Source organism: Suncus etruscus, chromosome 16 (genome assembly GCF_024139225.1).
Source record: "Suncus etruscus isolate mSunEtr1 chromosome 16, mSunEtr1.pri.cur, whole genome shotgun sequence".
Taxonomy (NCBI): Eukaryota; Metazoa; Chordata; class Mammalia; order Eulipotyphla; family Soricidae; genus Suncus; species Suncus etruscus.
The window spans coordinates 21,551,747-21,840,104 of NC_064863.1; the positions used below are offsets into that span (position 1 = coordinate 21,551,747).

At 44.4% G+C, this 288,358-nt stretch overlaps 3 protein-coding genes and 1 non-coding gene across 5 annotated transcripts; 2 read left to right on the forward strand and 2 right to left on the reverse strand.

Moving 5' to 3' along the window:
- Window positions 1-12,213: 12,213 nt before the first annotated feature.
- Window positions 12,214-34,964, forward strand: LOC126032576 (sodium-dependent phosphate transport protein 2B-like). The gene is given in 14 exon segments (XM_049790235.1): window positions 12,214-12,295; window positions 12,380-12,544; window positions 13,708-13,836; window positions 14,678-14,821; window positions 15,787-15,898; window positions 20,178-20,293; window positions 20,296-20,348; window positions 21,668-21,763; window positions 22,745-22,865; window positions 24,152-24,316; window positions 25,647-25,703; window positions 31,383-31,460; window positions 31,558-31,682; window positions 34,413-34,964. Coding segments are annotated over 14 exon segments (1,995 nt in total).
- Window positions 34,965-57,248: 22,284 nt separating this feature from the next.
- On the reverse strand, window positions 57,249-183,715 carry SEL1L3 (SEL1L family member 3). The gene is given in 25 exon segments (XM_049790005.1): window positions 57,249-57,499; window positions 72,996-73,068; window positions 73,152-73,294; window positions 74,606-74,642; window positions 74,645-74,725; window positions 80,096-80,205; window positions 84,121-84,205; window positions 84,314-84,404; window positions 96,071-96,154; window positions 98,686-98,813; window positions 101,696-101,872; window positions 104,456-104,518; window positions 109,566-109,706; window positions 110,603-110,722; window positions 114,543-114,722; window positions 116,417-116,628; window positions 132,718-132,858; window positions 134,555-134,687; window positions 138,985-139,117; window positions 149,304-149,362; window positions 151,935-152,050; window positions 152,387-152,508; window positions 154,318-154,444; window positions 170,562-171,132; window positions 183,424-183,715. Coding segments are annotated over 25 exon segments (3,429 nt in total). The 5' UTR covers window positions 183,589-183,715; the 3' UTR covers window positions 57,249-57,362.
- On the reverse strand, window positions 68,974-69,080 carry LOC126033018 (U6 spliceosomal RNA). Its single transcript, XR_007504175.1, has one exon. It is a non-coding gene; the product is annotated as a U6 spliceosomal RNA (small nuclear RNA).
- A 68,386-nt stretch (window positions 183,716-252,101) lies between the features above and the next one.
- On the forward strand, window positions 252,102-264,248 carry SMIM20 (small integral membrane protein 20). 2 transcript variants are annotated; one of them, XM_049790004.1, is made up of 3 exons: window positions 252,102-252,325; window positions 262,596-262,652; window positions 263,580-264,248. In XM_049790004.1, the coding sequence occupies exons 1-3, from the start codon at window positions 252,217-252,219 to the stop codon at window positions 263,615-263,617; spliced, it is 204 nt and encodes a 67-aa protein (XP_049645961.1). In that variant the 5' UTR covers window positions 252,102-252,216; the 3' UTR covers window positions 263,618-264,248. The 2 variants fall into 2 exon arrangements, with proteins under 2 accessions (XP_049645961.1, XP_049645960.1); XM_049790003.1 differs by lacking the exon at window positions 263,580-264,248 and adding an exon at window positions 263,126-263,241.
- The last annotated feature ends 24,110 nt before the right edge of the window (window positions 264,249-288,358 follow it).

Consider the following 288,358-nt stretch of genomic DNA (forward strand, 5'->3'; position numbering starts at 1 on the left):
AAAAAATAAGAGTCAAGCTAATGGCTTCCCTGATCTATAACTGAGGGCAGAGAAATCAAAGCAGTAAGTCCCCAGATAGAACCAGCTTTTCGCCTTTTTCAATTGGAATAGTAAAAGGGAAACTCATCTTTTCTGCAACTCTGAAATTGAGATTCCTTGGGGTGTCATTTGGAGAGAAAATAGGCCCATGATGGGAACTAGGGTTGTGTTTCTAGTGACTAAGGGTGACTGTTCAGATGAGTCTTGCTCTATTGAATCCTTGGTAGAGTCTGAGTTCCCCTAGTTTACTGGGGATTCCATCCACAAGTTACTCTGTGGGAAGGGGTTGTAAGACTCTCCAGGCTGACTTTTCTGCCATTTCCACACCCCCAAACAATTCTCCTTCACATCAGAGTCTTTTGGTGTATGTGGTGTATGTTGTCCACACCCCACACCAATGTCATAGCCATGGAGAGATGCTCTCTGGTTCCCAGGAGGCCAGACAACCCCCTCCCCCAATCTCCCCTACATCAGCATCTCCAGGGGAAGTCATGCTGATTGCTGTATTCTAGATGCTTATCTCTTGCCAGGGGACTTTCTCTGTGCTCCAAAGGCCTCTGTTAGGCCTCTCGGTCCCCAGGAGTGTCCTACCCACTAAAGACTGAGCTTAGGCACACCCAGAGAACACTGAGAAACAGTCTGGCCACAGTGATGGTGTGTGTGTGGCCAGGAGGAGACATGGCCAGTATAACAGGGTATTTTTTTTTTGGGGGGGTGTCACACCGGTAGTGCTCAGGGGTTAATCCTGGCTCTGCACTCAGAAATATCTCCTGGCAGGCATAGGGACCATATGGGATGCTGGGATTAGAAGCACTGTCCGTCCTGGATTGGCTGCATGCAAGGCAAATGCCCTACCGCTGTGCTATCTCTTCAGCCCCAAAGCTCTTTTTTGGGGGGATGGGGGGCACAACACATAGTGATGCTCAGGACTTACTTCTGAACTCAGTAATCACTCCTGGTGGGGCTCGGGGACCATATGGGATGCTGGGGATTGAGCCCAGGTCTTCGGCATACACACACCCACTATCCAATGGGCTTTTGTTTATTTTTACTTTAATGTGCCTCCCAAGAGGGCTTGGACCCACTCCTGGTGATACTCAACCAACCAGACTGGGCAGGATTTTACATTCCCTGAGCCCTACAGTGCCAGGTGCCATCAGGGATCCGCATATAGTGCTTGGTGGTAGTCTGGGACTTTCCAGAGCCATCCATATGGTGCTTGAGGCCTCCAGGGGCTACTCCAGGCAGAATTGGGGTGGGGATATGTGGTATGGACAAAGTTCAAACTTATTTTCCAATACATCCAGAGACACCCCTACTATTGATCTCTTCATTCTGGAAGTCCCCCTGGACATGCTAAACTAGCACCTAGCATTGCTTTTGTTTGTTTGTTTGTTTGTTTGTTTGACACTCAGGGGTTATTACTGGCCATGCACTCAGAAATCGCTCCTGGCTTGGGGAACCATATGGGACGCCAGGGAATCAAACCATGCAAACGCCCTACCGCTACGCCACTGCTCCAGCCCTTAGCACTGCTTTCAAGCCAAACCCAGTCCTCAACCTCACTGTAGCCAGAGAGGATAAGCTATGTGCTGGCTACCCAGCTGCCAGCAAGAAGGGTGGATACCCCATCAGATTGGGGCTAACTTCATGCCCAAACCCAGCACTCTCTAGAATGAATACAGGAGGATAAACTGCTTCCAAGAGCCCCCATTATACTGGGTCAGAGCAATGGCACAGCAGTAGGGCATTTGCCTTGCTGACCCAGGATGGACCTGAGTTCGATCCCCGGCATCCCATATGGTCCCCCAAGTCAGGTGCGATTTCTGAATACATAGCCAGGAGTAACCCCTGAGCATCACTGGGTGTGGGCCAAACCCCCTTCCCCCAAAAAAGCAGTGCTAGGTGCTAGTTTAGTCCTGGGGGACTTCCAGAACGAAGAGATCAATAGTGAGGGGTGTCTCTGGATGTATTGGAAAATAAGTTTGAACTTTGTCCATACCACATGCCCCACCCCAATTCTGCCCTGAGTAGCCTCTGGAGGCCTCAAGCACCATGTGGATGGCTCTTGGAAGTCCTAGACTACCCCCACCAAGCACCATATGGGGGTCTCTGATGGCACCTGCACTGTAGGGCTCAGAGAATGTGAAATCCTGTCCAGTCTGGTTGGTTGAGTGTCACCAGGATTGGGTCCAGGGCCTCTTGAGAGGTCTATTAAAGTAAAAAATAAACAAGGCCCATTAGAATAGAGATATAGGATAGTGGGTATGTGTATGCCACAGACCTGGGCTCAATCCCCGACATCCCATATGGTCCCCGAGCCCCAACAGAAGTAATTCCTGAGTATAAAGTCAGGAGTAAGCCCTGAGCATCACTGGGTATGGCCCCCAAACCAAAAAAAGACAAGATAAGAAAAAAATCAAGAGGAATTCTTTCCCCTTGCTCTGTTTCCCAACAATTCTGTGCTCACTAAAAAGACAGCTAATCAGAGTGTAGGGGCTGGAGATAGTGGGTGCAGCTCACAGCTGCACTTTACTTTAAACTTTACTTAAACTTTACTTAAACCCTAAGGAGCTCTGGAATGGGGTGCTTAGCTAGGATGGAGAGGAGGTGAGGGCACTGGTTTGCCAAAGCCTAAGGATAGGCTGGGGTGCAGGAACATGGAAGTAGTTTTCAGAATGTCAGCAGCACCATTTCCTCATCCAACTTTGTGCTCACCTGACCCAACCCAGAACCCCCCACCCTGGGACATGCAGCCAAGGGTCTTACTTAACTGCATATGAGTCAGGCTGTGATGTGAGGATCAGAAGTGCCCCCATGACTGAATAAGCCTCTCAGCCTGGCTTATTGGCAAGGCTGGTACCTGCCTTTTAGTTGGCATTTAATTTTTTGTTTGTTTGTTTGTTTGTTTTTGGGTCACACCCAGTGATGCTCAGGAGTTACTCCTGCCTCTGTGCTCAGAAATCTCTCCTGGCTTGGGGGACCATATGGGATGCTGGGAATCGAACCAAAGTCTGTCCTGGATCAGCCGCATGCAAGGCAAACGCTCTACCGCAGAGCTATTGCTCTGGTCCTGACTTTTGATTTTCTAACTGTTCTTCCTGTCTCTATGCTGCCTCCAAGGAGCTAAACTGGAAACTTTAGGTGTTGGGGAGGATGGGGCACTCTAGAAACATTCTACTACTGATAATTTTTTCCTATTTCAGGGCCACACCTAGCAGTGCTCAGGGCTTACTTCTAGCTCTGCATTTAGGAATGACTTCTGGCGGTGCTCGGGCTACCATATGGAATGTAGGGTATGGTAGCCAGGTCAGGTGCATGCAAGGCAAACATATTAGAGCTGTGCAATCTCTCTCACACCTCAGACTGGAGTTTCTATAGCCCCAGTAAAAGCAGAAGTCAGTGCTGCAGGAGAACCTTGAACCCCCAGGTTCCTCTGCCATTAATCTGATCCTATCTATTTGCTCTAGTGATTGCTGAGCTTAATCAAGGAATATTTCCTTGCTCTCAGGCCCAGCGGCTGGAATGTCCCGGGAGTTTAGGTAGTAGTTGCCTCAGGCCTCCTGGTCTTTCTATATATCCAGGTGCTGCCATGGCCACCACCTCCTGCTCTTGCTCTGCGAGTGTGGTGAGTACCTCTAAGGGCCAGGAGTATCTCCTCCCTCTACAGAGAACCCCATTTCCAGAGTTCTTCCAGGGTGTCCCTATATACTGACCTCGAGGGGCATGGTTGACTTTGGGCTGCAGAAGAAAAACATGAATAAAGCTCTCCCTGACTCCCATATCAGATATTGGTCCCTTATTTCTGTGGTTGCTTGTAGTCCCCTCCAAGCTCCTCTTGGCTTCTTGAACATTGCCTGCTGGATTGTTTCCTCCACTGGGAGCCTCAAATTGAACACGTTTTGTGTTTGGGGGAGAACGAGGAGAGTTGAAGGGAGCTGTAGGGTGCAAAAGGATAGGCCACTTTCTTTGCACCTTTATTAGCTGTGTGGCCTAAACTGTGAGCCCCTGTGCCTCAGTTTCCCTCCTCTTTAGAAGGAGAGTGTTTCAAGAGTGTTGAAAATCAATGTGTTTTCTGTTTTGGGCTTTTTTTTTTTTTTTTTTTTGCCACACTCAGCAGCACTCTGGCTCTGGATTCAGAAATCGCTCGGGCTCTGGGGATCATATGGAATGCCAGGTATCTAACCCACATCTGTCCTTGGTCAGCTGCATGCAAGGCAAACCTTCTACCACTATGCTACCACTCTGGCCCCATAAAAATCAAGGTTTATTTGGCTGTGTAAGGTGGCAGGAGAGGGCTCTGGGGACACGGCTTATAGGATTTTCCTGGGGTGCTGAGTGGAGAGGAGTGCAGGGACCCCAGGCCAGAGCTGCACTGAGATGAGGGGGTCACAGTCTCTGAGGGGATGAAGCAGCTTTCTCAGTCCATGGATTCTATCACTCAGAGATGCCTCAGGACTCTCAACCCCCCATGATGTCTGTGTTAGCTCAGTGAGCTGGAGTTTTGCCTTTTCCCCTTCTCCTGCTCGTCTGTTCTTGAAATTCCTGAAGGTGTTTCTTGTTGGGTGTTTGAAAATGTGTCTCATTGGAGGATGCATGTTTTCAGATTGTTAACTGTGTTTGACTTGGTCAAGATGCAGATTTCTTCTTGACTTTTGTCTTTTGAACCTGAAAAAAGGTCAAAGATATTTGGCCAAAGATTGGGATGATAAACAGATTATTCTCTTCCACCTTCCAATCCTACTAGGACACACTTAACTTACCCAGAATTAAGTCCCAGGATCAAAAGAACAGACTTCTGTGTCTGTTCGATGCACAGCTGATATATAAGAACTGTTTGAATTTGGTTTAATAAAGGAAATCAGTTCTGAAGAGCTGAGATTTGGATTAAATTCAAGTTTGGGGACCATATTTGGCAGTGCTCAGGTCTCACTCTTGGCTCTGTGCTCAGATAGCACTCCAGGCAGGGCTAGGGAAACCACAAGTGAAATTAGGGATGGAACCCTGATTGTATAGCAAGTGTCCTACACGCTGTACTAATTTTCTGTCCCTGGATTAAACTCAATTAGCTATATTGGTCTTCTCCACCTTCCTTCCAGTCTGGCACAGGTGGCAATGTCAGCAGAGAGTCTCAGACCATGGCGAATAAGTGGAAACATAGTTCCGGGAGAGGAACACTGATATTTCCACTTTGAGGTATTTGCTTTCTGTCTAGGAATGGGAATGACACCCCTTAGTATTGCCCAGGGGGATCCTGAGGGAAACACATCACAGAAATGAGCACCTGGAAGCTGCCCAAGTCCCCCTGAGTTGCAATCCTTTTTTTGGTTTGTTTGTTGTTTGTTATTGGGGGGGGGGGCACACCTAGCTGTGCTCAGGAGTTACTCCTGGCTCTGAGCTCCTGGTAGTTACAGGGGACCTTATGGGATGCTGGGGGTCAAACCTGGGTCTGCCACATGCAAGGCAAACGCTTTACCCATTGTGTTATCCCTTGAGCCCATACTATCCATTCTTCACCCCATTTTTCACCTGGGACCCTGAGTCTCTTGGGCATCTGGACTGCACTGGGTCTGGTTCAGAGAGGCTTGTGCTGTGTCCCCAGGCATGGACTATGTGCTCATCTTGCATTTGGCTGACAGTGAATCTGGGGTTGTTCTTCCCTGAATACTGTCTCTCAAGGGTTGAGAGCTGCACTCTTGAGCCATTGTCTCTGTGAAAAGCAAGCTGGACTATTTCAGTGTTTTTGTCTTTTTGGAGGGTGTTTCACATCTGACAGTGCTAATGGGTGATTATATACAGTACCAGGGGTTGCATCTTAGACAGACACATGCAAAGCTTATACTCAGTCCACAGAGCCAATCCATCCCTCTGGCCTCAGTAGTTTTCTCCTAACCTTGTGCCCTTCTAAGTAGAGCCCATTCGTTTATGTGACTGCCTTGACTTGAAAGTGAACTTTATTCCCTTCATCTTCAGCCCAGTCTACCTCCCTGCCAGGACCTCAGAACTCAGCACCCAAAAAAAGGTTCTGTTTTATTTTTGTTTATTTGTTTTATTTTTTGTTTTGGTTCATACCTAATGGTGCCCAGTGGGCTACTTTCAGCACATTGCTTCGGATCCACTCTCAGTAGTGCTGGAAAACTATGGGGTGTGGAGAATAGAGCCAGGCTTCTGCATTCCAAGTATGTGCTTAGCCCAGAAAACTATCTCTCTGGTTCAAGCTGATTATTTTTGTTTGTTTGTTTTTGTTTCACACTCAGTGATGCTCGGGGGTTACTCTTGGCTCTGCATTCAGGGATCATGCCTGGCAGTGCTTAGTGAACCATATGAGATGATGTAGATCAAACCCAGGTTGGCTGTGTTCAAAGAAAACTCCCTACCCGATGTACTATCTCTCCAGTTTTCAGTGTATAAATCTTTCTCTTCCTTTCCTACTTTCTCTTTTTTCAATTATTTTTCATCTAAAATGCAGCAAATTTATGTTGCAGATTTTGTATCCCAATTTTGGAAACTCAATTATTTACTTTTTGGTTAAGTCTTTAGGATTTTTATGTCCATTATCATGTCATCATATATATATATATAATTTTTTTTTTTTTTTGGTTTTTGGGCCACACCTGGCGTTGCTCAGGGGTTACTCCTGGCTATCTGCTCAGAAATAGCTCCTGGCAGGCACGGGGGACCATATGGGACACCGGGATTCGAACCAACCACCTTTGGTCCTGGATCAGCTGCTTGCAAGGCAAACGCCACTGTGCTATCTCTCCGGGCCCATCATCTAATATTTTTGCCTCTGCATTACCAATTTGTATTCATTCAGTGTCTTTATGTTGCATAATTGCTCTGACTAGGACATCTAAAATTATGCAGGAAAGCAGTGATGAAATTGGATATCTTTGTACTTTTCCAGGTTTCCTGTGAAATGTTTTCAGTTTTTCATGATTGAATTTTTCATACTGTTATCTGTGAGCTTCTCATCTATGACCTTTTATTTTGTTAAAATATCTTCAACATATTGGGAAGTATATTTCAATTTTTCAAAAATCATAAACCTATATAGAATAGATTTGAAATGTCAGATGTTTATCAACATCTATGGCTATTATCATGAGATTTTAAATTTTTGTGTAGATCTAGTATATTATATGAACTAATTTACATATATTAAAACATCCTTGCCTCTGTGGGATGAACCCTATTTAGTCATGATTAGTGATTTTCTTGAAGTTTTGTTGATTTGGTTGGGCAGAATTTTGTTGCGGGTTTGTTTGCATCTATCATCACTGCCACTTTCTTTTAGTCCTTTTCTAGGTTAGGGACAAAGTTAGATTGACCTGAATAATGTGTTTGGGGCTTTATTCACCTACTCAGTTAGACAGAGCATTGAGGAGCCTGGGTATTTTCCAAAACTGTTGTAGAATTAACTGGTGAAAGTACTGGTGCAGGTCTTTTGCCTTTTTTTTTTTTTTAACCAATTTTATTTCTCTACTTATTTGGTAGTTGATGAGTTGATGAGTCAGACACGTTGTCCATTTCTCCTAGATTGTTCAATTTGTTTGCATAGAGATAGAGAAGTTCATAGTATTCTCCTCTGATTTTCTATAGTATCATTATAACTTCACCTCCGCCTGTTCATACATGTGTGTGTATTTGTGTGCATGAGTGTATGTATGTTGTGATCCCTGGGCCACATTCAGCTCTACTTAGTGCTTACTTCTGGCAAACCTTAGGGAACCATGTGCAATGCTGGGGATCAAACTGGGGCCAATTATATTCTTGGCAAGAACCATGACCCGTGTTCTATCTCTCCAGGCTTATTTCTGATTTGTTTGGTTGGGGGCCACATCCCATGGCACTCGGTGGTTACTCCTGTCTCTGTGCTCAGAAATCATTCCTGGCAGGCTCGGGGGACCATATGGAATGCCAGCGATCAAACCTGGGTTTGTACCACATTGACTGCATGAAAGGCCTCTACCCTGTCTGCTGTGTTATTGCTCCAGTCCCTCATTTCTGATTCTGTTTCCAGGACTTTCTGTGGTTCTTGGTAAAGCTAGCAAGGCATTGTCACATGTATCCAGCTTTTGGTTTCATTATTTTCTGGAAGATTGGTTCTGTTTGTTCATTTTTGTTGTTGTTTTTGGATCACTCCTGACTATACTCAGGGCTTATTCATGAATCTGTGCTCTTGGAGGGCTTGGGGAACCATATGGTGTGCTGACGATTGAACCCAAGTCAGTCACATTCAAGACAAACATCCTACCTCTATCTCTCAGGCCCCAAATTTTTGATATAATTCTTGAGGTTTTTTATTTTACTTGTTGCCAATCTAATTTTTAGTATTTCCCCCCCCTTTTTTTTGTTTTTTGGGTCACACCCAGCACTGCTCAGGGGCTACTCCTGGCTCTATACTCAGAAATCGCTCCCGGCAGGCTCAGGGGGACCATATGGGATGCTGGGATTTGAACCACTGTCCTTCCGAATGCAAGGCAAATGCCCTACCGCTGTACCATCTCTCCGGCCCCTCCTTCCCTCTCTTAATTCTTAATTCTGTTTGGCTCTCCTTTTCTACTTTCTTCAGGTGCTGGTAAGATTTTTTAAATTCTATTTCTTTGTTTTTCTCCATAAACACAGTGCTTGGGTATTATTCCTGGTTCAGTGCTCCAGGATCTCTCCTGACAGTGCTCAGTGAATTATGTTGTACCAGAGATTGACCTAGGTTCCCTGCCTGCTAAGTTTAAACTCAAGCCATTGAGCTGTTTCTCTGGCACATTATTATTATTATTATTATTTCTCTTACTTTTCTTCTTGATTGATGAGAACCTGTATCGTGATAAACTTATGTTTTAATACTATTTTTGGTCCATATCTCAGTTTTTTTTTTTGGGGGGTCACACCCGGCAGTGCTCAGGGGTTATTCCTGGCTCCAGGCTCAGAAATTGCTCCTGGCAGGCACGGGGGACCATATGGAGTGCCGGGATTTGAACTGATGACCTTCTGCATGAAAGGCAAATGCCTTACCTCCATGCTATCTCTCCGGCCCCCATATCTCAATTCTAAAGCTTGTCACTTGTTTTCCTCTTGTTCTAGGGAACATATTTTTAATTTCTCCCTTGATTTCTTCACTGATCCAAGAATTTTTTGGAAGCATGTTGTTTAGTCTCTAAGCATTTGTAGATATTTGCCTTTTCTTGTTTTGTTTTGCTTTAGGCTACACTGGTGATTCTCAGCCTTTATTTCTGTTTCTGCACTGAGGATCACTTCTACTGGGTTTGGGGAAGCAGGTGGGGTGCCAGAGATGGAACCTTGATTGGATTTATGCAAAGGAACCGGCTTTACTGTCTCTCAGGCTCCCTGTTTTCTTTCTTTTTTCTTTCTTCCTCCCCCCTCCTTCTCTCTCTTTCTTCTTTCTTCCTCTCTCCATCCTTTTCTTTCTTCTTTCTTCACTCCTCACTCCCTCCTTTTTCTTTCTTTCTCTTTCTTTCTTTCTTTCTTCTTTCTTCTCTTTCTTTTTCTTTCTTTCTTTCTTCTTTTCTTTCTTCTTTCTTTCTTTCTTTTTCTTTCTTTCTTTCTTTCTTCTTTCTTTCTTCTTTCTTTCTTTCTTTTCTTCTTTCTTTCTTTCTTTTTTCTTTCTTCTTTCTTTCTTTCTTTTCTCTTTCTTTTTCTTTCTTTCTTTTTTCTTTCTTTCTTTCTTTCTCTTTCTTTCTTTCTCTTTCTTTCTTTCTTTCTTTCTTTCTTCTTTCTTTCTTTCTTTTTCTTCTTCTTTTTTTCTTTCTTTTCTTTCTTCTTTCTTTCTTTCTTTCTTTCTTCTTTTCTTTCTTTCTTTCTTTCTTTCTCTTTCTTTCTTTCTTTCTTTCTTTCTTTCTTTCTTCTTCTTTTCTCCTCTCTTCTCCTCCCTCCTCCCTCCTCCACTCCTCTCCTCTCCTCTCCTCTCTTCTCCTCTCCTCTCTTCTCCCCTTTCCTCTCCTCTCGTCTCCTCTTTTCTTTCCTTTTCTTCTTTCCTTTTTGGTTTGGTGCCACATCCAGTGGTGCTCTATGCTTAGGGCATTGTAACTCAAAACCATGTGGTGCTAAGAATCAAATTTGGGGGGCCGGAGAGATAGCATGGAGGTAAGGTGTTTGCCTTTCATGCAGGAGGTCATCGGTTCGAATCCCGGCGTCCCATATGGTCCCCTGTGCCTGCCAGGAGCAATTTCTGAGCCTGGAGCCAGGAATAACCCCTGAGCACTGCCGGGTGTGACCCAAAACACACACACACACACACACACACAAAAAGAATCAAATTTGGGCATTCCATATGCAAAGCAAGCACTCAGCCCATAGGACTGTCTCCAAAAAAGTAGTACCTCCCCTTTTTGTTGCTATTATTTTTCAGTACCATACTATTGTGATTAAAAAGGATGTGTGATATGATATTTATTCTCAACATTTTTTTTTCATTTTTTTTTTTTTTTTTGGTTTTTTGGGCCACACCCGGTAACGCTCAGGGGTTACTCCTGGCTATGTGCTCAGAAGTTGCTCCTGGCTTGGGGGACCATATGGGATACCGGGGGATCGAACCGCGGTCCGTCCAAGGCTAGCGCAGGCAAGGCAGGCACCTTACCTTTAGCGCCACCGCCCGGCCCCTTATTCTCAACATTTATTAAGATTTACTATATATCTTTTTTTTTTTTGATGCCTCCTTTAGAAGGCTCTTTGTATACTCTGGGACAGTTTCTTTTTTTTTTTTTTTTTTTTTGGTTTTTGGGTCACACCCGGTGACGCTCAGGGGTTACTCCTGGCTATGCGCTCAGAAGTTGCTCCTGGCTTGGGGGACCATATGGGACGCCAGGGGATCGAACCGTGGTCCATCCAAGGCTAGCGCAGGCAAGGCAGGCACCTTACCTTTAGCGCCACCGCCCGGCCCCGGGACAGTTTCTTTAGGGATGAACATTTCTTTGTCTATTAAGACCATTCACTGATTGCTCCCAAGTCATTTTTCCTTTGTTCATTTCTTGTTTGGATGGACTATAAGTGATATGCTGAGATCTTTTACAATGATTGTTGCTGTCAGTACATCTCTCAATCCCTTTTAGGAACTACTTGGTATATTTAAGTGGGTCCAGGTGAGATACAAATATTGATCACTTTATATCTGATTGAAGGACAGACTCCTGGCTATTTGTTCCTCTTCTATAGGTAGGGGAATTGGCCTTTGATGTTTAGAGCAGTAAAGAGACTTAGGTACATACATAGTTAAACAGGGGGTATGGTTCAGAGTGCCATCAGCAGCATAATGAATACATGCATGCATATATACATACCCACTAAAAGTGGCACTTCTGTGGTCTGAGACAGGCCTGGTGCTTCACAGACAATGAAATGTAGTTATAACAGGTAGGTTAAATGGATTAAATAAATGTGAGTTAGGGGCCAGAGCTATAGTTCAGTAAGGCACTTGCTTTCCCTGAGTCCAATCTTGTGCACCACATATGCTTCCCTGAGCCCCACAAAAAGTGATACCTGAGTACAAAGCCAGGAGTAAGCCCTGAGCATCACTGGGTGTGATTCAAAACCAAAACCAAAGGATAAATAACAAAAAATAGATAAAATGTATGTGAGTCTGCATACATAGTTTGGCCAGCCAAGGTAGTCAGAGAAAAGTTGGTGACCCGGGCAGGAGAGATAGTATAGTGGTAAGGCGTTTGCCTTGCATGCAGAAGGTCGGTGGATCGAATACCGGCATCCCATATGGTCCCCTGAGCCTGCAGGGGGGCGATTTCTGAGCTTAGAACCAGGAGTAGCCCTTGAGTGCTGCCAGGAGTGACCCAGAAACAAAAAAAAAAAAAAAAAAGGAAGTGAAGAAAAAAAGAAAAGTTGGTGACCAAAGGAAGGCAAAGGAGGCAACTCAGACAGCTGGAGTGCACGCTGATTGCAGTCGGGAAAGGGGTGCTCCACTGCACCACAAAATAGAAACCCAGGAAAGTTCAGCTAGTGTACAGATTTGAGCTGAGAAGGGACACACTGTAGAAGTAGATTGGTGTGTGATAGTGGGTCTGGGAGGGCAGCTCATTGAGGGCTGTGATCCAACAGCCAAGTGGGGCACTAAGCTTCTCACTCTGTCTGGCACCAGCCCTGACTCTGAAAGTCGAATGTCACCACTCAGGCTGCCTCCTGACCCTCTGATTTCATCCACAGATCATGGCTCCTAGGCCTGAGCTGAAAAATGCCCAGAAGAACCCCAACACATACATCGAAGGGGCAGGGGTCCACAGCACCCTGTGTCTGAGAAAGACAGAGAGTTTGACAAAAGTAAGTGTCTCACGTGCCTCCTCAAAGCTCCTAGGAGGAGCCCAACGAGTCCAAGCTGACCCCAAAGCGCGTGATGCTCTTTGCACAGAAGACAGCGGAGCCTCTGCCACCAAGATGGAGATGCTACCGTCCTACTCCACCATGGCACTCATAGATGACCCCCCAGAGACGGACCCCTGGGACCTGCCTGAGCTGCAGGACACGGGGCCCAAATGGTCAGGTGAGCATGGGACTGTGTAGACTCTTCCAAAAAATGGGGGCTCTGTATCTCCCATCTCCTGCCATGGCTTTGAGGCCCCATGGCGAAGGTTCTGTGTGTGTCCAGAGACATGATCTATTGTTAGGGGACTCTGAATCTTTTTTTCAATCTTTTTTTGTTTTATTTTCTTCTCTTTTCTTTATGATCTTGTTTGTTTGGGTTTGGGGCTACACACAGCGATGCTCAGGGTTTACTCCTGAGTCTACACTAAGGATTTACTCCTGGTAGAGGAGGGGAAACCACATGAGATGGGTGTAAGGCAAGCTCCTTACCAGCTATGCTGTGAGTCCTGCTCCTCCCCTCCTTTCCTTCATGCACTCAGTGTTGGAGACACTGAGGTTGAACCAGCAATTCCCATATGTTGCACCTGCCCTCCCGAGGCCAAGAAGAGAAGCCTGGATTTTAGAAGTGAACAAAGGCCCTTTCTGAGAGGTCCTGGGAGTGAGGTCCGGAAGTGGTTTCACCCCCCTGTGGGTTTTAGGAAGGCTATGGTAGAAATGGTTGGATAGAGGACTTCGTGAACAGAGAGTTCTTTGCACGCAACAGACCTGGGTGGACTCTCCAATGCCTCATGGTCCTCTGAGCATGCAACAGCCCAGAGCACAAAGCTGGGAGTAGCTTCTGGACAGCAATGAGTGTGAGAATCTGGGCAGCAGGCAGCTGGGAGGGCAAGATGTTAGCAGGGGGACTTAGGGGAACCACTTAACCCAGAAGTGGAGACTCAGCTAAGGGTGCAGACCTCCAGGATCTGGAGGGCCCTACTGTGTCCAGTGGTGAGTGGGTGGTACCTTGTTTGAGGGAAAACTCTGGGCCATGCGGGGTGCAGGCATCTATTCCCTCTGGGCCCACTCTCAGCATCTACCAGAGCTGAATTCCTCTGAGTGAGGGGTGGGGGGATTGCTTGTACCCCAACAATGGGATCTTCTCTCCAAAGACAGCTCCCTCACAGGCTCTGCAGCAGGAGCCATTCCCCCTTCCCCAGAAGGGATGCCAGCAAACCACAGCACTGGGTACTACAAACAGCCCCCCAACCCCCTGCACAGGAGTGGGGAGCGATAGGAAGCTCTTTGCCAAACCAGTCAGTGTGTCAGACCCTAAAATGACCCTCTTTCTCCTTCCTCCAGAGCAAGATGCCAGAGGCAAGCTTCTCTGTGTCTTCCAAGGAATTGGGAAGTTCATTTTGCTCCTGGGATTTCTCTACTTGTTCATGTGCTCCTTGGATGTCCTCAGCAGCGCCTTCCAGCTGGTGGGAGGTAGGAGGGAAGCGGCCTGGTCCAGGTGGATGGGGGACCCAGGAGGATTTCAGACAGTTATAATTCAGCAAACCCTACCAGTGGTGGCCTCCTGGGATGCTTTAGGACTGGAACCCTCCACCCTAGATCATTGGTGAAGTCTATGCTTTCTTTTTTATTTTGAATCTCGCCCTGTTCAGGGCTTGCTTCTGGCTCTGTGTTCAGGGATCACTCCTGGCAGGGCTCTGGAGACCATATGAGATGCCAGGGATAGAGCCTAGGTCAGTGATGCCTAACCTTTTTGAGCCCAAATGCCCAAACTGCCGCAAAGAACTAAAGAATTTTTTCAAAAGTGCCAGCACATCAATTAAATCTTAATAACAAAATTTTAGTATCTAGAAACTATGCAGCACGTGCCTCATATCTTAATTGTGGACCTTCCCGTGTGCCAGCTGCAAGGCTTTCGCGTGCCACAGCTGGCACGCTTGCCATAGGTTAGCTATCGAGGGCCTAGGCCAACCATGTGTAAGGCAAATGCCCTACCTGTTGTCCTATTGCTCTGACCATGTACCCATTTTAAAGGAGAGGAAATTAATATCCTTTATTGTTAATATGAATAGGCTGCAGGGCTTTCTGCAGGAGGAATGAGGCCAAATAGATGAGAACATTATTTTTGTAGGTAGGTGGGAGCTGGGTCAAGAGGTAGAGCTTGGCCCAAGTTAGCCCTGGGAGGAAGTAGCAGAATATTCCATAGATATCCTAGAGGGTAGGAGGGTGGTTCCCCATTGGTCTTGCCTATGACATCTTCACTCTGCATGCCTAGCTTCCATTCTATGGGTTTGATTTTTGTTGTGTTTTTCAGGAAAGGTGACCAAAAAGTTCTTCCGTAACAACTTGATCCTGTCCAACCCCATGAGAGGGCTGGGGATCGGGGAGCTGGTGACTTCCCCGATACAGAGCTCCAGCACCTCCTCATCTCTAATCATCAGCATGGTGGCCTCATCCAGTGAGTCCAGCTTCCCTGAGCCACCACATTCCAGGCCTGTCACCAATTCCTTGGGAGACTGTAAATCTGTCCAGCAAGAATGGGTTCTGCCTCCATCTCAGACTGAACATATGTCCCTATGCTGGAAAATCTAGCTCTAAATTTCCTGGAATTGTGGTTTCTTGTTAAGCAGCCAGTAGACAACACATGTGGCTATTTTATTTAATTTAAATGATTTTGCTTGGAAATATTAAATTTGGTTTTACTAACTAGATCAACATGGGATCACTAGTGAAATTAAATCTGAGCTCATCATATTGGAGAATTTAGCTGTAAGACCTGTCCCTCACTATTCTGGGTGTCAGGAATCTAGACAATATGTGAGCACATGACACATGGGCCGTTGGAACAGCTGAGTTTTAGGGAGCTAAAAATGCTAAGCATGAAGGCTGCCCCATATTTTTGTTCTAGTTAGGCTTGGAGAGAACACATTGAATTGGGTCAAATTTACCCTGCCCAATATTCAACAATTTTACATCAAATGAAACTAGGACATTTTTCTGGGGCCAAATTAGAAAAGTCATTGCTTCATATAAAATATCCAGACATTCCTTTGTCAGAATTGTTACGACAAGTGATTAATTTTCTAGAAAAGGAATTGTAATACCAGGATTTGCCATTATGAACACTTCAAGTCCTTAAACATCATGGGGAGACGGGAATATATAATTGGCATTTAAAGGGGTCCTCATGGAGCCTGCAGATTCTGTACAATTTTATGATTGCGGGTGGGGTAATGAAGGGTGGGTCCCTGGCACAGTACTATGGAGAGCCAACCTCATGCTCATCCACAGCCCCTGTGGGGGGTAGCCCCTGAGAGTTGAACATGTGCAACCCAGGAGTGGAGGGCACATCTCAAATGGGGCCACCTGCCAGGCTGTTCTCTCCAAGTCTAACCCAGTCTTTGTCCTCTTTTCCATTCCCAGTGCTGACTGTGCGGGCCGCCATCCCCATCATTATGGGGGCCAGCATTGGTACCTGCATCACCAATACCATCGTGGCACTCATGCAGGCCAAGGATCGCAATGAGTTCAAAAGGTAAAAGGTGCAGAGCCCACCTAGGTCAGCCCCAGTTCCCTGGTGTAAGCAGGGTTGTGGGATTCTTCTTCTGGCCAGTGGGAGCCCTCCTGGCTCTCCTAGAAATCACAGTGCAGGAAGACTGAACACTGAACACACATTCTGACCAGTAGGTTCAGCCCAGTTCTTAACCTGCAAAGCAGTAAGTGTGAGATAGATTGACCTCACATGGTATGTGTGAGGTCAGGTGTGCAAAGATAGAATAGAGGAGGGCCAAGCAAAGTTAATAGTCTGCCTAGTAGTGAGGGCTCCCAGCAAGATGCTGTCCTGATTTATGGCAGTGAAAAGATTTCCCTGGAGTTTGTTGGCCCTGAAAGATTTCTCCTTTGTTACACCCATGGGAGTAAGCCTAGGTGAATCTGAGGTGACCCCTGAGGCTCTTAGCTCATTGTACCATCACTACAATATTTCATCATATAAAATTATGCCCACTAGCATCCTATTTCCCTTCAGATCTTCTCTCCCAGAACTCATGGTAATTGTCTTTCCTACTTTCTTTTTCCTCAGTGAGCACTTTCAGTCTCCCCCGTTGGTACTTTCTTTCTCCCTTACCTGCTTAAATAAATGCTTTCTTTAATCATTTTGTGCTCACCACAAAATCCTTCTGGGGGAGATAATAATCAAGGCCCAAGAAGCTGTGTGTGCTGTTGCCCCATTCCCCCCTCTTGCTCTATTAGCAGGAATAAGTCACAATGGCAGCAGCCCCAGTACTATGTTTAAAGCATCAACCACTCCCAACCTCACCTTATACCTATTATAGGTAAGAGCTCAGCGAGTGGCCTGGAGCAAAGTTGGGGCTCCCTCAAAGCAGCCTCAGCTGGAAGCTGATCTGCTGGGTGATGTAGTTCCAACCAGGCCACTCAGCCCAGGGGTTTCTGCTCTGCTTAGAATAGTGATGACTTTGGCTGGAGAGATAGCCTAACAGGTAGAGCATTTGCCTTGGACGCAGCTGGCTAACCTGGGACAGACTTAGGCTCAATCCCTGGCATCTTGTATGGTCCTCCAAGCTTGGCATCTTATATGGTCCTCCAAGCTTGCCAGGAGTAATTCCTGAATGCAGAGCCAGAAGTAAACTCTGAGCATCAGCTGGGTATGATCCAAAAATCAAAATTAAAAATGGCAGTAACAAAAAAAATTTTTTTTTAAATAGTGATGTATTATTTCACAGGCTGGCCCAACCCAGACCATTTCCTTTTGTTCCTTCCTCCTATACCCAGAAAAGGCCAAATTCGCCTTTTCATAGCCAGATTTGATAATGGGGTGAATTGTAGAGAAACTTTTCCTTCTAAGTAATTTTGGGCGGGGGGGATTTTGGGTCACACCCGATGACACTCAGAAGTTACTCCTGGCTATGTGCTTAGAAATCGCTCCTGGCTTGGGGGACCATATGGGACACTGGGGATTGAACCCAGGTCTGTCCTGGGTCAGCCACTTTCAAGGCAAACACCCTACTGCTGTGTTATCACTCTGGCCCACTTCTAAATGCTTAATGTGGGTAGCAAGTGCATCTCCTAGCCTCTTTCCTATCTCATTCTTTGTGTTGTCACAGTTGATTAAAGTGTAATCAGTGATCAGCCTATCTGAGCCCTGTTCCTCTATGTCTGGCCAATGGTCCTCATAGTTTAGGGTCTAGTGAACATTAGTTTCCTCCTGATGACTGGCAGCAACTGAGGCCCTTAGAGTCCCTGATTAAACTGAGTCTCCTTTGCTTCCAGCTGAAAAGCTGTGAAACGGTATGTAATGGTACTTTTTATGGGGCCAGGGAAATGACTAAAGCAATAGTGCAAACTTTTCATAATGGAGGCCCAGTGTGATTTTAGGCACCTCATGGTCTCTCAAGTATTTCCAGGGGTGTTCCCTAAAACAAACAAAAAATGTTACAGAGTCAACATAGTTCAATGGGCTGAGAGAATGCTCTGCAGGCAAGACCCCATAATTGATCCCTAGAATTGCTTGGTTCCCTAAGCAATTTAGCACTGAGGTTAGAGTAATCCCCAAGAACCGTCAGATTTGGCTCCAAAATTTAAGTACCCAAGAAATTATGTAGATTTCTATTTATTTATTTTTTTTGTTCTTGGACCATCTTGTTGGTCTTTCAGGTTTTTTGCTCTGGGTACCATGGAGTTCTAGAGATTAATTCCAGATTTTCTTCATGTAGAAGCACATGCTGTAGCCCACCACCCTCTCTCAGGACCCTAAGTAGATTTTGTATGCTCCATATTATGTTTATAGCAAAAAACAAAAGTGCTTTAGTAGCCTCACAGAGGGACATAACTGGGAGTCAATTCAGGCTTCTTTATTTTAGACTGTGGTTTCTTTACCCTGTTATATTAATGTACACCTTTGAATAATCTATGAAATACAAACATAACAATCGATAAAGGTTCCTGCTCATGGGAATGTTACTCTCCAGCTTACATTCTATTAGAATACTGAAGCAAACTGATTTCAGGCCTGTCTGTGTTGACAAGTGTCTTCCCTTCTTCATAGTATGACATCATTGTAGAGTCCAGAAACATTACCCTACATCATCTAATCTAGAAGAATTTTAAAACAGTTTGTCAAACCCAAGAGATCTTTGTAATCACTTGTTCGAAAGTGTCACAATCACCATACCCCAAAAAAAGAAGTTAATATTTTGAAATATTAGGAAACAGGAGAGGTAAATTGTGTGCTTATGACTATACTTTAATTATAAGTTTATTTTTTTTACTATTAGATAATTAAAGCATTTTTTGGCCACACCAGTGGTGCTCAGGGTTTATTCCTGGCTCTTTACTCAGAAATTGCTCCTGGCAGGCTTGGAGGACCACATGGGATTCCAAGAAATGAACCCAGATCCCCGGGCAAATGCCTTACTGCTGTGCTATAGCTCTGGCTCCTGACTAAAGCATTTCTTCTCTAATATTTATTACTTTTTGTTCATTCATGCCCTAGTCCTATTTTGATGTTAAATTTTTTGTTGTATTCTTTTGTTTTTTTTTTCTTTTTTTTTTTTTTTTTTGGTTTTTTTTTTTGGGCCACACCCGTTTGACGCTCAGGGGTTATTCCTGGCTATGCACTCAGAAATCGCCCCTGGCTTGGGGGGACCATATGGGATGCCGGGGGATCGAACCGCGGTCCGTCCTACGCTAGCGCTTGCAAGGCAGACACCTTACCTCTAGCGCCACCTTCCCGGCCCCTTGTTTTTGTTTTCATTCTTTTTATTCTCAGCTTGAAATTATTACAGATACTTCATTGCATCTTTTTATTTGGAGATGGGGAAAGAAAATTTTGGGTTATGCCAAGTTTTTGGTAGTGCTCAGAGATTAGTCCTGGCTCTGATCAGAGGCCAAATATGGTGCCAGGAATCAACCCCGGATCAGACACACAAAGCAAGTGCACAATCTCTCTATCTGGTTTATTGCTTCTAATTCACATCCAAATCCTTATAACACTGACACATTTCCTCTTCTTCTTGGCCAATGTTTGGTGTTTTGAGACTTCAGTACCAGGTGTTCAGCTTTGTGTCATCAGGTAGCAAATGGATGGGAAGTTCAGCTCTGAGTCCTTCTGAATTTTGGGACAAAGTTAGAACTCCAAGTCCTGCACAAGGAGACTTCTGATTCGACAGCTCCTTAGTTGTAGGAACTAGGAAAGATCCTACGGAGGATACCAGTCTCTAGAATTTCTGACACAGAAGTTTTCATTGGTCCATCTGGAGTCAACTACACTTTGGAGATTACTCTAATAATTATTCTTTGTTGGGCCAGAGAGATAATATAGAGCGTAGAGCACTTGCCTTGCACATGGCTACTCCATCCAGTTCAATCTCCAGTATCATGTGATCCCCAAGCACCATCAGGGTTTACGCTTGAGCACAGAGCCAGAAATAGAACCTGAATTTCATTATGTGTAGTCCAATCCCCCACTTCCCCAAGAGAGTCACCTTTTGTCTAAAAATGGAGACAACACACATGCAGGTTCTCACAGAGGTGGCACTGGAAAGCTGATACAATAAAATGCTGCCAGGGTTGTGCCATTTTTATTGACTATTTTTTTTCTGGCCACACCCAGTGATGCTCAGGAATTAGTACTGCCTCTGCACTCAGGAATTACTCCTGGCAGGGCTCAGGGGACCATATAGAATGCTGGGAATCAAATCCAGGTCAGCAGCATGCAAGACAAGTGCCTTATCTCTTCGTCTCTATCTGGTTCACTAATGTTGATGTTGGGCTGTGCTGGGCTTCCCCAATCTTAGGGCTTTTGTAGGAGCTGCGCTTGATGACTTCTTCAGCAGTCTCACTGTGTTGGTGTTGCTGCCCCTGGAGGCCACCACCCATTTTCTGGAGATCTTATCTCACCTGGTGTTGGAGACACCCCAAACCGCCTGAAAGTGATCATAGAACCCTTCACAAAGCTCATTATTCAGGTAACCCAGCTTGATTCAGAGGGGGAAGGCTGCTGTGCCCTCGACTTGCTTCCTTCCCTACTCACTTGACCAAAAATAACAAAGGAGAAGGCTCTGTAGAAATTACTCACTGGTTAACTCCAACAAAGGCTCTGAGGGCAGAACTTTTAGAGATATATAACAGTGTATAAAGCTTTATTGTTTGTCTTTTAAACGTTAACATTGTCCTCTTTTTGGGAAGAGGGGGCAGCATATGTCCTTGTTTCTAAGAACTCAAGGATTCCCCATTGTAAAAGTGGGATCACTTTGCTTCCAGTGGTCACTAGTAAGGTTTATCTTATTTCTATCCAAAGAAGAAAATGGTCCTTTCCTTCCAAGAGTCACCTCAGCCCTCTTATCACTAGCCCTCTTATCACTTATTTTCTCATTCAAATTAATGAAAGCTATAGAAAGAACTTAATGGACTGGAGCACATGATTGACATGCAAGAGACCCAAGATTAGTCCCCAGCATCAATTATCCCCAAATACTTCTGGGAGTGACCTCCAGAAGTAGTGTGGCTGGGAGTAGCCATGAAGCACCATCAGGTATGGCCCATAAAAGCAAAACATATTCAATTATTTGGGCTGGAGAGAAAGTACAGGAAGAAAAGTACAGTGCTTGCATGGGACTGACTCTGGTTCAGGCCCCAGCACTACATGTAAGCAATCCCAGTCGTCAGTCCTGAGCACAGGGCCAGAAATAGATGCTGAGCACTACTCCACACAGCATGACCCCCTCCCTCCAGATTGATTAATTTTTATTAATTTTTTTGGTTTTTTTTTTTTTTTTTGGGTCACACCCGGTGACTCTCAGGGGTTACTCCTGGCTATGCACTCAGAAATCGCTCCTAGCTAGGGGAACCATATGGGACATGGGGGATCGAACCCCAGTCTGTCCTAGGTTAGCCATGTGCAAGGCAAACTCCCTACCACTTGTGCCACTGCTCCGGCTCCACTTTTATTAATTTTTAAAAAAAAAAAAAAACATTTGATGGATGTTGGCATGAGAGAAGGCATTAATAGAACCTTGACTTGGACATCTTTATTTTCTCTGTTACTAAGTGACTCTCCATTTAGTGCTCTTATATATCGAGATTTTGTTCATATAATCAGTGGTTTGTTTGTTAAGCCCTTGCAATAAGGCCTAAGAGCCATGATCTACCATGGAAGTGCAGCTGGAGAAGCCTAGTTCATCCTGGCGGGTGTTCAAAACCAAGTTCATAATCTGAGTGCTTGTATCAGAAGTCCTCACTCAGAAATCCTGAGGATCTGCTCACCCTCTTCTGTTTCATCTTTCAGTTGGATAAAAACGTTATCAATGAAATCACATTTAATGATAAAGAAGCCCCAAAGAAGAGTCTGGTTAAGATTTGGTGCAAAACTTCTACCAACACAGTAAATTTTCTTTTTATTTTCTTTTTGGGTTACACCTATAGGCACTCAGAGGTCGCCCCTGGCAGGCTCAGGGGACCATATGGGATGCCAGGGATTGAACCTGAGTCTGTCCTGGGTTGGCTGCATGCAAGGCAAACATCCTACCCTATGCTATCACTCTGGCCGCAACACAGTACATTTCTGAGAATATTGCTGTATAGGTAAACATTTGTATCATTACTTTAAGCAAATCTTGTGAGAAAAGAAAAATAGGCGATATCTGCAAATATAAAAACTAGTCAGGGAGAACTCTTTGTTGGGCCAGAGAGATAATATAGAGCTTAAGGTACTTACTTGCCTTGCACTTGGCTACTCCAGTTAATCTTCAGTATCATGTCATCCCCAGCACCACAAGGGTTTACTCCTGAGCACAGAGCCAGATAATAGACCCTGAGTACCACCTGGATATGGTGATATATCTTTGCATGTTGGATGCAAGAGAATGCATAGGACAGAAAAAAGGAGTAGAGCACATTATTTCCTACATATTATTTCTACCTATATGTGATTTGTAGATCTCATGGCTTACCTTTGGCTACTTCTCTGTATTGTTGGAGGGATCCATGTATTAGATGACATCCAGTTATACCTGTATCTCACTCAACCCTCCCCAGGTTAAACTGGCTTAATAAAGAAAGGTCAGTCTGGCTTGGTGTAGAGAGAGAGATTATGAGGTGAGAAGCTACTGACTCCATGATTCTCTCCTGACTAGTTTGCTTTATTAATTCTCCAGTTATCTTTCTTCAAAACCATTCACTGGGGTTGGAAATAAGGTACATGGGGTGATTTTACAACATGGAGTGATTTTACACCCATGGAGATACTGAGTCAGGCTTACTGGTATACACATTCTTGTTTGTGGGCATCTCTCCCTGATATACATATTGCCCACTGCTCTCACCAAGGTTGAGCACTATTATATCCATTTCTCATACCCTCCAGACCCAAATGAATGTCACTGTGCCCTTACCCGAGAACTGCACCTCCCCTGCCTTCTGTTGGACCAATGGTTTTCACACCTGGACCTTCAAGAATGTAACTTACCAGGAGAACATTGAGAAATGTGAGTGAAACGGGACAGAACATCAACCACTGATAAATCTCTCTGGGATGTTGGTAGGTCTGATTCATCTTTTTTTGTTTATTTTTATTTTGGGGCCACACCTAGTGATGTTTTGGGGGTTGTTCCTGGCTCTGCACTCAGGCATCACTCCTGGCAATGCTTGGGGGACCATGTAGTATGCCAGGAATCAAACCCAGGTCTGTCACGTGCAAGACAAATGCTATATTCTTGCTATGCTATCGATCTGGCCTTGAGTATGACTAATCTTTGTTGGGCTTCATAAATGGGGAAAAAACATAAATGTCACTGATTACAGAGCCAATGTGCTGTTTAAACTAGAGCTGTAACAGGAGAGACAAAATCTGAGACTGGATGACAGATGATTTGTTCTAATGGAAGGTCAGGACTATAATCTAAATCCTAGGAGTTTATGCAGACCCATCCCCAACTCAGTCAACAATAGGTTGCAACAAGCCTCTCCATGGGCCTTGGGGTCCTTCAGCAGGGAATCTGAAGAGAGGGCAGCAAACCTCAAGGAGATTAAAAGCCACACAGAACACGCATGTCATCTTCCTCTACTCAAAAGCTTACTGGTCAACAGGTGCCATTCAGGGCACTGGGATATGGCTCTGAATAGGACCATGGACCTGTAAAGCTCTGGTACTCTGAATGATGTCCCTGGAAATTGTCTGACACTATAAATCCTCAGTTCTTCAAATCATCCATCCCTTTATACCCAGATGATGTGTCTGCTTCTCCTCCTTTCCAATCCCATACCTCCATTAGTCCTTAGCATTATGCCTTCATACTCCTGGTGCAGTTTACTACTAAGCATCAAGAGAACTCCTCATCCCATATGCTAGTGACAGTGATATAACTACACTTTCATGGTGTCTTCATTTGAAGTCACATGGAGTTTGATAGACAAAAAGTTTTTCAATGGGCAATACTCTACCCAGGCTTGGTTGTTATTTTCCTCTTTGCTCCTCAAACACTTTATTGCCATTGATCTCAGTGTCCTAAGGAAGGCACAATACAGGGTTTGGTGGTGGGACAGCTGGGCTAGACACCTGGACCTGCTCTGACTTGCATGTGACTTCAAGAATTTTGTTTCATATCTCAAAGACTCTGAAGCTGCCCCAGCAGAACTGTCTTCTTTGTTGCTACATGCCAAGTTCATAACCAAGGTTTTATTACCAAGAAGCAAAGGATGTTGGGGAATAAATAGCAATGTGATCTTGTGAGGCTTGCTGGGGGTTCGTCCCTCATAATAGTAATCTCTTCAGGTCATCACATCTTTGCGAATTTGAACCTCCCGGATCTGGCTGTTGGCATCATCCTGGTGATTCTCTCCTTACTGGTCCTCTGTGGCTGCCTCATCCTGATAGTTAAGATCCTAAGCTCTGTACTCAAGGGGCAGGTGGCTGTTGCTTTGAAAAGCCTCAATACAGGTAGGGGCAGAGCCCAGCTTTTCTTACTGCATCTACTATATTTCTATGGACACCCTAAGCAAGAGCCCAGAAAAATTTTATTTCTAGAAATTATGTGAGCTGGTGGACCAATATCAAGGTGCCACTTGGGTTTTTTTTTTTTTGTCAGATCACTTCTCAATATACAGATGGCTATCTTCTGACTGTCCTTCACTGAGAAGACAGAAGAGAGAAAAGAAACTTCCTTATGTATTATCAGGACATGAGTGCACTCACTAGGCTTTCTCTGCATGATCCTATTACCTCCCAAGGGCCCAACTCCTATTATCACACTGGAAGAATTTTAGTGTGGAAAGAAAATTTTCAGTTCATCAAAGACGGGATTAATGTTTTCAGTTTCTTTTTTTCTTTTCTTTTCTTTCTTTCTTTTTTCTTTTTTGTTTTTGGGTCACACCCAGCAGCTCTCAGGGGTTAGTCCTGGTTCTACACTAAGAAATTGCTCCCAGTAGGCACGGGGGACCATATGGGATGTCAGGATTCAAACCAACATCCTCCTTCATGGAAGGCAAATGCCCTACCTCCATGCTATCTCTCCAACCCCTTCAGTTTCTGATGTTCAGTGAATTCATAATTTTTTCTTTACCACTCAGCTCTTTGTTTCTGCCATTTGAATATATAAGGAGTAAGTGATTCTAAAATTCTAAAGACCAGGGTGATAGTATATAAGCGAAGGCATAAACCTTGCATGCATTGCACCCTGATTTGACCCTAGTTCAAACCCTGGTTCAATGGAACCCCAAGAATTGCTGGGTATAGTGCTGGAAATTGTCAACCTTTAGCATCTTCAGATATGGTTATGGTGCTAGAGGTAAGGTGCCTGCCTTGCCTGCGCTAGCCTTGGACGACTTCGGATCAAGAGTCCCATATGGTCCCCCAAGCCAGGAGCAACTTCTGAGCGCATAGCCAGGAGTAACCCCTGAGCGTCACCGGGTGTGACCCAAAAACCAACCAACCAACCAAACAAACAAACAAAAAAAAACCAAAAAAAAAAAAAAAAACCCCAGATATGATTATGGTGGTTCTCAGTGCATCAAGGTCCAAGCAATATCACCTCCTCAGGTACTAGTATTGGCCTGGTTTGCTTAAGAATCATTAGGAAGGTCTGTTGGGGCCCTTGAACATTTCTTGAGGTGTCAACAAAAATCAATTTGTATATCATAGAGTGGAAGTGAGTATACACCTACCCACCCAATTTTTCCATCCAAATTGTGCCTTTACAGGTGCCACCTGGGCCTCCATTGCTCACTTTCCTTAAAGAGCTCTGAGATATTTCTTTCCTTCTATCCTCCAGATTTGCCTTTTCTGTTCAGCTGGATGACTGGCTACCTGGCCATCCTTGTGGGGGCAAGTCTGACTTTCCTTTTTTTTTTTTTTGAAAATTTTTTAATTTATTTTTTATTTATTTAAACACCTTAATTACATACATGATTGTGTTTGGGTTTCAGTCATGTAAAGAACACCCCCCATCACCAGTGCAACATTCCCATCACCAATGTCCCAAGTCTCCCTTCTCCCCACCCAACCCCTGCCTGTACTCTAGACAGGCTCTCCATTTTCCTCATACATTCTCGTTATTAGGACAGTTCAAAATGTAGTTATTTCCCTAACTAAACTCATCAATCTTTGTGGTGAGCTTCCTGAGGTGAGCTGGAACTTCCAGCTCTTTTCTCTTTTGTGTCTGAAAATTATTATTACAAGGGTGTCTTTCAATTTTCTTAAAACCCATAGATGAGTGAGACCATTCTGCGTTTTTCTCTCTCTCTCTGACTTATTTCACTCAGCATAATAGATTCCGTGTACATCCATGTATAGGAAAATTTCATGACTTCATCTCTCCTGACAGCTGCATAATATTCCATTGTGTATATGTACCACAGTTTCTTTAGCCATTCGTCTGTTGAAGGGCATCTTGGTTGTTTCCAGAGTCTTGCTATGGTAAATAGTGCTGCAATGAATATAGGTGTAAGGAAGGGGTTTTTGTATTGTATTTTTGTGTTCCTAGGGTATATTCCTAGGAGTGGTATAGCTGGATCGTATGGGAGCTCGATTTCCAGTTTTTGGAGGAATCTCCATATCGCTTTCCATAAAGGTTGAACTAGACGGCATTCCCACCAGCAGTGGATAAGAGTTCCTTTCTCTCCACATCCCCGCCAACACTGTTTATTCTCATTCTTTGTGATGTGTGCCATTCTCTGGGGTGTGAGGTGGTATCTCATCATTGTTTTGATTTGCATCTCCCTGATGATTAGTGATGTGGAACATTTTTTCATGTGTCTTTCGGCCATGTGTATTTCTTCTTTGTCAAAGTGTCTGTTCATTTCTTCTCCCCATTTTTTGATGGGGTTAGATGTTTTTTTCTTGTAAAGTTCTGTCAGTGCCTTGTATATTTTGGAGATTAGCCCCTTATCTGATGGGTATTGGGTGAATAGTTTCTCCCACTCAGTGGGGGGCTCTTGTATCCTGGGCACTATTTCCTTTGAGGTGCAGAAGCTTCTCAGCTTAATATATTCCCATCTGTTAATCTCTGCTTTCACTTGCTTGGAGAGTGCAGTTTCCTCCTTGAAGATGCCTGTAATGTCCTGGAGTGTTTTGCCTATGTGCTGTTCTATATATCTTATGGTTTGGGGGCTGATATCGAGGTCTTTAATCCATTTGGATTTTACCTTCGTACATGAAGTTAGCTGGGGGTCTAAGTTCAATTTTTTGCAAATGGCTATCCAATTGTGCCAACACCACTTGTTGAAGAGGCTTTCCCTGCTCCATTTAGGATTTCCTGCTCCTTTATCAAAAATTAGGTGATTGTATGTCTGGGGAACATTTTCTGAGTATTCAAGCCTATTCCACTGATCTGAGGACCTGTCCTTATTCCAATACCATGCTGTTTTGATAACTATTGCTTTGTAGTACAGTTTAAAGTTGGGGAAAGTAATTCCTCCCATATTCTTTTTCCCAATGATTGCTTTAGCTATTCGAGGGTGTTTATTCTTCCAAATGAATTTCAAATGTGTCTGATCCACTTCTTTGAAGAATGTCATGGGTATAATTAGAGGGATGGCATTAAATCTGTATAATGCCTTGGGGAGTATTGCCATTTTGATGATGTTAATCCTGCCAATCCATGAGCAGGGTATGCGTTTCCATTTCCGTGTGTCCTCTCTTATTTCTTGGAGCAGAGTTTTATAGTTTTCCTTGTATAGGTCCTTCACATATTTAGTCAAGTTGATTCCAAGATATTTGAGTTTGTGTGGCACTATTGTGAATGGGGTTGTTTTCTTAATGTCCATTTCATCCTTATGACTATTGGTGTATAGAAAGGCCATTGATTTTTGTGTGTTAATTTTGTAGCCTGCCACCTTGCTATATGAGTCTATTGTTTCTAGAAGCTTTTTGATAGAGTCTTTAGGGTTTTCTAAGTAGAGTATCATGTCATCTGCAAACAGTGAGAGCTTGACTTCTTCCTTTCCTATCTGGATTCCCTTGATATCCTTTTCTTGCCTAATCGCTATAGCAAGTACTTCCAGTGCTATGTTGAATAGGAGTGGTGAGAGAGGACAGCCTTGTCTTGTGCCAGAATTTAGAGGGAAGGCTTTTAGTTTTTCTCCATTGAGGATAATATTTGCCACTGGCTTGTGGTAGATGGCCTTAACTATATTGAGAAAGGTTCCCTCCATTCCCATCTTGCTGAGAGTTTTGATCAAGAATGGGTGTTGGACCTTATCAAATGCTTTCTCTGCATCTATTGATATGATCATGTGGTTTTTATTTTTCTTGTTATTGATGTTGTGTATTATGTTGATAGATTTATGGATGTTAAACCAGCCTTGCATTCCTGGGATGAAACCTACTTGATCATAGTGGATGATCTTCTTAACGAGGCATTGAATCCTATTTGCCAGGATTTTGTTGAGGATCTTTGCATCTGCATTCATCAGCGATATTGGTCTGTAATTTTCTTTTTTTGTAGCATCTCTGTCTGGTTTAGGTATCAAGGTGATGTTGGCTTCATAAAAGCTATTTGGAAGTGTTTCTGTTTGTTCAATTTCATGAAAGAGTCTTGCCAAGATTGGCAGTAGTTCCTCTTGGAAAGTTTGATAGAATTCATTAGTGAATCCATCTGGACCTGGGCTTTTGTTTTTCAGCAGACATTTGATTACTGTTTTAATTTCATCAATGGTGATGGGGGTGTTTAGATATGCTACATCCTCTTCCTTCAACCGTGGAAGATTATGAGTCCAAGAATTTATCCATTTCTTCCAGGTTCTCATTTTTATTGGCGTAGATTTTTTTTCAAAGTAGTTTCTGATTACCCTTTGAATCTCTGTCATATCAGTAGTGATCTCTCCTTTTTCATTCCTGATACGAGTTATCAAGTTTCTCTCTCTTTCTTTCTTTGTTAACTTTGCCAGTGGTCTATCAATCTTGTTTATTTTTTCAAAGAACCAACTTCTGCTTTCGTTGATCTTTCGGATTGTTTTTTGGGTTTCCACTTCGTTGATTTCTGCTCTCAGCTTTGTTATTTCCTTCTGTCTTCCTATTCTTGGGTCCTTTTGTTGAGCATTTTCTAGTTCTATTAGCTGTGTCATTAAGCTACTCAGGTAAGCTCCTTCTTCCTTCCTGATGTGTGCTTGCAAAGCTATAAATTTTCCTCTCAGTACTGCTTTTGCTGTGTCCCATAAGTTCTGATAGTTTGTGTCTTTATTGTCATTTGTTTCCAGGAACCTTTTGATTTCCTCCTTGATTTCATCTCGGACCCACTGGTTATCGAGCATGAGGCTGTTTAACTTCCAGGTGTTAAAGTGTTTCTTCTGAGTCCCTTTGGAGTTCACAAATAATTTCAGAGCCTTGTGGTCAGCGAAGGTAGTCTGCAAAATTTCTATCCTCTTGATCTTATGGAGGTATGTTTTATGTGCCAGCATGTAGTCTATCCTGGAGAATGTCCCATGTACATTGGAGAAGAATGTGTATCCAGGTTTCTGGGGGTGGAGTGTCCTATATATATCCACTAGGCCTCTTTCTTCTATTTCTCTCCTCAGGTCTAGTATATTCTTGTTGGGTTTCAGTCTGGTTGACCTATCCAGTGTTGACAAAGCCGTGTTAAGGTCCTCCACAATTATTGTGTTGTTGTTGATATTATTTTTCAGATTTGTCAACAGTTGTATTAAATATTTTGCTGGCCCCTCATTCGGTGCATATATGTTTAGGAGAGTGAATTCTTCCTGCTCTATGTACCCCTTGATTAATATAAAATGTCCGTCTTTGTCCCTTACAACCTTCCTGAGTATAAAGTTTGCATTATCTGATATTAGTATGGCCACTCCAGCTTTTTTATGGGTGTTGTTTGCTTGGATAATTTTTCTCCAGCCTTTTATTTTGAGTCTATGTTTGTTCTGACTATTCAGATGTGTTTCTTGTAGGCAGAAGAAGGTTGGATTGAGTTTTTTGATCCATTTAGCCACTCTGTGTCTCTTAACTGGTGCATTTAGTCCATTGACGTTGAGAGAAAGAATTGTCCTGGGATTTAACGCCATCTTTATTTCAAAATTTGGTGAGTCTTTTGAGTAGTCTTGTCTTAGATTAGGTCTTTCAGTTTTTCTCTTAAGACTGGTTTTGTATCTGTGAAGTTTCTGAGCTGTTTTTTGTCTGTGAAACCATGTATTCTTCCGTCAAACCGGAAAGTGAGTTTTGCTGGGTATAGTATTCTGGGTGAAGCATTCATTTCATTCAGTCTTGTCACAATGTCCCACCACTGCTTTCTGGCATTGAGTGTTTCTGGTGACAGGTCTGCTGTAAATCTCAGGGAAGCTTGCTTGAACGTGATTTCCCCTTTTGATCTTGCTGTTTTCAGAATTCTGTCTCTATCTGTGGGATTTGTCATTGTGACTAGGATGTGTCTTGGGGTGGTTTTTCTGGGGTCTCTTTTGGTTGGTACTCTTCAGGCATGCAGGATTTGATCACATATATTCTTTAGCTCTGGAAGTTTCTCTGTAATGATGTTCTTGACCGTTGATTCTTCCTGGAAATTTTCTTCCTGGGTCTCTGGGACTCCAATGATTCTGAAGTTGTTTCTGTTGATCTTATCATAGACTTCTATTTTCATCTGTTCCCATTCTTTGACTAATTTTTCCATTGTCTGCTCATTTGCTTTAAGTTTTTTGTCCAATCTCTCCTACTGTATGGAATTGTTATGTATCTCATCTTCCACAGCACCAAGTCTATTCTCAGCTTCTGATACCCTGTCCCAGAGCTTATCCATTTTGTCATTCACTTCGTTTACTGACTTTTTCTGTCCTGTTAGTTGACATGTTATTTCAGTTTGGAGTTTTGTGATTTCTGTCTTCATATTTTCTTGGTTCTTATTAGTGTTCTGTTCAACTCGATCCATGGTTTCTTGGAGTCCGTTGAGCATCTTCCATCTAAAGTCCTTATCTGAGAGGTTGATTAGTTGGTTGGTCATTATCTGGTCCTCAGAATTGTCATCTTCATTCTCTATGTCTGATGCTGGCCTGCGTTGTTTCCCCATTGTCACACTTGTATTGTGGGGTTTTCTACGTGTTGTGGTGGTATTCATTGTCTATATGATGCAGGCAGCACACTCCTCTGGCTCCTCCCTTTCTGGATGGGCTGACTTGCCTCTAAGGGAGGGGAGTCCTCCGTGGATGAAGCCTCACACTGGGTCAAATCTTAGGCCCAAGCATGCAACAGAGAAGACAGTCCGGAGAGAAATGTTTGCTTCTGTTATATAGCGCCGTTCTTAGTGTGATTTTTCCTTCTTGTTGCAATGGTGTTCTTTCCTTAGAAAGAGTGCACGGCCGCGTAGCGAAGCGGAGTGGCCGTGCTCCACTGGAGCCTCTTTTTGCCCCACTCGCAAGAGTTTCATGCAAGAGGACAGTAGACAGACATAGACAGGTCACACTCACAGTTTTTCACAGTTGGGCCCCACTGGGCCGGTGTACTTTCGTGGATTTTCCCCGCCTGGTGTCACACACAGGGAGCCGGCTTTTGCAAAGTTTTGCCGGTTTTCATGTAGTCCCTCCCTGAAAATGAAGTCTGACTTTCCTTATGCAGAGTAGTTCCATGTTCACATCTGCTATGACACCGCTGATAGGTGAGTGTCCCCTAGATTCCTTTCTTTGGCCACCATTGCCCACTCTATCACCTCCTGCCACTAATCTTCTGAACCACTGTATTCCTGCCTCCCCTAGGACTCGGCGTTATATCCATTGAGAGGGCATATTCACTCACGTTGGGCTCCAGCATTGCCTCCATCACCACCACAATACTGGCTGCCCTGGCTAGCCCAGGCAACACTCTAAGGAGCTCACTCCAGGTCAGAGAATGTTGCATGATTACAGTATTCAGTGGTGATGTTGGTGGTGGTGGTGGTGGTGGTGGTGGTGGTGGTGGTGGTGGTGGTGGGATACATTATACCAGTCAAGAGCCAAGTTTCTCCTGACAGTTCCAAATCTGATATGGAGAAAACAGGTTGGAGAACAGCTAATGCCTTTTATTTCTTAGACAGGTAGATAGATTCTCATCTTCTACAGGCAAGGTAGCACTGGGTGGTGGAATAGTGCATCTCCAGGAAGCACAGACTCCACTTCCTGTTTTGCTGTGAGCCAATTCTGTTGCAGCCTGCAACAGATTCTTCGTGGAGTTCGGGAATACCCCACGGGGAGAGAGTGGGTACACGGAATGGCGAATGACGGAACAATATTGTAGAAATGAAATGAGACCACACAGAATGCATGGGGACTTGCGTCTAAAAAGATGAAGACAAATTTAGTTTTTGAGCTGGCTGCTTTTTAAGGTTTGAGGCTTGGAATGCAGGGTGCAAATTCTTGACATCAAATAAAATGGGAAAAGAATGGAGGACCCTGGCTAAAATTAACATATTAAAGAACCAATACTGAAGGTGAAAAGAAGTTTTGTTTTGGGTTCGCTTTGTTTTGGGTAAGCAGAAGAAACCAGGTAATTTTCAGGGAAGTGGGAAGAGAGAGGAATGTTTTAGAGTTTTTGGGAGAAAACTGAAAATTGTTTTACTATGAGCTAAGTTTTGGGAAAAACCTGATCTTGGCGCCAAAGTAGCAAAAATTACAGGGAGCTGTTTTGTGGGAGACTTTTGGCGGGATTTGTACTGTCCTCCTTTGTTAGATAGAATTTACTAAGGCTTGATTTTAATATTGGTTAAAAATAAAGAGAGAGATAGTTACAGCCACTTTTGGAATTATGGCCTAACAATCCACGCAAAGGGTCAACTGATTTTGACTACTCTAAGTGGGCCTTTTGGCAAATAATTCCTTTTCAGGAGAGCACTACACCTTCTGGTGTGTGCCCCTCCTGAGTGGGATGTGGCACTGTTTCCTCTTGGATTGGATTTGGAAAGGTCATTTGTAGGCATTACAAGAAAAATCAGAGGGTCTTGCTTTTCCTAAAATAGCTAAGTATGATTAGGCAAGAAGACTTGTTGGCCTTGTATCTTAGCCACCATTTACATTTTAAGTACCTTAATCTTTGAGAAATAGTTTCTTCTAATAGGACTTCAAATCTCTACCTCAAAAGGATTATTATAAAGATCTGATGAGGGAATCTAAAGTATGATTATTTGAAGAGATACAATGTGAGAAGAATAGAAATAGGAATCATACCTGTATTTAAATTTTGCTAGTAGTCACATATTAAAATGTGGTAGCACATCTTTCATTATTTTCATTGATAATATCAGTATTTTATATAACTAATATGTTATACATAGGGTTTTTGTTTTGTTTTGTTTTGTTTTGGAGCCACACTCAGCATCTCATGGGGTTACTCCTGGCTGTGCACTCAGAAATCACTCCTGGCAGGCTTGGGGGACCATAAAGAATGCTGGGGATCGAATCCGGGTCAGTCACGTGCAAGGCAAATGAACACTCTACCCACTGTGCTATCACTCTGGCTCCCTACTGTCTGCTTGTTTCCAGTGCTCAGCTAGCACAGAAGACCACCACCAAAGTTATTATTATTATTATTATTATTATTATTATTTTATCATCATCATCATTAGGAATTTGGGACTACACCCAGAAGTGCTCAGGGGTTACTCCTGGCTCTGTGCTCATAAATTGGTACTGGCAGGCTCAGGGAACCAAATGGGATGCCGGAGATCAAATCCAGGTCAGTCCTAGATTGACTGTATGGAAGGCAAACACCCTACCTGCTGTGTGTGCTATTGCTCTGGTCCCTGCCATTTTAGTTATTAGATTAAGCACACTAGGCCTCTATCACTATCATCACTATCCCTTGCACATGGAATGCATACATAGGAAAATGGTGAAGTATGTAACCTCCAAAGTTTAGTAACTTGGACCTGAAACACACCTGTATCTCTGACTTCAGAAAAACAAAATCCTCGGATCTCCCACTCCAATTTCTTTGTACATTGAATAAGTTCATGTTAAGTGCAAGTTACCTTACAAATAAAAATGATAAACTTGGGGGGGGTTATTTTTAAGCACCAGTCATTGTATTTCCATATCTCTCCCTTCCTATCATGATGCAATTGAGCAAGCAGCTCAACTGAGTGCTGGTCTCTCTTCTGCCCACTAGCTTCTACCCGGCCCTCTGATATTAGCAGGATTTGGATTGCTGTAGGCATATTTATTCAGTTCGTTTGTGAGATTATTTTTGTTTGTTTGTTTGGGGTTTTTGTTGTTTTTTTGGACCACACCCGGTGATGTTCAGTGGTTACTCCTGGCTATGTGCTCATAAATCACTCCTGGCTTGGGGACTATATGCGATGCAGGGGGATCAAACCACAGTTTGTCCCAGGCTAGCATGGGCAAGGCAGACGCCTTACCACTTGCGCCATCAATCTGGCCCTCATTTGTGAGATTGTGCTTCAAGAACTTTGAGTTCTTAAAAGTGATCTGTGATAGAGTCGGGCTCTTTTCCAGGGATATAGCAGGTTTTCTAGACTGAGCTAGGCTGAAAGGACATGAAGTCTGTTTCAGATGCATGTAGGTGGCTCCTTCTTTCCCTACATCCCCAGTCACCTGTTCCCCTCTGTGCTGTGTTGCAGATTGCCCTGTGTCACTTTTTCTTCTACATCTTTGGCTTCTTGCTGTGGTACCCCATCCCATTCACCCGCCTGCCCATTCATCTGGCCAAAGGACTGGGCAACATCTCCGCCCAGTACCACTGGTTTGCAGTTGTCTACATCATCGTCTTCTTCTTCCTGATCCCACTGGCTATGTTTGGACTCTCCCTGACATGCTGGCAGGTGCTGGCGGTCGTGGGGGTGCCCATCTTCTTCATGATTGTGTTGGTGGGGGTCACTGGATTCTTACAGTCCCGCTGCCCTGGGATCCTGCCTAGGAAACTGCAGGACTGGGACTTTCTACCCCTCTGGCTGCATTCACTGAAGCCCTGGGATGAAGTGGTCTCTAGATATACCAGCTGCTTCCAGAGACATGGCAATAAGTGCTGTGACAAACAGGAGAAGATGCAGAACTTCAAGTCCCCCAGGGGCATGGATAACTTGGCCATGAGCAAAGAGGTTTCAGATGAGACTCATTTGTCTCAAATGAAAAACCTGAACATGAGTAACATCTTGCAATACACCGCTTTATAAGACCTTGCCAGAGGCAGGCACTCTTATCACACAGGACAGAGGCCCTTCCCTGTTCTACCTGTCTCTTGCATGGATTTCCACTGAGAAATGGAGTTGCCATCATCACAGATTCAAGGTACTTTGATGGCAGCTCCCACCTGTTAGATTACTGAGTCAGTATTGTTCTCCACCCCAAGGTGTGGTCTGGTTCTTGATAATAAAAAGCCTGGGTCTCAGGAGGGCATTGCATTCATTCTTTGGTTTTACTTCTCAGGAGCAGAAGGCTTGTGTATTGGAATTCCTGGTTTGAGTGTTGGAATTCCTGAACCCGTTCTTACCGCCTTTTCAATGTGTGGATTATTTTCTGCATTAGCATTTGCTTCCAGGCCTGCATCTCTCCAGGTCCTAGTTTCAGAGCCTAAGGCTTCATTCTCACTTTGTAGAAACACCAGAGAGAGAGAGAGAGTTAGATAAGGAAACTGATGAGAGGGTTGATCACACCCACCCAGCCAGCACACAGCTGAAAGGACCAATGGGGCCTGAATTCAGTCTCAAGCCATCATTTTTGTTTTATTTTGTTTTGTTTTTTTTTTTTGGGTCACACCTGGCAGTGCTCAGGGGTTACTCCTGACTTAACACTCAGAAATCACCCCCTGGCAGGCATGGGGGAACATATGGGATGCCAGGGATTTGAACCACCGTCCTTCTGCATGCAATGCAAACACCTTACCTCCATGCTATCTCTCCGGCCCCCACAAGCCATCATTTTTTGAAGGAAGTGCCATGAATTAGGATCTATTCAACATTCCCAAAGGTAAACGTAAATATGCATGTATAAACCCAAACACATATAATTTTCTTTGTTGTGATAAAGCTCTGACTCTTCTTTTTCCAAAGATTCACTTCACCTAGAATAAATGCTCTAGTGATTCTTGCTCCTAAGTAGCACACTTTAGGAGAAATTATGTAACTAGCAGGAATACTTGGAGAAGACCACAGAGCTGTGCCTTGCCCACTACCCAATGACCCCAAATCCCTTGATGAATTTTCCTACCTGGGCAAGTATAGTTTAAGTAGTTTATCTCCTGGCTCTTGTTTTCAGTATGAGAGCTACAAAGTTCAGAAAAAGGCTCAAGATGTGTTCGGACTGTTGTGGCCTCATGTTCCTAAGGAAATAACAGTGGTCCTATTCCTGAGCAGATTAGATGGAGAATGAGAGTTAGGGGGACATAAGTCTTGGAGAGATAATTTATCTGCTAATGGGACTAAGGGCTCTCCTTTGTGTTCATTAGAAGCCAAGTGATCAATTTTGTCAAGGCTAGTGCTGTTCTCTTCATCAGATTAAAATCATCCTTGTCGAGTAGTTGGGTTAAGATACAAGCTCTCTGACTTCCTATATTTTTATTATCTTGAATCTCAGGAGCATTTAAGCATGGAACAGTTTAACATTTCTCTCTCTGCCAGATGATTATCTGGGTTGAAATTTATGAAATTTATATATGGAGTTCCATATATAGACATATACTCACTCCACCAACTATCCATCCACCACCCATTCAACCTTCTCTCCTATCTCTCCTTCCTTCCATCCATCTTCCTTTCTATGCATCCCTTCTTACTATCAGATTCATCCCTCTCTCCTTCCAGCCATCCTTATTTTATCCATCCATCCATCCATCCATTCACCCATCCATCAATCCATTTATCCATCCATCCATCCATCCATCCATCCATCCATCCATCCATCCATCCATCCACCCCATCCTAACCATTTATTCTTCCCTTTATCCATCCCTCCACAATCCAAGCATGAATTAACTATGGTTTGCTGTTCTCAGTCCATGTCTACTATGCTCCAGACTATTCTCAGGAAGTGGAAACTAGGGCAGAACTGAATGCCAGCAGAAGTGTGATTTACATCACAGTAGAATTCCTGTATAATGGGCGTTTCGCAGATGTGACTCTATTTTTGTTCCGAATGCCTTCTCTGTGCCTTCTAGAGACTCCTGTTGTATTTACACCAATTACTGAATTGCCTCTTACCCTCAACATTCCTAGTGAGTGACCAAATCTCAACCATGGTTGAGAAGAGCATTTGTGGACACCACTCTCCTAGACACAACACTTCCCCTCTCTTGCTTACTCATTGTCTTTACTTGTAGGGATACTAAACTAAACCCCCACACCCACTTCCCACCATATAGATGCCAATTTTTAAACAGAGCCATTTGTCCATTTGTTCTTAATATTTATAGTCCTGCATTTGTATTATGTTTTCACATAGTAATATATTTTTAAATAAATTACTTGGCAAATGTTAAATTACTGTGTTTTGTAGTGGGAAAGAATCCAGGATCTACTACAAATTCAAAGCACACATTTATCAATTTTGTAAATATTTTGAAGTGTGCCCCTGTGGCCACAATCAGGACTCACTGTACATATGTAAGTGAGCCAGGTGTATGTGCATTGTTTTATATTTTAAATGTTCTACCACTTTGCCACCACTCCAACCCTTTCTAGAAAGTAATTTCTTTTTTGGGGGGGGGGTTTGGGTCACACCCGGAAGTGCTCAGGGGTTACTCCTGCCTCTGCGCTCAGAAATCCCTCCTGGCAGGCTCTGGGGATCATATGGGATGCCGGGATTCGAACCACCATCCTTCTGCATGCAAGGCAAACGCCCTAACTCCATGCTATCTCTATGGCCTTGAAAGTAATTTCTAACCAGAGAGATCAATGGGCTAGATGCATGCTCTTTAGTCAGGAAACCTGGGTTCAACCCTCAATACCCCATAGTACCTCCAAGACTTGCTGGTGGCATGTAGATTAGTGAAAGGGTCTCCTGTTCCCCCCAGTGACATATTTGTTTAGTGCTTTCCTTTTCTCATTTTATATTTTTACAATTAATACCAATGTAAATTCATGACAAAAAATAAAGTTCAAGGTCTGGAGAGCTAGCTCAATGGGCTATGAGCAGATTTTACATGCAAAAAGCCTGGGTTTGATTTCCAGTATCATGGTCCCTCAAACACAGTCAGTTTTGACCGCAAGCTAAGGTCCAGATGTTCCCTAAGCATCAGTGAATTGCACTCCCAAAATACAAAAAATATAAATATATTCTTCATTCTCCCCTTCCTTTTCTTCTTTTCCCCTCACCTCTCTTCTCTCTCCTTCCTTTCCCTTCCCCCTCCTCTCTTCCTTTCCCTTCCTTCTCCTTTTCTCTCCTTCCATCTTTTTCTTTCCTTTTTCCCTTTACGTTCTTTCCTCTCTTTCCTACTGTCCCTCTCCTTCCTTCTCTTCCCCCTTCTATCCCTTCTTCCCTTCCTTACATTTCTCCATTTTCCCCATCCCTTTCCTTCCTTCCCCTCCTTCTCCTCCTCTCCTATTCCCTCCCCTTCCAGTTTTTATTTTTGAGCATACTCGGAAGTGCACTTTCTATTTAGTATTGGGGAATCATTCTTGGTGCTGTATGGAGAACTGTGGTGCCAAGGACCAAACACAGACTCCAACATGCAAATAGTGTGTCTTGCACTCTCTCCATCCCCTTATTATTATTATTTTTTTTTTTTTTTTTGTCTTTAGCTTCAGTGCCTTGTCACAATCTCCAAACTAGTCTCTGTTGCTTAGATCCAGATTCCTGGACCAGGTTGCTAAAAAGTCCTTAAAACAATAGATGAGATAGAGCCTGGAAAGCCCTTCCTATATGGCCTGGCACAGAAAAGTGTCATGATCCCACCCAATCTGCAATCTTTAGCTGCCTGAAAAACCCACCTCTAGGGATCAGAAAGGTAATAAATATGGAGGTCTAGAATGTGAGTGAGAGTTTTGAATTCCATCCCTTGCACCTCATGATGCACAACAGCACCAGAAGAGATCCCCCAAGCATCAAGATGAAAGTACCTCTGAGCATTGCTTGGTGAGGTTTCAGAACCCAAACCAAACAAACCTAAAAAGCCCATTCTCTAGAAGGGGTAGAGTTGGCCTTCAGTTGTACCTTAGTAACCTGAAAGATAAGATTTCAGGGCTTTGCTCCTCCAGTCATTCTTCTTTTTATGTGAATGCAGTGCAGGAAATCCAACCAACATGGTGAGAAGGGTCAGAAGAGAGCTTCTCAACACCTGGAGGGGTCACTAAGTCTCTGGGGCCAACTCAAGCCTTCGTGGGTCTTATTTACAAAGTGTGGAGGGGGGGTGTATCCTGCTTTGCTGCCCTCTGTCCTTTATGTAAAACCAGATCTAATATATAAAAGCAATGAGTCAGAGACCACCAATGCCACTAAGGTGCCCTAAGACTCAAGGGGGGGGGGGCAGAAAGAAGAGAAGAGATACTGGGGAAGTGGGAGAGCCACAGGGACACCAGTGTGGGAAAGGGGATGAGTATCAGAATCCCAAGCACCCCGAGGACACCAGGACAGATATCTGAGTCTGTCCTAATGGGTTGCTACTTTTGAGCATTGAAGATGGTCCTACACTTTTCCTGCCTTTCCCCACCCCAGCTACATTCCTCTCCTCCCATCCTGGCCCCAAGCATGTAAGGCCTCTGCTGATTAGCAAGAGCTCATTCTTCTGCGCTTTGAATTGCCGGTTCTTTGTGTAACAATTACTTTACTGGGCAGGATACAGGAGTTTGGGGTTGCTAGTGATGGCACTGCTATCATACCCAGTAGAAGCAGAAAGCTTCTCCATGTTGGTGATGCTGTGGACTTGGAGGAGGGGAGACACACAGGGAGGACACAGAGAGTTCCCTGATTTTCCTGTGCATCTGTCCTGCCCAGCATTCCAGAAAGCCTTTCAAATCAGCAGGTTAATGGAGCAGGGCCAAACCACATCAGGCCGGTCCCAGTCTGGTGCTTGAAATTAATGGCGCATAAAAGGACTCCAAAATGCGGCCAAGACCCATCACACATCAGCAATGTTGGGAACACCAGTTGGCAGGGCTGAGACCTCTTTCTTCCCCCTGCTAGTAGGAAGATCCCAGTGCCCTGTGGCACTTTCACCTCATCCTTGTCCAGTTCTGACAATCCAAAGCACTCTTGAGTATGTGTGAACTGAGAAGCTTGTGAGTTCGGATGGTCGGGGGTGGGGGGGTGGATGGTGGTGGTGGTGGTGGTGGTGGTGGTGGTGGTGGTGGTGGTGGTGGGGCTATTCCTAATTCTGTGCTCAGGAGTGATTCCTGGGGGTACCATATGCAGTGGGGATCAGAACCAAGGTCAGACCCATACTAAGTTTAAATTCTGAATCTGCCACCAGCTGTGCTGCTGACCTGTTGAGCCTTGGTTTCCTTGGCTGCAAATGAAACTGTCCATGTATCCAGCAGAGAGTAGGATGGATGTGGTAGCTTTTACAAAGTGCCTTTGATGGCTGCTGTCTGACCCACCAGGTTTTCTCTGGCTCATTTTCCAAGTGAAGAGCTACAGAAGTTTCATGATCTAGTGTTTGAAAACTAGACATAACATACCCTAAAATGGATTGCCTTGCACTAATTTTGTGTCACCAAACCAAGATTTATTGATTTTTTTGGGGGGGTCACACCCAGCGGTGCTCAGGGGTTACTCCTGGCTGTCTGCTCAGAAATAGCTCCTGGCAGGCACGGGGGACCATATGGGACACCGGGATTCGAACCAACCACCTTTGGTCCTGGATCGGCTGCTTGCAAGGCAAACGCCGCTGTGCTATCTCTCCGGGACCTATTGATTTGTTTTAGTTAGAAGCTATTCCTTGAATGGTGCCAGAGGGTCATCCCTAGCAGTGCTCCAGGGGATCATGTAGTCCTAGAGATAGAATCCAGGCCTCTTGCATGCAAAGCATTCACCCAGCTTTTGGTGATATCTCTCCAGCTCCAAACCAAAACAGAAAACTGCATGTAGTCAGTAGTCACCCCTCCCAGGAATGGAATTCTGAGAAAACACTTCAACAACAGCAGATGGTGGAGAGCTTGAAGGAGGAGGAGTTTTTCCCAAGGAAGATGGCTTTAGGGATAGAAAGATAGAACAGCGGGTAGGGCACTTGTCTTGCATGCAGTCAACCTGGCTTCTCTCTCCAGCATCCCATATAGTCTCCCAGAAGTGATCCCTGAGTACAGAGCTAAGAGCAACTTCTAAGAATTGCTGGATTGATTAATCCAGCTCCTCTATTGACCCCCAAAAGAAAGGAGGCTTTTTCTGAAAGAAGTTGTTGTTCACTCTAACCTCTATGTCCTACAATCTTTGGGTCTATAAATCCCATCCATGTTGTATGATCCCTTTAAAGAACCCTTTTATAAAACCACATTACTTGCACTATCTAGTCCCACCTCCCAATTAGAGCGGGAAATAAGGGAGATACCAAGACCAACCAGGTGTAGGACCTCTAAGTAGTAAACTAGGCACAGAGGGGACCACTTATTCTAGCAGCCCCGGGAGTGAGGGAGGAGGATATGGGAGGTAGGACAGGAACAAAGTGGAGGGAGGACAATTCGGTGATGGAAACTCCCCAGTTTTTATGTTAGTATGTACCTAAAATATTATCATCAATGATATGTAAGCCACTATGATTAAAATAAATATTATATTAAAAAAAGAACCCTTTTACTCTTTTTATGGGAGGTTGCCCAATTCATTAATTATGTAGTAAGTCAACTGCAACCTCAAATTCACTCTGTTGAATTTTGTTATTAAATAATAGGAATGAAGAAAGAAAGGATTGTCTTGGGACTTGATAAGAAATATTTCTGATAAATTTCTTGGAGAAAAATATTATTCAAGATTTACCAATGGAGGGGAAATAGCACAGCTGGTAGGGTGCTTGTCTTGTATGTGACCAATTTGAGTTTGATCCTTGGAATCCCATAAGGTCCCCTGAGACTTTCAGAAACAATTTCTGAGCACAGAGTCAGGAATAACCCCTGAATACTGCAGAGTGTGGCCAAAAAATAGTTATCTTTTCTTTTGGCGAGATAGTACAGCAGGTAGGGCATTTGCCTTGCATAAGGCTGACCCAAGTTCATTATTTGGCAACCTAAATGGCTTCCTGAGTCCCACCAGAAGTGATCCTTAAGCACAGAACCAGGAGTTAGCCCTGAGTACCAGGTGTGGCCTTCAAACAAACAAACAGAATAGTTATCAGACAGAGGGTATTTATCAATGAAATTGTCCAATCTTTGTCCTCATCTTTCCATTGATTAATCATTTCATTTATTCCCTACCAAATCTGATGGATACGAACAACTGACAGCTATATTTGACAAACAGGAGGAATACTCCAATCCCCTAGAGAGTCTGATGTCTTATCTACAGCTGAATTGTTGGCTTATTTGTTATAGAAAGCCTTTGATATGAAGGCGATGTAGAAATTCAATGACTCAGCACCAATTGTTGGAGAGACTATTCTTTCTCCACTGAATGGTTTTTGTCCCCCTTGTGATTTTGATCTCTGTTAAAATCAGCTAAAGAATAGACAGGGCAAGAGACAGTTCAATGGGCTAAGTGCAAGCTTTGTATTTGGGAGGCTTGGGTTCAACCCCCAACAGCTTTGTGAGACAGAATAGTCCCTGAGCACTACCGGATGTGGCTCAAAATTAGAAAAAATTTTTGTTAAGTTAATTTTTTTAATTAAAAATAGTGTTAAGATGGATTTTAGTCCATTTCTTTGGGGGGTGATGGTGGAGTTGAACCACACTTAGATATATACTCAGAAGTTGAAATGCTAGACCAGACTTTTTTTTTATTTGGATTTTTTTTTCTTTTAGGATTTTGGGCCATAGCCAGCAGTGCTCAGGGCTTACTACTAGCTCTGTGCCCAGGGATCAGTCCTCATGGACTCATCAGTCCTCAATCTGTGGGGGAAACTATATGGGGTACTGAGATTGAACATGTACAAAGCAAGTACCCTACTCACTGTACTATATATCTAACCCCTACAATTTTTTTATTTATTAAAAACATTGATTTTTGTTTCTTCATAGACCCTCACTCAGTGGTTCTCAGGGTCTACTTCTGGTTCCATAATAGGGCTCACTCCTGGCAGGGTTTGGAAAGCCATATGTAGTGCCAAGAATCAAAGCAGGTCAACTGTGTGCAACCCTGTGCATCTCCCGAACCTATTAAAAATTTAAAATAAAACTGTATTATATATACTTGAAAGTTGCTAAGAGACTGATCTCAAAGGTCCTCAATATCAAAAAGAAACAATAATTAGATGACATGGTGCAGGTACTAGGGAACACGATGGCAGCTGCCATGTTGCATCAAATCAAATGTGGTGTTCATCTTACACTTCACACCCTTGTATATCTGTGATAAGTCAATTTTATGGAAAAATAGAAGGTGATGCTTGGGTCCATGTCAAATTAAAAGGTAACTAAAATTAAGGGTATTAGCTCGAAACATTTTTTTTTAAATCTGATGTTAATAAGGAGCTGGATTCTGACAAGAAGTCGCTTAATTAAGTCCTAGAGAGGATTGGGTACTGATTAATCCAGCTGCACCTGCTGGGGAAGCGCCTCTGAAATAATGAAGAGCTGCCAGCTCCTTCCAGCATGGAACTGTGGGGCTGCTTTCCATGCTCAGCATTTTTGGATTTACTTCCAAAAATCCACCAGGACACCTAATGGTGCTTATTGGAGGGGAGACAGGGAAAATGGACCTGCCCTGCTCTAACCTTACTTACTGTGCCCCTTCTCTGTATTAGCAGCAGCCTACAGAGATTCAGAAGTGCCCTGCTTGCCAAATTCTCTGGAGGAGACAAAGCAGATAAGAAGCCACTAAGACGTGAATATAGATGAAAATGCTTGTGTTTGTTTTACAGATGTGAGGCCCTGAGTTTGTTCCCTAACACCACACACTCTCTCTCTCTCTCTCTCTCTCTCTCTCTCTCTCTCTCTCTCTCTCTCTCTCTCTCTCTCTCTCTCACAAAAAAAAGAGAAATGGGGAGTGACTCAAAGGACTAGAATGTATTCTTTGCATGTTTGAGGCATAAGTTCCATCCCCCAGAATCACATGATCCCCTAAACACTGCTGAGCCAGGTATAGTGCAGCATCATTGGGTGAGGCCTCAAAACAAAACAAAACTGGGGGGAAATTTTCAAAGAAAGAAAGAACAGGGGTGGGGTGGGGTGGGGGGAGAGATAGCAGGGAGGTAGGGCATATTCCTTGCATGCAGAAGGACGGTGGTTTGAATCCTGGCATCCCATATGGTCCCCTGAGCCTGCCAGGAGCGATTTCTGAGTGTAGAGCCAGAAGTAATCCCTGAGCGCTGCCGGGTGTGACAAAGAAAAGAAAAGAAAGAAGAAAGAAAAAAAAGAAAGAAAAGAAAGAAAGAAAGAAAGAAAGAAAGAAAGAAAGAAAGAAAGAAAGAAAGAAAGAAAGAAAGAAAGAAAGAAAGAAAGAAAGAAAGAAAGAAAGAAAGAAAGGAAAGAAAGAAAGAAAGAAAGAAAGAAAGAAAGAAAGAAAGAAAGAAAGAAAGAAAGAAAGAAAGAAAGAAAGAAAGAAGAAAGAGAGAAAGAAAGAGAGAGAGAAAGAAAGAGAGAGAGAAAGAGAGAGAGAAAGAAAGAGAAAGAAAGAAAGAAAGAAAGGAAAGAAAGGAAGGAAGAAAGAAAGAAAGAAAGAAAGAAAGAAAGAAAGAAAGAAAGAAAGAAAGAAAGAAAGAAAGAAAGAAAGAAAGAAAGAAAGAAAGAAAGAAAGAAAGAAAGAAAGAAAGAAAGAAAGAAAGAAAGAAAGAAAGAAAGAAAGAAAGGAAGGAAAGCCTAGGGACCTGAGAATACAGTAGGTAGGGTAGCAGTTACTTCCCACCTGACAGACCTGGGTTCAATCCCCAGCATCCCATGTTGTTCCCCAACTTTACCAGGATTGATCCCTGAGCACAGAGCCAGTAGGAATAACCTCAGTACATTTAGGTGTGTCCCAGATAGAAACAGAAACAAACATTAAGTCTGAGCTATAGATTAAAAAATATGTACTTGTTTTGCATGTGTGAGACTCTGGGTTCAATTCCCCTGGATGGAAGGGAGGGAGGGAGGGAAGGAAGGGGGAAGGGAAGGAGGAAGGAAGGAAGGAAGGAAGGAAGGAAGGAAGGAAGGAAGGAAGGAAGGAAGGAAGGAAGGAAGGAAGGAAGGGAGGGAGGAAGGAAGGAAGGAAGGGAGGAAGGAAGGAAGGAAGGAAGGGAGGAAAGAAGGAGGGAAGGAAGAAGGAAGGAAGGAAGGAGGGAAGAGAGGAGGGAAGGGAGGAGAGAAGAGAGGTGGGAAGGGAGGAAGGGACGAGGGAGAGAGGAAGGGAGGAGGAAAGGAGGAGGGAGAGAGGAAAGGAGGAGGGAAGAAAGGAGGAAAGGGAGGAGGGAGGAAGAAAGGGAGAGAGGAGGGAAGGGAGGAAGGGAGAGAGACAGAGGGATAGATGGAAGGAGGAATGGAGGTAGAACATGATAAACTGAAAGTGAAAAGCCAATTCTGTAGACCTGTGCTTCCTTCCCCCTGTTGGCTGACCTAAGAGACTTGAGCCTAGGATAAGACAGAGAAAATGACAGGGAGGAAGGTTGCATGCACATTTGCTTGTGAGCTGAGCTATGATGGTTGGGGAGAAGAAACATATGGTCAGGAAAGAAGGTCCTAAGCATACAATAAGTAAAAGACAGATTGACCTGGGGTGGGGGGCTGGGAGGAACCCCAAGATAAAAACAAAAAACATAAAACACAAATGACACATGCATGAGAAAGAAATAATTAAAAGTAGTAGAGTTGTGAGTATATTTATCATTTTTTCTTCTTGGGGGGAGGTACTCTCAAGCAATGCTTAGAAGGTGCAGGGTGGGGGCTCGCTGATAACTATGAGCCAATTGGGTGGGTGGTTTCAGCACAAGTGAGGACGAAACAACGCTGCACCAGCTCCGTGATGCCCACTGTAATGCGCCTTCTGGCCTCCAGGACTGCATCTGGTGATTCTCAGAATACTCTGTGGTGCCAGAACTCAAACCCGTGTCATGTGCATGCCAAGCATATGCTCTACCGCTACACTAACTCCCAGTCCACTATATATACATTTCAATGAAGAGGAGTTGGGACTAGAAGAATGAGTTGAAGAAGAGTAAGTAGGAAATATATGGGGAAATCAATGAAACAAAATGTTCTCATAGTCAAGACTGTAGGCAGACAGATATTGATGCCAGCACTCAGTTTCTATCTAAGGGAGAGATTGATTTTCTCCTCCTGGGTTCCCAAGTGGAATAGACACATTTATGCAAGGAAATTCATGTTCTGCTTTTAGATAGATGCAGGGGTGGAACAATTGACTTGAGTCTTAGATAATCAAGTTGTTGGGGTTTCTTTGAGGGGGTGATTAGGCCAATCTCAGCTGTGCTCAGGGATTATTCCTGGCTCTGTGCTCAGAAGTGACCCCTGGTTGTGTTCAGGGAATGATGTGTGTGATGCTGTGGATCAAAGTGGAGTCAGTTGATTGTCAACAGTTCTTATGCCAAAGTGGCATGTTTGGGGATAGTTTCTCCTAATCCCATGAAGATGAGCTTGATCTAGAGCCCCACCAGGAAAATAAAGGACAGGACAGAGATTTGTCTAGCCCCATCCTGCAGCCTAAAATGGAGGCCAACTGCATCTAGACTAGACCAGAGAGAACCACAGTCAACCTATAGCTGCATGAGACAGAAGAACTTGTGGGCTAAGATAAGGAAAACTTCTGGTAGTTGGTTACTCAGTAGAATGCCTACCATAGTTAAGTTTATTTATAAATAGGGGGGGCCGAGAGATAGCATGGAGGTAAGGCGTTTGCCTTTCATGCAGAAGATCATTGGTTCGAATTCCGGCACCTCATGTGGTCCCCCGAGACTGCCAGGAGCGATTTCTGAGCATGGAGCCAGGAGTAACCCCTGAGTGCTGCTGGGTATGACCCAATAACAAAACAAAACAAAAAAACCCAAACCAAACCAAAACAAAAACATTTATAAATAGGGGCTGTTGTGTGTTTTTGTGTGTGGGGTATTTTGTTTGGAGGTCATGCTCAGTGATGCTTTCTAGTTCTGCTCTCAGCGATTACTCCTTATAGGGCTTGGGGGTTCCTATGGGGCACAGAGGATTAAACCTGGGTTGGTTATGTGCAAGGCAAGTGTCCTATTCACTATACTATAGCTCCAGCCCCCACAAGTGTTTGTCTTACTTACAGTGTGTATTGTGAAAACTAAGGTGAAATCTAAACTGAAGATCTCCAATTGCAACACCCTGAGAATATAATGAGATATTAATATGGACCCCAAATGTACCAGATCTTTTCAGAAGACAAATGAAAAGTGATAGTTTTGACGCTTCATCGTGTTGAAGCATCTTCCTTTACCCTGACTGCTTCTGGGCCCCACAGCCCTGCCAAGGTACCATGCTGAGCTGAGGTTTCACATCTATTGATCTACTCAGGTTGGGGCTGCTGAGGAGATTTGGCAGAATTCTGCAGAGGACATGAACTTGACAAGGCAGGATAGCTTGACTCATTAACTACCTAATAAATACCTATCACTGCTGAGCAGTATATTTTAGTGGTACACTAAGCCAGATTCATGACTAAGGGTAATTGCTTTGATAAAGGGAATGAAGATAGAACATGTTCTCTCCCTCATTTATACTCAATTAATGAACTCCACAGGCTTGTAGGGCCCTTGAGTCAGGATTTATTAAAACAGCTCTTTCAAACGTGAAATGCTTCTAAAACGGCAGGGTTAAGCAGCACTCTTCTGACAATAGGCAGCATCAGTAGACTCAATCCAATTCCCTCTGTCAGTTTTCTGGTTTGTTTTGGCTTCGGGGGCATACCCAGTTGTACTCAGGGTTTACTCCTGGCTCTAGTCAAGGGTCATACCAGGCGGTGCTCAGGGGCCTTATATAGTACCGGGGATCCAACTAAGGTTGGTTGTGTGCAAAGTAAGCACTTTACCCCATATTATTTCTGGACCCTCTTCTAGAGTTCTTAGTATCCTTAATTTTCCTTGTCAAGTTTTTCCAGTGCAGAGCCCACCAGCCTGCCAGGTATGCCTGAACCCCAGCTGAGAATAGCAGTCAAGGGGGCCAGAGAAATAGCATAGCAGTAGGGCATTCGCCATGCATGCGGCTGACCCCGGAGGGACGCGGTTTGATTTCCAGCATCCCATATGATGCTCCCTACCTGCCAGAGGCAGTTACTGAGTGCAGAGCCAGGACTAACTCCTGAGCACCGCTGAGTGTTGCCCAACAATCCTATATGCCTATTAGAATGATCCAGACCCAGACCACTGACGACACCAAATGCTAGTGAGAATGTGGTAAGACAAGAAATTTCATTCCCTGTTTATTGTCCATGCAAAATGGTTAGATCACTTTGGAAGAGAGCTGGGCAGAAAGACTACCAATACCACTTTTGGTATTTGCTGAATAAACCAAAAAACCTAAACATGGATGCTTCCAACTGCTTTTTTTCTTAAATGTCAAAACCTGGAAACCAACATTTCCTTTATTGGTAAATGATTAAGGTTACTGTGATTTTTTTTTCAGTCAATAGATTCAGAACTAAAAAGCAACTTGGTTGAAAATCACTTAATCAAATATGCCAGGGACTACTGCTGTGGTCTTTGTTCTTTTTGGTTTATCACTATGTCTATCTTTTATACCAATGACATGCTATCTTAATGAAGTACTTGGATAAAATCTGAAAAACAAGTAGTGTCTAATTTTGTTCCTCCCTATTGCTTTCCCAGCATTGACTTCATTGTTCTAGGTCCTTAATATTTACAATATCAATTTGAGAACTAGCTTGGCATTTTCTACCGAGATCCTGCTGAAAATTTTATGGGGATTATAGAGCCTATCTATATAGATTTGAAGAGAGTAAGATAATTTGAAAGTATTATCCTTTCATTCATCAATATGTTATTGTTCTCCAATTTTATCTTTCAATTTTTTATAGAAAGGTTTAATTTTCAGGATATATCTTATCAATCTTTGGTTAAATTCATCTCTAGAAGGCTGGAGGTAGCATATGCCTCTTCCAACAGGCTTCTGACTTCTGCCAGGTATAGCCCTGGTGGCCCTCAGCACCATTGAAGAGACCCCAACAAACCAACAAAGAGTATTTTTAGATGGAGCAGGAGTGGTGGTGAAGCAGTAGGGCATTTGCCTTGCACGCGGCTGACCTAGGATGAACTGTAGTTCGATTCCTCGGTATCCCATGTTGTCCCACAAGCCAGGGGCGATTTCTGAGTGCATAGCTAGGAGTAACCCCTGAGCATCACCGGGTGTGGCCCACAAACATAAAAACAGAGAGAGAGAGAGAGAGAGAGAGAGAGAGAGAGAGAGAGAGAGAGAGAGAGAGAGAGAAGATCACATGTGTGATTGTTTTCCTGTTACTTGCAAACTTACTTAGAAGACAGTGTCAGAATTCCCAAAGTGTTGTTGTGGTTTCAATATCATCATATTAAGTGACAGACAGTACAAAAAGCTTTCAACAGAAGGGGATCTGTCTGGGGTCTAGTTGTTCTTTTTCTTGGCATGATTCTGAGTTTATCTACTTCTGTAAACCAGCAAATCCATCAGAAAATGAAAGCAATTCTGTGTGTGTGTGTGTGTGTGTGTGTGTGTGTGTGTGTGTGTGTGTGTGTGTTGGGTCAGACCCGGCAGCGCTCAGGGGTTACTCCTGGCTCTTTGCTCAGAAATTGCTCCTGGCTTATGGGACCATATGGGATACCGAGGGATCGAACCACAGTTCAACCTAGGTCATCTGCATGCAAGGCAAATGCCTTGCACCCACTGAGTGGGAGAAATTATTCACCCAATACCCATCAGATAAGGGGTTAATATCCAAAATATACAAGGCACTGAAAGAACTTTACAAGAAACAAACATCTATTCCCATCAAAAAATGGGGAGAAGAAATGAACAGACACTTTGACAAAAAAGAAATACAAATGGCCAAAAGGCACACATACCATATTTCACTTTACATTGTTTTCTTTTTTGTTGTTGGTTTTTTTTTTGGGTCAGACCCAGCAGCGCTTACTCCTGGTTCTATGCTCAGAAATGGCTCCCAGGGGCCGGGCGGTGGTGCTAGAGGTAAGGTGCCTGCCTTGCCTGTGCTAGCCTTGGATGGACCGAGGTTCGATCCCCCGGTGTCCCATATGGTCCCCCAAGCCAGGAGCGACTTCTGAGCATCACTGGGTGTGGCCCAAAAACCAAAAAAAAAATGAAATGGCTCCCGGCAGGCTCGGGGGGACCATATGGGATGCCAGGTTTCGAACCAATGACCTTCTGCATGAAAGGTAAATGGCTTACCTCCATGCTATCTCTCCAGCCCAATTAAAGCAATTCTTATCAGCACCATCTTTCAACTTTTTGACTCCATATGTACCATGATGTCAGACTACTTGCAAACTTTTTGAAGTTAGATCTTAGAACCTTGTTTAGTATATAGTAATTCAAACAATTGAACTTTTTGAAGTCCTGTGTGTGTGTGTGTGTGTGTGTGTGTGTGTGTGTGTATGGTTTTAGTTTGGGGGCCACACCCACCAGTAATTATTGCTGGGAGACTATGTAGTACTAGGAATCAAAAGAGGGCATAAAAAGCACACATTCTAGCCCTTTGTGCTATCTCTTTGCCCCTTATATAATTTTTTTTATTTTTTTGTTTTTTTCCCTTATATAATTTTTATTGTTATTTAGTACAAAATATTTTCCAATGTCCCTTCTTTGACCAACAGATTGTTTAGCAATACATTATTATTTTTAGTGCTATTTCTGATGTCACATTCATTACCGTTGTGTAAGATACTATATTCTAGAAACTATATATTTTAAATATTTTTCTCCCTTTTTTGAGAGGAGGCCTCTAAAGCAATGCTCAGGGACCATGGGGGCCAATCTCAGTGATACTCAGTTAAGAAGGCCAGAAGTTCAGAGCCAGGATTCAGTGCTAGCACAAGATATGATATTGCTCACAACCACAGTGCCAGGAATTACCTTGGTCACCCCAGTGGTGCTTGGGAGTCTCCAGGGCTGCACTCAGTGATACTCAGGGAACATGTAGTACTGGGGTTTGAGTATGAGTTGGGCACACATTATATCTTATTCCCTATACTATCTCCAGGTCCCTTCAAATATTTCTCAACTCCGCTTCTCTCTTGCTTTTCTGTTTGTTTTTTGCTTTGGTTTCATTGATTGTTTTGGAGTTCACACTTGACTGTTCTCAGGAATTATTCCTGGCTCTATTCACAGGGATCATTCCTTATGGGCTCAGGAGACCATATGGGGTGCTGGAGATAAAATCTGGGTCAGCCATGTGCAGGGCAAGCACCTTACCTGCTTGCTGTATGATCTCTAGTTCCTATCTTTCAAATCTTGTTGAGGCATTTTTTATGGTTCAGGATACAGTTCTTGGTGAATATTTTATGTCCTTTCAAAAGAAAATTGTGGAGCTATTGAAGGTAGCTCAAATGCTAGAGTACATTGCATGTGAGAGCCCTGAATGCAATCCCCAGGACCCCCTGATCCCCTGAGCAAGAACACACCCTCAACAAACAAGAACATAAAAGAATGTGTACATTGAAATTTAGGGTATAATATTTCATAAACATTACTTAAATTAGGAGATGAAGTGTCATTCCGAACCCCTATTGACTTACAGACTTATCGTAGTCCTATTTCTGAAGAATTGTGTTACTATCTACAATTTCAGAGTAAATGTGTCTATTTCTCTTTCTGCCTTTCAGTCTTTGCTTCATCTATTTTTGATACTCTATTACGGGGAACATGTATTTTTCTCATCTATTCCTCCAACCCTTTCATCAGAATGAAATTTCCCTTTTTGTCTCTCATTATCTCCCTTGTCTTGAAGTCTGCTGGTTCTGATATTAATAATGCCACTCAACTTTCCACATTTGTACCTTTCTCCAAGAGTTTATGCTGCTCTTAGACAGCATTACATATTTATAAATGCTTCTTTCTCATTTTTTTCTGACTATAACTCCAGGTGAGTAACTCAGGACTGACCTTTCCCACCAGTGTCTGGTTCTCTGCTCATCTGTAGCATCTACTTTCTCTGTTTGTGGTTAGAATATTCGAGACTTTCTGGCTCTAGAGATTTTTGCAAAATGCCCTTCTTCATAGATTCATTAAAGGAAAGCCAAGGCTCGAGGCTCTTTACCTTAGCCTAATGTCACCATAAAGACAAAAAACAAAAACAAAAAACAAACATGGCATGCATCATAGATTTGTCTTCAGAGAGACTCAGTGGGTGACCCCATCCAACAGATTCTGCCAACTCAAAGTTGGCAATCTTCTTTTGCATTTTTTCTTTACTTTTTTTTTTTTTTTTGGTTCTTGGGCCACACCTGGCGGTGCTCAAGGGTGACTCCTGGCTGGCTGCTCAGAAATAGCTCCTGGCACTTATGATGAAGTCAGTCTTTGTGGTAAAAAAAAAAAAAAAAAAAAAAAAAAAAAAAAAAGAAATAGCTCCTGGCAGGCACGGGGGACCATATGGGACACAGGGATTCGAACCAACCACCTTTGGTCCTGGATTGGCTGCTTGCAAGGCAAACGCTGCTGTGCTATCTCTCTGGGCCCCTCTTTACTTTTTTTTTTTCTTTTGCTTTCTGGATCATACCTAGCAGTACTTGTGGGCTACTTCTATCCCCAGCTCTGTACTTTGGGTTTGCTCTCAGTGGTGATCAGGGGTTTTTATGATGCCAAGAATCAAATCTAGGTCTCTAGTATGCAAAACATGTGATTCAGCTCTTCAAACCACCTTCCCAACCACTTTTTTTTATTTCATTCATTTATTTACTTATTGAAACCATTGTGATCTACAGAGTCCTTTAGAGTTGAATTTCAGATATACATTGAGTCAGGGCCATTCCCACTACCAGTGTTGACCTTCCTTCACCAATGATTCCAGAGTGCATCCTATACTTCCACCTGCTGCTCCAGAGGCCCGCCTGTATAACAGACCCATTTAAGTTTAGATTGTTAAAGTTTAGGTCTCTGATCCTATTGTCCTTGACTTTGGCTTGGATATTTAGTTCTGTCCTTATTTTTTCTCCACTATTGCATCTGAGTCCACTTGGCCCTGGTCCCAGCCTTTCTTTTTTTCTTTCTTTCTTCTTAGTTTTTTTTTTTTGGGGGGGGGCACACCTGGTGGTGCTCAGTGGTTACTCCTGGCTGTCTGCTCAGAAATAGCTCCTGGCAGGCACGGGGGACCATATGGGACACCGGGATTCGAACCAACCACCTTTGGTCCTGGATCGGCTGCTTGCAAGACAAACGCCGCTGTGCTATCTCTCCGGGCTCTTTCTTCTTAGTTTTATAGAAAAATGCAGAAATATAAGGTGAAACAAAGTAATTCATGTCCCAAGTTTCTATGAAAAAGGCGGGAGTCCCTATTTAAAAGATAAGAAATTTTAAAAAAGAAAACAAAAGGAAAAAAAGGTGTGTATGTGTGTGGCATATTTATATATACATATATATATATACATATATATGTATACATATATATGTATATATATAAACAAAATGAAAAAAGTGTGTATATATAAACTATGCCACACACATACACACCTTTTTTTCCTTTTGTTTATATATATATGTATATATACATATATATATATTTGAACCCAGGTACCTAGAATCCAGTTAATCTAGTCCTCATTGCACAGTACCTTAGCCTTGTGTGCCAAGCACTGCTCTTCTTTGGATGGGAGATTTGAGCCCCTCCTGGTAGTGCTCAATGGCTACTACTGACTCTGTCTTCATACAGATATCACTCTTGCCTATGCTTAAAGAACCTTATGAGGTGTTGAGGATTGAATTTAGGTTGGTCTCGTGTACAGCAAGTGCCTAACCCCCTATGTTATCACTCCAGTTTGGAATAAATATTTTTATATGAGGGGTATAACATTTTTGTTGCTATTGTTGTTTTAATCTTTTTCCACATGATTAGTCATTTTCTAACTCTACTAAATCCTACTTGGTTTAGCATTATCTGTGATTAAATTTTACATAGAACAAATTCCTCTCTCATTCTGATTTGCTCTGGATTCCTCATTCTTTCCCTTAGGACCTCCCTGCTGTGACTTTGCCAGATAACAAATCCAGTCAGTTAGTTTTTTTGACTCTTCTTTTCTTTAAACTTTCTTCTTTTTATTAGTCATTTCTATTGATATTCTTGGGTTTACAATATTATCGATACTTATTATGTGTTCTAACACCACACCCAACACCAGAGAGCCCATTTTCCTCCACCATTGTCCCAAAGGCCCTCATAGAAGCTAAGTTCTATAGTAACATCTTCGGTTCTGATGACTTTAACAATTTGTTTGCTGTTCCCTTTCTACCTCATTTTTGGAATCTCTCTATTGTTTTTTCAAACTTTCTTTAGCTACATCTGAACTTTGTTCTTTAATGCAAGTTTTTTTTGTTTGTTTGTTTTGTTTTTGCTTTTGTTTTGGCAGCTCTCAGGGGTTACTCCTGGCTCTACGCTCAGAAATCTCTCCTGGCAGGCTCAGAGGACTATATGGGATACCGGGATTCAAACCACCGTCCTTCTGCATGAAAGGCAAATGCCTTACCTCCATGCTATCTCTCTGGCCCCGGCCATCAGTCTTGAGGGAGCTAATCTTAGAACCCAAGGTGAGTAGAGGGAGGGGGGACCTGAGGAGGTCTGGTTTGTGTCACCTTGGAATTAGATGTATCCATTTGTGGATAAATCTTCAGTGTTGTGTAAAATATTTTATACAAAACTCAGGATGCGTATGGAATTATTGTCATGTATTTATCAACTTTAAGAAGATGGTTTTGGATGCTAATATTCTATGTCGTGTCCTCACACTGGGCCTTGTCTGTGTTCATCATCTTTGTTCCATTCTGGTTTCTTTCTGGTTCGTTATCTCCAAGTCCTCTGTGGCTCTCCTGATCTATTGTAGATGTTTAATAGTCTGTTGTGACCTGCATTTCAAGGACTATAGCATAGTTCTTTCTCTCAGTGGCTGTTCTTCGTTTCTTTTTTTCTTTTCTTTTTTTTTTTTTTTTTGGTTTTTGGGTCACACCCAGTGTTGCTCAGGGGTTACTCCTGAGCTCAGAAATAGCTCCTGGCAGGCACGGGGGACCATATGGGACACCGGGATTCGAATCAACCACCTTAGGTCCTGGATCGGCTGCTTGCAAGGCAAACACCTCTGAGCTACCTCTCCGGGCCCTTCTTCATTTCTTTTTGTTTGTTATTGTGGGGTTAGCCCAGCAGTCCTCAGGGTTTACTTCTGGCTCTGTACTCAAGAACCACTTCTAGAAATCTTGGGTGTCCATATAGGGTGCCAGGAATCAAACGCAGGTTGGCTGCATGCAAGGAAGGTGACCTACCTTCCTACCTATTCTATTGCTTCAGCCCTACTATGGATTTTCTTTGTTCTCTCACTACATGCCCATGGGTGAGAACTGATGATTTCCTGTTGTCCACATGAACACAGGTGGAGTCAAAGAAACTGAATATGAGGACAAAAAAGAAATCTTGTTGGGCCCCTACCTTATGGGTCACACTGGACTTTGCTCAGGGCTTATGCCTCAGTCTATGCTCCCAGATCACTGCTGGAGGGCATCAGGGGACCAAACCCAGGTGTACCATATACAATCTCTCTGGCCTATTTGTCTTTTATTTTGAACCCATACTTGGCAGTGATCCAACATTGCAGCCCTACTTGCTGTACTCACTCTCCTGTCCTGTTTTGAGTTTGGGTGGAATGGGAGGGAGTGTATGTCCATCATCTCATTCAGGCCATATATCATCTCCTTCAGACCAGCAGTAGGATTTTAGGGTTTTACAAACCATTCAACCAAGTTCCCAAGAGAGTAAATCACTTTCCCAAGGTTTCAAATCATGAAAATCAGAGAACTTGAATTGGAATGTGATGGTATAGGTCAAGTTTCAGAGTCTGACTTTGGACAGTCAGGAAGGTGGGCCATAACAGGAGGCTTTTCAGACAGAAGCAATAATGGGTCCGGAGCAGGAAAACAAAGTCAGGGACTATTTCCTCGGCAACTCCTGCAAAGTTCTGGGACGGTGCTGTCTCCTATCCACTATCCTTAGATCCACCATCATTAAGGGGTTTCCAGAAATAATCCCTCACATGGAGAGCACTATTTTGGGGGGGGTGTACGAGGCACACCCAGCAATGCTCAGGAGTTACTTCTGTTGGACTCAGGTACTATGGGATACTGGGGATCAAACCTGGGTCAGCTGTGTGCAAGGCAAATGTCCTATCCTCTATGCTTTCCTTCTGGTCTTCAAGGAGAGTGCAAGGACTTTACCTCTCCTGCAATGATGGTCCAAATCACCATGAAACAAATAAAAGAGCCATTCTCCCAGAGTCAATGGTATAAAAATAATTTTTATTTCCTACTGTAAATAAAGTAGTGCAAAGAGTAGTCTGGACCCACAATATTGCATTACTGATTTGTCTACTACCGTAGCAGCATACAGTGTACAGACACTCTGAGCTTCCTCTGGTGCTCAAGCACACTCACACCTGCACACTCGCACACATATACACACACTTGGGGACACATACACACACACACACACACACACACACTCGTGCACAGACTCAGGCAGGCAGCAGGGGTGAGGATGAGACTATGAGCTAACAGGCTTGTTTCCTGCATCCTCCACAGCTGCCCATCTCCATGAGTCGGCAAACTCATGAAGGAGGCTATACAGGAAATTCCTAAGTGGTTTTTCTAAATGTCCTCTTTATGGGTTGTGATGGAAAAGTAAATGGGAATCCCACAATGTCCTCGAATGATCCAGAAGCATTACTAACTGGAGGAGAAAACTGGGGAGAAGCACAGAAACCAATTTACAAAGCCTGCACCTTGCCGACACTTGGGGCTTTTAGCTCGAGGTGCTGCTGAATGGTTGGGTCTTGGCAGTCATGAGAAATCCATCCTCAGACTTGCTGGAGCAGGCCAGAGGCACACAGGCATACCCAAAATGGCAGGGGATTTGTGGAAGGGGTCACAATTTACCATTCTTTAATCAAAGCTATGAACAGGAGGGAAGATTCTGAAAATTGATCCTAGCGTCAAGACTCGGATACACTGCAGGGCAAACTCCTGTGTAGCACAGTCTTCAAAAATGGGCAACTGCCATGCCCAGAAAATCTTCCCTGATAGGCACCCAAGGTCATAAAGTTCCTAGTACTTGCTCAGAATCTTTGTAAACCCACTGTCAGCTCTGGGTACTTCCCAGTTATTTGATTCAAACAAAACATAGCAAAACACACACGCACACACCAAAAAATAAAATAAAAGACACCAAGTGCAAAATTCGCATCCAGTTGACAAGACATTTGAGGGTGTTTATGGTTCGAGTGCCCTGGGCCCCCACTTTCCAACACCATCTGCAGAAGGATTCTTGCTTAGCTGGAGAGATATGGTGTGCACAATTCATCCACGTGGCTCAGGGTTACTGCTGACTGGTGGCTGGTCTTGCACAGACGATTCTGCAGCTGAAAACCCAGCTAGACTGGCTGAGGCAGCAGGGGCTTCTGGTGGGGCCTGGGTCTGCATCCGAGACACGCTGGCTGTGGATACACAAGCAGGACAGTTATGGATTGTGTTCAAGGACACAGTGTGCTGGGGCTAAAGCGGCAGTGGGGAGGGCATTTGCCTTGCACGCAAACCACCTGGGTTCGATCCCAGCATTCCATGTGATCTCCTAAGCACCATAGTGATTTCTGAGTGCAGAGCCAGGAGTAACACCTGAGTGCTACCGGATGTTGGCCCCAAAATAACAAAACAAAACAAGCACCATACCTGGCCCTTCCCAATCAGCAGCAAGGCCCCTACAGTCATGGGGCACAGCATGAGTAAGTTTCCTGGTTTCCTGGGTTTGAGTGTCTCTGCTGGAAAGTGCAGGCAGGAAAGGACAGGCGTGGATATGCACTATTCTGATGTCTTGAGTCTCTGGACATCAAAGACACTGCAACTTCCAGTAAAAAATTTTTCCTTTCTTCCCAGTATCCACCACTACCTGATCTAAACTCATGTACTCCTATAAGGTTTGGAGACTTTCGTTCCACATTCCCCTCCCCTCCATCCCTCCCTTTTTTTGTGTTTGGATCACACCAGGTAATGATTAGAACTTATTCTTGACTTTATGCTCAGGGATCAATCTTGTGGTGTCAGGGAGATGTAAAGATCAGATTGGAGTCAGCCGTTTTCAAGGTAAACTCCTCTAGTCCCTTGACTGTCTCTCTGATCCCATCTATCAGTGGTTAATGGGGAGGAACCTCACCTTTGAGGGGCTCTGAATGGCAATGTCAGGAGAGAATTTTTTTTTATTGTTGTTTTGTTTTTGGGCCACACACGGTGACTCTCAGGGGTTACTCCTTGCTCTGAGCTCAGAAATTGCTCCTGGCTTGGGGGACTATATGGGATGCCATGGGATCGAACCATGGTCCCTCCTAGGTCAGCGGTGTACAAGGCAAACGCCCTACTTCTGGGTCATCTGGCCTCAGGAAAGAATTCTATGTCACAGTCAGAAGACTGGAGTTTCTGGCATTTTGTTAGCAAATATAGTGCACCCAATAATGCATCGGACAAATGTCCAGAGCAAGGCCCATTCTGTGAACCAATGCTGAGGTGTCCTGCTTTGTAAGTCTGTTGATCCTGGTGTCTGCTGTGTTTTCTATCAGCTACATAACATTGAAAAGTAACTTACTCACTCTTCTTCTGTCACTTAAAAAAAAATAAGGGTTTGGAGCCAGAATTATAATATGGCAGTAGGTAGGGTGTTTGCTTTGCTTGTGGCTACTTGGATTCAATCACCAGCATTCCACATGGCTCTGAGCACCACCAGGAGTAATTCCTGAATACAGAGCCAGGAGTAATCTCTGAGTACCAACAGGTGTGGCCCTTTCCCTCCCAAAATAATGGGGGGTTGGAGAGATAATACAGAGGGTAGGGCAACTGTCTTGCCAGTAGATGACCCCAATTCTATTTTGGCACCACAATTGGTCCCTTGAGCAATAGCAGGAGGGACCCCTAACCAGAATCAAGAATAAATTCTGAGCACAACCAGGTTTGACCCTAAACAAAGGGTGTGTGTGTGTGTGTGTGTGTGTGTGTGTGTGTTTGTGTGTGTGACAAGTCTCTAAAACTTTTTGAGATGTCAAAGAACATCAATGCCTTTAGATCAGATTAAGATGGGTACTTATCAAATGCTAGCTACAACCCCTCTGGCTCCAGACTTGCCTCTCATCATGAGAGGTGCTTCACTCATTTCCAGAATGACATTCTATTCAGCCCCAACAGTGGATGCCAGAAAGCTCCAGGAGTCATGCAGCTCTGCCATTTACCCCGGAAATAACATGGGCGAGTTACCGAATGTCTTTAGTTTCTTCATTGGCATTCGGGGTAGAAGGGTGCAAGGATCCATGATTTAGGGTGAGCACCATGCTCAGTTTGTGCCAGCCATTGCTGGGCTGCTTGCCAGCTGGGATCTTGATTCAGCTCGTCAAACCTGGACTCTTACAGAATTTTCAGCAGGTGGGACTACTTTTAAATGTTGCCCCCCAGAAATATACAAACTTTTGGTGCCAACACATGCAAGAAAATGATTTCCAGATCACTACTCCAAGTCCCAGGGCTCATGCCAAGGGGCCACATTAAGGAAATTTGCTAATACATGGATGGGTATGGAGAGTAATAGGTTGAGTGAAATGAGTCAGAGAGAGATAGACATTGAATGATCACACTCATTTGTAGGATATTAACAAACTATGGTAACTCCGGAGACAAGAGAGATAGGGCCAGGAGGACCAGTCCATGGTAGGAAGTTTCCCAAAAATAGCAGGAGAGTGCATTTAGGATGGAGAAGGGACCGCTGTGATAATGATAAAGGGGAATGATCACTCTGGACAAAAACTGGGTGCTGAAAGGAGATAAAGTGATATACATGATATATTTTCAGTAACAATACTGCAAACTACAGTGGGTAAAAGAGTAAAAAAGTGTGTTGAGAAAGAGAGAACAAATAACAGGCTGGATGCCCTATAGGCAAGCAGGGGGGAGGAGAGGCTGGAAGGGAAACTGGGGACATTGGTGGTAGGAAATGCGCACTGATGAATGTTTTACATTGCACGATTGAAACTCAACACGAATAACTTTGTCTCTGCGGGAAATAAAACAACTGTATATGTACAACCTTACTTAAATAAAGTGATTAATTAAATAAATAAAAGAAATTCAAGGAGGAGGGGCCAGAGAGAAAGCCCAGTGGGTTGCAGCGTAAGATTTGTCATAGATAACAGGCTCAGCTTTCATGGTCGGTGCTGCATGGCCTCCAGAGCACCACCAGAGAGAACCCACGCATCAGGCACCAAACTGGAAGTACTAGCCCCTGAGCACTACTGGGTGTGGCTCCCTAAAGAAAAAGGGGGGGGGGAAGAAGGAAGGGAGGGAGGGTAGGAAGGGAGGAAGGGAGGGAGGGAGGGAGGGAGGGGAGGGTGAGGGAGGAGGAGGGAGGGAGGGGAGGGAAGGAGTGAGGAAGGAAGGAAGGAAGGAGTGAGGAAGGAAGGAAGGAAGGAAGGAAGGAAGGAAGGAAGGGAAGGAAGGAAGGAAGGAAGGAAGGAAGGAAGGAAGGAAGAAAGGAAGGAAAGAAGGAAGGGAAGGAGGGAGGAAGGAGGGAGAGAGGCAGAAAGGAAGGAGGGAAGGGAGGGAGGGAAGGAGGGAGGGAAGGAAGGAAGAGAAGAAAAGAAAGAGAAAAAGAGAAAAGAAAAAGAATTCAGAGTCTCTGGGTGATGTGACATGGAAATGAAAATTATTTGGGGCCTTCTTCGCAACACTGAGAGATAAAACCAAAGGATCTAGATAGAGGCTGTTCTGAAAGAGCAAGACGCCAGGTAGGGGCATGGAAAGGAGGTAGGTGTGGGTCAGGTGTTTTTTAAATAATGCAAACATTTCTTTCTTGTTTTCTGGCCCACACTTGGAAGTGTCTAGGGCTTAATCCTGGCTCTGTACTGAGGAATCACTTCTGGCATGCTCACGGGACATGTGTGATACTAGGGGTCGCATGTGGATAGGCCATGTACCTGGCCTGTTGTGCTTTCTCAAGCCCCTGGCACATTTTTATGTTAAATCATTGTCTTAGCAGTTACTCCATCTCTAGGGGACTCGGTGCTGGGGCCAAAGTCTGCATTGCTGGAGCCAAAAAATACGGTCAGGTCTTGGCTCACTAGATCCCTCAAATCAGTCACTTTGGGGCAAATCTTGAGCGGCTTATTCCAGCTCTGGTTCGTTTTCTTCTAGGCAGGTGCATCTCAGTTTTCTCATCTGGAGCAAAGGGGGCTTAACTCAACTCAGATATGGTCCCAAAGCCCATTCGAGTCCTAATATAGATTTTCCTGATGGTCTTTGCGGATGTTAATGAATCAATTTTTCCTTTTGAGCTCAGGGGGAGGAAGTGTTTAGATCACCATGGTAACAAGATAAATCAGCAATCAGTTTTCTGATTCAGATGTGTAGAAAACGAGAAATCAGCATTGCTTCCATTTAAAACTGGAAACAGCATAATAAATGATGGGGTGTTTCGGACCCTGACTTAGCCAACATCCACCTGAATATAAGAACCCTTCCCTCCTTTAGATGGGGAGATTTGCAATCACCAGACAAGCTCCCCACACTGCCATCAAGAGTTGGAAAGTGGCCTCTTTGTCTCTTGTCCACCTCAAGTATGTGCTAATTTGATTATTGGACTAGCATCAAGGTAACTGGGGAAAGTAAGTGCGGTGTTTAGAGAAAATTACAGAGCGCAGTCTTGGAGCCCAAGAGAAGCGATTTTTGGATTATGTGCTGCTCAGGGGACCATTTTCAGTCCATTAGTGAGAAGGATCAGGAGCGGGTAGAGGAAACCAGGGATTGGCAGACTGCCCCCCACTAACTAAGCACCGCTCACAGTTTGCAGGCTCTCCGTGGAAGGAGGTTTCTACATTTCCTGCCCTCTCCACTTCAGTTTTGGGGCCATACCCAGCAGTGCTCAAGGGTTATTCTAGCATTACTGTTGGGGTGAAGTCATTCCTGGAGGGACCATATCATGTATGGGTTGGAATCCAGGCTTCCTGCGTGCTAAACATGAGCTTCAGCCCTTTGAGCACAGACAGAGCCCAGGAAACTGTCTATGAGGCCTTGGACCCCTGAGAACCTAAGAGGAGCCCACAGAACTATCCAGCAATCAAGTCCTGGAGCAGGGAGAGCAAGAGAGCAAGAGTGGGCATGACCCTACAGAGGGGTTCAAAATCTTGCCCCATCCTTATTGAGCTCCTCCTTTGGCTATTTCAACTCCCATATCCAGACTCCCAGGATAGAGCCAGGTGCTCCCCCAGGGGAGAAAAAAGGGCAGAATTTGGGGGTCTGGGTGGCACGGCCATACAGCAGAACAATGAAACAGCAGAGTAGTAAAAATCTCCTGGGCTAACTTTCTTGGAGCTGAAGAAATAGCACAGGGGTTAAGAAGTTCACCTTGCACGAGGCTGACCCTGGCACCCCATATGGTCTCCCAGAACTGCCAGGAGTGACCTCTATACTCAGAGCAAGGAGTGATCCCTGATCCTGGGAAGGGAAAGAGAAAGGGAGAAATAAAGAATTCTGATTTTAAAATGGGTTTTGGTTTCACACACACATACAAGCACCGCTTTATGACATTTTCCCTGTAATCTCAGTAGAAACCTTATTTATTAACTCAAAATGCATGTACTAGGAGCAAGCAGGGAAGGGGTGAATTCATCTTGTTTGCATTATCTGCTCTTTTTAAAGGCCATGAGGATGAGCAGAGGTGTGGGAGTGATGTGGTGGCTATAGGGAAGAATGTTCTGAGCAGGCTGATATGGGGGTGGAGGGAGTACCTGGCCACCTTCTATGCTGATGGCTCTAAGCTCTCATGCCTGGCTCCACCTGGATTCTCTTTGGGCACCAGCTGACCAAGTACCAGAGAGACAGGATTTTCTTCCCTTTCTCTCTTCTGCCTGACCCTTCTTAATGCAGATCTGCAGAACTCAAGAGGTCTATGGCTGGCAGAAGTAGAGAGTATTTAAGACAGACTGCCTTGGGATTTTTTTTTGTTGTTGTTTAGTTTTGCTTCTTTTTCCAAAAGTTGGAGTCTATTAAGGCAATTATGCTTGGCGTCCCCATCAGGACGGAGAGAGGGAGGCTGCTGTAGAGAGGCAATGAGGCAAGGAAAGGAGCTTTTAAGAGGCTGGGAAAGTGGCTTTTGCCAACTGGGTTGTGTACAAGTAGCCTAGCCAGGGAGAGGAAAGGCTCCTGGTGCCCAGCTTGGCAGAGAGGATAGATCTGAGAAGACCTAGAAGCTGCAAAGCTGATGAATTTGGGAGATCATGAGAAGGTCCAGGACAATGCATGTTTTACTGTCAGACTAATAATAACTATAAAGCCAAAGCAATAACACAGTAGGTAGGGCTTTTAGTCTTGCATGCAGCTGATCTGGGTTGGTTCCCTGGCATCCAATGTGGTTTTCCCAGCAACACCAAGAATGATCCTTGAATGCGGAGTCAGGAGTAAGCCCTGAGCATCATCAGGTGTGGCCCACAAAACAAATAGCAAACTAAAATAATAACAAACAAAGAACCGGTGACTGTGTGACCTGTTGACTACCCATGTGTGATCCGTTAACTACCCCAGACCCCATGATCTCTGCCTCAAGAAAGATAGACCTGCCAAATAGAATGTGAGCCAGATGCCAAATCAGAGACTCTTAGAGGATATAAAAGGGACATACAATGTGTTTTTGTTTGCCCGTTTTGATTGATACTCTTGTTTGACATCTTGGTTTAGATGCATTTATAAAAGAGTTTTATGTTTCAGTGTCCAAGCACCGAGAGAAGCCCGTTAGCTGCTTGCAATTGGGTCTGTATGTACCAGGTAAGCCAAAGCTTCTGTTATTAACCTCAGGCTTCCCCTGGTGCCAGCAGGGTCTAATTGCAGATAAAATGCCCAGCAGGACATATTTTCTTGCTCGCTAACCTCTGCTGAGCTGTAAACTCTACACCTTGGGTAGCTGATGGCCAAGTGGTTCTCTCACCACAGCTTGTGTAGGAACACTTCTGTTTCTGGTTTTTCATTTTTTTATTTATTTTTTTTATAAAAATTGGAAACTTAAGGGCGGGAGTAATAACAGTGGTAGGGCAAAGACCTGGATGGACCTGTGTTCAATACCCAGCATTCCATATGATCCAACCCCTATAGAGAAGAGTCTGGATAGTGCTCAAGGAAGCTTAGAATCGAGCTGCCATTTGACCCAGGCAATTGCTCTCTAGGTATCTACCCCAAGTTGGAAGGACATTCATCCCAAAATATGTGTGCACCCCACTATTTATCGCAGCACTCAGTATAATAGCCAAGCCTTGAAACCAACCTCGGATGCCCAACAACAGATGAGTGGATCATTAAGATGTGGTATCTATACACAATGGAATACTACATGGCAGTCAGAAATGATTTAATCACAGACTTTGCAGCAACGTGGATGGACCTAGAACATATTATGTTAAACAAAGTAAGCCAGAAGATGAAAGATAAACACAGAATGATAGCACTATTCTGAAGTACCTAGAAACTATACCACATATACAACTAATATTCAAAGATCAAATAACAGGACTTAACAGGATGAAATTCCAAACACTGTAACATCACACATACTGGGTAGAAGTGCCCAAAACACATGAAAGAGGAACAGCATAAATTTTCTCGACCACACATTATACCATAAAGAAACCAGCGAACAGCAGAGAACAGCAGCATAGAGGAGAACAGGTATGTAATCAGCCTGTTACTACAAAGGCCCATAATAATTTCTTAGGGATCTTATACAAGATTACAGGTAAAGAATACCACGGAAAATCAGTGACTCCAACGGAAGTATTTCAAAATAATAGGTGTTAATGCCTTAAGCTTACTATATTTAAAGTAACCTCTCAGCTTTTCTGTTCACAGGTGTTCTTGGATTTAAAGGATGGATAACCTAAGATGGCATCTCAGAGCTAAGCCACACGAGACACCATACCCAGGTTGCATTACAAAATTGTCTTGATAAAACTCTCTAACATACCCTTTATCTCTAGGTTATACCTTCTTTTAGGACCTGAAGCATGTGACCAGCCAGACCACCAAAGCAGCAACTGTGACCTACAGACTTATACTATGGGGCCTACTCATCGAACATATTCAAGCAAAATAACATGCCCGTGCTCTTCTCTCCTCTCTTCTCACTACTACTACTTCTTCTTCTTTTTCTTTTCTTTTTCTATTTAATCTTATTTTCTCCTTTTTTCCTTTCTTTCTTTTTTTTTTTTTTTGGTTTTTGGGCCCCACCCAGCGGTGCTCAGGGGTTACTCCTGGCTGTCTGCTCAGAAAATAGCTCCTGCAGGCACGGGGGACCATATGGGACACCGGGATTCGAACCAACCCACCTTTGGTCCTGGTCGGCTGCTTGCAAGGCAAACGCCGGCTGTGCTATCATCTCCCGGGGCCCTCCTCCTTTTTTCCTTTCTGCCCCTGTTCCAAATACTTGCCCCTTTCCCTTCTAGGAATTCGACTATCCCTTCACCCCTCAATTCCCATCCAGATTTGCCACCTTATTAAACCTCTTCACTCCGCTCAGTTCTTAATCTAATAGGCATCAAGACGTGACATCCTACCGCAAACGAACCAGGTACCCAGCACCCAAAGCCAAGGAAATCCACGTCAAACCCACACCCTCGTCCCTGGAAGGAAAAGACAACCAATACCCCTGCTGACTCATGCTGTGTGGCCCTCCGTACCAACTCTTCCTACGTGGACTGTTGCGGATACCAGACTTATGCCCTAAATAGGACTCACAATGCAATAACTCTACACAAGAATCCCCTGCCCTCAAAATCTTTTACCAATCTCAAGAAAGGCAGGGTGTGTGATGAAAAGGCGCCTGGGAACCCACACTCACAAGAAAATCTCAAAAGACAATGGGGAAACCTATACTTCCATCATAAGACCTGTATAACACTACCTCTTTATTTTTTATTTCATTTTACTTAAAATCATTTTTCACTATACATATGTAAGCAAATATATTTTTTTATTTCTATTTTTATGTTTTTTGGGTGTGTGTGACTTGTTTCTCTGTTCTTCTCTTTCACTCTCAAATGCACTGGCAATATAATGAAGCACTATTTCTTCCTGCAAAGGCACACTAAAAAAGGGGAAATCTCACGTATATAAATAAGCTCTTATCTACTAGGGATAAGAACTCATACTTATTTAAAATACAGGGGAATCTCCCACCTTGAAAATATGTCATGTGGATCCATCTTAGACTCCAGGAAATTAGACACCATCCGTCCAGACTTGAACCCTGAACCTCAGACATGGAAACGACACAGTTTTTCACAACAGCTACAGGAACCAAATCCCATCTGGGACATCCTGAATACTGCTCGAACACCAACATGTGCCAGTTCTAATATGATATCCTGACAACAAGAAAATTGGGAACAAATGGACATAAGAACAGGTTATCCTACCTCACCAACTAACGATAAAACAAAATCAGAAGACATGTCACACTGTGGGCTGTGCAAAAGCCAAGAACGTGATCAACAGATGATTGGCTGATAGAGCCATGACCAGGAAGTATGTATTCTGGGACCAAAAAGAAAGCCCTAGTCTAGGGTTTGTTCTACGACCTGCACAACAACCATGACCTCTAATTCCAGAGACCTGACTGAGGCAATTGCAACTGAATGGGTCTTCTGGAAACATAACGAAAGACGATATCCCAGGCTCCATCCGAGGTTCATCGCAAGGGCTAAGACCACCAACCACAGAAGACAGATTAAAATGACACTGAGCAAACAGAACTTCTAAAATCACAAAGAAAGATCTCATCATAAATTCCACTCCTTGGGGCCCGGAGAGATAGCACAGCGGTGTTTGCCTTGCAATCAGCCGATCCAGGACCTAAGGTGGTTGGTTCGAATCCCGGTGTCCCATATGATCCCCCATGCCTGCCAGGAGCTATTTCTGAGTAGACAGCCAGGAGTAACCACTGAGCACCGCCGGGTGTGGCCCAAAAACAAACAAACAAAAAAATTCCACTCCTTGACCTGTGCACAGATTGAGACCTCTAGATATAGAGGTCTGTTTTTATCATCCAGATCGGAGCAGAAGTCTTCCATACACCACAAAAGCAACAAGGGGAGAGTAAATGAACTTGAAAGGAATCTATAGATAATCCCATGACAATATATTCCAAGGGTGGAGAAACCCTGTATCTCTTAGGCCAAGGGGATTCCCATTTTGAATGACCCTAATATTTACTGTGCCTATGCAGGAGGGGGAAAAAAAGAGACAAAAAGCACAAAATAATCTTTTTTTTTCTTTTATCTAGGTTTTGTCGATTTCGTTGTTTTGGGGTGGATATTGTAGTAGTTGTCCATTTTTTTATTTATATATTTACTTTTTCTTTCTTCTTTTCTCTTCTTCCTTTTTGCACTTTGTCATGTTTTCTATCTCATGACCATGGCAATTATGTGGTGCATATCTTTATTGCTGCAGTGCTCACTGGATATCTTATTTGATACCTCTTTTTGAACTGTTGTGGTGTTTCACCTTTTTTTCCCCTTCGTCTCTCAAACTAAGGTGGAGAGCCTCTAGAATGACTCTGCCCATAGTCGGCGTAGTTGATTTTTACCCCATTTTATTACTTTTCTCTTCCTCAAACAAAACCACATAACTTGAACTATCTAGTCCCGCCTCCCAATTAGAGGGGGCAGTAATGGAGGTACCAAGACCAAACAATTATAAGACCACTAAGTAATAACTAGACACAGAGGGGACCACACATTCTAGCAGCCCCTGGGGGGAGAGTGGAGGTTACGGGAGGCAAGATGGGAGCGGATGTGGGAGGAGGACAATTTGGTGGTGGGAATTCCCCTGATTCAATGTAAATATGTACCTGGAATATTACTGTGAATGATATGTAAGCTACTATGTTTAAAATAAAAATTATATCATTAAAAAATTTAAAATTTAAGGCTGGAGTGATAACAGTGGTAGGGCAGACCCAGATGGACCTGGGTTCGATACCCAGCATCCCATATGGTCTCCCTGAGCCTGTCAGGAGCAATTTCTGAGCACAGAGCCATGAGTAACTCCTGAGCACTACCAGGTGTGGCCCCAAAAACCAAAAAACAAAAAGGAAGAAAAAAACTTGGAAACTGAGGCATATTATCCACATTTTCCCTTGCCCCAAGGTGACACAGCTGGGGGCACAGGGGTTCTCTGAGTTACCTTCATCTTGAACCTGTGCTGTTTGCTACTATTGTCCCTTGAACACAGATGGGACAATTTCATGCAGCAATGCACTGACCATATGTCATAGGGCTTATAAACTTAGTAAGAAAATGATGGGAGTGGGAGCGAAACAGAAAATAGATGGCTTGGTGTAAAGGTTTGCCCATAAGTCATTAACTTCCAAAAACAACTGACTGTGGGGCAGGGGAATGCAAAGCAGGAAATGACAAAGGTCCCTTATTTACAGTAGCTGTCCTACATACAAGGTTATGCAGAACTAATCCTTCCAGCCTCCTGCAGTTGGTGCCAGAGGCATAGTGGAGCTCACTCCCTGCACCAAATACATCTTTCCACTTCCCAGGGACAGTTTGATGGTCTGGTTAGCAACTCCTCTAGGCCTGGGGGTTCCATAGTGATGAGAAGTTGGCCCTTTCAGGAAACATTAGTGTCTTCTCTTGGATGTGTTCACATTTTCCTTGCCTTATTTCCTGACTATTTTTGTTGATTTTGACCTAAACCTGATAGTTCCCAAGGCTTATTCCAGGTTCTGCACTCGGATTACTCCTGATAGTGCTCAGGAAACCACATATGGTGCTGAGAATCAAACCCAGGTCCATCACATGTAGGCAACTGCTTACCCACTGAAGTATGGCTCGGGCCCATTTTTTGACAATTTTAAACTAATATGAATGTTTGCCTGCTACATATTTTTTTAAATATAGAATGCTTCACAAATTTGCGTGTCATCCTTGCACAGGGGTCATGCTAATCTTCTCTCTATCGTTCCAATTTTAGCATATGTGCTGCCGAAGCAAGCACCTGCTACATATTTTAAGTCTTGATCCCTTTGGGGCTACAACTGGAGATGCTCAGGGGACCATATGGTGCCAAGATGGAACCAGAGATATTGAGTGCAAAGCATGTGTTCCACCCCTTTGAATCCAACCCCCAGTACCTGTGTATTTTAACTTTTACTGTTTTGTTTTGTTTGAGGTCACATCTAGCACAGAATATACGGATGGTGCTGTGCTCAGGGATCATTCTTGGTGGGCTCAAGGGACCAGACAAGATACCAGGGATCAAACTCTGGTCAGCTGCACACAAGGTAAATGCCCTACCTATTATAATATTTTTCTCGCCAAAACATATTTTAACTGCTTTCTTTTTGGGTGGTGGTTTTGGGGCCACACCTCGTGGTGCTCAGGGGTTACTTCTGGCTCTGCACTCAAAAATTACTCCTGGCAGGCTCAAGAGCCCAGAGATGCCAGATATAAAGCCCGGGTTGGCTATGTGCAAGGAAAATGCTCTACTGTTGTGCTATTACTCTGGTCCTTGCATATTTTAACTCTTGACATGAATGCTAACAAGGCTGGTAGGCAGTATTGTGGGGGGAGGCATCTTTTGGGGTCACACCAGGTAACATTCAAGGGTCAGTCCTGGGAGTGCTTAAAGACATGCAGTGCTGGGGATTCAAACCAAGATTCGCTGCACACAATAAAGCACCTTTACACCTTTGGGAGCATAATGTGGAGTTTCTTTTTGCTTCCAGGCCAAAGGATCTAATTGTGGTCCATAAAATAGGACTGCTGGACAATACCCAGCAGCAAATGTAGAGTCTCAGATTCCTGCCCTGCAACCTGCTGAATCAAAATGCATTTAAGCAAGAACCTCGGGTGATTCTGAGCATGTACACTTAAAAAGCACAGAGCTAGAAGTTACACACTGAAATATTTTCTCTTATTATAAAAACTTTCCTTTTAGTTTTTCTTTTTCTTTTTTTTTTCTTTTTCTTTTTTTTTTTTTTTTGTGTGTGGTTTTTGGATCACACCCGGCAGTGCTCAGGGGTTACTCCTGGCTGTCTGCTCAGAAATAGCTCCTGGCAGGCACGGGGGACCATATGGGATGCTGGGATTCGAACCAATGACCTCCTGCATGAAAGGCAAACACCTTACCTCCATGCTATCTCTCCAGCCCTTTAGTTTTTCTTTGTAGTGCTCTGAAGGACTTTGTTCAGGCATTGGGCAGCTACTGGCAAGGTGCTTATTGGTTGATCCTGAGGAGGTTAGGGGACCACGGGCTGCCAAGGGTCATGCAAAGTGTGTTCTCAATCCATTGACCCATTGAATCATCTCTTCAGCCCCAGACCTTTTGGTTTTGTTTCTTTGGTCACACCCAGCATTTTCAGGGGTTATTCCTGGATCTGCATTCAAAAATCACTCCTGCTTGGGGCCGAAGCGATAGCATAGTGGTAGGGCATTTGCCTTGCACGCGGTTGACCCAAGATGGACCTGGGTTCGATCATGGGTCCCATATGGCCCCATGAGCCAGGAGAGATTTCTGAGTGCATAGCCAGGAGTAACCTCTGAGTGTCACCGGGTGTGGGCCAAACACCAAAAAAAAAAAAAAAAAAAATCACTCCTGGATGTGCTCAGAGAACCATATGGGATCCTGGGGATTAAACTCAGATCAGCCATGTGCAAGGCAAGTGCCCTACCCTGTATTCTGTGCTCACTCCGGGGCACCTCCCCTCCCCAGACATTCTTTTTAAAAAGATGCATAGTGCTGAAGAGATAGTATTGTGGTTAGGTACACAGCTGACCCTGGTTTAGTTCAATGACTGGAAACACGTATGGGCCCCCAAGCCCCTCCAGTAGTGATCGCTGAGCATAGAGTCAAGAGAAATCCCTGAGTCCTGCCAGGTGTGTCCTCAGACCCAAATAAAATCAAATTATGTGTGTAAATAGGTTCATTATTATTCATTTCAGGTACCCAGACATGCTGTGGACTATTTCTGGATGCTGGGGGAGTCCAGTGGTAAACACTATTTCAAGTGGTAGGAGCCTGAACAAGTTGGACATTTCAGCTGCCCTCCATCCTTCCTAGGACTTCGGAGATTTGGAGGCAGCCTTCTCCCTCTTCAGCCTCTATTTCCTTCATCACTGAAGTGAAGGGCATGGACTAAAATGATGGTTAAGATGCCACTTTCAGATGTCTCACAGGAAAGTTAAGAGGAAAGAAGTCTGGGCACAGGGCATGAAGCAAATCAAAGAGTTTATAAAAATGTGCAAGGGAAGATGTGAGAAAGCCAAAAGGACTGGGAATAAAAGATCCATCGGAGAGCAGGAAGAAATGGGAGGAGGAGAAGGTGAAAAAGAGGAGGACAAGAGGAGAAGGTGAAGAGGAGAAGGAAGAGGAGGAAAAGGAGGAGGAGGAGAAGGAAGAGGAGGAGGAAGGTGCCTGATAAAAGCCACTCCATCCACCAGTCCATGAATTTTCATGGCTACCAGCTGGCATAAAGTCATAATGACAATTTTCAGCTCCTCTCACGGAATTGCATTTGTAATAATCATAACAATATTTCTACAGAGTAAAAATGACAAAGATAATTTGAAATGGAAAACAGTGACAAGATGCAAAATAAATTGTGCTCCTACCTGGCAACAAATTTAGGGACAGGACAGAATCTGCATAAGGAGAATTTATAAGCTGGCACCAACCGGGTATGGAGCCTGGAGAGGCACTGGATGGCTCCTGACTAGCCTCCTCAGGTAAATCAGGGAGAAATGGTGATGTTTTAGATCTGTACCATAGCAAGATCCTGCCCAGCATGGAAATCAGCGGGAAAAGAGTCCCTTTCGCATTTCAGTATCTGCCATGTAAAGGGCAGTGGTGCAAGTGCTCCAATGCCATGCCTAGGGTGATGTACCTACCTATTTGTGACTTTTGTGACTATCCCTGTGAACTTCACAGGTGACTTTGATTTCCTTGGAAGCCATTCAAGGTGCTGAAAAATTCTAGCATTAGACTGCAACTCTAGAACCAATCATGTGATCTAGCACCAACCAGGTAATCTAGCATCAGTCATATAGTCTAGTACCAAACTGCTACTCTAGCACCAGGCATGCAACTGATCTTCCTGATCTCCACAGAATCTACCTTCAAGATGCAGAACTATGTCTCAGAATTATGCTTTTTTCCCTGTTAGCCACATAAAGCCGTGCTCAGGGATCACTGCTGGCAGTGCTTGAGGGACCACATGTGGTGCTAGAGATCAAGCCTGGGTAGGATATATGCAAGGCAAATTAAGAGCCTTAACCCATGAACTATCTTGCCAGCCCCTATTTTAAAACATTTAAAAAATAATTTTGTTTTAATTTTGGGGCCCACCTCCGGCAGTGCTAAGGTGGTGTCATGTGGTACTGGGGATGAAACAGGGCTTCACTACACAGAACATGTTTGCTCAATCCTTTGAGCATTCTCCCTGTCGACAGGCTTCCCACACATGACTAGGATCAAGGGGGAAAAGTTCACGCTGAAAGAGTGTCAGAGCTCCAGTTCTTAAGCTTTTCTTAAAGGTAACCCTACTTACTTTTGCTCTTTGATTCATTTTTGGGGCCACACTCAGTACTTACCCCTGGCTGTCCTCAGTGCGTACACCTGGCTCTGTGCTCCAGGATCACTCCTAGTAGGTTTGGAGGGCCACATGGAGCTTAAGTATGGCTCAGCCACTTGCAAGCAGCATCCTGCCTGCTTCTCTGTCTCTCTGTCTCTGTCTCTCTCGCCCTCCTTCCTTCCCTCCACCATCACCCCAATCCGTTTCCTTTGAAAACACTGATTTACTGTGGTCACCAGAACCCCCAGAATTCTACTCCCCAATTCACTCCCAATGACAGAAAGAGGAGGGATGGAAAAAGTCAGGAGAAGAACCTGCTACAGCTTCTGAGATATCCTTACCTGAAAATGTCTGGAAATACTGCATGATCCAGGCGATCAGCATGGATAGCAGGAAGGTGCCCAGGAAGTAGATCTGCGAAGGTGAGAAGGACACAGAGGCATCAGCCAATGATCACGGTCAGGGAGCAGGTGAGGCGGGGGTCAAAGGGCACCTACCAGGGCCGAGTGCAGGACGGCGCTCCAGAGTAGGCGGAGGTGCAGGTAGAGCCAGGCCAGGGAGCAGGGGCTGAAGGACTCCTCCGGGCTGTGGTTCCAGCACCTGCAGGCAGAAAGCAGGGGCAGCCTGATGGGGTGGCGAGCTGGGTAGGCACAGGGCTGGAGTCCAGGAATGGGGTGCACTTGAGTGGCAAAGAAACAAGGCCAGTTGATGTGTGTGTGTGTGTGTGTGTGCATATGTGTGTACGCATCTATGTGTTGTGTATATTTGTGTCTATATGCATGCGAGTGTGTGGTGTTGTATGCGTGCTTCTATGTTCTGCGATGCATTTTGAGAAAACCAAGGTCTCATGCATGAAAGACATGCACTTGACCCTGCTATGCATTAAGGGCAGGTCTGAAGGGTCTGGAATCAGCCTGTAATTCTAGGAGTCTGGCAGAAGTTACCACAGTAACTCTATTGCTTGGTGAATAGAAAAGCCAACAAGTCCAGGGAGACTCCAAAACTGGTGATAGGTAGGGGCTGAACCACACCACACCTTAGGTCTGTGTCACGTACAGCTGGCCACTGCATCCCCATATTTCTCAAAAGGAAGGGTGCAGTTGTGGGGCACAGTGAAACTTTAGCATCTCCTGGAAAAACCAATACTCAGCAATTGAACCTCACATCACTCTCATTTTGTATATGACATCTCAGATATAAAAAAAAAAAAGGAAGAGAGAGTGTTTAGCTGAGCTTCCTTTGCTCCCCTTAATTTTAATTTTGGTTTGTTTGGGGGCTACATCTGGTGATGCTCCAGGGTTACTCCTGGCTCTCCACTTAGGAATCACTTGTGGTGGTGCTCAGGGACCACATGGAATGCTGTGGTTCAAATTCAGATTGGGTTCATGCAAGGCGAGAGCCTTACCTGCTAACTATCTCTCAAGCCCTATTTAAAATTTTTTTATTGGGGCTGGAGAGATAGTATGGAGGTAAGGCATTTGCCTTTCATGCAGAAGGCCATTGGTTCAAATCCCGGTATCTCATATGGTCCCCTGTGCCTGCCAGGAGCAATTTCTGAGTGTGGAGCCAGGAGTAACTCCTGAGCGCTGCCAGGTGTGACCCCAAAACAAAAAACAAACAAAAAATAAATAAATAAAAAAAATTTTATTAATGGAGATTCTGTGAATTGCTTTACTGTCAACGATGCACATTTCTAAAAATATTTTTTTTGCAGTACTCTTAGGGCCACAAGCATGCAAGGCACTAAGCTTAGAGTGATTAGTCACTATCCCCAGAAATATAGGAGGATTCCCCTATTTGAAATGGATCCCCATTTTTGTGATCAGCAAGCACTGTAAACTAAGAGAAGGCCTAATAGGAACTAAGAAAGCGACCACCGGCCTTCCAGAGCCCAGGAACTCACCTTTCAGTACAGCTCCTGGAGGATGGAGGAAATTACTCGAATGGACACTTGGGTCAATTTCCAAAAAATCCAGGATATGGGTTGGGGGATGTTAGCACCTTCCTCAATGAGCAGAGCCAGGTTGAAAGAAGCCCTGCCAAGAAGCCACAGATTCAAGTTCATCAACCCCTTGGCAGAACCAGGACACACATTCTTCATCAGCATTCACCCCAGTCCCACCTCTACAGAGTCCTTTGCTCTCACTCTCACTCTCTTTTGTCCCTAGAGCCAGATGGTTTTTGTCAGCTTCACTGATGATTGTTCCCCAAATGCACACATCTGAGACATTCATTTGCAGAAGAACAAGGAGGCGTTTAGAGGGATGCTGCGCCCCAATCTGCTCGGCAGGCCATTCAAACCAGGGGACCCTTGTCCTTCCCTGCTCACTCTCCTAAGACTGATCTTGCAAGAAAAACATTGTCCTTGTGGTGTCTGCCAAACCAGAAGGCCAGTCGAGCTACACACTGCCCAGCTATCTTATGTCTGCTCAACCCTGGGTTTCCATGCTCTGCCATGGCAGAAAGTGAATCTGGTACTTCTGCAGTAAGGACTGTCCCCATGAGCATCATGGCAAGGGAGAGTCTTTTTTTTTTTTATTTTTTGGTTTTTGGGTCACAACCCCCGGCGGTCGCTCAGGGTTACTCCTGACTGTCTGCTCAGAAATAGCTCCTGGCAGGCACGGGGGACCATATGGGACACCGGGATTTGAACCAACCACCTTTGGTCCTGGATTGGCTGCTTGCATGGTAAACACCACTGTGCTATCTCTCCGGGCCCAAGGGAGAGTCTTTATACACAGAGCAGATGAGTGGTCCTACCCCCCCCACTTGGATCAGTGCTGCCCCTCTACCATGCAGCCCTGTTTTTTCTTCTCTGTACCCTACTATTATGACCCTAGCAGTGCAGCAGGATCTTCCCTACCAGAGCCAAATAAAATCTGGTCTGATGAGTCAAGGGGCTTGGTGAGAATGAAGGTGTTGTAGCCATGAGGCAAAAGGTTGCATTGGGTGAGTTGGAGTTAGACCCAAAAATGAACCAGAAATGCTGCACCATATGCCACAGGACAAATGATCCAGGGCTGCTTCCCTTCCAAGACTCCACAGACTATTATAGTGACCCACAGTCTCCCTTTGGTTAACACAGCTAAGTGAATATTTTCTTATTTTATTTTTTAGTCTCAGGGCCACTACCAGCAGTGCTCATAGTTGAATGTCCTGGCTCTGTCCTTCAGGATCACACCAAATGGGACTTGTGGAAAAATATGGGGTGCTAGGGATAAAACCTGGTTGCTTCATGGCAAGCAGGGCCCTAGCTGCTGTGGCTATTACTCTAGCTCCTAAGTTAAAATTTCAGCCCACTAGATCTCTACCATTCTGTACAATGGCCATAGCCAAAGTCATGGCAGTGGACACTTTCTGGTGTCTGTTGGTTTGAGCCACTGCTGCATAGTCTTTACTATGATACATCCTCATGATAAAACACTGAGCTAAGTGCTCTGGTCCTCCCTATTCTAGAAAAGTGCAATTCAAGGCATAGAGAGATTCAGGAACTTGCGTAAGGTCACATAGCTGGAAAGGGGTAGAGCTGGCATTCAAACACAAGCAGATGGGGGTTCAGAGTCATAACCATCAAAAACCTTCAAACACACTAAAGTACTAAGAGCCCTTGGATTCTACTGCGATGAAAGGAAGAAAGAAGGAAGGAAGGAAGATGAAGGAAGGAAGGAAGGAAGGAAGGAAGGAAGGAAGAAGAAGGGAAAGGAAGGAAGGAAGGAAGGAAGGAAGGAAGGAAGGAAGGAAGGAAGGGAAGGAAGGAAGGAAGGAAGGAAGGAAGGAAGGAAGGAAGGAAGGAAAGGAAGGAAGGAAGGAAGGGAAGGATGAAGGAAGGAAGGAAGAGGAAGGAGGGAAGGAAGGAAGGAAGGAAGGAAGGGAAAGAGGGAAGGAAGGAGAAAGAAAGGAAGAAATAGAAAGAAAGGAAAAGAAAGAAAGAAAGAAAGAAAGAAAGAAAGAAAGAAAGAAAGAAGAAAAGAAAGAAAGAAAGAAAGAAAAAGAAAGAAAGAAAGAAAGAAAGAAAGAAAGAAAGAAAGAAAGAAAAAGAAAGAACTGGTCAAAGTGTTAAGACACTTAGATATATATGCACACATACACAAAAGCAGAAATAGATATCCTCACAATTCCTTACAAGGAAGATACGTTTAAAACAGGAGATATTAGAAGGGAAAAAAAGACTTTATGAAATGTTAATTTCTCCAGCAATGGAAAAATAACAGTATTAAAATAAATGGGAAAATAGAGTTGGGAGTATTTGCATTCAGTGTAATAACTTAAAGGTTCATTATCTTCTGGGCAAGAGTACAATGAGCTCATTCTGCATTAAATTTTTAAAAAGGACCCAAATTTAAATAGATAAGCAAGAAAAGACTAAGAATAGGGAATCATGCAAAATAAAACATAGTCAATTATCAAAGACAAGTATGTAAAAGTGCCCATTCTCACTAATAATCAAGTCAATGCAATTCAAAACAATAAGAATCAAATTATAATTATTCAATTAGCAAAATATAGTCACAAAAATATCCAGTGCTAGCAAGATTTCAGTTACTCTCCACCCTTCACCCTGAGGGATGATGCATTCATTTGGAAAGCCTATCTGGGGAGCAAACAGGCAACATTCGATTATTGTGTAGCTGTGAAGCCATTTAAGGCCATTTGACTCAGTCACAAAGTCCTTCAAATTATAAGTAAGTGGTTTAGATGAAGAGGGGGGAAAGGAAATATGAAAATGTTCATTATGGCACCAGTTGTAATTACAGCACAAAGAGAATCACCTCTTGATCTTCCTTGAAAGGCCATAAATCCACAAGGGCAAAAACACTGTCCATTAGCTTATGTCCCACCATGTCTAAGGGTCCAAGACTATGGCTGACCCAGATATGAATGTCTCAAATCAATGACTACAAACAAAAGAATTTGAATGTTCACACTGAGATAAATGACAATACATCAACTTGACAGATCAGAGGACAATGATCAAGAGGAACAAAGCCAGAAATCGTATGATGAGATGTGCCCTTTCCTACACAATGTGAGAGGAGGCATATTGGAATATGTATGCTCCAGTGACCATTACCAAGACACATGTCCCGTGGGCAGACACTGGAAGGAAACAGGAAGACATGAAGATGCGCAGTTCTTACCACAGAACGTGAGTAGTCTTTAGATATTATTTGTCCTATTAAAAGTCTCCTTTTGGCTAAAGAAGTAGTACCAGGCTGACCCTAGTTTGATCCCTGGAACCATATACAGTATCCTTAGCACCTGAGTACAGAGCCAGAAGTAAGCTCTATGCACAACTAGATATGATCCCCCCCACAACCTACACCCCCCAATAAAAAATTAAATATAAAAGTCTCTTTGGATGCATTTTTTTTCTTTTGAGTACTCAAACCAGTGTTCAGGGAACCAAGTGATGGCGGGTATTGAACCTGGGAATCCCTCATGTAAGCTCTAGTCCTTTGAACCAATTATCTGGCCCATTTGTTTTTATCTCATTGATTTTCAGGTAAAAAAATACAAAAACAACAAAACACACACACACAAAACCAAAAACTGAAACCCAAAACATCAGAACTGATATATATATAGTATATATATAAATACATATATATACATATAAAATATAGTTTTCAACTAATTTGGAATGACTCAGATGTCATTTAAGGCAGTGTGGCTCTGTGTCAAGCCTTTTTAACACCATTTCCTTCTTGTTTATTCCAGAGAAAGAATAATGAACTAGGATCATGTACTCTTGAGTTCACTCAACAAGTAAGAACAAACAAAGCCTTGAATACTCATAACCTGTGAGGGAGGTACTGTTTACAGATGACAAAAAAAGTCTCAGTGACATAGGGATTTGCCATGTGCACACGACTACGAAGGGAAAGAGAGTGAGATAGGAAGATAAGCACCCCATAAAGTACCACCTGATTAATGAGACATAGTAGAATAGGGAAGGCACTTGCTTAGTATGCAACTGACCCTGGTTCAATCCCTGGCACTTCATACGGTCCCCTGAGAAATGTCAGAAATGATCCCTGAGCACAAAACCAGGAGTAAACCCTGAGCACAGCCAAAAAAAAGAGCCAATTGATAGAGATAGAGGGAGATTAAATTTTGCTCTATGATTTCCTTTAACAGTGTGACACTGGAAACTTTTTACCAAGAGAATGAGAGCAAGGACTCCAACTCCCATCTCAGAAATAACCCTAAGAGCCCATGGGATAATTCTCATCCAAGCCAATGAAGAAGGAAGGAGGGAAAAAACGAATCACAGGAGTACCACATAGTCATCACTGCTGCAGGCAACTCCTCCTGAAGGAAACTAGCGTGTAAAAATTGGAGGGGAAACAGATTTCTGCACCACGGCCAAATTCTCTCCCCAGGAAAATCTATCAGTGAGAAAGGAAAGATCTTCATTTTTCCAGGGAGAAACTCAAGCAATAATCATTCTAACAGGGGGACTAGGTTTAACTTACACAGTAGAAAAACAGAGATAGTGGACATGACTTCCACAATACACTGAGGACACCTCACTTCTGCGTTTCTAATGTTCCCCAAAATGCACACTCAGAGTGCACTCAGAAGCACAAAGGCATAATTCCCCAAAGAAATTGTCTACAATATATTCAACACCAGTATTCTTTTTGGTTATTGTTTGTTATGGGCCACATCTGGCAGTGCTCATGGGTGATTCCTGGCTCTGGTCCTGGTGATGTCTGGGTAGAACAATAGGTGGTACCGGGGATCATACCAGCTATCCTGCATGCCAAAGCAAATGTTCAGTTCAGTGCACTGTATCTTGAACCCAATAAGTTTTTTTTAAAAGTAATTGAGGGGCTATAGTAATATATAGTGGTAAGGTGTTTGCTTTGCAGGTGGTTGACCCAAGTTCAATCTCCAATATCCCACTGGTTCCCTGAATATTTCCAGGTATAATTCCTGAGTAATTCCACAAGTAATTCCATGAGCATTGCCAAGAGTGACCTAGTTCCACTCCTCCAAAGTGACTGAGAGTCCCATCACAGAAATGCTGAACCCACTATAATGGCAAACAATCCTGTAGCATTTGGACCATTTGGATCACAAGTCTAAGTTCCTGACTTTCTACCTTGGTTTGAGGTAGCTTGATGGAATCTGCTAGAAAGACTCCTAAGGCTTGGAGCCAGAAGCTTCACCTACTATTGGCTTTGAGCAATTTCTTCACTACCTTGTCTTGGTGTATAAAGTGGGGCAATAATCGCCACTTAATAGCCCCTGGTGTGAGAAACACAGTGGGAGCTCAACAAATGCTCATAAAGGGTCAGTATCTTTCCCACCCCCCTTGTGTCATAGCATGGGGCTGTGCAAAGGAATAAACAAAGACAGTCAACCTTGAGGCACAGTGAGACAGCTAGGCTTGAGGTTGCCTAGTTCATGCCCATTGCTCATCTCTGGGTCTTACCTGGGAGTCTCCATCCAGGGCTGCTTGTGCGTACATCTGTACAGACAACTCAAGGTCCTGGGACTGGTTGGGATAGCCATAGTAGTACAGGTCTCCCATTTTCAAATAGGCTGAAGGAGAGAAAGCAGAGATCGATGGAAATGATAAGCCCCCGATTGGGGGTCAAAGAGGGGAACATTTTTTTAGGCCATATCTAGCAGAGTTCAGGGCTACTCCTGACTGCACTTAGAAATCCCTCCTGGGCCCGGAGAGATAGCACAGCGGCGTTTGCCTTGCAAGCAGCCGATCCAGGACCAAAGGTGGTTGGTTCGAATCCCAGTGTCCCATATGGTCCCCCGTGCCTGCCAGGAGCTATTTCTGAGCAGACAGCCAGGAGTAACCCCTGAGCACCACCGGGTGTGGCCCAAAAACCAAAAAAAAAAAAAAAAAAAAAAAAGAAATCCCTCCTGGCAGGCTCAGGAGACCATATGGAACCTAGAATGGGCCACATGAAGACCTTGCTGTGCTATTCCTCCAGCCTAGAGTGGAGAACTTTTGTGAAAAGCACTCAGATTCTTTTCTTGCCCTGCTGGGGAAAGAGAAGGGGAGAGAGACCAGCCACTTTACAGCCAAAGTCCAGGCTGTTGGCTGCACCTGGTTCCATATCTGAGATTCGGCTGCTGGAACTGATAGCAGATGGGGGTGTCTTTACTCTGTCTAAGTTGCAGATTAAAATTTTTCCCTGAGGAAAACATTTTATAAGTGCATGCCACTATGGGGAATATATTACCAAGGGAATAAATCTAAGATTGAGAGAGAGAGAGAGAGAGAGAGAGAGAGTGTGTGTGTGTGTGTGTGTGTGTGAGAGAGAGAGAGAGAGAGAGAGAGAGAGAGAGAGAGAGAGAGAGAGAGAGAGAGAGAGATAGATGTCTGCTATAGAGGCAGGCAGAGTGAGGGTGGGAGGGAAAGGCACCTTGATGATAAAAATATGCCTGGTGAAGGGTGTTGGACATTGTATGACAAACTCAATCATGAACAACTTTGTAATTGTATATCTCATGGTTTTTCAATTAAATTTTTATTTAAATAAAAAGAAACCACTCTTTTACTATTGGAGACTTTTAGGGGAAAGATTGTGTTTATAAGAGGAAGAGGGGGGCCCGGAGAGATAGCACAGCGACGTTTGCCTTGCAAGCAGCCAATCCAGGACTAAAAGTGGTTGGTTCAAATCTTGGTGTCCCATATGGTCCCCTGTGCCTGCCAGGAGCTATTTCTGAGCAGACAGCCAGAGTAACCCCTGAGCACCGCCGGGTGTGGCCCAAAAACCAAAAAAAAAAAAAAAAAGAGGAAGAGGGAAAGTGCTTGCCTTGTATGTGGTAGACCCCAGTTCAGTCCCCAGCACTACATAGGGTAGATCAAAGCACTTGTTTGGAAAGAACCTTAAGCACAAAACCAGGAGTAGCTGCCAGTGAGCACTTCCAGGTACATCCAAAGAAAAATAAATAAATAAAAAATAATAAAACAAGAGAAGGGGGCTGGTGGACAGACAGGTGAGAAAAAGTAAAGGTGTTGGAATGTACAACCATGAAACTCAATGATTCGGGGGTAGGCTGATGATGAGTACAGTGAGGGGTGAAAATTTTTTCAGTATTGGAAGTCACTGGTAAACCAGCACAATTTTCATTAACAAAACAGAAAACCAAAAAGGGGCCAGAGATATTGTCCAGTGGTTAAGGAGCTTGCCTTGCAAACAGCTGACCAGTTTGCTCCTTGATAATTCATACTCCCCAGAGCAACCCTGAGTACAAAGCAAGGGGAGGCCTCTGAAACACCATTGGGTATGTGTTAGATTATACCTTATTTCACCTAAAACAAAGGTCATCCTTGGTTTCTTTGTATCTCTTTGTTTACAACTTGGTTTTACCCCAAAATAGAGATGGTCTTACATGTAAACCTGGGTGGCACTGGCTCGGGATAGCCTGAGCTATCTGTCCTTACTCTGTTCTTACTCCCCCACCTAGAGATGGTCTCTGTATTCAATAAAAATGACAGTATATCAGGCAACTTGCCACGAGATACAAGACTGTCAGACTACACATGTTTCACCCTCAGCCTGGTTTGGCTTATTTCGTGCAGTGACTCTGCTTCAGACCTGTTCACCCAGGAAATAGAAAATGTGAAAATAGAGTATGTGGGTGATTTTACAGATATGGTTCAATCATTCCCCACTCATACATTTTTTTTTTTTAAAGAGAGGGTGTCTATATCTATCACAGTCTAACGAGAAAACTAGAATTCACGTCAGAGGATTGAAAAAGGAGGATTATCATACTGGGGCCAGTGGACAGGGCTTCGGAAGAGCTCTAAAACATTCTGAGGGGCTTTAGACCAGTGGAGAGTGGCCATGCTGCAGAAAGCATCATTGCTTCCTGAGTACTGCAGGCTGGCCCGAGCTGCAGGCAGAAGAAGGCAGCAGGAGAAGCCCACCAGTCATCACCACAAGGCTTTGAACCTCCATCAGGTTCCAAAGGGCAGAAAGAACTGGAAGCTCAATGCCAAGAAAGCTGAGAAGTATAGTCCCTGGGGGTAACTGGAGGACTGAAAAGGAAGGCTCTGGCCGGACCCATAGAAGAGCAAATTGAGCATTTGTTTGTCATGCAGTAGACCCAGGTTCAATTCCTAGCATCCCATATGCTCCCCCAAGCACCATCAGGAGTAATTTCTGTTTGTTTGTTTGTTTGTTTGCTTTTGGGTTACACCCAGCAGTGCTCAGGGGTTACTTCTGGCTCTAAGCTCAGAAATCGTTCCTGGCAGGCTCGGGGGATAATATGGGATGCTGGGATATGCATACCATCCTTCTGCATGCAAGGCAAACACCCTACCTTCATGCTATCTCTCCAGCCCAGGAGTAATTTCAGAACACAGAACCAGGAGTGACCCCTGGACATTTCCGGCTGTGCTCCCAAAAGAAAACAAAACAAGGCTGATGGGGAACACTTTCTGACCCTCTCTACTAAGTGTTTAAGGACATATAAGAAACCAAAAAAAAAAGAAAAAAAAAAAAAAAACTACAGGAGCCTCAGGGTAAAGTGAAAGGCCTTAAGAGCAGAGATCTTGGGGCCGGGTAGGTGGCGCTGGAGGTAAGGTGTCTGCCTTGCAAGCGCTAGCCAAGGAAGGACCGCGGTTCGATCCCCCGGCGTCCCATATGGTCCCCCCAAGCCAGGGGCGATTTCTGAGCACATAGCCAGGAGTAACCCCTGAGCGTCAAACAGGTGTGGCCCAAAAACCAAAAAAAAAAAAAAAAAAAGAGCAGAGATCTTAGGTGCCTGCCTTGCCTGCGCTAGCCTTGGACGGACCACAGTTGGATCCCCCGTCGTCCCATATGGTCCCCCAAGCCAGGAGCAACTTCTGAGCGCATAGCCACAGGAGTAACCCCTGAGCGTTACCGGGTGTGGCCCAAAAACCAAAAAAAGAGCAGAGATCTTGGGGCCCTCGAGGTGGCTCTAGAGGTAAGGTGTCTGCCTTGCAAGAGCTAGCCAAGGAAGGACCGCGGTTCGATCCCCTGGCGTCCCATATGGTCCCCCCAAGCCAGGGGCAATTTCTGAGCACTTAGCCAGGAGTAACCCCTGAGCATCAAACGGGTGTGGCCCAAAAACCAAAAAACCAAAACCAAGAAAACCTTAGACCACAATTCCCCAAAAAGAACCTGCAGGAGGCTCAGGGCACAGAAGAGACAAACCCTTAAGGACAGAGATCTTGGGGTTAGAGTTGACAGTACAGCATGTAGGGGGGCGCTTGCCTTGCATGCAGTGAACCTGGTTCAATCCCTTGCATCTTATATGGCCTTCCGAGTATGGATTCCTGAGTGCAGAGCCAGGAGTAACCCCTGAACATCACCAGGTATGATCCAAAAACAAAACCAAAGAGACACAAAAGAGCAGAAATCTTTCACGTCCCTGTCTAATTGCCTCAGGTCTCGCACTGTTAGCCTCCCTGTTTCTAAAGCATTCAAGGCAGCAAGGCTTCCATTTAGCAGCTCTACATACCAAATGAAGGAGCATCGATCTGGAAAACAGAGAAATTATAGTATCTCCAAACACAATTAATGCCCAAGTATCTCTTGGCCAGGTCCTAAAAGGAAGGGAAAGGGGAGAAAAAGTTAATGCATGAATGTTGCAACCCAGCACATGGCCTTCATGGACCTTAAGTGGGTATTCTGGAAAGGGTACACGCACTTACCGGCCGCTCCTCGCAGATGTGAGCTAAATTTGTCTGCGACACTTCAATTCCAGTTTCTGCTGCTAAAACATAATACAGCAAAGCTTCGTGCCTAAAAATAGACGATTAATAATAAATTTTATTTAGTGGCTCTTACTATTATTCACAGAGCTTTATATTCAAACAGAAGAGGGCACAAAATAAGCAGTATTTTTTTTTTGAAAACCGCCAAATCATGAGTTTGTGTGTGTGTGTGTTTTTTCTTAAATAAATACTGTTGTTAAAAATACTGCCTGCGCTGATTTATTTTTTTATCTTAAAGGCTGAACTCACAGATAAAGTCAGGGGAGCTCATTGATACAACAGCTACCTCTACTGGCCAAACGGGGTATGGAATGTGGTTGGGGTTGCTGTCTACTTCTTTTATTAGCCTGGGAAGGGGGTGGGGAGGTGGCTTGAATTTCCAAGGCCTTATTAAGATATGAGTGGCATCAGGAAATCTGTTCCTGAGCTTTCTAAACCTTTGTCGTGGGGAAGGTTTTCTGGGGCTCAGGTTTCTGAGCCAGCTTAATTAATCAAAGCCAAGCTTTTGTGGAACCATAGAAGTTTGGCAAAGGACAGACAATTAACAAGGGCAGAGATCGCAAGGGTCAAAGACATCTTGGGGAAGAAAGGAAATGAGCCTTGAACAAGACCAGCAATTGAATAATCGCAAGACCAGAGTTGGCCTGTCATTAGCTAGAAGGCTGGCATGAGATTCCTAAAAGGAAACATAGAGAGAAGATCCTAGGATCTGGAACTCAGGCTATAGCCCCTGCTGGGATAGGATCAGGAGAAAAATTACTGTGGAGATCTAAGCCCCCATGTAGATTCTTATTTTAACAGTCCTCTCCTGAGAAAGGCCCACTTGACTTATCGGAGGGAGAGAAATTGCAGCAACTAAGGCGCTTGCCTTGTATATGCCTGTCCCAGTTTGATCCCTGGCACCACAAATGGTTCCCTGAGTTCCTGCCAGGAGTGATCTCGGACAGCCAGAAGTGGGTCCAAAATCAAAATGATCAACTCAATAAATATAAAAAGTCATCAGAGATCTGTGCAAAGATTCGGAGGCTCTCAAGTTCATGGGTCAGAGATTCCCATGAGAACCAACACTCTCCAAAACTAACTTCTGAAAAGGACTAAATAAATAAGCCCCACCTGGCCCCAGAAGACAAGTTTAAAAAATGTGCCAAAGTTGGGTTGGGAAGATGGCTCAAAGGGCTTGTGACAGAATACCATCCCCAACCCATTCCATCCCCTGCAGTGCACCTCCAAAGTGCATACCCTCATCTTCAGCATCACCATAACAACCAAACAAAAATGTGGAGAAGGATCTATGCAAAAATACTCTCCAGGGGCCAGAGCAATAGTCCAGCAGTTGGGGTGATTGCCTTGCATGCAAAAAACCTGAGTTTATTTCACATCATCCTATATGGTCTCCTGAAAACAGAATAATTTTTGAGTGCAGAGCCAAGAGCATTGCTGAGTGTGGCCCCCAAAATTGAACTAAACCAAAACAAAAATCTGTCTGTCCAGTGGAAGAAAGGAGTGAGAAGGAGCAGACTTTCATTCTGCTAAAGCATGGTGAGAGAGACAGTTCAAAGTGCTGAGTTCAGGCTTCGCACGCAGGAAGGCCAGTCCCATCCCTAACACTGCCTGATCCTCTGAATACTGCAAAGCCTGATCCCCCATTACTGAGCCAGGAACACCTCTGAGTGAGGCCGCCAAACCAATGTGAAACCAAACCAAAGCAAAAACTATTTGGGAAAACAACCATAAAACAGAATCCACCTGTCTCCGGTACAGATGCATGTAGGCTACTACTAATAAAATAATACAAATTTATCTACATAACTCTAGCAGCACTTCTAGGTGATGAGCACGCACGTCATTCTCCCTTTCTTGGCTTTTTAATGGATCTGATTTCCTCCATCTTCAATGTACTTCCCAGCTGACAGATTAATTTGATCTGTGAACAGTTGTTCTCAAGCTTTTTTTTTCCCTCCATAAAGTCTATGTAGTTGACAAGAATAATGTTCTTCATTTCTACTCTCCCCAAGAACTGTCCGAGGGAGGAAGGAGGTGTGAGGCTACAGGTAAACTCAGAAAAGTAGACCCTGAAGACTTCTTGCCTATTATTTTCTTTCTTTTTGGGGGGTGGGGTGGGGGAGGTATACCTGGTGGTGTTCAGGGGTTACTCCTGGCTCTGCACTCAGAAATCGCTCCTGGCAGGCTCAGGAGACTATATGGGATGCCGGGGATCAAATCCATGTCCATTCTGGATCAGCCACATGCAAGGCAAATGCCCTACTGCTGTGTTACTGACCCAAGAAAAACTAGTCTCTTTTCTACACTGCACAGCAGGCTGCCCCCTTAGGAAGGCAACCAGGAGGTGAGATGAGGACAGTCAAACCTTCCCTCTCACACACTGTAGTGCATGGCTGCTGAGTGAGCAGATTCTCCTGCTCCAGGGACACCCAATGCCACCGACCAATTAGCCGTGACTCATGCTGAGGGGGAGCTGAGGTGAATAGACCCAGAGAACAAACCCACGACTGCAACTGCACGACCCAAGAACCTTTGACATGTTCTTCCAGAACTGGTGAAAAGCACATGTAGTTACCAGTGAGGTCGTGCAGCAGGTAGAGGGATTGCTTGTCATGCAGATGACTCCGGCTGAATCCCTGGCACCTCTTAGGGTCTCCCAAGTATTGCCAGGAGTGATATCTGAGCACAGAATCAAGAGTAATCCCTGAGCATTACCAGATGTGGGCCAAAAGCCCTCCAGCCCATTGCTTTTGGCCCACATTGCAATGGGCCAACTGGAAATGTTGTCCATTACAAAAAATATGCATTATCTTTGCAAAAAAATGCAAAAAAAAATCACATGTGGTGGTTACTGAACCCTCAGGGCAAACTCCAGATACAAGGGTTCAGAGCAGGGTATGGGAGAAAGTGCCTCTCCTGCAATAAGATTTGCATCACCAAAATTTCAGAAGGACCTGGTTCTCTGGAGTCCTTGAGCACACACCTCTGCCTCAAGTTTCCCCCAGGAAGGGACGAGGGAAGGTGCTGGTATAGGCTGGTTTTTTTTCAAGTCTAGTTTAGAGCCAGCCCCCCTTGAACCGCCAGTACTATATCGAATTTGGCTCGTGCTATTAGCAAGAGTTAACAGTGGGCCCGCTTGGGGCTCAGCAGTGCAGCATATGATGCCTGTGCCCCAGGATCTGGGTTCTGCTTCCTGCATCCATGAGTGAAAGAAATCAAATGAAATGAGGTTTTCTTAGATGGCAGGGGATAAGCTATTCAGATTTGGAGGTCAACAGGCTCGAGGCTGCCATGCCTAGAAGAGCTGAGTCTCTCTGATCAGCTTCTTAAAGGAAGTTTCTTGTCTCTAGTATCTGGTGGCAGAGGACAAGTTTCACTTGAAAATGTGCACTGTCCAATTACAGATATGCCACGGCTGGGGGCCATTCATGGCACTCTCTCTGTTTCCTTAGAGGAAGTGCCCTGAATGCATCAAAAAGACATGCTGAAAAGCACCAATGTTAGCTCAGGTTCTGGACAGAAAGGCAGCTCTGGCTGGCTCCTGTCTGGGAGAAACAATCAGACACAGGCAAGCCCTGCCACCGTATTGAAGACGTTCTCTATGCACCCCCCAGGCTAGATCTCCCTCCTTCTGGAGCCCTTGGACACACACACACACACACACACACACACACACACACACACACACACACACACACACCACACACACAAACACACACCACTGCTGCAGAAACCCCAGCTTCTCCACTAGCTGTTCCGACTTAACTTAGTCCAACAGAGACTGCTAGGAAGTATTAATTACAGATCTTTCTAGATGCAAATTCCTGGAACAAACAGGCACTCAGCCCAGACAACATGCAGAAAGCTCAAAGACAAGCCATGTGTGGTCCTTAAACGAACTTCCTTGGGGTTCCACAAGCCAAAGAAAACATCCAGTTCCAATGCACTACAGTGTAATTGGTCACTGTATGGTCGCTCTGATGAGGATGTAGCATGGTTGGAGGGTGGGGTGAGGGAGTGTTGGGAGTGCAGACAGGGAGGAGGGAGAACCAATTTAGGGACACATCTGCTACTCGCCCACTCCAAGCTGGGCACATGCATTTCTAGAATGTTTAGGGATACATATTAATAACCAATCCTTGGACTGCTTGCTGTGAATTTGAGCAGTTCTCAGACAATTCTATTATTTCCTCTGTGCTCTCTCTTCTGCTGGTGCCTGAAGCAGCTCACACAGGAAGGGTGTAAAAAAAAAAAAAAAACCACAACAAATCTTGGGGTCTCTGTGGAATCCTGAAACCCTAGCCCTGAGCAGAGAAGCACATTTCATCCATAGGGAACTTTGCATGCCAGCTTGTCTTAATGAAACCTCGCATAACCTAGGCCCTGAGCTAAATATTTGGGGGTTTATTTAAAACAAAGACCAACACAACACAATGCTCGTAGATCAAGTCAGGGAGGGGTTGAGGGGAAGAGAAATGGAACAACAGGAAGGTGCCTTCTCCCAGGCTGACTTCTCTGGATGTCAAAAGACAGCCCCAGGTGTGACAAGATTCTCTTCTGGGTAAAGCCTAAACTGTGAGAAGCCCGGTTCTCAATGACACATCTTTTTAGAACCATCCTAGCTAAATCTTGGAAAGATGCAGAGAAGTACCAGCTCATCAAACTGACACATGTAATTTGAAAATAACATCCAGAATAAATTCCCTCACAGAAAATGGAAAGGGGGTGGACTTAGGACATTGATGGATGATTTAGTTCTACTACAGCAAAATAGATAGTACCCTAAAAAGACTTAGGGGTAGGGTGGGGGAGACCAGTATTTCTCTCATCCCCACTTAACCCTGGGAGTGGGGGTTGGGGTTGGAGGCTTTGAGAACTGGAGCTATAGAAGAGTTTTGTTTCCAGGTTTTGAGTTAGATGCTTCTTCCAGCTAATACAAAAAGGTCTTAGAACCAAACTAACAAGGATATCTTATTAAAGGTAATATCTTGACCTGCCAAGATATCAATGCCACAAATCAATGTATTTAGCATCGACATGAAATGGGGAAGGGTTGGGAGAGGCAGAAAATGTACACAGAGCAGCAGGTGATGTTATTTTGGAAAACAAATGGTATAATTCTGAAATCCCAAACATATTTTCCAGTGGTCTCACCCAGGCCTGTTAATTAGAAAGAGGTTTTTCTCCTGTTCTTTCTCAAAAACATTTTATGTACCAGAATATATACAATCCTAAGGCACATGCCATCATGGGGTGCCTAATGTCTCTCTGCCATGTTTTTTTTTTTTTTCCTCTCATTTTCTAACTACTCTACTTCAAACAAATAATTTTTCTGGTTTGATCCCAGGTACCCAATCTGGTCCCTCAATACCTCTAGGAGTGATCCTTGAGCACAGGCCAGGAATAAGTCCTGCTTACAGACGAGTTTTAAAACAATACAAAAATGGGGCCGGAGAGATAGCATGGAGGTAGGGCGTTTGCCTTTCATGCAGATGGTTATTGGTTTAAATCCCGGCATCCCATATGGTCCCCCGTGCCTGCCAGGAGCGATTTCTGAGCCTGGAGCCAGGAATAATCCTGAGCAATGCCGGGTGTGACCCAAAAAATAAAAATAAATAAATAAAAATTAAAAAATACTTAACAGGGGCCGGGCGGTGGCGCAAGAGGTAAGGTGCCTGCCTTGCCTGCGCTAGCCTTGGACGGACCACAGTTCGATCCCCCGGCGTCCCATATGGTCCCCCAAGCCAGGAGCAACTTCTGAGCGCATAGCCAGGAGTAACCCCTGAGCGTTACCGGGTGTGGCCCCCAAAAAAAAAACAAAAACAAAAAAAAACAAACCAAAAAATACTTAACAAACAACATTCACAACCCTGTTATTCTTCAAAAACAGAAACAATCCAAATAATGTATTTATAGAAAAACTAGAAAATAAATGCACTGGACAGCAGCAGAATAAGTGACCTTCCAGATATTTGCACCAAAATATATGACCCTCAGAAACATCATGTGAGATCCTAAGGGAAAAGGTATAAATATATACTTAGGCTGGTGATGTACCTCAGGGTTCTGTGGTGCTCTACAGGTATGAGACCCTGGGTTGGACCTCTGACACCAAAAATCAAAATTATAATAAGATATAAAAAGCCAACAGAGGGCCTGGAGAGATAGCACAGCGGTGTTTGCCTTGCAAGCAGCCGATCCAGGACCAAAGGTGGTTGGTTCGAATCCCGGTGTCCCATATGGTCCCCCGTGCCTGCCGGGAGCTATTTCTGAGCAGACAGCCAGGAGTAACCCCTGAGCATCGCCAGGTGTGGCCCAAAAAAAAAACAAAAACAAAAACAAAAAAAAAGCCAACAGAGAATTGTATCTGGTTCTGATAAGCTGGCAAAGAAGCCTAAGTTTATTGCTTAGGATATATTAGTGTTAAATATGGAGGATTACATATTATTATTTAAAATTATATAGTAAAAAAAGAATTATATAGTATATATAATCTTTCTTTTGTTTTGGGGCCATACCTGGCAGTGCTCAGAGGACCCTATGAGTACCGGGGATCAAACCTAGGTTTGCCACGTGCAAAGCAACTGTCCTGCATACTACTGTATTATCACTCTGGCTCGAAAAATCATATTTTGTTTGTTTGTTTGTTTGTTTGTTTTTAGGCCACATCCAGTGACACTCAGGGGTCACTCCTGGCTATGCTCTCAGAAATAGCTTCTGGCCTTGCAGGACCACATGGGACGCCAGGGGATAGAATCGTGGTCTGTCCTAGACTAGCGCAGGCAAGGAAGATGCCTTACCCCTTGCGCCACCACTTGGGCCCCTGAGAACCATATTCTTATAAAGTGAAATTGTTAAACAGTTCAGGGACTGTCAAGACATAGCATCCTATTGGGTCTTGGAGAAGACTGCCAGTACTCACTGTTGACTCTGTGTGAGGGGGATGTGCAGGTTGTGTCACAATCCACGCTCCACATTTCACTTTCTTTGGGGCAGGGGGACATGGGCCACATTCAGTGATGCTCAGGAGCTATTTCTTAGGGGCACTGTGCTCAGGAATGACCCTTGACATTGTTCAGGAGATCATATAATGTCAGGGATCAAACCAGGGTTGGTAGGATCAGGACAAGAGCCTTAACCACTATACTCTCTTTCTGGCCTCTATTTTAGTTTTCCTTTCTTCCACACCCCTCACCCCCCCCCCACACACACACAGAAGCAGAAATGTGGGGAGCTACTCCTGCCTCAGTGCATGGGGATCTCTCATAGCAATACTTAGGGGATCTAACCCTTACATGCAAAGAGGCAGCCCAGACCACTGCTTCGATCTCAACAGATGCAACAATTAATTTTCTCAAGTAGGGTGGAAGGCTGAAAAATGTTTATTTGATTTCGTTCTGGATCACACATGTAGCTCACACAGTATTTTGTACACATCAGCTACAGTTACAGAAAAACTGCGTTGTCTTTGTTTTTATCCATGTGTTCACATCCAAGAAACACATGAAGAGAGAATAGGAGTTCCAAGACACACAGGATATGAAGGTATGAAACATTATTAAACCATATGACTGGATTGGATGATGAAAGAGAAAAGCCAGCCTCCCAGCACACAGGCTCAGCTCCCCAAAGCAGCAATTCAGAACTCGTCTCTCTTTCCCACTCCTTTCTCTTATCTAATAGTAGTTTGAGCATCCCGAGATCAGTGCTTGCTGCTACAGTCTCTATTTCCCCAAACCATGTGGGCTGGCTCCCCATTGCTTCCCAGATGAGGTCCAAAATATAATTACCTACCATTCAAACTTTCTGCAAGAAGCACCTCTTTGGTCTTGTTCTACATCATTCATTCTCTTTTACAAGTCTTACCCTCAAGGAAAACTGAATGACTTAAAAATTTTCCAGACTCGCTCTGAATTGAACTCCATCTTCATATTTTTTTGTTCCTGTAATTCCTTTGATCTTAAAGGCTGATCCCTGGGTGGCTAGGGGAAAATTTTATCCATCAGGCAAGGCCATACCACCTGCTATTTCTAGCATGAAGATAAACCTGAGGCACACACACACCGCACGCGCGCACACACACACACACACACACACACACACACACACACAATCAGGCAACACCCTTTCCTCTCCAGAGCCTTCAAAGATCTTCAGATGCTGCTCAGAACTCTTGAGTTACAGTTGCCATTACTATTTGCTTCTGTTCATTCATTCAGCAGATTCAGAGCCCTTTCCAGTGCTTTAGAGTTTTCCACGCACAAGGCCTAGTAATAAGTCCTAGGCGAGGGCAACCAAGAAGAGGGAAGAGTCATGATATTCACAGAAGGACCAAAGGAATGAGAGAGGACTGAAGGCAAAGGGGACAGGTGGTGCAAAGGCCCATGGGTCATATACAGGCATAGAAAAAACTACAGGTCCTTGGGTAGAGTATGGTGCGATGAAATAGGGAGAGATGAGGCTGGTCCTTCGCCAAATTCCATCTGTGTATCTCTGGCAACAAAATGCTTTGTTCACCTCTTCCTTCATTCTTTAGAAAAGAATGAGGTAGTGCTTTGTGATATTATCTTTAAAAGTAGCGAGAAAGCAAAGGGCTAGCAGATATAAATTTCCAAACATATTTGGCCTATTTTCCCCTTCTCAAAAAATTTTTAATCAATGAGAGTTTATACACACACACACAACTCCAGAAACATCACTTCTTTAAGAGTACAAATATGAAGTGCCTTCCCAATTAGACCTGAGTCTACTATTGCCTCTCCATCTTTTCAACACCCTGTGGAGAGTCACCCACTGTAGGGATGCTTCAAGGGAGAGTTGTGACATGTTGGGGTATGTGCTTACATTAATGGAGGCTGTAAAATGGCCAGGCCACTGGGAAGAGTCTAGAGATGAGGACTTTGCTATGGTCAATGTTTAACTTCCCACAAGAAACTGTGAGAGCAAAGGGTAGAAAATGTGGAAGGCAAGAGAGAATTCAAGTCACATGTGGGAGTTTTATAAACAGAAGCTCATTTGGCAAACAAAATAAGGCATCACCATTACATTGACTAGAAAATAATGTCATTAAAAATGTCTTTCTAATTGTGTGAAGCATAATAAAAATAAAATTTATAACTATGGCATTTGTTATGAGTATGCTGAATAACATTATTATGTTCTATTAATACTAATTGTCATTGCATTTTACATTGCATTTGAATGATATTTATCCATAAGAAGATATAAAACTGCGGGCTAGGGAGGGAGAAGCTCAAAGGACTGACTGAGCACATGCTCTGTCTGCATCAGTGTGACTTTCCAACACTACTAGATTCTCTTCCTACTTCCAAAATCACCCCCTGCACACAGAACCAGAAGTAGTTCCCAGCACAGCTGAATGTGGCCACAAAACAAAACAAAGCAAAAAAAAAAAAAAAATAGGGGCAACAAGTTAGTATAGTGGGTAAGGCTCTTGCCTTGCATACAGCTGACCTGGGTTCAATTCTCAGTACCGCCGAGTGTGACCCCAAACAAACAACAGCAAAAAATAAAATACTAAGAAACTTTTTTGTTGTTTCATTTGGGGGCCAAACCCAGGCAGTGGTCAGGACCATGTGGTGCTTGTGATGGAACTCAGGCCCCCTGCATGCAAAGCCCATTGAACTCTCTCTCTCCAGCCCTTCATAAATGTTTTTATCTAGTGCTATTTTCACTAAGCTCATCCTCTCCTTTAAGAGTCCCACTCACTGTGATGTCATTTGTTGGTTATACGAATACCCATGGACCCAAGAAGGAAATAAGAATGTGTGCCTGTGGATTTAGATTTTCCTTTTTAATTGCAGTTTGGATCAGAGTCTGATCGATGCTTGGTCTGGCCTAATGTCTTTGAGGCAGTGGACCGGAGGGATCTGTCCTGATTTGCATATCCTTTTTAGTTATGACTGAAATACCCAGATTGCTTAGGCAATAAACTAGCCCAGAGAATGTAGCCCCAGGGAAAAGCAGCAGAGAGTGCCAGAGTTTGACTGAAGGAAAGGTAGAAGGAAAAGATAGTGTTTGACTGAAGGCAAAGTGTGCAGAGGTGAACATGGGCATGGACAGAGTAGGAATGTGGCATTTGTAAGCCACACTTGGGGGGAGGTACTTGTAAGTACTTGGGGGTACCTCATTTCAGAGAGCATAGGATGGGTATGTTCCATCATCTGAAAAAGGCCAAAAAAGGGAAGTTACTTGGTGCTGACTTGGGAGAACTGAGGAGTGACTTGCAGTCTTTCCTGACTCCTGGTCATGGAAAACTCAGTACAAGACAGAGCTGGACATGAAAACATGCTTATAATCACTTATCATTAGGGAAATCCAAATCAAGACAACAGTGAGATATCATCTTACACCAATTAGGATGGCACATATCAAAAGTACTGGGAATATCTTTGCTGGTGGGGATGTGGTGAATAAGGAACTCTCATCCACTGCTGGTGGGAATGCTGCCTGGTCTAATTTCTATGCAAAAACAATATAGAGGGTTCTCAAAAAACTCAGAATCAAGCTGCCATATGACCCAACAAGGGTCTTGGATGTCTATCCTCAGGACCATAAAATATTCATTTAAAAGGGTGTCTGAACACCACTATTCATCACAGCACTCAACACAATAGCTAAGAGCTGGTATGCCCAATAACAGATGAGTAGATCATGAAGATGTATACATATATATATAAAATGATATACTACGTAGCTGTAAGGAATGTTGCAGTCATGCAGCCATGACATAGCTGGAACTAGAAAATATCATGTTAAATGAAGTAAACCAGAAGTAGAAGAATGAATACACTATGATATCACTTATATGCAGTATTTAGAGTAACTGCATGAAGGAATGCAATGGTTTAAATGGGGTTTGTCGAGAACACACTAGGCCCCAGAGTTTAGTGAGGAGAAGGAAAAAAACTGAGTGGAGGATGAAAAAGTTAAATGTGAAATAATGAGGGACAGGAACAAGGGGACTCAGGTGCACTGATAGTGTTCAGAATGGACAGAACTAAATATTCAAACCATGGAGTCAAGAACATTGAAATCATGAGACCCAAACTTTAATAACCAAACTTTTAAAAGATGCCTGTTATGATGGCAGGCTGGGCTAGGAGGGGCAGGTGATGTATGAAATGGACTCTGAGAACATTGGTGTTGGGAAGTTAATACTGGTAGTGGGGTTAATACTTATGTCTAAAACTTAACTATAAATAACTTTGTAAATCACAGTGCTTTAAATTAAAAAATAATGAAAACAAACAAACAAACAAGACATAATTGGGAGGATCTAACTGGAGCCCTAAATTCTCTGGGCATCAAGAAATCTTGGAATCATTCCAGTGACAGGCAGAGGGTCAGCTAGATTTTCTGCAACACCTCTAGACTCTGAAACTACAATGAGCTGGAAGGCAAAGCATGTGCATGTCTTTCAACTTGATGAATGTGGACACAACCCCTCGAGAACTAATTTTTGGGTATAATTAAGCATGGAAATGCTCTGTTTCCAATCAACATCCAATCATTCTGTGATGCACTGAATCGCATTACTAGAGGGCAGGGAGTTCCTGCAAGATGCTTTTTACAAGATGAATGTTAAGATGCTATTTCAGCAACTGACCCTGAAAACACGGACAGGGGAAGGTTGAGAAAGTTTGCTCTAAGGTGGGGGCCTGAACTTACCAGGAGCCCTCTAGGTAGGCGTTGAGGCCTTGGCGAATCACGTGGCCCAGGTAGCCATTTTTCTCAGCAACGTGCTTGGCCCATCTGGAAAGGAAAGAGAAAAAAGCCGAATGGTGGCAAATTAAATAATTGCTTTTCTTCATGCATATGAGCTGAATAAATCCCACTTGGGGAATATTTTGCTGGCTGAAATTTTCATAGGGCAACAAACCAAAACTGAATGTTAAAAAGGTAAAGAAAGATGTATTTGGAGAGCTTTACATTTAGTCTCTTTTTTCCATGGATACATGGGAGTATTCACTGATGGAAACAGATGCCGGGTCCATAAGGACGAGTATCCAGTGATGCAGAGAAATTTCACATTCACTAATCCTTGCAGTGCTCACTTCACATCATAACCGCTTCCCTATTGTACTTCTAATTCCAATCTATCCTGGAGGGGTTTATAAATAATAAACTAGTCTGTTGTAATCTTTAGATATGCAAACCACTAAAAGAGAAATTGAGAGTATGTAACTATAAGCTAATGGTTGGAGAAAATGAAATAGATTTTCAAAATTTTAATTTACATAAAGAAAGGCTGATAAATAGAGAAAAAGACACAAAATCCCACTAGGACAAATAAAGAATAGATTTAAAAACAAATGTATTGGCAGTTATATTAAACGTAAATGGCCTAAAGACACCAATTAAAAGCTATAGTTGCGAGACTAAAGAGATGCAAAAAAAAATCAAATAATTTATTGCTTCCAAGAGGCAAATTAAAAGACTAGAAAAAGATGTAAACTGAAAGGATGCAGATGACAGAACATGAAAACACCAGCAAAAATAAATAAATAAATAAAAAGCAGGTATAACTACCCTATGACCAAAGGAAAGTACACTGAAAGCAAGGCCACCAAAATAGATAAAGAAGCCATTTAATAATGATTAAGGGAGAGACTGGAGTAATAGAATAGCTGGTAGACCATTTGCCTTGCACTTGTTCAATCCAAGTTCAAACCCTGGCATTCCATATGGTCCCCCAAACCAGCTAAGAGTGATTCTCCTGAGTGCATTGCCAAAAGTAAGCTCGGAGCACTGCCAGATGAAACCCAAAAACGAACAAGCAAAATAGATAAATAGGCAACTCAGGAAGTAAATAAATTCTAAATCTTTGGGGCCCACTGACATATTAAGTATATATAATAGACTGGCATTCAATATATATAAAATGATAAAATTGACAGAACTGAATGGCAAGACAGATAAGCATATAACAGAGATTTAGTGCTCTTCATTCAATGATGATATAGAATGAAGAAACAAAGTGCCAGGGAGATAGTACAGGGATTAAGGCATCCTGCTGATAACCCAATTCAAATCTCTGACACCACACATATGATTTTCTGAGCACTGACAGGGGTCACTCCTGAGCACAGAGCCAGGAACAGCCAGAAACACAACTGAGTGTGATCCAAACTCCCCCAAAAGTAGAAACAATACAATTAATCACCTTGATATCTCCCTATATAAGTAAGTGTATACCACCAATCACCTATTTCTTGTTGTAGAGCTTTGTGTCTAGCTAACCCCAAAATACACACTATTTTTAATAGACTATAAAGTATAAGTCCTTTCATACTTATAAGGCCTTTTCTACTTTATACTTATAAAATATAAGTCCTTTTATAGCCATTTAATAGTCCTCAGCAAGCCCTGGCAAATGTCTATGGTCTGAAATTATCTAGAACATATTCTTTGATCATGGTCTCATTAAAGGTAGAAATCAATAAAGGAGGATAACCAGAAAACCCATAAATACTTGCACCAAACATCCTAAAAACAGTAAAAACCTCAAGACTATCTAAACTAAGTTTTTTGTTGTTTTAATTTTATTTTATTTTTTAATCATATATTTATTTAAGCATCATGATCTAAATCAAGTTTTAAGACTGAACTTAGTCAGGCTGAATTTGACCTCAAATGTCATATGAAAAACCATTTTGGAAAAGCAGGTGTTTAGAGCAACAGTGCCCTGATGCAGAGGTCTATAAACTTTCCTTTTCTTACATAACACCATAGCAGATGCACATGGCCTTTGTTGCATATTCTTTTCCTGAATTACATCTTTTTAAAAATGTGCAAAAATGGGTCTGGAGCCATTGGAGTTCAGTGAATAGAATATCTGCCTTGCATGCAGCTCACCCAGGTTTGATCTTCAGCATCCCATATGGTCACCTGAGCCTACCAGGAATGATCCGTGAACACAGAGCCCAGAGTAAGCCCTGAGCACAGCCAAATGGGACCCCAAAACAAAGCACAAATAAACAAAAAATTAAAATGTACAAAGCTCAAGGGCCTGGAGTACATGCTTTGCATGCAAAGGACTAAGTTCCATCCCTGGCATCATCTGGTCCTCTAAGCATCATCAGGAATGGCCCACCATGAGTGGCCCCTGAACATTATCTGGTGTGGCCCCAAAACAAAGAACAAATAACATATAGAAATATCCAGAATGTTCTTAGTTCCCAGGGCTACAGAGAAACTAAGCTGAGAAATTCTACTTTCTCAGGCATGCTGCATGCAGGGGATAGCTTTTCCTTCCCACAGGGGCAGACAGGACAGATTCTTACACCACAGCCTTCTCGGGATCTCGGGGAAAAGTGTCCAGGTTACCCGTGATGTAGTAGAGAGAGCACCAGAGGGTACCTTCGATGTGCCCACCCTGGGCAGCCTTGTGGAAATATTCACCAGCTAAAGTCTGCAAGAAAAGAGACACCAGCATCACTGGGCTGTGGAGTACTCCAGGCTGGAGTCTGCCCGCCCCTTTCCCAGCCCAGGGAAACAATATTATCACAGCCCACAACCTCTGATTGGATCCAGAAAATAAGTCAAGTTTGATGTTGACAGCTAGTCACTCCCAGGCACATCCTCCAAGGTGACAACCTTGACTATTTGACTAAGTTGTCCAGAGCAGTGTGCCAAAATGATAGCACAGTGGTTAGGCATTTACTTTGAATGAAGCAGGCCCAGATTCAATCGCCAGCATCCCTTAGGGTCTCCTTGAGCACAGAGCTAAGAGTCAGCCCTGAGCACTGCCAGGTATAGTCTTATAGACCCCTCCATTCAAAAATAAATGTTGTCCATAGCAGAAAATAAGGCACAACATTTAGGACTCTCAGGGTTATGGCCTAGAACTTCACCTGAAGTAAATGTCCTAGTTTCTACCACCAGTAAACCAGACAGGGAAAACACATCAGCCATACAGTGGAGAATTCAGGCCTTAGCTTTCCTAACCTGGCTCATTCCCTTTCTTCCAATGTGTGTACAAAAAAAATAACAAGGATAAAAACACCCCAAACACCAACAACAAGAGCTGCCGTTTTGCGAAGGAAGGTGAGGACAGGAATATGACAATAAAATCTCCACACTCACAGGCGTGTGGGAGGGTGACCAGACACTTGCTCAAAGGTCTAAAAATATAAACAGGCAGAGGGGAAACCAGGCCCGTGCATGGTGTCTGTTCTCAAGTTCCTAGAACTTTCTAACCGTGAAGTGAAGCGTGGGTTTTTGGAGCACTGCTCTGTTCTGGTCCAAGACCGCCCTTGCAGACATAAGCAAATCCCTCTAACTGAGAGACAAACCCTGTTTCTCCTGCTGCTGCACATGGGGTTTCTGCCAGTCTCCTAACCCTGAAAAGGTTTGCAGGAACTCAATGGTAGATTCTTTCTACTCTCAGGACCATGTCTCTGGAATGATGTGGTTTCCATTCCTGAATCTGCTGCTGCCGCCACCACACACTAAATGTTTCCTCCATCTTTGTTCCCTCAAAGACTATGTATCATCACCCGGGGCCTCACACATTGAGATTCAACGTATCTGTAACCCCCCCACTTTTGTCTCCCTCAACTTGGGGTACACTAGCATCCAAAAGGGGGGGAGACTTGTAAACCCTAGTGCTTCGTGCACTGCTCATAGCTCATCCTGGATCTTGAGTTGGTTGCCCTGGTTCTGAACCAGAGAAAGTCCATTTGGGCATAGTCTGCTTTATATGTGTAGTACTTTATTATTGTTTTTTGTTTTGTTTTGTTTTTGTTTTTGGCCACACTCGGTGATGCTCAGTTGTTACTCCTGGCTATGCACTCAGAAATTGCTCCTGCCTCGGGGGACAATATGGGACGCCAGGGATCGAACCCAGGTCCGTCCTGGGTCAGCCATGTGCAAGGCAAGAGCTGTAACACTGTACTATCACTCCACAGTTCTCTATTCTTGAGAGTAAGTTCTGCTTTTCTGTGGCATAATGCAAAATCCAGGTATAAACCACAAGGAGCTGTCTAAGGCATTTGACCATACTAAGGATTAGTTTCCATTCCCCCACGTGAACTTCCCTGTGCAAAATCCTATACAAACTGGCTTGTGACCCCAGGTAGGGGACTCTTATTTGGCAGGTGACCCTGGCAGGCCAGTCTGAAGTTGTTGGTGATGGAATAAAACTTCGCTTCCTTTTAATCCACTTCGTGTGGTCTCATCTTTCAATTCTGGACCCTAACAGAGCAGCTGTGTCTTCACAATGACCCAGGCATGTCATTTCATCTGCCACCCTCCTGTCCCTCCCTGTCTCCCTTCAGCTTCTGCCCTCCTTACTCAGTCCAGGTCTCTGCCCTGATTATTTCCTCTTCTAGAATGTTCTTCTCCCTTCTATGAGTTTTTTCAATGCCACATATCAGAGATACCTTACCCTGTTTCAACAATGACTCCCATTGAGTTAGGGAGATGCCTCAAAGGGCTGGAGTATGTGTACTGCACAAGGGAGACTGAATTCAACCCCTGTACCAAATGATTCAAAAAGTTCAAGGAATAGAGGTTGCATTCTAAGGTGGGTAGAAGATAAAGGGGTTTATTTTTACAGCCCAAGACTTCAGATAGCCCTGGCAACACCGTTTTTATGTCATCAAATGTGGAAGCAAAGGAAAAGTAAACAAGTGGAGTCATACAAGCAAAACTGCAGTTAAACTGAGGTGACTTTGCAGAACCAAAGGGTTTGCACTAAACTAACTGTTCAGCTTCAATTTCTACAGCCTAGTGATTTGGGTCTTTCTTGAGTTCGATATTCTTCACCACCTTCCTTTACTTCTCCTTATGCCCATACATCTCTGCCAGTTTCCCTCAGGGTCCCAGATTTCCATCAATTTCTCTCACAATTCCCTAAGCATTATGGGAGTGATCCCTTAGCACAAAGCCACAAGTAGGCTCTGAGCAAGTCAAATGTGGCCCAAGTCCTTCCTCCTGCCCCCAACCCAAGCAGATAATTCATAGTTGCTTTTATCAACATTTTTACTGCTCTCTTAAACAGCCCCATCTGATCCCAGCTCAAAAATCCCTATTTGTTGTCCCTTCCTGGCCAAGCACCTGTCCACCATTCCTGTGTTCACAGAATCTATACAAGAAACACTGAGCCACTTGCCCTTTATTTCCTCTTCAGTATCTTCTCCTTCTCCCAGAACCTGTCGCTCTTTTAGCACATTCTGTGTCTGAGAAGGGTGTCACTTATCCTAGAGCCTTGTCCAGGCTGAGTCCGGAGGGTCCCTTCCCCCAGGCTTCCTGGCTAGCAGTACCAGCTGAGTGGGAGACTTAAATTTTTACCTGATTCCTTCCTGGAACCCCCGGGAAGATGCCATCCAAATAGAGGACCCCAAGATTGTATGAGGCATCTGGATTCCCCATTTCTTCTGCTTTCAGCCAATATTTGGCAGCTTTGTTGTAATTTTTCTTGAATTTGTGGTAATACCACCCCAGTCCATTGACCGCCTGATGCAATCCCTGGATTTGAGAACAAGAATGAGATGACTTAAGAGAAGGAAAAAAGAAACCTCAAGAGAATCAAAGCTGTGAATGAATTATCCTCAAGTCTCACAAAACCTTCCTCCTCTCCTATTATTTTTATGAGATGGGGGGAGGACTGCATTAAAGAAGAATGAGATGCTTGAAATCCCAGCTAGCTCCAGTACTACCCCCCACCCTGGAGTCCCATCTGACTGCTGTGGGGGTTCCTGCCTCCAGCTCTGCAATGATGGTCTCTCTATGGGCCATTGGTTCTAGTCTTCAAGGGGGTCTCTAACTGTCCCCACTGTACCACAATGCCCTGAGCTCTCCCCTGCACCCTGGCACCCGCCTTGCTGGGGTGGTCTCCAGGAGACTTACCTATCTGGGTGAGTGCTTTGAACACCCATCATTTCTTCAGGCCCTTGTTTTATTTCTTTTGTTTGCTTAACTGGATTGGGGGCCACATCCAGCAATGCTCAGGGTTTATTTACTTCTGGCTGTATGCCTCATCAGGGCTCAGTCCTGGTAAGTTTTGTAATTTTGTGCTAGGAATTGGCTCTGGGTCCATCACAGGCAAGGCAAGTGCCATACTCACTCATCTTTTTTTTTATTTTATTTTTTTAATGTACTGTGATTTATACTATCTTTTTTATTATTTAAACACCTTGATTACATACATGATTGTGTTTGGGTTTCAGTCATGTAAAGAACACCACCCATCACCAGTGCAACATTCCCATCACCAGTGTCCCAAGTCTCCCTCCTCACCACCCGACCCCTGCCTGTACTCTAAACAGGCTCTCCATTTCCCTCATACATTCTCATTATTAGGACAGTTCAAAATGTAGTTATTTCTCTAACTAAACTCATCACTCTTTGTGGTGAGCTTCCTGAGGTGAGCTGGAACTTCCAGCTCTTTTCTCTTTTGTGTCTGAAAATTATTATTGCAAGAATGTCTTTCATTTTTCTTAAAACCCATAGATGAGTCAGACCATTCTGCGTTTTTCTCTCTCTCTCTGACTTATTTCACTCAGCACAATAGATTCCGTGTACATCCATGTATAGGAAAATTTCATGACTTCATCTCTCCTGACAGCTGCATAATATTCCATTGTGTATTTGTACCACAGTTTCTTTAGCCATTCGTCTGTTGAAGGGCATCTTGGTTGTTTCCAGAGTCTTGCTATGGTAAATAGTGCTGCAATGAATATAGGTGTAAGAAAGGGGGTTTTGTATTGTATTTTTGTGTTCCTAGGGTATATTCCTAGGAGTGGTATAGCTGGATCGTATGGGAACTCGATTTCCAGTTTTTGGAGGAATCTCCATATCGCTTTCCATAAAGGTTGAACTAGACGGCATTCCCACCAGCAGTGGATAAGAGTTCCTTTCTCTCCACATCCCCGCCAACACTGTTTATTCTCATTCTTTGTGATGTGATACTCACTCATCTTATCTCTCCAGTTCCCCTTGTTTGATTCTGATTTGGTTTATTCTGTGTGTGTGTGTGTGTGTGTGTGTGTGTGTGTGTGTGTGTGTGTAGGGATGTGTGCAGCATGTGTGTCTTTACAGGTGAGACTAGAGCCTCCATGCTATGCTGCTAGGCTATGCTGGAACTCACTGGTTAAAAGAAGTCAGGAACAGCCCCAGAAGTTTTGGCTCAGTGGCAGAGCATTTGCCATGAGCCCCATCCTGCTGCCTGTGCCTGTGCCATCCCCAGCCACAGTGCTGCATGATCACAAATCTGAGCTCTCAATGCACCTGAATTTGGTGTGTGTGAGTCCCATCCCCAAGCCTGCACCCTCCCAAGTGTCCATGACCAAGGGAAGTAAAGGAGAGCAAAGATAACAGTAAAGAGGAAAGGGAGGGGGCACAATATGCAGGTAGCCGACCCTGGTTCAATCCTCGGCTCTAAGGTATTGAATCCTTAGGGGTTCAATATGGTCCCCTAAATCCTGCCAGGAGTCCTCCCTGAGTACAGAGTCAGAAAGAAGCCCTGAACATCTCCACATATGACCATCAAACAAACAAACAAATGAGTACAACGAAAGAAAGAAGAAGCAAAATCATTCCATTAATAAACCTGAAGAATAGCTTATGCCTGGGAAGCCAGGGGGACTGGCTAGGGCAGAGTTAACTTTCTGAGGGTGCCTTCATGCTGTGGAATTGGTACTTATTCATTTTTTTAAGGAGCCCCCTTCTTCAGCGTGCATGCACACACACACACACACACACACACACACACACACACACACACACACTGCTACTCATTATCAGGAGAGCTGTGATTATAATTTCAGCCTTCAAACAAAATTGGCCTGCATTCTAGGGACCGGAAAGTGACCTCGGCTATTGAATTGGGCTCTGGCCATTGTAGCAGGCTTCTGTTGTTGCAAACTGTCTAATCAGGCCAGGCCAGTGACCCCTCTGTCCTGCCTGCATCCCCAACTGGGCTTGGAAGGAAGAGGCTTGCAGGACTGGCTATTTGGGCTCCAGCTCTGGGAGCCTGGTGTAGGGGCTTATGTAGTGGGGAGGGAGGGTGGTGGATGGGATGTTTCTTCTGACAATACTCATAAGTGTTACCTTGGAAGCTGCTTTCTTCATTAGCTCTAAGGCGAGCCGTCTGTTCTTTTTGACTCCCTGACCCTAAACAAAGATAAATAGCAACTATTACGAAGGAAATAAACCCAAACCTCCCACAGACATGCCAGTGCACAGTAGAAAACATTTAAAAATAAAACCCAAGCCTTAATTAAAAAAGCCCGGTCGGAAAGATTTCTCTAGGCAGAGTCTTGCCTGCTTGCCCTGATTTTGCTTATATTTGTAGAGAAAAGACATGCCCCCCACCCCAATCCCTGCACTACTGGCTTCACTGCCCCCACCTCCCCACAACTCTGCATGAATCAGAAAAGAATCTCAAATCCCTCAGGTCACTGGGAAAAGCTGAGTTGTGGTCTTTAGATGGCTTTCATTTCCTTTTTGCTGCTGCTGTTTATTTTTTTTCCTACTGAGTTTGGGGGCCACAGCCAAAGATGCTTGGGGACTGCTCTTTCTGGTTGAGTGCCCAGGGGCTTTGTGGTGTCAGGAATCAAACTGGAGTTGGCCACATGCAAGACAAGTGCCTGAAACTATTATATTTTCTCTCTCTCTCTCTCTCTCTCTCTCTCTCTCTCTCTCTCTCTCTCTCTCTCTCTCTCTCTCTCTCTCTCTCTCTCTCTCTCTCTCCTCCTGTCTCAGATGCTTTCCTGAATACATAATTAGGGGCTCACTTCTTTGTGCATAGAATAAAGCACTATAACCACATAGACCTATCAAGCATGATTCAGGTTGTCATTTTGGCTTCTAGGGTCCTCACAAGACTTGCTGCATAGGTGGCTTGAAAGAAACTTCATGGTTTTAGAAACAGACCTGGAAGCTGCTATGAAGGGTCCAGCCCTTGTCCCTTCCTACCTACCCCCAACACTATCAGATATTGAGTTCCTCCAGGGGAAAAAAAAATCAAGTGTTCCATACACCGTGAGGAAAGGGGGCATTAGGCTACTTCTTTACGAGAGGTGTTCCTTGGGACCATGTTGAGCCATCCATGTGGGGAAAGGGTGGGATGGAAAAACAGGTGGGAAAAAGATTCCCCATCTCTGCCTGCCAATATGCACTGAGAAGTCAACTAAATAAAAGACACTGCTGTCATAGACAAAATTCCTGCTACTCAGGTCCCTGAACAACCAGAGGTTGGTGACTGTGCATGGAACAGAATGTGAAGGGGTCTGGCCCTGCTCTGATTAAACACTATGTAGGTAGGTGGGGAAGGCACAAAACAGGAGGGTTCATTCTTATGAAAACTGGCATGGACCAACCAGGGTCCCATCCAATCCAGTCCTCACAACCCCCCAGTGCTAGGGTCAGCTTGTCTAATCTGAGTAATCAGCCCAGGTTCCCACAGCGGGGGAGCAGCAGAGGCAGGATGGAGCTCACTGAATCAAGGTTTCTACAATTCACTGTATTTTCTCCTGTCTGTTTCTGTGCTATGCCCTTCGAGAAAGGAGAAAGGATAATGTGCTGCCATCCCCTCTTTGTGGCATTGGTTTGTTTCTATTTTTCTGGAGCTCAAAATAAATATGCAGAGTCCACGAAAAGTTTTTTTTTTATTATTATATACAAAAAGTTTCTTACTACGCTCCAACTTTTCCACTTAAATAAAACTGATCAGCTGAAGCAGCATGGAGAAGACAATATTTTTCAGAAGAGCATCATTACCTCCTCTAATTAGAGGAGAAGCAAGAGAGAAGGACAATTGAATCTCCTAGGATTAATAATGGGACAGACCAGTAGTTCATGTTTGGGGGCTTCTGGGAAAATACCAGAAAGACCAGAACGACAAAACCTGGTGGAGCTGAAAGTTTTTTCTTTTCTAACTTCTTTATTTTGTAGAATAAAAAGCAGACCCAGAGGGATTGACTCCTTTACAGCCCTCCAGAGAGACTTATAACTGGAATTTAGAGGCTCTGATTTTTAAGGTCAGGGATTTCCCAGTAAACATGTTATTTTATCACCTGTGGGATCCTTTCTTGAAAGATAAGGTGCCACAGACAAACCCGCACAGCAAGGCAAGTGGTTAAAGGAGAGAAATTAAAGCCCCGGTTCGGGCAGAAAGGTTAGTCTCTATCCACTGGATGGACTCAAGCAGGGCAGGTATTGCTGTGAATATTCACACCCCATCCACCACCAAGGGCGCCATCTTTGCTATGATCTGAATGCCCAGAACCAAGGGCACAGTATTATTCTTTACGTCTGGAAAGCTCATTTCCTGTGCAGGGCTTTCTCACATGAAACATTCAAAAGCAATCTGGTCATTTGGACAAGCACATTGCAAAGTTTGGTGGTTGTAGCTAAGGTCTTGTGTTTTTAGTGTTTCTGAGTCTATGCTTTGGATGTAATAGCTATACAACTCTCACTCATCCCCAACATAGCTAAAGTTCTAATCCCTGTTCCCCATTACTTCCTTTTTTCATCTTCCTTCCTACCTATATTCCTTCTCTCTCTGTACTTCTCCTCCATAAACTCTGGGTCAAACATGATTTAGGCATTTCATTTTACTACTTGACATTTCTTCATCCACTTATTTTATAGACCACAGTGTTTTATAGACCTGTGTTTGTCTTTCTCCTTCAGGCTTACTTCACTAAACATGATATCTTCCCTTTACAACCAGGATTTAGAAAATTGCATAATTCCATCACTCCTTGCAGCTGCATAATATTCCATTGTGTATATGGAGTATGAAAAGACTGGTGGAGGAAGTTGACACCAGTGGTGAGATTTGTGTTAAAATATATACTTGGGCCTGGAAAGATAGCACAGCGGCGTTTGCCTTGCAAGCAGCTGATCCAGGACCAAAGGTGGTTGGTTCGAATCCCGGTGTCCCATATGGTCCCCCGTGCCTGCCAGGAGCCATTTCTGAGCAGACAGCCAGGAGTAACTCCTGAGCACCGCCGGGTGTGGCCCAAAACCCCAAAAAATTAATTAATTAATTAAATATATGCTTAAGTCTCAACCATTAATAACTATTCTTTAATTAAATAAAAATATTAAAAATAAAACCCAGCTATGAATAATTTTGTAAATGATGGTGCTCTAATTATTTATTTTTTTTTAAATAAAGACAATCTGACTGAAGGCAAATATCTTCCTAGAGATGCTGACAGGCTTTCTTCATCTTGCCCAGGGAAAATTTAGGATGAAGAAAAACCAAAACAGCTTTAAGGTGGGAAAATCAGAGCGAGCTGGTGAAAAAAATGATGTCACACCAGACTCGTTTATTCATGTCTTTGTCTTTCACCCTGGTCAGTCACCTCCTGGAAGGCAGAAGTAATGCTTGACCTATGGTGTCCAGACCTTTATTGTCTCTGCACTTTGGACACTGGCCAACCACATGTAACAACAAGTCCCCTTCTCTGGGCCTATCTCTGTTTTCTCCATCAGCAAGGAGCCCTGAAGGTCAGGGACCAAATGTCCTGCTTCCAACTCTTCCTCTATCTAGCACACAGAGTGGCATTTTATCAGCCCTGAATGGATGTTTACTGACAGCAAACACGAGCGCCCTGGTATATGCTGAAGAATCCAGTCTTTTCAATCCTGATTTGACAACTGTCCAGGTTCTAATTTGGACTATACTTTGGAAACTAGAAACATCAGTAGCTTTTAGGGCTTTGGGGGGGGGGGAGAGAGAGTTGTGGCTATTCAGCAGTGAGTGGCCACAGCTGTGTTCTGGCCACAGTGACCCACATTCTTGTTTCAAGACATGTGTTAGCTGAGAATGGGGTGGGGGGAATACCACAGCAACTGCTTGCTTTGGGCATGACACAGGGCCCAAGGGTTCCGGTTCCTTTACCAGAGCCAATAGGCTTTTCACTTTTTCAAGATTAGAAAATAGTATCTGGAGTGAAGCCACGTGCCTGGACCCTGGTCCTAGGGCCTAAAACATACCAATTGTGCAAACTTGGCAAGTCTTCAGGCCTTTTTGTGGTCTTGTGATCACATTAAATAGCAGCCATAACACACCCCGGGTCCTGCCTTGCCTGGCTGTTGTGAGGATTTAATGCAGTCGTATTTGTAAAGCAGGTCATGAGCACAAGTCCATGCGAACTTCATGGTTCCATATAAGACACAGTGATTTAGTGCGGACCATCTGTCCTCTGATTACCATCAGCTGTGGTCATGGCCACTGTCCTATGAGCTCAAGTGATCCTCAGGGAAATGGCTATCGGTCACATAGCAAACCTCAAAATTTCACACACACTCCTACCTCCTGGGGGTGGTAGTCTTCCTACTGGCCCCCCTACTTGACTTTTGGCATAAAAGCAAAGCCTTTGTTCTGATCAACAGAACTGCTGGGATGGAGCCCAAACACAGCTTTGTTTCAACTGTAATTCAATGACAATTCTGCCTGGGAGAGGCAGGGGGTAATGGGAGATGGATGTGCTGCATTTAGGGGGAAGGTGGCTGTGTACCCATCCATAAAACTCAGGTGTCTCCTTTGGAATGCCACTGTTGTTGCAAAAGCCAAGGGTATCCAGGTCCTAAGCCCAAGAGTCATGAGTCTGAGCAGACAGCTGTTTTTGACTTGAAGTAAGCATCTCTTTTTAAAAATAAATACAAATTTAAGGATCCCTTTTTACCAGGATTGATAAGAATGAGCTTAGAATTCCTCCAGTTACAGGTGCCCCATGGGTATACCAGAAATAAGGTCCAGACAATCTGATAAGAATAGCCCCACTTCCACACTGCTTACCTTATATTTGTTTGTTTGTTTGTTTTGTTTGGGGTTCACCCACTTGGCAATACTCAGGACTGACTTACTTCTAGCTCTGTACTCAGGAATTACTCTTGCTGGAGTTCAGGAGACCATATGAGATACTGGAAATTGAACTCAGGACAGTTGTATGCAAGGCAAACACTTTACCTGCTCTATTATCTATTTCTCCATCGTCCTTGTGTTGCTTACCTTTTTTTATTTGTTGTTGGGCCACACCCAGAAATACTCAGGGATCATTCCTGGCTCTGCACTCAGAAATTACCTGTATGCCTGACAGTGCCCAGGGGACTAACTGGATGCCAAGGACCAAACTCAAGTCAGCCTCATTCAAGGTAAGCACCCTGTCTGCTGTACTATAGTTCTAGCCCCAATCCTGCTTACCTTAAATAACACGATGGCATAGTCGTAGATCAGTGCAGGGTCCTCTGTCTCCAGTGCACCCTTGGCGTACCACTCAATCGCTGCTTCTGGATTCTTGGCCACCCCTTGCTGTCCCCAGAACAACATCTGGGCCAAGCGTTGCTGCAAGACAACAGCCATTTAACACTAAAGCAACACTGGGGAGAGCCTGACATTCGGAAGGACACCCGAGCTCTGAATTTTTTACAGTGACAACTAAGAATGAACTAGCTATGTGGACATTCCCCATGGGGGCAGGGCCCTGTAGTGAGCTGTGTGTGTGAAGTCCTTCCTGCAGATTGGAAACAGTGTGGGGGTATAGGAGGGATCCATATCACCCAGGGTCAAAGATGTGTGCAAACAGGTCTGTGGGCTCCTTCCTTACAGGCTCCTCTGTGTCCATCAGAGTGTCCTGTCCCAAAGCACCTGTTTACAGAACAATCTTCCTTAAAGTCCAGCTGAGGGTGCTCTGGCAACAGGAATCACAGGTGCTATCTGCTATCCTTGTCCCCTCCTAGCACACCTCAATAAAATCACCTAGAAGCTGCCTGACCAGCAAGAAAGTTAGTTCCAGCTTTGGGGCACACAGGAGATGCCTTTGGCACATGCCTCCCCAGAACAGACTTGGAATTGTTCTAGAAAGATTTCCTGAGGATCGAGTCAGTGGCAATGACTGCTGAAAATCCTGACTCCTTGTGGGTCTTTTATTTTGTCTGTCTGCTTGTTTTCTTCCAACCACCTCTCTACCCCCTACACTGTCGTGTTTACTTTTTGGTTGTGCTTTTTTGTTTGCTTTGCTTTGCTTTGGATTTTGGGGTCATGCTCAGCGGTACTGCTGACTCTACAGTCAGGAATCAATCATGGTAGGTCTCAGGGAACTGCATGGGATGCCGGGGAATCAAAATCAGGTCGACCACATGCAATGCAAGTGCTCTACCCACTGTGCTATTGCTCCAGTCCTAAGACCAGTATATTCTGATCAATTTTGTTAAGGCCTATTTATTTATTTATTTATTTACCTGAGCTGCAGCATTGCCTCGAGTAGCTTCATGCTTCAACCACATAAAGACATCTCCATCTTCTTTCGTTTGTACCTTGAGTGTTTCATCATCTTTTAGTCTAATTGTTTCAACGTATGCCTAAATAAGAAGGGAGAGGAGGAAGAAGAAAGAGAAAAGAAGAAAGGAGAGAGAAAGGAAAAGAAAGAAGGGAAGGAGCAAGAGAGGAAAGAAGGAAAAGAGAGTTGGAAAAGAGAGTTGGAGGAAGAAGTAGAGAGGGGAGGGTGGACAAAAAAAGGGGGGAAAAACAGAAAATCTCTAACTCATACAGGCATGTCAAAGATAGAACATAATTCTGAAACTGGCAGCTGCTCTGTAAAAGCACGATGAATAATTGCAATAAGAATGTGTCTACAATACCATGAGATCAAGTTCTTTCTAAATAAAGGCATCACCTCGCATATGTCCAGCTGGCTCCTTTTGTTCCCTATTAAGCATTTGTCTTCGGAAACAGCTGGCTTCCGTGTCCATTTCCACTCCTGCAGCTGGTCTGGAGTCCACCTGGGCACTGTAGGCTCCAGAACCGCATTACACACGGCATCCCAAAGAGTAAATCAATATTTTCTCAGAATAATCTGATATTTTTTTATCCGAAAGTGTTATTATCCTGCATGACTAACCCCCCTCTTTTTTTTTTTAATTTAGCAGGCTCAGCTTCAAAATATCATTTGGCTATTTCCAAAAAAAAAAAAATTAATCTACTCTGAAAAGAAGAGGCGTGTTAACTCTGTGAAGGCGAGGCGGAATGTGCTAGAGAGGCAGGCGATGGCTCCAAAGAGAAGGAAAGTTTGAGAGATGCTGTCAGGGGATGGGCTTTCAGGGAGCTGATTCCTTGGAAGAAAATAAAGTACATGGGGGTCAGGAGAGGGAGAAATGATAGTAAAGTGGGTAGAGAGCTTACTTTGCATGTGGTGCAGCAGAATTTGATCCCCAGCATCCCATAAGCCCCCCCCCCCAAGACTGCCAGAAGTGATCTCTGAGCACCACCAAGTGTAACCCAATATAAAAACAAAAAATCAAAACACATTTTTGGGGGGATTTTGGGTCACACCCAGCAGAGCTCAGGGGTTACTCCTGGCTCCATGATCACAAATAACCCCCAGCAGGCTCGAGGGACCATATGGGATGTGGGATGCGAACCACCATCCTTCTCCACGCAAGGCAAATAAATGCCTTACCTCTGTGCTATCTCTCCAGGCCCTCCAAAACACATTTTTATAGAGAAATTTTGATTCTCAGGGAGAAAAAAATGGTCCATGGGACCAGACAAAGAGCCCAAATGACTGATGTGAGTGCTTTATATGTAGAGGACTTGTTTTTGATCTCAGTTCAGCACGAACCCTAAGCTCAGAGCTAGGAGCAGCCTCTGAACAACCCCCAAATCTAGCACCTTCTTTCTTTTTCACCTGCAGCATAGCCCCACTCCATCACGAAGAAGTGGCGTGATCACGAATAAAGAGATGAAATGACGCGAACCATGACTTACATAAAAGCTAGATGAAACTAGACTCCGGGAAGGAGCTATAGAAGGGTGCCTGGTTTGTTAATTAGAAGTCTAGCTTGCCTTATCTCCTGAGCTACGTGCTGCTGGGGAATGAATAGACTTCTCAACAAAAGGACATTTAAATCAACGTATGACACCTGCTCTACTCCTCAAGGAGCCATTAATTACACATTCTTAAGAAAATGAGCTATGATACAACTCTTCTAACAGTATCATTCCTATCTGTGGTTTTAATCCAGTGACTTTTCAGCTGCATGCTGGATCTCTGCTATTCATCTTCTCTGGTTCTGACCAATTAAACATTTTCTTTCATAATCATAACATTTCCTATGCCGAATCTTCAAAAGAAAAGGAGCTTGTTAGCAACATACCCTTTCCCGTTGGTAACTCTTGTTGAATGAGAATTCTTAACGGTATCATGTATACATATAGGACATTATTAACACATCCGGGCTTGGCAGGGTAATGGTGTCAGTACTTCTTAGTCTTAATTTTGCATGTGTTATTCAAAATATGTCTTTCTAAGAAAAGCTTATCTGTTAATAAAATTAATTCCTTTCAAGTAGAGGTCAAATATTGCACATAGCATGAATCCACTAAGAATATCAATGAAAATGGCAGTGAGCATGTACACTTTTATTCAGAAGCAATCCCTCCTTTTAGAAGGCACAAGAATGTCTGTGTAGAATAGTCTCACTCATCTATGGGTTTTAAGAAAAATAAAAGACATTATTGTAATAGTGCCCAGAGAAGAGGGCCGAAAGGACCGGCTCACGATATTGAAGCTCACCACAAAGAGAGATAACTACCATGAGTGAGAAAAGTAAAACGCCTGTCTCAAATACAGGCAGGGAGTGGAGGAGGAGAAAAATGGGGAATTGGTGGTGGTAATGTTGCACAGGTGAAGAGGGGTATTATTTTTATAACTGAAACATAACTACAATCATGGTATTTAAACATATTATTAAAAAAAAAAAGAAGAAGAAAGTCTGTGTAGCAGCACTTTGGGGAAAGCAGAACTTTCTTCCTGTTTTATGTTCACCCATGGTGATGTCTTTGGATCATTTATTTTATAATTATACAACGGGAATTTTTGTCTAGAAATAATCCCTTCTCATTGCCAGAGATATTTTTCGGGGGGAGGGTCGGATAGGGCAGGAGGGAAGAGTCAGGGCCAAAAAAGGGATGTGTTCAAGATTCCTGGTTCTATGGTCAGGAATCACTCCTGGTGGCCTCAGTGGAAGATTTGTGGTGCCAGAGATTGAACCTAGGTTGGCTGCACTTAAGGCACTTACTTTGCCCATTATCAAAGCACACATTTTCCACATTGGGTCTGTGAGTATGATCCATGAGCTACAATAAGGATCAAGATGTGCATTAGTGCCAAGTTAAGCACTAAGCTTAAGAGGCTACAACTCTGACCTGCCCATGCCTAACCCTTAGGCTCATCAGTATCCACAGCAAATTGCAAGAGTATATGGCCTATGCCCACTCTTCCCTGATAAACTGGCCTGGGGTGATAACTCTGGGCCTTCTTGGAATGGTGGCAGGAAGATTTCCCTTGCTTCCCAAAGGCATAGCAGTCCACAACCACATCTGACACTCTCCACAGAAAGGGCCCATTCCACCACTTAACCTTACAAAACTTTCAAGTCACCAAATTTGTTTCAGATCTATAAATACTGGGCACCTCATAATTTGTAGTAGTGTCAGGCCAGTAGTATCACAGGAAATTTGATGGGAAAGCTATTTAGTAATCTACCAAGCTCACTGAGCCTAACCAGTAAAAGAAGACTTAACTAGCACCAACCACAGCCCAGTCAACTCTTAGACCATGAATAGTAACACTCTGGAGAGCTATAATAATTATTACAAATAATCTTTAGTTACCTAAGTTTTGATAATTCCATTTGCCTTTGTGTTGAAATAGACGATATGAAGTAAATTTGTGCAGCAAGGGGATGAGTTAAAGTGGTGGGTAAGAAACTGAGAACACCAATGAAGGGAAGGTCAGATTGTTGGCGGAATTGCTGTTTGAATAGTTAATGCTTGACACAGCTGTATTATGAACAACTTGGTAAATCACAGTGTTATATTCAAAAAGAAAAAAGAGTCTATGGCCTAGATAAGGGTCCACCTGGTCAATGAACCTAAAATACAAGGCCTGTTTCTGGCACACACTTTTAGGAGAAATTAAAATCCATCCAGGATCAGCACTTCCATCTGCATATCCCCTTCCTCCCCACTGGGAAAGGCCATGAATGCAGAGATGCAGGACTAGCATATAGCCAGGGCACACAGAACACACAGGAAAGCATCACTGGCACAAGTCACAGGTGTTGGCCCTCCCAAAGTGGTCCCCAGGAGCATCATGTTTCACACCTGCTCCCCTTGTACCTGATCTCCTTGCAGCGTGTGCTGGTCCAGAGGTGTCTTGGTGGCGATGTTGCTGTAATAGGCATAGGACAGCTCCCAATCCAAGGGGTAGTCATCCACTCCCTGATAGTGTTTGTACCCCAGATTCATTGAAGACAGCCTCTCGCTGCCCTGGCCTCCAACCAAACTGTACAACATGCCCTGTGAGAAAGAGATTGACAATGTGTTCAGGAGGACAGAACCGGTAGACATCTGGCTTGGTCCCTCTCTCCAGCCCTAGTCATCTGAGAAACAGGCCAAGTGCTCCTTTAAAAGAGGCTGAGAAGAGTCCACTGTTTTCCGTTTTTTGTTTTTTTTTTTTTTTTTGATGACTAAAAAATTCCAATCTCTACATCCTTAGTATCTAGCAGCAGAAAATTCTATGACTTTTGAGCTTTTGTCAGTGAAAATGGTCTTCCCTTGGCCTCTCTTACAACATCTTAGCAACTATACTCTCAGTTCTAAAGACCCCCTGGTGTGACTCAGCTATCGTGCTTTGGATCCCAGTCACCAGATGTCCAATGTTGGTTGAGGTTTGAAAAATGAGCTGAGAAGTCATTTGCTTATGGCCAATCAGCCACCAGGTGGAGGTGATCATACTAGAATCTTCTACACCAGGGGTCTCAAACTCACGGCCCTCGGGCCTTTTGCGGCCCTCCGTACAACATTTTGTGGCCCTGCCCTAGAGGAATCTTTTTTTGTTTTTTTTTGTTTTGTTTTGTTTTAGTTGTTTGGGTCACACCCCCCAATGTTCAAGGCTTACTACTGACTTTGAACTCAAGGATCACCCCGACTTTGCTTCCTGTGGCCTCCAGGTAAATTGAGTTTGAGACCACTCTACCCCATAAAATTGCCCAGTGGGTGTAGTCAACAATCCCTAAACTCATATAAGTGAGAGGTGAACACAAAAGAGCCCCCCAAAAGAAGAGTACCCCCAGAACAACTGCATGTAGACTGAACCTAGTCAATAACAAAACATACAATTCCAGGGCCAGAGTTAACATAGTACGGTGGGTACAATGCTTGCCTTACACATAGCCAACCTGGGTTTAATCCCCAGCATCCCATATAGCCCCCCAAGCACTACCAGAAATCTGAACCCTGAGCAAAGAGCTTTGCGCACAGACAAGAGGAGCCCCAAAACAATAACAAAACAAAACAAGACATACAACCCCAAGTGCAAATCTGGAAATGATAAGTTTCAGAAACCAAGTAGTTGCTACAATAAAAATTTGGAGTGAAAAAAAAATTAAATTTGGTGGTTAGAAGGACAATATTTCATTGAGCTTCTTTTTTTTTTTTTTAATTTTTTTGTTTGGTTGGTTTTGGGTTCACACCCGGCAGCTCTCAGGGACTACTCTCAGAAATCACTTCTGGCAGGCTCAGGGGACTATATGAGATACCGGAATTCAAGCCACCATCCTTCTACATGCAAGACAAATACCCTACTCCCATGCTATCTCTCCAGCCCCTTCTTTGAGCCTCTGATGACTTCACTGTTGCTAAAGGTGAAAAGGAATAATGGTCCCAAGGTTAGGGCAGTGACGAGAATTGAGTGGTGAGAGGCAGTTGCTTGTGAAAGATCGGGGTTCTGGTAACCCCTATTTAATCTGTTCTTTCGTACTCTAATCACAACCCGGTGCCTGTATCTGAAAATAAAGCCCCTTTATTGGCCAATGAACATGGAAAATCCTGCATTTCATTTCACTCAGCTCTGGGGCCCTTTTTCTGAAGAGTAAAGATGTTCGAGAATCCCAAGGCAGCAAGGACGTGTCTGCTGTGTCTGAAGTGGAAGAACATTCCCCAACCTCACTGCACAGAGGATCAATGCTCCCAGAGCCCAGAAAATACGCTACCTGCAACCGGTCCCGAGGCACATTTAATCCAGTTTCATAGAAGACAGAGAGGTAGTAAGAGGCTTTGTGGTAGCCACAACAGCTGGAATCCATCAATGAAGGGATGACAGAGCTAATTTGGTGGAGACCATCGATATGGGAGAGTCTCTTTACAGCCTTCTCGAATATTCGCCCACCGACTTCGAGCACAGATTCTCCTGGGTTCCTCGGCACTGTAAATAACACAGTTCACAGCACTCGCGGTTAATTATCATGGGATGGGATCGACAGGGCCTTTGGAAGAGGAAGGGAAAGCCAATTAAAGCACCTGAGTTATTAATATGGTTGGACTTGCAGTGCCTGGAAATAGACCACCTTCCGGGGAGGTAAATTAAGCCCTTGGGGGAAGCCACACTGTCATTCTAGAAATAGCTTTTTCTTTGCATTAAATGACAACCCAGCATCCTGGAGAGATGGTGTGTGTGTGTGTGTGTGTGTGTGTGTGTGTGTGTGTGTGTGTGTGTGTGTGTGTGTGTGTGTGTGTGTGTGTGAGACTCTGCTTCTATCATCCACAGAGCACCTCGAGAGAGTGATTTCCTCGAGGTAACTCACCACGGAATCAGGACCACCAGAACTTCCAGATTGTGGTTCAATTTCTCTAGGACTCTCGAAGGAAGAAAGTGCTTTTTTAAATCTCAGACACAATTCTGAGGCGCTGCTGTAGAGTAAAGCCAAAAGGAATTGGATCTGAAACGCTTTCCCATCATTTCTCTGCCTCTATTTTCTTCCTGGTTCCTAAATACAGTAAGTGCTTTGATTGAAGACTTGCAAGTATATCAAGGTTGATGTCTTAGAGCGAATAAGTGGTACAAATGCAGCCAAAGATGGGACTGGAACTAAAATTAGCAGCCTTATGTTTTTCGAAGGAGGGGATGGAAGGCTGGAGAAGTAAACCAACTGGTTTCCCTTACAGAAATGGGGGTCAGCCAAGCCAGCATTTCAAGCTAACCTTGCAGTTCAAAGTCAGAGTTGCTTGTCTCCCTCCTGATGAATGGGCAAGCAGCTATAATGAGACCTTATCAGTGGGAGTAGAGACTTCTCTATCCAACCACTTCCAGCTATTCCTTGCTTCTAGTCCTCCCTGTTCAACTGAGAAATGCTTAAGCTCAAACTAGCAACATATCCCACTTTGTTATGTAAGTGGTATCTGTACTATTCATTTTCTTTTATGCTTCAGCCAGTGAACTGGAATTCAGCGCCCGGGATATCAATGCAATCCTTGCTGGGAAATAGTATTCGTCATCCTAGAAGACCACATAAGATGGCACAGATACTATTTCTGCTTTAAGCAGCTATGATTGGCATCTTGCAGACTAACATCTTCTCTTCCCTAAAAGCCACCCAACATTTGTGACTGTCTTCATTTCATCTAAAATTAAAAAGTCACTACCGGCTCTAATAGCACTCCCCAGGGGATGGACTGAGACAACAGGAGAAAACCTCAAATGGGAAGATGCGAGATGCAATTCAGTGTAATAGCCTGGCAGAGAATCCAAGGAAACGCAGGGACCAGTGGGACCCAGAGATGAAGCCAGCCAAACAGGGGTTGTGAACAGCGCCAGCCTGTCCAGGCGCATGCTGACTGGCCTGAGAAGGGCCTTGTCTTCCACTCTCCGAGCTGCGGAAGCTGCCACCCTCAGCCGCCACCCTGCTCCAAGGCAGCCTCATCTCCTGGATCCTATAACACCTCACCCTGGCTTTCTCAGGGTTTCTGAGAAGCAGTAGGGGTCTCCTGTTACCCCTATAATCCCAGGAAGCCAGGGCTGAAAAAGTCAGCTAAACAAGTAAACTGTGGCCTTCTCACGTGTCAAAACCTTTGGAAACAGAGCTGGGAGGGTGTTGTTCTCACACACACACACACACACACACACACACACACACCCCTCCTGAGCCTGCCTGGCATTAATTCCTGAGCATACTCCAGAGCCAGGAGTAAGCCCTGAGCATTGCTGGGTGTGACCCAACCCCCCGTCCCCCAATCTGGAAACAGCCAAACTGGTAACAACAATTTGTTGTAGTGAGAAAGGAACCCTCATCTTCTGGTGGTGAGAATGTCCCCTGTTTGGGCCTCTATAGAAAGCAATATGGAGAGCTCCCAAAATTAGGAAGAGAACTCCCATATGACCCAGCAGGACCACTGCTTGTTATCTGCCCCCTAAACATAAAAATATTGATTAGAAATTATATGTGCATACCCATGTTCACTGCAGCACTTAGTACAAAAGCCAAGATGCAAGGACAAAACCCAAATGCCTAAGTGTGAATGAAAGGATGAAGAAGGCATGGCACACCTGCCCAATGGAAGACAATGCAGCTCTAAGTAAGACCAAGATCACTATTTGCCGCAACCTGAATGAAACTAGAGGATTTCATGCTGAGTAAATTAAGTCCAAAGGAAAGGGATAAATACACAATAATCCCACTCCTCATATGTGAGATCTGAAGCAAGGTAGCAACAAGGGGCAAAAATCAATACAAGAAGGAAGAGACTGATCCATAATAACTGAGTTGAGGGTAGGGAAGAGTATTGGGGACTTGGAATAGGGATGTGGATACATTGGTGGTAAGTGTGGTCTTGGGATGAAGTGCATGAGACTCCATCATTGGCCATATTAAATCACACAAATGCAATCAATAAAATTTTAAGAAAGTGAAATGAAATAAAAATCCAACCAAAAACTTTCTTTCTGAATTGCCTGTTGGTTGTGATTTAGGGGCCACATCCAGCAGATCTCTGGGAGCTAATATCCTGTACAGTGCTTGAGGCATCTCTTGGGGATACTCAGAGAAACCAATGTTGGGGATTGAACCTTGGGCGTCATGCATACAAGGCACTCAAACCTTGGCAACATTTCTCCTGCATACTTGGGGAGGTGGGGGTGGGAGAGACTGTGTGTGTGTGTGTGTGTGAAGAGATCCAATCCAGTTCCTGACAAATGTAAAGCAAGTCTCTGTTGCCGAGCCACAGCAGACACTGTAACATAGGGGGAAAAAAATCCAGCAATGCAGATTGGAATCAAATAAAAACAGAAGCACCTGGCTTTGAAAGTCAAGGTGATGATTATTCAAAGCTAGATGTGTAAGCTTTGAGGCTTATACATGCATGGACAGAAATTCCTCTCCACACCTACCTGTATAGACACATACACATTTCCCTCCCTGATGGCTCCTAGAGATTCTGACCCTCAACTCTTTGTCAATTGAGCCCTATTTATACGTCTCTTTCCTCTCTTTCCGGGGCTATCATGCACTCATTCTTACTAAAACTTCCATAGACTCACTCCCCTCTCCAACAGTGTCCCCTTTCCCAACCAGCACTCTATTTTCAGACTCTCTTGGGTTGCTTCCAGGACATTTGCTAGAACCAACAGTGCAGTCAGCCATGGCCTTGAACATTTCCCTCTTCTCTCTTGGGCTCCAGCTGATTTAACACCCTTTCCCACCAAGGAGTCTGAGAAGCTCATTTGGGAGTTCCCCTTTGCATAGGTACAAGAATTCCACATCCCAGCCAACTCTGGGGCAGGACCAGCGTCAGGTCTGCCAAATTCATATACTCGCTAATAACTCCCAGTGAGTTGCCAAAAAAAAAACAAAACAAAACACCAGGGGACTATTTATTCGTGTATTTGCTTATAGACTGCCACAAAAGCTCAGTGGCCCTGGGTGAACACTCAGAGCGAAGCCAAATCAACATTTTGCTAAGGATTTCTCTCCACCTCATCTGCTCTATCAAACATCCAGGGGAAGAGGAGGAATTTTAACTGAGTACCCCAGAAACAGACTAGATGGGCTTAGAGGAGACAAGAGACTCCAAAGCAAATAAAGCTCCAAATGAAACACTTGCCCTGATGACCTCTGGCACCAAACCCCAGAAATCATTAGCAAGGAGGCCCAGGGAGCAAAGATTGCTGGAAAAGAAGACAGCGAGTTGCCTTCACAAACAAAACTCCAATCCTCAGCACAAAAACATCTTCTCACATGGAAAGTAAACAGGTTGAAAGGTTCTATTCTTCCCTTTCCATATTAAAATTCTTAACTCCCTCCCAACGTTACCCATTTGTGTGTGTTTTTTTCCTACTGCCAAAGAATCTCAACAATTTTCTGCACTAGTGAATATAATAAAAAAAATAATAATAATCAATCTAAAGCCACACTTTAAAGAATGTGCAATTTGGGTTGCACATCTTTCAAGTTCGAATTCCAACAAAGCCAGATGTTCTGACTATAGCTTGAAACTAGACCTCTTTCCCCAATTAATTGAAGGAAGGAAAGGGTTAACTTCAGCCTTCTGGTTCCGTGCCAGCATTTCCTCCTTGTTGATCTGTAACTAAAGACCATGCCTGGTTATGGAGATTAATGGCAGCATGAAAAACAAACAAAACTGAAGGAGCCATTTTCCTATTTTCTTTCTTTCCAAAAGGGAAGGAAACAAAAGGCCTTTTTCCCCAGGCAGAGGGCAGTGTTTTCTGCTTTTCTCTTTTCTCCATTCGACAGAGAGTATCAGAGGTCGCCATTGAGATGCCCCTGGTTGAGAGAGGCAAAAGAAAAAATAAAAAAGGCAGAAAATGAGAAGGTGGCCGACTGGTGTAGGGGTTCAACTCGGCGTCTGATTGAGAATTCAGAAGGAGAAAAGCAAACTCGTTCCTTGTGAGAGACATGGGGACATCAATAGGAAAGTCATTTTGACTTCCAAGCTTCCAGAAGGTGCAATGCATCCAAAGTAGAGATTTGAAAGGAGGGAGAGGGAAAGAGAAAATGTCACTTAACTGGAAAAGGAAAGATCTTCAGCAAGTTTCCAAGTTCGAAGAAAACCAGCAGTGTCCTCATCTGCATTCTGATCCTGCCAGCCCCCCTGGTTCTACAGACTTAAGGAGCTGCCTGCACATTTTTCTCAAACTAACTGTACCTTTCTGCCGTGCCAATTTTTCTGATTTGATATCTACCATCTTCCTTCCTTCTTTCCTTCCTTCCTTTCCTTCCCTCCCTCCTTCCTTCCCTCCTTCCTTTCCTCCTTGCTTCCTTCCTTCCCTCTTTCCTTCCTTCCTTGCTTCCTTCCCTCCTCTCTCCCTTTCTCCCTCCCTCCCTTCCTTTCCTCCTTGCTTCCTTCCCTCCTTCCTTCCTTCCCTCCTTGCTTCCTTCCCTCCTTGCTTCCTTCCCTCCTCCCTTCCTTCCCTCCTTCCTTCCCTCCTTGCTTCCTTCCCTCTTCCCTCTCTCCCTCCCTCCCTCCCTCCCTCCCTTCCTTCCTTCCTTCCTTCCTTCCTTCCTTCCTTCCTTCCTTCCTTCCTCCCTCCCTTCCTTCCTTCCTCCCTCCCTTCCTTCCTTTCTCCCTCCCTCCCTCCCTTCCTTCCTTTCTCCCTCCCTCCCTTCCTTCCTTTCTCCCTCCCTCCCTTCCTTCCTTTCTCCCTCCCAATCTCCCTCCCTCCCTCCCTCCCTTCCTTCCTCCTTTCCTTCCTTCTTTCCCTGCTTCATTCCTTCCTTCCTCTTTTTTCATTCCTCCCCTCCCTCCCTGCTTCTTATAGAACTATGATCACTTATTCTCTTAGGCAGGGAAATCATAGCTCATTCTTTGTTTTCTTCTAAGTGCCTCTGTGTAGATTTTAAGACAATAATACATACTTTTTTAAATAAGAAGAACAATAAAGATAGTGGCATCTTAATGAACAACAATGAAAAAAAAAGCTCTTAAGCACAGGGCGCTCAGGCATTAGGGTGCATGGCGGCATTTCTAGTATTTCCATGCCTCATTTAAGAGTCTCCAGAGAAGGAGCTGGAGAGATAGCATGGAGGGTAAGGTGTGTTTACATTTCATGCAGAAGGTCATCTGTTCGAATCCCCGCGTCCCATATGGTCCCCATGCCTGCCAGGAGCGATTTCTGAGCATAAAGACAGGAGTAACCCCTGAGCAATGCCGGGTGTGACCCAAAAACCAAAAACCAAAACAAAAACCAAAACAAAAAAAAAACAAAAACAAAAAGAGTCTCTAGAGAAACACGGTGGCTGTAGGCAAAAGGAGTTTAGACCCGCCAGCAGCACTCCCCAGCCAGTGGGCTCCTGGCTGGCACAGGCTATGGAGATATGGGGTACTGGGAGGGGCTCAGCCTGGAGCAGGCGTCCTGTGGCTGCTCTGGAGCCAGATGGTGTCCACCCTGGGAGGTGAGCCCAGCTGGAGCCCTGGCTGCATCTCCAGAACATTGTCTCTGGCATGTGGGCACAGCGTCAGGTCCCAGAAGCTAGAGATGCCCAGTGCAGGATAGATGAAAATGGAGGCGGGGAAGAAAGAGTGCAGTCTGGGTGCATGCCTGGTGGACTCTCACCTGTCCTGTCCTTCTATTCCCCTCTACTCTTCTGACCCCTGCATGTACCCCACACCCAAGCCTGTGTGGCCACCCCCTATTTTCCAGAACCAGGTCTCTGGCCTCTACCCCTTTTTGGCCCAGCCTGTCGAGACACCCTTCTCCAGAGGGAGGTCAGAGGCACATTCAAAGGCATCCTGAATGCCTGTTGTCTTTGCACCAGAAAGGTGGGATGGAGGGACAGAAGAATGGAAGCAGTGTCTGGCCCATCTCTTATGAACTGAAAGGCCAACACACTGTGAGCCAACACTCCTGGCACCAGCTAAAAAGCCCAAATGCTAATCGGCCATCTCTCTGCTTGGCAGCAGCCCTATTCTTAGGGAATTGGAGGTTCCCTCAGAAACGACCTGGGGGCTATCAGAATACACCCTTCATATATATTCTGGGTTGGGGATCTCATATCAGATTCCACCCAGAGCCCAGACAGAGTGCACACCCCCAAGCAGTGCAGATTATTAAACCAGGGCCTAGCTGGGAGCATCAGACACAGCAGCAGTTCCCAAATGAAGGGTGTGTGTTCTGCCACATCTCCCCATCCTAGAGCTGCCCCTTCATGCACCCTTAGCCCCCAACATGCCCTACTCTTGCATTTCAAGGCAGATTGGCTCTGGGAAGCAGGCCCAGGCCCTGCCCTAGAGGGGTGCCACCAGCAGAGGAGAAGCAGCAGCTGCCATTCACTCTAGTGCCCAGCTCTCAATAGTCTGTATAAGCCTCTCATCTGTGGCACTTGGCAGAGAGTGTCAGGAGGGGATGCCCTGGATTCTCAGGATGGGCTTCCCAAAGCCACTTGAGTTTGTACAAAGCCTTGAGGGACTCCCATCTACCACACCACCCAGAGTTCAGACCTTCCAAAGCAAGGTGCAGGAGGAGGCATTTCAAGGATTCTCAGGCCACCAGTGTTTTGAAGATGTTTCCAGGGAAGGGGGGTGTGCATGTCCTGGCAGCCCTAAGACACAGAATATCATGTGCCAGGAGGCAGCAGGCAGAATCCTGCCTCTTTCAGGGCACACAAAGGCCATGAAAATGAACACAAAATAAGAAGAGGCCCACAAAGGATACAGGGCCCATCCTTCCCCATGGCCAGCCTAGTGCTGACCCTGAACTTGTGAACCAGATTCTAGTTCCTTCTGTGAGTCATCAAGAGTTGTCTGTAAGTTATTTTGGGGGCCATTGTGAGCACCTTAAATGACAACCCTAACCCTAACTCCTCTGGTGCATATCCAGGTAGTCATGTACTGGAGCTCTTTTAAGAAAAACAAGGGAGCAGAAGAGACAAGATAGGATTCACTTGCCTTGCACGTGGTCAACCTGGGTTCAATCCCCTACACCCCATATTATCTCCTGAGCAGCACTACAAGTGATCCTTGTGAGTGCAGAGAGAGAAGGAAGCCCAGAGCATAGGTGAATGTGCCCTCCCGAAACACCCACCACCAACAAAATAGTAAACAAATAGCAAACCTAAATCAAATCAAACAAAATGTTTTCCAACATCTTCCCCCCAAAAATGGGTTTTGGGGGTTAAAAAGATAGTACAGTGTGTAGAGTGCTTGCCTGGCATGTTACCAATTTGGGTTTAATTCCTGAAATAGCTTATGGTCCCCAGAGCACTGCCAGAAGTGAGTCTAGGCATGTCTCAAAACAAAAGAGAAAGAGAGAGAAGAGAAGAAAAGAAGAGAAGAGAAAAAGAAAGAAAAAGTAGATCCTATTTCTATTTCTAAAGACTTCTAAGTTTTGCTATGGAATGAGACTAGCAGAGGGAGACAGTCAACCCTCAGACAGGGACTATCACAAAAAAACCCACAAAACTGCAGGCATGAGCATGGCAGAAGATGGGCCATATGATTTGAGGAAGATTATGTGTGAGCTGGGACTCAGGGCCACTCAGGACAGGACAGCTGAGTGGTGTGTTCTTAAAGAACAGTGTAGGAATGTGCTGTGCAGGACTCGAGACAGAGGTGTCCATTCTGGCTACTTGTCATCAGCACTCGGGCTCTGTGGGGAATGGGAAACAAGCAGGATACATCCATTTCTTGCACCTCAACCACCCTGCAAATGAGTAACAGGGATACAGAGAGGATGTCATACCTGTAAGACAGGGCAGAGAGTGACAACTGCCATCCCTCATCTCCATGTGACATGGTTCTGCCCACAATGCTCTTTCTGGATTTTAGGTCACTTTAATTCCTGCAAAACCAGACTTTACCCAGTATATATGTATATATATCACAAGAAATAAATTACCCCTCACGCTCAGGAGGATGGATATTCTCACAGAAAATAAGAGCCAGAAAAGAAGCAGTGTTGGCAAGGTGGTGGTGAGACAGAAATGCAGGGGTGCCATTGGTGGGAATGTGAACTGGTTGTTGCTGGGGAAAGCAATATGGCAGCTCCTCAAAAACCCAAAAACAGAATTACCACATGATGCAACAGAAATAGCCCTCAGAGACTATCTCCTAAAGAGCAAAAGCTGAGTCTCAAAGAGATATTTGCATCTGTTCATAGCACCACTGCTCATAGTGGCGAGGAAGAAGAAGAAGAAGAAGAAGAAGAAGAAGAAGAAGAAGAAGAAGAAGAAGAAGAAGAAGAAGAAGAAGAAGAAGAAGAAGATGATGAAGGAGAAGAAGATGAAGGAGAAGGAGGAGGAGAAGGAGAAGGAGAAGAAGAAGAAGAAGAAGAAGAAGAAGAAGAAGAAGAAGAAGAAGAAGAAGAAGAAGAAGAAGAAGAAGAAGAAGAAGAAGAAGATGAAGGAGAAGAAGATGAAGGAGAAGGAGGAGGAGAAGGAGAAGGAGAAGAAGAAGAAGAAGAAGAAGAAGAAGAAGAAGAAGAAGAAGAAGAAGAAGAAGAAGAAGAAGAAAGAAGAAAGAAGAAGAAGGAGAAGGAGAAGGAATCTGTATGTTCATCAAGAGATGAATGGAATAACAGAAAGTGGTAGATGCCATGGTGTACAAGAGCACACATGAGCCGGAGAGATAGCATGGAGATAAGGCATTTGCCTTTCATGCAGAAGGACAGTGGTTCGAATCCTGCCATCCCATACGGTCCCCTGAGCCTGCCAGGAGTGATTTCTCAGCATAGAGCCAGGAGTAACCCCTGAGCGCTGCAGGGTGTGACCCAAAAACAAACAAACAAAAATCTATATAAGAGCACACATGAGTCACCATCTTGCTCCTCTCCTGTACATGTCTTTTATGTTTGTTTTTGTTTGCAGGGGCCATACCTAGTGGTACTCAGAGGTTACTCTGGGCTCTGTTATCAGAATCTCTCCTGGCAGGCTTGGGGAACCAAATGGACTACTGGGGTCAGCCACATGCAAGGCAAATGCTCTACCCACTACTCTATTGCTCTGGCCCCTCCTGTACTTTTCTTATCTTTATTTCCCTCTTGGTCTTTGCCTCACCCCCTCAATCCTAAGAGATGCTTTTTGTTTTATTTTGTTTTTGTTTGTTTGTTTGGGTGGGGGTAACACTCAGCCATGCTTGAGGTTACTCCTGGCTCTGCACTTAGGAATTATAGCTGGCAGTGCTTGATATACCATATGGGATGCCAGGTGTCAAACCCTGGTTGGTTGGGTACAAGACAAGTGTCTTTTCCATTGTACTATTGCTCTGGCCCTTACTCTGTATAGTTGATGTTGAAATTGTTCCAATTATACATGCAGAGAGTGAGGGAGAGAAACAACAGGATCTCTGGAGATGATAGGGTTTCTCTCTTCCTTAAGAGTTAACAGCAGACCTTCTGAAAGGACATCAGAAGGTCACTGTACAGCCACAAGAGAGATCCAGTTGCCTGACCAGGTCACAAGGGACAGATGCTTTCCTCCAAGGATTTATTAACCACTGATGACAGCTTGGATGGCCTTGAGTCAAAACTCCCTGCACTGCCCATGACCTTACGCTTTAGCATGACTTTCCAAACTAGTTCTCTATAAACCCCTATCCCCAATTGAGAGTGACACTCGGGCAGGAGGGCAAATATGAGTCAGCATCTTCTCAGGTAGCTAGCACTTGAATCAAACCCTTTTTTTCCTCACATCAACTCTTGTCTCTCAAATAATTGGCATTTGACTAGCAAGCACCGGAACTTGGTTCACAAAGCCAATGGTACCACAGTACCAATGGACCATTGAAAAGGACAAAAAGTCCAACACATACTCTCATGTGGATGAACCTGGGGAACTTGATGTACAGTTAATAAGCCAGAAACAAAAGACAATCACCAGCTTCCTAGGTCTGAGCTATGAGAGAACCTTCAGTTTCACAGAGACAGGCAGTAGAATAGAAGTTGCCAAGGCCTGAGAAGCAGCAAAGTGAGGAGATTCTTAAGAAGAACATCTAATAGCAAGATGAGAAAGTTCTGGAAATCAGAGGCATTGTACATGAACCTAACACCACAGGAGATTACATTTAAAAAATGATTACACAAGACCAATGTGATAGCACACAGGTAGGGCATTTGCCTTGCATGCAGTTGACCTGAGTTCAATCCCCAGTATTCCATATGGTCCCCTGAGCACCTTAGTAGTAATTACTGAACTCAGAGCCAGGAGTAAACCCTAAGCATTATCAGATGTGGCCCAAAAACCAAGCCAAACCAAACCAAACCAAACTAAAAAAAAAATTTGGTTACAGCCAGGAGAAGGAGGAGATGCTGAATGGTAGAAAAGTGTGATATATGAAACCCTATCAGCAATAGTATTAAATCATGATACAAAACACTAAAATGGAAAAAGAGAAAAAGTGCCTCTCATAAAAGAAGACTGATGTGTGGGAGGCAAATGGAGGTGGGAGTGGACATTAGTAGAGCTAGTGGCACTGGTGCAGGGATCAGTCTTGAAATAGTGCAATCCTGAAACCCAATCATGACGTTATTTAACTTTGTAGTAGCATGATGACTAAATTGAAAAAAGTGGTTAAGAGCCAGACAGATAGTGCAGGAATTAAGGCACTTACCTTGCCAGTAGTAAGTGTTCCTTGTTATTATATGCACATTGTAGATATGAGACTTAAAGTATATCTATAGGGGCTGGAGTTCCCTCCAATGCTTGACACCACAGATGGTCCCCTAAGCTCCACTAGGAATGATCAGTGAGCCTGAGCACTGAGCCAAGAATAATCACAGAGATCCATGATGTGGCTTCCACACCTCCCACACACACACCCAAAAAAAAGGTTAAGAGAGGGAACTATGATTCATATCTTATCATGAAAAGTCAAGAATAAATTAAAGGAATTTGTTTTGTTTGGGGGCAAACCCTGGAGTACTCAGGGCTTACTACTGGCTCTGCACTCAAGTTCACTCCTGGTGAGAGGCTCAGGGGACAATATAAGATGCTGGGGGCCAAACTTGGGTTGGCTCCGCATAAGGAAATAGAGGAGGCCCCTGTTCTTAAAAGAGTGAGGGTGTGAGGATGATGGTAGCTAGAGGAGGAATGGGGTAACAGAGGTGGTCAGCTGGAAGATGGTGATGGTGAGCAAGGGTGGGGTACCTCTGTGAAGAGTGAAGGATCTACCAAGTCCTAAAAACCAATGTGACCTCCCAACTCACACAAAAAGTGAGACTACATCTTTGGTGAGTTTCTGAAGACGCAGGAGAAGATAGGGATCCCTCTTGACCAGGCTCCTGAGCACATATAGGCAATCAGAGTTTGTGCTCTGCACTTGTGTTCACAGGTTCCTTGGAAGCAAACTACAGGCTGGAACTAGAGTAAACAACATTCTAGGGTCCCAAGACATGTGGAGCTAACTCTCCCTTCCAGAACCAACATCAGGCAGCCTGGAGGGGGCGGGCAGTGGTTCCTTGCAAAGAGGCTGTCAGGAGCCCCAAATTATAGGCTAGTGTCTCACGCTGCCTGATCTCTTTTAGTTTTCTTTTAAACTCTAAGATGGGGGGAGGAGTAACTCTACAAATAAATTCGTTTGTGAGACCCAGAAGGGCAGGATTGGACTGCCAGCTTCAGCTACACTCATGCTTGGTACAGCCCCACCTGGTTCCCTCCTGACTGGGCAGGGCCCCATGATTGATACCAAATCTCACTACATAATCATCACAGATTTGAGGTCAAAATTTTGCCCAAATGTAGGGTATGAGTTGTTATTCTCCTTTTAATAGGACCAATTTGGGGGGGTAGATTGGGCCATACCCAGTGATGCTCAGGGGTTACTTCTGCCTATGCACTCAGAAATCCCTCCTGGCTTGGGGACCATGTGAAATGCTGGGGGATTGAACAGCAGTCCAGCCTAAGCTAGCTTGGGCAAGGCTTACTCCTTTGTGCCACCGCTCCAGCCCCATAGACCAATTTTTAAAAACTCAAGTGCTACATCTATGCAGTGGTAATGATTATGTGGTGAAATCCAGCAGTCCTTAGTGGGTGGGTGGGTGACTGTCAGAGAAGTTGGGACACAAGTGGCTTCAGACATACTCTCACTTTCTTAGTTCCTCTAGCTGTTTCCCAGCAGCCAACAGTTGGCCCTAAGGGGTCTGTCCTTGTGGCAGATCTCAGATGTGAAAATGTGGGTGAAAATGTGATAATGAGGGTGTTTTTATCAAGGATACGAATCCAGGATGAGATACTCCTCAGTTGCAGAAAACAAGATGTAGAATCCATGTAAATGTCCAACCACTTCTAGCATGAGAGTCTTGGAGGAAGTCATCATGTTAGCTGTCATGTCATCATGTTACATTTCTTTCTTTTTGGGGGGTTTGTTTTATTTGTTTTGTTTGGTGGCTACATCTGGAGGTGCTCAGGGGTTAGTCCTGGCTATGCTCTGAGAAATTACACCTGGCAAGCTCAGGGGACCATATGGAATGCCAGTGATCAAGCCTCAGTTAGCTGTGTGCAAGGCAAACCCCTACCTATTCTGGCCCACAACCATGCTTTTTTTCTATAGGAGACAGGGAAGCTACTCATTTCAGGGTAGGGGAGATAGTGCCAGAGGCTGCAGTGCTTGTTTGGTAGGCATAAGGTCCCTGGCACAGCACAGCTTCCTGAGCAAAAGATGTGAACTGATGTTTTCAATCCTCCATTTATAAATCTCAAACATTCTTGCTTCTCTCGGCCTTTGCTTTAGAAACCGGGCATCAAGCATGACCTGGCTCTCCTGAGCACATCTCAAGCCAGGGCCATGAGCCAGGCAAAGGTGGACTTAAATGATAAAAGGCATCTGACCGCTGCAGAGGTCTGAATTAATGGGGGAAAAGGCAGAATGGAACTTGAAGTCAGTTCTGGGGAGTCTCCATCTCCATCTTGCTCCCTTCCCAGCCTGCTTGCACACAACAGGAGTTGGCAAGTACTGGGGGGAGGCAAGTGGCTAAGTCACTGAAGATGGCAGAGGCCATAGAACAGATGGTACCATTGGGGTGCACCCCTGGCACAATTCTAAGCAGACCATGCACCTAAGGGACCTGCTTGGCTGGTTTGACACCAGCTAGGATCCATCAAGTAACATATATGATTTAGGGTTCTCCTGCCCACAGGAAGGGACCAAAAGGTCAGGAGGTGGAGATGGTGTTACTTCTCTAGGGCCCCACATTGCCTGAACCTGAAGGTCTCCAGGTCCTATCTGTTCATGATTGATCAGGGGTTTTAATTAGGTGAGTCACACCTAATTAAAGTTAGGAAGTCATCTCCATGAAAGGTAAGTGTCCTACCCACTGTACTATCATTCCAGCCCCAAGATTACTCCAAATTCTTATAAACAAAACTTCTGAGCTATACAAATTAGCAGGAAAACATTTTTCTTGAGAGTATTGATTTAAAAAAAGAACAAATGCTCTGTGAGAATGATTCACTCCGCTTCACCATTAGCAAGACTATATTTAAATGTGACCAGAAATCTCACCACATCAAGATTGGTTTTGACGCCAGCTGAGCTTATGGGCCATAAAATGACATGACACGAGACTGCACAGTGCTGCCTCCCCAATCCCTCCCCACGCACCTCTCCTGAGTTCTTGGGTGCTCCAAGGGGTCAGTGAGTCCTTCAGAACCTTCACAACCTGTAGCTTGTCTCTACCACAGCCCCATTTGCACTCATCTCTTCTCCCCAGCCACGCCATGGTTCCAACCCACTCTCCCAGCAACCCCTTTCACTACATCCAGTCTCAGAAACCCAAACCTGTTAATGCCTCTGCTCTTTGTTCCAATTCCCTGCCTGGCAAAACCCAAGCTCTTCAGCAAAGTGTGTGAGGGCCAGCCATATTCATCCCTCTCTTTGTATATTATTCAGAACCCTGTGCAGTTGCCTATAATACTACCACCCCCCCCCTTCTTACCTGCTTATCTGCAATCATCTCTGGCCCCTTCAAGACTCAATACTTCAGGAAGCCTTCCTAGATTATTCCAGCCCTCTTGATGAAACAGATAGTTCTTTCTCTGTGCCTGTATTATTAACCTCTACAGGCTTTATTCAAATACACCATCAGGACCCTTTTGTTTGTTTTATTTCTTTTGAATTCCCCCCTTGCTAAGGGCAGAAAGCCTGTTATTTTACTACCTTTGAAGTCCAGCTAGTCACTGAGTGAATCCTTTCATGGAGTATCAATGGAGAAAAGGTGCCACTACAGCGGGTGGGGTGCTTGCCTTGCACGTGGCAGACCCGTGTTTCAATCTCGGCACCACTTAAGGTAACCAAGATGCACCAAGAGTGATCCCTGAGGGCAGAGCCAGTAGTAAGCCCTGAACACAGCTGGTTGTGGTCCGCAAACAAAACAAAACCAAAAAATAAAAGTAGGGCTGGAGAGATAGTACAATGGTAGGGCATTTGCACACAGCCGATCCAGGACAGACGGGGTTCAAATCCCGTCATCCCATAGGGTCCCCAGTGCCTTCCAGGAGTGGTTTCTGGGCATAGAGCCAGGAGTAACTTCTGAGCATCCCCAGATGTGACCCCCCCCCAAAAAAAAATAAAAGTAAAGAAATACACTATATGCCTTGAATTCTATTTAGGTGGTGGTGATGACTGGGGAATGGGTCAACCACTCTCAGATTGGTTGTGTACCCCAGAATACAACCAGGGATAGTTTCCAACACTTGTAGGGTCATCTCCTCTTCCCATCCCTCGAGGAACCAGCACCTCCAACTCCTCTCCTCTTCCCAGCACACTTACTCCAAGATTCCCTCATGGCCCTACAGGCTCAGTGAATTGCAAAGCAAACTCAGATGACAACAGGCCTCAGAAGTTTGCTATATCCAGGAAGAGAGCACTAATTCCAGAGCTGCTGTGTGAAAACAGGGCTCCCAAGTTCAAGGGCTTTTCGGGGGTTCAAGGTGCACAGGTGAAACAGGCAGAAAGGGATGAAATAGAGAGAGCTCAGCTGCGGCAGTATGAGGTGGCCTGCACTGAACCCTATCCTCCCGGAGGGGCAGAGGTTCAACAGGATTTTTCCAGAGAAGTGAGAAAGCCACATTCTTACACAACACATGAAATTGGGATAGCTTGTTTTCTTGTCAAATGGACAATATCCTTTGATGTCAAACCATCTGCCATAAGGGGCCAGTTCTGGCTGCAGGATGCCCACTTGGTGGTGGCCTTGGCTAGCAACCAAGACTCGCTTGAGGGATTCCTCAATTCTAGCTTTTGTGTTCATAATTGGCCAAAAGCAGAGATGTCCTGGAGAAAGGTGAGCAGTGAAGGGCAGCATTTATATCTGCAATGAAGCTAGAAACACGAGGGTCCAAAATAATGCAAAGCATCATAGGCCATGCAAGAAGCTGAATGAGGGAATCAAGGTAATGACCCAATGGGTTGGAGCACTTGATTTGCACAACAGAACTTTGGGCTCCATCCCCTGTACCATATGTTTCCAGAGTGCTGCCACAGAGTGGTCCCTGAGCAATGTTGGATGCACCCCCATACGCACAGAAAAGGAACTATATGGAACAGGAGCCAAAGGCCAAACAAAGACTCATACCTGTCAGGAAATCCATATCCATCAAGGCCTGCAGCACAGCTGGATGCTTCTCTCTCATTCCCTGCTCCCAAGGGAAGGATTTGCATGTGGGCAACCGGCTGAACCTGCGCTTCAGGTCTAGGTAGGAATTCTGGGGTTCACCTATAGGGAGGAAGCACACACTCATTAGGGGTGGGGGAGAGAGAGAGACAGAAAGAGACACTGAGAGAGAGAGAGAGAGAGAGAGAGAGAGAGAGAGAGAGAGAGAGAGTCCCCTCTCAGTCCCTTCCTCCACCTAAGATGAAGTCGAAATGAGAGGTCAATCTTGAACGCTACTGCTTGTTGGTTTGGGGCACACCAGGGATTTGGAGTTGGCTCTGATGCCTTGCCTCGAGGTCACAAATTCAAAGCCAACTCCCGGGGAAGGGTGCCAACACTGCTGATGGCTGTTGAATAATTCCACAGAATGAGCAGCTGGCCTTGGACCAGTCCCCCAGGAGGCCCAAATCTAGGCCATTTTGTTGGCAGTGTGAGTTGAGGAGCACAGTGCAAGGACCCCCGGAGAGACAGAGCAGTGGGAGATGTTAGGACAATCATCACCAGCCCCCCAAACAGATCAGCATGCGGGGCTGGCCCTCTGGGAATCAGTCCTGAAATGACATCCTTGATCACAATCAGTTTCTTTCCTGTTTGGGAGATTACTATTCCTCTATCTCCTCCCTCTCTTCTGACAGCATCGTATTTTCTGGATGATTCAGCTGTGAAAGCGGCAGCTGGGGACCAGTAGAACTTCTCTTTAAATCGAGTCTCAGAAGTGCTGGCTTCCCATCCTTACTGCTTCCCCCAGTTCTAAACACTTCTGGGGACCGCTGACCGTGCACCTTCTCTATTAGGATAGGGTTCATTCAAGACACCTCCCAACCTCCACTGTCTGGAATGGAAAGTTCCGGCTCTATCAATGGTTAAGACAGGAATGAAATACCAATTTGCTTTAGCGGATGGCAAAGGCCCCATAGGAATTTTCCTTCCAGAAGGAGCATATGTGACTAACGCTAGTGCCACCGTACCAGATCCTTAGCACCGAGATATTTATAAGCACTAGATCCAAGCTGGAACATTGGAAGGCAAGACGAAACTATTTTCTTTGCTGTTTTGTTTTTGTTTTTGTTTTTGGGTCACAACTGGTGATGCTCAGGGGCTCTTCCTGACTGTACTTCTGTGGTGCCTAGGAGACCATGTGGTATACTAGGAATCAAGTCAGGGTCAGTCGTAGGTAAGGCAAGTGCCCTGCCTATTATTGTACAGTGGTTCCAGCCCGAGGACCATTTTGAGGAGTAAAAGGGGGTCACTGTACATAGGGCCAATAAGTCTCTTTGATATTCTTCTCTTCTGCTGCAATTCAGAATGACTCTGTTTCAAGGACTAGAAAGAGAAAGTGGAACTCCATACAGCAAAAGCTTTGCTCCACATTTCTGGAAGCTAATATTCAGATATTAATGGTCCAAAACCAAAGCACACAGATGAGGAAACCATTTCTAATGATTAATTGATTTCCCAATTCATTTTTATTTCCCTAGATTGGCCTAAGATCCCATGATGGATGAGAAACAACATAAAGTAAAGCTCAAAACACTCTCATTGGTATTCTTAAACTTACGATGCGAGCAAGGAGGTTGGTGTTGCTGTCAGTCTTGGAGGCACTCAGTTAGAATGCATGTTTAGACTTACACCTGAGCAGGACAAGATGTTCAGACTTGTCCAGTGATGAACTATTTTAGCCCAGATAGAAAGAAGCCAAATGAGTTTGGCTACAAACTCTTAAGAGCTAAAAACAGCTCTCCCGAAGGGCAATACTTACATGCCTCTGATCTCCTGTGCAGCTGCTGTCCCTGGGATGCATACACTGACACTATTTCCCAAACCTCTGCACACTTTTCATAATAGAGGTTGATTTCTTCAGTAAGTTGCTTCTCAAGGAGGGGATTAAAGACCTAAGGAGACAATGGAAGGAAGGAGGGTTATCAAACATCCATCGGTACCAATGAGGCATGTCTGAGAGGAGCTTCTTCTGCACTGACATCATCAAGCAGTACTCTGTCCAAGGCTGGTGCCCCTGGATGTGCAAAAGGAGAGAGCTATGATAGTTCCTAATGTGAGGGACATGTCCAAAGGTCCAAGACTATGGAGACTATGGCCCTAAATATACAACTTTTCCCCTATATATCAAAGGTTCCCAAAGTAATCTAGTCAATCAGGGAAATAAACAACTTATACAGTACTTCCCTGGAAATCTACCTTCTTTCTTTGTTTTTATTGTTTTTGGTTTTTATTTTTGGGGTCACACCCAGCAGTGCTAAGGGGTTACTCTGGTCTGTGCTCAGAAATCACTCCTGGCAGGCTCAGGGGACCATCTAGGATGTGGGGATTTGATCATCCGTCCTGGGTCAGATGCATGCAAGGCAAACACCCTACAGCTGTGCTATCTCTCTGGTCCCCTACCTTCTGTTTTTTGTTTGTTTGTTTGTTTGTTTGTTTTTTGGTTTTGGTTTTTGGGTCACACCGGACCAGCAGCACTCAGAGGTTACTCCTGGCTCTACGCTCAGAAATCACTCCTAGCAGGCTCAGGGGACCATATGGGATGCCAGGATTCGAACCACCATCCTTCTACATGCAAGGCAAATGCCTTACCTCCATGCTCTCCATGCTATCTGTCCGGCCCCAATCAGCTACCTTCTTCTTTTTTTTTTTTTTTTTTTTGGTTTTTGGGCCACACCCGGCGTTGCTCAGGGGTTACTCCTGGCTGTCTGCTCAGAAATAGCTCCTGGCAGGCACGGGGGACCATATGGGACACCGGGATTCGAACCAACCACCTTTGGTCCTGGATCGGCTGCTTGCAAGGCAAACACCGCTGTGCTATCTCTCCAGGCCCAATCCCCTACCTTCTTAAGTGAACGAAGAACACTTAACCTTACCACTTCTCTTCTGGATTGTTCTGGAGGATGCAGTATTATGCATTTAGAGAGCTAGTGTTTTATATGAACACCATGCTGAAGTTTTATTCATGAACTAGGTACAGCATGAGATTAGCAGCAATATCTAATAATAAAGTAGCATGATTACAGTCTTGTAAGTTATATGATCATGGTTTCTCTCAAAGTATTTTCATGGATGTTATATGTTCAGCCCTTAGTGGACCTCAGAAAACTGAAACTACCTTAGAAATCCAAAAATGAAAGCACAGTGATGCTAAAGAACTATAGACATGACAGCTCTGGTTCCCTCTTGCTTTTACTACCCCAATTTGTTCATAATACATATAGGTATTAAATGTTGAGACGCCAATCCCAGCACTAGTGTGACCTTCCCTTCACCGGAGTCCTATAGTATCACAGGAAATCTGATGGGAGAGTTATATAGAAATCTACCAAGCTCAGTGAGCCCTGACAGTAACACAGAAAGTTCTACTAGAACCAACCACAACTGAGTGAATCCTCAGACACTGACTATAGTAACACCATGGAGAGATATATCAATTACTTCAAATTGTCCCCTGTTGATCTAAGTTTTGATCATTCAATTTGCCTTTGCAAACGAAGTAAATTTGTTTGTGCCTGCATGGAGGCAGGCTAGAATAATGAATGGGAAACTAGAGACTCTGAAGAAGGGATAATCACTATGGAAGTGGGACTGATGATTGAACTTTAATGCCTGAAATGGCTGTATTATGGACAACTTGGCAAATCATCATATTACAATAAAATTAATTATAATAATAATAAAGCAAAAACCCCAAATATGGGAGTTTTTTTAAGAAAGCAAGGATATGTAGTCTCAGTAAAATTAGTCCATTTTTGTTTGTAGGAAAATTTAAAGAAATATTACACAATATGCAGACCACCTTAAGTCTTAATTTCCACCCATAGAGGTATATTTGATATAACGGCACAAGAAAAGCTTTTTTTAAAAAATTGGGCTATATCTGAGGCTGGAGAGATAGCATGGAGGTAAGGCGTTTGCCTTGCCTGCAGAAGGTTGGTGGTTTGAATCCCGGCACCCCATATGGTCCCTCGAGCCTGCCAGGAGGTTTCCTGAGCATAGAGCCAGGAATAACCCCTGAGTGCTGCCGGGTGTGACCCAAAAACAAAAACAAAAACAAAACAAAACAAAATTGGGCTATATCTGGCAATGCTCCGGAGTTATTCCTGGCTTTGCATTCAGGGATCAGTCCTGACTTGCTTGGGGAAATATATGGGATACTGGGGATCAAACCCCTATTACTTGCATACAAGGCAAACACCCTCCCCATTGTACTATCATCACTCTGGCCTACAACAACAACAAAAGCTTTAAAGGGACCAGTGCAATAGTATGGTGGGAGAGTGTTTTAACTACATGTAGAACAATAGCACTTGGCCATCCCAAGTTCAATCCTTGGCATTTCACATGATTCCCCAATTCCTTCTAGGAGTAATTATTGAGCATAGAGACAAAAGTAAGCTCTGAGCACTAAGGGTAATTACCCCAAACTCAAAACCACAACCAAAACCTTTAAAAAAAAATTTAGTATACACAAAGTACTACAGTTTTATATATATATATATATATATATATATATATATATATATATATATATATGTGTGTGTGTGTGTGTGTGTGTATGTCTTGTGTATGCTTACACGTGGGTGTGCACATAATACATGTCTGCTCCATGACATCAAATAAATAGATTGCCTTTTGTGATCCATCTTCAGAAATAATTCTAATGAACTGGAAGGTTAGTATAGTGGGTAGGGTTTTTGCCTTGCATGTGACCAGCCCAGGTTCTTTATCATTCCCTCAACCTACCAAAAGTAAACCATGAGCCTACAGAGTCAGGAGTAAACCCTGAGCACCACCAGATGAATCTCTAAAACAAAGAACAATGTTGAGGCCCTGTGCATGTGACTCAGTGGTCAACCCTCTCTCATAGGCATGAGACCTTGAATTTCAACCCTAACACCTCTCATATTTGAGAGGGGTGTGTTGGGTCACACCCAGTGGCACTCAGGGGTTACTCCTGGCTCTGTGCTCAGAAATCATTCCTGGCAGGCATGCGGGATCATATGGGATGCTGGGATTCAAACCACCATCCAGGGCTGGAGAGATAGCAAGGAGGTAGGGCATTTGCCTTGCATGCAGAAGGATGGTGGTTCGAATCCCAGCATCCCATATGGTCCCCTGAACCTGCCAGGAGCGATTTCTGAGTGTAAAGCCAGGAGTAATCCCTCAGTGCTGCCAGGTATGACCCAAAACCAAAAACAAACAAACAAAAAACAAACCACCATCCAATCAAAAAAACACCCTACCACTGTGCTACCATTTCAGCCCCAACACCTTTCATTTTATCAGAGTGCACAACCCAACCCACAGAGCTTGTTTGCAGGGAGAAACACCAATGTGCAAGTGCCTTCTTCACCTGGATCCTGCTGCACCAATGCAGTCCGTTACTTCCTCTCCACCAAAGTCTCTCAATTAAAGCTGGAAGATGCACCCACGGGCTGTAGGGTGCCCTATTTTTCCTAACTGATTTTGCTTACTCGATGCCTCCTACTCCTTGCAGCACACACTCCACAAGGTAGAAGCAATGAAACAATATTCCCTGTGATGAAATTCCCAGGTCTCCTTCCCAGGGCCCCCAAACAACTTGAGGCAGGCTCCCCATTGAAGTGGCCCTCCTCCAACTACCCAGGCATCTGCAGGAGCCAACCTGCCAGGCTGGATGGTTCCACTTGTAGGTGGATTCTGACTGCCACTGAGCCCCTGAACCGTCCTATCCAATGTCCCTCTGCAGTGCCTATAGCAGGGCCAGCCTGGCCCAGAGGGGACAGAGGCCCTAGGCGCTTTACTGAAGAAAATCACCGTACCAAGAGTGTAATCGGCCAGAACATTTTCTCTTCTGATACTTTCGATAATAGCATCTAAAAGCAGCTTTACCAAATAACTAAGATTCTCTGCTTTCATTAACTTAATCACTGGATAGGCAACAGCCTGATAAAAATCTACTCTATAATTAAGCTAGTAGTTATTAAAACAGAGGAAGTAAATGGTTTCCATTTTATGAGCAGTAAATGAACCAAATGTGAACAGAAATCTATTACCACATTTGCTGCAGGAAAGGCCTCCATATTAATTATGTTTGATGACAGCCCATGTGAGGTCAAATCATTTTGTTTACACTGACTTGCAAGCAGCCCCATCACCCAGGAGTCCCCTAAAAATGTCTTTGCCTACATCCCTTTAGAAGCTCACCTGTGTAGGGTGCAGAGAGCGGAGGCGATAGTACTTCAGGGGTCCGAAAAACCCTTCAATGCCGGCCACGTACCTGCTCCCTCCAATGATGAAGTATCCGGCCGTGTCGTTGTAATGAAAATCCTCCCGGAAGCTGGAAGAAGACAAAGCACATGGGGGTGGGGGTCGAGGGCAATTGGTGAGACAGGATTGCAATTCAGTGTCCCAAACATGTAAGTTCTCTAACCCTTAATGACATCCCAGAGGTCTGTAATCAGATTTTTACTTTGCTTTATTTCGTTTGGGGTACACATCCAGCAGGATTCAGGGGCTTCTCCAGATTCAGTACTCAGAAGGCATTACTAGGGGTGCTCACAGGTATAAAAGATCAAAACCAAGGTTCCTGCAAAGTATATGCTCCAACCCTTTCAGCCATCTCCCTAGCTCTGAAACCAGATTTTATTTTCAATTCTTCATGGGCCAGAGAGATAATACAGAGGGGAAGGTGCTTGCTTTGCATATGGTCAGCCTGGGTTTGATTCATGGATTCATGGTTTAATAGGGTGACCCTAAGCACTGGCAGGAGTGAATCCTGACTGCAGAACCAAGAGTAAGCACTACTGGGTTTGCTCCCCCCTCAACTGTAAAATCACCCCACATGCCATATTTCCAACCCCAGGTGAAAGGGTTTGAAGACAAGTCATGCATGAAATAATTCAGACCAGGCTGAGGGTGAAACACATATAGTCTGGCAACATTCTACCTTGTATTGAGAGCCAGTTGCCTGCCAGTACAGTCATTTTTATTGAGTACAGAGACCACCCTCAGGTGGGTGAGTAAGGGCAGAGTAAATACAGATAGCTCAAGCTATCCTGAGCCAGTCCTGCCCAGGTTTACATGTAAGCCAATCTCTGTTTTTGGGTAAAACCAAGTTGTAAACAAATAAATACAAAGGAATCAGGGCAATGTAACCTAACACTCAATAACCAAAAACTCTTCAGTCAACCCTCCTTAACTACTCCAAATTTCCACAAAGGTTGCCAACTCTATTACTTATTTGCTATGTGCTGCTGGACCAATGCTTTAACTATTCTGACATTTTCTCTTCGGTGAAATGGCAGTTCCTCTCATACTGTTTAGTTAAGAGGATTAAATCAACTGTCAATTCCTACTGGGCCCAACCAAGTAAATACCTGGTCCACTGTGCATGCTCAATATTTGTCAGTTGCTGATTGGGTAAATCATTAGAACCACTAGAATTACTGAAATTTGCTGGGATTTACAGGAAATACTATGTTATGAAAGGGAGGTGAATATGGCTAGATGGTGACTGTGGTGGAAAATAAAATGGTCCTTATTCGGGGTAAGAGATGTGTTCAGCAGCAATGAACCTATCCTATAGGCACTAACACTATAGGCACAACTCACTTGGGTTGTGAGTCCAAGCTCCAGAAGCCTTCACATATCACATGCCACTCCAATGATTCTCCCAGTTGGGTTACCCAATGCCACAACCAAAACATGTGCTGTCTCTGGTATTCTGCAACCAAGTGTTCAAACCCCAAAGACCTTTGTATGTGAGTACCAGTTATTGCAAAAACAAAGGGAAGGAAGGGAGAAAAACATATCCAACTCACTGAAAGCCATAGTAAAATTCAGAGTGAGGAGAAAGATGCCACAGTAGAATCAAAGAGTTAGGCCAAAGCTGGAAGCCATCATAGGTGGCACACTGGAAATCTTTACTTTCTAAATAAGCCAGGAGTCATTTCCACCAATTTTAATTTGATCATTTTCTCTTCTTTTATTGTTATTGCTCTTATGACTAGGGTTAGCACACATGTAACTATAGTGCACTGAGTGAAGATCTCATGCCTTTGTGTGTCAGTGGGTGTTAGATTACTGGTCCCACCCCAATCAATATTCATACTCCACCCTAGGGTGTAATCTGGTGATGGGATTATTGGATATTCCCTACTTGCTATGCTTCTCCCACCCTAGGGTGTGGCCTGGTTCTTGTCAATAAAAGCAGAGGTTTGAGGAAGGCTCATTCTTTGTCTTGCTCCACAAAGCTGCTTTCCTTTTTAGGAGCAGAAGGCTTGTGTGGTGGGATTCCTGGCTTGAGTGTTAGATTTCCTGAACCAGTACGTGTACCTTTTGACTGTGTTGATTATTTCCTGTGTCAATACCAGATCTTTGTTTTGGAACCTGGAACAATTATAAGTGGGGCTCTCAGGAACATATGGGGTATTGCTGAGGATGGAACTTTCAGCTTCACACCCGTCAGCAGATGCTCTGCCATCGAATCGCATCCCCATTAGCTGTCAGTCCTTGTCTGTGAGTCTTGAGGTGAACCTCAGAGTTGGTTATGGCAGCAGTTTAGAGTTACGAGAGGTCATGAGTAGGTGAGGACTGACCACACCCAGAAAAAGCCGACACAAGAACACTTTTCTCACACAGCTTGACTAAGGGGCAGAGGAATCTGAGTACTGACTAGAAAGATCTCCAAAACGCATTGACACGTGAAAATTCAAGAAAATGTGGAAGAAAAAGTTTACCTCTGACCCCAGAATTAAGAGAGTGTATCTTTTTTTAAAGTTTGCAATTAAAATCTCTGGAGGTTAAAACTAGAAACTGATAAAAGTATATTTTATTCCCTGGATTGGAAAGGATATGGAGACAGGGTGAGAAGGAAAACATTGAACTGTGTTCTTTTTTCATTTTAATTTCATGCTTTTAATTCGTTAGTAGAAGTATTTTTAAATCATCTTGCCCTTTGCAGTATGACCCATTTTCATTATTTTTATTTGACTTTGGGTCACACCAGGCAGTGCCCATGAGGAATATGTGGTGCCAGGAGTGAACCAGGCATTGTCACATGCAAAGCATACGTTCCAGCCCTTTGATCTCTCTGCCTCTTAGCCCAGCTTTTCCTCCCTCCAACCCCCAATATTTTGTTTGTTGACAGAAATCAAACAAGGTGCTCTACCCCTGCACCATATCCCTGAAGCCTAGTTTTGATGTCTCATAAAGTGCAGTACATTAATGACCTCTTTCAAAATAAAATCAGGAGATGTAAAGTTGCCCCCTAAAAAACAACACAGCACTGTAAGCAGAAATCTCTTCCATGAAACAATTGGACGGAACCACTGATAAAAAAGGGTGGACAGGGAGCTGGGCAACCATCTGTGCACAGGACAGGACAGGATCAAGTGACAAGCCAGGCAGAGAGAGGGAGCTGGGACACACAGGGCAGATGGGAGAAACTAGAAGGACTCAGATCTGGCAGGCAGCCAGGAACCCGTAGTGTTTTAGAGCCTGAAGCAGAGCAGAGAAGGTTCCCAGCAGCTTGGTGGGAGAAGCCAGCAATCCAGGGTTCTCCCAGGACAGGAACCACCCCAAAATTCATAAGGTGCCCCTTGGGCCCATGAGGAACAGTGGATACTCTCTGACGATTGAGCAGATACTTAAAAATACACTCAATATTCACCAGACATGAGCGCCAGTGAAGCAGTTAAGAAGGGCTTCAGTGAGAAAAATCTTCTTTTAAAGAGGCTCTGATTTGGGGAGGTAATGAGAAGAGGATGGCGTTGGGGTCTTCTCTACTTTTTGCAGCTGGGCCCATGTACTGTGAGTGAAGGACTCAATTTTAACCTCCAAGGCCAGAAAAGACTAGTCTTGCCCTCTGGTGAGGAAGACTGGTGCACGGTGGACAGGAAACAATGCTGCAATTTCAGGCAACCCACTCACCAGCTCACGATTGAGCCCTGCATTAAGCATGCATGCGAGTGCCTGAGCATGCATGTGTGTGAGCATGTTAGCAAACATGCATTTTAGGTGTGTGTAAACATGTATGTGTGTGAGCCTGCATACATATGTACATGCACATGTACATGTATGTGTGTATGGTCCTTGCTCACCCATGAGGGTGACTCTTTAGAGTTCTCTTATTTTGAACTAAAGATCATCAGAAATCTCCCGACAGGGTTGTGGAGGATAAAATGAACTCATATTTAAAGCATTTAAGACAAGGCTGGCAGTGGACAAGCACCTTCACCACTAACTACATTTGTCACGATTAACTCACCCATCAGCAGGTGTTGCCTTTTTTTTTTAGTTGCAAGAGGAAGTTGTGTCTGTTCTCAAGCCTGTTGATGTCAACCATATACTCACTATAATCACGACTTCATGAACTCAAATGCAACCCAATAAAATATGGACGACAGAGATGGGGGAATTCATCTTTTTTCCATAAAAAAATTAAGTAGCAGGCCCGTGAGGCCAATTTTGATCCCCAGCCTTACCCTACGTGCCTCTTTGGATTCCCACAATAAATTTGCACACCTTCTCCCCACCTCTGGCCCTACAACAACCACAACAACAAAATTAATATGTTGAATATTTTGGGCAAACTTGCCCAAAAGAACAGTTACTTTCAAGTGTGTCATGGGATTTGGATAGTGAGGGAAAGTTGGAGAAAGAAATGAAGGAATGTTGATGGATTGGGAGCTTGGCTAGCAGCCCACCTGTCACGGTTTCTCTTTCATTTGGGAGAAATAAATTGGGGCTGTTTATGCAAGATCACAGGCAACTGTAGATTCATAAGCAAAGGAAAGACCCTTTTAAAGAAGATTAGCAATTAAATATATGTTTCTCTTCTTTGAGTAAAAAAAAAACACAAAATAATTATAGTATCCATTTGGGGGATTTGTGTTTTTTATTTTCAAGGAATGCATAAGATTAGATTGCATTTTCAGGTTCTTCTTTTATTTTTAGTATATGTGCTGCCGAAGTGAACACTCTTCTTTTATTTTTAAAATTTATTATTATTATTATTTTGTGGCTTGGGGCAAAATTGGAAAAGCTAAAGGCTTGCTACTGGCTCTGCACTCAGGAATTACTCCTAGTGATGCTTGAGGGAATCACATTGAACTCAGTTGACTACATGCAAGGCAAGTGTCCTACCTACTGTGCTACCATTGAAATCCCAGGTTTTCCTTTTACTCATTTTTATATACAAGTAATAAGAGATCTCTCTGATTTGGTCTCCATTAGCCCCATTAGTGCCTCCTCTTCTCCTCTAAAATTTCCAGTGGCTGTTCAGAAACCTCAAGGCATGCCTTACCTGTTATATTGCCTAACAGGTGTCAATTCTTTGATACAAACAAGGATCTAAAATTTTACAAAGCTCAAGCTGGGCTCTTCCAAGCTTTTCAGGTATACCAGATGATGATCTCTGCCCTAATCAGGACAGGGTGCATGCCCCAATTTCTCAATGCTTAGGCTGCAGCTTCAAGAAAATGATGATTATCATCAATTCCCCCCCCCCAATCAGAAACTGGCTCCAGCAGGGCTATCATTAGGAGAGGAACTCAGAGCTTCAAGTAAACTGTCCCCCTAGCCCACAGACTGATTCTCTTTATCTTACATGTTACTTCCTTGGGGTGGGAACTAAAGTCCAAACTACTCTTTACTTTCTCAAGCCATTCCATTCCTATCCTTTCCAGCATTCCCCATGACCTGCCATTCTAAACTTGCTAATGTAAGAATCTACTCCAAAACATAAAAACAAATTTAGAGGGGGCTGGAGCAGTGGCGCAGAGCTGTAAGGCATCTGCCTTGCTGGTGCTAGCCTAGGACGAACCGTGGTTTGATCCCCCGGCGTGCCATACCATATGGTCCCCTAAGCCAGGAGCGATTTCTGAGCCCATAGCCAGGAGTAACCCCTGGGCATCATTGAATGTGGACCCCCAAAACAAAACAAAACAAAGCAAACAGACAAAAAAATAATAATGGGCTGAGCACATGCCTTACAGGCAGGTTGCCCCATTTTGATCCCCAGTATTCCAGCATTAAGCCAGAAGCACTGTCCAACAAAAAAAATAAAAACTAAAAAAAGGGGAAAGAGTGGTTCTCAGTAGAGTGCATGCCTTGTACATGAAAAAATTGAGTTTGATCCCTCACACTGCAAAGGAAAAAAAAAAACTGCACTTCTCCATTAAATTTTCTTCCATGAAGGAGGAGACCACTGCATGCTCTGTGACCACCATTTTATTCCCAGAATTTCTTCTGACTGATTTGACAGATGCATGATAATGTAGTGGATGAACAAATGATTGAAGAATGAATAATGGAAGGAAGGAGCAGACCTGGAGCTTACTCTTGTCACCTTGCGTCGTCAGGAACCTTCCATTCCTCTGTAGCACCCCATTTTCTAGCACTGTTATGGATCTGCCTCAGACACCTCTGTGGGCTCACACATAGCATTATGTTTACAAGACAAGAACAAATAAAATAGGAGGCTTCCTAAGCCTCCCTTGGATCTCTTCTAACCATCTGAAATGTTAGCTATTTAGTTCTCGGCATGGCTCAGGCTGGAAGAGGGACTGCAAATGTCTAACTTGAGAATGCCAGGCAGCCTAGCAATGATTCATTCGTTGTCGTGTTGAATGAAGTGGTCCCAGGGAGTACTCAGGTGGTAGAGACGAGAATGTTTGGGTGTGGGGGCTGCTGGCAATGCTAGTTCTGAGATCTCTTCAGTGCTTTCATTGGGATAATGAATTTCAGGCAAGTACTTGAAAATCAGTCCTGATAGCTAGCACCCTATATTATCACCTACTGCTTCTGCATTTACTTAACATTTTGATATTTTGCTCATCATGGAGTATTTACATGAATTATTTTTCCTTTAAAAAATGTTCCATTAGGACCAGTGAGATAGTGTAGCAGGTAGGGCACTTATTTTGCATGCTGCTGACCCAGGTGCCATACCAGGCACCATATATGGTACCTTGAGTTCCACCAAAATTGATCCTTAAGTGCAGAGCCACAAGTAAGCCCAAAGCACCACTAGGTATGACCCCTCCCCCACCAAAAACTTGTATTAAAGGACCAAGAAATAGAGAAGTTAAGGTGTTTGCCTCGCATGAGGCTGCAGTCATGATCCTGGTTTGAATGCCAGTTCTACATATAATCCCCCAAGCAATGCCAAGCATGGTTCCTGAGCAGGAGTGACGACACTTCAGTACTGCCAGGTGTAGTTCCCCCTCAAAAAAACCATAGGCATCACTTAATCACAATTACTTTTATGTGATAAATTGCATCTCTTCTATGTTGAAGTCTAAGCCATAGGTAGATCATAATGCTTTTTCATTTAAAAATGGGATCATTGGCCTGGAGGACTAGCATAGGGGCTTAGATTTTCTGTGTTACAAACATATGGTCACCTCTTCAAATACCCAGTGTCCCACATGCAATGGTCGTGGTCCTGCCAGGCTTGGCGGTTTTTATTTTGGGAGCTCTGCTATCTGTGATCCCCAGATCCACAAATACAGCCCCATCGCATCCCAACCAAGTGTGGGTTAGTACCACCCAATGGGGTCCATCAAACACCACAGTCAAAAATATGACTGAGTTACAAAAGCAAGGTGATGACATCCCCAGAGAACATACATGTGAGAAGCAAAGCTACCCCCGGCAAGCACCACAGCTTGAACTTAATTTGTGCACCTCCATGGAGAATGTGAGCCCCTGGTGAGTACATGCACCAATGCCGCAACTCAAGGAGTGCAATGCTCAGGGAAAGGTGGGGTGGAAGAGCACCATCATCTGACCTGCAGCCTTCACAGTTTGCTGCTGTGAGTCAGCAGCCAACAAAAGCTGGACAGAAGCCGGGGACAGAGCCTTCCAATGAGCAGAGCCTTCTGAGCAGAGCATGGCCTGGCAGCACCTAGATTCAGTCCTCCTGCTTCTCAAATGGCAGAACCTGGCATTGCTCTGGCATCGGTCTGAGTTCTCTTGCAGGAAAACAGGAAAACCATTTTGGAACAATCTCCCCAGCCCCCGTCCTTTTTGTTGTGGATACCCATAATGTTGTCCTTACTTCCAACAGCCCTAACAAATGTCTGCAATGACTTGAGTTTGGTGGGAAGAGTTATTTTTGGGGTGTGGTGCCTACTTTAATTTATGTGCAAGGCATTTGTCTCTGAATCATACTGCCATTTTTTTTTTCTGCATGTTCTGGCCAGCTGCATGCACTAAGCTTGCTGAGAATGTAGCAAAGAGGTAAGAAGACCCATTTAGTTGGTGGAATATTCTCAAAATATATTTCAAACTAGACAAAATAAAGTATTTTCTTAAGGGAGAAGACACAATACTGCCATTTTTTTTTATCACAGCAACCTTGAGAATCCTGGGATTTCAGAGGACAGAAAGCTCTCTCAAAGAAAAAAAAGTCAAGAAATTAAATTCAGGGAAATACAACCAGTTGTCAATAATGTCCTAGGTTAGGGGACAAATGTCAGGGATGGGAACATGTAGTTTGGGAACATGTAGTACAGAGTATGAGGTACTTGCCTTGCACTAAGCCAACTTGGGTTCAATCCTCGGCTTCCCATATGGTTCCCCAAGCCTGCCAGGAGTGATCCCTAGATGCAGAACCAGGAGTAACCCCTGAGCCCTGCTGGTTGTGGCCCCCATGCCCCAAATTTCCCTGAAAAAATATAAATAAATAAAAGATGTTCCAGGGGGGCTGGAGCAATAATACAGTGGGTAGGGCACTTGCTTTATATATGATCAATCCATATTCAATCCCTGGTACCCCAGATGGTCCTCAGAGCACTACCAGGAATAATTCCTGAGTGCAGAACCATGAGTAACCCTTGAGTATTTCTGGGTGTAGTACTAAGACAAAAAAGATGTTGTCAGCTGACATTCTTCATTTTAGGAGGTTCTCTGCAGGTTCTCTCTGTATGAAGACATCCTTAGGAGCCACCCCTATTTGTTTCTACAAAGAGAACACTCAGACCTCTCTGAGTCTTTAGATAGTTCAGATAGTTATAGAGCTGTAAGTCTTCAGATAGCTCTGCCACCTGTTATATAACTAACCTCTGGTTGGTAAATTCTTTCCCACTGCTCTAAATCTACCTGACTCATTTTAAGACTTTGACTCTGTTCTTAGGGCTTCAATATTGCTATCAGGGCACCCCTGACCTTCTCTTTGCAGGCTAAGGAATAACACTTCCTTTAGCTTCTCCATCTAACTCTAATCTTTTGATCTGGTCCTAAAAATAAGAATTGTCCTAGGTGCTCAGGGCTGAAAAGAAATGAGTTTGACTTCAAAGTAAACAGCACTGGTGAGGGGAGAAAAGAAGTAGAGTGATTGGTCTCCTCTGCTACTTCCCATCTTCTCTTGCTTTCCTTTCTTTCATAATTGATTTGTAAACAAATTGGGTTGAATAGAATTTCTGAGTGAAGGGGTCCTGTCTGGAGAGGCGGCTTTTGGCTCTGGGCTGGTGACATGACAAAAGAAGTAGAAATAAATGCCCCCTAGCCAGATTCTTAGAATGTCTGGTACATTTTTAAATTATACATACAAAGCTGGTCATTCTTGTTTCTCTTATTTAGACTCATTCCTCTACATTTAACAACATATCTCATTTGATAATATTTAAATACATCCAAATATATTCTCTATTAGTGGTATGTGTGATATTATAGACAGGCACATATAAAATAGAGTAAGAATGAAATAACCTGAGTTCTTAAAAAAAGCTGCCCTTGGTCCTGCCACCATAAAACCCACTCTATGGGAGTATAAAATCAAATTAAAAACTCATGAAATACAAGGCAAGAGACCCAATATTCCATTTCTGCAACTCGGGTAGAGAATGTTATATAAGGATGAAAAGTTACACCAATATCAATTGTTGCATACATTTCAAATTTAGATTATGAACATAAATATGAAGACTGTCTGCTTTTATGCTTTAGACTAGGGCCAGAGGTACCAACCAACTCAACACAGCAACATTAATACCTTGATTTATTTTGCGGAATCCTCTGTAGAAGATAATTTTCAAAGAGAATGAATTACAAAGTGCCAAGAAAGGAAGAATTTACAACAAGATCTGGAGAAAGAACTAGGTTTTTTTTTGCTTATATAAAAGATTGTGGGGGGAAAATGGAGGAATTTGTGCATGGTGGAAAAAAAATAAAGGTATAAAGATTAGTAACACTGCAGTGTGTGTTTGGAAAAGCTGAGTAAAGATGTGTGGCAAGAAAGGCTGCTTGAGGACTAAAGGATAAACATTCCTGGCTAGGAATGTGGCTCAGTGCATACTTTGCATGCATGAGACCTGGGTTTGATCTCAGATACAAATTTTTCTTAAGTACAGATTTAGCAGCAAAATTTTATATTAAAGATTATATTTAGAGCCAAAGATAAAGTATAGCTGGTAGGGTATATGCATACTTCATATGGTTCCCAATATGGAGTACCTGGAGTACCTCCCCAGTAGGAGTGGCCCAAACCTCCCTCGCCTCAAAAACTAATTTGTACTTACCTAATGGTTTGATTCTGGTAGCTTCTCAAATCCTGTCCAATGCTGGTACTTATTACTATCTATGTTGGGAGAGAGATACAAAGATCAGTGATATCTGCACATTCCACATCACAAATACAGTCCTGGGTACAAATTGCTCACTAAAATTGGGGCATAATCTTTTGCCTGATGAGTTTCTGGGAGAAAATGCACAGTTTATTAGTCCTATGTACATTTAAAGACTTTAAGAAATGCAATCTCTGCAAATGACTTGAGGTAGTCCAAAGCTCTCCACAGTGCATTTCCCTGGGTAGATTGTAGATTCCTTCGAATTTCAAAGTTCCCTTTACTGTATTTGTATTGAGATGTGTATTGCATAGGAAGACTGTGGAAATCTGGAGGGTCCAAAATGGATATTTTCTCTAAAGGTGAGGGGTGGAAATGATTGGAGCTGAAAGTTCTTGACTGTTTTCTAAAAATAGGAGAAAATTCACACTCCTATCACTGGCGACCATGTTTGGTCTTGAAGAATGTTTGCTGTCTCTTGCGTTCTATGTTCTGAACTCTAGGTACCTTGTTTATTCCCATCAGCCTAGTACTAAGCAAAAATTTAAGAAATGTGCAGATCAAATGAGATTTTTAAAGACCTGGCCACAATACTGCATCTGTTAGAAGACAATCCAGTCCCACCATATACAGCATGTTGGCTCAGAGAAGACAATCATTTCAATCAACTATATCTCTGGACAGACAACCATGTTTGCTTCACATAAATTTACTTACTTGCCCATTTAACCAAAATCATGAGCATCACAGAGATTCATTCTCTGTAGGAAAAGGAGTACTATTTGGGAACCTACATATAGTAGAGAGACCGGTATAGAAGAAAGTAATGAACGCCAAGTTTACTTTAAAACACTTATTTGTCCTCCAGATCCCATCAGGTCTTGCTAATTCTGCGGCTGCTTCTTTCACTGGCCACTTCCTCTGACAAAGACCTACTTTGATCTATTGCTCTTTGCCAGACTGTGTCACGCTATCCTACTGTCAGACAAGTTGAAAACCCAAAGCCTGATAGCCAAACTCTCTACACTCCAGGCTTCCAGCCTTCTTCCTCTTTCTCTTTTCTTCTCTAGTGCCTGCACATTTCTACTCAGTTGGTCAAACTATTAACTCTCCTGGATGTGCTCAGATGCCTTCTCCTCTGTCTATTCCTTTCAATGTTTCCCCCTGTGGGAACCATCTGAAAGAGAACCCCCCCCCCCAACCTTTTTGTTATTGTTGTTTTGGGTCACAGGGGTTAGTCCTGGGTCTGTGCTCAGAAGTCGCTCCTGGCAGGCTCAGGGAACCATATGGGATATTGTGATTCAAACAGGGGTCAGTTTTGGGTTGGCTGCATGCTAGACAAATACCCTACTGCTGTGAGAGCCCCCCCTTTTTGGGGAACTCTACCCCATTCTTGCAATGCTAGATTTGTATACACTCCCATCTCTGAGTCAATATGAGTCACTTGCCAATACAACACCTTCTGACATGCCTTCACCTGCTTCGTGTGACTTCCAGAAATAGTCTCCTTGGACATGGTGCATACAGCAGGTGCAAACTAAGATCTTTGAGGTACTTGTGTGAGGTCTCATGGCTAAGCGATACACAGGTCAGGGCTGACTGTCTCCGATGACAGATGTGGCCAGGCTGAAAGCCCCGTTGACCCTCAGGGGACTAAGAAATTCCAGGCTGTGTTGTGAGACTGTTTTGCCTCAACCTTTTAGGGACTCAAACATATGCCCTGAAAGCTACCAGATCACATCTAAGAGAGCTCTCTCTGGAAGCCACCCAGGCTGACCTGATTTCTTTTCTCTGCAGAAACAGGAAACAGGCTAAACCTAATCACCCTGGGAAGCCTGAGCATCCTCTAGTCCACAAGTCAAACAAAACAGACTTTGCAGTTTTGTTATGAGAAAAAAAATATCACGAAATCAATGAGCAAAGCTGTTGAGAGGATAAAGTAACCAGAGGGAAGTGGCAGGTTTTGGCATCTTGTCTACAGAGAAATGAAATTGTCTTCAATTACAACAACAGATTTGCCAGAACCCATAAAATGGGCATTACGAGAGCTTAAAACAGTATGTACAGTGTTTTATAGAACAAAGTGGGGGACGGCTGCTCCATCCCCACCAGAACCATCACTCGAGTCAGTTGGTTATTATTTGTCTGTTTAAGGCCAAACAGAAGCAATTGTTTCCAGGGCCAGACACAGCAAACCCTTTATAGACTGAAGGAACCAATACATTTCCTGAGAGGAGAGGGGTGGGCTGTAGCTCTCTTAATAACATACAAGCATCGCCAATGCTGTTTTAATGCTAATCTCCACGAAGCCTTGCTTGCTTGCTCGAGGAAAAAGATTGAATTGCTCCGATGATTGTATCAGCGGAGCCGGCTCTATTCTTCACTTTCCTAAGATGATCTCAAGAATAACTTTAAAAGTTAGCAACTCCAATGGGATTCTTAGGATTTGGGCTTTTACCTACACACCATTAGATGTGAAAAAGTGCATGGGCCCGCTTTTCTCTGCCTGACTCTAGGTCAAACTGCTGCTTCTGTTTCATGCAAGTCTGAGATTAGGATTCCCTGGGACAGGGTGCAGATAGATACCTGGCCTCCAGTAAAAGAGATATCGAGTCGAAACCAATCCTTCAAGGGTACCATGAATTTGGTCTTGACTGCAAGATCCTCTCCTTTGACAAGATGCATTTGAATATGCAAGTGACCTAAAAGGAAAATTACAGTTTATGGAAATGGCACAAAATCTTTCAGAGTAAATGAGTGGCTAGACGGTTTATTCGACAATTGCCCTAAGAGGCGATTTAGACTAGATCACTTTTCTTCTTCCTTTCAACCCCCCTTAAAAAGGCCTACATGCCTTCCCTTGCAAATAAGACATCTGTTTGAAGCTTCCTGGAAAAAAATTTTTTTTCACTTCAACCTCATATTTGGAAACCATCACTCTCTCTGAACCGCCAGCTGACAGTCTCTTCTAGACAGATATCTCTTCCCATAGAGTAAAAATCTATGGCAATCACATTTTAAAACTATTTCCTACTTACCCTCTTCAGTGAGAAACACAGAAGGTGTCCCGTACATCTCACTGGAATCAACAAAGTACAGAATCCCACAGAGATTGGCCTTGCAATAATGGAGTAAATAAAGCCACAATGAAACCGTAAACCTGGAAGAGTGAGAAGAAATTCTGCAGATTGATATCATCCAAGTACAGGTAATTAGAGTTAACAATGGCCAAGTAAATTGCTTTCTTCCCAATGAAGGGCTGAATTTGCCTTCGTGTTCATCATGGGAGATCAGTTTGCAAAGCTTGATTTTTTGAGACAAAGGAGGTGGTTATAGAAACTGTGAAAGACAGTAGTGAAGCACCATTGTATCAAACCAGCAGACATTCTACTTTGCACCTAAGACCGTTCCTGTATCTCTTTCAGACTCTCTCACGCCTGCCATTTGAATTCCTGATTAAAGCTTATAAAGCCAGACATAGAATTAAAAAGCAGGGTTTTAATAAGAGGTGATTTGATAAGGAGCTATTCTAATTTTGATGATTAAAAGAAAAAACATAATTAGGGCTCTTTGAGCAATTTTGTTTCTTTCAAAGATAAAAGCCCTAAGGAGGCAGAAAAATGTCATCGTCTGTAAATGCCATGGCAGTATGCTAACTGAGACAAATACAAGCTGTTAATGTGCACATTAGGGTGTTCAGTATCTCAGTTCGGGCTGGCCAAAATGAAACCACTAATCTAACTGTTCCATTTCTGGACTGAGCTATTTTGGTTAATAACACACACACACACACACACACACACACACACACACACACACACACAACACTGCACATCTGTGATTTGTGAGTGAGACTAAAAGAGCAGTAGCAATTTAACTAGGACCGATTTAGTCAATGTGGACCATCATCATTCAACAAATATTTGCTCAACAGTGGTTTGATGCCCCACATTGCCCAAATGACCCACAGTTCAAAGAGAACCATCTGGGAGCCATTGCATTTGTGCCTGTGAAATATGAACCCAGGTCAAAACCAGTGCAAGGAAGATCTCTCCATTTGCTCAGTAACCAATCCCCAGATTAGTTTAAAAGCAACAGTAGCTTCAAATTCTGGTGGGCCAGTGGGAGGAATCCATCCAAAGTCCTTTTTAGAATATTCTGGGCTTTGTCATCTGGCCTCCAAATCAGTGGTAAGATATGCAAACAGATGGAGCCACACAGCTCCCTCCTGACCCACCCAGCTGAGCAAGCTCATGAAGATAAGTTATTACAAGGAAGCTTAGCAAGAACATACGCTCAGTAAAGTGACTCAAGATCTTTCTACAGCCAGCAGCATGGGAAGAATTAAATCACTCTGCTAAATCCATCCGGTTGGAGGTGAAACAGGAACTATTTGCAGCATCCTTAGTTCAGCAGAAGGGAAAAAAAGTGTGTGTGTGTGTGTGTGTGTGTGTGTGTGTGTGTGTGTGTGTGTGTGTCTGGGTTTTCATGGAAATCAATGGAGGAAATCTGAAGTTAGGAGATTTCAAGCTGCTCATCTAATCTTCCAAGATGGAAAAGGCGCCGGCTGCAATCTGAGCTGCCTTGTAGCTAGCAGCGCCTGAAACTTTGCAAGGTGGCCAGTTGTACACTTGACTTCCCTGCCCAACATGGTTTCTGGCACTGACCTAGAAAGTCTCGGGCACATTGAGGATTACAGCAAACCCAGAATATTTCAAGAACAAGACAAGGTTTTCTTGCCACAAAATCCATTTAAACTGTAAAGATCCTCAACATTTCTCCAAAGTCAAATGACAAAGGTTATGATGTCTCCCTACCAGATGCTCTATAGCTTTCTCAGTGGGGACCCAGATAAAAAGAGGTCCCATCCTCATCCCCCCCCCAACTTATTTTTACACCAGGAAACCAATGGCCCCTGCCCCAGCTCCCTCCCTGTCACATCCCACTGCACCCACCAACCCCTTCTTACATGGGGTAATCGATCCTCTGGCTTCGAGTAGCTTCCAACTCTCGGTTCTGAAATTTTAAGAACTTCTTCACAATGCCTGTGTTTTCTCCACTGGAGGCATAAAAAAAGCCCAGGAGGGGAACCACATCTGCAAACAGCAAGAGAGTTGCCTTTCAATTATCTCTAGAAAAGCAGGTTTTCCAAAAAGCACAATCTCCCTGGAGCCCTCTGGCCAATAGCAATCAAATGTCTCCATGAAAATGTCTGCATAAGGGAACACACACTGATTGAAGCCTGAATAGATGCCGGTGTCAAAGCTGTTGTTAACAAAGTTTTAAGAAATTTTATGTTCTAACTCAAACCCACCACCGGTGTTAGCATCCCTCCACCACCTACCCAAGTACCCTCACCATCCTTCAAAGGATTTTGTCCTGTTTTGGTTTGGTTTGGAGACCACACCTAGCAGCATGCTCAGGGATCACTCCTCGCAGTTCTTGGGAGACTGCATAAGGTACTGGGAATTTCAGAACCAGAGTGAGCTGTGAATAAGCCAAATAGCTTTCCCACAGTATTATCTTTCTGGGCCAAAGGGGGAATATTTTGAACTTGTATCATAATGTAAGAGCTACCACTCCAGTCATGGTCATGATGATCCTCATGGCTGTAAAAATTACATACAAATTAAAAAATGGAACCTTTGGAGTCGGAGCAGTGGTGCAAGTGGTAAGGCCTTGCCCGCGCTAGCCTAGGATGGACTACTGTTTGATCCCCCAGCATCCCATGCGGTCCCCTAAGCCAGGAGCAATTTCTGAATGCAAGCCAGGAGTAAAGCTTGAACGTCACCGGATGTGGCCTAAAAACCAAAAAATAAAATAGAACCTTTATATAAGCATATATGATATATAAATAGTATATGAATGTAAAATGTATACTATAGTAAAGATAATTTTTCATCAATAGCCCTAATTTCACCATTAGCCCAATATACTGATGGAAAAAACAGAATCACACTACCTAAATAATATTTGTGTTCCACACTTTGGAGATACCAACATATGAAGCATATTACAAGAATACTCTCACTTCATTTCATAATGGAGCCTCCAGGTTCTTTGATCCATTAATACTCCTGTTTAACGGGTGCAAAAACTGAGATGCAGAAAAGGTTAGAAAGTAAGGGAGACATCTGGAATTCCAGCTCTAATAGTTTAGTTTCAGAATCCAGACTCTTTCACAATGCACTGTTTCGGTTTGGGGATTTTCATTGTTTTTGTGATGCTGGGGTTCAAACCTGGGGCCTCACATGTCCACAGCAGACACTCAAACTGCCAAACTACACTGCAAAGCCTAGTTGCTCTTTTTTTAATAGATTCTCCACCATCCACAGGGCATTTTCCTGTGCAGGGTTTACAGGCAGGGAAGGGAATCTTCCACTTTAGTTTGCAAAGGAGGAAGAATTCTGTGGCTCTGGGAAAGACGGGTATCCACAATAGAGGAGAACTGTGTTGTTTTTTCTCTATTTAATACCAACTACTTGGGGCCTGAGCAATGGCGCAAGCAGTAGAGTATCTGCCTTGCACGTGTTAACCTAGGACCAACAGAGGTTCCATCCCTGGCATCCCATATGGTCTCCCAAGCCAGGAGCAATTTCTGAGTGCAGAGCCAAGAGTAAGTAACCCCTGAGTATCACTGGCTGTGGCCCAAAAACCAAAATCCAAAATCCAAAAAAAAAAAAAAATACCAACTACTTGAAGCAAGGTTAAGAAATATTTATTTCGGGGCAGAGCAACAACAGTAAAGAGGTAAGGCACTTGACTTGCACAAGGCTGACTCAGGTTCTATCCCCAGCACTTTATTTGGTCCTCAGAGTCCTGACAGAAGAAAATTCTGAAAGCAGAGCCAGGAATAAGTCCTATGCTTCATTGAGTGTGGCCCAGAAACAAACAAAAATAAAATTTTTTTATATTGCCCCCTGTCCTCTGTCATTCCTGCTCCAAAGGAAAAAATTAACTCACAAAATGCAACCTAAGAAAAGATCATTTGTCTTTCTTAAAATAATGTTGTGTTGTATTGTTTTTAGTTTAGGGTTTCCCCAGCAGTGCTTAGGAGTTACTTCCAGCTCAGTGTAGGGGCAGGGTCATCCAGTAATACTTGAGGGACCATAAGGTACTGGGTATGGAACCTAGGTATTCAGCATGCAAAGCCTACACATGATTCCATTGACCTCTCTTTTTCTCTGGTTCCTAAAATAATTTCTGGTTTAAACTTCCATGATAACATTGTTGGAGGAAAGGAGATACTGGTGAAGGGCTTGGTGTTGAAACATTTTATGCTTGAACCCAATCATGAATGACTTTGTAATTTCACGCTGACTAAATTAAAAAAAAATCATGATAAGAAATCATTTGCTTGGAGAATGGGGATGGAGCTCAGAAATAGATCACTTATCTTGTGTGTGTTTGTGAGAAAGAAAGAGAGAGAAGGAAAAGGAAGGGAAGGGAAGAACAAAGAAAAGAAACAAAGGGAAAAGAAAAGAAAATGAAATAAAATGAAAGCAAAGAAAGGAAAGGGAATGGAAGAGAAGAAAAGAGTTTCTCATAGAGGGAAGAGAGTTAACTTCTTAACAATTTACCCAATGCCAATATTGACATAAATTAGAGTACCGGCCTGGTATAATCAACACCCCAAATCCCGATTTTCAGTGAAAGAATGGGTTCCCCCTACTCTAAGCAGGGACATGTGATTCTGGTAGAATTAAATAGGTCATCTTTCCCCTAATGCTCACCCATCCACCTGCTTTGTGATAGGCAGAGATGCCTTTGGAAACCCAGAAGGAAGGATCAGTTCCAACAGCAATACCTCAAACTTCTTTCCACTGCAATTCAAGCATTTGGTATGTTGTGGGGGCAGGGAGCAGGCTGAGTCACGGGAACAAGGAAAGGGTGTCCTTGGAATCCAGGGGAAAAGTCACCATGAGGTTGATTTCAACCATCCTTGGCTGGGTTCTAAGTGGTAATAGAACAGAGGAGACCAGATAGTCAGATTAGCCCCCAAGAGGCCTTGCACTAATGATTGCTGCTGAGTTATCTAGTGTGTAGCTCAAGCCTTTATCAAAATGAGCAGAATTTGAAGCTGCCCAACCTGACTCCAGCAAGAGATGGCCTCATAAAGGAGATCTTTAAAGGGAAAAAAGTTAAAAGTGAATGCTGATGAGTCTCTCTCTTATGGGAGATCAAAGTAAAGCAATCGGGTTGAAGAGCAAGACTTGCAGCCAAAGACTATGGAGGAAGGAAAATTCTAAGACCCAGAGATCTAACATCCTTTTGCAAAAGCACACACCTTTTGCATCTCACCAGACCAAAGTGATGGTGGTTTCCTTGTGAAATCCCAAGCTTCAGTTGTTCAAGGATTTGGATTTTGACTGTCATTTTCATTCAGCCGAACAGTCTTCCCATTTAATTAGAAATAAAACGAATAAAATTTGGGCAGGAAAGTTCTTTTGATATTGAGGTCAGTGTAACACACCAGCTAATTTCTAGTAACTGTGGCTGCTTGGATAGTCCTCAGTGATTGGAGCTGCCTGTCACAGGCAGAAGCAAGGGGGGGTCACAACAGTCCCTATTAAAGGTCTCACAGGTAGAAGAGCGAGAGAGATGGTACAATGAGCTGAGTACATACTTTGTGTGCATGAGACTCAGTTTCTTTTTTGTTTTGTTTTGGTTTTTTTTTTCGGGGGGAGGGGGCCCTCCTGCTCTGTGCTCAGAAATTGCTCCTGGCTTGGGGGATCTTATGGGACACTGAGGGATCAAACCACATCAGTCCTAGGTCAGCTGCTTGCAAGGCAAATGCCCTACCACTGCACCACCACTTCAGCCCCAGTTTCAATCCCTCGCATCACATGGTACCCTGAGCACCACCAGGAATAACCCTTGAGCACTAAACAGGAAATAGCATCACTAAGCACTGCCAGATGTGCCCCCCCCACCAAAATAAAGTTAAAACAACACAATAAAAATTCTCTTCTAGGAAGGAGGACAGAGAAATAGCTCAGAGGGCTGAAGTACATACCTGGCATGCACAGGGTTCTAGGTTTTATCCCTGCCACTGAGCCTTCTGAGCACTATTGGGTATATATAGCCCTGGTAGAACCAAGTTCTTCTGGGAAGACTCCCTTAAATAATAAAAGAATTTTACAGGTAGGAAAATGAAGGTTCAAAGAGGTTAAATAGTTCACACATTTCCTCTAGCTTGTAAGTTCCTGAGTTGCAAACACTTTACTTCATTGATTATTTCATTCCCAGAACCAAGAACAATGCACAACACTTGATAAAGGCTCCATTAATTGTGAGTGAGTGAGTGAGTGAGTGAGTGAGTGAGTGAGTGAGTGAGTGAGTGAGTGAATGCAAGAATCAAGATATGGTCAAATCACGATTTGAACCTATCTCTCTTCCATCTGCCACTTTCCACAATTCAGGATTATGCTTCAAACGGCCCAACCCAAAGAATAGCCTTCCTCCTTTCAAAGTCTCTCCCAAAGCCAGAGGGTTGGACATTAGGTGGAAGAAAGGCCACATGAAAGCCTCAACAGTACTTGCCAGGTAGACAATTCTGGGTAGCATCCCACCTTTTGGACCATGTGGTTATTTGATGTCCTCGGATTTTAAAGCAAAAAAGAGCTTGAGATAAATGATATATAAACTCTTATCCAGAGACAAGAAAAGCATCCAATCTTTCTGAAGATTATGTAAGAGGTCTGGAAAAAATTCAAACCTGGTCTCCAACTATGAAAAACTTTTTTTTTTTTTTTTGAGGAGGTATGGTTTGGACCACACCTGGTGATGTTCAGGGGCTACTCCTGGCTCTATACTCAGGGATCACTTCTGATACTGCTTGAGAGACATTATAGGGGGCCAGGGATTTATTTCAGTTTGTCTACTTGCAATATAAACACCCTCACCTGCTGTATTATCACTCTAGCCCTAAATATTTTTTTCCTTTGATTTGACCTCACATAGCTTTTTTAGGGGCTACTCCTCACTCAGTACATGGGGGTGATATCCAGGAATGCTTGGAGACACATGCAATTTTGTGGCTCAAACCCAGGCCTCTTGCTTGCAAAGCACACACCCTATAGCCTTTGCCCTATCTCCCTAGTTCTCAATGGACTTTGTACAAAACCACAGCCCATCTCATGAATCCTGCCAGAGATTAAGGGCTGCTGTTCAGCTGGCCTGACCTGTGAGCTGTGCTAGCAATAAGGACAGCAAAACAGGTCCATACTGGTGACCTGCACATTGCTAACTTCCTCACATTACTAACAGACCTCACCTTTCCAACTCCTCCTTCTATGAGCGGGGATGAGGGTGAGGTGAGGACTCAACTCATCAGGAACCTTATGCACCACCTGGCTTTAGATTGTGTCCAAAGAACCAGACTGGGTCCCTTGATCTTCCTGAATTAGTGCTGTGAATATTATTCCAGATTTGGGTATCTATGGTGAGGATGCAGAGCCCCATAGTTCTTCTGGTTCCAAGGATGATCAAATCCCATCATCAATGGAAATGGAAAGTATCATTACCCCCAAAGTCCTAGGTGGAGATCAAAGAAATAATACAGTGGTTAGGGTGCTTACTTTGCATGCAGCCCAACCAGTGGTTCTATTCCCAGAACCACTAGGAGTGGAGAGGAAGTAAGCCCTAAACAACTGCTGGGCATGATCCACAACAACAAGTACAACAAAACCAAGAACTCGGGTAGGATGTGTCTCCAACACACCTCAAGGACACAGTAGGGCCCCTTCCGCCTATCCACAGAGAAGTAAATCTGGATCCAATGAATAGCCAGGACACTTAGCTTGAGGAAGAAATGGAAAGTATGGAAGTAGAGAAGGTCTGAACTAAAGAAGCAATCCCAGAGTATGCTGAATTTAACCCTTCCAAACATGAGGCCTTCGAAAAGACAATGGGAACCAGATTGTGTTCCTTTAATGACAAATCTTGAAAACAAAAATCTCTACACACACGAGGGACACATACAAGGCATCCAAGGAGGTTACTGATGCAGCCTGGGCCATACTCCATAGTAGGACTCTGAAGAAAATATATCCAGCCACTTATTGACCTCCAAATACATGGTGCTTGTGCAGAAGGATCCCTGCATAAGTACGCTGAGCTCCATATCCTGGCTGGCAGTGAAAGCTGGGAATAGCCTTGGGGAGAAGGAGGGGCGGAGGCCAAGTATATGCATAGCAGCCATTAAGAAGAGTGATGTCTGGCAGCAGAGGCTGATGAGCAAAAGTGTCTGCCTTGAGGCTGGAGATAGAATAGCGGGTTGGGTACTTGCCTTGCAAGAAACCAACACACTGGAGTTTGATCCCTGGCATTCCATATGTTCCCCTCAGCATCTCTAAGAATAATCATTGAGCATCAGCACAGGAAGTGGCCCAAAATTGGAAAAAAAAAATGTCAGTGCTTTGGGGCTAGAAAGATAGTACAGTAGGTAGGGAGCTTATCTTGTACAAAGTCAACCAACTGAAATTTGATCCCCAGCATTTCATATGGCTCCTGAATGCCTCCAGGTGTTCAAGGGAATCTTGAGCATCACCAGGTATGGCCCCCAAACCAAAATAAATAAATAAATAAAAGTCTGCCTTGTTCATAGAAAAAGTCTTTTCTTTGTTCTTGAGCAGTACAGAGAACATTTCTAGCAGGAGGCTTAAGTTACTACTGTGCCCATGTTTGCCTCTAGGCAGGGAATATTAGATGGGTGTGTGGCACCTATCACTTCCCCGGCACCCTTTAGCATGATTTTTTAAACTAAGTCTATGAAATAATATATATATTAGGCTGAAAGAGGCAACGCCGTCTCTGAGCAGCTGCACACAGGCAAGATGAAGCAGCCTGTTCTGTGCCAGACCTTAACTTCATGTACTTCAAAGAGAGACCAAGAGAGACCGAAAACATTGCAGAAAGAGAGATGAATCCACACTGTAGGGAAAAATCCAGCTGCCCAGAAGAACCCAGGTGAGGGCTGTGTGAGCATATCTGAGAGGCAGGCAGCCCGGCTGAGAAGCAGACACAAGCTCCAGAGCCTTGGCCAACCCTCTGCAAAGAGAGAAAGAACAAAAGCAGTCATCCATGGGAAAACTGCAAGGAGGAACTGAAACTGTGAGCATGGAATTAGGGTGCCGATGACTGGACAGGGCCATGCATGCCAGGCACTCATTAGGGTTATTAGAGCAAAATCTAGACGAGCATGATTCATTTGCAGGGAAAGGCATCATGCCTCTCTTTTTTTCCCTTTCTGTGTCACAGAGGGGCCCAGGAAGTGGCTCAGGAGTGGGCTGTCAGTTTGGTACCTGGAACCCTTCCACAGGCCAAGTATGTTTGATCCCTGGTGCCACCACAATCTATGCAACCCCCCCAGCAAGCCTGGCACCCAAGCATGTGAGCAATGAGCCAGGGCCATGATCACAACAATAACCAAAGAGAAGGAAAAGATAAACTCAGTCCATGTCAAGTATGTTGTTGGTTCTGTTGGTCCTTTTTTGTTGTAGTTTTTTGGTTTTTGAGCCACATCCAGCAGTACTCAGAGGTTTCTGGCTTTGTGCTCAGGAATAACTCCTGGAGCTGCTCCGGGGTTCATATGGGATGCCGGAAACGGAACCCGGGTCAGCACTTGCAAGGCAAATACCCTACCTGCTATACTATCTCTCTGGTCCCCCAAATATATTGTTCTTTTAATTTTCCAAAACACATTTTTGTCCTGGGCTAGAATAGTCCCACTGCACCAACTAACTGCTGGATTGGCAGAGAGAGACAGGTAACGCCTGGCTACACATCTGACCAAGGGTTCAACCGCTCTGCAGTAGTGAGACGTGAACAGAAGAAATCATGCTTCCAATGTACTACATTTGAAGACAAGAATGCATTTTTGTGACAAGGTAAGAGTGGAAACGAAGGAAGCAGCCAAGCTGGTCTCCTAGCTTTTGACTGAAGAAGAAAGATGCAGGAAATGTTGATGAGGAACTGGGAGGTGGGGTGGGTGCGGGGCAGGGGGGTCTGTAGCTTAGTACCCCTTGGCACAGCACTGAAAACTTTCCAGGACAGAAGGAATAGTAAGTACAACAGCAGGAAGGGTGCAGTCAACCTGGGTTCAGTCCTGAGCACCCCAAATGGTCCCAAAGTCCCTCCCTTGGGGCATCACCAAGGCTCATGAAGACAACAGGGTGTGACCCTACAGGGCCCCTATGTGCCCCCATCTGCTTCCAGCACCCTGCAGCATCCCCTCCTCAGGTTCTTCATTATAACTCCAGCCAGGTTAGCTGAAAACAGCTGGTGAGAACCCCACCTTCCTGAATAAAGTGAAAGGCTGCGTACATCAAATTAAAAAAAAAAACCTTTCCCTGAAGCCCAGACTGCCTTTCCGTTTTATTTCCTGAATTGGCTACTTCACCCTTGAGTCTGATTACTCCAGGGTTCATCCTCTCCAGCCCATTCCCAAGCTGGGACGGACACTTGTGGGAAGACTCAGACCTTAGACTCAAGGCCACTTCAGTCTGCAGAGTGCTGACCACACCTTGTTGGCCCAAGAGATAAACCCAATTGTCCTGGTCTCATCCACCATCCCAGACTGTATTTTTTCCCCTATGTTCTGGGATTCATGCTTTTCCTGAGCCCAGCTGTCCTTCCCCTGGATGTTCCTTTTCTGCCTAGAAAAAAGCTGTTCAGCTATCAGGTTTCCGTACAAAAAGCACCTCCCTCAGCAAATATCCTCTGTGTGGCAACTCAGTTAATGACTGACTCCTGGCTTCATCCTTGCTGGATACCTAAAGATGCCACGTGGCATCCAGGAGCCTAAATACCTACCTTCAAATCCCAGTTCTATCTTCAATAGCTGCGTGTCTTCAGCCAAATGACTCAACTTCTGAATTCTGTTTGACAAAAGCTAATCAGGCAGGTAAAATTACTGCCATTAAAACACTTAGCACAAGGCCAGAGTGATAGTACAGTGTGGAGGGCATTTGCTTGCAAGCAGCTGAACCCGGGTTTGATCCCTAGTATTCCATCTGTTTCCCTGAACACTATTAGATGCGATTCCTGAGTGCAGAGCCAGGAATAATCTCTGAGCACTGCTGGGTGTGGCCCCAACATTTCCCCAAACACACACACCCACATACATACACACACACACACACACACACCCCACAGCACAACACAGTGCCTGGTCCATGGTGCATGCTCAGTAAAGATGCAGTTTCTATTGGTAGCTGTCATACAACCACCTGGACACAGGGCATCTTTCACCTCCAGAAGAGAAATCTGTGTATACTGGTAGAAACATAGATCAAGAGGCTAGTAGCTCCCTCCAGCACTACTGGAAGTGCTCTCAGAAACAAAAAAAAGCAATGTTAGTGTAGTGTAAGTACTCTGTGGGTCTTTATTTAGTTAAATTGAATGTGATATACCTAGCAAGGGGGTGGGGGTGGAGATGCACAAACAGGGCTGGGGGAAGTCAAAAGGGAGGATTCAACAATGCAGAAAAGGTTTCTACACTCCTAGGTTCATTGCAGCACTATTCACAGTAGCCAGAATCTGGAAACAACCCAAGTATCCAAGAACAGATGAGTGAATAAAGAAGCTATGGTATATCTACACCATGGAATAGGAAAAAGGAAATCATGAAGTTTGCTTATACATGGATGGATATGGAGAGTATTATGCTGAGTGAAATGAGTCAGAGGGAGAGGGATAGCCAGAATGATGGCACACAATTGCAGAAAAAAACCCAACAACAAATAGCGGCCAGAGCAATAGTACAATGGTAGGGCATTTGCCTTGTATACAGCCAACCCGGGACAGACCCAGGTTCAATCTCCAGCACCCCATATGGACCCCCAAGCCTGCCAAGAACAATTTCTAAGCACAGAGCCAGGAGTAATCCCTGAGCACTGCTGGGTATGGCCCCCCCAAAAAAAACAAAACAATAAAACATAGTATGAGAAAAAAATACCCAAGACAATAGAAATGAAAGGCGACAAGTGCAGTTAGGACAGAGAAAAGAGATCATTGGAAATGATCACTCTGGACATGAACTGGGTGCTAAAGGAAAATAGGGTAATATGCATGCTACCTTTTCAGGACCAGTATTGCAGATTGTTAAGGAGGGAAAAGAGAGAGAGGAGAAAGAGAGAAAAAGGGGGAGAGAGAGAGAGAGGAGGGAGAGAGAGAGAGAGAGAGAGAGAGAGAGAGAGAGAGAAGTGTCGACCATAGTATCATAGAGGCAGGGGAGGGGGACATTGGTGGTGAGAAATGTGCACTGGTGACCATGAACAACATTTTAACTCTGCATCCTATGGTGATTCAATAAAAAAAAATAATTTAAAGTTCATTTATTTCCTTTTTGATTCTCTATATTGGGGTCTTGTTATTAGTTTCTGAATGACCATGATAACCAAGCTGAGAACAGAACCAGGACTCACACATGCAAGACACTTGCTCTGTTCCCTGAGCTACACTGGGTCCTAAGGGTTCATTTGAACACAGGAGTCTGAAAGAATCAAAAAGAAAACCAAGGAAGCTTCAGGGTGTGGTTGGAAGAGGTGGATGTGTGAGCTGGTAATTTATTAGAATGTGAGTATCATTTTGCCAGTAAGCTATAAACAAGGGACCATAGCTTTTCCATAAGTGACTTGAACTGCTTTAGCACAGACAGTGGGAAGACCCAGAATGAAAACTAGAGGGAAGGAAAGGGGCAAGGAGGCCCCATATGGGCACAAGTGGAAACTCAAACCAGGGCCATAAGTGCAGTGATATCTTGGTGGGAAGTTACCCGGTGCCCTCTGCCCCAGGAAGGCGAGGAACACACTGCACCATTCCCTCTCCAAGAGTGCTGACACAGGGTGCTGGCCTCAAGGAGCATCAGAGCTAAATAAGACTTCGCCCCCTGCCTAGAAGCATTTCCCCTTCAAAGGACAAATAGGACTGCAAGGTCGGAACCAAGCAACCCCACTGTAGCTGGCTTTATAGTATAGAGACACCCCATGGGCAAATAGGCAATTAGATAAAGTTAATTGCCATGTCCGGTGGTGATAAGGCTGGAAGCGAATCCCAGGTGGATAACCTTGGCTGACCTTGGCTAGGGTAAGGCAGTGAGGAGGGTCAGCTCCTAGATAAGAGGGAATAGGGAGCCTCTGATTATGTCTTCATGGGGAGGTGGAAACAAGGCAAGCAGCCCAAGGTAAAGTGGAGGATCCACTCAGAAGAAAGTCGGGGCTTCTCTAAGGTCCCAGCTGTAAATAATAAACTTGTCTTATTTTGGAAGAGCAAGAGCAAGCAGGGCGGTGAAATGGGGCGGAACTGTTGAGCCCAGGGAGGCCAGGGGCAGGCATTGAGGCTAGCTAGGGAACAGGGAAGGAAGTCACTGAACACAAAGGGGTGTAGTTGACCATAGGAAGAGTGGCCTACAGGGGCCGATATGGAAGGACTCTGTGGGTGGAACTATGGGCAATGAGGCCCAAAGATGAGTCCAGATGGGGCTGAGGTGGCCTGGCCCAGGATGACAGCTGTGTTAAGAGTCTGGAGGTGGTATCCACCCATGGCACTTGTTGACCTTCCTCAGGAAGCTGCGCCAGTGAGGGCATCTAGGAGCCCTTAGTTTCATTTCTTTGTTTTGTATGAATCATGCACATGTGATTAGAGAGCCACAACACCCTAGGAAATGGATGAGTTAAGCCACGGATGGGCACAGCCCTGGAGTGCATTAGGGCATCCAAAAGCCACATGGCTGGGTGTAAGCACACAGTGCCCTGAAAGGCTGCCAATTTCTGGATTTACTCAGCAGCAGCAGCGGGGAGGGTTGACTGCACCTCCAGATCCAGCAGAGGGGGACAAGGGATGAAGGATGTGTCAAGGGTCATGGCCAGGACTGTGGAACTTCCCTTCAGGGGCACAAAGTTGGTGCACAGAAACTCAGCCTCTCTTCCGTAAATGCAAAGAAAATGCAAGCAAGTGTGTGTGTGTGTGGGGGGGGGGGGTTTGCTTTCTTTCAGACACAGAATATTGGGAGTTTTTGGGTCACACCCGGCAGCGCTCAGGGGTTACTCCTGGCTCTATGCTCAGAAATCGCTCCTGGCAGGCTCAGGGGACCATATGGGATGCCGAGAATATTGGGAGTAGCACAGGCACTTGGCATGGAATTCCAGCTTGCCCAACACCATGCAGGCTACATGCAGTAGCCTCTTGGGACTACCCAAGAAAGTAACCCTGCTGCTCCCAGATGCTAGTGTGTTTTCCTGACTCCGCTCGTGTTCACCTACAGCAAAATCAGGAAGCCCCTGCTAAGAAAAGCCAATGGCCTAGTCCCTTCCATCCCAATGCCAAGTCAATAACCAAGGCCAAGCTCACTCAGCAAATGGCTACAGCAGGTGCTTTTTCCATTTGTCTTGGGGTGCTGGGGACAGGGGTGGTACAGCTAGTTGGTGGTTCTCAGCACTTATTCCTGGCTCTTGCACTCAGAGATCACTCCTGATATGGCTTAAGGGACCATATGAGAGTCTGGGGAATGAACCCAGGTCAGCCAAGTGCAAGGCACCCATGCTTTACCACCTTTTTGGTTCTTCCACTGGTCATTATTTATTTTTAATTAATTTGGGGGTCACACCTGGCAGTGTTCAGAGCTTATTCCTGGCTCTGTGCTTAGGAATCATTCCTGGTGGTGCTGGAGATCAAAGCTAGGAAAGCACCCTATCCCTTAGACTTCTCTTCAACCCCTCCAATTGTCTTTTAAAAGGAGGGAGTGGGGGCTGAAGCAATAGCACAGTGGGGAGGATGTTTGCCTGGCATATAGCCCACCCAGGTTCAATCCTTGGCATCCCATATGGTTCCCCTGAGAACCTCCAGGAGTGATTCCTGTGTGCAAAGCCAGGAGTATCTATCTATCCCATGAGCACTGCAGGGCGTAGCCTAAAATCCAAAATAACAATAACAACAATAACAATAATGATAATAAAAGGAAGTAGTGGAAAAGTTTCTCCCCTTTCTAGTGAACAAATTCACCTTGCAAAGAGCTGATTTTGAGGCTCCATGGAGCTCTCTCGTCCCATTTTTGGTGCTCTGAAAGGATTTTTCCTCTGCTGTAAGGCTTTTGTTAGAAATCTTCTTACCCCTAAAGACATGGTCTAAAGAAGGTGGGAAGAAAAAATTCACAGTGCTATTCCTGAACCCTGAGACTTGGGAAGAAATAGCAAAAGAAAGAAAAGGCAGCTCAACATTTTCAGGGTGTTCTGTTCAGGCGCACTTGGGAACCCCGGCAGTTTGTAAAGGACTTCATTGGAAAACTTGCAGCTTGCAATTCAGCCATTCTTCAGTGAGAAATATGTGATTTGCCAAACATGAAATGGAATCATTAAGGCCTGACAAAATCGGAAGCAAAGCCAAGCTGTGGCTGTATGTTGCACCCCAGGCCCACTTCTCCTCCACAAATGAGGCCTCCCTGCACAAGGCACCCCAGACAGATGCTAGCATGGGGCACTGCCTGCAAGCGGGAGGCACGTTGATCACCAAAATGCAGGCAGCCTGACAATTTCAAACATCTAATGGCCTACCCTACCCCCTCCCCAGTACATACATACATGAGGGAAGGAGAGAGCGGGAATGAGGGGGTGGGGAAGAGAAACTTGCCACCTTCTAGTTTTCTGTTTTTAAAGTAGCACATAGAAGATGGGGAAATAGCACAGGGTTCAGGGCATGGCCTAACATTCTCAAGGACCCAAGTTTGGACCCTGGCACCTCATGCCCATTCCCAGCATCTCCAGAGGCACGAGCATAGAACAGACTGGCCCAGTGGCTAAGTATAGCCAGGAAAAGGTCCCCAGATCCCCTGAGTACTGAGAGACCCACATGCATATGCGCGCGCACACACACACACACACACACACACACACACACGACTATGGAATAAGGAAAACACAGAATTGTCTATGCACAGAATTAAAGTATCAGGGAGGACCTAGAAGAAGGGATGACTCTGGTTAGGTCTATGTGCCATGAGCAGTGTGAGGTTAAATAAGAGTTCTGCTCCCTTGGGGCTGGAGAGATAGCACAGCGGTAGGGAGTTTGCCTTGCATGCAGAAGGATGGTGGTTCTAATCCCGGCATCCCATATGGTCCCTTGAGCCTGCCAGGAGCAATTTCTGAGCGTAGAGTCAGGAGTAATCCCTGAGCGCTGCTGCGTGTGACCCAAAAAAAAAAAAAAAAAAGAGTTCTGGTCCTGACATGGTGCTGAAGTTCCAGACATTGTCATCTTTAGGAGACAGGCAGATGGACCCACCACCTCCCCAACTGCCTATGACTCTGCTTACTTGAAACTAGTACTAGTGATCTCTGGCCCCACTGCAAGTTTCCATTCTATTCTAGATAGTTTAAGGGTGGTCTGAGGAAATAGCCCTAGTCATGGTTTTCACTATGTTCTCAAGTTACCTGGCCCAGTGTGGTTCCCTTAGAGAGTTGTCAGGCTTACCCAGGGGTCCTGTAACAGTCACACCAGACATCGCCAACTCTGTGCCCCCACCCTCGAGTTCTCCAGCTTTAGGGTACCTCAATCTCAGAGAAATGTACTATATATGCTGGCTCCAGGACCCTGGTCCCAAGAAGTCCTGGCTGAGTGGGAAATGAAGGGGTACCAGGAATGAGCATTTGCAGTAAGAGCTTATGACCAGAGCTCGTGTGACCTCTCCATGGACACACTCCCAGCCTCTAATAGGAAGAGTGGGCTACAAATCCATGGTGAATGGCACTCTTCAAGCCAAGAAAATATCAAAGCCCTTCAAAGTGGGTACAGCCAGAAATCTGTAGCCCCAAAGTATATATGTGTATATATATACATATATACACATATATATATGCCCCTTGTATATATGTGTGTATACACACACACACACACACACACACACACACACACACACACACACACACATATATATATACACTCATACACAAGGGGTACAGGAGCATCTTGTGTTAGACCCTTGGAGGCTGTGGCCATTTGGGCATTTGAGACACGAAGCAGTTCAAACTCAACATGCTGCTATTGTCCCGAGCGCTAATTATGTCGCTGAGCAAACTGCATCTCATTTCATTCTCACAAGACTGCTCTGAGGCCTGGGTAGTAATTATCCCCGTTTTATGAAGAAGAAAACTGAGCTCAGAGAATTCCACAGTTACCAGGGCAGAAAAGAACAGAGTAGGGCAGGCACTAGCTTCGCACACACCTAATCAAGTCAGGTTCCATCCCCAATACCCCATATGGTCTCCTTAGTGTTGCTAGAAATGAGCACTGAGCAGAACCAGGGGTGATCCCTGAACTCGGATCCAGGACTAATGCTGGAACACACCGGAGTGTGGTTCTCAAAATAACAAAATAAAACCAAACTAAACCAAAATCAACAGAGCAGGGAGTGGAGTGTGGTTCTCAAAATAACAAAATAAAACCAAACCAAACCAAAATCAACAGAGCAGGGAGTGAGGCTGGGTAAATAGGTGAATGTGTTGTGTGTGTGTGTGTGTGTGTGTGTGTGTGTGTGTGTGTGTGTGTGTGCTGCTTCTCATTTTCTCCAAGAACAAGCACCCATTTCAAAATAACTAGCACTTGAGCTAAGGACATGGCTTAGTAAAAGAACGCAGTATGTGTGAGGCCCCGAACCCCAGCACCATTTCTCCCCAAAGAATATAACTGACACTGGAGGTGCTATTGAGGGCCAAGAATGGAAAAAGTCAGAAGCTGGTCTAGGTTTCTCTAGCCCTAATCCTTTGTCCCTATCCACGCTACTCTTCCAGTTCTACTTTTCACCCCTTTTGTCTCAAACCCTCTAAAACAAGGCTTCCTTGTTTCTCCTTGGTCCCCGCCATTCCCCTCACTAGGACAAAAATTGTCTCCTGCCATTTTTCAGGACACAGATGCTCTGAAGAAATGGCAGGTGGATCAGAGAGCCAGAAAGATAGTCCTGGGGTAAAGAAACCTGCCTTGGATGAGTCTCATTACCTCCAAGGTTCCTCAAACATCACTGAGTGCAATCTCAGTCCTCTAAGAATCATGAGGGTGACCAGAGTGATCCCCGGCCATTTGGGGCCAAGCATCACCACATCTTCAGGACTTTGCATGGAACCTCTGGCCTGATTAGCTGAGACTTGCCAGGAAGGACACCAGCTTTTATATTATCATAAACAAATAAATGGGAATGAGCTTCTCTTCATGGGGCAAGGGACCTACCGTTTTCAAGGGGGCACTGGGGAATCTGATTTGCCCGAAGGTTCCAGATATAATCCATGTTCCATTCAAGGCACACTTGATGGTCTTTGAAAGGGCGTTCGAAAGGTGGGACAGATTTGAGCAAAGTGTAGTTTTTGGCCACAGCGTGGAGCACATTTTCCTCGGATCTGACATCCAGGTCACCTGCATTGGATTGGTGAGTAATCCAGGCTCTCAGGACCACAGCAGACACAGAGATGGAGTGTCGGATGAAATAATCGTCCCTGTAAACCATGATGCTTGGAAACTTGACACGCACCACTTGGGTCCGGCTGGTGTGAAGGTGTTTCTCGTTCTTCCACCGCTTTTTGTACACTGGAATGCTGCTCCGGAACTCTGAGGACACCACGGCTTCCAAGTTGACAACACAAGGCTGCGAGCATAAATACTCCACTGACACTTCGGAGACATTGCACACGTTGCTTTCAAAGACGGTGAAAGAGATAAAGTCTTTGTAAGTCAGACTCTGCTCGGCTTGGGGTATCACCGACGTGGTCAGGGACGTCTGCCTGCCCAGAGATGGGGCAATATTCTGAAAAGCAAGCAGTACACAGAAAACGGAGAAGGTTTCAGAAAGCATCAGATTAGATCTATGAGTCATTATTTTTCTGGGATTTAAAAAGAAAAGACACATCAAGGTACGAGGGCCAAGGATGTGACTCAGTGGAGTGGTGCATGCCTCACATGTTTTTGGCCCTGGGTTCATAGTTCATATCCAACAATACACACACACACGCACACACACACACACACACACACACACACACACACACATGCACACACATTCCCTCTCCATAAAGTCACAAATGTACAAGACGTCCAGATCACGACCACACAATTAGCAGGAAAGCAACACTCGCAGCAGACACGAACGATGATAAAACCCCATTAAACTCTCTGCCCAGACTTAGCAGCATCTGCTGATCAGAATGTGACTTTCACAACAGAACGTGGCAATCATTCCGGAATTGGTTTTCAAAGGGAGGAGCTGGCTCATCACACCTCCAGAAGAGCAGACCTGCCTCAGTACCACCAAGAACCAAGACAGCATCAAGCACTTGCACATTATCTGGACTTCAAATGGGGTTGGGGGAGGTCAGAGGTAGCCTGAATCAAAAGGCATGAGACGTGCTTACAAGGCATCCCAGAGCGAATGCCTCCCTAGCCCTCTCTTGCGCCAAGACCAGGAGGCAGGAAGGAGTTGCAGGCAGGTGAGGAGGGATTTTTAGCTGCTGCTTCCCCACCCAGAGTGCTGCATGGACCAAGAAGGATTTTCAACCGGGCAGATTTTGTGTTTTTAATTTGGAGCTGGAGCCCTCTCCTTGTGGGCCCGGCTTACAGGAGAAATTTGCAAAGTCGGGTCAGGAATATCCAGACAATGTTTTGAATACTGCTTGGGAGGCCCTCCAAAGTAAGTGAATAAGGATATAAATGAAGCACCGAAAGCCCATTAGAAACCGTGCTGACAAGCAAGAAAAGTGAGCAAATGACACAGTTCACTGGTAAATTACTTCTTAGTCGTGGCAAAGGAAAGGCAAATTGAAGCGAAGATACCATTTCTAACCTATTTGATGCAGAGGGAATGGCCAGGTTGGAAACAAGCCTCTTGTGCACTGCTGGTAGGGAAGTTACGGCCAGACAACCCCATCCTTTCGAGCTAAAGTATAAATAAAGGCAGCCAGTCTTGGGTTTAATCATTCTTCCTAAATATGCTCAGGTATATAGCTCTTCACTGTAGAGCTGTTTAAATAGCAAGAAAAAGATGCCCTAACGGCTGTGAAATAAGTTAGTACAGGGGGAGAGCTAATACCAAGGCTATGTATTACCCACTTTCCCAGTTTGATCTCTGGAACTATATGTAGTTGGCCGAGCACCACCAGGAATAAACTCTAAGCCTAGGGCCGGGAGTAGCCCCTAAGCACCAACAGGTAGGGACCAAACCTACACACACCCCTGCCTCCAAATAAATTAGATTCTACTCTTAAGGAGAATATACAGGTGTGCAAACATAATCTTCTTGTGCACTTCACGGGTGACCTCCAAAGGTAGGCCTTTTAAAGCATGTTCAGACATGCCATTGACTTGGCAGAATTTCCCCCATGGAAAAAAAATCCACCCATTTGCTTGAATGCACATTGATAGCCCTGGTGGCTTGTGGGAAGACGAGGTTAAGGGGGAGGTCAGGGCTCTACTCCCTTATCTTCTGAATTCGGTGCTTGTGTAAATTCCGAAAACTAGATGAAGAGGCTGGAAGATGACTCAGTGGCTTAAAACATCTCAAGGCAAACCACAGGCTGGTGAGTTCAGATTGTGATGTCCCTTGCATCCTGAAAGCCTCACTGTTAGAGGATCTCCAGTACAGAAAAAGAGGGAAATGTGTGAGAAGGGAGCAGGTAGCAACAGGCTTCCCAGGTGAGAAAGAAAACTGCCAAAGATGGTATGAAAAGGGCTGGTCCTTCGACTTCCTTTCTCTGGGAAGGAATACGTAAATGGGCACACAGAACAAGGTGTTCACCCCCACAACAAGGCTCTTGTTTTATGTATTCATTTCTAGCAAATTACAGGGGGCATGAAATATAAAAATGATTGGATAAAAAAGATAGGAAACTTTAGAAAAGATGAGCCAGGCTGCTCCAGTTTTCAGAAGAGAAAGGGGAGATGAAGAGATGGGGTGTTCTAACACCCTGTTCCCAAGCCCTGCCTCTGGCAATTCCCTTTGTTTTGTTTTGTTTTTTGGGCCACACCCACTGATGCTCAGGAGTTACATTTGTTTATGTGCCCAAGGATCAGTGATCAGGGGACCATTTGGGATGCTAGGGATGGAACCCAGGTTGGCAGTGTGTAAGGCAAGCTCTCTCTCTCTCTCTCTCTCTCTCTCTCTCTCTCTCTCTCTCTCTCTCCCTTTCTCTCTCTCTTTCTCCTCTCTCTCCTCTTTCTCCTCTCTCTTTCCTTTCTCTCCTCTCTCCTCTTTTCTCTCTCCTCTCTCTCTCTCATCCCTCAATCTTCCTTTTAAGAATTCAATTTTTTCCCCATCACATTTTCTTTAATGCTGACAGCCCTCTGTTTAAACAGAATGCCAAGGGAGAGGCTGTTTGAGAAGGTGCAAGTTCACCTGCCTGCATTCATAAGAACAGCTGCTGAGGACCATTTCAATTCTCCTTGGCGAATGGTGACTGTCCAGACCAAAAAAAGTTTGGAGAACAGGAGTGACAAATGAAGATCGGAGCAAGACCCCTGTATCCTCTCCAGAGCTCACTTTCAAAAGTCTGTCTTCTAGGAAAGCACCATCTCCTTCTATGAAGATGACTGTCTTTTTCCCTGCTTCTAAGACTCAAGTGCTGAAAAAGTACATGGCAGGTTTGTTTCTGAGTTCGAGACACAGTCTCCAACAAAGAGGGCAGAAGTCAATGAAGCCTTTATAATGTGGCTCATCCAGACTGAGTTGTGTGCTAAGTGGCAAAGACACCTGATTTCGAAGACAATTTTCAGAAAGAAGGGTGTGCAATATTGGAACAATCACTTTCCACTGATTGCACGTTGACAGGATAATGTTAAGCACTTCTCAATAAAATACACTGTGCCACTTAATTTCTTTCACCTTCTCTTTACTTTTTACGTGGGACTACAGGGGCATTTGGAATAATGACTTTGGCTCTCATCTGTGACTCGCCTCATATTTCTGACATTATTCTAGATTTGAGGTCAGCACGCTTTGCTGTAAAAAAAAAAAAAAGAAAAAGAAAAAAGAGCCCATATGGTAAATATTTTAGGTTTTGAGGCCACTTGGTGCAGCTATTTCTCTCTACAGGGCTTCAAGAAAGCAACCATGGGGCTGGAGAGATAGCCCTGTGATAGGCGTTTGCCTTGCATGCAGCTGATCCATGACAAATGGTGCTTCAAATCCCAGCATCCCATATGGTCCCCTGTGCCTGCCAGGAATGATTTTTTGGGGGGCTCACACCTGGCAATGCTCAGGGATTACTCCTGGCTCTAGTCTCAGAAATCAATCGCCCCTGGCAGGCACAGGGGACCATATGGGATGCCGGGATTCAAACCACCGTCCTTCTGCATGAAAGGCAAATGGCCTACCTCCATGATATCTCTCCTGCCCCAAATACTAGGAGTGATTTCTGAGTGCAGAGCCAGGAGTAACCCCTGAGCATGGCTGGGTGTGACCCAAAAACAAACAAACAAACAAACAAAAAAAAGAAAGCAGCCATAGTGAAGGCAGAAGATGAGGAAGAAAGTTTCAACCACAGAGCTCTAACCAGGTTGCCGGCTGGAATGGCCCCTGGGCCAGACTTTGAAGAAAAGCTATTCTCTTTGCTCAGATTTCTCTCTGCAGTGAGCTGGAGAACACTAAGTGATAGGAGATAATGTTTTTAAAAGAAATGATCACCTAGGCACACTGAGACAAATAACCCAATTAGGCATAATTTCATCCATGTGCTGCTAATGGGGCTTGATTTGTTACTTTGCAAAGGTTCCCTGGTGCTGGTCCCTGGCTGATATCTTGCCATTGTTTCTCTCAATAAAAATCTGAATAGGACGTGTTGGCAGCCTGGGCCAAGCAGAAATCCAAGTCTCCATCTGAGATAGATCATTTGAGAAGCAGAGAAGCCAGAGTGGCGACGAAGAGATGAGAGGTATGACAGTCCACCAAAGTGGTCCATAAAATTGCCCTGTGGAGGCTGGTGCAGTGCAGATTCCTTGAGAAGGCACCAGAGTCCATAGTTTTGGGGGTCGCTGGGCTGTGCAGGAAACTGGGCTCTTGTGGTTTGGAGTCAACCCAGAGGCAGGCAGCTGCTACATCATCCACTGTGGTTACCTCTGTTATGTACAAACCCAACACCGATTAGCCACACATCACACTCTAAATATTGATTAAGCTGAAGCTGATTTCCTGGCTCAAGTCATGTGTGTGGTTATGAGCTGCTTCCTGCCAGGAAAATAAGGCAATTAACTTGAAGAGTCTCACTACAGGCATGACACGTGTCCAACCTTCATAGGTATTTTCACATGCCAGGTTGTATTAAGCGAAGCTAAAAATTACCCTAACGTTCTTCCTTTGTTTAGAAATTATGAGGTCAGAGTCCGTGTCTTATGCATTGTTCTGTCTCCAGTGCCTAGAGCTTGGCAGGGAGAAGGATTTTGGTGTCTCTAGCTGAAATAATAAAGTGCTAAAAATGGGCATCCAGGGAGCCTTGCTGGTCTATCCCCAGTCACTCTTCAGAACCCCGAGGACTTCTACATAGAGACCAAAGGGTCTGCTCTCATCTGGGGCCCCCTCAACTCTTCCCTGACATTTACAATGACTTTGATCTGAAGGAACGGGTCATATTCTTTCCCATCTGGCCTCATTAACCACCTTCCTGACAGCCTTTGACATCTCATCAAGCCCTGCAGGAGGGGTTCCACTTACTTAGGGGGCCATGAGATCTGGGAAGTCTCCCCTCTTACCCACTGGGGGTATGGGAGCACCTCTCCAACTCTTGAGTCTAGACCGTTTGGACACAAAGTCTCTACATTTTAGAACTTTTTCAATTCTTCATACCAAAAAGACAAGTGAGGGGGTGGGAGAGACAGTACAGCAGGCAGGGCACTTGTCTTGCACATGGCTGACCTGAGTTCAATCCTGGGCACCAGTACAGCCCCTGGATCCACCAGGAGTGATCTCTGATCACAGAGCCTGGAATGAGTCCTGTGCATCACCAAATGTGATTCTCAAATAAAACCAAGATGAAGATGAAGAAGAAGATGAAGAAAATGAAGACAAAGAAGATGAAGAAGAAGAAGAAAAGTGGATGAAGAAGATGACGATGACGACGACGATGAAGTAGAAGGAGGAGGAGAAGGAGAAGAAGAAGAAGAAGAAGAAGGAGGAGGAGGAGGAGGAGGAGGAGGAGGAGAAGAAGAAGAAGAAGAAGAAGAAGAAGAAGAAGAAGAAGAAGAAGAAGAAGAAGAAGAAGAAGAAGAAGAAGAAGAAGAAGAAGACAATGACGACAACAAGTCGAATTATAGAAGCTCCCAAGCAATGTTTAAGAGGTCTGGGATCAGATCTCAAACAACTGAAATGGTGCTGTGTTTGGCCTAGGGGTACAAGGTGCCCATATGAAGGTGGGGGAACAGAACGATGGCATGCAATGCCAGCAATTCAACACAGAAATCCAACACAGTCCTTGTGCGGACAAAATATGCACTCCTGGGCCTCAGCTCTCTCCCCTCCCCAAGATTGAATTTTCCAGCTTTCCTGTCCCTCCACCCACTGAGATCCCTGCTTATTGGGCAAAGTTCAATCAAGTTCACATGACAAGGAACAAACAGGGTGGAGAAGTCACAGATCTGCATTTCTATGCTAGCCTTTGGGAGATGCTGCTTGTCCAAGATTAAATGCACTGCAGCTGTAAGCAAGATATGGTGGGGGTAGAGGGATGTCTGTAGTCTTCAAATGAGCCATTTAGGCAGCCATCGAGATATGGCACCTCAGAAACCACTGATTTCTACATACAGCAGAGCTGGGCTCTGAGCACCGCTGAGCCCTCACCCAGCTGTTTATCCTCACAAAGTCAGACAGCGTCCAAGTCACTGCTGACAATGTCACAGTCACCGAGCCTGACGGCTTGTTTTTTTGTATCAACGTGTATGAGCCATACATGCTCACAAGTGTGCGTTGATGAGGACAGATAAAAAAAAAAAAATAAGACACCAAATTACAGATCTAAAGTGCATTTCCATTCAGCCAGGGGATCAAGAAAGAGATGAATGTAGGTATCTCCTAGATAGGAAAGAAAATCTATCAGTACTGCCTAAACTTCTGTTAGGATGCCTGCATCTAATTCCTTTCAACAAAATCAATAGAAGGAAACTCTACTCCAAGCGCCCTCCCTTGCTCCAAAGGACTAAGCAAACTTGGATCTTTTCTCTCTGTTTCTACGCATTACATAAGGAAGGGACAGACTGGAAACTCTCTTCACTTGGCTCTGGGTAGGAAGTTGACCGACACTGGCCCATGGGGAATGAAGGGGGTGTCTTCTATGCAAACAACAACTGAGGACCATTCTCATTCTGGTCCATCCCCACCGGGCGCCCAAGGAAACGTTGGCTCGGGCCTGCCTAGCTTTCACACTAGCTGGATCAAACTTTCCATAGGTCAAAAAGGTAATTGTTTTGGCTTAAAAGGCTTGCTTTCCCCATTTCTGCTGACAAGAAATAAGCACCAATTCTGTTGATGTCAACAAAGCATGCAATTAGGCAGAATGGGCAGTGATGTCAACCTGTGCTTCCAAACCGAGATGGGTCCAGGGAAATCTTTCACAGCTACCCAACCACCGAATTGTGCCTGCTCCAAGTGGGACTCGGGGTGCTGCATCCTAGCAAGACTCACTATTCACCTGCTTAGACCTTTTCCCTGCATTAACACTAAGTGATCTTCCGTTTCCTGCTAACTCTGAGCATTGTGGGTAACCAACATTTCTTGGGGTACTTCCTATGGCCTGCCATGAGCACACTTGTGATTAGTCTTTCTACCTCTCCTCATCTCACAAAATTTTGGAATTCCTTCTCCTTCTCAAAGGTGAGGGGGTAGATAAGGAGTATGCCGAGCCAGTTTTATCACCAAGGAAATGGCCTCAGAGACAGAGGGGGGCTTGTCCTCAATAAAGAAGCTCCCTGATGCAAGCACCAGCCTTCCAATTCATAGCAACTAGCAGCAAGAGCCAGCTGCCTGTCTTCCCCAAACCCCAACGATGCTCTCAACTTATCCACCTCAACAATGGTCATAGCTGGGGGGAGACAGATGCACAGAGGACACCCCTCCCAACCTCGACAGTGAGAGGGTCCAGTCTCAAACTCCATTGGTCCCGATGGCACCTTGGGGTGGGAAGGAGAGGAATTTCTCCACAAATTTACAAGTATACTGAGCCTGCTTCACACTGAAAGAAGCTTTCAGTCAGGTATGGACTGAGACAAGGCAGAAGCTCCAGGTTAGGGTTTAAGGTAGTTCATTGACTTCTCAATTTCTGCTCCCCTATCTTTAACCTCAGAGAAATGTGAAGAACCAATACAATGGGTCACTGACTGGACACACATCAGGCTTGTGGTCTATCCTTTCATCTTCTGTATGAACTGCCTGACTCTGTCCTTTCTCCTTTTCTGTACTTCCATTCCTCCTTTCCTTCTACCCTTCTTCCTCCCTTCTTTCCTCCCTTCCTTCCATCCATCCTACTTTTCTTCTTTCCCTTCCCTCCCTCCCTTCTTTTCTTCCTTCCTTCCCTCTCTTCCCTCTCTTCCTTCCTTCCTTCATTCCATCATTCCTCCTTCCTTCCTGCAGGATCAGAGTGGGGATATCAGAAAAGAGGCAAGAAACAAGCTGGAAGGTTTTAGCTCTGTAGAAGGAAGGAGGAGCTCAAGGCTATGGATTCCCTATATCCAGAAGCACAAGTTGGCTCAGAATCTCTTCTCCCTGGTTTGAATCTTCCCAACTGTGCCCTCAGTGAGGGGGAGGTAAAAGAACACTGGTAGAGAGCCCTGGTCTGTAGACACTGAGAAAGAATTCTGTACCAAGCCCAGTCACAGCCAACGTCCACCCATTAACTCTGGCCATCGTGAGACGCAGTTTTCTCCTTCAAGGAAACAATCAGACATTTGAGTCCTGGGATTGGGAAAGGACAGAGCTGGCATCTACAATGCCACCATCAGAGAGGGACAGGGAATTGGGATGGTGCCATCTCCAGCTATTCCAGAACAGTCTGCAGGAAGGTGAGGATTCTCATGGGACAGCAGGGCCAGTGAGCCAACAGCCCTCAGCAGGGCCCTGGGGTCCTCTTGGGACTAGTTTTCTTTGTTGAGCCTTTCAACACCCTCTGTCTTCTCTGCCTCTTAACCTGGGGGGACCTCAGTACCATCCTGGCAGCAGCTCGAACCAGACTCCGCTTTTCAGAAATCTGTCTGGCACTGTCCTGTGACTTATCTCTCAGTCCCGTCACCATTATTCATGCGAGGCAGACTCCTCACACAGTCACAGCACTGGGCTGGCTTCTGAAGGTGACTCTGTCCCAGCCCTAAGACCTTGCTCCTAGAAGCATGCTCGCTGCCAGGAAAAAACTTCCCTGAGCAGAGAGGCTCAGAACAACGGCTTTCCACCTGCGGGCCAGGGGGGGCCAGGACACAAGGTGGGGGGTAACTAACACCACGTGGGAGTGACTCCCTGAAAACAATCAATCACAGCATGTCCTATGGCAGCCCTGGGCTCTGTTTGATAATACACAGAACAATTCATTCAGATCAACCCAAGTACTCACCCCCGTGGCTATCTCTGGACTCTATACAGTCCAATCCTTGCTTATCGCAGAGGGCTAAATATTTTGTGTTTACCTTTTCTCCCCTCTTCCCCTTCTTTAACATCCTGATTCTATTCTGCGGCTAGTGCTTCCTGCTTGGTATATTTTAGGCGATTTTAGACATGACCTCACATCCTGGCTGGTTTCACAGCCACAGCTAATGGCGGGAGCTCTGCTAATGGCCCATGCATCTATGCATGAGGGGAATGGGTTACAAGCAGCAGAGTCCAGAAGGCAATAAACTGACATAACTCAGAACTTGGGGCACTGGAAGCCGAGACTTGGATTTCAATCTGTGTGGCTTGGGATAACTGACTTGCCCTCTCTGAACGTCAGTTCATTCTTTTGATTAGGCATCATAGTAGGTGCTCCTTCATGGGGATCATTTCATGGGGAAGATGAACAATGGATAATGCATAAAAATATCTTAGTATAAAGACCAGAGCAACAGTATAGTGGGTAGGGTGTTTGCCTTACATGCGGCAAATCCAGGTTTGATCCCTGGCATCACATATGGTCCCTTGGGTCGGCCAGGAGTAATTCCTGAGTGCAGAACAGGGAGTAATCACTGAGCACCACCAGGTGGCAAAAAAACCTTCACATAATGCAAACTATTGTTATTCATCAGGCTTCCAAAGTCTGGGATAGCTTTCTCCCTATAATGCCTCACATATCCATAAGCTTCTACTAACTAGTCTCCTGTCTCTAACCTCTGCCTGCCCACCCTATTCTCAAATATCTCCTGATGAGCTGAATCATAAATAATGCATATTTCATTGTTTCTTATTTTTTATGTTTTGTGCAGCTGTTTCTTTTTCTCGTAATTTGCACACTGGACCTCCCCAAGGTTAAGAAGCAGTATGTCAGGGGCCTGAGAGATTGTCCAATGGATTGGAGTACATGCTTTGCATGTGAGAGGCTCAGGTTCAGCCCCCAGCACTGCATGATGACCAACAAGAACATCTCCAACTACTAACACCCAAACTCAAAGCCAAAATATAGCACTGCAGGATAAAGCACCCAAACCAAAAGAATAAGACGAAGTCAACTGTTAAGGACACTGCCACTAGGGAAAAATCACTTAGCATAGGGCAAGATTTTTGAAGAAAAGAGAAAGACGGCAGGCCTCCTACACTTTGCAAAAGCTCATCCCAAGGCAAATAGTTTTCTTGTTTATTGAGGTCTCTCTTTTACTTCAAATCTTTAAGGTCCACCTGAAATCAGTTGAGTCAGGAATCAAAACATTGGCCCATAAGAGTCACCAAATCCATTCCACCCATCTCTCCAAGACATTCACCCACACTCTGATTACCTTTTCCAAGTGCCTGTATTTTTTTTTCTTTTTACCAGCTTTTCAGACCCTCCCTGACCATCTCCCTCTCTTAGCTCCAAGTCATACCGGCCCTCTTTATGTTGTTCTAAATCCACTGGGGTTTTCACAGAACTCTGAGGCATGTTCCAGCCCCTGTCCCTCTGCTCAAAGGCAGCCTAAACCTTCAGGTTCTGCTCTGCTTTCTCAGTTGCTCCTTGCCAGGCCTTGGGGTTTCTGTGCGGAACTTTCCAGACCACCTGTGCATTAATGTTTCAGACAGTGCTCTACTATATTATTTCTGCCTCTGTGGGTAACCACAGGTCCCTAAGCCTCGTGGACGGGGATCATCTGTTTAAAGTGAAAACCTGTCATTTATTCTGGCAGTTTTTATTTATGAGCCTGTGTGCTGTATCCCTGTGGCGTCAATATTAAATAATAATATCTCTGGGGTGAAAATAAAATCATTCATACGAACTGACAACTTCTTGGGAAAATAAGAAGTAAACCCAACCATGAATTCTGGTTGTGGCTAATTGTACAAGAGGAGGGAACACAGGCTGGCTCAACAGGTAGATGCGAAAGCAGAATAACAATTTGCATTTTTACACCTTCTTCCTTCAAGAAACGGAAACACCCAAGAAGCCAAGTGTTAAAAGAAACTCGAGTGAAACATTTCCTTGGAATCAAACCCCAATTCATGCCAGCATCTGCTAAGCAGCTTTTCACTTCTAAGCAGAAAGACTCCAAATAATAATAACAATAATAATGCCAAGTAAAATGAAAAAGAATTCTGGAACATTGAGCAGAACACTGTTCAAAAAAGTATTATTTTTTTTTTTGGCATTCTGTGAATTTCCTATTACATCAGTTTTATGATTCAGCATTTTCCATTTAATTTACGGAGGGTCCTATATAGCAAGGCAAACCCAGATTTCTTGCAGGATACTGGATCCCAAGTTAGCCGGCCAGCAATGATTAGATTCAAGTAACCATACTATTGCTTGCCAGAATTCAAAGCATAGAGGAAAGAAAGCCATGAAGAAAAAATGAAGTGGGAGGGGTCTCTCTCCCTGTTCTGAGGGTCTCATTATTCTGACATTTTAAAAGAGTTGATTTGGGGGGGGAGGGGAAGGAGGGAAAAATCAGCTTAGTGCCATTTAGTCTAATACTAACGAAGCCGAGAAATGTGCAAATTATGAGCTGCCATGCACCAGCCAAACGTTCCAAAGGACAGCGTTCAAAAGAAGCCGCTCAAGTCGCCTTTGGCTGACGGCAAAAAAAAAAAAAAAGCGTGTTACAAAAGAACTCGAATTCTTTCCCGGCGTCTGCAACTTGGCTGTGGAGTGACCACGCAGGAGGAGTTGGAGCGCGCTGGCTAGGCGAGGTGCAGCGCCGGTGCATAAGAAAAAAAATCACATATATATATTTTTTATATAATTGGGTCCGGGCCGTGAGGATCGACCTGGTTGGACCCCGAAAGGTGCGTCTAGGCAGCGTGTGGCTTGGAGAAGGAAGGAAGGAAGGAAGGAAGGAAGGAAGGAAGGAAGGAAGGAAGGAAGGAAGGAAGGAAGGAAGGAAGGAAGGAAGGAAGGAAGGAAGGAAGGAGAGAGAGAAAGAAAGAAAGAAAGAAAGAAAGAAAGAAAGAAAGAAAGAAAGAAAGAAAGAAAGAAAGAAAGAAAGAAAGAAAGAGGAAAAGAAAAGAAAAGAAAAAAAGAAAAGAAAAGAAAGGAAAAGAAAAGAAAAGAAAAAAGAAAGAAAGGCGAAGTTGGGCGCGGGGAGGCAAAGAGCTGCGAGGTGGCTGTGCTGGGGGAAGCCAGCCTGCGTGGAGCGGGGTCTAGGGGAGTAGGTAGGTGGGAAAGACGGGAGAGCGGGAGGCTCCCCGGGTGCAGCGAGTGCGGGGGAACCAAGAAGGACATGACTGGACCGCGTGGGGCTCTGGAGCGAGTGCGGGAGGGCGAGACAGGGACCCCAGCGAGGGAGCGCGCCAAGTCCGCGGCACTCCTAACCCCTCTCCCGGCCACCCGGAGCAGCAGAAGCTGCCCAAAAAAACTCGCCACCGCCTCCTGCAGCCGCCCAGAGCGCACGCCATGGGGTCCCCGGCCACCCACCCACCCCACGCGCGCCCCGCCGTTGGAGAGGACCCGGGTGGGGTGGGGTGGGATGGGGCGCTCACCAGGTAGCAGAGGAGGAGCAGCGCGCAGGCAGGGCGAGCGCCCAGGCCCGGGGGGACCATGGCTGCGGGCGGCGGGGGTGCTTGCTGCTGCTGCTGCCGCTGCCGCTGCTGATGCTGCTGATGCCGCCGCGGCCACCCGAGCCCCGCGCCGCGCCGCCGCTGCATGGCCAGGCGAGGCGAGGCGAGGATTGGAGAGGCGAGGCCGCCCGGGATCCGGGCCCGAACAGGTCACCTGGTGTGTGCAGGGACCGGCCCCCGCCCTAGGCGCCACCTTCCCTCGCTTTCCCTTCCCTTGCTTCCCTTCCCTGCCCTGCCCTGCCCGCCCCCGGCCGGGCCGGCAGCAGCCGCCGCGCGCGCGGGGCCACCTGCAGCCGCCGGACCCGCCGCCGCCACCGCCCCCGCAGCTCTCCGAGCCCGCCGGCTCCTCCCCGCGTCCTGCCCGGCCTCCCGCAGGCTCCCTCCGGCCCCACCGGGGACGCCCACGCGGGTCCCGGGCCGCCCCTGGTCCCGCCTCCCCTCTCCTTCTCTTCCCTCCCCTCCCCTCCCCGGCGCGCCCCCCGCTTTCCCTTTCTTTCTTGGCTCTGCTCTCCCGCGCTCTGCCTATCCGGGATCCCCCTCCTCTCGCGGGTTCCTATTCCCTCTCCCCTGCACCCCCTCTTTCTCCTCTCTCCACCACCACCAACACCCCCACTTTGCTTCCAGTCCTGCGCTCCCCTCTCCCACCACTCTTGCCACGCGAAAGAAAGGCGCGCAACCCCTTTTGCCCGCCGGGGCGGTGCACCCACCGGGGGTCGTTCGTACGCGCACCCGGGCTGCGCTGCGGGGTTGGGTTGGGTTGGGTAGGGTTGGGGGGACGTCGTTCCCGCGGGCGCCAGGGCCTTGGCGCGCGTGTCCCCCCTCTCCAATTGCGCCACGCAGTGTGACCCGATTGCCGTTCCTTTCCTTGCGCATTTTGGACCCCGGGCTGTCTCCACCTGGACACCTGGATACCTGCCTGCAAGAGTGGGGTCCCCTCCCTGTTGTCCTGTTGGGTGGTGGGTTGGAAGGAGGAGAAAAAGGAGAGGGTTTCGGGGTGCGCCCCACCCTGCCGGCGGGTTCCCCGCGCGCGCGATCCGGCTGGTTTCCCCCCAAGGGTTTTTGGTGCCAGCGGCGCTGCCGCCGCCGTGCTCTTTGTTTTAATTGTCCAGAGGAGAGGCGCCCCAAGCGGGTTCCCGTTGGCTTCGTGGCTCTGTGCCCCCCCGTTTTTGCTTTAAAGCGAAATGGACATGGATTTAGCAAACACCAGCATTGCCCCCCCCCAACACACACCCCGGCTTCTAAAGGAAAGAGGACGAGGTTCTTGAAGCGCACCAATAGCTTAAAAAATAAACACACCCCAAAACTAGGTACCCCTTTGGTCTTGGAGATGTGTGTGCGCACTAGGAGTTCTCCCTGACCTGGCTCTGCCGCGTTGAGGGGCGCGGCCAGAAGGTGGGACACCCCCCCCCATCCCCTCCTGCCCACCCCCATCTCCACCCCACTCTGGTGGAGCAGGGATGTGGGCCCGCGGCAGCTGTCTGAAACAGTTAAGGCACCTTTGAAAGTTCGCACAAGCTTCCCTTGGCACTAGTGGATGTGTGCGGATTGGAAACTAAGAATAGACTGCCAGGCAGAGAGTGGCACAGCCCTCTCCCAGCGGAGGTGCCACAGCGGCGGCGGTAGGTCAAAAGTGGGAGAGGGTGGATGAAGGTGGGGTGCCAAAGCTCTGTGGTTCAACTTGTTTGGGAATCCCCAGTGCCTGAGCATGCCCTCTGCCCTCTGCCCTCTGGTACAAGCCTGGCCATGCTCTGGTTACTCAGCTGAGTCATCCCGACCTGCTTTTAGATCGCCTGAGTGCTATAGCCCGGGGTGTATGTAGGTGAGGGGGACTAGACAAAGGGGTCCTTCCTCCAGCTGCTGGCTTTCAGACTCCAGCTTGCACCCTCATTTCTGGAGGGTTGGCTCGGTTAATTTCTCTGCAGAATTCCCCATTCAAAGGGTGTTGTTGCCCTGCCTACCCAAACACCCCAATTTCTAGACTTTTTATCTGGCTTTTATTTTGGCCTCTCCTCTCCAATAGCCCCACAGGAAAGTGTAAGAGAGGTTTCTTGGTCTGCCAGAAGCCCATCTCTGTCCCTGTCCCACTTCCACAAACCCAAAGCACTTCCAGTCCTGCTGTGCGATGTGGTAAGTTATTTAATCGATGGTGTGTCCAAAGGGATGAAGGATTTGGGTGACTTGGTCCCAGCTCTTGTTCCTGTTTTTCCTTTCAGTTCCAAGTAGAGTTGAAGCTTTCAAGTATGGGGGTGGGGGCAGGGGGTGGTGCAGAGAAGAGACCGGTTAATTCTAGAGAAAGGGGCTATACATTTATTTCTGGATCTCCCCCCTTCCCAGTCCTCTCAGGGTTTCTCTTCTTTGTTGCACACAAGCTCAAAGGCTTATGGTTGGTCTCCAGCAAACCAAATTGTTCCCTCAGGTTGTTTGTGATCAGAATTCATGGAATGGAATTGTTCCAAGCCATGTGAGTTTGAATGGCTGAATTTACCTAACTGTGAATCCAACATGGGAGGGACCAAGGTGGGAAACGGGCTGTTTCAAAATCTGGCGGGTGCACTTTCTGGTTCATTCCTCATTCCTCATTCCTCCCCACTATGAGGGAACACCAATCCTAGGAGCCCTGGGAATCCAGAGGGGCGCAGGACCACCGTTTTGCTGAGAAACCGCAGACCTGCAGAAAACCCAACCAAACAATTAGATCTGCTAAAAGGCCCTACAGGCTGCTTCAGGGCCCTGGAGCCAGGGCTGCCAGCTTGGCTGATTAATTCTGGATTGGAGAGGGGCAGAGAAAGAGTGGGGGCGGATTTCTATTCACTGTAGAGTGTGACATCTTGATCCAGAAGATAGAATCAGTTAACACACTGGCCCCTTGCTCTGGAGTCAGTAATTCGAAGGGCGTGGTCTGATTTCAAAAGAAAGCCCTTATTTAAAAAAAAAAAATTCTTCTTTTGCCGTGGCGGTGCGGAAAGGCTTACAATCTTACTATTACAATTGATTGGTTTAAATTAAGTTTTAACACTTTACTAAAATGTTGTGTGGGTCCCTGTGCAGAGGGTATGACTCTGGCTTGGCCGCTCCTTTGCATTTTGATTCATTTTGTTGATGACAGCCCTGCAAGAGGCCAGGGAGGCCTCTCATCACCCTGCAACAGACACAAAGGCCAGGTCTTGAGGAAGGATGCTGTAGGATCCTCTTCATAATAGAAGCATCAGAAGCCTGAAGGGGAAGAAGCTAGAAAGAAAGCGTATAGGAGCCTTCTCTGAATTTGCCTGCTTGGTGGGCACAAAATGGCATTCTAGGCCACTGGTTCTCAGACTCTCAAGTGACTTTGGGTCATTAAAATCTCAAGGATCAAGGCAGTAGGTTAACTGTTCACTTGCCAAGTTGTTAAAAAAAAAAAAGTGAAATCAAACCCTACATACACAACCTTCTGTCAACTTGATTTTGTGGGGGGGGGGGAGACCTTTTATAAATTAAAAAAAAATCAAGAAGAGCATAAGCAAAGACAGTCCTCATTCCACCAAAAAGAATGTAATTTGCTTGTGGGAAAATATCCAATTTAACTTTGTCTCTCTTGCCCATGGACCAGTTAGAAATTTACCTTGGGATTGGCTTATCTTTGTTGGCACTTGGAAACCACATTTCTAGGTAACTATGGATTGAGAGTATAAGACCTAATATCCCACAGAGATAATGGGCCACTGAAGGCCAGGAAAATGCAAGTGGCTCTAAGGACAATCTTTCATGTCTTAGCATAGTCTACAGCTCCCTGTGGCGGTTGAAGCCTGCTTGGATGGTAGACCAATAGACTTTAAGCTCCTTGAAAGCAGAGACTCTTTCCTAGCTCTGTATTTCAGCAGGCCTTCCACGGCAAGTTGTTATACACATTTATGAAGTGAAGTTGAATGCATCCTCTTCCTATTGCCTTTTTCTTTTTATCCTCCTTTTCCTGCCTCCCTTCTTTCTTACCTCCCTTTTTTCCTTTCTGTATGGTATTTGTTGTAATAACCTTCTCATCTTTTCATGTGCAATCGCCAGTCTTTCTCCCTTCACCCTCCCCTTCCTTTCTGCGACATCAGATGTTCAGAATAAAGATGAATGAACTGTGACTTCTTTGCCTTTTGCAGCAAAATAAAAAGAAAACAAAAACAGAAGAGTGGACGATATTGGATATTGAGTGGTGCTGAGGTACAGTGTATATCAATATCATTAACATTAATACTATTGTAATCATGTTACCTAAACTATTATAAAATAATAGAGTACCACAGATAAAGCACTTGTCTTGCACCCAGAGTTTGACCCCCAACACCTCATATGATCCCCTGGGTATTGCCAGAAGCACTTTCTGAGTGCTGAACCAGGGGTAAGCTCTAAGCACATCAGGGTGTGGCAAGAAGAAGAAGAGGAGGAGGAGGAGAGGTTGATGTGAAGAAGAAGAAGATGAGAAGAAGGAGGAAAGGTTGCTGTAAAGGCAATATACTTCTTGCTTTGACCCCCAAATATTTTACTGTCAAAAATTTTCCCCAGGATTTATTTGAAACCTAACACTAATTTTTTAGGGAAAAGGAGCTATACAACACTGTGCTTAGGGCTTACTCTTGGATCTGTTCTTAGGGATCACCCCTGGCAGTACTGGGGATTGAACCTGGGTTGGCCACTTAGAAAGCAAATACCTTACCTTCTGTACTACTGCTCTGGCCTCCCAGCACCATTTTAAAGTTCAGTCCTTCCATTTTTTTTTTCATGCCCTCCTCATCAAGGTTTTCTCTTCCCTAAATACACTTAATACCTTTTCTTCCTGTTTGCATCTTTCATTTTTACACATTTCTTTTTCCTTCATCCATTCTGGAAACATCCCAGATAAGCCATATTGCCTCTTTCTTTGAGCCCCTGTCTTTGAACTTTATGAATCAGACTTTGCACTTTATTTCCATGGGCCTGAGTCCCTGCTTTGAGAATTTGTAGCCAAGAGGGCCTGAAAGCACCAGTGCAAGCTGCAAGTTTTTTCGTGTATTTATATAGAGATGCTGAAGGTTTTGGAATCACTGGGTCTATAGCCCTGGCATGCTGGAAATGAGCTCTATTTCTGGGCCTGTCAGATGAAATGCTGTTGCTCCTAGTTATTTTTGGCTCTTTGCCCTTCCGAATAGGTGCATATTCAGCTGGATTCTTCCCTGCCACCCTGAGCTCAGAAAGAGCAGACAGCTTCCGTTGGCCCAGCCTCCTCTCTGAGTGTCAGGAGTACTCACCCCCTTATGCAGCGGCCCTCAGAAGGGAACTCAGGCTCTTGGGCAGCAGCCAGATGGGGAAATCCACTATTGGGTCCCCTCGGCCCTCTGATGAAGAGCTCTGTGAGCTGAGCATCCCTGGGAGGGTACAGACAGCTGGCCAGAACATTCACTTCGCCTGAGGTCTCCATCCAAGCAGCTGCCCAGTCAGTCTGAGCACAGCTGCAAGAACCCCTTCCTCCATCCTTGCAGGGCTGGCTTGGTTGGGAGGCACATTAGACTCAGCTAGCACAGATGTATCTGGATACCAAAGGAAGGAAAGTCTCTCAGGAGGTGGAAAGTTAAGGGCACATGTCCCCAGAGGTTATCTTGGAGTGAGTGGGTATATGCTGTAACTAAGTGGTGCTAGGGAGAGAAGACAGATATGGGTGTGCAATTCCACTGGGAACCAGCAAGCAGCTGGAGAGAGTGATGGGCACTGGGCAAGGTCAAGTTCAAGAAAAGAATGAGAGAGCTCCAACACATGAGTGCACTTGGGGAGTGTGCAGGGTCAACATGGCCGTACTGGCTAAGTACATCCTGCAGCTGAACTCAAGACACTCTGGCAGATTTAACATCGACTTAGAGCTTTTAGTCTCTCTGATAATGCGCAATATTGAGGAACAAGAAATGTCAAGGGCAGCAGGACTTGTCTCGTCTGACCCAGAAAACGAGACTGTGTCTAGGATCCTTTCTAGAGGACCCTCCTCCCAGCACACTACAGCTTTGCCTCTGAGGTATTCTTTTTTAAAAATTGTATTAACTTTGGTTTGGGAGAGGTCATGCCTGGCTCTATATTCAGGGACCACGCATGGTGGTGCCCAGAAGATCTCTCATGCTGGGATTTGAACCAGGGCAACGTCTGCATCTGTCTGCTAGACAAGGCCCTGGTTCTCTCTTGTACTATCTCTTAGGCTCCAAGATGTCTTTCTCTATTTTTTTTTATTATAATACTGTGACTTACAAAGTTGTTTATAATACAATTATTTCAGTATTATGTGTTCAAACACCAATTCCACCATCAGTGTGACCTTCCCTTTACCAGTGATCCCCAATTTTCAACCCACCACCACAGCCTGCCTCCAATTAGGCACAAAGTTACTTCATATTGCTTGTTGCACGCAGAGGCAAATAAAATTATCAAAACATATCAACATGGGTCCATTTGAAATAATTGTTCTACATCTCCATGGTGTTACTAAAGTCAGTGTGTAAAGATTTACTGGGCTGTGGTTGGTGCTTGTTGAGCCTTCTGGGTTACTATTGGGGCTCTCTGAGCTAGGCAGATTTCTATGTAACTTTCCCATCAAAGTCCCTCCATGATGTCCTTTTAAGATGGTTACTTAGGATAATTTTGATGCCATCATTTCACATTCCCGAGCGGTAGGTACGGGTCTATTTTCACAGGTGAAGATGCTGCTGATTTCAAAATTCCAAGTCCACAGCCAGAAGTGAGTAGAGCCAGTTTGCTCAAGAACTATTGTAGAAATGCCCACCAAAAGCTACTGGAAAACCAATCAGCCCTCATTGGGAAGCAGACCCTGGTGGGCTCATGTTCCAAAGACTAGGTCCTTGAACAAAGGTGAGAGCTGTTTTATAGGATATCTGGTGTAGTTTGGAGACATTAGCAAGCTGCTGGTGGTAGAGTTCAGACACAAAAATTCCCAAGCATATTATTTTGCAAAGCAGGGTCTGGACGGCCTCAAGGACATGAGCATATTTGGAGTAAAGTCCCAGGTTACCAAGGTTACAAAGCAAGACTCTGACCATTTCAAGGACATCCCCAACACAGCCCTTGATTATGTCATGTTACCCAGACTTTGAGCAGTGCCTGCTTGCTCGAAGCGAGCCTATTGGAAATGTGTCTCATCGTGAGTACTTCACTGACCTTCACCCTTGAAAGGTGTGTGTGTGTGTGTGAGTGTGTGCATGTGCGTGTGTTTAGAAGCAACAAGGTGATTCACATTTTATTGAGGTATCTCACCTGGAGATGAAGTCTTAGGCTTTTGCCATGTGCTTTTAAGTCAAGATACAAGCCTGGCCAGCATGGAACCCCTCACTTCCAACGTGGGCCAGGACATGAGTCTTTTTTCACCTCTGTCTCCATGTCTATGCAAATTGCTGACTTCCAAAATGACAGTGATCCCATTAGCCTGCTGTGAGTGAGGGGGCTATTGGAGGGCTGGGAGGGTAAATGATCAGTGAGCAGACCCTTGTGAGAATCAAGGATTGTCCAGGTGATATTCCTATATGATGCCTTTCAAAAAGAATTCCAAATAAACATCCACTATGTGGTCATGAGAAAAAGAAAATGATTTACACATATCTGTTTAGCCTAGAGTGAGCATCCATCCAACCTCCACATTACATATAGCCCAAGGAAAAGGGTCCCTCATCTTTTTCCCCTGAGAGAAGTCAGCTAGCTTCTATGAACTGTACCCCTAACCACACAGTGGGGTGTGATGTCTTCTCACCAGGAGCTAGATATCCAAATGAGCAAATCATTTTGATCCTCTCTCCTCACTGGATCTCTAAATGACTCAAACCCAGTCCCCAGCCAACTGGAATTACGTGAGAATCCCTGGGCATGGAATGCTTAACTCCATCCTGCCCTGATAACTCACCAAATTCCAACAAGTAAATAGTTTCTTAGCGTCACTGCATTTAGCAGTAGGTGGTACAGCAAAGGTGAAAACCAGCCCAAGATCTAGTTAATAGCTCACCAGAACTGTAATGTTATTTTTGAGCTTTCTGGCATGCAAAGTAAAGAGAGAAACAGAATACATTCTCTGTATGACTTATTATCTATTAGTACTATCATCTACCTCAATATTCACATATCACCAACCTAGTTAATTGAATTTTTTGTAGTTCAATCTGAAATGAAGGTTAGATTCTCTCCTTAGTGAGAGAATTAGTAAGAAGTGTAAATTTACCCAAGTTACAGTTGGACAACAAACTCTGCAACCTACCTAGCTAGAGTAAGTCAAGTCACCAAAATCACTACTCATGAGGGACTCATTTCCCTTGCAGAGCTACACCAAGTATTTCAACCTGGACTTCAAGCCTATTTTCCCCTGTTTGGTGCCCACAGCAACCTCTACTTCTTGTCTTTTGTCCCCAATTAAGTCACAGTTGGGCTTAGTGACTCTGGGGTCCTAAGCAGCAAAAATGAATGATTAAAATAGAAATGCTGAAAATAGTTGAAACTGAAGCAGATTGGATGATTTATTCAAACCTCCAGGAAAAATTACTATTCAGTCCAGAACTGAAATTTAGAGTTGTGGTTCCTAATCAACTAGAAGGCAATCCTTTCCTGGGCAAACCCCCAAAAAGGAAAAGGAAAAAAATTTCACAAATATATAAATATAAAGCCTGTTCTTGTATTCTTTTGAGCAGATTTTCTGGGAGGGAGGATGTTTCAGAAATCCTATCTGCTTTCTGACTGGTATAGCACTTAATGCCTTACTGTGCTTATTAAAGCTTTTTTTCATTAAGTGACCTTCTATGTCTTGCAACAATGAAAGACAGGAAATATTTGTGAGCTCAAGAGTTCTGCTCTCATACTGCCTTTCGTGATGGAGTAGAACTTGCTTGCTTGCCCTGCTCTGGGAATCCTGGATTAGTACCAAAGGTATCTCAAATGATCTTACTTTGTAATGGAACCTGTGCTAAATAGAGGCAGGCAGTCCTAAGGCTGGTGCAAGCTATATCTTTTGTACCCTTGACCTACCTTGTTTTCCTTTATCCTCCACTCTCTTTTGTCCTCATATCATAGACCAGACCCCAGAACCCTTAAGTTGAAGTTCATTCAGATGATCTGATGGTTGGGAGAAAGGACTTAGACAAAACCCAGCTGAGTTATGTCATCCTCACACACGCACACAGTTTCCAAGTACTAGGACATGTCACTTCTACATTGCAATTTATTATCATCTCCACCATCTTATGTTATGAGCTTGTTTATGAGCTTCTATAAAGGCTTCCTCAGAGTCCTCAGCTTTGGACTCTGGCCTTATTTGGACAGGGGGTCTTGTCATCAATCTTAGACACACCATCACGAGATGGACCTTCATTCTAGATGACTGCTAAACCTACCACAGAATGAAACTTGACCCTGGGATACACAGAGAGGTGATAGTATGAAGACACAGGACAGACGGCTCAGGGGAAATGGAATCTGGCTGCCACAACTAAAGGAAACCCAGGGCTTACAGAAGTTGGAGTTGCTGAAGAGTGTCCTTATCTAGGAGGACCCCCCCCCCCCCAAAGAATGTGCCTTTTAGAATTTTCTTTAAGACTTTTGTATTCTCAGGCTCCAGAAATGAAACACTTCTGACTTTTTGTGTCTCCCAATTAGTTTACTGACCCTGCCACTCTAACACCTAACACCCAGATATCATTTTCTCTACAGCTTTTTGAATCCAATTTTGTTGTGTCTCTGTCTCTGCAATCTGGAACCATGACCCAAGGCCAGAAAGCAAATCCAATAAGGTTCCCTTTGCTGGGTTTGTTGATAAGTCTCTGCTCCTTCTCTTGATGCTCAGAGCCCTTCCCACTCCTACCACACACAGCCACACCCTTGGTTGATACTCATTCCCATCATTCTCTCTCTGGAGGGAGAACACCCTGGAAAGAAATCACTGGAAGCTTGTCCTCATCAGTCCTAGCCAGTCCTCTGGGCCTGCTACCAAGAATGATTACAGCATAAGACACCAAACCACCTTCTCACCCCCTCCCAACTCTGATTAACTCACATTATGAATAAATTCAACAAACAACAAATGTTTGTTGAACAAACATTAAATTATTAATGACTAGTAAAGAGAATGTGTTATGCCTCCCAGAGGTATTTGAGCATGGAATGAGGCCTTCACCCTGAAAAGGAATTTCTAAGTGTGTGGTGTGGGGCTGGCAGGGGGTGTGGGATAAACCAGGGTCTGGAGATTTGGAGGAAGGGGGACATAAAAGCAAAAGGGGACTCTTGTGGATTCACTTCCTTGCCCTAAAGCAACTTCTGTGTCTGTTTGGCACTGGATCTTGGAGGATCTGGAGAGGAGCTTGCTGATCAGCTTGGTACTTACAAAGGCCTTACCCCCTGGATGCTGGAGGAAGCCCAGGCCTTATTATATGCATGTACCGAGATTGCTGTTTTAAACTCCAATAGTGCTGAACAATTCAGAAATAGATCCATTATAGGACTACTTTAGCCTTAGGGCTTCAACCCAGGTCACTAGAAAATTCTGAGATTGCACAGTAATTCAAACTCTTAAGAGGGGGAATGAACTAAAAAAACCAGCCCTCTTTAGCTCCCTTCAGCCTCTGCCTCCCCAGCAGAATGGGGAGTGGCCTCTTGATTTCTGTAGTGCTTTGGAATAAATAGCTCTCACATTAAACTTGAAATCTCTTCTTTTTTTTCCTCCAGCTATTAATTGATAAGAGCAGCTCATTTTACCTCTCATGCTCTGAAGTAAGATTACAGTGTAAATAAACCAGGTCAGGTTGAGAGGGGTGGCGGTGAACTGTTCCCTAATTCTCTTAATCTCGAGGAAAGGAAAAACCGGAATCAGGAGTCAACATGCGATAAGCAACTAGGAAACTACGTGGCTCCTTCCTAGGCAATCTAAATGGTTCCAATGTTCCTTCCAAGAGAATTCCAGTAACTTCCATCCTTTGTTTTTCAGTAGGAAGCTCCTTATTTCCTTCTAAGCCAGGAGTGGAACCCAGCCTGCAGGAAGGAGTCTTACTTGAATTCTCTTCTTTGTAGAACACCTAGATGTTTTGCTTCCCTGGAAATGGGCAAGGGGAAAGAAAGAAGTCTTAAGACCCAAGATCCCTCCCTGTGTGTGCCACGCTGTGCTCAGCATTTCCTAAACCTGCTTTTTCATTTCCCCAGCACATTCAAATCATTATCTAATTATTCATCTCACCCTAGAGTTCTGAAGTGCAGATGATGCCCGTGGATGATAATGAAGCCTTTTACCTATAGATCTGGTACTAAATCATTGTGATTGACCCAGTGCTCACAATACATTCTACAGCCGGATGGGGGAAACAGACTCCAAGAATCCAATGGAAGGAGATGAAGAGAAGAAGGTGCCAACGCTAGCCTGAACTTCCCTCCCTAAGAAAGGGGGGCAGTTCAGGACAAATGTAGCAAACAAGCTGCTGAAACTTCATTCATTAACATGTGTTTTCAGGAAATCCAGTGTGCTCTGCTTTGTAAGCAGCAGGATGTTTTGGTGATCCTGGGTGATTCTTTGTGTGTGTGTGTGTGTGTGTGTGTGTGTGTGTGTGTGTGTGTGTGTGTGTGTGTGTGTGTGTGTGTGTGTGTGTATGCTGGGGTGGCCACACCTGGAAGTGCTGGGTCCAGTGATTTCTAGCTGTATGCTGGGAAGTTGCTCCCTCCTGAGCTCATGGTATATATATATACACACACATACATATACACATATGTATATATAAATACATATATGTATACATATATATGTATACTGTAAACAAGCAAGGCATTGTGGTATATATGTGTATATGTGATATATATGTATATGAAATAGTAAATATATGCATAACATGTGTATATGTAGTATAATGCATGTGTGTATACAAAATCTGCATTTGAGTGTATGCATGAATATGCATGCATATGTGTATATGTATATATTTTTGTATATATATGCAGTACCAGGGATTAAAACAGGGTCTGCCTTATGCAAGGCAGGCTTTTTTTTTTTTTTTTTTTGGTTTTGGGGCCACACCCGGCGGTGCTCAGGAGTTACTCCTGGCTGTCTTTTCAGAAATAGCTCCTGGCAGGCACAGGGGACGATATGGGACACCGGGATTCGAACCAACTACCTTTGGTCCTGGATCGCCTGCTTGCAAGGCAAACGCCACTGTGCTATCTCTCCAGGCCCCACGGCAGGCTTTTTAACCTGCACTGTCTCTTCAGCCCTTGCCTTCATCTCTCCTTTTGCAGGATGTTTTCTTGGGCAACTCAGCTCATGGCAAAAGACTACTGAACTCAGCTCTGGGCCTTCCTTTCTGTTTACACAGAGCAGTGTTTCCCAAAGTGGGAGATTCCATGCCCCACTGGGGTGCTGAGACAGCAAGGTAATAGAGTGAAGGCTATAATAGCCTCTGGTACAATTCAGGGTGTTTTTTTATATGTTGACTTAAAGAAGATAGATTTCCAGAAGAAGAGGCATTGAAGATTTTTATTCTTCTTTTCAAAAAGGAGGAGGTAGGCCAAATAAATTAGAAGACTTCTAATATAAATGATTGGTAGGTAGATAATTGCGGATAGCAAATAGGCATGAATTACTTTTAGAAATCAAAGGTATTTTGACGAAGGGGGTTACTAGGAAAAAAATTGACCGAGGTACATATTTTTAAAAAATTGCCTTCAAGAAAAATACAAATGAAAGTATTTCAAGCCCAAAGCATTGAACACAGCCTTAAATAAAACAAAATTGCAAAGACCAAGCACCGAATGACCAGCAATCACTTGAAGTTGTGTCTAAACATATTTTGTGCTCCTAAAATTGCATCCTCTATGCATTGTTGACAGGACACTATTACCAAAAAAAGAGTCCAAAAAAACCTTTAAGAAATATGACTTTAACATCTCCACAAAGTCTAAGTGTATCTGCCAAGACTCTGGAAGGCAAAAACAAAACACTTAGAAGATGAAAAACAACAACAAAAAACAAGAAGTGAGGGAAGCAGCTGCTTAGAAACAGTGAGTGAATATCCACAGATGAATGTATTTGTAGACCAAATTTTTGCAGGAGACACAGCTCAGCAGTAGAGCATTTGTTTTGCAAGTATGAAGCTCTGAGTCCAATATCTAGCACCATACCATTGAGAAAAAGTCAATACCATAAATGAGAGTTTCTTAAGTGAACCTTCCTATTTCAATCACCTGTAGAGCTTTTAAAATTCCAAATGTCCTTTCAATAATACTGAACATTGTATTGGAATCTCTCTGATGGTAGGAACTAGGCTTCAGAATGTTTCAAGTCTGTTTAGTGGCTCCAATGTGCAGTCAACATGGAGAGCCCCTGTGCTAGCCCATGCTTTTTTTGTCAGATATAGGGACAGACTTCTATTCTTTGAATGGCAAAAATGGAGAGCAAAATTCACACAAAAAAGAGGACAGAGAGAATCCTTGGGGAGACACTGATAATTAGCAACAATATGCCGTGTTCATGTGCATATTACTGAACAGTAAATACATTGACTGCTCATGTTAAGAATTTGACCAACTTACCCACAGGAAGTTTGATGGGAGAAAGATAATAATTGCTGTTTTTACCTTTTAAAAACAGAAATATGACCTTACCTTGAGACTACTAGTAGGAAATCAGAACTGAAAAAGGAAGGGTGGTGAGTTAGAAGGGAGGAAGCTTTTTGGTTTTGTCTTTGTTTTAAGCAAACAAAGCTTAAATGATTCTCTTACAAACCTGAAATCCTATAGTTTCCCATATTTCTTTTATTTCACTGTTGCTGGGACCCCATCAGCGCCTTAGATATGCTCTATGACTAGCTAAGCCATATCCTTGATTCCTCATAATTTATTTTATTTTTACATTTATATATACATATATATAATATAAAGAGAATATGTCTCCCCCATTTTCTTTTATTTTTAAAAAAATTTTAAATAGTTTATTTATTGAGACCCTTGTGAATTCCCCCTATTTTCTTTTAAAGAAAAACATAGTGTGTAATGAAATGGTTTCTCTAAAATTCCCTATTACCTTTGAGCAAGTTCCTTGACCCTTCTGAGCTGGATTGATCCTTTGAAAATGATGGTAGGCATTCCCAGGGTGGGTCTCAGGATGCCCAGGAAGCACTGTACAAACAACAACCAACATGAGATGATTAGGATCATTTTGCATCGGATAAAAGTCTGGCCACCTCTGTGCATGTCTGAGTGTCTTGTCCCCTGCCTTTCTATCCTGTTAGACAAACATCCATGGGGCTGCCATTGGAATGTTCTCAACTGAAGCTCTAGTTTCAGAAACTTAGTTCCCCCTTTTGCATGACTTACATTCCCCTTGGCACCCACTGAAAGTTTAGCTGGTTAATGTTAACTTTCGTTAGAGATTAGTCTTCAGCCTTCATATACATGAACCAATATTTTCCTGCCTAATCTATTTCCAGCAGCAGCAGAGACCACAAAACAAAACATGCTCCTTCAGGGGCTGTAGATAAATTCTCCTTCCCCAAGATAAACATGAGTGCTGCCTGGGGTGACTTCTGTCTCTGGCTTTCTGATAGATTCGGTTTTCGAATGCCATTCACATTTGGAGTAGCGATAGCTTATAGTTTCTAATCTAAAATACCAAAAGCTTTTTGAAAAGCGTGTAAGCCATGGTGTTATTAATCTTTTAGGCAGTATTTCACTATTACTCACATTAGGGCTCTCCCCCACAATATTTTGCAATCTCTATTATGTCCACAGACACAGTTTAAATCTACCTTATATATTTCATAAATAGAGCAAATGACTATATATTCTGTAGAAAGAAGCTTAAATGTATTTTTGTACAGGATTTTTTATAATTTATGGCATGTTATTCTTGGGATCTGTAGATATATTCATATCTATATGTAAAATAAGTTTAAAGTCCTCTATTTCTATTTCTCATCTCAACTCACCAGATTTAAATTTAGGGTGGCTATCAGGCACTTACTTCCACAATACTTCTAAATCCAGCACTTCCAATTATATCAGAGAAGCATCTGCGTCCCTAACCAATTTAACAACAACAAAAATAGGCAAAATGGCAAGAAAGGACTTGGCAGCAACCAGCCAAAGAATTAACACATAACCTACACTGCATATCCCCCTCAGCACTGTCCGGTCTTCTCAAACCTGACAATTGTCCAGTGAGGCTGCACTCTCTGCTTTGGTTTCTTATTTTTAGCAAAAGGACAGGGAAGGTCCAAGGAGAGCTGGGTCATTTTCAAGGTTACACGTAAACAGCCCAGTAAGAGTCAAAATCCAAGTGTCTCCAGGGGACTGGCTCTGGGGCAGCTCAGCTGGACAGAAATGTCTCTATGAGCAAAGGGCAGGGGCCTTTGGTCTCTTGGGAAGTGGTACAGAGCTTTCTCGATTCCTCTCAACCATCGCTAAGCATTCCAATGATTGTGTTACCGCTTTTTAATACCTTCTCATCTCTCATCCAGAGCAGAGATAGAGAGGCAGATTTGACCTCTCAAAAACACAGAAAGCAAACAAACTTTTTCTTTCTGCAAAGGAAGAAATGGTGAGAACATTTTTTGAATTTGTTAGTATAATATCATGATTTACCAAGTTGTTCGTAATTTACGGCATTAAAAGCTCAAACATCTACTACCACCACCAGTGTGACTATTCCTTTACCAGTATCTCCTATTTCCCACCCACCACCCTAGTGTGCCCCCTTGCACACACAATTTACTTCGCATTGTTTTTTCCAGCACAAAGGTTAATGTAATCATCAAAACTGAGATCAACAAGGGTCAATTTGAAATCATTGTTATATATCTCCAGAGTGTTACTAAATTCATTTTCTGAGTTTACTGAGATGTGGTGGATATTAGTTGTGTGTTTATGTATGTATGTATGTATGTGTGTGTATGTGGGTACTTGGAACTTTACATTAAATAAGTTGACTTGAGAAATCACAAGCATAACTTCTGTCAGTGACATGAAAGGGATGTGCCATCTTCACTAGAAATGTTGAATAAGATTCCAATAGGGTCATTTCCCCATAGTCCCTATATGTCTAAATACAGAAGACATCCAGGAGAAACTGAGGCAGGGAGAAGACAGAGGGAGAGAAACATGCAGAGGAAAGGAAAACTATCTTTAGGTGAAAAAGCCACATTCTAGAGAACAGACATAGCTTTCATGTTTTATGTAAACAATCTTTAAGTACTTATGAGTTCTTTATTTTTATTTCACAAAGTTCTCTACTAGATCTATTCATTATGGCTTCCTCATTATAATGGTCCAAAACTGAGAAGGTATTTTGGTCCCTAGAGAACTTTGGGGGGACCTCCCCCAGTAACTCTAGGGGCCTGGAAAGCCATTCCCAGTAACAGTCTACCAGGTAGTGCAAGACTTAAGATTAGGCACTCAGATCTAGTGATGTAGAGCTTGGAGGTCACTATCGCCATGCCTAGTGTGCCAGAGATCAGATGTGTGCTATGCTGGCTTTGTCTGAGGTACGCTTTGGTTGCTATCCCCACAAGTGAGATGGTGTATTGAATATGTGGAGACCTATCATTCCTTCTACAGCAGGGCCCAAAGTTCCAAATGTCAGTTGTGTGGAAACTGAGAAACCTGCTCTCGAGCAAACAATCCAACATCCAGGAAACCTCTCCTGGAGGAGAATTCTGTCCCTCTTCCTGTTTTTTTAGTGCACAAGACGTGACAACAGCTTGAACCCCAAATATGTCCAGATCCTTGAGCTTGACAAACATTGCACACCTAAGCATGAATATTCTCTGGGGACATATTTTATTATTAACTTTTTCAATGGAGGAAAGAACATTTAAATTTGGGGCCTGTCAACCTTTCATCACAGCAGGGAGTGAAAGCCTCAGTACACAGAGACATCCGGTTACCTGCCCTGGGAGCCCATTGGTTGGTATGAAAGGCTGATCTAATTGTGTTCCATGACAATTGAAACCAGGCTTCCCTGGCTGAGGGTTCAGCTCAACACTTTCTCAGATCTGCCAGCAGCAAGCTCGAGCTCCCTGCCCAAAAGGTTCATTGTGTGCAGAGGCGGGAGTGGTTGCAGACCACTGGTGTGTATCCTTCTGCCACCCCTGAGCAACCGCCCTATTATCCACTCAGGCCTAGGCGACCAGCCACCTGACAGCGAACAGCTGTCATGGGGACACTTGTAATTGATCAAGCTGCCAACTGGGGCTGTGCAGAAGCTGTGCTAGAAGTCCTAAGCCCCTTCCTTGCATGTGTGAAGCTTACAATCCACTCTCTGTAATTGCCTGCCTTCCTGTCCCCAGCCCGCCCTATTCCTCCCTGGATCCAGGCTGCTCCTGCTCAGATAATGTCAAAGTTCACTTGGGTCCTATCTGCCCTCCTTTATTTCTAGTCCTCTGGTGAGCTATACTCTCTACCCTTCATGGCCATTGCATAGGCTGGTCAGTTGTTGTTCACTTCCCCTAATGGAAGGCCAGCTGGCCCACCATGGAGTGCCATCTCTTTTCTCCCTGGACCCCTCACCCCCAAGAACCCTGGCCAGAACCTCTTTCAGTAAAATCCTAGTCTGCCTCTCTGTCCTGCAGTGTTCGTTATGAGTACTTAGTCTGATGTAGATTGGCCGTTAAGTGGTGGGTATTGAAATAATGTCTGTCTGGGACACTCCAGTGTCCTTTGAGCTCCAAGTACAATGCTGAGCATATATAGAGTAAATATTATGTATTTACTATCTGGGCATCAATTTACTAAAGAAATGAACAAAAAGAAGGGAAGGAGAGAGAGACAGAGAGAGACAGTAACAGAGACAGACAGAGAGAGAGAATCAAAGAGATGAAGCTAAAGACAGAGGAAGACTAGCTTGGGGGTGCTGGGATGCTTGGCAGGCCTCCAGCCATTCCCCTATTTCCTCCCCTACTCCAGGTCTTCCCTGGTTGCCGGCCCAGGTAGACTCTATTATGGTCCTCAGGCTTTCCCCCTTTCTCTCCCGACACTAAGTGGGGGACACATGGGGTGGATGGCGGGCTGATGCAGCACTGGTGTATGTCGGGACATTACGTCGTGACATTCACTGATATTTTTTTTTTTTTGGTTTTTTGGACCACACCCGTTTGATGCTCAGGGGTTACTCTTGGCTAAGTGCTCAGAAATTTCCCCTGGCTTGGGGGACCATATGGGACACCGGGGGGATCGAACCGTGGTCCTTCCTTGGCTAGCGCTTGCAAGGCAGACACCTTACCTCTAGCGCCATCTCGCCGGCCCCTCACTGGTATTTTTTTCTCATTGGTCTCCATTTCAAAAACTGCACGGGAGCATACCATATATATTTAAAATAAAATGGGAGGATGGACTTTTAGTTTGGGAAGAGACCATTTTGGGTGGGGTACCATATATTTTCAAAATAAAAATGAGAGGATGGACTCTCAGTCTGGGAAGAGACTAGTACTCTTTACCTACTTGTTTGCTCTCAACAGCCTCTTGGCCTCTTCCTTCTTTTATTGTGTAACTGTGGTTGTTACCATACCAGGTTTCTGATTAGTTCCTATAAACAGTGACAATCGAGCCCACTGTCTTAAGCTAGATTGTTTATTTTCCCCACTTTTTATCTTTTCTCCTCTTGGTGAACTGTTCAATAAGGTATTTTGGTGAAAGAGTCCCTCTCCATCTTTCCTTCCCTTTGTTATTTGTTAAATAAGGAAGTTTGTAGAAGTGTCCCTCCATTTAACGTTTATATAAGAACCAATTCAATTGGATTGTTGGACTTGTTCTAGCATCCCCATAGGCACCAATCTTGCCATGTGATACTGTTCTTCCTTTGCATAGGTACATTAAAATGGGAAATTATATACAAACACGTTCTTATAGAGATGGGAACACACAAATTTTCTTAAACGGTGACAATTGTATCCACTGTCTTAAATTAGATTATTTTCCCCACTTTTTATCTTTTTTTCTCTTTGTGAACTGTTCAATAAGGAATGTTGGTGAAAGAGTCCCTCAGTTTAATGCTTATGTTTGAATCAGGTCACGGGGATTGTTGGACTTGTTCCTGCGGCCCCCTTATGCACTGATAACGCCAGGTGGCATTATTCCTTGTTTGCATGGGCACATTAAAATGGAAAATACTATACATACAAATAAGTTCTTATCTAATAGAGATAGGAACACACAAATCTAGTGGTGCAATGGAACCTTACACCCTGAACATTGACATGATAACCTGACACAGGGCTCAGAGGTTTGGGCATTTTCCAGTCACCCCTGAACCAGGGAAGCCATCTACAAAACATCCAAAGTTGTCTATGACATCACCTGGAAGCAATTCTCTACCAGGGAAGACCCTACTGCTGCTCTGACATCGATTTACTCAAAAGAGTCTTCCCTTAACACTGAGAAGATTTAAACAACAACAACGACCTGCGTACTGAACAGAGCTTTCTGCATTGCCCTTTAATTCTGAGTTGAAATTAGACTCCACTCCGCACCATCCTGACTTCAATGTAGGATATACAGATTCCAGAACCTTCAATACAGAAACAGGATACCAACAACAGAGACTGTGAAAAATATAACTGTATGGGCACTACAGACAATGGACAAACTAGTTTTCCTGGAGCCTAGGAATGGTCTTATATCAGGAAACTTCAGTGATAAGGTCTCCTTGTACTTAGGCCAAAAGTTTTTCCTTTCCATGACCCCCATGCTTTGGTGGGCCCATGCAAATGATAATTGCCACTCTAACATTGTTTATACAGTGCTCCTTTGACTCTAAACCTTTAAGAAACCACTAGTAAAAATATCTGGAGCTGCAAAAAAAAATGGTTTACATTAGTGTTAACATATATGCTTTTAGTTAAACTAGCATTCTGGGGGATAAAGGAGGGAGAAAGGGATATATGCTTGGGAACAGGGATAAAGGGAGGACAACACTGGGGGTGATGGATATTCCCCTGATTCAATGTTAATATGTACCTAAAATACTACTGTGAAAGATATGTAAGTCATTATGATCAAAAAAATTGTGTTTTATTTAGAAATATTCTTTGAAAGACATTCTTGCAATAATAATTTTCAGACACAAAAGAGAAAAGAGCTGGAAGTTCCAGCTCACCTCAGGAAGCTCACCACAAAGAGTGATGAGTTTAGTTAGAGAAATAACTACATTTTGAACTGTCCTAATATTGAGAATGTATGAGGGAAATGGAGAGCCTGTTTAGAGTACAGGTGGGGGTCGGGTGGGGAGGAGGGAGATTTGGGACATTGGTGATGGGAATGTTGCACTGGTGATGGGTGGTGTTGTTTACATGACTGAAACCCAAACACAATCAAGGTGTTTAAATAAAAAAAAAAAGAAATATTCTTTGACTTACATGTATTATATTAATTATATGTTATGTTATGTTATGTTATATTATGTTACTATATTATGTTATGTAAGTTTACCTCAATATGTCAATCAATTTTGTCTCTTGAATAAATTCTTACAATAAAAAGTTTAATTTTAAAGACAGGGGAAAAGAGAGTGAAGAGAGGCAACCAAAAAGAAATAAAGAAGAGGAAACCCCCAAAGTCCTTAGCCCAGGAATGAAACCATAGTTTACAAAACTGTGTACGACCCAAGTCCAGGTGACCATCTGGATTGTCACAATGAGGTATTTGGATTATTGAAAGGAGCAGTGAGAAGCGTGCCTACAAAACAGGAGGCTGAGAAAGAAAATGCGGCATTAAGTTAGGGACTAACACCGAATCTGCTTCAAGATGCGCCCATCATCCAGAGTCTCAGGCAAACTCAGCTTCCCTAGATTGTTGTTGTTCTTACCCTCATTTTCATACAGGTGAAATGTACACAGCTGAGCTACACCTTTACATGTGGAGGGGGTACCAGGGTGAAGTTACCCTTCCTTTTTCAGTTGTACTTAGCGCAACCCCAGGAGACCAACACGCACTCTTGAGATATTTAAATATGACTTTGAGAAATGAGTCTGTCTTCAATGTAAAAGCCTGCAGTCACCGCAGTGAACCTGACTGCAATGTTTAAAATCCCTCAATAAAGAGATGCGGTGCTTTCTGCATATTCATTGCTGAAATGAATATTATAGATGAATCCTGTTTGTGCAAGCATTCAAACAAGGCAATGGAAAGGAATGTGGATTTACCCGCTTTTATTTATTTATTTTTTGGTCAATGAAAACAAGCATATTGTCCAAAGCAAGAATTGTTTCTTCTCTCATAAAAAGTAGTGTGTAGAGGGGAGGCTGTTCTGTATATTAGTCTCTGAGCAGAGCTTTATTTTTATATTATTATGTCATTTTATGCACAGTCCCCAAGTGCTTTGTCAGTGACAACCACTCATTAAATCACTTAAACTATCATATAAAAATAAAGATGGATTTTAAGCTACACTGAGCCAGCCGGTCGGTTAGAAAATACTGATTTCTCCCCTAGGGGGTCCCAAATATTCTTGTAGGTGATAGAGGTATATATTAAAGAAGTATATGATCCGTTTCCTCGAAAGGAATGAGAGGCTAATCTAAGTGACAAATAGACAAAGCCAATGTGATCAAAGGAGATTATTCAGATAAATGCTGTCCCGGCAAAATAGATTGAAGGTCAGAGTGGAAACTGCTTCGCATTTAGCCCAAATGAAGGAGGATGTGGCCTGGATGAATCTGATATCACTTGGTTAAAGGTTAGAAGGGCTCAGAGTGAATCACTTCCAGGTCAGCTTGATAGACTTACAACTCAGTTCCTCCCACTTGGGCAGGGACAGAAGAAAATTTGACAAGCATTTCAAAGTTGAGGCCTAGCATTTTAGAAAAAAGGGGACCACAGCCTAGAGTACAGAGGGGCTATTCTTGAATTTAGGCTTAGGAATGATCCCTGGTGGATTTTTATGGTGCCAGGGATAGAACCTGATTTGTCTCCCTGCAAGGCAAGCACCTTCCTTATTGTACTACTTCTGTGGCCCAAGTCTTATATTTTCTTTTTTTGTTTTTTTGGGCCACACCCATTTGATGCTCAGGGGTTACTCCTGGCTATGCGCTCAGAATTTGCCCCTGGCTTGGGGGGACTATATGGGACGCCGGGGGATCGAACTGTGGTCCGTTCCTTGGCTAGCACTTGCAAGGCAGACACCTTACCTTTAGCGCCACCTCATCAGCCCTCAAGTCTTACATTTTCAACAGAAAATCAAAATTGACTCTATGGAGGAAAATAATATTAAAAAGAAGAAGAAGAAGAAGAAGAAGAAGAAGAAGAAGAAGAAGAAGAAGAAGAAGAAGAAGAAGAAGAAGAAGAAGAAGAAGAAGAAGAAGAAGGAGAAGAAGAAGAAGAAGAAGAAGAAGAAGAAGAAGAAGAAGAAGAAGAAGAAGAAGAAGAAGAAGAAGAAGAAGAAGAAGAAGAAGAAGAAGAAGAAGAAGAAGAAGAAGAAGAGAAGAACTTGAAAACAGAGAGCCCTGAGAACTCTCACTGTTGAAAAAAAGGCACTGAGGTGTGACAGCCACTCTGGAAAAGTGCTTGAGTATCAGCTGCAGTCCCCCTCCCTCACCAACCCACCTCTGGTTATATCTGGTCTCAAAGTCATGTCAGGTGCACCAACAGATGTTTACAACAATGTTCACAGCAGTATTAGCCATAATAACTACTGGCTTATCCCTAAATGCCCACTAACAATGCAATGTATAAATAATTGATAAATAATGTGTACAAGCAGTCATGAAAATGAGTGGGCTAGCCTGCACTCGTATTGGAGAAGAATCCCACAGGCAGAGGGCAGGAAAGAACCATTTGAAGCAATTAAAAGTGTCTGATTCTATTTAAATAACCTTCCAAACCATGCAGACCGGAACAACAGCACCTGGACTCAGGGGTGCAGTTGCTTTTTGGGTGGAAGAAGATGTCAAAGCATTCTGGGGCACTTATTTATCTGGAGGCTTCTATGCCATGAGGCAATATCATGTGCTATTTGTGTATATTTTGGGTTCTTGGAGGAGGAGAGATGTAAGTTTTATAAAGCATAACTTTTATTTCAGTGATGAAAACATTTTGGAAAAGCATAAGGACCCTTTGAAAATCAGCATATTAAAAATAAAAATCTAACTACATCTCATGATTTGTTATTGAAAAATTTACTAAAGTCTGTAATCTTTTTTGAGGGGATAGTTCATACTGGGCAGTGCTTAGGGCTGACTCCTCACTCTGTGCTCAGAGATGAAGCCTAGCTTGGCTTGGGACTACATGGAGAGTTGGGAATCAAACTTAGGTTGCCCATGTGCACTTCCCTACCCCCTATAGTGCCGGAGTCCAGCTCCAGGTGAACGGGTCTGAAGCAAGGTCACCACAAGGATTAAGAAAACAAGACAGGAGGCTGGCGAGATAGCATAGTGGTAGGGCATTTGTCTTGCAAGTGGCAGACCCAGGACAAACGGTAGTTCAAATCCTGGCATCTCATATGGTTCCCTGTGCCTGCCAGGAGCAATTTCTGAGCATAGAGACAGGAGTAACTACTGAGCACTGCCTAGTGTGGCCCAAACACAAACAAACAATAACAACAAACAAAAGAGAAAGAAAAGGAAAAAAAAAAAGAACAAGAAAAAATAAGACAGACATTTGAGAGACAACATGGGGTCAGAGCCTTCTGTCTACATGTAGGATATTTATTGCTCAGGAATAATCAATCATAGGAAGAAGGGCAGCTGAAAAATTCCTACCTAATGCTAACTAAACCTAAGGTGGGTTTACATTTCATAAGGGGATGTTTGAGAAAAGAGGAAACTAAAGTAAAATCTCTGAAAATTGTCTTCCTCCAAGACGGTGGCAAATAAGAGACTGAGCAAAACTCTTTTTTTTTTTTTTTTTTTGTTTTTGGGCCACACCCTGTGACGCTCAGGGGTTACTCCTGGCTATGCGCTCAGAAGTTGCTCCTGGCTTCTTGGGGGACCATATGGGACGCCGGGGGATCGAACCGCGGTCCGTCCTAGGCTAGCGCAGCAAGGCAGGCACCTTACCTCCAGCGCCACCGCCCGGCCCCTGAGCAAAACTCTTGCCCCCAGGGTGTTCCCTACAGAAGGGACCTTGAGAGGGTGCACCAAAACTCCAGTAAATTAAGAGCCCTCAGATCTCTATCTGCACCTCCTCTTCTATCAGCTCTCTAACTAAACTTGTTTAGTTGTTGGATAGCTTCATACCGACACTGTACTATATCTCTGGCCCATTTGTGTTCCTCTTTTGTCTGTTCAGGAGGCATCAGTGTGCTCAGAGGTGGTACTGGATTCTATATAAGACCAGAGATCTGGGAACATACATAAAAGTACAGTGGTAGGGCATTTATTTACCTTGCATTCAACTGACCTGGGTTTGATCCTCAACACTTTATTTGGTTCCCAGAGCCTGCTAGAAGTGATCTCTGTGTACTAAGCAAAGAGTAATCTCTGAGCTCTGTCAGAACTTGCCCCCAAACACAAAACAAAACAAGACCAGAGATTGAGAGGTCGGTGGATGGTGGGGTACTCAACCTCTCAGAGACATTATTGCCTGGGGTCTGGGCCAAGTGTAAACACCAGCTAGGGTTGCCCACAGAGATTGGAAACAGTTATCAGCAGAGGATTCCAGGGCTGGGTTTAACAACAAGAGCCAGAGGGCAGAGCAGGATGCCAGGTACCCAATGACAGATGGGACTAGTGCAGCAGTGAAGAGGCAGCGGCTGGCAAGAAGATGCTGAGTGTAGGAACAGGTTCAAAATTAGAAAGATGGGTCATGAGCTGGTGGCAAGGGTGCTCAGGCTGATGTGTCCCATGGTGCAAACTTGAGGGACTCAAAGCCTTCTCAACTTGAATCTGAGTGAGGAGGTTGGGAAGATGGTACACTTGTGAAGGCAGGGGGATGGATGGAGCTTCTGTTAGCTTGATAGCATGCAATTCCTAATATGGGGACCCATGACAGGCAGGTCCGTTTGTTCTCCTACATCCCTAATGGAGATGGGTGGTGGGAGCCCCTGATTCCTCGCTTAGGAGAAACCACAGCTCTGGCAAAAGCTCATTTTGGTCACTGTACTTGAGGGTCAAGAATTTTCGGGAACATTGATTCTAACCTATCGCACTAGTTCTAGCAGCAGCCCCTTAGTTATGGCCAATGGAAAAATGATGCAGCTATAAACCATGTGCTTCTGATTTATCTGTGCCAATAAAACTGTGGGACAGGCCAAGAAGAAGTCAAGAGTCTTACAGGGATGCCTTGGCCAGCTCACTAAGAAGGATTGATGTTGGACCATTAATACATGCACTTGTGGGATCGTTGTTGGACCATCAACACATCTAGTTTATTCATTCTGTCCTGCGCCAAGGACAAGGAGAAAGGTGCCACAGTCTGCTGTGGCCCGTCCTGCTTAGTAGCCATGGCACAGGTGCCAGACTCCTGTGTGGAAGAAGCAGTGTGTTGGAATCCATGTGCCTGGTTCTTGGAAGTCCTGCTCCAAAACTAGGATGAGTTTAGGGTGAGTAGTGGGGTGGGGATGTCAGAAAAATGAATATATGCTTGTCAACAGGCTGGGTTTATCCCTAGCACTGCAAGTCTCCTGAACACTGTTAGGAAAACACCCAAACATTGAACCCCCATAGTCCTGGGTACCACCAGTTGTGACTCCCAACAAAAGCCAACTCTTTAATTTTACCTTTTTTGGCTAATTATAGGAAATTGACCAGTATTTTTAAGCACCAGAGGTCCAGAATAGTACAATTTTTTCTGGAAAATACCAAATCACACATGTTTTTAGTTTTAAGGGTCAGAAAGCCTTTGTGGCTACTACCTAACCCAGCTCTGCAGGTAGTTGGCATAAAAGGTACTGGGGTCAATGATGACAATGGAAGTCCTGATTGTGTCCAATCAAATCTTTATGATAAGAGCAGGAGGCAGGCCAGCTGTGACTGTGACTGGTAGTTTGCAGACAGAGATCTAAGGCAGAAATGTTCCCTGAGACTAAGCAGAGAATTTTAGTCTATGGCTTCCTTTTCTATGTCAATGAGGAAACAGCACTAGCGGCCTCATTGTGGGTGAGTATGGGTGCTGATCTGCTGTACAAATATAATACACAGATCAGGGACGAGAGAGAGAGTGAGAGAGAGAGAAAGAGAGAGAACACAAAGGTCAAGTCTCTTGCCTTGCATGCAACAGTGTCTGGTTTAATCCTGAGCAGAATATATAGTCTCCTGAACACCTCCAGGGGTCACTCCTGAGCATAGAATCAGAAATAGCCACTGTGCACTACTGGATAAGATTTGCACACCATACATATAAACATCCTTGTGTCTGCTCTTGCCTTTCTCTGACTAAAAAACCTATAACGATCACTCACTTCAGGACTGTCAAAACTATAGCGATCCCTTCACCCTCTCTCATCCGTTATCACACATAACACCAGGTTCCCAACACTTCCTATCTTCCTCTCAGCTCTGCTCCAAGGCTCTGAGCCTTTATCCATATTGTTCCTCAGATGAGTAAAATTTCTGGCCCTGCATCTCTTATTCATCCTTTAAGATTCCAAATGTCTCTGCCTTGAAATTTCCCTGGTGCTTCTGGGCTGGGTTAATTTTCTCCACTTTTTTTTTGTTGTTGTTGTTGTTAAATCTTCTGTACTCTCTTTACAGACCTATGCTTCATCAATCCACAATCGGACTCTTCCTAATTGATCTTTAATGCTTTAACCTTATCGAGTATTTTTCAAACTTATTTGCTCCTTCCCCACTGAGCTGGGAAGACCTTTCAGACCAGGCTCTGTCTTATTAATCTTTGTTCACCCCATGGTTGGCATCGAATCCTCCATGCCAAAGATGCTGAGCACATGTTTGCACAATTGTTTTACTCGGCACAGAATCTAGTTGAGCTCGGGCCACTGGGGTTCCGTGGAATGATTCACAGTTTAGATTGTCTGCTATTTTTATCAGATACTTTCAGTGGCTTAATAAGCGGCTCTTCCCTGACAAGGCGCTGGGGAACTGTTCATAAATGACAGAATGATATTAAAATCAAATCAGGTTCAGAGGTAAATATACAAATCTCTCCTCTACCTACATTATATGCACCCTTCAAATCAGGAAGGATAATTGTTTTAGTTGACACAGCTGTTAGGTATTTATACATGCCTTCCTCCCCTTTTTTTTTCTTTTGCTTTGAAAGATGTCATGTGAAAAGCTTGTTTTCGGATTAGCTGTGGACCATGTTCCATTTTCTTTTGCCCTTTTGCATGGAACTCCTTGCTCTCGTTGGCCCCCAATTTTGTTCAGAATATGATCGATAATGACCTACTCCCAGGAACCCAAGAACATGGAGGGAGTAGGTAGTGAAATTCAGGGGCAAGCAGGACTGGGAAATGATGGTTGCTTTCCCAGAGAAAGGCAGGTAGGGTTGGAGGAGAGCATGTGCAATTGTTCAGTGAACTGCTCTGCATCACCCTGGATGATTCTCTGATCAACTGTAGTGAATGACTAGACTTTGCAGTTAGGCAGAAGACAGGCATGGACAGTGGACAATGGTGTCTATTTCCAACATTCCCAGGACCTCCCTCACTCTATTATTCATCCCAGTCTTTCGTGGGGGTACAGGAGGAGAGAGGCAGTTGGGTGACCTTTGTAGAGTTTGCATCTTGTGGGGCTGGAGTTGTGGCACAAGTGGTAAGGCATTTGCCTTACATGTGCTAACCTAGGACGGACCACAGTTCCATCCTCCCATGTCCCATATAGTCCCCCAAGCCAGGAGAGATTTCTGAATGCATAGCCAGGAGTAACCCCTGAGCATCACCTCCCCCCCAAGAAAACTTGCATCTTGTTACTCAGATGGAGCCACCTCCAAGGAAAAATCAATCTCAAATCCTCCCCAAACCCATGCCTATAGTTTTGCAATCCTCCAAAACTTCAAATCACCCATCCTTCTCCTCATTTGCACTGAGAATTCTTTTTTTAAGTTTTTGTTTGTTTGTTTTGTATTGTCACAGCCGGCTGGTGGGTGGTGCTCAGGGTTACTCCTGCCACTGCCTTTAAAAATTGTTCCTGGCAGTGCTTGGGGGACCATATGGGATGCCAGGAATCAAACCCAATCAAACCCATATGTACAAGGCAAGTGCCTTACCCACTATACTATCTCTCTGGCCCCCACCCTGAAAATTCTTAGGGAAACACAGATCTGTGAGAGCCCCCTCAGATGGTAGGGCTGATTCCTTCCTGCTCTTTTGAAGTGGTTGAAACCTCTTCTCCCTCTCTTGTTTAATCCAGGCTCTGTGCTGGCTCTTTTTCTGAGATCCTCAGAAAAACTGATGCACACACAGCCTGTCCCCTCAAGGTTATGGAGAACCATAAAGCAGGAGAGGGGAGGAGAAGTGGTGGAAGGTGGAAATTAGTTTCTTTTAGACTCGTCTGATTTCCTCTGGGCCCCAGGTCTGGTGGGGCATAAATAGATAATCAAAGATTTTTTTTCACTTTCTCAGGTAGAAATTATGTAATCAGAGCCCAAGCCTGCTTCTTTTCTTTGTTTTGGGTTTTTTTTTTTTGAAACGTCACTGGAACAAAATTCTTTCTGCGTCCTCAATTACACTTGAGCCTCTTTTCTCTGCTTTGGTGTGGAAATCTTCATGCTCTAAGCCGACAGGCTCCCGAAGCTAATCACATCATCCTGAGTCAATTAATACACATTCTGCATTTTAAAAATATATTCTTTATCATCCATTGCAGTGGGTATATGTGTATGCATGCATGTGTGTGAGTGTGTGTGTGTCTAGAATTTATCATGTACAGACCTGGCTTACCCTTACCAAACACAGTTTTCTTTTCTTTGTTAGGATCCCTGCAACTAAAACTATGCTCCCACTGCTCACACTCCAAGACTCAAAGCTAGAGGGAACCTCATTTCTATCCCTATTCTGATTCCCCTTCAATTCCTCTATAGAGGGATCAAGTCTGAGCATTTGAGTCTGACTTCCAGTAAGACTGTACCTCCATTGCTAATGCATAGTATTCAACTTCCTCCTAAACTCAGATCCTGTTCCCAGCTTCCTCCTGGACAGCACCTCTGCCCTCCACCCCAGCATCTCCAGCAGCTCTAGTCCACACTGCAAGTGTCCTCTATCTTACACTTAATCCCCAGATCTGCTCTTGCCTGAATTTTGCTGCAAAGAATCCCAGGCCACTGATCTATTCTGGAAGCAAGCTCCCCCATTCCACCCCAGCCATGGTCCTGAACAAGGTCCTCATATCTTGGGTCAAACAGCCAATGAAAGCCTCCTCCTCTTCCTTCCTTCTCTCCATATCCTTGTAATACCATCCTCTCCCTTACTTTCTTTCCCAGTTCTCCTTGCAGCATGGGTGGGAATGGAGTTCAGACCCTGGGCTGAGGACAAGGTGGCAGGCTTTCCAATCATATCTCCATTCTATCTTAGCTCTGTGTCCAGAGAGGCACCAATTAATCCTTCTGTGACTCAAGCTCCTTATCCTTCATTAAGAATGATGCCTGCGGGGCCGGAGAGATAGCATGGAGGTAAGGCTTTTGCCTTTCATGCAGAAGGTCATAGGTTCAAATCCTGGCATCCCATATGGTCCCCCATGCTTACCAGGAGCGATTTCTGAGCATGGAGCCAGGAGTAACTCCTGAGTACTGCCTGCTGTGACCCCAAAACCAAAATAATAATAATAATAATAATAATAATAATAATAATAATAATAATAATGATGCCTGGTAGGCATTTAAAAGCACAGGCATTGGCTAACTCTCCTTATAAAGGACCACGGAAGATGTACTTCTGGTCGTATAAGTCAAGAAACAAAATTAAGGTTCTTCTATAGGTACTTATATAATGAGAAGGAGAAGAAGTATCCACCCTAATTTTTGTCATGTTTTAGTCACAGCATGTAAATTAAAATTGTGATTGACAATGATTTCTTACAGTCCAGGTTGGCTAATGAGGTTGATGGAATATCATTTTGCTTCCTTATGGCTCAGACGCAATGTTCCCTAGCATCAAAGTCCACAATAGATATACATTTATAAAAGCTTTCTAGCTTCTGGGCCACACAGACAGGTGGTGAGCTGCAGAGATGGCTGCCTTCCATGTGTGAGGTCCTGTGTTCTGTTCTTGACCTCCAGCATTGCAGAAAGAATATACTCACAGAATTGATTTGGGGCCCATAAGTCGAGTTTACCACTCCAAGGTTAAAAATAAAAGAAACAGGGATGGAGAGATAGCATGGAAGTAAAGGTGCTTTTCCTGCAATGTGCTGATCCGGGTTCAACCCCTTACATCACATATGGTTTCCCAAGCACCTCTAAGAATGATTCCTGATCCCAGAGCTAGGAGAAACCCCGGTGCTCTGCTAGCTGTGCACCCCACATAGCAGAGAGTTAGGTGAAAGCCCACGCACACTGTCTGCTCCCCTATGGGTTTCGTTAAAGAAGCACAGTATGGAATCACAGCTCAGTGCTTTGGCTCAAGACACAAATCCCAGCCCCATCATTTTCCAGCTTTGCAGCTTCCTTCAAAATGACTCCGCTTCTCAGAGCCACCACTTCCCTGTTGTTAAAATGGGGCTGATGATGACGATGATGCCCACTCCGTAGTTTTTTTGAAGATTATCGAAGAGAAGAAAGCAGTCAGCATAGTGAATTCTCTCTGAATGGCTACTTTACTCACACTGTATTGAGTAATGACCCTGTTTTGAGCTCTTTAGTGACTACGTTCATTTCTTACATCTTTTTAGGAGGGTAGTTTTGTTACCTTCATCTTACATGTGAGAAAAAGGGAGGCAGTGAGGTTATTTTATTTGCCTGTGGTCTCTCTGGCAGAAGGGATGGTCCAGGGATGAAGCTCTAGGCTCTGCTGCCAATCCCAGTTTGGTTGTGCTCTCTCTCTCCTCTCTCTCTTCTCTCTCTCTCTCTCTGTCCCCCTCCCTTTTTCTCTCCTCTCTCTTCTATCTCCCCTCTCTCTCTTCTCTCTCCATTTCCCCTCTCTCTCCCTTTCTCTTCTCTCCCCTCTCTCCTCTCTCTCTGTCTCTTTGTCTCTGACTCTGTCTCTCTCTGTCCCCATCCCTCTTCTCTCTCCTCTCTCTTTTATCTCCCCTCTCTCTTCTCTCTCCCTTTCCCCCTCTCTCTATCTCTTCTCTCTCCCTCTCCCTCTCTCCTCTCTCTGTCTCTGTCTGTCTCTCTGTCCCTCTCCCTCTTCTCTCTCCTCTCTTCTCTCTCCCCTCTCTCTTATATCTCCCCTCTCTTGTCTCTCCTTTTCCCCTCTCTCCCTTTCTCTTTTCTCTCTTCTCTTCTCTCTTCTCTTCCTCTCTCCTCTCTGTCTCTCTGTCTCTGTCTGTCTCTCTCTCTGACCCCTCCCTCTTCTCTCTCCTCTCTTCTATCTCCCCTCTCTTCTCTCTCCCTTTTCCCTCTCTCCCTTTCTCTTCTCTTTCTCCCTCTCTCCTCTCTGTCTCTCTGTCTCTATCTCCATCTCTCTTTCTCTCTGTCCCCCTTCCTCTTCTCTCTCCCCTCTCTTATATCTCTCCTCTCTTCTCTCTCCCCACTCTTCTTTCTCCCTTTCCCACTCTCTCTCCCCTCTCTCCTCTCTCTCTTCCTCTTTCCTCTCTTTTTCTCTACCCTTTCTCCTCTCTCTCTGTCTCTGTCTCTCCCTGTTCTGTCTCTGTCTCTGTCTCTCTGTCTCTGTCTCTCTCTGTCTCTGTCTCTCTCTGTCTCTGTCTCTCTTTCTCTCTGTCTCTCTGTCTCTCTGTCTCTCTCTGTCTCTGTCTCTCTCTGTCTCTGTCTCTCTTTCTCTCTGTCTCTCTGTCTCTGTCTCTGTCTCTCTGTCTCTCTCTCTCTCTCTCTCTCTCTCTCTCTCTCTCTCTCTCTCTCTCTCATGTGCTAACACAAGAACCTCAAACCCCTGTACTTTTTTCTCTGGCCCATAACCAGCCTTACTTTTGTGGGGGGAGGTAACTTTGTGGGCCACACCTGTTAGTGCTCAGGAGTGACCCCTGGCGCCCTGGCAGTTTTCCAGGGACTACATGGGGGACCAGGGTTAGAAGCAAGATTGGAAAAAAAAAAAAATGACTGCAAGTGCCTTAACACCTGTACTCTCTCTCTCCAGCCCCAGGGTTGGGAGATCACTTAGCCGGGGAGGCCAGAGCCTCTTCTGCATGATCTGGGGTTCTTTAAGGTCAGAATTTACTCTAGAATTCTTTGGAGTCTTCCTAGCTGCCAGCACCTTCTAAAGCACATAGTACAACTTGGTACACCAGCTAAGTTAGTTTATTCATCATCCTGCCCGATACAGAGGGGAAACCTGATTAGTGGAGGAACTCAGAGTTCACAGTGAACCTGGACATTAGTCTCCAGACTAAATGGGGCACCCACCCCATCATTGGTCAACAGCAGACCAAACTAGATGCAATCGGAGTTGCCATTCACTGATTTCAGAATGTGAAGAAAAACAAAAGGAAGGAAGGAAGATTCAAGTGGGCTGTGAAGCTCCCCCTTGCCAAGGGCTGTAACTCAGTGGTTCCCCCAGGAGCTTTCTCCCTAACTAGGGTGTCATAAGTTTTAATCACCCAGAACTGTGGCCTCACCTAGCGGCCCGTCCCCAGGGAGCTCCCTGTAAAGTCAGTGGGAGCTCTGCTGCAGTGCAGCCTGGGGAACACTTGCCTGCAAATGTTTGCAGATTACCTGAGCGCCTCTCCTGGAAACAGGGCGGCTTATTTTTAGAACCATGGCACAGCCCTGTCCCTGTCCCTGGCTGGCCTGCCATCTCCTTTATGGGGATGCCAATACCAACCCCATCCGTCCAATTCTGAATGATGTGCCCTTTTTCTCCGTGGAGTGATGGCTACCTCTCCAGGTTTTGCCTTCTGCAAAGCTGCAGGTAATGTCCTTCTCATCCTGTTCTTCTCATCCCTTTACTAACTGCTCTTTCTAGGAAGCCTAATGCATTTTCCATTACAAGAGCCGGTCAGTGCTTTCCTTTTCTGCAAAGGCGAACCCCAATCTCCCACCTACCTCCCCTATCCCCTTGTCCCCTCTCCAGGAAGGGTTCAAAATGCCCCTCCCTTGGAAGGAGCTGCGACAGTGCTTGCTGTGAATGAGGGCTGTAACTGCTCACAGTTCTCCCTTCTCTTGGGATTGCCTGGGATAAAGCACCAGGTGTTTTCACCTTTGGTTGCCAGGGAAGTTTCCCCTCCCCTCTGGGACAGCCCTCAGTCATAATCCCCTGGTAGGGATGCCCAGAAGGTGGCGCTCAGAGCCGGGAATTCCCTACAAGATCTAGCTGAGTGAATGGAGACCACAGCTGGCTCTGGACTGTGAAGGTTTTCTTCACATCTGTGCAGGTATTATCTGCTAGCACTGGTGAGAAATGGGAGTTTAAATTTTCAACGATTCGATCTAAGATCCCCATCTATGCCCATCCTTTCCACTGCAAATAGAATTATGCTTTAAAAGCAGGGGCTGGAGTGATGGCGCAGCAGTAGGGCATTTGCCTTGCATGTGCTAGCCTAGGAGAGACCGCGGTTCAATCCCCTGGCGTCCCATATGGTCCTCCAAGCCAGGAGCGATTTCTGAGTGCAGAGCCAGAAGTAACCCCTGAGCATCACCGGGTGTGGCCCCAAAACAAAAACAAACAAGCAAACAAAGGTGGTTGAGCCTCTCCCTTTTTTAGGCAGTTTAGAAGGTTCTCCATGCCTCGAATGGTCCAGGCCCAACTGCATGGACTGAAAGATTTTGTCTCACTTGAGAAACAATCATTTCCTCCAGGAGGTCCACCCAGACATCCCTCTCCTAGGACCAGGGCAATATTCCTCTCTGCTGGGCTCCATTATAAATACCATCGTCTAGACAGTGAATTCCTCTGTGTTCTCAAAGCCCGCCACACATCTGGCTCAAACAGGAGTTTCGATGAGCGACAAATGATTGAACTTGAACTTTCAAAAGTTCTTCATGAGCGCAGCCACATTCTGAGTTCAAATTCAGAGGATATCTCACATTTTTTGTCTCCTTGTGGAGGAATCTATCTGAAGTTGTCCCAGGTGGAAGAATTCACTGGAAATATAATAAAGGAAATCCAACGCAATGACTTCAATGCAGGCATCTAAGCTGCCTGGTTGAGGTGTCTGGTGAAGGCAAGATAGGAATAATCACCAGGGTTTGAGAAAAATTTCATTTCTCATGGAATCTAGACTTCACCCTCAGCAAACCTCTGTTGGAGTTTAAATCCTCCTGCCTTCTCCTTGTCTTTTCCAACCACCAAAACAAACACAAACAAAAAAAAGTAAAAACAAGACCTGTGTAAATCTGTGGCAAGCTAGAAAACTCTGCTCATTTGAAGGAGAAAGATCAATGACTGGGCTTCAAAATTTTCCATTTCCCTGTTTTTTTTTTTTTTTTTTATAACTTTAGATATTTTTTATTTATTTTTTTATTTTTTTTATTTTTTGGTTTTTGGGCCACACCCGGTGACGCTCAGGGGTTACTCCTGGCTATGCGCTCAGAAGTCGCTCCTGGCTTGGGGGACCATATGGGACGCCGGGGATCGAACCACGGTCCGTCCTAGGCTAGCGCAGGCAAGGCAGGCACCTTACCTCTAGCGCCACCGCCCGGCCCCATCCATTTCCCTGTTTTTACAAGAAGCATTCCCCATGAAAAAGTTGTTTCTGAACCCTTGGGCTGCCTGCATGTCTAATGTTCTGACTTGAAATTGGGCGTACCAGCAACTTGGGGGGACATTCATTCTTCAGCGCCACCACCAAAACACGAGCAGCATGAACAAAATGACTAGGGATAGAGACGCAGATAGAATGAGGATAAATATTTTTTGAAAATTCCACTCTGCCGCTCTACCTCATCTTGTCCAAAATTCAGACATATCAATCCTCCTGGAATGCTTAGCAATGCATATATGGTAACAGTCTTGAGGAAACTAATAATTATCTCTTGTTAGCAAGATCAACTTACTGCAGTCTTACACTGCGGGGACAGAAAAATATTATGACTTGCCCTGCTAAGCGAAACATGGTGGCAGGATTAATTGGGACATTTAAGCTAGCAGTAGTCAAGACACATAGCCCTGGTTCCCCATGACATATAATTGAAAAAATGAACGGAAAATAGATACGGTGATCCTAGAAGAATACATTATGAATGGTTGGTTGCGATGCAAAGGGATAAACTTACTTCCACTGCTTATGTTGTTACAGCTAATGTCTATTAGGCACCCATGGTGCATGGTACAACTCTTATCAGGGACAAGGATAATAATAAATTACCACCTGTCAGCCATTTACAACTTCATTATGTGACAAGTCAGCCCTCTTATTAAGTCTTTGCAATCTATTAAAAGTCTCATTTTGAAACAACGAAGCCTGAGGAACAAATTTACAAATTGCGGGTCCCTAATGTTAATCCAAAGACTCAGTTTTAGAGAGAAAAAAGTCATTAAGGGGAAACAAGGGGGCCAAAAAGAAAGACTGGGGAGTAGGACCAGAGCAATAGTATATGACATAGGCTGTTTGTCTTGCAAGCAGACAACCCAGGTTTGATCCCTGACACTCTATATAGTCTCCTGAGCACTGACAAGAGGGTCCTGAGTGGAAAGCCGGGAGTAAACCATGAGTACTGCCGGGTATCATCCAAAAATAAGCAGAAAAAATAGTAAAGATTGGGAAGAGGTAATTCTGTGATTGAACACTTGCCTTTCTGTGAGGCCCTAGGGTTTGATCCCTATCAACTCCCCTCCCAGGTGTAGTTTTTGCCAAGGAAGGTCAAAGAACAAAAATTAGCAGGACTAACCAGATGCCTTTGCTATAAAGGGATGAGGTAAATACTCCATTTTTAGGGGAAATGCAGACTACATTTTCAATCAAGCTGAGTACAAATTTCTGCTTTTTTGGGTTTTCTATCAGAAAGTGAAGTAAACAACATGTCATTGCAGGCCCTCTGTTCTCTAACTGATCAAGATCATCACCTCCATTGACATGCCCAGACATTGCTCATCTGTTGCACCGCTAGATTCATTTGCTGGCTGGATGTGGTTGTTTTCAAAGTTGGCCAGAATCTTCTAAATCTGTGCATGTAAAACACTTGGCTACATTACTAGGTTCCACTACCTTATAAGAGGGGAACCAAGATCCCCGACCTTGGATATAACAAGACTTTGTAAGATGCTTGGTCAAAGTAATGTTTTGTCAACTTCTGAGCTTAGGCCTTAAGAGGAGCCTTAGAGCTTCCCTCTACTTGCTACCTTCTACCCTTCACAGTGCCACAGGAATTGAACTCATGTTTTATGCATGCAAGGCATGTGATTTACTACCGAGTCACATTTCCTGTCCTTCTTCTTAGCTTCTGAAGACACAGGTAAAGGAGACCAGGTCAGCTAACTTGAAAATAGGATGTTAAATGGAGAGAGGATCCACGGAGATGTTAAATGGACAGAAGTCCACAGCCAGTACCAATCCCCTATGTGTGAGTGAGATCATCTTGGACCAGCTAGTCCAATGCTATGGAGTGAATGTTTATATTGTTTCCTAGCAACTCACATTATGAGTGAGCTCTAACCCTTAAAGTGAGAATATTTGGAGCTAGGGTCCTGGAAAGGTAATTAGATCATGAGGATAGAGCCCTTATGTATGCAATTAGTGTCTTTATGAGGCTTTTATCATGAATGAATGGGATTAGCATCTTTATGAGACATGAAAGATGTGGTATGTTTCTGCTTAGAGTGGAGCCCAGAGAAAAGCTGTCCCTCTACAAACCCAGAAGAGTTATCATTGAGTCAGTTGACACCTTTTCCTTGTACTTTCTGGCCTCCAGAGCAGTAAGGTGCATAATTTATAAGGTTTAACCCATAAAATCTATAGTGTTGTTGTAGCATGAACTGGGCAGGACACTCTGTGTCTACTGTTAGAGGCTACAAAGGTGATATAAGAAGAGATGGGGCAGAAGAACTGCCCTGCTGAGCCCAGTACCAGCTGCCAAACTGAGTTAGAAGCAAATCAAATAGTCATCATTTCAAACTGCCTAAATTTGAAGTAGTTTGTTATAGAGCAATAGACAATGAATAGAGCAAAAGACAATGGACAATGAAAGGTACTTGAATATTTTGTGCATTATTTTAAAAGAGTGATTTCTGTTTTCATGCTCTGCAGAGAACAAAGTATCCAGAATCAAGTTGATTCGGAAGCTAAAGAATTTCTTCTCATTTCTTGCCCATCATCTGATAAAACAATTCACACGGAGACTGACCTGTTCAACTTCCCTTTACCAAGTGAATAATGAAAATGAAAGACTCAGAAATACTTTTTCAGTGGTTGACTGATAGTTGATTTACAATGAAGTGAGTTGAAAGGTGTCTTTAAGCATTCAGAGATATGGCTAGCCCTGCCATAGCTGTGGTCCTGTCCCCCAAATCCAGGGACCTACAGGCCTCTGGTTGGATGTTAGTCTACCTTAAAAGGACCTTTATCATCTAATTCAATCTCCTCTATTTCTCCCCATATCTATTTACCTCTGATTATCCCTCTCCTCCATTTCTTTCTACTCTATCTTTTTATCTCCCTAACCCTTTTCCTCTTTTCTATCTCCATCTCTCTATCCCTATTTCTTTTTGTCTTATTTCTTTATCCATTTCTCTATATTTCTGTTTTGTTTTGGAGATACACCTAGCAGTCTTCTTGGCTTACTTTTGACTCTTCACTCATGCATTACTCCTGCCAGGCTCAAGGGACCACATGGAAAGCAAGGTATTGAACCCAGATTGGCCACATATAAAGTAAGTGCCCTCTCCACTAAACTATTTCTCTGACTGCTCTGTGTATTTTTCTTTTTTGAAGAAATGAGATTTGAGAATTCCAGAATCTTCTTCAGTTCCATTATTCACCAAAAGAGGCAAAGATTTCCCTTAGGTTTTTTTGGTCTGGAGTAGAACTCTGGGAGTTCTTAGCTATGTGTTTTGGGACAGTGTGGTATCCTTGAGGCATCTGTGCAGGGATGTAACAATGTCCTGTGATGCTGAGATCACATAGAAGCCCTCCCATTAAAAGATAACAATGAGGGGCCCGGAGAGATAGCACAGCGGTGTTTGCCTTGCAAGCAGCCGATCCAGGACCAAAGGTGGTTGGTTCGAATCCCTGTGTACCATATGGTCCCCTGTGCCTGCCAGGAGCTATTTCTGAGCAGACAGCCAGGAATAACCCCTGAGCAACGCCGGGTGTGGCCCAAAAACCAAAAAAAAACAAAAACAAAAAAAAAAAAAAAACCAAAACAATGCAAACTGGGGAGGGCAGCAACTGGCTGAAGGTACCTAGGTCCCCATAAGGGGAAATTTTGGCACCTTGGCCTTGGGCCCACCAGACCAGCCCACTTGGCCAGTCATAGCAAACATAATAGTCATCTTCTTAAACTTCCCTGAGTACTTTAATATCATGTCAGTTCATTGATATGTTCTATCAACTAGAACTACAGAGAGGAAACTGATACTTAGAAAAGTTAGCTGAACTTTCCAAAGTCACGCAGTCAGCTAGCATTTGATCCCAGGCCAGCAGCCGAACTTCCCCCTTTTTTCCCTTTATTTTACAATTAAGAATTCCTCTTTAGGGGCCGGGAAGGTGGTGCTAGAGGTAAGGTGTCTGGGACAGCGGTTCGATCCCTGGCGTCCCATATGGTCCCCCCAAGCCAAGGGCGGTTTCTGAGTGCATAGCCAGGAGTAACCCCTGAGCGTCAAACAGGTGTGGCCCAAAAACCAAAAAAAAAAAATTCCTCTTTATTATTTTTTTTTGGGGGGGGGGGTGTCATTCAGCAATGCTCAGAAGTTAGTCCTGACTCTGCATTCAGAAATCACTCCTTGTAGGCTTGGAAAAGCATAAGGAGTACCAGGGATTGAATCGGGTCAGTTGTGTATAAGACAAGCTTTCACTCCACTGTATTATTGCTCTGACCCCAAAATGTCTATATGTTTTAATGTTTGTTTCTTTTTTATTGATTGAGGTACTTGATTTACAATATTGTTAATGATGTTTTTTCATGCACTTCCCTTCCTTAAGAGCCCCAGAGCTACTCCCTTTCAACCATCCCACATAATCCCAAACTTAGTTTTGTGGATCAGTTCTATCATTCATCTTTGGTTGCTACCTTACTGTGTATTCTTAAGTCCCACATATGAGTGAGATTATTCTTTTTCTACTTCTCTCCTTCTGACTTCACCCAGTACCAGTACACAATGATATCTTTGTTCTTAGTAAGGTTCACAGGCAGACAGAAAGGCAGGCAAGGGGAACCACCTTGGCAATGAATTTTGGGAAGCAATATAACCAAGGTCGGATCTGAAAAGCAGCTGCTCAGTGACCAACCCTTTGCCAGGCCCCAGGCAGGAAGTCTTGCTCCCCGTGAAGTGATTCCACAGAGACGAAGACTAATGAAAGGAAAGGGTCAGCCCTAAGTGGGGAGTCAGGGAACCTACCAGGAAAGGAGAGGCTCCAGCAGTAAGTACCAGAGGTCCCGAGAGAAACAAGAAATACAGCCACTAAAAGCTCAAAGGCTACCACAGCAACTGGCTACACAGAGAGATCCAGACCCAGGAATGTGGGAGAAAACCCATAAGCTTTGAAGGGTTCTTACCTCCCTCTGGAAAAGCCCATGTCTTTCTTGAAAGGTTTTTTTCCCCTTCCCTTTTCAAGGATTATTATTTTGTTTTGTGAAGAACACATATCTTTATTTATTTACTGGGTTTGGGGTCCACTTCTAGTAGTTTTCATGGGCAACTCTTAGTTCTGTGCTCAGTAATGATCTCGGGTAGTGTCCAGAGCATGTGTGGTGCTGGAGATAGAACTAGGATCTGCTGTGTGTGAAGAAAGTATCCTAGCTGTTTTTATCTCTTTGTGTGCTTTGTTTTGTTTTATTTCAAGACCGTGGGTATTGTTTGGCTGTTGTCTTTATTGCTGTGGTATTTTTCGGGTTCTTTTGATTTTTTGTATAGTTTTTATTTTTTTCTTCCTTTTCCCCTTTTTTCTTTAATTGATATTTATAGTCTCTAGAAGGACTCCTCCTGTTCCTTTCTTGTTTGATTTTTAACCCCCCTTTTTTTCTCTTTCTTTTTTCTTCCCCTCCAAACAGAACCACATAAATTGAACCATCTTGTTCTGCTTCACAAATTGAAGGGAAAATAATGGAAGGTACCAAGACCAAACAGGTGTATGAACATTGAGTAGAAATAAAAAATGATCATACTTAAACACCATATCCAAAACCAAAGACAATAGACTTGAAACCCAATCTACAACAAGCTAGACACAGAAAGGACCACTTATATTAGCAGCTTAGGGATCAAAAGAGGGGGATATGGGATGCATGCTGTGAACAGGGGTGGAGGGAGGACAACACTGGTGGTGGGAATGCCCTCGAGTCAATGTCACTATGTACCTAAAATATTACTGTGAAAGATTTGTAATTTACTTTGGTCAAGATAAAAATTATTTAATTAAAAGTGTTGGGTTTTGTTTTTTACAGTTCTGGAATAGAACCCAAGGTTGCGATTGCAAAAGCGATCACTTGTCACCACTAAATCACAACCCTACTCCCTTAAAAAAATAATCTCTTGGGTCTAGAGAGATAGTACAGCCTTGCATGCTGTCAACCCAGGTTCTATCTTTGGCATCCCATATGCCCCTCTGAGCACCTTCAGGAGTAATTCTTGAGTCAGAGCCAGGAGTAGTCCCAGAGCATTGTAGTGTGAGGCCTAAAAACCAAGAAAAAGAAGAAAAAAAAAAGAAAGGTTATAAAAATCTCTTGCTTTGCTCTGTGTCTTCTTCTCCCGGGGTTCCTTTTTGTAAGACAAAGCAGCAAGCAAGGTGGGGAAGTCTGAGCAGAGATCAGGGTTAATGTTTGTCCTGTGAAGAGCAAAGCCTTGCTTCAACATGAGAACCATAGCTCCCCCAAAAGCCCAGCATTGGGGAACAGTTCCCACACAACTGCACATACAAATGTGGGCCCAGTCCCAGACGCAACCTGACAGAACCCCAGTGGCCTCACAGTGCAAGCTCTCCAGCTGACTTTCTCAGTCCTGACCTCCTGAGACCTCACTACAAGATGATGGGGTTACTACTATTGTTATTACCTTCCTGCTCTGTAGCTCCCACATTCCCACTGGTAACAGAAGCCAGACATTCTTAAAGGTACAAAATAAATAATAATAATACTGAGTCTTGACCTTAAAATACTAACAGCCTAGTGGACAAAAGGACTCCCTCCAACTTAGGTATCTTTTGCCCAATATCATCCCTTCCTTGGGAGCATTGGGAGCAAGGAATTTTGACATTCAGCCACCACAGAGAAAACTTGAGCTAGTAGGGTACTGCCAGCTTTAACAAGTTGGTGTCTAACTTTGAAAAAGAAGAAAGGCAAATGGCCAAAAGGCACATGAAAAGATGTTCAACATCACTAATCGTCAGGGAGATGCAAATCAAAACTACTATGAGGTACCACCTCACGCCACTGAGATTGGCACACATCACAAGAAAGGAAAACAAGCAGTGCTGGCGGGGATGTGGAGAGAAAGGAACTCTTTTTCACTGCTGGTGGGAATGCCGTCTAGTACAAACCTTTATGGAAAGCGATATGGAGATTCCTTCACAAACTGGAAATTGAGCTTCCATACGATCCAGCTATACCACTCCTAGGAATATACCCAAGAAACACAAAAATACAATACAAAAAACCCTTCCTTACTCCTATATTCATTGCAGCGCTATTTACAATAGCCAGACTCTGGAAACAACCAAGATGCCCTTCAACAGATGAGTGGCTGAAGAAACTGTGGTACATATACACAATGGAATACTATGCAGCCATCAGGAGAGATGAAGTCATGAAATTTTCCAATACATGGATGTACATGGAATCTATTATGCTGAGTGAAGTAAGTCAGAGGGAGAGAGAAAGACGCAGAATGGTTTCACTCATCTATGGGCTTTAAGAAAAATGAAGGACATTTTTAACAATATCTCAGAGACAAGAGAGATGAGGGCTGGTAGGTGCAGCTCAGGACATGCAGCTCATCACATAGAGTGATGAGTGCAGTTGCAGAGATGACTACACTGAAAACTATCATAAAATGTGAATGAATGAGGGAAGTAGAAAGCCTGTCTCGAGTACAGGTGTAGGGGGGGTGGGGAGGAGGGAGATCTGGGAAATTGGTGGTGGGAATGTTACACCGGTGAAGGGGGGGGTGCTCTTTACATGACTGTAATCATACAACTATAATCATGTTTGTAATCACGGTGTTTAAATAAAGATAAAAAATAAAAAATAAAAAAAAAAAAAAAAAAAAAAAAAAAAAACAAGTTGGTGTCTAGCCCTTCAAACACATCAGCCAATGGCTGCATTTTAGTCAAAGAATTCTGTTGGCTTCGTAATAGAGAGAGGTGAAAGGAAGCTGCATCAGTTGGAAATGAAGGCAGCAAGTCCAAAGGAGAGCTTGTCACTACCTTGACAATTCACTTCAGCGTCCTTACCTCTTCCATCTCGGGCCTATTTCCAAACCTGGGAGGAGGTGAGGTCTGGTCAAATAACTTTGTCGTCCTGCCTGGCCACCAAAGGCTATTTGTGTGCCTCGTGTCAATAAGAACACACATAAAGAAATGGATCAGACCTAACCACAAAGCTGAAATCAGGAGACTCACATCCTGGAAAAACAATTAGCTCAGAATGGAAGGAAAGGCCACACCCTGGTATTAAGTGTCCACGGCTCTAGGTACTACTAGCCTGTCCAGAGCAAACAGTGAGGCCCCAGATATCCGGGGTGAATGGGGCAGAGTATTTCTAGAAGACAGGTGAGGGGAGAGTTGCTACTTAGGATGAGTCCTGCTCTGGGAGCACAATAGGACTGGTGGGGAGAAAGGCTGAATGCTCTGACCAGCTGAGAGATGTGGGCACAGCAAGAATCAAATAAGCTCATGTTCCTGGAGGCAGAGTCCTGGCCACTGTTCTGGGGGCTAAAAGGTGTGTCAGCAGTGACGTCATCTTCTGAACTGCAAGAAGACTATGTCCCATACTTCTGTGCTGGCATCTGACCATTTTTACATCCAAAGAAATTCTTGGCTTATTCTTGGTTTAATCCACCTTGGCCTCCCCCATCATCTCTCATCCTCTCTGTGTCCTTTTGTACCTCAGTCTCCCTCCTGAAGGATATCATCATGTGGGATTAGGTGTTGCCTTTAATTTGATGGTGTCTGCATAGACTTTGTTAAAAAAAAAAAGGGGGGGTAATTTTCACAGGCCTCAGGTATTAGGTCTAAAAGGTATCTCCTTGGGGAGACCCTTCAGCTGCTTATGATGAATCTGCAGAGATGTCACCCTAAAACAGGCTGTTGGACTAGCTTTAGGTCATTTACTTTATACTCTTAGTTCAAGCTGGTAAGGAGTGGGGGGACTGGAAACACTGGTAGAGATAATTTGATACTGGTGGTGCTATTGATGGGAACATTGTATATTTAAAATCTATTTTTAAATAACTTTGTAAATCACAATGCTTAATAATTAAAAATATGTCTAGGGAATGACATAATTAAATATTCAAATCATGGAGTCAAAAACACTAAAATTACGAGACTCAAACTTTCTTTAAATTTTTTTATTTAAACAACTTTTTACATACATGATTGTGTTTGTGTTTCAGTCATGTAAAGAACATCACCCATCACCAGTGCAACATTCCCATCACCAATGTCCCAAATCTCCCTCCTCCCCACCCAACCCCCGCCTGTACTCTAGACAGGCTTTCTATTTTCCTCGTACATTCTCATTATTAGGATAGTTCAAAACGTAGTTATTTCTCTAACTAAACTCATCCCTGTTTGTGGTGAGCTTCATGAGGTGAGCTGTAACTTCCAGCTCTTTTCTCTTTTGTGTCTGAAAGTTATTATTGCAAGAATGTGTTTCATTTTTCTTAAAACCCATAGATGAGTGAGATCATTCTGCGTCTCTCTCTCTCTCTCTCTGACTTATTTCACTCAGCATAATAGATTCCATGTACATCCATGTATAGGAAAATTTCATGACTTCATCTCTCCTGACAGCTGCATAATATTCCATTGTGTATATATACCACAGTTTCTTTAGCCATTCATCTGTTGAAGGGTATCTTGGCTGTTTCCAGAGTCTTGCTATGGTAAATAGTGCTGCAATGAATATAGGTGTAAGGAAGGAGTTTTTGTATTGTATTTTTGTGTTTCTAGGGTATATTCCTAGGAGTGGTATAGCTGGGTCATATGGGTGCTCGATTTCCAGTTTTGGGAGGAATCTCCATATCGCTTTCCATAAAGGTTGAACTAGACGGCATTCCCACCAGCAGTGGATAAGAGTTCCTTTCTCTCCACATCCCCGCCAACACTGCTTGTTCTCATTCTTTGTGATGTGTGCCAATCTCTGGGTGTGAGGTGGTACCTCATAGTTGTTTTGATTTGCATCTCACTGATGATTAGTGATGTGGGGCATTTTTTTATGTGTCTTTTGGCCATTTGTATTTCTTCTCTGTCAAAGTGTCTGTCCATTTCTTCTCCCCATTTTTTGATAGGATTAGATGTTTTTTTCTTGTAAAGTTCTGTCAGTGCCTTGTATATTTTGGAGACTAGCCCCTTATCTGATGGGTATTGAATGAATAGTTACTTCCACTCAGGGGGGGGCTCTTATATCCTGGGTGCTATTTCTTTTGAGGTGCAGAAGCTTCTCAGTTTAATATATTCCCATCTGTTAATCTCTGCTTTCACTTTCTTGGAGAGTGCAGTTTACTCTTTGAAGATGCTTTTAGTCTCAATGTCCTGGAGTGTTTTACCTATGTGTTGTTCTATATATCTTATGGTTTTGGGTCTGATATCGAGGTCTTTCATCCATTTGAATTTAACCTTCGTACATGATATTAGCTGGGGGTCTAAGTTCAATTTTTTGCAAGTGGCTAGCCAGTTGTGCCAACACCACTTGTTGAAGAGGCTTTCTTTGCTCCATTTAGGATTTCTTGCTCCTTTATCAAAAATTAGGTGATTGTATGTCTGGGGAACATTCTCTGAGTATTCAAGCCTATTCCACTGATCTGAGGGCCTGTCTTTATTCCAACACCATGCTGTTTTGATAACTATTGCTTTGTAGTACAGTTTAAAGTTGGGGAAAGTAATTCATCCTATATCCTTTTCCCCAATGATTGCTTTAGCTATTCTAGGGTGTTTATTGTTCCAAATGAATTGCAAAAGTGCCTGATCCACTTATTTGAAGAATGTCATGGGTATCTTTAGAGAGATCGCATTAAATCTGTACAGTGCTTTGGGGAGTATTGCCCTTTTAATGATGTTAATCCTGCCAACCCATGAGCAGGGTATGTGCCTCCATTTCCATGTGTCCTCTCTTATTTCTTGGAGCAGAGTTTTATAGTTTTCTTTGTATAGGTCCTTCACATTTTTAATCAAGTTGATTCCAAGATATTTGAGTTTGTGTGGCACTATTGTGAATGGAGTTGTTTTCTTTTCTTTTTTTTGTTTTTTTGTTTTTTTTGTTTTTGTTTTTGGGCCACACCCAGCGGTGCTCAGGGGTTACTCCTGGCTGTCTGCTCAGAAATAGCTCCTGGCAGGCACGGGGAACCATATGGGACACCGGGATTCGAACCAACCACCTTTGGTCCTGGATCAGCTGCTTGCAAGGCAAACACGCTGTGCTATCTCTCCAGGCCCTGGAGTTGTTTTCTTAATGTCCATTTCTTCCTTAAGTGTTGACAATGCCATGTTGAGGTCTCCCACAATTATTGTGTTGTTATTGATATTATTTTTCAGATTTGTCAACAATTGTATTAAATATTTTGCTGGCCCCTCGTTTGGTGCATATATGTTTAGAAGAGTGATTTCTTCCTGCTGTACGTATCCCTTGATTAATACAAAATGTCCATCTTTGTCCCGTACAACTTTCCTAAGTATAAAGTTTGCATCATCTGATATTAGTATGGCCACTCCAGCTTTTTTATGGGTATTGTTTACTTGGATGATTTTCCTCCAGCCTTTTATTTTGAGTTTATGTCTGTTCTGACTATTCAGGTGTGTTTCTTGTAGGCAGTAGAAGGTTGGATTGAGTTTTTGATCCATTTAGCCACTCTGTGTCTCTTAACTGGTGCATTTAGTCCAGTGACATTGAGAGAAAGAATTGTCCCAGGAGTTAGTGCCATCTTTATATCAAAGTTTGGTGTGTCTGTTGGTCAGTCTTGTCTTAAAGTAGGCCATTCAGTTTTTCTTTTAAGAATGGCTTTGAGTCGGTAAAGTTTGAGCTGTTGTTTGTCTGTAAAACCGTGTATTGTTCCTTTAAACCTGAAAGTGAATTTTTCTGGGTGCAGTATCCTAGGCGAAGCATTTATTTTATTGAGTTTTGTCACTATGTCCCACCACCGCCTTCTGGCCTTGAGTGTTTCCGGTGACAGGTCTGCAGTAAATCTCAAAGATGGTCTCTTGAATGTAATTTCTCTTTTCGATCTTGCTGCTTTCAGAATTCTGTTTCTATCTGTGGGATTCATCATTGTGACTAGGATGTGTCTTGGCGTGTTTTTTCTGGGGTCTCTTTTAGTTGGTACTCTTCAGACATGCAGGATTTGATCGCATGTATTCATTAGCTCTGGTAGTTTCTCTTTATTGATGTTCTTGACCGTTGATTCTTTCTGGAGATTTTCTTCCTAGTCTCTGGGACTCCACTGATTCTTAAGTTGTTTCTGTTGAGCTTATCATAGACTTCTATTTTCATTTGTTCCCATTCTTTGAGTAATTTTTCCATTGTTTAATCATTTGCTTTAAGGCTTTTTTCCAATTTCTTCTGCTGTCTGGAATTGTTATTCATCTCATCTTCCAGTGTACTAATTCTATCCTCAGCTACTGTTAACCCGTGGGAAAGCTCAAACATGTTTTTCTTCAATTCATCTACTGAGTTTTTCAGACCTGTTATTTGACCTGAAATTTCAGTTTGGAGTTTTCTGATTTCTATCTTCATATTCTCTTGATTCTTATTAGTGTTCTCTTCTATACTTTCTTTGAGTTCCTTGAACATCTTCCATATTGCGACTCTAAACTCCTTATCTGAGAGACTGACTAGTTGGTTGGTCATGTCCAAGTCATCAGAATTGCCATCGTCATTCTCCATGTCTGGCGCTGGCCTGCGTTGTTTCCCCATTGTCACACTTGTATTGTGGGTTTTTCTACATGTTGTGGTTGTATTCATTGGCTAAATGATGTGAACAGCCTCGAAGGGAAGCAGAGCGGCCATGCTCCTCTGGCTCCTCCCTTTCTGGGCGTGTAGACTCACCTCCAGGGAAGGCAAGCCGTCCACAAATGAGCCACACACAGAATGAAATCAGGCCGAAAATGCAGCACAGCACAGAAGACAGGCAGATAGGGGTGCTGGCATCTGAGTTCCAGCAGAGTTCAGCCGAGACTCAAACTTTAACAACCAAACTTAAAATGGTGCCCATTATGATAGCATGCTGTGTTTGTGTGTGTGTTTGTGTTTGTGTGTGTGTGTGTGTGTGTGTGTGTGTGTGTGTGTGTGTGTGTGTAGCTATGGGATGATCTCTGGGAACATTGTTAAGTGAAAGTTGGCACTGGTAGTGGGATTGCTGCAGAAATATTGTATGTCTAAAATTTAACTATGAATAACTTTGTAAATCACAATCTTAAATCACATTAAAAATATGTCTCGAGCCAGACAGGAATAAAGGGTGAGGGTTTTGGTGACAGGTCAGCAGGTAGGGTGCTTGCCTTGCACACTGTAGACCCAAGTTCAATCCTCAGTATCCCATGTGGTCTCTTGAGCCCACCAGGAGTAATCCCTAGGTACAGAGCCAGTATTTACCTCTGAGCACCACCAGGTATGGCCCCCAAACAAAGCAATAAATAAATAATTTAAATGGCTGGCACAATAGTAGGTTTTTGAGAATCAGGAGTGTTTTTTTTTTTTAAAAGAGATTCCAAACTTGATCCTGTACGCTTGCCTCTGTTTCAAAGTTCTTTACATGATATTCATTCCATCATCGTAGTTTTTCAAGGTCTGTGCAAAAGTAAAACACTCTAACTGATCAGAATGTCTTTAGTTGGCAGTGATCATAATCTCATTCGAATTGCATTCAAAGAAACAAAAACAAAATCCCAGGGTGGAGCGTATTTATTAAAGCATGCTGAAGAGGCTTTGGACACAGTTTGATCAAGATGCTAACAACACTGTCAGGGGACCCCTCTCTCTCTCAAGCAGGCGCTCAGCAACCTTGGATTAAAAGAAACAACATGGACCTAGTTTCTGCAATATCAGAAACAATCCAAAGAAGACTCTGATATGATGGATCACATGCCTGTTGGAACCAGCTACTATGGCCAAGAGGGTAATGCACCTGAATCAGCCATTATTCATGGGAATGGGAATGGCAGCTGAGTAACAGAAGGAATGAATGCTTTTGGTGAGGGTGGGGGGTTGGGTCACACCTGGCAGTGCTCAGGGGTTACTCCTGGCTCTGCACTCAGAAATCACTCCTGGAAGACTCAGAGGACCATATGGAATGCCGGGATTTGAACCACCGTCCTTCTGCATGCAAGGCAAGTGCCCTACCTCCATACTATCTCTCTGGCCCAGAATGGATGCTTTATAGTAAAGAGGGTGCTGGTGAAATTTCAATAAAAAGTGCTCCCTTATCCTTCACACTTCTCATAAGACAGAGGATTCAAAGATGGGCTAAATAGCACCAATTTTCTGGAGAAGTACTCATTCTCATATTGATCGATTGACTGGGGTATTTGGATCACATTCAGTGGTCTTCAGAAGCTACTCCTGACTCTGTGCTCAGCAGGGGTTGCTCTTAGCAGATTCTGGGGACCACATGGTAGTGGGCCTGAACCAGGGACAGCTGTATGCCCAGTGTGTGCTTGAATCTCTATACTAGCCCTCATTCTCATTGTTAAAACCAAAATGCATGCTCTGGCTTACATAGTACAACTGGCCATCTTTCTGTGAAAAGGCCTCCTGATTTTGAGGTACTCACATGCATCAATTATGAGTTTCCTATTATGAGGGGCCAGCTGGAGGGACAGAGACAGAGACCTGCCAATATAAAAGCTGTTGGATCTTCAAAGAGATAAGAACTTGGCCAGGGTAGGTAACTCCTCAAGACATAGCCACTGACCAAAGGAAGTGGAGTGGCTAAGTGGGGTCAGAGGAAGTGCAAAGGCAGGAAGTCTGGGGTGACCTTAGGACCCTCTACTCAGGGCAGCCCTGTCTGAATTTACTCAGCTTCCCCTAGCTTATTTTTTTAAACTTGTGAGTTTTATGCGAGACTCTGCTTTATGAAAAATACCCCATAACTCAGGTTTAATTTCCCAGGGGGAGACAGATTTGAAATAATCATCAAATCTTTCCCCCCTTTTTTTGCAACTCTAAGCAAACTGGGAAATATTTTCCCCTGAGGGACGACTGTCCGGTTATTCATGCAATAATCATTTCCTATTTGCTTTTCAAAAAAAAAAATTCCAGCAGTGTTTGCATACAGCCCTCTTCAGTCCATCACTCTACATTAAAAAGGAGAAGAATAAGTAATTCAGACAGCACATCCGTGCGCAGGCTTTTATGAGGAATTCAACTTGACTTCACGGTCAGGGGTAGATGCAAATGACTCCTTGATGAAATTAGCACTGGACAGGCTGAAGGCCAAGGCCATTGTATTTTATTCAGAGCCTCATATCTAGTGCAGACCTGGCAATGAGTTTCTGTCCGGCAAGTGTCGGATGAATAAATAAGTGGTAGATGGTCTTACTTGAGCCTCAGTTGTATGGATTATTTGGCCAAAGATAATCAGAGAGCAAAGCTCCAGTTATGGCTGGGCAGGAAACTGAAAACAACTTCTTGTCATTCTCATTTTCTCATTAGACAATCACCAAAGTTGTTGCCCCATTTTACCCTTGAGAAACTGTCTCAGTGAGGTTGTTCTACTGTTATCTGGAAGGGACATAGACTTGGGTGCAGTCCATTGGGGAGTCTTAAGCAACCTAGCTTGAGGAAAGTATTTTCTTTTCCTTTATGGGATTTTTATCTCTTTCTCTCATGTATTAAATAAAACTATTAAAGCAAACAAACAATATGGTCAGTGCCAGAGCAATAGCACGTGGGCAGGGCATTTCCCTTGCATGCAGCCAACCCAGATTTGATCAAGGCATCCTATATGGGTCCTGGGGCCTGCCAGGAGTAATTTATGAATGCAGAGCCAGAGATAGTCGCTAAGTGCCACTGGGTGTGGCACTCCAAAATACAAACAAACAAAACCCACCAATGAACAATATAACCAAAATAGATCTTTCTTGTATACAGTGGTGGTTTTTTTTTTTTTTTTTTTTTGGTTTTTGGGCCACACCCGTTTGACGCTCAGGGGTTACTCCTGGCTATGTGCTCAGAAATTGCCCCTGGCTTGGGGGGACCATATGGGACACCGGGGGATCGAACCGCGGTCCGTCCCACGCTAGCGCTTGCAAGGCAGACACCTTACCTCTAGCGCCACCTTCCCGGCCCCGTATACAGTGGTTTTTATACACATTTGGTTTTCACCCATATCCTGGTCTGTAGTTTTCCCCAAGCCCTTGGACTTGCCCAACCAATGATCAAGTGTGGAAAAAGTATTTCTTGTTAAGTTACTAATCTGTCAATGGAAATACCCAAGGATGAGAGCTGGTCTCCAGGAGAGTTGTACCATCCCCCAACTTTCAGGAAAGAAAGGGACTAGAGACTGAGCTTAGTGGCCAATGCTCAAAGTATTCATCAATCATGCTAACATAGCGTTTTTTTGACTACATAAAACTCCATACAAAGAAAGGTTTGGAGAGACTCCAGGGTGTTGAACATTTGGAGATTTGGGGTAAAGTGCTATGCATAAAGAGGGAAGGATAGGTCTTCATAGTTTCTCAATATCCAACCCTTGACATCTCTTCTGTCTGGTTGTTCCTGAGTTAAATCCTTGGTGACAAGTCAACAACCCAGTGAGAAAAAATGTTTCCTGAGGCCTCTGATCTGTTCTACAAGTTCACAGAACTGAACGGGGAGGCAGTGGGCACCTCTGGCTTATAGAAGTAAGAGGCATAAGCAATAGTTTATGACTAGTGTCTGGAGTGGCAATATATGGGGACTTACTCCCATAAAATCCTATTGTATCTCTGGTTAGAAAGTATCAGATTGGAGCATAAAGGGGTGGAATTCTTAAATACTTACAGGAATCTGAGATTTGCTGATTGGTGTGGGCAGGCCTCCATGCACCCATGTGGAAATTGGACACCAATGTCAGAGGTAAATCAGCTTGCCAAGATGCACTACAGAACACAAGAACAGCAGGAGGCATTTATTGTTCTTTGTGTTCCTTTGAGAGCATACCCTGTGATGATCAGGAGCCATTCTTAGCTCTTCTCTTTGACGTTGTTACTCCTGGTGGCACATGGAGGAGAGGAGAGAAATCATACAATGCCAAGTATCAAACCAGAGCCTCTTGCACACAAAGCATGAATTCGAGCCTCATAAACTGTCTCTCAAGACCCACATTTACCATGCTGAACAATGTGGCATACAGTTTCCATTGAATGCTCTTGTGAGAAAAGGTGATGGTCATCACTCTCGTTTCACACAGCTAAAGGTAAGGAGGTTCAGAGGGGATGTACATCAATAGGTTTCAAACCAAGGCTCCATTCTGCTGCAAAGTTGCACCAAAACACAGTTTCCTCAGGCCTCCTGTGGCTTTGAGAGCTATGAGAAGGGAGAGATGAGGGCCAGTTCTGGGCCACCAGCTGGGGGGGCAGTAGGCTCCGCTCTGCTGCTTGGCCACACAATCGCTGATGCCAAGTCAGCTCTGTGGATGAGCTATTCCCAGGCCATGATGGTTCCAAAGCGCTGAGACAGCCTGGATGGAAGCCCAAGTGCCCAGAGGAAGGTGCCCAAGTAATAGATAAAATGCCAAAGCGAGCTGAAGCCTGCCAGACTCCCCCTCATTAAAAACATTCCCCCACCCCTCCTGTGCTCACAGAGATGATGTTGCAGACAGAAAAAAAAAAAAAAAAAAAACGTCTGATGAGCAAAGAGGTCCTAGTAAGCTCGACTCCAGCTTCAGCACTGTTTCTATGGTAAATTTCTCTCCTCCTGTGATGGGCATAGCCCAGAGAAAAGTGGGGGGGGCGGGGCAGTATGTGGCTGGTAGAACAGCTTCCTTCTCTAGTACCTCAGGGCAGCCTTGGCATCCCTGCCACTTCAAAGCCACCCACTTCCCAATCTCTCCTAGAAATGACAAAGCTCCTATTTTATGTTATTCAGAAACATGACCATGAATGAGTGGCAAAAAATAAAATAAAATAAAACCCACCCAATACCTGTTAATTAAAATCTCAAAAGATGGCACTACCACTGGTCACAGTCTACGATAACACTTTGGGCTGCCAATTTTACCTGGAGGCCAGACACCAGGATCAGTGTGACACAGTGCTCTGATCAGCCCTAAGAGCATGTCCCTGTGACAACTGGAAGCAATTTTAAAAAGGGAGATTTTAATCTTCCTGAAATCCCAAGCCTGGAAGATAATGAAATAATAGATGAGCAGCAAGGCTTTCTCTGCTTTTCCCCCAGAGGAAAGGTCTTCTCTTTCTGGGTATCTTCTTCGGGCAATCCCATCTCTAAAATACCTAGAGAACAACATATGAAATGAATACTTCTTACCCTTCAACAAATATTTATTGAGCATTTACTATGCGCTAATTATTCCTAAAGGTGCTGGAGATCTAGCTGGGAGGGAGGTAAAGCACTCCTACTGCTTAGATCATATGCAGAGGGAGGGGTGCTGATGAATGTGTGAACAGGGAACTTAAGTGCTGGAGTAAAGAAAATTAGGGGATGAATGGACAGAAACAATGTGTTCCTGGCTGTGTCCCCAAATGCAAAGGCTCAGAGCAGACTTGGCTGTTCAAAAAACTGATAGGGAAGCTACAGCGATATGACAGTGGGTAGGAGGCTTGCCTTGCACATGGTAAACCCCTGAGCCTGCCAGGAGTGATTCCTAAGTGAAGAGCCAGGCGTAAGCCCTTAATATCTCTGGGTGTGGCCCCCCAAAGAGAAACAAAAACTACGATAAAAAAGAGCTAGTATGGAACTTAGGTGCTTTCTGGGACCCAGAAGGTAGAGAAATGGAGGAAATAAGTTACCAAAAATAGGGGACCTCCAAAAGACTCACCTTGAAGTCTTCCATCTGTAGCCCAGTGACATTTAGGATGACCTTACTACCCAAACCTGGTGGTATTTCCCAAATATATTTCTCCTATGTTTCTTAGTGTTTTATCATTTCAGCCTCCCTCAGATCATAAGGTGGTATTAAAAAGCAGATATACCCTCTTGTCCCTTCCAAGATCTGAAGCAAGGAAAGTTGAATGGAAATGAGTTTGGAATGACCATATCTACTGCCCAACCTGCCCATCTGTTTAATGGATACTTTGGTACAACCAGACTGCAAAGTTGTGTCCTTGAAGTGGCAGAGACACACTTGCCATGAAATATCCAATTTATGGCTAGCCTTTGCATGGGGAGCAGGTGAGGGTGAGGGTGTCCATTGGAAATGGAGTGTCAGGCTTAGAGATGGGTTACCTTTCTTTGAATGGAGTTACGAATAGAGAAGCTAAATCATAGTTTTACATTGCAGTTTCCATCCCCAGGAAGAACTACAAGGTTTGAATATACGTGAACCCTTCTGCCCCATCCCCAATTTATATATAGGTTTGAAAGCCTATTCTCAGGAGTAATGGCATTAGGAGATGGAGTCTTTGGGAAATATTTCAGTCAGGAGGGAACACCCCTCATCGAATGGGATTTGTGTCTTATAAAAGCAGCACAAAAGAGCTCTTTTACTCATTTTTTTTTCCTCTAAGAAACCAGCAAGAGCTGCAGGCTGCAAAACTAGAGAAAGTATCCAGTCATGCTGATCAGTCTGGGTCTTGTCCCTCCCATTCTCCGGAACTGGTAATATAAAAGTTTACTAGCTACCAGTCCCTCAGCATTTTTGTTTATAATCATCCTTAGTGGGGGAAAAAAAAGAAGAGAAAGGAGACAATGGAGTGTGAAAATATTGAATTTTGATTTTACTTCTATGTAGACATCAAGTTGCCTCTGATTTTAGGTTTAATGTCTCCTTCTCCACAGAGAGGGGCTTTGAGCACAAAGATTGATAGTCACTGCTAACTGCAAAGTCTTCGAAAAGAGGAACTCTCTGAGCAGGGAGATGATGGCTGTTCTTGATGGGCGAGTAAATCTCCATCCCTTGCCAGTTGGAAAGAAGTGGGACAGAAATTCGGAGTTGTACATAGGTCCCTGGTCTGGCCGGATATGCTAGAACATGAACCATAAACCTCCATCACTTATCTTGGCAGAGAGGAAATTGGAATTTTGCAGGAAAGTTTCACAACGACCACTCAGCTCCAATCAATCCTCCCATCCTTGCTGTGTTTCTCAGCACACAGTGCTCTGCCCAGCTGTGAAGGCCCTCTAAGTGCTGTGTGTAAAACACATTTGTAGACCCTGATAAAACTATGTGCCTGGACTTACACTCTATGCTGATGATATTCCTTCTTCTCTCCTCTCTTCTACCCTGTGCCCAACACTTGAGTAATGGCTACAGTAATAAGGACTTGAGCACATTTTCTTGGTGCTAGGATAGATGGAAAAAGATTGAAAACACAGACTCTTAAATGAGTTCCATTCCTGCATTCCTGGTTCAGCCATCTACAATTAGGTGACTGTGGGCAAGAGCGAATGCCTTTGTGTCTCAGTTTTTTTGACCTATAAAATAAGGATAAGTTCTATCCAAGTAAAGATTAGATGAGACCATATGCTCAATTTTATACCACAACACGAGTGCACATTTTTTGTAATGCCCAGCAATTGAACCCAGAACTTTGCATAAGAGTCAATTGTTCTACCACTCACCAACATCCTCATCTCCTGCGTATATTTGACTAGAGGACATCAACACATAGTAGACACCAAATACATATTTTTTGCTGTTTTTGATAAGTTATTATAATGACATAATTGGATTGAATAAAGTGTGATCTTTCTTCTGGGATTTTAAATCTGCTGTGTGAGATAGACAATAAATATTTGCAATACAAGTTTCTAGATGGATAGATCTATGGGTGAGGACCTTCCCTTGTATATGAATGACTTCAGTTTGATCCCTGATACCAGAACACAGTTCCTGAGTACTGCCAGGAAGTGGACCCTGTCACAAGCGTAGGAGAATAACCCTCTAAGCCACTGGAAGTGGCACATATTATTTTACTAATAATACTGATAATACTTCTAGGGTCAGAGTCAGATGATGAGATCAGCGGGTAGGTATGCTTGTCTTTGCACAAGGTCAAACCCCAAGTTCGGATACGCAGCATCCCTATAGCCCCTTCAGCACTGCGGGGAGTAAGTCCCTAGGGGTGTAGACCAAGAAGTAACCTCTGAGTATTGCTCGGTATAATCCGAAAACAAAAAAATTATGATTTTAATATATGACCCAGAGAAATAGCACGAGGAGCTTAGCATCCTTTGCAAATATATGGTCATGAGTTCAAATCTTTGATGTACCACATGGTGACAAAGTTGGCATCTGGCAGTTCTGCTGTCTGAGATCACTTGGCACTAAGTGAATTCCTGCTGCAGCTCACCAGGAGTGTATGAATCACAAAGGGATGCAGTCCTCAATGAGCACTGCAACAGAAAATATGTGTAAGCATCACAGTTAGGAAGCATGAGCTCCGGCCAGAAGGTTTGAGCACTGAGAAACATTGTGAGCACCACCAACCATCAAGTTTGTAGGTCCCAGAAAAACCTGTGTATAAGTACCACACCCAAAGGAAGTTGGACAGTAAGCCCAGTGGCTGAGTCTGTGAGCACCACAACCTGGTGGCAGACCCCCCCATCCCCATGAACGCCACCATTGGGAGACATGTATGACACTCCCCTAGTCCCTCCCATCATTGCAACAATACCAGCAATGATGATATAGGGAAGGTAGTTGGGGGTGAAAAAAAAAGAAAATAAAGAATAAGCTATAGTATTTGGGGGCTCAAGGTGAGTCATGCTGCTGTTAGCATGTGGAGAAAAACATGTGGATGGTCTGAATTAGAGGCATCCTTGGATTTCCAGACTGCCCACACCAAGGAGTGCAGACCTCTTTTTTCTCAACCTTGAAACTGGCCCATGACTTAGTCCTTGGTTTTGTTTTGCCATTTTTGGTTTTGGTGGAGGAGGGAGGGGTGGTGCACCTGGTGCTGCTCATAGCTTATACCTGGATATGTGTTTAGGGAAAGAAGAGAAAGAAAGAAAGAAGAAAGAAGAAAGAAAGAAAGAAAGAAGAAAGAAAGAAAGAAAGAAGAAAGAAAGAAAGAAAGAAAGAAAAGAAGAAAGAAAGAAAGAAAGAAAGAAAAGAAAGAAAGAAAGAAAGAAAGAAAGAAAGAAAGAAAGAAAGAAAGAAAGAAAGAAAAAGAAGAAAAGAAAGAAAAGAAAGAAAGAAAGAAGAAAGAAAGAGAGAGAGAGGAAGGAGAAGGAAAGAGAGAGAGAGAGAAGGAAGGAAGAGGAAAGAAGAAAGAAGAAGAGAAAGAAAAAGAGAAAGAAAGAAAGAAAGAAAGAAAAAGAAAGAAAGAAAGAAAGAAAGAAAGAAAGAAAGAAAGAAAGAAAGAGAGAGGGAAGGAAGGAAGGAAGGAAGAGAGAGAGAGAGAAGGAAGGAAGGAAGAAAGAAAGAAAGAAAGAAAGAAAGAAAGAAAGAAAGAAAGAGAGAAAGAAAGAAAAGAAAGAAAGAGAGAAAGAAAAGAAAGAAAGAAAGAAAAAGAAAGAAAGAGAGAAAGAAAGAAAGAAAGAAAGAAAGAAAGAAAGAAAGAAAGAAAGAAGAAATAAGGAAGAAAGAAGAAATAAGGAAGAAAGAAAGAAAGAGAGAGAGAAAGAAAGAGAGAGAAAGAAAGAAAGAAAGAAAGAAAGAGAGAGAGAGAGAAAGAAGGAAGGAAGGAAGAAAGAGAGAGAAAGAAAGAAAAGAAAGAAAGAGAGAAAGAAAGAAAAGAAAGAAAGAGAGAAAGAAAGAAAGAAAGAAGAAATAAGGAAGAAAGAAGAAATAAGGAAGAAAGAAAGAAAGAAAGAAACAAACAAACAAACAAACAAACATTGGAAACCATATGTAGGAGCCTAGAATTGAACCCAGGTTGGTTGCATGCTAGGCAAGTGCCTTACCTATGTGGCTCCAGCCCCCACAATCAGCTGCAAACGATTCTGGTACTTTCTCTTCTGGTGAGGGTGGGGGTTGCACTCGATGGTGTTCAGGGATCACTCATGTGGAACACATGGAACCTGAGCCTCCTGAATATTCCCTCAAATTTTTGGGTGCCATCTATGATGGCCACTTCATCAAAAGCTTCTTGACTTCCTCCAGTTTTGGGGTGCAAGTATGTTCCCTCTTGGAGCCATTATGATGTGAAGTGTCCATTCTCATCATCAACCTCCTGGCCACCAACTGTACCACACCCACACATCAGTCCAGACAACACCTCAGAATCCTTAGATGTGTCTGTTCCCTCCCCTACTTTCCTGGATGTGATGGCAAACATGCCCATAGAGCTTGAAGAGATCATCTATTGGTTTATTTTTGAAACAGGAAGTAGGGGGGGGGAGTTTGCAATACAGCTGAAAATAAACCAGGGAGAAGTTGTGTAGGGTCCATTACCAATGAAGTGATGGTGGAGAGTTTCCTAGAAGCATTGGATCAGAAGAGGTTGCTAAATGGAAGGAAAGGGATCGCAGGCTCTAGGAAAAAAATTCCAAAAGACTCTCAGGGCGGGGGGCAGGTAACCGGGCCTGGTCAGCAATCACTCCTGGAGCAATTCCCTCAAAATGGAGCTCTAGGAGAGGAGGGGGGTGAGGGAGGGAGGAGAGAGGAAAGAGAGAAGAGAGGGTGAGAGGGAAGAGAAAAGAGACTGAGAGTGTGGTTCTGACTCTGGCACAGCAACTCTGGGCACAAACTCACTGTCTTATCCTGTCTTTCCAGGTAGAAAAATTATTTCTATTATTCCTTTTTTTTTTTTTTGGTTTGTTTTGGGGTCACATGCAGTGATGTTCAAGGGGTCATTCCTGGCTTTGCATTCAGGAATCACTCCTGGTAGTGCTTGGAAAGGACTATATGGGGAGCACACTTGGGTAGGCGGCATGCAAGGCAAGCGACCAACCCATTGTGCTATCTCTCCAATCCCAAATCTTACTCTTCTGAGCTAAGGGACTTTGTGGGAAACCCTGGGTTTCCCAGGAGATATGGGGCCTGGAAGTTTGCTTAGAAATCCCCCACCCTTTCACTTCCTATCACACACATCAAAACTTTGAGCTCCTCAAGCCTGGGAAGCTCACTCATTGCTCTTGTCCTGATCCCCTTGGCTCACTCATTTCAAAGCCTATAAATCTCCTTACTCTTCTCAGAAGAACATATGGGTTTAAGAAATGTTTCCCTAGTGTGATTATTTATCCTCCAAATGGTCCGGGTTTCTTTTACTTCTCTCTTTGGTCAGGACTGCCATCTATTCAAAGAGCCAATAGAGCTGACCCTGGTCTACCTTGTCCCTTACATGCTCTGCTTTTCCTCCAGCATTCATTGTTCCTTCACTCGTTATTCACACAATGTCTCCTTACATGATTTTACTTTTTAATTTTGGGGGGGGGGCAGAGATGTTTAAGCCATACCTAGTGGTTCAAAGGAACTATACCTAGGTCTGTGCTCAGGTGAAACCCCTGGTAATATTCAGGGGACAATTTAAGGTGTTGAGGGTTGAACACAGATTAGCTACATACAAGGCAAGTGTCTTAATCCCTATACTATACTATCTCTCCAGGCCTTCCTTAGGAATTTTTAGAGTAATCTCTGCCAGAGCTCTTTATTTATAATGAAGACCCTTTCTTATGCCAGGAAACTTCAGGGGTAGGGTCTCTTTGTATTTAAGTCAAGGTTATTCCTTTCCATGCCCCTCATATTTTGGTGGGCTTATACAAACAACAATTGCCACTCTAAGACCGTTTTTACTGTGCTCCTTTGACTCTAATCCTTAAAAAAAAACTCACATAAACTTTTGAGGTTAACTTAAACTAAAATGCATGTACATGGAAATGTAAAAAAAAAAATACTACGCCTCTAATGTCTAAGGAGTTACATAAGTTTTATGGCTTTAGATTGCCTTGTCTGCTGCTAAGAAATACTATAATGTATTACAATCTGGGGACTTGAGGGACAAAGTAATTGTACATGGATTCTGTTTTATTTATCTTAATGTTCTTTGGCTGAAAGGTCAAAGTTAAGATATCAGCAAGGGGATTTCTGAGAATTATGTTACGGGTGATTGTCCTTCCACTATAACTTTACCTTGTCCTCTTTCTTTGCATCTTTGTTCTCATAATTAAAAATTAAAAATTAAAAAAAATAATGAAGACCCTTAAAGAGAGTATTTCCTAGAGAAGTTCTAAGTCCCCATAAAAACTGAGCAGATTATTAGTTATAGTATGTCCCTTGTCCATCTGTATGTTATATATAACCCTCCCCATTATTAATATCCCCCACCAGAGTTGGTGGGACATTTGTTACCTACTGTGAACTAATTAGCACATCATTAGCACCTAAAGAGCAGAGTTTCCAACAGTTTTCATACTGGTTTGGTATATTCAGTGGTTTTGGTAAACATAGTATGGCATGTACCCATCATCACTGTTTCTTGTTTGTTTGTTTTTGGGTCATGCTCAGGGGTTACCCTTGGCTTTATGCTCAGAAATCGCTCCTGGCAGGGTCGGGGGATGATACGGGATTCTGGCATTCGAACCACTGTCCTTCTGCACGCAAGGCAAATGCTTTACCTCCATGCTATCTCTCCGGTCCCAATCATCAATGTTTTATACAGAGTATTTTCACTAAAAGTTTTCTATGTTCTACATTATCTTTACTTTTCCTCTAATTTCTAACAGCCATCAAACCTTGAATTGATCCCCATAGTCTTGCCTTTTCCAGAATATCAGATCGTTGGAATCATGCCATTATGGTTTTTCCATATCAACTTCTTTCTCTTAGTCATATGCCCATAAGGCTCCTCTACCCCTATACATGGCTGAATAATTTATTTTTTCTTTTATTTATAGAAAATGCATCACATATTTGACATAGTTGATCATAATACATTTATTTCCAGATAAGTGCAAGCAGCATTATTGAAAATGGAAATGAAAAACAAAATGGAAGAGGAAAGGAAGGAAGGAAGGAAGGAAGGAAGGAAGGAAGGAAGGAAGGAAGGAAGGAGGAAGGAAGGAAGGAAGGAAGGAAGGAGGGAGGGAGGAAGAAAGGAAGGAAGGAAGGAAGGAAGGAAGGAGGGAGGGAGGAAGAAAGGAAGGACGGAAGGAGGAAGGAAGGAAGGAAGAAAGGAAGGAAGAAAGGAAGAAAGAAAGAAAGAAAGAAAGAAAGAAAGAAAGAAAGAAAGAGAAAGAAAGAAAGAAAGAAAAGAAAGAAAGAAAGAAAGAAAAGAAAGAAAGAAAGAAAGAAAGAAAGAAAGAAAGAAAGAAAGAAAAAAGAGAAAGAAAGAAGAAAGAAAAAAGAAAGAAAGAAAGAAAGAAAGAAAGAAAAAGAAAGAAGGAAGGAAGGAAGGAAGGAAGAAGAAAAAAGAAGAAAGAAGAAAGAAAGAAAGAAAGAAAGAAAGAAAGAAAGAAAGAAAGAAAGAAAGAAAGAAAGAAAGAAAGAAAGAAAAGAAAGAAAGAAAGAAAGAAAAGAAAGAGGGGCCGGCGAGGTGGCACTAGAGGTAAGGTGTCTGCCTTGCAAGCGCTAGCCAAGGAAAGATCGCGACTGCGGTTGGATCCCCCCCGTGTCCCATATGGTCCCCCCAAGCCAGGGGCAATTTCTGAGCGCTTAGCCAGGAGTAACCCCTGAGCATCAAACGGGTGTGGCCTGAACAAAAAAAGAAAGGAAGGAAGGAAGGAGGGAGGGAGGGAAGGAAGGTGGGAAGGAGGGTGGGAGGGAGGGAGGGAGGAAAGGAGGGAGGGAGGAAGGAAGGAAGGAAGGAAGGAAGGAAGGAAGGAAGGAAGGAAGGAAGGAAGGAAGGAAGGAAGGAAGGAAGGAAGGAAGGAAGGAAGGAAGGAAGGAAGGAAGGAAGGAAAGGAAGGAAAGGAAGGAAAAGAAAGAGGAAGAAAGGAGAACAGAAAGTACTTTAGCAAGCTCATTTGTGAAAATTATTGTGTTACCAATGAAGTCATTAATACAATGGTTTAGTAAACTCTTGTTATATGTCCACTCTTTTAAATTGGGGTGTTCCTTTAGGGATGACAGGATCAAACAAATAAAATTATTCAGAAATTTAAAGCTATGATACTATGAATTTTAGGGACACTTAAACAACTACTGAGCCTCCTGAAAGAAGGCCCAGTTTGAACATGGTGACTATGTTCCTGGGCATGGTTACAGTTGCGAGACTTTCCTAGAGAAGGAAGATATGAGGGAGTGTGCCTATACTTGCTCTGAAATCATCTCAATATTTTGTGTACCTGGAGTGTGATCAGATCAGAGTCCCTGCAGAGAATTGTAGAAAGTTAGTGATGAGGTAGGCCACCTGGGAAATGGTGATCCTGGGTGATGGAGGGAGCAAGTGTGGCTTTGGCAGGGTGGAGGCTTGGCCTACCCTCTCTGCTTGAGATGATCAACTTTGTGCTGCATGAGCCAGTATAGATATACACTGGCTTGATTCATGGCTTGGTTTACATATTGTTTGAGAAAAGAGTAAGTCTATGGAGCTGACCCAGCAAACATGGCCATCTCATTTTCCAAATCATTGTATAATGTCCCATAATTTGAATGTACCATAGTATGTTTATTGAGCCATCCAACGAAGGATCTTTCCATAGTGTCTAAGTTTTGGCCATTAAGAAAAGAGGGCCCCCCAATATCCACATGTAGGTTTTTAGGCGAACTCAGTTTCCAACATTTTTGGATCAATTCCAAGTAATATAACCTTGGGGCCATGTGGAAAGTTTCTATAAGAACCTACCAACCTGTCCTCATGAAAAACAAATTTATTTCTTAGTTTCCTTCCCAATGAGAATAAAAGCCACATGAGGGCAAGCAAGGACTTGGTCAAATGCTTATACAGTGCCTACATTAAAGGAAGTACTTAAAAAAAAAAAAAAAGAATGAGTGCACGAAGCCCATGTGGTCCTGAGTTTAAAGCATCTTTCATCCTTTCTGCAGCCGGGACTCACAAAGCTTCATTTTTCATTCCAGTCCATTGCTCTCAACTTCCTGTGATTCCCCAGCAATTCTTGTCTCTCACAGCAGGAGCTGACTCATCAGTGGGGCTTACTCACACAGCTCTTCACCGCTTTCTCTACACCTCCCCATGCAGCTGGCCAACCTCTGCTCCTTCTACCCAGTTCCCTACTCTCCCTACCTTTTCAGTGGAAATTCCATAAGAGAATTAGTTGGTCGGCCTTGCCCGCATCAGGGCAAAGGGTTTGGGTCTTCGTGTGCGTTCTGACACCGATGGCCACAGTGATTCTATTTGCTGGACTCATGAGCACAAAACAGGCTGATCCAAACCCTAGGTTGCAGCAGTGGCCTTTCTGTGAAGCAAAGTCCGAGGGCCAGGCAGAGCAATAAGTACTTGGGGAAGCACTAGAGTACAACCCTGTGTTTTATAGACCTGCCCTAAATACACATGGGGCAGAGGGATCCAGAGTGATAGTGCAGGTGTTTAAGCATTTGCCTTGCAAGTAGTTAACACCAGTTCAGTTCCTAAAACCACATACAGTTCCCTGAACTTTACCAGGGGTAATCCCTGAGCACAGTGCCAGAATTAAGTTCTGAGCACAGCCGAGTGTGGCTCACCCCCAAACACCAAACCAATAAAGAAAAAAAAAAGAAAAAAGAAAGGCAGGAAAAGGACAGAGCTCTCTTCATGTGCCAGCAGAAACTTTATTCCTGGAGAATTTGGTCTTTTTGCACACAGGCCCCCACAAGTTTTAAGAATTATATAGAGTTGGACCTGGGCTTTATGCGTGAAGGAATAGGCCAGTCTTACCCTTGGGCTTTATCTCAGGATTGTGTATGTGGGTAGTTTCTGCCTGTGAGAAAAACAAGGAAACCCCAGGAACAATGAAGTGGCTGATTCCATCCCTGTGGGGAAGACTGGAGTCTCCAGAGAGCAGAGACAGAACTGCATTATGGTTTCAGAAGGCAATGCCACTCGGCACCCCTTGGAATGAGAAAGTGCAGGCATGGAAGGAAGCAAGTAAAACTTGGGTCACGTCTAGTGCTACTTGGGAATGATCCAGACCTTATGCTCATGCTTAAGGGACAATGCAGTCTTGGGGCTCAATTCCTGTCAGCATTACGCCAGGCAACTACCTATCTGATCTCTCCAGCCATGCAAGGGCAGCTGGACCCTGATATTACCAGGCACATGGTGCTAAAGATCCTCAAAAAGCTAGGTCAAGACACCTCATTTATTTTTTGGTTTTGGGATCACACTCAGTGACGATCAGGGTGTTGTTACTCCTGGCTATGCCTCAGAAATAGCTCCTGGCTTGGAGGACCATTTGGGATGCCAGGGATCGAACCATGGTCTGTCCTAGGTCAACGCGTGCAAGGCAAACACTCTACCGCTTGTGCCACGTTTCCGGCCCCAACACCTCATTTTTGAAGTCAAAAAGATTCCAGTTAAAACTGTGGGATGAGGCGGGGCGATGAAGACATATTACAGGGGCAAGGCACTTACTTGCCTTGCCTTGCCTGCTGCAGCCTTCATGTAATGCTCTGCACTGCAGATGGTCACCTATGCACTACCAGTATTGATCCCTGAGCAAAGAGCTAGGAGTAAGCCCTGAGTGTTGCCAATACGGGCGACAAACAAACAAACAGCCACAATCCAATAACAAAACCAAAACAACCTAATAACAAACAAGAACAACAATAACAAAAGAAAGCAAAACTAAACAACAAAACATCTGTAAGGTGGATGGGCACTTGCTTGCTGATAGAGCACTTGCCTTGCATTTCTGAGGCCCCAGGTTCAATTTTTGGCCTTGAAAACAAACAAACTGTGAAGTATACTATGGAGTAAGGATTAAACAAAGAAGAATATTAGGTAAATTTCATGCAAAGGAAGAGCAGGTGAAAGAAAAAATTGCTTCACAAAGGATCTAAATCAGAAATATTTATACAAGTGAGCAGGTACTTTAAGAGCCACAAACCCCTTAGAAATAAGGAAGCAACCCCCTCCCCCACTTCATGTACACACGTAAGATTCAGAGATTCTGCCTTAGCTTCCAATTCTGTCCCAAACCCCATGCCTCTGTTTTCCTGCAAAAAAGTAATGATACTTCTTGAGAATCCACAAGCTTCTAAAAATACCTCAGCTGAGCTGCAGTGGCACAATTAGTGAGGCTGCTGTCCCAGGAAAACCTCGTCACCATTTTGCTTAGATCAGAGAGTGGATTAACTTTGATGTTGTTCTGAACCCCGAGAGAGAGGCCACTGGGGGGTCTGCTCCCCTGCAAACATTCAATCTACACATCCAAGGCAAGAAGCAGGAGGCCCCAGCTAGAAATCCAAACCAATATTTTCCCCTCAGTGATTGAGATGAAAATACACACTAGGACTCCTGAAATATTTGACTTGCAATGTATTCCCTTTTCCCCCTCCCCCCAGTTCACTTCCTCAGCACCCCCAGCAACCTCTCCCTGAGTGCCAGCACTGTCCCCCACATGCAAGCTTGATTTTCACAAACATTATCAGCTGAGCTGTGAGACCGATGCCCTGTGATGGAAGGAATTGTGGGGGCCACTCTGAATGAATATGTGCAGGCTGCTGGAAGCATCCCAAACAAACAGACTGATGAACTTAAGCCCAAAGGGAGTTTACTGGAAGCAGGGGTGGGAGGGGGTTCTGAAAACAAATAACAATTGAGGATCGGGTTGCCAGAGAGAACAAGGGAAGTTTTAAGATTCTGGTCAGTTGGACTTAAGACTCCTTAGCAATGGGAAGGAAACTGTCATGTTTCCTACCACCTTTCTACCCACTCCTATTTCTGGGAGAAAGAATAATTGAACCAGGTTGAAATTGCACATGCTCAATCACCAGGAGCTCCCCGAGGCCAGACAGTGTTGGTTCTTGGTACCAGCAAATCTCAGAAGCCAAATAAGCTGGATTTGAAACCTGGTTCTGACACTCACCACAGACCTTGGAGCTAGTCGTTTTCACTATGCCTCTGAAAATAGAGGGGAACCACACACACACACACACACACACACACACACACACACACACACACACACACACACACACACTGGTGTTAGTGAGAACTCAATGAATAAGCCTAGATAGTGACTATTTCCTGGCAAATGTTTTGAAGCTACTAGCATGGGGATGAATGTAATGCATAAGGTATTTAGACTTTATTCTCCAAAAGGAATAATAAGGAGCTATTATTAGGGCAGGCTGAGTGGCTGTAAAGTGGATACCACCCCCTGCCACATCTCAGCCCAGACTGGAGACACCAGGAGGACACCAGACTCTGCTGATGATTCCTTTTTGCATCCTTCAAAGCACCTGGGTCAGCGAACGTGGCTCAGTGACTGATGCCAATCTCGTGCAGGTCTGAAATCTGTGAGCCTAGCTGGTTGAACCGACAGATCTCAGAAGCAGGGAGGACACTGGAACTGTAGGGAAAGCTTGCATTTGTTAGAACCTGCTGCCATGCTAATGATGTGCAATTTTTATTTTTGGAGAGATGATACCTATCAAATGATCCAAATGGTATAGACTGGTTATACTGTTTATGTAAATGTATGTATTTGCATGGATTGTTGCCTCATGCTTAGCATGAGGGGACAAGAAAACCACTAGTTACTGGTAATGCCACCTGGATAAGAAAATGGATCATCTGTTGGGTCAGAGTGATAGCACAGGGATAAGGTGTTTGTCTTGCACGTGGCCGACCAGTGATGGACCCGGGTTCGATCCCCAGAATCCCATATGGTCCCCCAAGACTGCCAGGAGGGATTTCTGAGCACAGAGTAACTAACCCCTTTTGGGTGTGACCCAAAAACAAAACGAAAAACAAAAAGAAAAAAAGAAAATGGATCATCTGTCCCTACACTTGTCCTGGTCTGGTTTTGTAGTTATTGTTGGTACCATAGTCCATTCTTCTGGCATGATCACACATGCACTCATTAGTTCTGTGTTGGGATCCAAACTGCCATCCTGCCAAGTTTGTCTATGGAGACAACAACTCGGAAAGCATATTAGATTTGGAATCATGAGGAAGCCAACCTGGTACTGCATAAGTTAATGATGTGTGATCTAGGTTCTGCCTCAGCCAATGCTGGTGAGCTAGGACTGGCTCAGCAAATGATTTGTGTTGTAGGACTGGACTCAGCCAATGCTGGACTCAGCCTAGAGCTGGGCTCAGCCAGTGATGTGTGACCTCAGCTCCTAATGATCTCCACTATAAATTAGGGAAATCTGATGTAATGCAGATTTGGAAGGGGATACATTAATGAGAAGACCCTCATTTTGAGGATTTCATTTGGAAGCTTTTCTGTTGTAAAAGAAAGGACCCAATTCAAATTGGCTTTAATGAAATAGTTCATTGGCTTCTAGTACTAGGAAATCTATGGGTTTCAGGTATAGTGGACCTAGGGGCTCAAAGATAACATCAGAATTGATGTCTCTCCATCTCTGATCTCACCTTCTGTCACAGTGTCTTCATGCTGTATCTCGAGCCTTGGTAACTATAGTCTCCTTCCCTTCAGTTCAAATGTAGCTTTCCGATGGTTGGGATAGACTATGGCTAGTTCCACTTGGGTCAGGTGGCTAGATGGATGCAGCGACACTGAGAATGAGGCTGGAGTTCAGGGGAAAACTGATCTTGGTTGGGCTGTATATACTGAACTCACAGAATTGGGGTTGTCTGAGCATGAGAGAAGAATGGTTCTCCAAAAGAAATTCAGGTTACTATTAATTGAAAGAAGTAAAATGGATGCCAAAATAACAATGTGCCTTCCACTTGGGTGTCTGACATCACATGATATAAAGCAGGATTCAGAGCATCTTTCTGTAGAAGTCTTTCTGTCCTCACCCTAACAAGCTCCAGTGAGGGCCTGAGGAGCAGCTACCTGGCCCGGTAGCCATCCATCACTCCGTTCTGAAAGTCTGTGTAGCCAGCGGGACCATATTCCTCACTGGCAATGAGCTACATCAGATCATTCGGTCCCTCTTCGTGTATATCTCCTGTCTCTTTATCCACACGGCAGACTCCTGGAGAGCAGGGGTCATATCTTACTCATTTTTGTGTCTCTGGTAGCACTCTGTGTGGTGTTTGGGGGCAAGGCAGATAGTCCATAAATCTGCGGGGAGATCGAACAACTGATTTATGTGTTTCAGGAACCCCAGAGGTAGATGGTAGTTTGATTCAACTGCAACACTACAAAGAGAAAATGTGTGCCCTCGACACCATTTTTGAAAGATCATATATCTTTCCTGGGCTAAATAATGCTGCCAGGTCAAGATAAATATATCCTCATTGCTTCCCAGCCCTGGAGCAGCTGGTATCCTTCTTATTCAGAAAGGATTGAGGGAAAGACCGAGGAATATCGGTCTTAGTTACTAGTATCTGGGCACTGGTCTTAGAGAAGCAGAGACCATGAAATGGTGGACATGACAGGAAGAGGAACTAGATGTTGTTCACAATGACCCCCACCCAAGTAATACTGCAGAGTCCCAATGCCCCCTAAGCTGACCATTATTAGCTCTGGATCTTGTGCTGAGTTCCACCCTTATTTGCCACATACTGCAAAAGGTGGAGGGAGGAGGAAGGCATGGAAAGACCAAGTAAAAAAAACAAACACAAACTACCTTCTCCTTGGATGTTGAAACAATTTTCTTCCCAGGATAGTATTATACTATATTATATATATATATAAAATATATCACATATATTGGTCTATATTATATATGATTTATTATATATAAAAAATTTATATTGGCACTATATTATATTGGTTCTATATGATATATGATATATAAAATATATTTATTATTAAAATATTATATTTTTTATACCATACATTAAATTATATAGATTGGTACAAGCCCCTGAGTTCCCGCTTTCCCAATCCCCCTGGAAGTTATTCCTAGTGAGAACAACTGCCCCATACTCTGCAATTCCATCAGAGGGCCCAAGAAACTGGGGGTGAAGATCACCCCAGTTGTCTTCACTGGTAAAAGGGGCCGAGCTAGGTAGGCTAATAAGCACAGAGGTGCCCCTCTTCCTTTGTAGACAGACGCTAGCAATCCAAGCCCCAGGGGATGAGAGAGAAGCAAGACCCAAGTGTCATCTACAAATCACCGCTGGGAATCTGCAGGCGCCGAGGGCGGGGCTAGGCCGCGGGAATGGGAGGCGGGCTCTGTCGCTGGCCACGCCCACACAGCTAACCCCGCCCAATCACAGGCCTCGCCCCTGGCTCCACCCCCACACGTAACTCCACCCCTGAGACCCGGAAGCAGAAGCCGTCCTGCCTCTTCCGAGCGGGGTCACAAACCCGGCCGGCGGGGGAACTGAGATTCGGCGTGTGAGGGTTTCGCGGCGGGTCTGGTCACCCTCCCCGAACCGAACCGAACCGAACTGAACCGGCGCCATGTCCCGGAATCTGCGGACGGTGCTCATTTTCGGCGGTTTCATCGGTGTGGTCGGTGCCGCCTTCTACCCCATCTACTTCCGGCCCCTAATGCTGCCGGAGGAGTACAGTGAGTGACCTTTGACCCCACCCGGGACCTTTGACCCCGACCAAGGCTTTTCTATTTCAGCCTGGCGCCCAGGCCTCCGGGGAGCCACGGAAAGCTCTTTTTGAATCGGGGTGCATCCGTCGTAGGACCGCGGAAAGAATGACTCCCGAGCCTCCTGCATGCTCCTCGAGAAAGAGCTTTTTTGGAGGAATAGTTAAAAGAAAATTCTTCGGGTCTCCATGGAGGTCCAGAGGGGATAGTACAAGGAGCGCGTGCACCGAGGCCTGGTCGACGCTCAGTGCACCTTCATGGGCATCTGCATGCCCCGAACGCTGCTTGTGCGTCGGCCTCGACTGAATTGGCGTTGAAGTGGCACTCGGGAGACGATGCCATCACCCGTTTTACAGATGGCAAGACCGAGGCTGTGTATAGCACATGCCCAGGACACACACACACACACACACACCACACACACACACACACACACACACACCAGTAGAGAGGCACTCGGGAGACGATGCCATCACCCGTTTTACAGATGGCAAGACCGAGGCTGTGTATAGCACATGCCCAGGACACACACACACACACACACACACACACACACACACACACACACCAGTAGAGAGGCAGAGCAGAAAGTCCACACACACACACACACACACACACACACACACACACACACCCCAGTAGAGAGGCAGAGCAGAAAGTCCACACACACACACACACACACACACACACACACACACACACAGACACACACACACACACACACCAGTAGAGAGGCAGAGCAGAAAGTCCAACCCACCTTCTTGGCTCACAGAGCAGCCATTTGGGTCTTAAGTGAGAAGTTGCAATCATGAGCATTTATATCCCATCTGAGCTTGAAGGTGCTTTTTTGTTTTGGGAACCAGGCCCTGCGATGATCAGTTAGTTACTCTCGGTTCTGCGCTCAGGAGTGATTCCTTGCAGTGCTCAGGGGACCATTTGGAATGCTGGGGATGGACCCAGGGTGGGCCTGGTGCAAGACAAGAGCTCTACCCACTATACTATCTTTATGGCCTCTTGAAGGTGGTTTTTATTGCCCTCTTTTCTATGCCCACCAGTATCTTGAGTGAAAATGTTTTCGAGCTAACCAGTGGTTAGTTTCAGTTCTTCCTCTTTTCTTCTTTATTTTTTTTTCTTTTTGGATTTCACTCTCTTCCTTTATTTCAATCTGGTTGCTCACAGAACACTGGTGAATATCTGGGGAGTGATTTCTTCCTTAATCATTCAAGCCCGATCATTCTCAAAGCCAAATTCTCCTTCCCTGAGACCTATACTTCACCAAGGGTTAGCACTTTGATACATCTGAAACCATCTGTCAGAGAGAAAATATTAGGCATTAGAGGCTCATTTTGTCCTCCAGGAAACCAGCATCATCTTGAAGATGGAGAAGGGCCAGCCCTGTCCCCTGGAGAATATTAGTGGCAGGCTAAGAGCTGGGCGGTCCGGAAGGCAAAGGCTCAGAGTAAATGCTCTTTGCCTCTTACAAATATGATAACATCGGGTTTCAGGAGACAGAGCGTTTTCTGTGCACACTCAGATTCCCCTGTAGCTTCTGTCTATCAGCCAGGATGGAAACGGTGTCTGTCCCTCTTACGTCTTAAGATCTCCATGGTCCACTGGGAGAGTCGCAGGATCCCATCTGCCCTCTCTGATCCTTGCTCCAGAGTACTTTACTGGGTGTGTGTGTGTGTGTGTGTGTGAGTGGAGGTGGCAGAAGGGGTTTATTTTGAATTCCACTAGAAAAGTGTCATCCCAGAAATAAAGACTAGAGCCTCTCGGCTGGGCTCCATTGCTTTTCAGCTGGAGATACTTGTCGCTGTGAATGGAGGAGAAGTTGAATTTGTTCTTGGGATCCTGTTAGGGAGAGGCCAGGGTGCTGCCAGCTTTGTGTGATGCCCAGGGCATCACACAAAGTCCCTGGTGTGATTCCCTTCCAAGGCTGAAAACCCCTGTAAAGGACCAGATAACCAGAAGGGTGGCCTTGTGCCTATAACCCAGCAGTCCCAGAGGGAGACTAGTTGGTAAATGCTTAGTTCATGCAGCAACACCATCCCAAGCCACCCACTCTCTGGTTCCATTCTAAATCATGTGGCCAGCTCTTACCAGAATACCTCAATTTTTCAAACATGGATACTAAAAGGTTGAAATCTCTGGCGCTCTTCTAAGCATTTTGTATCTATAGACCCATTTAATTCTCATATCAACCCTGTGGGAGCTGCAGTGCAGTTATATTTTTGGTAGTGCTGCTGCTGCTGCTGTTGGTGCAAGGGGTCGAATCGAGGGCTTCACTCCTGTAAGGCATGTGGTCTCTCCTGAACCACCTCCCAGGCTCTGTTGTTTGGATCTGCTGATGTGCCCCATGACATGCTTTGTGACTTAAAATAGGTCAGTTTTTGCAAATAATTCCCCTATGTAGAACGATGTGCCTTTCTCGTCTTTGGGTAAAGAGTTCTTTATGTTGATTCCAGATTAGCTTTCTTCTTTCTGTTATTTAGATATCTTGAGCATCTAATTAAGTAACAGAACTAAAATACTCTGATCTTTGTGACTTTTTTGGTTGGGGATCAAACTTCTCACATATAAGGTTTTTACTCTTCCACTGAACTATATAGACCAGGTCCCCTAGAATTATCTGGGGGGGGATGGTTATAAAAAGGTATTATAAAAAGGTTCTCTTTAACAGTAACCTGGAGGGTTATAATAAGGTACTCATTATGTAAGGATCACTAATATATATAATATAGATTATATTATTCTTTTGTTAGTATTTTCCTGGCATATCTATCCTCATACTTAGCTTTTATTTGCCTTAAGTTTCATAACCAGCCACAATTGTTAATTATTTTTTTCATAGGGACCACCCCTCAGAGGTGTATGATGGATGGAGGGGAAGGCTGCCCTGAAATGCTGTAGCCCAGCATTATGGGCCTGATTCTGCAGTGCTTGATCCCAATGTCACAGTGTTTGTCCTCTGTGGCACTTAGAGACCACTGGGGCAACATTTGGCAATGTTGGGGTGGGGGCTTGCTGTGGTCTGAGGATTCAACTTGGAGCCAAGCACCTGAGCCTTAGCTGGACTTTGAAATGGATAATCTATGGGCTGGAGCCTTATTACAGCAGGTTGTGTGCTTGCCTTGTATTCAGCTGACTCAGGTTTGGTCCCTAGGACTCCATTATCAATCCCTGGCACTCTATATTGACACACCACCACCACCACCATCCCAGCCTGCTAGGAGTAAGTCCTGAGTACTGCCAGGTATGGCATAAAAGTAAAAACAAAAATATTTTAAGTTCATTCTAGGGGCCAGAGAGACAGTACAGTGGTTAAGGCACTTACCTCACATGTGGCCCACCTAGGTTCCATCCCTGGAACATATGGCCCCAAAGCCCTGCCAGGAGAGAGCCTTGAGCACAGAGTCAGGAGTAGGCCCTGAGTATGGCCAGGTGTGGTCCTCAAACAAAACAACCACAAAAATTACCATTCTACTAGTCTTTTATCTGTGGAATTGATTTTTTTCCCTTCATATGCTTATTAATACATTCACGGTATTCCTGATCTTTGGTGTTTTCTTCTCTTCCTTATCTGCCTTTTGGGCCTCATTATTTTTCACTCCCTTTACTCGACTGAAAATTTTACCTTCTGGAATTCTTCTGTGGTCATTGTTGAAAGTTAAGTCAATATCTTTACCTCTTTTGAAAAGATACGGTCCATACAATGGGGAGCGTCTCCTACTGGCTTGAAAGTATTGCTTCATCCTGCTCGGGGTTCTTTGCTCCCCTCATCACTGGCTGCCTCCACGTCTTATACAGTCTCTCACCTGTGTTCCTTCCTCCGATCCTTCTTTCATCTGCCTCCTTTTCTAGTTGCCATTTTCTTCATTCTGAAATACATCTGTTAATCTATCTTGGTGGGAATTTGTGAGGGGAGGACTCCTTTCTCGTTTGGCAGAAATCATACATAGCACTCCAGGTCTTTCTTGGCATTTGAAAAGTCTATTGTGGTGCCGTTTGTTCTTTGAGTTGGATCATCTCGCTTCCTCGACGAAAATAGCTCTCTAAGCCTCTGCCTCCACAGAGTGCAGCTTGGAGGGTCATTGAAGTAGCTTTCAGGAGCTTTCAGCTTCACTTTACAAGGCCTCCTGGACCTATGGGAAAAGCTAATGGGGCAAGGATGTTGCTTGGTGGTAGAGCAACTGCCAGGCCTGTGTGAGGCGCCAGGCTCAATCCCCAGCAATGCAGAAATGGGAGGAGAGGGAGACATGAAGCTGCCCTTCCAGCGGAAAGGAGACTCCCCAACTAGTAGTCCTTAGTAGTCTCCAGTTCCTTAACTGCAGACCAGGACTGAATTGGGGAGCAATGTTTAAGAAGTAGAGTCCAGGGGCCAGAGCAATAGCACAGCTGTTAGTGTGTTTGTCTTGCTTGCAGCTGACACAGATTTGATCTCTGGCATCCTCATGCCCCGCCAGGAATGATTGCTGAACTCGAGTAAGCCCTGAGCATCACTGGGTTGGCCCAAAAACCAAAAAAGAAGAAGACATTATAGGGCTTTATGCTAGGTTCTGCCTCCTGTGCTTCGGCTCTTCTTCCTCTTTGTCACTTGGGGAAAAATACAAGAAGGAGTTGCTTCGTGGGTGAGAGGACAGGTTAATTCCATGCATCGATGGTTTTAGGTGCCTCTGAGAGATGTTCCAGCCCGGAACTGAGTTGGATTTTGGTGCCACATAACCACCATGGGAACAGAGTTGGAAAAAAAAGCCCCTCTTGGGAGATTAGAAGGCCCTCAGGGCAGACAAGAATTGCATTGGAGAGGACTCAGTACAGAATCCCTCCCCAAAGCACACCTCATGAGAAGTGGCATGGCAGGGAAGGACGTTGGTGCCAGTTTGCTGGTGGGAAGGCAGTCAGGGCAGGGCTGGCCTGACTGCTGTCCTCTGGTGGAGGCCCAGGATAGCAGGTGATCTGTGACTGAGAGACACGATCTATGGCCATGCCCCCCAGCCCCCTTTCTCCTTCAGTGCCTGAGTCCCCCACAGCAACTCTGACTCTGTTCTTCATTTTCAGCCACCCCTTTTAGCCTCTTTCTAGGGCTTCCTCTTCTGACCTTCCATCACACACTTAGATTTCCCAGTTTCCAGGGGTACTAAGCAGAAGCCCAGAGCCTATACAGTCACAAGTACAAGTTACTCCTCAGGTGGCAAGAGAGGAGTCTGGGTGTTAAGACTGGTAAATTCTTCAACTGGGCCAGTCCAGAGATAGATGCCAGAGAAGGACCAAGCAGAGGTTTCCAGCACCTCTGGAATTGACCTCACAATAGCAGGCAAAAAGATGACAATGAAGGCTGCTTGGTGAAATAAAGCCCATGAATGTTCCTGTGCCTTCTGGTTTGTCTTGCTTTGGGGGCCATCCCCTGCTATGCCAGGTCTCTTCTTAGGGGATCATAGGCGACTCTGAGGATCAAACATGGGTCACCTGCATGCAAGGCAAGTGCCTTGCGTGCTAAACTTTCTCTCCGTCTCTGTCTTCTGTGCTTTATTACAAGCAGACCCGCCACTATCTTGAGACTGCCTCATTCCATTTCCTTTTGACATTCTCCCTGGTCTGACCTGTAACTCATTTGTTGCCTCCCTTGGTCAGGCTGGACTGTGTGTGTTCTGTGGAGCCCAAGGTCAGCTCTGAGCCCAGCAGCACAGTGTGGCTGGAATGGTCAGCAGCGCTTATCTATGCAAAGCCCCAAGGTTGGGGATGCTCGTGCGGGCTCCTGGAGAGAATCCCAGATGTTGCTTTTTCAGTTCTCATCCTTTTGGAACAGCGGGGCTCACGAATTGGGAGGCGTACAGGTGCTGTGACTTGAAGCCCAATCTGTCTTTGTGTGTTGGAGCGAACAGGATTCCGAATCTGGCTTTTTAAAAATAGCATATGTCTTGGGCCAGCCTGGCAAACCGGAGCGAGCAGACTCATTTTCTGTGCGTGGGTCACGGTACGAAGGGCAGAGAGGCCTGGCATTAGGATTTTTCCAGAAGTCCAGAGCTGGATCAGTCCTCTCCCCTAGAGGACTTAGCCAAGATCACTTAGCCTGTTAGTTGCTGAGTGGACTCTGGACCTCATGCTTGACCTTGTCCACTGCCCTGTGTGAAGACTCTCTCTTCTGGCCTCTAGTTTCTCCTGGAGGTGCTGGGAGGAGGTCACCCTTTTGTTTTAGCTCCTATTCCTCTTTCTGTGTTGCCCCAGTGGAAAGTGTGTTGTGTGGAGTTGGAACTGGATTAGAAGAAACTAAGAAAGCACTTGTTGGGGGAATGCGTTTTTTAGCCCATGGCAAAGCATTCTCTTGCTTTCACTCCAAATCCTTGGACTTGGGACCCACTGTGGAAGGCCCAGCGTGAGCAGGCTCCCTGTGTTCAATATTCTGGCAAGGACTCTGGTGTTGGCAATGTTTGGGGGAGCCTGCCTGCCGTGACCACTTGATATCACCCGACCCCCCCCTCCCCCATACCCATCTGCTTGATGGCTTTGGAGACAGGTCATTACAGACGCATCTCAGTGAGAGCAGCAAACTGGAGTGCTGGGAAAGTCCCTCCTGCAGTTTAAGATACAGCAGAGTAATGTCACAGAACCATTGGATGTGGTGGACTGTGCTTCTTGGGAGAGGGGTTGTACATTTTGTTATTAAAAACTAAAAGCAATCAATAGAAAAGATGAAGAGTCATACACTTCTGTACACCTATCTTTTTATTTACCAGTTATTAACACCTCACCTCACCTGCCTTCTCTCCCTCCCTGTGTGTGTGTGACATTGTGAGTTCATGTATATGTCTGTTCTTACCTTTCAAAATCTCAGCTGTCATTCTGCATCCAAGCCTTCGTTCTTAAATGAGCCATCACTCTTGAAAGAGAACACTGGGGTTTGCTTTCCCCCACACTTCCAGGCAACTGTAGTTTCCCCCATGTCATCCTTACAGGCCATCTCTTGATGTTACCATTCCAGTGACCTCAGGCCAGGGTTTGCTTCTATCTCAGAGAGTCTTTGACCAGAGATTGGGCCTGCAGTGGGCTGTGGTGTCCTGGAGTGGTGGTCCTACTAAGCAGGGCTTTACAGTCAAATTCTACAGAGACCAGCTCTGCCCCATCTTCCCCCAGTGCCATGCATGGTCTTCTTGAAACCACTGACTACTACTGCAGTGCCCACACGGAGAAAGGCTGAGAGGGAACCACTAGTCTGCAGGCTGGGGTAGGGGTGTGTGTGGATCCTGGTGTGCAGGGCAGGCTGTGGTTTATGGGTGTTAAAAGTTGGAAGCTGTTTGTCAACCTTGTGCCTATCTTTTCCTTCCTATGTCTTCTCCCTTTCCTGCTGGTTGGCTCCCGATTTTTGTGCTGTGATCCCCTGTATATGTGGCTTTAACCTATAGTTCCATGGACTGTCCTGGGGATTAGGACTCTAACAACCAAACCTCCAGGGACCAACTCTTGGCTCCAGTGTGTCTCTTTGTGGTGCTGTGAGTGTTCAGCCAAGGACCAAGCCACACCGCAGGTCTCAGGCAGCCACTGGCTCTTGGGCTGTGCTTTCCTTTATGGGGACGTCAACATTCTTAGTGGATTCTTCCTCCACTGGAGAAAAATGCACTGTCTGCCTGCTGTTACCCGTTTTAATGATGTATCTTGGCCCCTTAACCCCAGATAACAGTCCTCAATTAAAACGACAAATCTCACCACTGCCTTAGCACCAGGGGGCAGAGTCGGGCTGGCTGAGAGTCCGGAGTACTTCCCTCCCCCTGCCACACATACACACACAGACATACACACACCCCAGCCAGGCCTACGGCACACAGCGCTGTGTCTGAATCATTTCTCCCCTGCAAGAAACAGGCCCCCCTCAGAAAAAGGCAGTAATTAGCATAGCCTGATTTGTTCCCCAAGTTAAACCCTGACTTCTCCGTTGCCCTTTTCCTGAGGTTTATAGACATTTGCTATTTCCCTAATGATGGCAAAATCGAAGGCCGCTGTCAGCCTCATCAAGATGTACCGCTGAGTCCAGAGCACCCCGTGGGTTTTCTTTCCAGCTTCTTTCTGTATTCCACACTCACAAATAAAGCATCTTTGTGCCCTATCATGAATTTATCTACGACGGCTTTGGCTTAGAGTATTTATAAAGCATGAATGGATTAATGGGGATGATGGTTGTAGATAGGATGTTAATAGACCCCGTTATCATTGAATGGGGACTGGCTCCAAAGATCAGTTATACTGCCTGTCCAAGCCAGCCCCCCTCCACCCAGAAAATAGGTAGTTACATAAGGATAGGATTATAAAGAGATTATGGTCTATTTAAATAAGTCCCCAGCCTCTCTCCAACCTCATTAGCAGTTAGCAAGAAAGTGGGAAGACAGAGATTTTGCTCTCTTCCCTCAGCCCTGCTCACATCCCGAGATCTGAGCAGTTTCATCCCTCTCCTTGTCCCCCAGAGTCACTTGCCTTTCACACCAGGCCCACTGCCTGCAGTTTTGGCCTTGCAGTATATGCCTTCTGGTGAATGTGCCAGGTACTCCAGGATGTATGAGTTCCTTACATCTGGCACCAGAATAGAATGCTTTCTGGATATTCTGATTTGTCTGACTTTTTGGTGCCAGAGATTGAATCCACGCCTTTCTGCCAGCCCCCAGCCAGAGTTCCCAACATGTGTGCGCACACACATATCCATAAACACCCCCCACACACACACACTCACACACACACTCCTCCCATAGGTCTTTAAAACGTCCTCTGTCTTTGAGTATGGACTTTTCAGGTCTGGGTCAGGCCATCAGCTTCTGCAAGTTGTGTGATGATGGCTGGTGACCTGCTTGAGACTGTCCATGTTTTGACCCGCAGTGAGAGTGAAGTCAGGCTCAGCCCTCCAGTGACTCAACATCCTACAAAGTGAGATGTGCTTGGAATTGGCCTGACACCTGAGAGGCACACGCTCAGCCATCCAAGATGGGGAGAAAAGTTCTGTCCTAGGTTCTGTCATGCCTAGGTTCCCCCTCCCCTGCCCTTTGGTTGTCTTTCACTGGCTCCTTTTCCCTGAAGCTCAGAATAGCTCAGCCCGGTGGTCTTGATTATGCTCTGACTTCTCTGGTTCAGTTGGGCTCCAGGATGCATGTAATCCCTGTTGCCCCACTGTTTTATTTGCCAAGGCAAAATTTAGCCTTGGCAAATTTATCTGGTCGGTCACTTAGGATTGACTTCCTGTCCAGGTGCCCCAGGAGCATCGAATTGAAGGTGTCTCTGATTTGGCAACATTCCTCCTCCCCCAAAACACACATACACACACATTTCTTGTAACTTTATGCTGGTGCAAGTTTCTGCGACTCCAGAGTCCTGAGTTAAGAGCAAAGCCTAGTATGAACTAAGAGCTAAATGTGGATTTAAAGGAACACTGCTGGATTGATTACGAGACATCCAATGACTGTAATTTCGAAGTAAACATCCTCTGGCTCCAAGTCTTTCCCCTGGAGAAGCTGCCATTAGTTGTCAGGACACGTAAAATACTCAGCCCTTGTTCTCACAGACCTTGGCTGTTATTCTCAGCTTCTTGGAGAGCTGTGTCCTCATACTCAAAGCCCACAGAAGGAAAAAGCCCCATTTCCCTCTCTCGGCCCTGCCTGTTGGGCATGGCCCCAGCGCAAGCTGTTGGAGCCAACTCGTGCTTGCTAATTGGCACAGCACCTGCAATCAATTAGGGAAGCTTCAATTATCCAAACCGAAGCCACCCACCCAAAGATTAATTTTCTGCTCTATTTCCTATCAAAAACATAGCAGCTTTCACTCTGGGTCTGGTCCTGCAGTGGAGTGCATTTCAGATATAGAAACAACATCGTTCTCTTGTTCCATTGTACTTGCTCCTCCGTGGCAAGGAAAGCCACGACAATTGTACTTCCCCTCACAAAATCACGCCCACCCATACTTTGAGAAACCGTTTTTCTTTTTCTCTTGTTTTGCTGCTTTTCCAAAATGCTGAGCTCACCAAGAAGTGATGCGAGTCATACGCTTTTCTGTGACAATCTGGCTGCCTCTCTTCTCAAAATTACCCAGCCATTCTACTTCATGGGCCCTCGCTTCCACATCCAAGAGGGTTGGGAGTTAGTTTGGCTCAGGTGGTTCCCCTGGCTTTCCAGTAGTCCCCTGCCAGGTAAATACAAAGATTCTACCACCCCTGCTTACCCCCCTGCTGAAGAATAAAGAGCTTTTTTTTTCCCTGTGTGTTTTTCAGAGAAGGAACAAGCTATCAACCGAGCTGGAATTATTCAAGAAGATGTGCAACCACCAGGTACTTACAAGTCCACACCAAATCTCATTCATGCAGGCTTGAGAGAAAGTGGCTTTGCTTAGAGGTCAGGTTGTAAGGCTGCTGTTCGATGTCATGGCCTTTGCCATTTGCAAAGTTCCACCCCAGACTTCGTTTCAGTATTTCACCACAGAATCTTTTCCTGCGAGTTTGAGTTTGCAGGTTCCTCTTTTGCATTCGATAAGTAGGCATAAACATGTAACAAGTGTGCAATTAAATATGAAGTGTTGAATTGCTATTTTGCAGACTGATTTTCCAGGCACCTATTTAAATGCTCCCCTCATGGGAAAGTACTGAGTGCCTCTGAGCCATTTTAATTGATGACGGGATTCTGCTTTTTTCAAAAGCCCAAAAGTTACCTTTCTGATGGAATGCTTTGTTTCTTTCAGATGATCCATGTTGGCCAAGAAGGACAAGTTTCTAGGCTTATTAATTAAAACTTGTATCATTTGCAGCAGACTTTATTATTATTATCATCATCATCATCATCATCATTTTGGTTTTTGGGCCATAGCCGGCGTTCTCAGAAATTGCTCCTGGCAGGCTCGGGGGACCATAAGGGATGCTGGGGATTGAATCTGGGTCTGTCCCGGATTGGCCTTATGCAAGGCAAATGTCTTACCGCTGTGCTATTTTCCCAGCCCCCTTTATTATTTTTTAAAATTGATTTGCCTAAGTCAGATACTTAACTTCCTGTTAGGAGCTCGCTAATTTTTTTGAAGGTACTCACACCACTGTTGCTTCCCCAGTGGCTCAATTCCTGCATCCCCACAGTTAGCCTGTACTGTCTCAGACCCAGGTCAATTGCCCACCTCACTCGTGATGCTAATGCTACTACGCTTATCTGGGGGATGGTGGGAAGTTTTAAAACAAGCCCCAGTTCTGCCTCCAGTTTCTTTCTTTCTCTAGGGTTGAAAGTGTGGTCCGATCCATTTGGCAGGAAGTGAGGAGGATGTCAGCACATTGTGCAAGAAGGCATTTTGCTTCTTCCATTTGTGCTTTTCATTCTGCGTCAAAGATGCCACTGACCTCACTCAAGGGAAGCGGCACAAGAAGAAAACGAGAATGCCCTGGATAAATATCCTGTGCCCTAGGATTAATCTGTTCCTGCTTCCCTTCCTTATAACCCATCAAGCCGGTAGGAGCAGTTTCTTGATTCAGTGACTTCCCCCAAATGATTCGCTCCGACATGCTGGCTTTGCAGGAGACCTACTCACTATCCCATCTTTTCTGCCCACCCAGCCCAGGCTGCAACGTGGAGACGCACAACTAGCAGTCTTGGGGAGATCCAAGTCTATCGTTCGCCTGTCTTTGAAATAGGAAATTTTCTTCAGGAATCCCCAAGCTGAGTCTCCTCACAGGGCTCTTTGAAATGTGAACATGAATAATACTCTGAGGATAAGTACATTGCACCTTTTAAGAATAAACAGTTCGGCTAAACTGTCTCATTGAAGTGCTTTACTGCAAGTCGGAAAGTAGATAAGATGTGGGTTGAAGTTGATGGTGGTGTATGCAGAGTCAAAATCAAAATGAACTTCTCACCGGAATTGTGTGCATTAAAATTATACTTTCACTCTGCTGTGTGGTTTCTTGTGTTTTTCTTTTGTTTTGTTTTTGAGGGGGACTAACATTCTTTTTTTTTTTTTTTTTTTAATGAACTCATTAAATTGGACCAAGAAGTCTGATTTGACTATCTTGACTCAATCCTTGGTGGTTTGTAAACAAACCATTTTATTATTTTGTTTATTTGGGGGCTATATCTGGCGATGCTCTTAGGTTACTCCGTGAGTCACTCTTGGCTGTGCTCAGGGGACCATATGGGTTGCCAAAAATTAAATCCAGGTCATATGTGGGCAGAGAATTGCCATACCTGCTTTACTATCACTCTTGCCTCAACAGACCTTTTTATTATATTTTGTTTTTTGAGGCCACACCTGGAGGTGTTCAGAATCACCTCTGGAGGGGCACAGGGGACTATGTGGTATTCTAGTTATCCAACCCTAGTCCGCTTTGTGTAAAGCAAGTGTACTATCCATTGTACTATGGCTCTGGCCTCCATAAGCCTTTTAAAAGGTAAATAGCAAATGTTGCAGAGACAAAGCTCTTGTGTGCCAAACCTAAGCCCACTTGCTGCTGCTCCCTGTCTGCTGTGCACTCCCTGGCCCCTTGATAGATTCTGTCCTTTTGAAGAGATACCTCTTCTCAGAGATCTGCCTGCACACAGCTTGAGGCTTTCTTCAGATGAACTGCCCAGTAACCTCATCTTATGATTGGAAGACTGGGAGTGGGCTTACGAGAAAACCCGCCTAGTCAAGTAATCACTGTCAAACAAAGAATAATATGTTTCAGGCCAAACCCATGTGGCCATTTGTGCGGGCACAGTGATCCCCAAGCGTTGAGCTGATGAGTCGTTAACAGCCCCATAAAAGAAGTTGACTCACTCCAGCTACATTCAACCACAGTTTTTCCCACAGAGGGAGTAACGGGAAGTTATGTCACAAAGTCAGATGGTTTGTGGGTGTCCTGATGGGAGGTTTCTTTTTGATGGAGGCTGGTACATGGTGCCATCTGCTCGGAAAGCATCCAGGTAAAGTGAATGTGTCCCTGTATCTGGGAGGGGAGTTTGGGGAGTTTCCCCCTTTCCCGCCCAACACATGGCCTGTTTGCTGATTGGGAACTACTCATCTGCCTTGGCCTTGACTTTGAACTTAACCAAAGGCTTAATGGAGACAAGATGCTGGTCATACCTATTCCATGCTATTCTGGAGGTGGCACCTTAGGCTTGGAAGTTGTCATTGAGGTAGTACCTTGGCTCCAGGGATACCTCAAAGATAGTGCTGAAAGACTCCAAAGAGGGGGGATGTTAGTCAGATACAATCAGAAAACGGAGATAAAGCTTATTGGTTTATTGCTTCTAACTGGATGATTTTCAAGAGGCACGCCATTTCCTTTACATATTCGGTATACCCTCCCCCCCCCTCCGATTTTCTTAGGGAACTGCAGCTTTCTTTGGTGGGGCAGGGGTCATCCTCGAAATTTCTTAAACTGTGGGTCACTAAACTGGATGTGGGGAATATGCAATGACAAAATTAAAATCAAGTTCTAATGAAGCACAGGTGTTTGTTTCTGGCAGTGTTCATTCATGCTGTGCTTTTTGGTTAAAAAGTGGTCAAGACCCTGGTCTAGGTCAGTGATTTCCCTCAGTAATTAGGGTCCAGGACCCTTTTAGGGGCCACATCCAGAGGTGTTCAGGGCTCTACTCACTTTTGTCAGATTTGGGGAACCATATGAAGTGCCAGGAATCAAACTTAAGTGGGCAGCTACAAAGCAAAAACACCTTACCTTCTGTACTATCCAGCCTCACTAAGACCCTGTTTAACTCAAAAATGAAGTGCCAGAGCATTTATTTATTGGTTTTTGTTTGTTCACACCCTGCAGTGCTCAGGACTTCTGCCCATTTCGTTCTTGGCAATCCTTTGTGGGGACCATATGTGGTGCTGAAAATCAAACCCCAGGTCTGCTGTATGATGCAAGACATCCACCTTATCTGCACACTATTATCTTGGACCATAAACTTATTTTACATAAAATCATTTTTATTTGGGCACCATGGTTTATGATGTATCAACAATAATTTCAGGCATATCATGCTTCCACTGAAAACCTGCTTTCACTCTCAAGTTCCTTCCACCAGTATCCCAGAGTTCTCTTCCCCTCCCCACACCACCTTGCTGTCTGTGAATAATAAGATCTCAGAAAGTACAAGATTTAAAATATGAAGTTGAATATCAATAATAAACCCTGCAGGTCTGTCAGACATTTTTTTGTGTGAAAAGCTTATTTTCCAAGACCAAAAAAGTAGGTCACCAGCTTCTTTAATGACCAACTTACCCAATAGCTGGGTTCTCATCAGCTTCTGTATCCATGTGTTACTGTATCGCATGCCGTGCAGCCTCAGGAATACTTTCTCTGCACAGCCTGACAATGGAAGTAAAAAGGCAAACGAGCTTCGCAGTATTGTCAGAACAGTTTGACCCAGCAGAAGCCCTGAAAAGACCTTAAACATCTAGAGATCCCTGAACCATGCTCTTGCATTCCAGTTGAGTGTTTTGATTTTTTTTTCTTAGACCTTTTAAGAATAGGGCCTTTTCCTGTTACACTAGCAGTCCAGAAGGCAAAGGGTGGAGGTATGAGATGCATGCTGGGAACAGGGATGGAGGGAGGACAAAACTGGTGATAGGAATAGCCCTAAATCACTGTCACTTTGTACCTTAAATATAACTGAAAAGTAGAAATTCAGACTGGTCACAATAAAAATTGTGTGTGTGTGTGTGTGTGTGTGTGTGTGTGTGTGTGTGTGTGTGTGTGTGTGTGTGTGTGTGTGTATAAGAATAGAGTCTCTAGACTAGAGAGATAATACAGGGGTTAAGGCACTTGCCTTGCTGATCCAGGTTTGATCCTCAGCACCATGGGACACCCCCTTCCCACTCCCAGTGCCACCAAAAGAACACTGAGCACAGAGCCAGGAGTAGGCCTTGAGCACTGCCAAGAGTGGTCCAAAAACCAAAATGACAATGAGATCTCTGCACTTTTTCTGACAGTTACTAGAGTGAACAGTGCTTTGGCTTTTGATATTATGGGAAATAAGGGCAGAAGGAAATGGATACAAATTCTTGTAATTGTTGTCAAAATGAGGGAGTTGGACCTTTTATTTTTCATTATCAGGCTGTGACATCTTTAGGAAACCTGATTGAACATTTTTTTATTTTTGATTTGAGGAGACATACCCAGTAATGCTCAGGGCTTACACCTGTTTCTATATTCAGGATCATTCTTGCAGACTCAGGGGACCATATGGGATGCTGGGGATTGAACCCAGGACAACCACTCGCAAGGCAAGTGCCCTACCCCCTGTGCTATCATTCTAGCCCCAGCCTTGGTTGACATTTAACCCACCAAACCAGAGACCACAGTGATGACTGATCACCAGCTATATCCAGGAGAACTTAAATTGTATAACTTGTTTTTCTGCCATTGTATTGACTGATGGGAAGTTTAACCACATCTGTGGGCCTGCTTTTTAACCACTTTTGTGCAATGTATTTGGATCATTACATTAGCTTCATCCCTTTTGTTTCCACAGGCCCTTATTTGTTTTTCTTGATGTTTTATCAATTCAGTTTTCCATCTTGTATGTTATATGAGATCCTTCATTTTTAAAGGAACACAATTGGATGTATTCACTTGAAAAATAACTTAAAGTCTTAGGGTCCGAGAGATGAATAGGTAAGTTGCTTGCTTTGGATGCAGTCAACACTGGTTCTGTCACTGCATATGGTCCCTGGGTATTGCCAGAAGTGATCCTTGAGCACAGAGCTACGAGTAAGCCTTGGACACAGACAAATAGCGCCCACTTATTTGTTTCCACCAAAAATAAAAACTAAAAAAATACACATATAGTCTTGCAAGGGAAATGTAAATTCACAGATGAAATGAAAATAATACAGAATACTAAAATTATCTTTAAACTGAGCACAGGTTTTGCCTGCAGGGGTTCCAAGCATCTCTAGGCTTAACTCCCAAGCATACTGCATGTGACCCCAAAACAGTTTTTTACATCTGTTGTTCTGTTGCTTAAGCTCCTGGTTATGGTAGCCTGGTCCTGCAGGTCTAGGTGTTTTCACAGCAGAAATGCTTCCCTAAGGTCATCAAAGACATGTGTTAGAAGATCCTAGTGGCCTGAGAATGTAGAGTGGGGTCTGAGTGATAATACAGCAAGTAAGGGCATTTGCTTTCCATGGGACCAACCCCGGGTTAGATCCTGGGCACCCCCTATCTTCCCTCTAAGTCCACCAGGAGTTGTCCCTGAGCACTACTAGGTATAGCCCCAAAACAATAAAAAACAAAACCCCAAGAAATGTGCAAAGTGGCCCTAGGAAAGTCTTAATTCCCATTAGCAGTACAAGAAAGAAATGAGCTCTGAGATACAATTTCAGGGGAAGTTGGTGCAAGAAGGAGAAAGTACAACTCAATGATGAATCATGCATTCTATGCAGGGTAGTAATCAGAGTACATGTTCATATTTGATATAGATAAAGGAGAAAACTTGGGTCAAAGAAGTCACACATTCAGGGGCCAATTAGGATGCCAGGGATTGAACCTGGGTCAGCTGCATCCAAGGCAAGCAGCCTGCCCACTGTGCTATTGCTCCAGCCTTGGATTTTATTTTGAGCATCTGAGTGTTGCATTGGAGCATGTTAAATCAGAATCTCCTCCCCTGCCCTTCAAAGCATGTATGCTGCTCTCCCTCCTCAGCCTACAAATGTGTTCTGCTCCCTTGGAACCTGCAGAGGGGGTATTAGTCTTCCCAGCAGCTAGGTAGCCCTGCTGGGCTCTTAGCACTGAGAGATACAGGGTACCCTTCTCACTCTATTTTCACTGTATCCGGTGGTTTCCCCCACATCCTGATCCTCTGAACTCCATAGGATGCAACGAAGTCTCCCTGCTACCCATAAGAGTTGGGGAGCAGTCCAAAACAGTCTCTTTCTTCCGGCTTCCTCTGTGATCAGTATGATGAAAAGAAAACAGCATGCAAGACAATGCAGAGTCTTATCCAGATTTTTTTTTTAAGTGAAGGAAGGTTACTTTTTATTTAATGAAATCTACTTAGGAAAATGTGATGGTAGAGAAAGAAAATATGTGTTCAAGAGAGAACATGGGCTTGAAAGATCAATAAATGTTGTCCAAACTCTTGGTCATAGTCAGCCAAACCCCATATTGTTCAAAAGGGGCTTCAAAGCCACTCAGTCATTTTATAGTTACCCCTTCCCATTTTAAAGAGAATGAGCATTTCATTGCACCCCACCCTGCCACCTTTCCCTTTGCTATCATCTCATCATGGTTTCCATGTCTGGGGCCTACATTCTTGGTTTTAGTGCTCCAGTATAAGTGGAAACCCAGGCTCTAAAACTAGGATCTGGTGGAGATGTAGGTCTGGAAGCAAATGCTGATGCAGGAGATGGTCCACACAGTGAAAGGGTGGCAAGAATGGGTTCAGGAATTCCAGCACAAAAGCCAGGAATCCTACCACATAAGCCTTCTGCTCCTAAGAAGGAGGAAGATTTAAGAATGAGCCCTTTCCTTTCTGAAACCCAGGCTTTTATTTGAAAGAACAAGACCACACCCTAGGTTGGAGAAGGAATACCAAGTATGGAGTGATCTAGTAATCCCATCACCAGATCATACCCTCCTAGTGTATGATTAGGGTAGAACCAGTAATCCAACATTCCAGCACTTGGTTGTGTGGTCCAGGATGACTGAGATCACAGTTAGCAGGATAAATGAGGTGGGGATGGGGCTGACTACCTCATGCAATAAGGCTGGGTCACATGCCTGCTATCACCATCATTTTATTAAGATCGGAGTCACAGTTGATACTTATCTGTGGGCCATTTCACTCAGTGTTGACCTCACCTCTTAGCCTGCTGCTTTCTTTGCCTTCACCTTCCCCTTTTATGGGGTACATCTTTCTTACCCACCTCCACATGCCCCAATTGGCCCTCTCTCTTATTCCCAGCTTCTAGAAGGGAGAAGGTGGGACATCCAAGGGTGACCAATCAGGGCGTTCTACAAACTGCTGCTGACTACGGAGATTGAGTTGTGAGTCCCAACAGAGCTTCACTTGCCTCTTAGCTAATCTTGGGGAGGGTCTCTTCTCTCCAGGCACCCAGACAGCTGGTTCAGAAGATCACTACCTACCAAAGAAAAAGCAAACAGCAGATTTGTACACCCCCTCACTTTGTCCCCAGATTCACCCGAGTCTGAAGCAGAAGGTTCCCCTGACATTATTTGCCCATGTTAATAAATCCACCTTTGCACCTGTATAGATGGGCTCTTTGCCATGAAAGGGTGTTTCCATTTTGTCTTCTTATCATTTAACTGGCTTAATGTCGATGACTAAAATACAAGGGTGGTATTTATTAAAGGATGGTGTTGTTCTTCGATGTGCAAATTGGGAAGTACTAAAACAGGAGTCCGATCATTTCATCTGCCATGTGTCTGTCCTAAGTAGCTTAAATGAATAAGGTGGTTGAGCTGAGGTGAGCCCCTCCTCTCACTTGGGTTTATTGTTATTGGACCTGAGGGACTGTTGGGTTGGGGCTGTCATCTACCTGCTGTGCTCCTGAGATTTCTGACTTCCCTTTTTTTCTTATCTCTGCCCTGCTTGGCAGCTGTGAGCTGTGGGAGCTGGCCCCATCTCAGGTTGCTGCTTCTCTGCAGTAATACTGGGGGAAGCAGATGGCCAGGATTCTGGGATTGGGCATCAAGTGAAAGTCGATGCCTTTTCTGTGGGCTCGGTGGCACTGGTATAAATACATTGTCAGGGCTTTGTGACATTGGGGTCACGCCGAGATTTTGGAGTTATTTGCTTTCTTTCCTGCATTGTTCTGGAGAGAGTTTTTGCATTCTTGCTGCCAGCTGGGATTTTTTCTTTTTACTGTAACAAGACTTTCATGCCGAAGGATCATGCAAGTGAGAGAGTGTGGCAGTGGTTTATAATTCAGCAAAGTTAGTTTTCTCAAAGAGTGAAGTCACCCACAATAGCATTCTGCACCATAGGGCAGCCCTGAGCTTGTTTTTTTGTTTGTTTGTTTGTTTGCTTTTCGTTTCTCAAATAACTTTTTTATTTTCAACCTCTGAAGGCTTCCACCGATTGGCAGGGGAGTGAGAAAACACACACACAGGCTGGTAGATGTGAAGTGAGAAGGGGAACTTATAGGCAGGCGGGAATCAATATGGGCAAATGTGAGTTGCAGGCTCTGTACTTTCCTGCTAAATCTATGTGCCCTGGAATACACTGTGGCCACTTAAACCTCATCAATTCAATGCTGGAATATTGGGTAAACAAGTGTGAGGGGCACGCAGTGTGCTGCCCTTGCTGAGTTGGGCGAAGGCCGATGGGCACACCCTTTGGGAAGCTCACATGCAGAAAACTCCATCTAGGAGAGTCCTCAACCCTGTCTGGCTTGTGATAACAAGTAGCCTGGTGGTTTTGGGGATCTACTCCATGAGATCAGCCTAATCTGCAACTGACAGTGACTATTTCGAGATAGAAAAAAGTTCAATGGGAAGGAAGGAAGGAAGGAAGGAAGGAAGGAAGGAAGGAAGGAAGGAAGGAAGGAAGGAAGGAAGGAAAAGAGGGAGGGAGAGAGGGAGGGAGAGAGGGAGGGAGGAAAGGAGGGAGGGAAGGAGGGAGGGAGAAAGACATTTTTATTCTTGAATTTTTATTTTTTAATTTTGGGTCACACTTGAAAGTGAGGAAGGAAGGAAGGAAGGAAGGAAGGAAGGAAGGAAGGAAGGAAGGAAGGAAGGAAGGAAGGAAGGAAGGAAGGAAGGAAGGAAGGAAGGAAAGAAGGAATTTTTATTTATAATTTTGGGTCACACTTGAAAGTGCAGAAAGAAGGAAGGAAGGGAGGGAGAAAGGAAGGAAGGAAGGAAGGGATTTTTAACCTTAAATTTTTATTTTTAATTTTGGGTCACACTTGAAAGTGCTGAGAGTTTACTCCCAGCTCTGCACTCAGGGATCACTCCTGCTAGTGCATGGGGAACCATATGGGGTGCCAGTGATTGAACCTGGGTGGACCCCTTTCTAGATAAGTGCCCTCACACTGTACTATCAACCCCATTCTGAAGTTTTGTGATCAATAGCAAGACTAAGTTTTTGCTGTGCCCTGAAAAATTAGGACAGGGGCTTTGGGGAACAATTAGACAATGGATAGAGACTTCCCCAGGGCTCACTCTTGCTTCTTTTTTTTTTTTTTTTTTTTTTGGTTTTTGGTTTTTGGGTCACACCCGGCGGTGCTCAGGGGTTACTCCTGGCTCTCTACTCAGAAATAGCTCCTGGCAGGCACGGGGGACCATATGGGACACTGGGATTCGAACCAACCACTTTTGGTCCTGGATCGGCTGCTTGCAAGGCAAACGCCACTGTGCTATCTCTCCGGGCCCTCACCCTTGCTTCTTGACTAATTCAATATGGCCTCCTCAGTTCTGTTCAGCCCACCAACTTTTAGACTCAGCACTTGCTTTTGGCCAGCACTATTTTTCAAAGATGACTAGTGTTATTGTTCTGAATGAGGGAATGATAGAGGGAGTGAGGGAGAGGAGGGAAGAGGAAGGGAGAGAACAAGAGAATGGACGATGGAGGGAGGAAAAGAGAGAGAAAATAAATGAGTGAGAGAGTAAGTGAAGGAAAGAGTCAGTGAATGAGGGAGGGAGGGAGGGAGGGAGGGAGGGAGGGAGGGAGGGAGGGAGGGAGGGAGGGAGGGAGGATAAATGAGGGAAGGAGTAAATGAGTGAAGGAGGGGGTGAGAAGGTGAGACATCTGCCTTTCAGAGGTTTGAGTAGAGGAGCTGGGAGTAAAGACAGTCAACCATCCAGCTTTAGTTTCTCAAGAATTCCTAACACATATAGGCTTAAAGGGAGCCCCATCAAAATTCATAGTGGAGGACCTAGCCTGTAGCCTTGCAATGCAACTGTGTTTGGAGATGAGGTCTTTAGAGAGCTGATCTGGAGTCCCTGGGCTCTAATCCCTTACCTCAGAGATTAGGATACAGACTCAACAGGAAGGTCATGTGCAGACACCAGACAAGAGAGGAAGATGACCATCTAGAACTATGTAAGAACCTCCAGTGACCTTGGCCTTGAGGTCATTTCCTCCCTGCTGGGAGCTGCTGCCTTACTGTTGTTCCATCCAGCAGTGCAGGATCCACAGCAGTCGGATGCTGTCCTTGCATCTGCTGTAACCATTTCTCAAGCATTTCTGTGCTTGTAAGATCTCAGACCTTAGCTTGAGACTGGTTTCCTTTAAAGACTTCCTGGGAGTGTTACTCACCCACCTGTGCAGCTTAGTCAAGACCCCTAAATCAGCACTAGTGCCTACCCTTCCCATTGCTCTGGCCACAGAACTGAGATTACATAAGTCTCCTCTTGAAGAAAGAATAGTTAAAGCCACATTCTATATACATGATCTTTGGGATTGATTGGCAAATGTGACCTCCGATAATCTGAAGGAAGAGGGTAGACCTCACCCTCTTTTGAACTTTCAGGCCAGTTAGTCAACTGAAGTTCTGGTCTAATAGTTGGATTCCAGATGGACAGGGAGAGAATGTCATCAAGGCATTGGAGATCACAGAGCCCTCTCACTCATGATAGCCTGGAAGAAGCCATTTCTCATGACAAAACCCTGTCACACTCTCTGGAGGGCTGCCAGCATGATGCCTTTTTAGTGGCATATTATTCTGATCAAAAGCAATTACAGTTATGTATCTATGATTGATTTTTACCAGGAGAGGAGGCTGTTTATTAATTTATCAAGGGTTCTGGTTGGAAGGACTCTTCCTAACAGAGGTTTTGGGTACAGACACCATTCATTGAATACTTCCACCTGGTTCTCCACAGGATGTATCAGAGGCCAGGACTGGGCTTGGGGAAAACTGTTGAATAGGCCAAGGTCACTCTGCAAGACTTAAGGGTCTGGATTCAAATTTGGGCTACTAATCAGGCTCCACATTCTCCTCATGGCCTACAAGAAGAGAACACTTTTGGAAAATCTGAGCTGGTTCTCTCAACTGGAGAGCATTTTAAGAGAGTCTAAGTTTTTCTTAAAATTTACAGAAAGCTGGGGACTAGATCAATAGTCAGTGACTAGAGCAATAGAACAGTAGGCGTGGATGACATGGCTTTGACCCTTGGGATCCCATAATGCTCCCTGAGCCTGCCAGGAGTGATTTCTAAATACAGAGCCAGGAATAAATAAGTCCTGAGCATTTCCAGGTGTGACCAAAAAAAATCACAGTGAATGGGACCCAGGGGCTAAGTAGTTTCAGGAGCACAAAGTGAAAATAAAAAATGGTCAACCCTAAATACCCAAAACCAGTGTTTACGACAGTAGAATCAAGAGAACCAAACTATAACAAGCTATCCACAAAATGGACCTGTTACACTAGCAGTCTAGGGGACTAAGGGTGGAGATATGGGATGCATGCTGGGAACTATGGTGGAGGAAGGAAAACACTAGTGGTAGAAATGGCCCTAATTCATTGTCACTACGTAACTGAAGTACAACTGTGAAAGATTTGTAATTCACATTGTCTCAATAAAAAAAAAAATTACAGAGAGTGAATTTGAGCCTTTGGGAGATCAATTAGCCACAACAACAAGAATGCTGAATCCTTCCAATATCAAATGAGTATCTTCATAGGAAATAGCTGCACTCACAGAAAGGTTAGAACTGTACCCATTCCACAAGCAGCAAGGGGTCAACTGGCCAGCCTCACACCCATCTCTCTCCCAAGATAGGTAATGTGACCTCTCCAAACCACCTTATCCTAAGATATAAACATGCAGGAAGACCTAAACTACGGAGATAGTACAGGGGTTAGGGTACTTGCACCCATCCCTGGCTTGATCTTTAGCATCACATGCCCCTTAGACCCTCCAGTAGTGTCAGATTGAGGTCAGAAGGTCTCTGTGCACCACCAGATAGTCCTGATGCACTTGGTACTGCACCTATGTAATGTTGCATCTCTGGCATTGGCCCTCAACCATCCAGCCTCATTGGTCAAGAATCACTGGGAAGGGAGCTGGAGTCATAGTACAATGTGTAAGGCACTTGTCTTGCATGTGGCTTACCCAGGTTCAATCCCTGGCATTCCACATGGTCCCTGAGCAATGCCAGGAACGATTCCTGAGTGTAGAGCTAGTAGTAACTCCTGAGCACTATTGGCTGTGACCCCCCCAAAACAAAAAAATCAAAAAGAATGACTAGGAATGGGCCCCCAAAATCTATAGAGAGGAGTATTTCATTATCTTATATGGGGAGGTCATTTCAAGCCTTAGCTCAGTGATGGGATCCTATGTGACTGCTCTGATCTTCTGCACCCAGTTTCCATCTCTCCAAGTTGAGCAGTGCTGGAGAGGGCTAAAGCATGTCTTGCATGCAGCCAACCAGCCCTGGCTCCATTGCTGGCACTGCAGATGGTTTTCCAAGCACTACCAGGTGTGACCTCTTTGCACAGGAGCCAGAAGTAGGCGCAAAGCACTGCCAGGTGTGGCTCATAACAAAACAAAACCCCCCAAAAACCAATAAAAAAAAAGAATGAAAAACCCACAAAACATCCGTAGAAAGAGAGCATTGATTACAGTCTCTCCAAGGTCCTTTTAACTCAAAAATTCTAAGTCTGAACGCCTGGATGGTTCTCCACATCCCTTTCCAAATCTCACAGTCTCTGATTTTATTGGATTTGGAATTGATTTGTTTCTGAGATTGATTTTTTTTAACCTAAGTGAAAATAAAATGACACCTTCCCTTCAGTCAGGCTAATCCCAAACAAGCAGCTCAAAAATGAGCAAAGAAGTGTCAAGGAGACAAACAGAAGTGAGGGGAGCAGTGGCAGCAGGGCGGGATAGGGCTTCTGAAACCTGCTTCTTTTCAGGCTGTAGGTGGTCGCTGAGCAATTGCTCTACTCCATGTGATAGCAGAGGAAGGCCAGGCCAGAAATATTAGCTGCCAACCCCAAGAGAGGCTCTGAGCCAGAGCTGATAACGTGTGGATTTCTTTAGGACTTGTTCATCCATTCCTTTTGAATCCTTTTTTTTGGGTTTGGTGTGAGGCCATTACCTGAGAGGGCTATAGCAGCCATTGCAGGGTAAGGGATAAAACCCAGGCCTCCTGCATGCAGAATAGGCATTCAGCTTCTTCCTGATCACCAGCTGCCCCAGTACTCTTGAAGGAAATCATGCCACCCCATCCTGGTCACTCTGGATAGGGACGGTGCTTAAGGAACACCCTGCTCTAGAAGTTTCTGTGAATGTGTGTCATGCCAGGCATAAAACTCAGGGTCTCACCCATTCAAGCAAGCAATGTTCTCTACTACAGAGCTCTATTCTCAGCCTCAAAGAATTTCATTCCTGATTTGGCTTGCTGTGTGTGTGTGTGTGTGTGTGTGTGTGTGTGTGTGTGTGTGTGTGTGTGTGTGTGTGTGTGAAGATATGGTAGTATCAGAATGTAATTGATTTCTTTAAGCACAACTTTTAGATGGTCTAGTTCCAAGTAATGGCGCATGCAGTGCCTATTGGCCACACCTCCCAGAAAGTAATTTTCACAACCAGCCTCTCAGACTTGCCTTGGGCACTACAGTCACAGTTTTTGGAATCTGCATCAGGGTCAAGAAATGAGGTGTTTTAAGTCTGAATGTGAGTTTGGGGAATAGCTTTAGTCATTCAGAACTAGGCTTATATATAATGTGGACTCCCTGGCTGTTTGAAAACAGGCAGAAGCTTTCTGCTTGATGAATGTGGAAGGAATGAGATTTAGAAAACCATCATCTTGTATTTCCTGGGGAAATCATCGATTCTGACAATGTTCATCGATGGATGAGCTTATTAGAAGAAAGATTGATGGGGAACTTTCCCTGACACAATGGGGCTGCCATTCCCTAATCCTAGAAGCTTTCCTAGTGTCACAGGAAGTAGAGTACCACGTTTGTGTGTACTTGCACATAGGCATGGCCCTCTATACACCCACCTACTCCTGGCCCCCATACCAGGCATACCCGAGGAAATAATTCACATTTATAGGATTTATGGGAGAATAGGGGAACAAGTCAAAGTGACTCAGATGGGGAGTCACTTTACAGGCAATTGCTGCTAAGCTACAAATTCAGGAGTGAATTTGTATGGGGAGTGCTCAAGATTAAAAGAGAGGGAGGAGGTCAGAAGTTATAGTACAGTATGTAGGGTGCTTGTAGTACAGTACGTAGGGTGCTTGCCTTGCAAGTGCACGACTGGATTCCATAGCCAGCATCCCATGTGGTCCCCCAAGCCTGCTAGGAGTCATAGGAGTGATCTCTGTATCCAGAGCAAGGAGTAAACCTTAAGCATTGCCAAGTGTAGCCCCAAAACAAAAGTGAGAAAGTGTGTGTGTGTGAGAGAGAGAGAAAGAGAGAGAGAGATGGTATGTAACATTCCATTGTAACAGATGGATCTTTATAGTTTTTTTTTTTTTTTTAATCTCTTAAGTGCTCAAGACAATTGGAACAATTTGCTTCTGTATTGAGCATAAGACAAGCTGGGGAATGAATCTTTGTTAAGTGAGCCACATGCCCCGGTAACTTTGTGGAAACAGCCACGGTGTGGCAGAGCTGAATTGTGAAGAATGTCAGGGTCAAACTGCCGAGTCCCCTTTTGTTCCAGCATGCATCAGCCAAAAATAATGAAAAAAGAGGCCTTTGAGAGGGACAAAGAGAATGTTATAAATTTGTGGCAATGCTTGGATCTGGATGATGGGTAGAAGGGTTTTTCTTTTTGTTTGAACTAAAAAAAAAAATATATATATATAAGATAATTTAAAGTTGTTTATTCTGAAGGTGGACTTGATATGAGTTGTAAGTGCTATTTCTCTGCAGGGAAAGAGGAGGAAGGAGGGGGAGGAGGAGGAGGAGGAGGAAAAGGAAGAGGAGGAGGAGGAGGCAGTGGTGCATCACTGTATCATGCAATGATCTCTAGAGTCTGTTCCAGACTAAATTTTTGCAGTTGGCCCAGACTGGCAAATGCCCCGGGCAGTGGAGCCATAGGCCCCACTGAACTGGAAGATATAATCGATCAATTGGGCTAATGGGAAACAAATGGGAACAAAAACAAAACACCCTTTGGTGCCTCTTCCAACCCTGGCGCCAGGCTGGAAGCTGAGTCAGTTTCCTAAAGAGACAGTGTCACAGAAACAGAGTTAGTCCAGTGACTAAGGAGTTTGCCTTGTATGCAACTGACTTGGCTTCGCCAGTACTGGGGTTCACCGGGTTTACTTGGTCCCCTGAGCCCAGCCAGAAGTGATCCCAAAGTACAGAGTCAGGAATAAGTCCTGAGCATGGCCAGAGTGTGTCCCCCAAAATAAGAAAAAGGAAGAAAGTGCGTGTGCATGGTCACCTGAGCAAGCATAAGTGAGAAAGATGCAGGAAGAAGTTGGGGCAGGGGGGCACAGAGACCCCAGTGAAGAGCAAAGTGGGAGGTAAGACAGACTGAGCTCAGAGTGGAGGGAGGAGCTGGGGAGCCCTCCCCACCCCCTAGTCTGGCCTGGGCAAGGCCTCTAATTAAAAATGATGCATTTCAGCAATTGAGGGTATATTTTTTTCTTTTAAGGAGCCAAAGTGCTGAGGTAAGTATTATACCCTTTGAAGATGTGTTTGTGTTGAACATCAAAAGGCAAGGAGGGGTCCCTTTCTGAAATTAAATGTGAGGCTTTACCTCTTGCGGGTGTTTTAAATTAATGCCTAGAACATCACAGGCCCCGCCAAGGAAGCAGAAGGCCAGATGCCAGGCGGGAGGGGGCTTGGGGGGATGTTCTCTGGGAAGTGCCTGCGGTGGGAGGCTGGAGAACAGCTGGGCTTCGGTCTAGGGGGATCTATGGGGAGTTGGAAAGATGGTCCTGGGATCCCTCTCTTCTCGCCCCTTTATACCCTGAGATTTTGATTCCCAGGCCCTGTCACCTGGACATGGGTGGGATACAGGCCCCGGTGGAAACTCCATAGGCCCACAACACGTGAGGCAGGAGGTGGAAAGGGGGTGAGAAGGTGGGGAGGTTTAAGAGAGGGGATCTCAGGAGAGGAAAATCTCTGATCATAGTCATGGAACTCAGTTTTCTCACCTTTACCTTCCGAAGGACTCTGGGAACTCCCGGAACCCCAGCTTTATTTATTTTGGGGTTTTTATACATGACAGTGCTCAGGGGTTACTCCTGGTTTTTCAGTCAGAAATTATTCTTGGCAGGGTCACTCCCTGGCAGGGTCCAGGGGCTTCTCTGCCTGCAGGATGGAGTTAACACCATGACCTAGGAGACAAACAGAGGATGGTACCTCAGAGGATGGGGCAGTGGTGGGGTGGGGCAGGAAGGCTGCTTGTCACTTCCCCCCCAGCCCAAATGCACAGCAAGGCAGCGTAGGGGTGACCATTTGCTCAAGAAATATTGCTGAACATGGCATTGGTAGAGGTTGTCCAGATCAACAGGAGATTATATGTCTATTTATCTGTCTGTCTATCTATCTGTCTATCAGCTTACCATTTATCTTTCTATATATCTGTCATCTGTCTATCTTCTGTTTGTCATTTATCTAGGGTTGCCCTATGAGAGCACTGCCATTGTGTCTTGAGTTATTGAGAGCAAATCCAGTCCTAGAGATCTGGAAGTGGAAGTGACAGATTAGAAAATGAATGAGGGATTGAGTGAATGCCTAGATATATAAAGAGCTATTTAATATTCAAAATGTTTGCTCCTTACTGGGAAGTCTAGGGGTGTTTCTGTGACCTGTCATATCCTGTGAGCTTAACTCTTGTTCAGAGCCATTCACCTGTAGTAAAATTGGTTTTGTTATAGGTTTCACCTTAAGTCACAGGGTCTTTTTTGGTTTTGTTTGTTTTTACTTTGTATTTAGTTTGAGCCCACACCCATTGGTGCTCAGGGATTAGTCTTGGCAGTGTTTGTGGGGATTGAGCCAAGGTTAGCTGCATGCAAGGCAAGATTCATACCTGCTATACTATTGCTCTGACCCCCTTAAGTCATAGTTTCTAAGAGCCAATTCATAACTCTAAGTGAAATAGAGAGGTGATAAATAGAAGATAAACAGATGACATATATAGACAGATAGATAGATGATTGATTGATATATAGCAGTGCTTCTCAATTATTTTCTGTCATGCCCCCCTAGGAAGAAGAAAACATTTTTCATGTTCCCCCCACGACTGTAAATAGTATCTTCATTAAAAAAACTGAAAAACAAAAATATATCAAATAATTTGAGCTGATTTTTTAATCAGAGGTGATGTCTGGATTAACAGCTGCAATGAGCACGTTTTGCAATGCATAGCTTTTCGAAGCGGGGTTGGAAGCAGGACACAGCAACTCTCAGCTCCAGAGACATACAGAGACATAAGCACGGGGCTTAGCTTGCTAAGACAGTGTTTGCTGAGGTCAAATGCGCCCCCCTTTACAGAGCCTCATGCCCCCTTGGGGGGGGCGTGCCCCACTATCTGAGAAGCACTGATATAGGTAGGTAGGTAGATAGATAGCCAGTAGACATATACACATAATCTCCTGTTGATCTGTACAACTTCTACCAATACTGTGCCCAGAGATACTTCTTGAGCAAATGGACACCCTGTGCTGCCTTGCTGTGCATTTGCTATGAGAGGAGTTACAAACAGAACCCCCACTCTGGTCACTTGTGGCCTCTCCCCTTGCCACTCCACAGAGACTAATGAGATTCATTGATAAACTTCACCTGTATACTTGAAGAGATGGGTGAGGCGTCAGAACCCAGAAAAACCTGCTGGTGCTAAGAGAAGACCCAGACTCTGCAGAGACAGCCCTGGCCAGCATCGATTGTCATTTTCTGCCTCATCAGTATTAGTGAAACAATTTTGAGTGAAACATCTGAGGACCTGCTGTGTGTGTATATGTCTATTCATAATCAGAGGTTTTATAAATATATTTGTATGGGCTAAAAAGATTAATAATCAGGAGCTTGACTCATTCAATTATAAAAACTGCAGCTGGCAAGCTGGGCCCAGGAAAGCTCCTTGTCCTTCATCTGTGGGCCTTCAGGCCTAGGAACGAGTGGTGTCGCTAGATCATTTCCAGTCCTGACACAGGTGGTCTGAAGACCTTAGATGTCCCTATATTCTGGCCAGAGTGAAGAAGAGGAGCAAAACCCATGATCCACTTGAGTAGAGGGAAAAGGGCTTCTCCAACGCTTATCATTGAGCCAGGTCATCCACCACCTGTGAGCTGAGGCCCACCTACCATCAAAGGCAGAGTCCAGTCACATGTTAGCCTTGTTCCAAACATCCCTGCAAACATTCCTCAAACATGTGACCAAACCCCAGAGCCCCAATCAAGGGTCCATAAATGCATCCATCCCTGCATCTCAGAGTCTCCCTACAGAGTCGCATTTCTTGATCTCTGCTCCATTAGGGAGTGTATTGGTTGGGGGGGGGGGTGAGGAGGGGAACTGCCCTGGGCCTAATAAGATGAATAGTACTATCCCCAGTCTCACCCCACAACACACCAGCTGGATCTTCCCATTTTGCAGTGATAATTTCCTATGGCAGTGCAAAATTGCCCCTAGATGAAGAATTTGCTGCAGACTAAGAGCTGGACTCATTCCAGTCATGTTAACCCCTTCCTTTGCAAGGATTGAACCCAGGACTTCATACAAGCAAGTCATTTGCTCCACCATTGGGCCTCATCCTGGACCCAGAATTGTGACCCGTACAGGGTACAAAGAAACTCCTGAGATCTGGGCCAATGTTTCCTTATCAGTTTGCAGTGCCAGAGATTGAAATTAGGGATTTTTGCATGCAGGGCACAAACACATAAAGGTTCTATCCCTATGGGCTCACAACCTGACCAGGAAAACTAATGTGCGATAAACAATCAGTGAGGGATGTGGCTTTGCGAAGAGGAAGTATACTGCACAGGCAGGGGAAGCAGGAGAATCTGGAACCCATTTTAGATGACATGGAAGAATATCATTTGAATTGCAGGAGTGGGAGTGCAGAAAGAAAAAAGAAGAGTCTGGAGAAGTGTAAGGCTTCCTTGGGGGTAATGCTCAAATATTCTATCCACTCAATAAAAAATGTCTCTTAGAAAAGCAAGTGAGATAGTACAGGTGTTATGGCACTTCCCTTGCATATGGCTCAAAGAGATTTAGTCGCTAGCACCACATACAGTTCCCTGAATCCCTCCAAAAGTGATCCCTGAGCATAGAGCCAGGGATAAGCTCTGAATACTGTTGGTTGTGGTACAAAACAAAACAAAAACAAACAGAAAAAGAAGCAAACTAAACTTCCTTAGGAGCCAGGAATAGATTAAGTATTGTTCAGGGGTTGTAAAGAACGTCATCCTATCCCTAAAGAACTTGACCTTAATTGTGAGAATTCCACACACAGCATGGGGATCTTGACTATTTGGTGTGATGCATTCCACAAGGATTTGGATTCCATCAAGAGGACTGAGGGAGGGGGCTGGAGAGATGGCATGGAGATAGGGCGTTTGCCTTGCATGCAGAAGGATGACGGTTCAAATCCTGCCATCCCATATGGTCCCTCTAGCCTGCCAGGAGTGATTTCTGAGTGTAGAGCCAGGAGTGAACCCTGAGCGCTGCCGGGTGTGACCCAAAAACCAAAAAACAAAACAAAACAAAAAAAGAGGACAAAGGGAAGCTTCCTGAAAAATTGATATTGCCTGAGCTGGATTTGGAAGGATAAGGAGGTATCAATCAAAGTAACCAGGGCATGACAAGAAGAGGTACTAGCTAGCAAAAAGAGAAGTGAAAGGTTACCGTTTGAGGTTTAAATGATGGTGAGGTGCCTCGGCTCATGTGATAAAGCGTGGAACTGAAATAAAATCCAATTCCAAAGGACCACAGTAGAAATTATACTAGCGTGGGAATCAAGTCTACTTCATAACTCAATAAATTCATCCCAAACAGCTCTTCTTCCAGTATGAGAACAGATTCAACTATTTTCTTAGTTGAATACAGCTGAGGCTTGCTTCTAAGGGTTTGTGCTGCATGAAAAAAAATTATATCTTTACACTAAAATGAAATTCAGCCTACCAAGATGTAGCAGCATTAGAGTCTGAGACGCTTGATGGTCCAAGGGAACCTCAGATTTATGTCTCCTGGATATCACACCCTCCAGGGCACTGAGAAGAATGTCAGGCAAATGCATATGCTTTTGAGATGGTTTACTCTCTCTTTCTCTCATTACCTAGGCCTGAAACTACAATTGCACACATGATGCAATTTTACTGTTTGCCAGAAGCACTGCTTGTTAGGGGGCTGAAGGCTGGAACCAGAATGTCTGATTGAATTCCAGCCTCTTTTTTCTGTGTGTTCTTGGGCAAAGTTACTCAATGTGCTCACCCACAAAATAGGAACAATGCCATTAGGATAACAATGTGTTGACTGTAGTGCTTAATTGAGTTACTAATTGACATTTAGGACAGGGCTAACTTCTGGCATTCATGGCTCAGGAAAACCTGCAATGTTGTGAGAGATCCCAGGTCTCCAACTGCAACCATTTCCAGCCCTTTGTAGCATCTCCTCAACCCTCAGATGCACATCTTTAAGAGTTGTTGCTGTTTCCATTGGTTTAGCAGACAGAATATCATTCCAGATTCTGGCTGTGGGAAGGCAGGAAATATGGTATTCTCACCCACAGGAACCCCACTGAATTTCTGAGGGAGATAGAGAAGATCTAGAAACCAAGGCTCAGTTGGCACTTGAGAACATGGGGAAGAGGAGTTTGAGGGGTATGGAACCCCCCACTGAGTTTCAATCCCCTGGGGCTCATCACCAATTACATTTTACTCTCAAGCTCCAAGGAAAGCAAAGCAAGAGCAGCATGGGGTGGGGGCAATAGGTGGTCAGAGTCATAGCTTTGACCTGGGTAATGTGATCCAGAATGAATCACTGAGCTAAAATCAAGATTGACCAGAGAGTGCCCCAATGGAAAGGAAGCTTGCCTTGCTATACCCCTTCCTCCTCTGATGTCCTTTGTGCTAAGCAATAATCCTCCAAATATTGGATCCTTTGTCCTCTGATCTTTGTAAGGACTGCCTCAAAGCTATCACCCCCTCTTCCAATCTTGCTTTTTCCCAGCTCAGGTCCCTTTATCTTGCTTGTTGAATCTTGCTACTTCAGTCCCTCAGTGCTTCAACCTCCATCCCTTGTGCGAGCCACCTTGGCACTGCCTGAGAGTATCTGCATTGCTTGTTAGAACTGCATCTTCCGGGGCCGAAGAAATAGCATGGAGATAAGGCATTTGCCTTGTATGCTGAAGGATGATGGTTCGAATCCCGGCATCCCATATGGTCCCCCAAGCCTGCCAGGAGCGATTTCTGAGTGTAGAGCCAAGAGTAACCCCTGAGCACTGCTGGGTGTGACCCAAAAACCGAAGGGAAAAAAAAAAAAGAAATGCATCTTCCTAGGAACAGAGTAAAGCAGGAGAGACATTTGCATGCTGTGGCCAACCAATGTTTCATCCTTAGCACCACATATAGTTCTCTGAGCACCACCAGGAGGAGAATCCCTAAGCACATCTGAGTGTGGCCCCCAAACAAACAAAAGAACAGAATTGGAGCATCCTGTTGAATACATCTGCATCTCATATATTCCCCCAGATCATTCATTTGCTTCTTACAGTTGGAGAATCTCAAGTGGATCTACACAACTGATTTCTCTTGTGTTTCTCCTCTCATGGCCTTTGCTCACCACATCTCACATTCTCTGTATGCCCTGGAGCTGCTCCTTTCTGCCTTCTAGACCTGAGAACATTCAAAGGATCTTCCTTTGGTCCTTTTGGTTAAAATATAATTTTTGGTTAAACCAATATATGGTATTCTCAGTGTCCAATCTGGAAACACATGCCTTTGATTTCAGGCATGTTTTTTTGGTTTTTGTTTGTTTTTGTTTCTCTTGTTTTGACACAGTAGAGCAGTGCTCAGGAGGCTCTTGACATCCCACCACGATGGCAGTTCAACACAAGGAACAGAGGCTGCTACTCTGGGCCATCCCAAGTTGGGGTCAGAAGGTATATATGCTGGATATTGAGCATGGGTCAGATACAGGCCTAATTTGCTATACTATCTCCTGGGCCCCAGGCACATTTGTTTTTAATAGTCTTTTTCCAAGAATTTCTTCCTCTTCATTGAATTTTCCATCTCCCCCATTCCATTACATTAATCTTACCTACTGCAAAGACATTGTCCCAGATAACATATTTGTTTTGTCCATTAAAAACTGTTTTTGCTTTTCTTCCAGCTAAGCCAAGAGAGTTCATTCAAGTGGCAGTGCACATGTTTTGCTTGTGCAAAGGCCTGGGTTTGCTCTTTGCCCCAGGCAACAGGGAGTATGGACCTTCCACAATAATAAATTTTTCTTTGTTATCAATTGCAGCCTTTGATCACTCTCCTTTAAACCTATGGCTAGGTTTCTCGCATGCAGTCACAGCTCTGTACAGTGTCTTTTCACACAATTTTCCACTTGGTTATAGCTGTCATATAATTTATTGTTGTCATTTCCCACCTGTCTTAGTCCACGTTGCTGTAATAAATTACCATAAACTGGATGGCTTAAACAACAAACATTTCTCACAGTTCTGAAGTTCTGGAGATCAGGCTCAAGGTGTAGGCAGTTTTGGTGTCTGAGTGGAACTCACTTCCAGGTGTATCAGCAGCTGGTTTTCTGTTGTATACACCCATGGAAAAAAGGGAGAGGTAACTCTCCTCTTGTCCTATAATCACTTATGCTTTTTATAAGGACTTTGCTTCTAAACTAATTCCATCCTAGGCATCCATGTTTAAATGCCTTCATACTGGAAGTGGTTAGAATTTTTTTTATACAAACTGATGTGGTGGGGAGCAGACAGACACATTCAGCACATTGCACCTCTCTTTTCCTTAAACAGCTTTATGTCTTCCTGTTCCCTAAACTTCCCAACTCTACACCAAGGATCTATGTTAGTCCTAGGAATCCACTTTGCCTCTGTAATGTATCTCAGCTCACGAGATTGATTCCCCCACCCTTGCATCTTATGCATGCATGTATGTGTGTTTTATCAAACTGAGAGTCTCATACATGCAAGGTAAATTGTTCTCCCACTAATATACATCCCTGTCTGCACCCTCATTTTAACTAAGATATATCTTTAGTGCTTCCAGATTCAAGGTTCATGGAGATAACTGTTCTGAGACTCTGGGGTCTAAAAGACTCTTTAAAGAAGCATGCTCAGAGTTGATAGTTTGGATTGGGTATAGAATGTAGGTTGAAATTTATTTTTTCCTCATCATTCTGAAGGTATTACTCTATCACGGTTAAGTTTTTAATGTTGCTGTTAAATGCCATCCTTAGTTCTCAAACTTGCAAATGACCATACCCGCCTTCCCTGCGATGCCCCCCCCCCCATTGCTCTCTTAGTGTTTTGTTACTGTTCTGCCATTCCACAATGATTTACATTCATTGTGCTGGGCATTCAGGGGGTACTTTCAATCTAGGAACTTATTAGTGTAGGGCAGGGGTGGCGAACAAGTTCGACACAAAGAGCCAAAATTTTAAACTGTGAGAGTCAGAGAGCCACACCACGCAGTGACCTGCCAAAACAGACAAACACACAAAAGCATATCATTTTAACAATAATCTATTAAGCACATATTGCATTTTGCCATTTTGAGTGAGGGTCAAAATCCTGCAGTGATGGTGAGGGTGTGCTGTGTCCTCCACACTAAGAACTAAAGGCCAGATGTGACCCAACATGTGACACACAGGTTGTTTCCCTCAGTTGTTTCCGAGGGATGGGAGACAGGATGATGCAGCCTGGGGGCGGGACTAGCTCTCGGAGATCTCTCCTCAGAGGTCCCTCCTCAGAAGCAGCAGAACAAAATCCAAACTTGGCAAAGAGCCACAATATATGAAATAATGATAAGAGGCAAAGAGCCGCATTCATGTGGCCCGGAGCCGCATGCCGCTTGAGAGCTGCATGTTCGCCACCCCTGGTGTAAGGAATACATTTTAATTTGGGGAAAGTTTCTTTTTTCTTTTTTTTTAATTTGGGGAAAGTTTCTTATGTTCTTTCTCTAGTAATGCTTTCTCTTCTATACTATACTCACTAAACCCTCGTCTCTAGAATCCCTGTTCATTGGTAAATAGTACTTCTGGGTTGACTTTTGAAAAATTTAAAATACTTTTCTTTGGTCTTTATTCTTGTTTATTTTTTTTTTTACATTCTAACTGATATTGTAAATTTCTTTTTACAAATATTTTAATTAAAATTTAAGGGGTTATCCTGACTCCAGGCCTTCCCTGGATGCCAGCTCAGATGACCAGAAGTGGGTTCAGGTGGACTTAGTGGTCCTCAGACTTCCCCCCTCCCTCTGTACTCCAGCGGGAGGTGCATGGGGAGGAGGGTGGGCAGACATTTGGCTTCCGGTTTCCTCCTTGATTCTGGAGACCAGTTCTTGCCAGGTATGGGGTTTGGGAAAGCCCAATACCAGAGCCTTTCTCCCTAGCCTGGGGACTACTGGGAGGCTTGGCAGGCCCCCAGCCGTCCTTGTCTTTTTCCCCTGGGCACCGGTCTAGGTGGACTCTATAGGGGTCAACAGGCTTTCCCCCTATCTCTTCCTACACTAATGGGAATGCGCTCTGGGAGGAGGGCAGGCTGTTCTAGCACTGGTTTATGTTGGGACAGTCAGTGGAAATTTTTTCTCTTTGTTTTCATATTGATAGTATTGTGTGCATATATTCTATATATCCATGATATCCACCTTGTAGGGCCCGGAGAGATAGCACAGCGGCGTTTGCCTTGCAAGCAGCCGATCCAGGACCAAAGGTGGTTGGTTCGAATCCCGGTGTCCCATATGGTCCCCTGTGCCTGCCAGGAGCTATTTCTGAGCAGATAGCCAGGAGTAATCCCTGAGCAAAGCCGGGTGTGGCCCAAAAACCAAAAAAAAAAAAAAAAATCCATCTTGTATTGGGACCTTGATACTGCCCTACAAAGCTCATTTCTAATATTTTACTGCCTCAGTTCCAACCCTTACTTCCCCCCATCCTCCCATGTAGGTGCAGCTAATGACATGA

Coding starts and splice junctions, on each gene's coding strand:
- SMIM20 (XM_049790003.1), top strand. CDS start 252,217: ATGTCCCGGAATCTGCGGACGGTGCTCATTTTCGGCGGTTTCATCGGT. Junction 252,326..262,595: donor AATGCTGCCGGAGGAGTACA/GTGAGTGACCTT, acceptor TGTGTTTTTCAG/AGAAGGAACAAGCTATCAAC. Junction 262,653..263,125: donor AGAAGATGTGCAACCACCAG/GTACTTACAAGT, acceptor TATCATTTGCAG/CAGACTTTATTATTATTATC.